Here is a 257,796-nt window from a genome sequence, read left to right on the forward strand (position 1 = left end):
AGTTCTGATTGGTTCTCCAGGCCATGTGACCCTTACTTGGCTGCGTTGCCCATAAAGAGCCAATCACCACAGTGACTGACACTTGACTGCCACCCATCTCACAGGACAAAAAACGTGCACCCAATCAAAAGCTCTTCTCCTCTGATGTAAATGAAGAGTTGATGGCTTTCAAAGGTGGTCCTCCATCTCAGTTTCTGTGATTTTTTATTCATTTTATGGGATGAGAGCATTGCTGGCTGGGCCAGCATTTGTTGCTTGTCCCTAACTGTCCTCATTTCCAGAAAACATTTGAGAGTCAACCACATTGCTGTGGAATCAAATGTAGGCCAGACCAGGTAAAGACACCAAATTTTCTTCCCAGAAGAACATTAATGAGCCAGATGGGTTTTTACGATAATTGAAAATGGTTTCATGGTCATCATTAGATTTTTAATTCCACATTCTTACTGAATTTAAATTTCGCCATGTGCCTTGGCAGGATTTGAACCCAGATTGCCAGACCTTGTTCTGGGTCTCTGGATTACTAGTCCAGTGACAAAACCGTTGCCTCCCCTTCATGAACTCTAGAGGTTTCGCTCAGCAAAAGATGTGTTAGGTTCTAAACAGATGAGGAAGTTGGTATGCTGAAGACAGACATCACATTTCCCAATGAAATCTGTGCAATTGAATCTGTGTATGTTGCAGAATCGCGCCCCTGGCAACACCATGATGTCACGAGCCAGCCTCAGCTCCAACATTCCAGGGAGCACAGGTCAGTGTTGGAGACTTGAGGACAAACTTGCCTAATGACTGTAATTTTACGCAAAGCACTCTTACTCGAGCACATCCCGCCCTCTGCTCGCTATCCAATATCTCGCCCTGTGTGGCAGCAACAGGATCAAATGGAGGCTGTTGCATTCTTCTCTGTTGAGAGAAGGTTTTCTCCTTCTGTAGCTGCTGCAGCCTGTGGTCCTAATCAGTATGGCTCAGGGCCCTGGGGACAGAATGCAAACGGCCCCATGTCAAGTAACAATGAGACAGAATATATTACAGAGGCCTGCTGGCTTCACTGGTCACTCACAGAGTCCAAATGAAATGACCACTGCTGAGGATACAACTCACACACAACAAAACATGCACATTTATATCGCTTCTTTAACATAACAAGCTATCCCAAGGTGTTTCACAAGAGTTTTAACAATTAAAATTTGGCACTGAGCTCCACATGAAGATAGGACGAATGACCAAAGACTCAGTTTTAAGTTTTAAGCAGCTTTATGAGAGAGGGATGTGGAAAGGCAGGGAGGAAATTTCAAAGCTTAGGGCCTGTCTAAAGTTATGGTTGACAATGGTATTATGATTAAAATCAGGGATGCGCGAGAGATCAAATAGAGAAGCATGGCGATCTGGAAGGCTTGTACGACTGGGGAAGATACAGAGATCGGGAAGAGCAATGTCACAAAGGGATTCAAAAACAAAGATGTAAATTTTAAAATCGCAAATGTTGCCAGTCCTGGAGTCAGCATAGGCCAGCAAGCACAGGGGTGAAGGGCAACCGGGGCAGTACAAGTTTATATCTAAATAGGAAAATTTTGGATGATCACAAACTTGTGGATGGTAGGAGGTGGGAAGCCAGCCAGGAGAGCACTGAAATAGTCAAATTTATAGCTAAAATGGCATAAATGAGGGCTTCAGCAGCAGATGAACTGGGGAAGGTAAAGGTCGGGCAATGTCAGGCACAGAGGTGGAAGTAGGCAGCCTTGATAATGGAGCAGATATATAGTTGGAAACTTATCTCAGGGTCAAACACCAAGGACTGGCTCATTTTCAGATATATCTACCAGGGGAAAGGATGGAATCAATGACCAGGAAACACACTGTGACCAAAGATAATGGGCAGGTTTTTCTAAACAGCCTGTCCCGTGTCTCTCAGTGGCAGAGGTGGCCCAGTACTGGTCAGCAATACTGGTCCTGCTGTTATCAATACTGTATCTCATTGAATGCACCCCTCGCTGCTGGGAAGCCCGCGGCAGGGCTAACCGTCGACAGGGACTGGAATATCCTGCTGGGGTGAACATGGCTGGATTCTCCGACCTCGCCCATGGCTGGGATTATCCAGTCCCGCTGCTCATCTGACATCCACTGCTGGATGAGCAGAAATTTCCCCCAATAGAGTTTGCACATTCTCCCTGTGTCTGCGTAGGTTTCCTCTGGGTGCTCTGCTTTCTTCCCACAGTGCAAAAGACGTGCTGATTAGGTCATTGATCCGAACAGGCACCGGAGTGTGGTGATGAGTGGATTTTCACAGTAACTTCATTGCAGTGTTAATGTAAGCCTTGCTTGTAACGAATAAATAAACTTTATTTCATTGGGGGAAATTTCTGCTCATCCAGCGCTGGATGTCAGGGAAACAGAGTGAAAGTTAGAATGACTTTCTGCTTATTCTTTCTTTACGGGAGAGATATGTGTGCCATTCGCCTGATATTGTATTTTCCAGTGGTGTTTATGAGAAACAGAAACTCATTTGTAAGAAACTCATCATGTCCCTTCCCAAGGACCCCACATACCCAGACTGAGAGAGAAGCACCTTACTGCAGAGGGACTTACCAACTGGCAAGAGAATTGGGGGGACAGAGGAGAAAGGATTTGTAATGAAACTGACAAGAACATGCTGAGAAAGGCATGGGTCAAATTCTTCAGCCTCGCACACCCCGCTACCGCTGCTAGCAAGAACGGAGAATATGGCATTCAGCCAAATCTCCATTCATAGCAGCGGGACTGGATAATCCGAGGGGAAAGATCGGAGAATTCCGACCATGAGCAGTCAAAAAGGTTCATGTGACCAGCCAGGGATCAAACCCATGTGACCAGCTGGGAAATCATCAGCAGACACAAACGTTTCTTGGGACTGTGTCTTTATCCAGATCACTGGAGAACTTTATAACCATTTTTTCAGCAGATCGACACGCGTTCTCTCTGCAGTTGGTCTCAGATTATTTCATTTTGTACGTAAAGAAACAATAAGCCAGTAGCTTTCTGGGGTGAGCACAGAGCGTGGTCACAATGAGTGTGCAGCCCCTGCCCCACTTAACAGTGACAATTGTGCCCTGTCTAAGCCACTCGAGTTGTGAAGAGTTTGGCGCAATAACTAGCACTTTCAAAGTGAGAAGCCCGGGAAGGACAAATGTCAGGGGTGCGGAGTCATCTTTGCAGCTTTGGGAATGCTGCAGAAAGTGAGAGTCGGAGTGAATACTTCATCACATGCTGGTTCCCTGACATTCCAGGAACAGCCTGGGATCATCGATTTAACATTTGCTGACAGCTCAGTAAGAATTGCACCTTCTCCATGGGTCTGTGCTCACTTCCTCTTTAGTCTGCTGACTTGCAGGAATGCCATTCCAATCTGTGAAAAATTACACTGGGCAGCTCAAGAGAAGCAGCTGCATTCTTTATGTGTCTGAGCTGAAGAAAGCGCGGCAAAAAAATCCGTCAAACACCAAACCCTTGTTTAACTTTGTACAGAAATTGCAGCGATTTCTAGTTCATTTTGTAATCAACAGGGACATTCCACAGAAACAAAAGGAGAAAGGGGGAAACGTGCAGAGTGATATATAGAGGAAGACAGAGAGGGAAAGGGAAGCAGAAAATAGGGATGAGAAAGGCGAAAATAAGGAAGGGAGAGGCAGACAGAAACAGAGAGAAATGTGACAGAGGGAGAAAATGAGTCAGAGATGAGGGGGACAAGAGTGCGTAGCATGTGCAGTGAAAGCGATAACAAAGTTAGAGAAACGGGAAAAAGGAGTCAGAAAAGAGAAAGGGAGAGACTGAGACAGAAAAGACTGAGGGAGAAAGAGGGGAGATTGAATCATCACACAGAGGAACAGAAAGAAATTTATCAGAAGCAGTTCAGAAAAGGTTTACTGGACTAATACCAGCAACGGGCAGGGAATTTCATGAGGAAAGGTTCGAGAGATTAAGTTTGTATCCACGAGAGAGAAGCAACTTGACCAAATCCTTTAAGATCCTGAGGGGCATTGATAGGGTGGATGTGTAGTGGATGATTCCTCTTGTCAGAGACCAACCCCTGTCTGCCTAGGCGTGTCTGTAAAGAGCTAATTCAAGTGAAATGCCAGTAACCTTCCACACCTCACCTTCTCTCTGCTATCTTCACAGAAGCTGCTTGGGCACAATGCAAAAATTAAAGCCATCAGAAAGTAAACATGTCAAATCAAATTGACAAATGGAATTATTGCCATACTGCACTCAATGTAAATTAATTATCCTTGTGCCTTCCCTGTCTTCATTGTGTCTTTACTTATCCTAGCATTGCAGCATGAACGGAAAAGGACTGTTGATTTTCAGTGGAGGATGATTTGGAATGTGATCTCGAGCATGACTGGGCCTAGAAGAGCAGGCTGCAGACTGCACCAACCCACAATAGTGATTACATTTTGGAAATACTTATTGCCCGTAAAGTATCCTAGGACATACTGTGATGGTGAATAAAGTAGAAATGCCAGAACAGAATTTTACAGCCCTGTAATGGCACTGGTGGGGCTGGTTAAAAGTTCATTGACTTCGGTAGGACTGGAAATTCTTGCTAGTGGGAGAGGTCATAAAGTTCAGCCCCAAGTCTTTCTTCAATATCAGCATTGGCAGCAGTAGTCAGGGCTGGCTGACAACTACAAGTGTGGCGGTAAACTGGTAGGGATGGCAAGATGAGTACCATTACCCTGAGAGAGGGCAGCAGGTTTGTGATCCACGGCCCATTTCCACATAGCCCGGGTGGCACCTCAGCAATCAGTAATCTGCTGGAGCAGCTTTGAGCAGTAACAGCCATGGTAGCAGTGATGTGAGCTTGTGTGGCAGCAAGCTCAGCTTGCATGTGAACAGACTGGGCTTCCGTGACAGCACGCAGACAGTGAGTGGCTGCTGCTGCATTGGAAGCTGCAGCATGGGGGCCATCAGATGCTGCTCTGGATTTGGCCACTGCTTCCAATGCTAAGAAGGATAGGCTCCAAGGTCTGCACGGTACTCAGTGCCATGGTAATATTACATCCCTCCTGATAGTGAAGGCAAGCTTCATAATGCATGAACATTTTGCTGTGAATACCCATCAGCTTTCCTCTGGTTGCCCTATGAATTCCTCGTCTGAGTCCATGTTAGGTGTATTAGCCATGGTAGATGCACTGAGTTATGGGGATAGAGCAGAGATGAAGGCTTGGGTGGGATGCTGTTTCTGAGAGTCAGTGCAAACTCAGTGGTCTGAATGGCCTCTTTCTGCACTGTAGGAATTCTATGGTTTTTTTACAGAGTCTAGATGATGGTTAACTCAGTTGTTTGGACAGCAGGTCCATGACATGGAGCAACACCAACAGCGTGGATTCAACTCCCATACCAACTGAGGTTATTCATGAAAGCCCTGCCTTCTCAACTTTGCCCCTTGCCTGAGGTGTGGTGATCCTTAGGTTAAATCACCATCACCTGTTGAGGGGGAATGCAGCTTATGGTCATCTGGGACTCTGGTGACTCTACTTTTTAGGTGAAAGTGATTGATTAAAACAAGGCAGACGTGTTGGGGCTATAGGCTTTTCCCCATGGTTAAAAGTATGAATAGTTGGAGATAAATAATTATGAGATGGCGTGTGAAACCTCAAGATTCAATGTGCCTTGACCATCAATACTCTTAAGGGCAGCAGCCAATCTGATGGATTCAATCTGCAGATGCTGTCATTATTAACAGGAACAGATTCAATGAACATATTGTCTAATACTAGATGTGACCTAGATGGAATAGACTCACTCAACCTGCATTATCTGGGAATAACCAATGTGTGGGATAGACTCACAGGGGGAAATATTGACTCCGATAATGTGTGGCTCTGAACCAGGTGGAAAATAAAAAAGCAAAACTCTCAAACCCAACACGCTTTGAACTTCCTACTTTCAATTTAGTGGAGATCAGAGATGGGGTGGGAGTTGGGGGAGGGTGGGGAGAAGGTGTGCAGGCAACAAGCCCACTCCCAGGAGACAGATCCCTCATTTCAATATTTTAATATGGCAGCATATCTCAGATATTTTCTCTGTTCCAGGTTTAACACTTAGCTGTCTTAAGGTATTGGGACTTGGGAAACACAGCAGCTAAAAGGTGAAGCCGCTACATGGAGGAGCTAAGTATATTTCCAGCACTGCTCGTGGGTTGGACACAGTAGGCTTTTTTCCCTCAGCCCAGCAAGCAGTTAACTTCCGCAGTGATCCAACTTCCAACATCCCGCACCCCCTCCACCCCATCCTATTACTGATGCCCCATGATGACCTCCTTACCCTGCAATTCCTTGCCAGATCCTGTATCGTTCCTCACATTCTCCTCCCCACCCCCATGACCTCTACAAATTGAAATAAAAGAGTTGAACTCAAGAGGTGAAGTGAGAGTGACTGTCCTTGACAACCAAGGCAACATTTGACTGGATATGGCATCAAGGAGCCTTAGGAAAACTGGAGCCAAAGGGAATCTCTCCACTGTTGGAGTCAAACCCAGCCCAAAGGAAGATGGTTGTGATTGTTGGAGGTCAAACATCTCAATCCCAGTACATCACTACAGGAGTTCCTCAGGGTAATGTTCTACGCCCACCCATTTCTGCTGCTTCATCAATGACCTTCCCTCCATCAGAAGGTCAGAAGTGGGATGTTTGCAGATGATTGCATGGTGTTTTGCACCATTTGTGACTGCTCAAACACTGAAGCAGGCTGTGCCCATATGTAGCCAGACCTGAGCAACATTCAGGCTTGGACTGATAAATGACAAATAACATTCACACAATGCAAGGAACAGATTCAATGAACATATTGTCTAATACTAGATGTGACCTAGATGGAGTAGACTCACTGTCTACAAGGCACAAGTCAGCAGTGTGATGGAATACTCTCCAATTTTCTGGATGAGTCCAGCTCAAATAATACTCAAGAAGGTCAATGCCACCAGGATGAGCAGCTACTTGATTGGTGCTCATTACACAAACAATTATTTGCTCCACCACTAACGCGAAGTGGCTTCAGTGTGTACTATCTACAAGATGTACTACAGCAACTCACCAAGGCTCCTTCAACAGCAGCTTCCAAACCTATGACCTCTAACATCAAGGAGGAACAGAGCAGCAGATGACTGGGAACACCACTACCTGCAAATTCTCCTCTAAGTCACTCACCATTCTGACTTGGAAATATATCTTCCTTTCCCTTAATATCCCTGGGTCAAAATCCTGGAATCCCCTCCCTAACAGCACTGTTGATACACCACAAGGACTGCAGCGGTTCAAGAAAGTAGCTCATCTCCCACTTTTGCAAAGGCAATTAGCGATGGGCAATAAATGCTGGCCTAGCCAATGTTACCCACACCTCATGAATAAATAAAAATGGCAAAGCCCTCTGCCCCATCTCCTCCTTTTATCTCTTAATTCCATCAAGTTTCCTTCATCCCCACCTGAGTTTTCAATCCCACCTACCCATCTTTCCATTCTATCCCTCACTCCAACCTATTCAGCTACTCATCATGTTCTTCAATTCTTACTGGGTTCAAAAATGCAACCTCCCCCCCCCACCCCCACTGTTTCCTGACCCTATTTAAATTGGCCACATCAATGTCCTCATTCTGCAATCCGACTATACTCTAAACTGACAACCTTTCCCCGACTCTAATTATCTGTGAATTTGTGGACTCCTGCCAATGCTATTATGAATCTGTTAATTAAATCAAACCTTGTCATCTTTGTGCAAAGCTTGTTAGGTAAGTGGAAGAACCAGAAACACACATTGGCTGGTTTATCCCATAAAGGTGGCCGTCTCTTCCATCGTGGTGTTGCACTGCGCAATGCGGTGGGTGACTGATAACATCACGAGAGTGTGGACATCATGGTGCCACTGACAATGGATGTTCACAAGAGCTGCCACATGATACACATTTATATGTGATCCATGGGCAGCATGGTGGCACAATGGTTAGCACTGCTGCCTCACAACACCAGGAACCCAGGTTCGATTCCTGCCTTGGGTCACTGTCTGTGCGGAGTTTGCACCTTCTCCCCATGTCTGTGTGGGTTTTCTCCGAGTTCTCCGGTTTCCTCCTACAGTCCAGAGATGTGCGGGTTAGGTGGATTGACCCTGCTAAATTGCCCTCAGTGTCAGGGGAACTAGCTAGGGTAAGTGCATGGGGTTAAGGGGATAGGGCCTGGGTGGGATTGTGGACAGTGCAGACTCAATGGACTGAATGGCCTCCTTCTGCACTGTAGAATTCTATGATTCTATGACCTGTTCAAAGATTCGGTTGGAAGAAATCATTCAGAAGCAAGGCTTTGCAAATGGGCAGGTTTTGAAACCAGGGCTCTCTGGGTGAGGGATAAGCATTGGAATTGGGATGGTTTGGAGAACAAATTCTTCGTTTGCCGAACTTGCTTTGGAGCAGGAACTTTACTGAGTGCATTCCTGAATCATCTGTGGGACCATCTGCCTGGGAATGTGGTCTCCAGCCAAGACACCAATGTAGCCACTTCGACAGTGTGGTTCTGATTGAGAATATATGTCTCTTCCCCCATTCATTTCCACCTCTGCTCTTTTCACTTGGTCAACTCGTGTTCATTTCTGCCTCGGGAGAGTTTGAAATTGACCTGAAATTGATAAGTAAAGTTGGGGGGGGGGGTCTCGCAGCTGAGAGAGAAAAAAAGTGTTTGGCAGTTCCTTGTTAATTTCAGATCCCCATGGAAGTTGTGACTCAGGAATGTGTTGGGTTTCTGTAATAGCCCCTCACCGAAGAGAAGGACCGCCTCCAGTTTGGATCCAGCTTCCCCCCCTCCCTCCCTCCTCGGGCTAGGATTTCATTCCCTCCCCGGCCCAGATCTCCCACCAAACAAAGAGCTCTGAGCTGATCAGGATCTCCCGACCCTGAAGGAATTCTCTATGTCCTGATTAGAAGCAGATGCGGCTCAGCAGAGCGCTGCCATTGATGATAAACTTTTTGCCTCTTTGTTTAAAACCCTAGTGTGTACGGTGCTTTTTACCCCTCCAGTTCTCGGAACCGGCTGCTGTCTGTCTCAGCACTTGATGTGAGAGGAGTGGGCGTTTGGAGACAACTCTTAACTATCTTTTCCCCCTCTCTCTGTGTCTCTCTTCAGCCCAATTTGGAGAGGATCGGGGAGGCTGACTGCAACAATTTGAAGCGTTGACTTGGAGGTTGCAGTATGGGGGCATGGTGGATAGCCAAGTTTGTACTGGGATGTGCGACTTTCATCTGTCTTACCATTGAAGAAGCGTTAACCCAACAAGCAAACCAGTTTGGAGCAGTGAGATTCACAGGAGCCGGAGACAGAGAATTACAATCGCGAGTCAGGAGACGAGGTCAAGACAACTTGAGAGGGTAAAATTCAATCCTTAATTGCAAATAATCCGGGGAGAAAAGAATTACAGTCAAATTTCTAACAGGGGTGTGGGGGAGGGTGGTTAGCTGGAAAAGCCCATTTCATTCTGAATGTGGTCATTATCAGAGTTGATTCAGAAATCTTATCTTTTTTTAAAACACAACACAGATGGAACTCAGTAACACGGCTGAGCATCTGCAGTTCTTTTTTAGACATGATCAGGTTTCAGTGCAGGAAAAAGTTTGCCAGGAGTCCGGAGTCCTTTTGGTCACTCCATCCGCTCTCTGTGCTCCACCCGGCCGCCTCCCCAACTTTCAAACTTTGTGCCTTTGTTTTTTGGGAGTTTTGAGTATGCTTTTAAAAAGTGGAAGGCAGCCAAGCAGTTCGGGTTCAGAGCTAAAGGGGATGTTCGGTGTTTCAATTGGAAAAGCAGGGTGAGGTATCCCGGAATAAAAAGAGGATCTGGATTCTTTCAGGGCAGCTTTTGAGAGGAACCGAGTCCTTTGTCTTGGTTGGAATGTGACATTGGAAGAAGGGGTGGGGGGTGCTGGAGGTGGAGAGTGAGAGAGATCTTAAGGGGGAGGAGGGGGGCTTAAAGAGAACCGTGACTTGGGCTGGCAAAATGTCAAGGCCTAGAGAGAGTTTATAGGACCTACTTGTAAAAAAAAATGCCTTTCAAAGCAAAACCATGCATTTTGCCCTTGTATAAGTGTATGTACATTTCCTTGTGTGTTTAACAACCCTTCAAAACCCAGAGCCACCAAATAGCACATGCAATCAACCAGGAACACCTTTCAGGAAATTCATTCTAATCAGGGGGTAATTGTTCACAAGCAGCCGAATAAGCCAAATTCCATTTGTTTATTACATGGGATTCCAGAAATGTTATCGCTGTTTTGGGATTACATTCTACCGTCCATCTCTTTTCCCATGACAACCTCAGCCCAATAGTCTGGATTTTAATTTACCAAGGCAGAGGTCTGATTAATGGAAGGCCCATATGGCCAATGTTGATGAGTTGGGTTTCATTAAGTTGTAAAACAGAGAGAAATGCAACAAAGTGAGTAAGGTTAAATCATAGAATCCCTACAATGCAGAAGGAGGCCATTTGGTCCATCAAGCCTGCACCAATAACAATCCCACCCAGGTCCTATCCCCATAACCCCTGACTGAGGGGCAGTTTAGCACGGCCAATCAACCTAACCCCTACGTCTTTGGACTGTGGGAGGAAACCTGTGCAGACATGGGGAGAAAGTGCAAACTCCACACAGTCACCTGAGGCCAGAATTGAGCTCAGGACCCTAGCACTGTGAGGCAGGAGCGCTAACAACTGTACCACCATGCCACAGATGAGATAGGCCAAGGTAATGAAAACACTGTGCTGGCAACAATGTTGATTTTAGCAGACAGATTATTGTCAAAGATTTAGTGGGAATAATTGGAGTTTGAAGGTATGCTTCTCTGACTGGCCAGTAGCCAGGATCTTGATTAAATCACAAACCTAGAAACCAATTACCCAGAAAGTTTGAGGGACTTGAATTAAATTGTGTGAAGATTGCACAGAAATCTGCATTTTATTTTCAATTTGGGGGTGGGATGATAAGTAAGTTTGTGGATGACACAAAGATTGGCAGGGTCTATAGTGAGGAAGAATGTCTTAGGTTGCAAGAAGATATCGTTGGGTTTGTCAGATGGGCAGATCAGTGACAGATGGAATTTTAACCCTGAAAATTGTGAGGTGATGCACTTTGGAAGAGCTAACAAGACATGGGAATACTTAATGAATGGCAGGATACTCGGAAGCCCAGTGGAATGGAGACATCTTGGAAAGCTTGTCCACAGACCCCTGAAGGTGGCAGGACAGGCTGAAAGAATAGTTAAGAAGGCATGCAGAACACTTGCCCTTATCAGTCATGGCATACTTGATAAGAGCAGGGAGGTTATATTGGAGTTGTACAAAACTTTAAATAGGCACAGTTGGAGTGCTGTATGCAGTTCTGGATTGCTTCACGATAGGAAGGATATGATTGCACAGGAAAGAGTGCAGAAAAGACTCACCAGAATGTTGCCTGGAATGGATCATTTGTGCTATGAAGAGAGGCTGGATAGGTTTGGAACGGAGGAGTCTGAGGCAGGACCTCAGTTAAAGGTTCAGTAATGAGGAGGCATAATTTTAAGGTGATGGGTAGGAGGTTTAGAGGAGATTTGATCCAGAGGGTGGTGGGAATGTGGAATGCACTGCCTGGGAGAGGAATAAAGTGGGAAACCTCACAATCTTTAAAAGGTACATGGATGGGCACTCAAAATGTCATAATCTTCAAAGTTAAGTGCTGGAAAGTTGGGATCAGTGTAGATTTAATATAGCCTTTGTCAGAGCAGACTCGAAGGGCTGAAGGACCTTTTCTACGCTGTATGACTCTATGACAAAGTGGGCTTCTGAACCACCTCCTATGTGGATATCATTGAAGGATGGAGACATTGTGTCTTTACCCAGAAGCGCCAAAGCTAGACTGTGATGGGACAATGAACATCGTGTTGATTTTCCAGTGAAGGTTTTGTAATTCAGCTGCAATTAACTTTTAAATGTCAGTTGAGTTGAAATGTGCATGTTCCTGAGATCCTTGGTTCAGATGAAAACTTTGTAAATAATTATTTCTCCTGCATAGCAATTGAATCAACTGTGATTGCCTTTGAATGCTATATGTGCAGAGTGCAGTTTACCAACTTCTGCAGACGCAAAGTTGTTTCATTGTAAAAGCAGTGAGAGCTGCCTTAAACTGCATCAGCAAGAGGCAGAAATCATCACTTTTCTAAATAATTGAAATCTTTGAGATTTATTCATCCTAATCTGTAACGAATTTCTAACTAAAATGAATTCACTATTGCAAATGTAATGTCTGTAACATAAAGATTGGGTTATGTATATGTGGGATCCCACCCTCAACACACATGATCAATGTTTGACATTGTGGAATCAATGAATATCCAATAGGACACATGGAGATCCTCAATGATTTCCCCTTGAAGGAAGTTTTGAGGTTATAGTTGCTTTATAACCGTTAGTAAGTTTGGTGAGTTTACTTAACTTTACATATCTACATTACAGTTTATGAGTAATATATATGCTTCAGATATTTCAAGGCAGATGTTTTCTTAGTGCCATGTTTGAAACATTGATAATTGCAACTATTTCTGAATTCTAAAAAAAAACAGTAAGTTTAAATCAACACTTGATAATCTGATGTTTACAATAATAGTGATAGGTTTAATCTAAAGGAAATTTTCTTCATTTCTAACATTGGATTGACAATGTGTGGCTTACCTCTCTCTTTCTCACTGATCATGCCATTAAATCATTCCTCTTGTGTAATGAGTAAAACATAGCAAAAAGTGAGTTGGATTGATTCAGACAAACCCAGTGTGAGCATATTATTGCCATTACATCACAGGAATGAATCTGTTTTCAACAAGGCAAAATACATAAGTCAGGCTGTCCTGGCCTTTTAACTGGTGTTAATCAGTGATTCAAAGATCAGAGTTTTTCTATCACATTGTAATTCTTTCACCCAATTTGGATTGTGCTAAATTGTGTTTGAGTGACACAGTGCTGTTATTTTTATGGGGCATTGGTGTCACTGGCTGGCCAGCATATATTGTCCATTCCCTAGTTAGAATATAGAATACAACACAAGAACAGGGCTTTCAGCCCACAATGTTGCACCGAACATGACGTCAAATTAAACTAATTCCTTCAGCCTCTTTGTGGTCCATATCCCTCTATTCCTTGTATATTCATATACTTATCGAAAAGTTTCTTAAACACCCCTATCGTATCTGCCTGCACCACCAACTCTGGCAGCCTGTTCCAGACACCTACCATTCTCTGTGCAAAAAACTCACCGCTCACATCCCCTTTGAACTTTCCCCTCTCACCTTAAGTGCATGCCCCCTATTGGACATTTCAACTTTGTGAAACGAATTCTGACTGTCAACCCCATGTATGCCATTGAAAAGGTAGTGGTGAGCTGCCTTCTTGAAATGTTACACTCTACATGCTTGGGTTGACCCACAATGCCATTAGGGAGGGAATCCCAGGATTTTGACCCCCAATACAATTCAGGGTGCATATGTACATTAGTAAAGGGTCTGACAACAGGCTAAGTTGGACCTGATTTCTGGCAAGTTCTGACTCAAATTGTCTTTGTCATAAGAAAGCTCTGTGTGTTTAAAGTTTGACCATCCTCAAGGATATCTTCCCAGTGATGCCATTCCTTCCCCGACTCTCTCCCACCAGGCAAGCGGAAACTTATTTTGAGCCAATTAAGCCACACTGGAGTTATGGACCATGCAGTGTCAAACTCAAGGCATGAAAAGTTGCCTTGTCCAGGTGGCCTTCCCAATGGTTCTCTCCAGAGCTGGGTCCAAAATTCTGCTGCGAATTTTGCAATTGAGTTTGGAACAACACTGTTTTTGTAGAGGTGGATGTTACCAGCGAAGTATGATTGTAAGGAAGGTGTAGTTCTGTGTTACAGACAGTCACTGTTCACTGCAGATTAGTATATTGATTCATTGATAATAGGAGTTAATAAAGATTGAGATCATTGCTTTGATAGTCTATAAATCCAGAGAATTTCACTGCATGGAGCAATTTTCTGTTCATGTTGATTGATTGTACCCATGATGATCCAAAATTCTTCTAGATGGCCCACGCAGTCTCGGGATAGGTGAGTTGTTAGCCTTATGTCACAGAACTAGTGTGAAAGTTTCATGTTTTTCTCCAACAACTCTTTATTCAAATCCTAGCAGCTCCAAACGCAGAACTTAACTCAGCTCAGGCCTTTTCTGCTCTCTTGGTCAGGAGCGAATATGTGATAGAAAGTGATCTAAAGAATGCTTATGGAGTAGAAATAAGTAAACAAAGACACACATGTTGCTGTATGGTATTTATTGTCTGTACATATCCCATCACATAGGCTGGAATTTTACTGTTCTGCCCAACATGGAAATCAGAATAGGCAAGGGGTGGATCATGGAGAGGCCCATTGACCTCAGGTGGGATTTTACAGTTTTGGGAAGAGCGAGGCTGTAAAATCCCACCATTTTCTCTGTGTAAATCCCAAAACGTATTCTCTGCATAAATACCACAGCAGAAGAAAGTACAAGGCAACAAAAATGCTGCTTAATTGACCCACTCCTTCTCTAGTTCACGTGTAACCTACCCTCTCCTGCATTTAACCCACAAGGAGGGGACAGTCTATGGTCATCTGGAACTATCACCCTATCCATTTAACCTTCTGAAGAAAAAAAGTATGTACAACACAATAACTGCAGAATACCTGTCCATTTACACTTCTCCACTCAACCGTGCTGGTTAGGGCTATTTACTGCACCTCCAAGTTACTCTGAACAGAATAAAATAGACTTCTTTCACCAATACAAACAGAATATAAGGTGGGGGTGTTAACTATTCGTCTGATTCTCATGTCAAGTATCTCTGCTGATTTGATCAAAGACTGGTTAGGCTGGGGGTTTAGTCTATTTTAGTCAATTAGGACAGTTTAACCCCAAATAAATTCAATTTGTGTTAATTTCCTGCTTTAATAGAAATGCTAAGTGGCTTGGATTAGCAGAATAGTGAACAAAATTTGGGTTGTTGGAGGTTAGTATGTACAGCCCATTCCCTCTATTTCAACAAAGTGCTCATATATCATGTGGGGAAGTACTGATGTGAATGTGCTCTGTAAATAAACTCTCCAATTGGCAATGTGGACTTTTTGCCATTCTGTATGGGGAAAGGGATAATTCTTTATTCAAAGAACCCGTACAATAGAGAGTGTTCACACTTACTGTTTCTACCTGAGACGTTCATCTAATTTTCAGGCAAATTTCATGTTATCATCAGCCAGTGAACAGCTGTGATCTTCAAATGAATCCTGAGAGTGACCTTGGGGAAAGGAGACAGCAATTAGAATGGGCATTTCAAATTGTGGGTTTGCTTTAGCTTGTGGTTGGTGAACAACAAGAAGTGTCTGTGTTCCTGAATGCTTCAAAAGCAGGCAATTTTAACGCTTTGCCTTGAAATTTTGTTTCTGGCTCAGTCAATAACTGATACTGTTCAGCAAAGGCCCAAGTTCCTTAACTGGGTGACAGTAGTGACAGAGGCTAAAGTTAGCCTGACTGAACAAGTGTTAAGTAAGGCAAAATCAGCCAGGGTTCCTGCTCTTGAAAAATGTGGGTATTTTTGGAGAGAGGTGACAAGTTGTTTGGGCTCAATTATGTAGCCAGTCCTGCAACTCTGTGTTGATAATTACTGCCCAGTTTCAGGAAGAGTGGACACTTGGGTGGACGTGGAGTTGAGTTCTGAAAGACTTCTCATGCTTAAAGATCAACATGCCAGAGATGAGGGGTGGAATTTTCTGGCCTGTTTCCCCAAGGCCAGATAGTTCCGCCCAAGATCAACGGACCTTTGTGTGGTGCATGTCCCACTTGCTACCATTCCTGTGGCGGGTAGGATGGAAAAATTCTACCTGAGATCTCTTCCTAATTTCCCATCTGATCTTTCTACAAGTCACTTTAAATCTGTGTCCCCTAGTCACTGATCTCTCTCCTGAAGTAATTAGCCCCTTCCTATCCATTCTGTCCAGGATCGTCACAGTTCTGTACATCACAATAAAATCATCATCCAGCACCTCTGATCTATGGGGAACAATTCCAGCCTATCCATTTTTTCCTCAGAGCTGCAATTTTCCAGTCCTGGCAGCATCCTCGTAGATCTCCTATGTACCCTCTCTGTTACAAATATATCCTTTCTGTAATGAGGTGACCAGAACAGCACACAGTATTCAAGTTATGACCAAACTAATGTTTTACATAGTTCCAGCATAACTTACATTCTATGCCTCGGGTAATAAATGAAAGGATTCCATAGGGCGCCTTAATGAAATAATGTTGGAATTTCTTTATAACTAGCTGTAGAGAAATTGTGTTGTGTGGTTTGAGATGGTGCTTGCTTAGTTTCAGCCTCTTACAGACCTGGGATATATCTGGTGTGATCCTGCCTTCAGCTCTGGTGTAGGTCTTGTTTCAGCCCTCGGTACAATGCTGGACTTTCAACGCTAGGGCTACAATTCCAATGTAATTCTCATCTGGAATTCCCACCCTAATATATGAGCTTCACTGGTCAGTGACCCAGAAATAATTGGGAGAGATTATCCTGTGTTTCTAGAATTAGTAAACAATGTTATCAGTAGAACAGTACCCAAATGTTGGTGTGAATCTCTCAGCACCTACCTCCTGAGCACATTGCATAAGAACGTAAGAGCATAAGAAATAGGAGCAGGAGTAGGCCATCGAGCCCTTCGAGCCTGCCCTGCCATTCAATAAGATCATGGCTGATCTGAAGTGGCTCAGTTCCACTTTCCTGCTTTCTCCCCATAACCCTTAATCCCCTTGCCTACCAAAAACCTATCTACCCGTGTTTTAAATATATTTAGCGAGGTAGCCTCCACCACTTCAACGGGCAGAGAATTACAGAGATTTACCACCCTTTGAGTGAAGAAGTTCCTCCTCAACTCTGTTCTAAACTGCCCCCCCCCTTATCTTGAGGCTGTGCCCTCTAGTCCTGCTGTCCTTTCTGAGCGGGAAGAACCTCTCCACCTCTACCCTATCCATCCCTTTCATCATTTTATACGTCTCAATGAGATCTCCCCTCATCCTTCTAAAGTCTAACGAATACAAGCCCGGTCTATTCAGCCTCTCCTCATAGCTCAACCCCCTCAACTCCGGTATCAGCCTAGTGGACCTCCTCTGCACTCCCTCCAAGGCCAAAATATCCTTGCGCAAGTGCGGCGACCAAAACTGCACACAGTACTCCAGCTGCGGCTTCACCAGTGCCCTGTACAGTTGCAGCAAGACCTCCCTACTTTTATATTCAATCCCCCTCACTATGAAGGCCAGCATCCCATTTGCCTTCCTGATCACCTGCTGCACCTGTAGGCTGGGTTTTTGCGACTCATGCACAAGGACCCCAAGGTCCCTCTGCACCGTAGCATGCTGCAGCTTTTTGCCCTGTAAGTAGTAGTCCTTCCTACCATTATTCCTACCAAAGTGGATAACCTCACACTTGCGATCCGAAAGACCCAGAGGCAGACTCTAAAGTGCAAAGACTTTGGAAAATCACATATGGCCCAGATTCCTGTCCCTCACCAGGGAACTCGGCAGGAAACAAAATGGATTTAATGAGTCATACAAAGTAAAATCTATGGTGGTTATAAGTTCTCTGTGGTCAGATCCCTGTGGTTAAATGAAGGACATTTTTGGAGAAATGGGTGCAAAACTCGGGTAAAAATATATGATCCCTTGGCCACAAAGGTCAAGCTGGTCATGGGGGTGAGGGAGGGGGTTTGAATGTGCTGCCAATACAACTTGAGAGCTTTCTGATTTGTAAGCTTGAAGAATGAGTCTCCATTGTTCTGGATTCCTTATTTTCCCTTCTTTCATCTTAAGAATGCCTAGACTTTACTAAGCTCTTACTAAAGCACTGGTTTATTTGGGAAGGAACTGTAGGGTATTCTCTCCTACACTGAGGGATCATTTAGCTGTGTCTGATCACAAACATGTGTGCATTACCCATCAGTGGTCAGTGGATAGTGACAGGAGCAGGACGCCAGGCTAATTGTCCTCCCTATCTCAAACCTTGAGGCCAAATGATAGTTGGAAATTCATATTTGAAGGTCACCCAATTATTTTTCCAAACTTGTAGAATTCAAGCCCTCCGAAGCCCAAGTTCAAGATTGATAGTCTGTGTGGAGTTTGTACGTCCTCTCTGTCTGCGTGCGTTTCCTCTGGGTGCTCCGGTTTCCTCCAACACTCCAAAGATACATAGGTTAGGTTGATTGGCCATGCTAAATTGCCCCTAAGTGTCAGGACGGCCAGCAGGGTTACGAGGAAAGGGCCTAGATGGGATCGTTGTTGGTGCAGGCTCGATGGACCGAATGGCATCCCTCTGCACTGTAGGGATTCTATGAATCTATGATCCCATCTTCATCGAGTTAATAGAACATCAAAATTCCTTAATGCTTCTCTTGTAGCGCAAAGCCCAAGAATAAGGATGTTCACACAGTAAAACAATTAGTAACCCAACTATGTTCTGATTAAGCTTTTGGAATTTAGATCAGAAACAAAGCCCAGATATGTGAACGTGCTTTAATTATTTGCTAATGGTCTCAGAACTGAATCCTGATCAATGCAGCCCTAGTTTAAAAATGTCCCTGTTTGGTCACCAATGTCTATAAACTCTTATTAAAAAGAAGAGAGGTGATGGGAACATTAATTTGGAGTGTGTTTGGAGCCACCAGTTTCAGCATTGTCTTTACCATTCTCAGCTCATCTTTGTGTACCTAATGATTAGTGATTCAGAGCGTTTCACATCATATTCAGCCACTGCTAAAGCTGTGGTCACTTCTCTGCTGAATTCTCCCTTGATCCTTCCAGAACCACATCCTGGCTGAAGCTTCATCCTCCCTGCACCTTCAATGTCCTGAAACACACTACCTTTGATTCCATTAACATTCCTCCCCTCGGTCTTTGCATTACCATTTTACAGTATTTTAAAACCCATCCTGATGTCACATAATTGCTACTGCATGATTCACTTCATCCTATTTTTCCAACCATGGGAATACGCTATCAAAAGAGAAAACACTGGAAAATTTCAGCAGATCTGGCAGCATTCCTTCACCCTTCAGTATTAATACCTTTCACTTGCTATGCCTTTTAGCTTTTGACAAAGGGTCGTCTGGACTCGAAATGTCAGCTATTCTCTTTCTCCTTACAGATGCTGCCAGACCTGTTGAGATTTTCCAGCATTTTCTCTTTTGGTTTCAGATTCCAGCATCCACAGTAATTTGCTTTTATCCATTGGAATATGCTGCTCGGTCAGCCTTGGTCTGTTCCAGATTGTCTCTCAATTATAAGATCACATATCTGAGTACATGTGCACAGTCCTTTAATTCCTGCTCTGTTCCTGTTGTATGGCTATAGCACACTGGTTGATTTATCTGCTGCAATCAGTCATCAGTCTAGTAATTCAAGCTAAATAAAACCATTCAGCGATAATTAATTCTACAATAATGACTGGACTGTTAAAAAGGATTGCTTGGATTAAAGCGCAGAGCTTCTATTAAAGGAGCTAATTAGAGAAAATGCTATCTTTGGATCTGGAGTTGATGTTGGAGTGTTTTGCTTGGACAGCAGTCACGTACAATGGACATGGGTATAAAGAGTTTGGGTGGAAGTTTAGCATTTCCTTTTGGGATCTGGTATCCGTCTTGAGTTGACCAGTTTTGGTTTTTTGATGCAAGTGCAAATTAGTCCCCTGGAAGCAACAACAACAACTTGCATTGATGTAGAACCTTTGACATAGTGAAACACTTGAAAGCTTCTCACAGGAGCATTCTCTGGGGGTGAAGGTGGTGTTCGGCGCATGTGGTGGGAAAATCTGACACCAAGCCACATGAGGATAGACAAACAAAGATGGAGCAAAGAAGTTGGTTTTAAAGAGCGTTTTAAAGGAGGTAGCCAGGCCAAAGAGTCAGGGAGTGAATCTTGGGCCTTGGCAGGTGAAGGCAGAGCAGCAGTGTGTTGAGTAAGATAGTGTAACCAACACAACACTCTAAGCCAGTAACCAGTTAAGAATGATCAACTCAGAGGGTAGAATTTTAAGGATGGCGAGCAATTGGTGCTTGCCATCCTGACAGTCAACTGCCACTGCCATTGAAGGTTCTCTTGGGCGATGATCGGCTGTGGGTGGAACCTCTATCCTCTCTTGGAAGGAATTCCCACCCCTGAGAACAGTTGGCCAATCAAATTTACCGGCAGCTCTTCAGCCTGAAGCAGTACTGCAGCACTCTGCCTGGGACTAAGACCTGGGCTATTTGAAAAGGTAAGTCATAAGGATATGAAGTTGCAACAAAACAGTTTCACTGCTGCAATTGTTGGGTCCATACCTGGCATTCACATTAACTCAGTTCTACTTGCCCCCAGTCTTTGGGTATTTGAGAGCAGGGAAGTGTTAATCAGTGCCCCTCCTTCTGTCAAATATTGCTCTTAGTCCACAGTCATAAGATCTGTCTGAAACTGGTTACCAAACATCCCGAAACACATTTCCCCATTAGCCTGACAGATTTCTCTCCAGGACACTATGTCAGTAAGTCTAAAAACATGTATCAACTAGGGTGACAAGGTGACACAGTGGTTAAGTACTGCTGCCTCACAGTACCAGGGACCTGGGTTTGATTCCTGGCTTCAACCACCGTCTGTGTGGAGTCTGCACATTCTCCGTGTGTCTATGTGGGTTTCCTCCGGGTGCTGTGGTTTCCTCTCACAGTCCAAAGATGTGCAGGTTAGGTGGATTAGCCATGCTAAATTGCCCCTTAGTGTCGGGGGAATAGCTAGAGTAAATGCATGGGGTTATGAGGATAGGCCTGGGTGGGATTGTGGTCAGTGCAGACTCAATGAACCAAAAGGCCTCCTTTTGTACTGTATCATTCTATAAACTGAGTCAAGAGTTTCTTCCTTGCTGTCATCAGACCTTTGAATGGTCCTATCATATATTAAGCTGATCTTTCTCTTCACCTTATCTGTAACTACAACACTATACTACACCCTATCCTCCTCCTTCTCCCTTATGTACTCTATGAACAGTATGTTCTGTCTGTATGGCGCAAGAAGCAATACTTTTCACGTTATCCCAATACATGTGACAATAATAAATCAAATCTTCTGAACACTAACACTTGCATAATAAGGAGGCAGGCCAAATATGCCTCTTGCATTATTTGTACAAAATCAGTTTAGCAGAAACTTTTTGTTTGAACTATTTACTTGGATCATTTATCATCAACAAATCCCTGCAGAGCTGTCAAATTCATATTGCAATAAATCTCTGTACTCTCAGTTCTGGGCTCAATTTGTCTGTGGGTGATTCAGAGTTTACCTCATTGACCTGATTTGACTGCAGTTTGTTGGGAAAAGTTATTTGAACTCTGCGTGATAATGCTCTAAAAGCCTTGAAATCCGTCCTCATCATCTGCCTGGAATTGCTGATATTTTGGAAAATGTTCATTGTTTCCTTGAGGATGTTTCCAACAGAAAGAGAATGAATCATCCGGGAGAATCAGTGAATATCACAGAAACTGCAGTGACCGTGTGGTCCAGAGATGAGGTGTGGCCTCTAGTTAGGCCACGTCTTAATTTTACCTTGATTAGTGAGTTGAATGAGAGTTACTAAGGCCCATTATAACATTGGCAAATAACTTCATTTGTCAAAATAGTTGTGGATCTAATAATGCTCCTATTAACCTTGAGTGAGAATCTGACCATTAAATTCAAGAAATAAAAATAGAAAGTGCTGGAAAATCTCAGCAGGTCTTGTATGGAGAGAGAAACAAAGTTAAACATTTTGAGTCCAATATGACTCTTTCGGAACAAGTAACTTCTTAAGCTCAGAAAAACAGACATATTAGCTGGAATTTTACTACTCCGTCCGCTACAGGAATCGGAGTGGGCGAGGATGGACAATGGAAAAGTCCATTGACCTCGAGCAGGATTTTATAGTTTCGGGATTAGTGAAGCCATAAAGTTCCATTCATTGGTACTGAAACATTGAGGCCAGAGTTTTCTGGCCGTTCACGCCGGTGGGATTCTCCGGTTCCGCTGCAGTGAGTGGAAGTTTGGCTGAGCGTCAAATTCTCCATCGTCATTTGCAGTAAAATTCTGGCCTAACTTTCACCACAGGGGTTGCCAGACCTGCTGAGATTTTCCAGCACTTTCCATTTTTATTTCAGATCTCCAGCATCCGCAGTATTTCGCTTTTATCTTAGTGTTAGAATCTAGCGCCAGTCTTGTAGCCCCTTGGTCACAAAGCATTGGAGGGACAGAAGGCGAGGTTAGGGACAGTGAATTGTACAGAAAATCTCTCACTGAATTGGCCAAAGAATAGGATTGAGGTGACTGCAGGCCAGACGGCGTGGTGTTTCCAGCAGGGAGGCTACTTAGGGGCTGAGGAAGGGAAACAATAAGCTTTCCAAATTATGGGTATTATGATTTGGGGGTCATTGTATTTATTCTTGAGGTGAACGATGATCTTACTGCACTGTTCCACATTTTTGCAGCATTCTACAGTTATCACAAATAGAATTCTGCATGTTTCCAGAAACATCTAGAATGAAACGTTCAAAAGAGATGAGTATAACAGAGACCTTACATCTGTAGGGAAGAAGTTATTCCACCCTGTTAGTACTGTGGTTTCATTATTCTTACTGTAAACAATCAACATGTTGGTGATAGGAAGAAGGAACTGCAATAATCCTAGTCCAAACGTCTGCTCCACCATTATCAGTGTTTTTGGGTATAGCTAAGGCTACATGAACCATTGAGGTCAGAGGACTCTGTGTAATTGATATCTTTAATTTTCTTTCAGGCCAAATGTGTGCGGATCTCGATTTCATTCCTATTGTTGTCCTGGATGGAAAACATTGCCTGGTGGTAACCAATGTATTGTGCGTAAGTACTGCCAGCTCTATCCATTGGGGATGTTTATTTAATCTGGGCCTCATTAAGTTATGTTCTTTATCTCTTCGAAACTAATGGCGACATGGTGGCACAGTGGTTAGCACTGCTGCCTCACAGCACCAGGAACCCTGGTTCAATTCCGGCCTCGGGTCACTGTCTGTGCGGAGTTTGCACATTCTCCCCATGTCTGCATGGGTTTCCTCCCATAGTCCAAAGATGTGCGGGTTACGTTGACCAGCCATGCCAAATTTACCCTGGTGCGTGGGGATTAGCAGGGTAAAATTGTGGGGTTACGGGAATAGGGCCTGGGTGGGATTGTGGTTGGTGCAGACTTGATGGGCTGAATGATCTCTTCTGCATTGTAGGGACTGTATGATTTATATTGTCAATTCATCATGTTGTCATGCTGGAGACCAATTGGATTGAGACTGAGTACCTGAAGCAGCACTTAACTCCCACTTTCCAAAAATAAGCCACGATCTTTCTAACGGCGTAAGTTTTAGTTGTTTAGCAGATATCAGCCCTTGGAGTAACCTGTTAGAGTTGTCAGCTTCCTGGAGTCTGCAGGAATTGAAGATTAATTTCCTGGATGACCTCCAGTGACGTCTGAGGAAAATCCACAGCAGGTTTAAAAATAATTATGGGCAGGATTTAAATTTTGGGTGGCACGGTAACACAGTGGTTAGCACTACTGCTTCACAGCTCCAGGGAGCTGGGTTCAATTCCTGGCTTGGGTCATTGTCTGTGTGGAGTCTGCACGTTCTCCTCGTGTCTGCGTGGGTTTCCTCCGTGTGCTCCAGTTTCCTCCCACAGTCCAAATATGTGCGGGTTAGGTTGATTGACCATGCTAAAAATTGCCTCTTAGAGTCCTGAGCTGCATAGGTTAGAGGGATTAGCGGGTAAGTATGTAGGGTTTATGGGGGTAGGGCCTGGGTGGGATTGTGGTTGGTGCAGACTTGATGGGCCGAATGGCCTCCTTCTGCACTGTAGGGTTTCTATGATTTCTACCCCAACTTGTTAACTGAAAATATAAATGTTTACTTCTCACTTCCTCCAGTCTTTTTCAATTATATTTAGGCTGTATCTAACTGATTTAATCTCTCTGATCTAAATTATTTAATTTCATAGAAACCCTACATGCAGAAGGTCATTTGGCCAATCCAGTTGCACGGACCACAATCCCCATAACCCTATACATTTACCCTCGCTAATCCCCCTGACACTAAGGGGCAATCTATCATGGCCAATCCACCTAACCCGCACATCTTTAGACTGTGGGAGAAAACTGGAGCACCTGGCGGAAACCCTCGCAGACATGGGGAGAATGTGTAATCTCCACACAGACAGTGGAAATTGAACCAGGGTCCCTGGCGCTGTGAGGCAGCAATGCTAACCATTGTTCCACCGTGCTGCCCTTTATTGTAAATTTGGCGCAATGGTGCAACTTGTAAGGGTTTTGAAGAGCTAAAATTGGTAAAACAAAATGTGCATTTCCAGCCATAGTGGAAGATCCTTGAACCAGCGACACAGCAAGCTAAAATAAAGGTAAAATAGCAAAATACAGCAAGCTAATCTTTGACGTGTAAAACTAGTTCAAACCTAGGAAGGCTTTCACCTACTAACTGCTTAGTGTCACTTCAAATGTGACAGCAGAACATCACTGGAGACATAACAGCATAGTGTCACTGTAAATGTAACAAGGTATTGTCAATATCAATATAACTACAATTTCACTATAACAGCAGTATGTCACTGTAAATGTGACACCGTAACATGACAATAAGTGGATGAATCTTGGCTTCAACTAGGTTAAAGGTGACCTATTAAAAGCCAATTATATCTTTGATTGCTTTGCACTAAGCTGCCAATTTCTGAAGTGCATTCCCTTTCGTCTTTGTCTAGCCATTTGTCGGAACACATGCGGTGATGGATTCTGCTCCAGACCAAACATGTGCACCTGTGCCAACGGGCAGCTCTCACCAGGTTGTGGATCTGGTTCAAGTAAGTGGCATTCCATTCCGTTTACTCAACAAGTAATGGGACAACTTGCTGGCACCACAGCCCTTCATTTCGTCAATTTAATGGCTATCGCTTCTCAGCCTTTTGGCTAAGATCAAGCATCAGATCAAGCCCAAGATGGGGTGCAATCCCTTATCTTGTCAGCTTGGATCTTGCTTGTCCGTCTTGCAGCGACCTTGAATTGGATTCAATCGGAATTTGAATTTGTTTTTTGGAGCAGGCAAGGAATAGATTTGAGTTTGCCTGGTCCACTCTGAGCATTGGCTTTGTAACTTTAAGGATGGAGCAAAAAGTTTTTAACAAATTTAATGGTTAGGTGTTGAGTACCTTTCTCTACACTCTATCTATGACCGTAACATTACATTCTGCACTATCTTGTTTTCTTCTCTATGAACGGTATGTTTTGTCTGTGTAGTGCGCAAGAAACAATACTTCTTACTGTATGTTAATACATGTGACAATAATATATCAAATCAAATCAAAGAGTAATGCTATCTGTACATTGGCCCATCAAACACCTCCTGTTCAGGTTCAGTCAGGGCAGATGCAAACACTGGGCAAACAAGGTGGTTGCCAAGAGTGGCAAAATTTGGCAGGGGATGTGGGAGCAAAAATCTGAATGAACTTTTGATAAAATATTGTGACCAGGTGGAAAAGGGCGAACTGACTTTTCTCTTTGTCTCACTCCTGTGTTGGTTATAACAGAGTTTGAATTTAAAAGGAAGGTATTGACAATTTAATATATGTTTAACTGTATATAGCTCAGTGCAAGAAATAAGCCAGTTTAGTTCCTTTAAATTAACAAGTAAAAAGTTAGCTTTATTGCTAAAACTCACTAAATTAAAGATTCAGAAATTATTAACAAAGGTTTAAAATGTACAAAGCTGTCCAACCACCCACTAATGCAAAAACAACACATATGTAATGGGTAGGATTTTAATGCCTTGCGCATCCCAAACCCTAAAATCCTGCCCCCGGTCAACAGATTTTTCCATTGTCCGCCCCTCACCCGCTCCAATTCTTGCAGTGGGCGGGGTAGTAGCATTTTGGCAAATCTTTCCAAGCATGCAAAAAATTCTACAGTGTCAGATATTAAAAATTTAGCCAAGAAACAAGTAAAGTCAGGGAAAATAAGTATTCATGGAGTGTTCAAATACTTCTTCACAGCTGAAGGGTCCCTGTCCACAGTAACTGCTGGTCCTTGCAATTTCTTACAGGAGACAGTGGTGTTGATTCTGAATTTTCCTTTAAGAGCTGTTAGCTTGCAGAAATAAGGTCTTTGGGTGGTTTTTCCAGATCATAAATAGAAAGGCATTGAGAGAAGTTTCAGAAAAAAATGAGACAGGGTAATGGTATTGTCTCTATGGCAGTGTCTCTGACTATCCAAAATCTAGTATCTGTTTTAGACCCAAGAAATGGATCACATGTGCAACCTCCGAAACCTCCATAGTCTTTGTGTCTTCATAAAGGTAGCTTGTCCTTAACAGATGTGACATTGTTGCTGCTATAAACCAGTATGCTTTGCTTAGGCAAAGTGTCTTTTTCAAAACAATACATATCAGAACAATACATACAATAATTTAATATTTAACTTATTTCCATCATCATGAAGCTACATAAGTAAACATACAGCCTTCAGCAGTGGGAATGAAAGGTATAGAGTTACTGATATACATTCACATATACTGACAGACATACAGATTTCCATGCATTTATATTGCAGTCTTTTGCAAAATTTTATACTATATTCCTCATTCTGTTTATATGACAGTTTTAAAATTAATACATTTACATGACTTCAGAATTGTGAACCATAATATCAAAGAATATAATTTGATCTAGTCCACTCTATCAGAATGCTTATTGATTATAAATTGTGCATAAAATCATCCTGTAACTGTTGCAGGAACACACAATTTTACATCATGTGAACCATATTACACATTGTAATGTGCATTTCTTCTGGTACAGATTTTGTGAGAAGTCTAGAACAAGAAGAATGTACACTCGATATCATAATATTCTACTTTTGCATGTAAAATATATCTATAATTATAAATGCAGCATTCTTATTCACACCAATGCACAATATTCATCTTCAAAAGTTACTTTTGGTGAGTGGGGGAGGTGACACAAGACTGAAGATTCACCTAGGGTGCAGCACAAGTTAGGCACAGCATAAAGCAATATCTTTATTGTCTTATTGAACATTCCCAGGCCATGGGATAATGCAGACTGAAGCTTCCACTACACCTCCTCTGTGACATTACATCCAACAGGAAGAGGAAAGTTTCATCCTTCCATTCTGGGTTCAATCTGGCTGCTGCCTAACCCTGTCCTCCAAGTTAACACAGTAAGAAGTCTCACAACACCAGGTTAAAGTCCAACAGGTTTATTTGGTAGCAAAAGTTTTTTGGTAGCAAATTAATAACAACTGAGTCAAGGCAGAAATAATAGTGAGGACTATAAATTGAGGAAGATTGATCTAGCAGAGTCTAGACTCACAGAGACTCAGAGATAAGTATCTGATGGCGAACTCTACCACTCCATGCAGAACTACCAGCCACAGGAGGTTCTTCACAGCAGCCAGAGGTCAATACGTTGTTAGCATTGTCATTTAATGGACAAGAACTTGTCAGCACTCTTGGTGTAGTACGTATGTGAAATAAATAATTGTGAGATTGCTGTCCTACATCATATATCTTGCGCCAGTAACAAACTGAGCTACCCCAACTTTGCCTTCGCAGGAACCAGGCCAAATTTCAATTTTCTACAGAAGGTATTTGCAACAGAATATTGTCGAGCAATTGGTTTTTGAATCTTGATGTAAATAAAAATTTAGAAGGGGGCAAGTGGGTATAACAGCTTGCCCTGTCCTGTGTTCTCATGTGACGCAATGACTCTGTTTCAGGATCAGCTTGAAGTCACTTAGTTTTTTATCCTATCTTACACTGGGTAACTTCAGAGTTTAGTCCTGCACTAAATTTTTATGTTAAAGATTTACACAGCAAGTGATGATCCCTCACAAGGTAAGTTCCACTCTCCAGATAATGCCAAGGAAAAGACAAGAACCTAATAGTTTAATATTTAAATTCTCCTCCTCATCATCTTATACATTTCCCTCCCTGTATCCACAGAAGTCAAATTCCCTACAAGTTGAGATTGGGGGGATTGGCTTCATCCTGGTTGCAGCGCCTAGTTTAGCTCGCAGCCAGGAGTAAACCTGGTCTCAGGGACAAAGGTTCAGCAATTCAGTCTGTTAGAATGTCTCAGAATGGGAGTGAAGAAGAGAGAGAGACAACCGTGTAGTACATGTTTAGTAGTCAAAACAGTCCTTGTGCCTTCAATGTTAAACATTATACCATTGGACACATAGGTCAGAATTTTACTGCCACGGGAATCGGAGCAGGCCAGGGGCAATAGGACGGTCTGTTGACTTCAGGTGGGATTTTACGGCTTTGGGACAAGCGAGGCTGGAAAATCCGGCTGTAGTTCTGGATGTATTGTAAGGTATACGTAGTAGAAGCTTGATGCAAGGGCTACTGATTTGATTATTATCCAAGACAAAAGCAAGCAAGCAGAGTAAGAGTTCTGACTGGATTCAGCACTCCCTTTGACTAGGAAAGGCAAATGCAATGACTTCTGAGTAGAAAGTGGACATGTGTACATCAGGGGAGGACAAGTTGAGGTTTAGATGTTGTTATATATGTTGGGGTGTGGCCCTTTAAGGGAATAGGTTCATGTGACCTCAGGTGTGGGGTGAGCTGCTGAGATCCGCCCAGAAAGGGCAGTCTCCATTTGGAATGTGGTGTGAGAAGACTTCATGTTCTCTGACATTTGTCTCTGAGTAGTTATTAAAAGAAGCCTCAGGACTACAAGATTTAACAGCTGTGATAACGCTATGGTATCCAACAATGTGCTGGCACTCAGCTGTCTAGCTGAGGCAGGGGTGAAATATTGGGGGATAGCTCGCACTGTGGAACTTGCATCCCTGCAGAAACTAGCACCTCCCAGAGCCGGGTGGAGGGGGGGCAGTTTGTGTGTTGGGGGGAAGGGTGTTGGGAGAGGCGAAGCTAGTTTAAAGTCACATTGAGTGATAGGTTTCTGTTCCGGAGAGACAGCTGCACGAACAGTCAGAAAGTAAACATTTATCTTCACCTCCGAAAGCATTCCAGCTGAAGAAGAATTTGACCCGTTCAGAGATGAACAAAATCAGCCAGATAATCACTCTGCTTAGATTGGGTGGCTTAGAGCTCATGGCCCCTAGGCATGGTGAGTGGAGTTAATGGACAAGAATTGTGAATGATGGCTCTGATTACTGACAGCATAGAGTGGCCTGACCCACACATCTTCAGTGAAATGTCAGTGCAGGGCATGTTCTGCACCATGTGAAATGCAAAGCTAATTACAACAGCCCTGTGGCTTCTTGGTATTTAAAGAATCCCTCGTTGGCGGTAAGGTAGAAGTGCAGTATTCGGTCAAACTCTCCCAAGTACTGGTGCGAGGAGTAGACTTAAGGTGGTTGTTCACATGAATTACAATCTGGAAATCTCTGGGAGAGAGTTTTATTTTCCAGGATGAAAGAAGACTTGCATTTATAGTTTTATAACCTCGGGTCAATCCAAAGTGCTTTTACAGCCTACGTTTGAAGTGTAAGTCACTGTTGTAAGCTAAGAAACGCGGTAGCCCATTTGTGCACCTAGCAATGTGATAATGAGCAGCCCATCTGTTTTAGTGATGTTGAGTGAGGGATAAATAACGGGCAGGACACCAGGGGAAATTCCCCTTCTCCTCTTTGGAATTGGGCCATGGGATCTCTTAAGTCCAAGTGAAAAAGCAGTTTAACATCTCATGCAAGAGGCGGTATTTCATCAATACTACACTGGTATGTCAGCCTAAAGTTTTGCACTCATGTCTCTGGAGTAGGATTTGAACCCAGAACCTTCATGTCTCAGACATACTCACTGAACCACCTCTGACATTTGTCAATTTGAAACTGTAAATCCACAAACCAGGGCCATTTGAGTATTGACTTTCACTGTTAACAATTGCTGTGACCGCGACTACGCCCTAACATCTGTAACCTGCTTCTCGCAGTCCCGTTGGGATAACCACAATAATTGTAGAGATCACAAGACGGCATTAACAACCAAGAGCAAGACACATTAGTTCATCTGGAATATCTGTGATTTGAAAGCCTACTTCTGCAGCAACATTTCCTGTTCTTCAGTCATTTGCTTTGGCCATTTATAAATAACATTTAGTGATTATTCCAGGATACCAACATGCAACAATTACAGGGAGCATTAAAATTGTACAAATATCTGCCAATAAGATACAATGGGGTGGAATTGCTGTTTAATTCTGGCGTAATTTCATGAAAAAATCAGAAGGAACCTTGGACAAACTGTGTGACAAGTCATTTGTATCATTTTATTGGGGTTTTCGTCCAGACAAGAGATCAGGAGAATTCAATCCTGGTTTGGTTTTTAACAGCTGGAAATGAAAAACTAGATCAATATTTGAAATGAATTTCTGAATGTTTCAGTTTTGATTAGTGTGGTGATCCGGTGGATAATTAATCCAAAATCCATACTAAAATCACAAGCGGGATATCCTTGACATTGCTCTAATGTTTCAAAGAATCGTAGGATAGTTCAGCACAGAAATACAGAAACCAGAAGCAGGAGTAGGCCATTCGGCCCTTCAAACCTGCTCCACCATTCATTTTGATCATGGCCGATCATCAAAATTAATATCCTGATCTCGCCTACTTCCCCCCTCTCCGCCCTTCCCCATATCTCTTGATCCATTTAATCTCAAAAGCTATATCTAACTACTTCTTGAAATCACACAATGGGCTTGATTTTGCAGCCTTGCATGAGTGAGACCAGAAATTCCCGCCTGAGGTCAACGGACATTTCTGTTCTCTGCCCCAGTAACATTCCAGTGAATATTTTGGCCTCAACTACTTTCTGTGGTAGTGAATTCCACAGATTCACCACTCCCATGGTGAAGATATTTCTCCTCGCCTCAGTTCTAAAAGGTTTACCCCTTATTCTCATTCTGGTCACTTCCACCACCACGAACATGCTTTCTGAATCTACCCTGTCTCATTCTAATTGAATTTTAGGAGACCATTTGGCCCATTGGTTGTTTTCCCATTGTTAGGTGGCCGGAAGCACATATGGATGGCTAGGCAATGATCTTATTATGATTGTATGTCTTTGAATGATTGAGGGCTGCTTCTCTCCTCTGTTGTAACAGCTGGCAGACATACTGTTTTCCCAAGGAATTAAAAGTATGTTAATGTTTTGCCCATCTGTTCGCTCCAGCCTACTGCCCACCCCCTCCCCCATCCTTGACCACCCTCAGGCCTCTGGCACCCATGGTCCTCCCATAGTCTTTGAAATAATAATTCAAATAAATAAGCACAAATAAAGGATTCATATAAATGAGTTGGCTGAGAAAGCAGTGATCTCATTAGAGCGGGGGGTGGGGGGGGGGGGGTGGTCAACAAGTGGCTGCAAATGGCCAGTTCATGGCAGGCTCCAAAGCCAGATTTCCCCAAATACTCATTTATTTTGATTTCCATTCTCTCCTTTGGCTGGGCTGGAAGGACACACCAGGGTGAACTCCTGCTTTTAATGTCTGCGTGTTAAGCGCCAGTTATGTGGAATGTGGGAAAGAGAATTGGACAGGGAGGGTCATGGGCCAGTCATTGTGCCATGTTCAAAAAATTACGTTCCATTAATTGATTTGAAAGGAAACTGAGTGAGATTCTGGTACCAGTGTCTAGCCCTCTCTGTGAGACTACCCTCTGTGTGCTCCAGTAAAGGTTCTGCTATGCTCTGGTCAGAAGGATGCATGGTGCCAGGATCAGGAAGACGTATTTAACCTTGTGAATCCATAGATTCCCTACAGTGTAGAAGATGCCATTCGGCCCATCGAGCCTGCACCAATAACAATCCCACCCAGACCCTATCCCTGTAACCCCACAGATTTACCCTGCTAAACCCCCTGACAATATAGCATGGCCAATTAACCTAACCACATATATTTGGACTGTGGGATGAAACTGGAGCACCCGGAGAAACCCATGCAGTCACAGGGAGAACATGTGAGCTCCACGCAGTCACCCGAGGCCAGAGTTGAGCTCAGGTCCCTGGTGCTGTGAGGCAGCAGTGCTAAACACTGTGCGCCCTGTGGCCGTGTAATAATTACCTAATGCAAGCTGTTGGAGGTTGATGCCATCCACCTTTCCTCCCTACAGCACCAAAAGTCTCCTTTCTGTCCCTTTTCCAGCCTGAAGCCAATTTAAAATTGAAAGGCCGTGTAAAGAGACAAATCCAGTTCAGCCCAACTCCAAAAAGGAGCAAATCATCCTCTCTGGGCTGTTTAAATATTAACACGCAGTCTCCAGTCTTCCATTCAGCTTCAAAGGGTCTTTAATAATTGTTTCTCCGCAGTTTGTGCAAAGGTTTTTTTAAATCGCTTCAATCTACGATTATAGAAAGTCTAATTGAACAGAATCACTGAGGAATAGTCAGACACAGGTGAGGCAGGATCAGAAGCAAAGTGAGCTTTTAGTTAATCCTGTTTACTGGGTAAGAGCAGCCTGTAATAAAGTGAATGGGATGTTGAGCCTTATGGAGCTGTTTTATGGTGCAGCCTCAAAGCCACATTTGAAAACAGCTGCAGCAAATGCCACGTGTGGAAAAAGCCCAAGCTGATTTCTGTCATTCTGACCTGCTTTGTTCTCCCTGCAGTTCAGCAGTGTAATGTCAGGTGCATGAACGGTGGATCCTGCTCGGATGACACTTGCGTTTGCCAAAAAGGATACACAGGGACACACTGCGGGCAGCGTGAGTATCGACTACCGCACATAAACTTCATCTTGGATCTAGTGCACAGGCAGAACGGAGAAGGCTGAGTAGAATAATGGATCAAGTGTTTCCCACTCTTTCCCAACAGAACCATAAGTAATTTCAATCTATTCATTTAGTGAAACCTATCCAGAAATGGCAATATTATAGAGAATCATGCAGGAATGTAACTGTACAGTAATGAGACAAGATCACCTCTTGCAAATTTAACAAGTTCAGACTTGACTGCACAGTGGTTAGCACTGTTGCTTTACAGCGCCAGGGGCCCAGGTTCAATTCTGGCCTCTGGTGACTGTCTGTGTGGAGTTTGCATGTTCTCCCCATGCCTGTGTGGGTTTCCTCCGGGTGCTCCAGTTTCTTTCCACAGTCCGAAATATGTGCTGGTTAGGCACATTGGCCATGCTAAATTCTCCCTCAGTGTATCCAAACGGGCACTGGAGTATGGCGACTTGGGGATTTTCACAGTGAATTCATTGCGGTGTTAATGTAAGCCTATTTGTGACACTAATAAATCAACTTTTAAAAATTTAAACCTTTGTTCCCACATTGGCCATGCTAAATTGACTCTGAGTGTCAGGGGGCCTAGAGTACATACATGGGGTTACAGGGATAGGGCCTGGGTGAGGTTGTTGCTGATGCAGGCTTGATGGGCTTCTGCACAATAGGGATTCTATATTGTTTGCACCAGCAACCTATTTTGCTTCCGTGTCCAGCATGAGCACTGCTGCCACTTTTTATTCTGTATGATAAGTGCAATAACCATTTGTTCTCCTGGTTAATAATGATTACTGACTTTAATATTTCATAGCCGCACTGCCTGCATTATTTGCCATGAAAAAGAAATTACCACCAGCTGAAACGGAAACAAATTCCTGCCAAAATATATGGCAATAATTTCACAATTAGGCTAATGTAATAAACAAGGTCTGGGAGGAATTTTCTAAAGTCTGGTATATACCTGATGGCAGGCTTTGTGCCATTACTCATTGATGTAACCCATATATGGAAGGCAACTGAAGGCATCATTTGCTATATCACATAGAACATTACAGCACAGAAACAGGCCTTTTGGCCCTTCTTGGCTGTGCTGAACCATTTTTCTGTCTAGTCCCACTGACCTGCACCTGGACTATATCTCTCCACACCCCTCTCATCCATGTATCTGTGCAAGTTTTTCTTAAATGTTAAAAGTGAGCCCACATTTACCACTTCATCTGGCAGCTCATTCCACACTCCCACCACTCTCTGTGTGAAGAACCCCCCCCTTAATATTCCCTTTAAACTTTTCCCCCTTAACCCACGTCCTCTAGTATTTTTCTCCCCTAGCCTCAGTGGATTTTCTCCCCTAGCCTCCCTGCTGCTCTATGCCTGAAATATTTGATGTTATTTGGCACGTCCGTTATCGAATAAAATTGGAAATTGCCAGGAAGCCATGAGCCATCCAAGAATCTGTATAGGTTTCAGAGCAATTTCACACTGCCTTGTGCTGAGACTCCGTAACGGCTACATTCATTTCCGTTAAAAATTGTACTTAATCAAAACCATATTTAATGCATTTTGAAATGGTTAAAAAGAAAATCACTATTGTGTCTTTGTGCAAACCAATGATGTAGGCACTTTGCCAACAGATGTCATCTTTTTTTTCCTTATTAGCTGTGTGTAAAAATGGCTGCCAGAACGGAGGCCGATGCATTGGACCAAGTCGCTGTGCGTGTGTGTACGGGTTTACTGGGCCACAGTGTGAACGAGGTAGGCCACAAGTCTATGTAGTTCTCAGGGATGGTTAGGTTCCAGGTTATGAACTACATGCCTTGCATTTGGATGAATCTTAAAATTCTTCCTCATTGTGTGTGATTCTTTTCCCCACGATTTACTCTGATGGGAGCAGTAAAGGACTTGAGGGATCAGGCCCACTTTAATGTTGCCTGGTTGAAAATTAGTTCAAAGTTTTTTTGGGAGGTAGAGTGGAATTTTTTTCCCTAAAGCTGGTGATACATGTGGATTTGATACGCAGACACCAAGGGGTGAAAGTGTCACATGGGTACAAATGTAGTGAACAGAGGTAAAAATGCCAAATAGTGTAAACTTTCACGACCACGAGCATCCCAGAGTGCTTAACAGCAAGTGAAGTTCTTTTGAGGCATATTCGCTGTTATAATAAAGAGCAAATTTACAACAATAAATGAAATGGGAGTGCAAAATAAATGCACAGAAAGTGAAGCTGCCCAAGTTTTATTGGAAAATACTTTTGCATCACAGACGAAGTGAGTTCTCTAGGATGAGTGTGTGGGATCCCAGATTCAGTTCCCCCAGGGCTACGCTACGGGAATCCCCAACTTAACCTCACAGGATTACTCTATGGTTATTCCAGGCTCAATCTCCACGGTTACTCTGGCAATCCCAGATTCAGTCTCCAGAGTTACTCTATGGGAATCCCAGACTCAGTTCCCCATGGTTACTCTCTGGGAATTCTGTCAGTTTCCCTGGGTTACTCTGTGTGGAGAACCCAATCTCATTTTGTGAATTTTTATACATTCTACCCAACATCTACAATTGTTTTTCCTTATTCACTTCAGTTGCGTGTCCTGGCCAAATATTTATCTTCTGTTGTTCAGCACAGGGCAGTCCAGCCTAGGAGTTTTTACCCTGAACAATTCCCTCTGCACCCAAGGTCCCTGATTATTAACTGCTGGGTTAACATCAGCACAGATATAATCAATGACACAGGATGTCAGCTTGGTGGAGGTGCTGATCCCAATTTTGCGAGGGAACAGGATCATCGACACTGGGATTTGAGTTAGTCACACACACTGCTGGCTGATGGGAATTACTGAATCTGGCCATGTGAGGGTGCTGGCTTAATACCAATCAGGATACAGCTCGTGATTCAGGCATGGAGCTATCATAGTTTCACAGTGTGAGGGAGTTGGGTCAAATAGTTAGGATGGGGTTTGTACTCTGTGACGTTTGAGATTCATCTGCTCATATTGAAGAAACACTCAGTGACTGCTGGGGGAGGAGGGAGGAGACAGATAACAGCCTCATGTAACATTTACTGAACTGATGTTCTGTTCTAGTGACGCAGTAATGTTCTGCAGTATCACAGCTACATCCATTGTGATTTATAATTGCATTAATGTTTCTGTTACTTAGTTCAAGAAGTAATATTATAAAAGGGCACTGAAGGAAGTGAAGGCAAAGGAGGTTAGGAAGAGAATTCCAGCAGGTCAGGCACCAATGATGCATAATGACTGCAGTGCGTGCCTTTTTTATTCATTCGTGGGACATGGGTGTCGCTGGCTGACCGGCATTTATTGCCCATCCCTAGTCACCCTTGAACTTAGTGATTTGCTTGGCCATTTCAGAGGGCAGTTGATAGTCAACCACATTGCTGTGGCTCCGGAGCCACATGTAGGCCAGACCAGGTAAGGATGGCAGATTTCCTTCTCTAAAGGACATTAGTGAACCAGGTGGGTTTTTCCAACAATTGACAATGGTTTCATGGTCATCTGTAGATTCTTAATTCCAGATATTTGTTATTGAATTAAAATTCCACCAACTGCCGTGGCGGGATTCAAACCCGGGTTCCCGGAACATTAACTGAGTTTCTGGATTAATAGTCTACCAATAATACCACTAGGTCATCGCCTTTCCATATACCCATTGCTGTATAAATGATGCACTTACACAGCCCTGAACTAAAAATATCCACTTTGTCCTCCACCTGTTCTTGTTCGTTCTCAACAATCTGATCAAAAATGGTTTCTAATAATTGAACTTCAACTTCGGTACCTTTACTCTTTAGTTTAGTTAACTGATTTGTTCCCGTATCTCTTAAAATGTTGACTTCCTTACCTGCTCCTCCTGCTACACATGAGTAAACTTTATCCACACAAGTAAATTCTTTAAAGAGATCTGGCACTTTATTAACCAACCCCTGAACAGGTTGTACTTTCTTTTGCATCTCTTTAGCTTCAACTGTGGTTTCCTTTACCCTTTAACAAAACCCACGGCTTATCCTGTTTTACCATGTCAGTCTTCCCAATGTCTTTCTTAAACCACCAACACTGTGAATTTGTGTGTCGTACCTTATTAAAGTGAAAGCATCTTGAGGCTTTTTATTTCTCTTCCAGCTTCATGAGTTTCCTTTTTAACCTGAACTGCACTATCTTTACTATCTCCCACGCTTCTCAGCCTTTTGGCTAAGATCAAGTGTAGCTTTGGCATCCTGCACTTAGTTGAAGTCATGAGGTGACACTGAGGTTTCATTTGAGGCAATTTTTTAAAGCGGCATCTCAGCATTTTGGTTAAGATGCAAATGAGATCAGGCCTCGGAGAAGGTGCAATGCCTGCTCCAATCAGCTTGGATCATGAAGATCGAGCCCAAGACAGGAAGTGGTGAGCCTGTTTTCTCAGCTTGGATCTGGAATGTCTCACTCACTGAGACTTTGTGTTGGATTTTGATTGGATTGAATTAGATATAAACAAAAAAAGCTATACTATCTCCCACGCGACCTCCTTTACTTTTACCAGCTGAAGATTTCTCTTTTCCCCAGTTTCTATCCCTCACAGGTTGAAACTCATGTTAGAAGCTAAACCTTTGCAACACTCGGACATATTTTAAACAAATCCCCATCTTTGACTGTGATGGATTCACTCTTCCTCACCATCCTCATCACTACTCCCAATCTCTAACTCTGCCAAATAACATCGACATTCACTTTTCCATTCCAGTTTCCGAAGTTCAAATTTGCTCTCCTTTTCCCTTTCCTCTCTGTCTTTTGCTTTTTGTGCTGCCAGGACTATTCTTTCTTGTTCTTTTTTCCTTGGCTGTAATTCAAGAAATTTCATTTCTTTTTCTTGTTGCAATCCAAGCTGTTTTAATTCTCTTCCTCTTTGTTCTGCTCTCTCTCTCTCTCGTTTGCTACTCTTTCTCTTGCCAAGCTGCTTCATTTGTAATTGAATTCTAGCCATTTCCAAAGATTTTGACTGTGTTTCTGGCAGTTTTACATGCTGAGCTGTCACACTGTAATTATCTCCGCCTTCCTCACCCTTTCAGGTAAGGTCAACTGCAACTTGTTTGCCAATTCCAAAAGCTTTGTTTTAACCACCTTTTGTAAACCACCCTGACTGAGTTCTTCCACACCTAGGAAGCCACTGAAAGAGCCATTATTCCCCAAGGTACTCGCTAGTTAAATAAATCAAATATAACACCTAAAAAGAAGACACCAATACTTACCTCTTGCTGTTCTTGAGTCCAATAATCCTGAACCAAACAAGGAACTTTTAGATTTTACGCCCACAAAGAGTCACTAATTTGTAGGGGACCTGATCAGAAACTCCAAGGTATATTATAAAGTTAGCCGAGGTCTGAACATTTTCTTTTGATTTTGGCATTGGGGTCAGCATTAGATGTTTTGCTCCAGGTATGATTCAATTGACCCCCTAGGAAGCTTTTATCAAGACAAACTTTATTTCAGAACATGGTTAGAATATAACAAAAAAAAATTGCATAATTTTTGTCAATTCAAATACTTAAACATGACAAAGTATAATTCTTAATAGCTATCCATCTGTTTTGTTCCAAACTAGCAGTATCCCCATAGATATAAATCCCTTCTTCAGAACCAGTTCATGCCAAAAGCAGATATGCTTGCATGGATATTAGATTTCCAGCCTTTTAACACCTCTGGACAGAAATACAGTCTGGAACCTGTCTTCTGACTTTCATACAGAGGATTCTCCGAGAAAGATCCAGTCCAAAAGAGCAGAACCTCGGAGAAAGGAACTTATTTCTTGGCAGATTCCATTCTCCAACTTTACAGAAAGGTAAAGAGAAGCATTGCACTCTATCAACTCCAGCAGCATCTGACTTGATTTTTCTGTGTAAGCTTAGCTCCACCTAATCATATGACCTTACCTATCAATCAGCGTCATCAAGCCCTACTCTGCAAAATGCCAGGGGATATCACTAAAATTGGCAGAACAGCATTAGTTTAGATCAGAACAAATATTCTAGCAATTAGGAGCAATTATGCTACTATAGTAAAAATAGAGAATGACGGTTATAGAGAAAATAGCACCAGTAATAAAAAAACTGCCTAACAGATCTTGCAGAAGAAACGTGACAAATATATTTCTTAAAGTCACATTGTCATCACAGCCATATACAAGATGCACTGACACACTGTGACAACAGTGTGTGCCATATGCAAAATGCATTGACACACAGTAACAGCAATGTGTGCCATATACAAGATGCACCGACACACAGTGACAGTAGTGTGTGCCATATACAAGATGCACTGATGCACACTGATTGCAGTGTATGCCATATACAAGATGCACTGATGCACACTGATTGCAGTGTATGCCATATACAAGATGTACTGGCACACAGTGGCTGCAGTCTTGGCCATCTACAGGCTGAAGTGCAGCAACTTGACAGCACCTTCCAAACCTTCACCAGCTAGAAAGAGAAGGATTGCAGATGCATGGGAGCACCACCACCTGAAAGTTCTCCTCCAAACCACACTCCCTCTTAACGTGTAACTATGTCACTGTTCCTTTGCTGTCAGTGGCTGAGATTTCTCCAAATCCCTCCCAAAAACAGCATTGCGGGTATATATAAATGCCAGATGATTTCTCAGGGGGAAATAGGGATGGACAATATACATGCTGGCCTTGCCTGCAATGCCCTTATGCCATGAAGAAATTTTAAAATGGCTCAGAAATGAGGAAATGCACAAGAGTTTGGATTAAGATACGCATGGCAGTGTTATTGCATGGAGGAGGCTACAAAGAGAGCTTTGCCTATGGAAGATTTTAAATGCGAGGACGTGAATCTTAAATTGGAGCTACTGAGGAATCATAATATATACGGGTAATTGAGGATGGGCTGAACAATACTCAGTGCAAGATAGGAGAAAGGAATTGAGTTCTGGATGAGTTGCCAGTTACAGAGGGTGGACTATAGGTGGAGGAGAATGGCTTTAACCAACCTTCCCTGTGGGGCATCGACAAGACCAAACAAGCGGGGTTTAAAACAGGCTGTTGATGACATTTGGTCAGTTTTGTGCTGGGCAGGCTCTGTGAAAAATCACCGAGTGGTCACCTTGTAGGTAACAAATGATTGGCTAAGGGTTTCAGTGATAGAATACACAGTGTTACAGAAACGGATTTGGGCAATTTTTGCAAAGGAGAGAAGAGGATACAGAGATGGAAGGTCAGCAGAGCAGTAAATAAGATATCAAGTTTGCAAACTGTTTATTCAGCCTGAAAGATTGAGGACTGAGGGATATGGAAATCTGGTGTTTGACCATCTTGGAAATTGAAGGATATCTCGCTCTTCACAAAAGGGCAAAAACCCTTTTTCAAGTAACCTTAATTTATATAATCCATTGTGTACTGGATTGCAAAGCACTAAGACAGAACCACTGCTTATTTCTCACATACTTCTCATTTTCTCCTGTGTGACTTATACAATGCTCAGTAACTATTGTTGGAGCAGTATTAGAGTTAATCCTTTACAGTTTGTAACAGGGCAGTGAAGATAATGCCATTAGTCTTCCTATTGTTTAGCTGGAGGAAATCGCAGCACATCCTAATGTAAATAAATGTTGGATGGCAATCTGACAGTACAGAGACAGTGGAGGGAGTGACAGAGGTTGGCTGGTTAGATAAACATTTATAATGGCAATCCTATATGTAAACAATCGCCTGTCAGTCTGCAGTTACAAGCATCAGCCTCTTGGCAGAACTCACTCAGTGAGTCCCCAGCCCCAGTCGCCTTTCAGAGCTGTAGCACCTCTCTTAATATTTACTCCTTTCTCTCTGTGTTCTGCCCATATTCCTCCAATACTCCTGGCTCAGCTCAAGGAGTCTCTCCTTTTCTCCTGCTGTTCGTCACCTCTCGAAGCCCTGCCCCACTATTCACATCTCCCTGCAGCCTTCAAGAAAGCTCTCCCACTTGTCCTGTGAATCTTGCTGGCCACCTGCTTCTCTCCTGGGGCATCTCTCTCTACAGAAAGCGTGTCTTGACTGGGCTACTCTTGTGTTTGCTCTTCTGAATAGTGCTGCCTTTCTGCCACTCGAGCACAAAAGTGAAGACTGATAATCCAGTGCGGTACTGAGGAAGTTCTGCACTGCCAGAGGCCCATCTTTTGGATGAGATATTAGACCATGGCTACAACCTATCTGCTTAGACAGTCAAAAGCACTATTCGGAAGAGCAACAGCGCTATTCCCAGTGTCTGGGTCAATACTTATCCCCTTATCAACATCACAAAACAGATAATCTGGTCAGATTGCTGTTTATCAGAGTTTGCTGTGTGCAAATTGACTGTTATTTCCTGCACTCCAATGGTTGTAACATGGTTTGAGATGGTCGTGTAAAGCACTGAATAAATGCAAAAAAAAAGATTTTTTTTCACTGGTGTATTAAATAAGAAACTATTTGAAAATGCTTCCAATCTTGTTCCATCTTGCAATCTGACACAATTTAAATTAATATTGTCAACTCCCTCAGGCCCCAGTCCTGTCTGAATCTGCAAGTTTAATATTTAAAAATCTTCCTGTCCCCACTGCTGCTACGATTAATTTTAGAATGGTGGCCCATTCCGGTCTGCTGCATAATTAATTTAATAATACCACTTTTCTTATTTCATAAGTATAATTAGTACAATCTGGATTGAAAGTCTGCCGGCTGCAATCAAGGATTAAATCTGCATGAAGTTGGCGATTAAATGGTGAACACAATTAACATCAAATAGCCACAATTCTTATTGAAGGACTACAGTTTTGACCATTCCATTAAATTCTCAGGAATATTCAATAAGCCGTAGGGAAGCCCATTGCAGTAAGTGATGGCTGCTTTTATCTTTATTTAGTAAGTTGTCAGTGTGATCTGATCTATCTGATATCCTGTCAGTAGTGTGATGTGGGATGCCCTACTGTACGCTGAACAAGATTCCGAACCACAAGCATACCATCACTTGGTCAGAGTCGTGACTGCGATACGCAGTGGTAGTAATTTACTGAAGAGAAACATGAGATTTTGTTTCGAAAGTTGCTGTGACTGGTTTCATTTGTCTCCAGTAAATATTGGCTTGTGCCTCTGGCTTTCAGGTGAGACACAGCTTCCATTGTTTTACTGAAGCTGCAGACTCTGTTCAGCTGTCTCCTTTTGAAAGTGCTTATCTGTAACCTGGGGGCACTAGTGCCTCGGTAGGAATGTCTCCGTTACTTTGTTCTGTTCCACATTAACATTGATGCCTTGTGGGGCCCACTCCAGGGACTGTTACTCTGGGGCGAGTTCCAGGAACTGTTACTGAGTTGTGACGCACTCCAGCGATTATTACTCTGGTGAGGCTGATTACAGGGACTCTAACACTCGCTCTCGAGACTGTTCCTCTGGGGCAAGTTCCAGGAACCGTTACTGAGTTGTGACACACTCCAGTGATTATTACTCTAGTGGGGCTGACTGCAAAGACTCTGAATCTCACTCCAAAGACTGTTATGCTAGTGGGACTGATTCCAGGAACTATTACTGAGTTGTGATGCATTCACAAGGATTATTATTCTGGCGAGGCTGACTCCAGGAGCTATTACTCTGGCACCCATTCTACGGATTATTACCTTAATGGTAGCAGATTTGAAGATATTGCAGATAAATATAAATGTGTTGTTGCTGATCCAGTCTCCCAGTCATCTATTTCATTGTATTAGTGCAATAGAATAGGGCAGGCAAGAAAAAGTGCATAACTTTAAAGAGGTAGTAATACTCATTTTAATGTACAGTACTAAGATAATGCGCCCATAGTCTACATAGAAGGATGGTTCCTTGATCCCGTCTGGAATATGGAAGGGGTGGCACTCAAATACTCATTTCATCTGGAACCCAAGTTCGATTCCTGGCTTGGGCTGCTGTCTGTGCAGAATCTGCACATTCCCCTGGTATCTGTGTGGGTTTCCTCGGGTTGCTCCAGTTTCCTCCCACAGTCTGAAAGACCCAAACAGGTGCCAGAGTGTGGCGACTAGGAGATTTTCACAGTAATTTCATTGCAGTGTTAATGTAAGCCTACATTGTGACTAATATATAAACTTTAAATAGTGTCTTTGGTTTGTAAGCATGGCTTTGTGGAGTTGCCTGTTGAAGGAACAATGCAATTTATTTGCCTATGGTCCCCAGAGTTTCCCTGAGCTGGAACCCTGTCTGCATTCAGTTCTCATTACACTATCGTGAGCTTTATAGCAGAGATGGATTAGGACTGGGATAAAGGACACATGTATCAGGATATTCCTACACCAGAATTGCAGAGGATCAGAGACTTTTCATTTATTTCACTTTTACCAGAGCGATTGGCCCAGTTCCAGGAGTGAAGTTGCTGATAGCGAGGAAACAAAATGGGCTTGGCTCGTAATTCCAGAAAAAATGTGCGGAATGTGCAGTCCAGTCAAATTAAAGGCAGTTTCTGCAGCTACAGACTGGGAACTCTCTATACTAACTCTGGCATGCGGCCATTGATTGTAATAGAGCTGGGCCCTATCTAGTCTTGTGTCAGGACAACTGACAAAGTTCACGCGTCCCCTGCTGCCAGCAAAAAACAACCTGTGTTCCCTGGAACCTTGCAGAGATCAGACTCAGAACTTACTGCATGGGATAAGGCACAAGTTACCACACCAAGCATGTTGCTGTTTGTCTCTGCGGCTCACGGTCCATTCATGTTGGCTGCCAGCAAGTTAAATGCGCAGCCTCTTAGTACACTCATGCGGCATTCCCTTGCCCATTATTGAAGTAAAGGCTTCACCTGATTAGGTTATTGATGTTTGTTGGTAAGTGTTATTTTTGAGTTTAAATTAATGGAATTGATGTGCGATAGGTCCAAGATACTGGGTGGCGATGTCAGGGAAATGATTTCTAATTGCACAGGGAGACAAAGATGGTTCTCAATGAAAACGCAGACTGGTAGGGTTATTAAAGTTGTCATTTGAATTTCATGCTGACCATAATTTTTACAGTCAAGGTGCTCTGAGAGTTTGAGAAATGCAATCTATATGTTAAATGAAATCTAAATGGGGTGGCACGGCGGCACAGTGGTTAGCACTGGTGCTTCACAGTGCCAGGGAACCCGGGTTTGATTACCGGCTTGGGCCACTGTCTGTGTGGAGTCTGCACGTTCTCCCCGTGTCTGTGTGGGTTTCCTCCGGGTGCTCCTGTTTCCTCCCTCAGTCTGAAAGACGTATTGGTTAGGTGCATTGACCCAAACAGGCACCGGAGTGTGACGACTAAGGGAGTTTCACAGTAATTTCATTGCAGTGTTAAGCTTTACTTGGGACTAATAAATAAACTTTTAATTTTAAAAGGTTTTTGCGTGAAGTTCTCAGTAATTTCCTTTTATTGTCAAAGTGAAGACACCGTGGGCACCATCTATGACTGCACTGAGCCAATACTGTGTCTGCACACATAGCAGTTGCTCCTATGGCCCCTCAGTTTGAGGCTGTGAAACTTACAGATGCTGTGGAGGAACAGTTTGGGATACTCACTGGCTGTGGAGTGCGGAGCCATTGTCACGGTTAATGTAATAACTACAGGGGGAGATTAATGGCATCTCCTTATGCTCGCAAAACATCAAGGACAGTTTTCACTCTGCTTTGTTTATCATTTCTGAATTGCTTCAAGGATGTTTGGGAGATGAGATGAAGTGCTGTGTCCACCATTTGTCTTAATACCATAATCATATTCATGAAAGTTGTCTCCTTTTGTTATTTCATGTTTGTATTTAGATTATTACTAAAGTTCAAAGTTTATTCATTCGTGTCACAAGTTGCCTTACATTTACACTACAATGAAGTTACTGTGAAAATCCCCTAGTCGCCACTCTCAGGCGCCTGTTTGGGTGCACTGAAGGAGAATTTAGCACGGCAATGCGCCTAACCAACACGTCTTTTGACTGTGGGAAGAAACCGGAGCACCCAGAGGAAACACACACAGACACGGGGAAAAAACGTATAGACTCCTCACAGACAGTGACCCAAGCGAACCTGGGTCCCTGGCGCCGTGAGGCAGCAGTGCTAACCACTGTGCCATCCTTGCGAAATAATAAATATCAGCCTTGGATCAAGGGGCAACATGCTTGCCTTTTGAATCTTAAGGTCATGGGTTCAAAGCCCTGATCCTAGGACGCATATTACACGGCCACACTTCAGTGTAATACTGATGAAATATTGCACTGTCAGAAATGTTCCTTTTTTGGATGATGCATTAAGCTAAGGCCCCACCTATGCTCTCGAGTGAAGATAAAAGATCCAAGACCTCTATTGGAAGAAGAGCAGGGGAGTTCTCTCAGCCAATATCTCTTCCTTAAAAAGAAAGGTTATCTGATTATGAAAAAAGCAGGTTAACTGCGTATATACCTCATTGCGGGACACAAATTGGCTGAAACATTTCCTACAACACTAACCACACTTCAAATAAAACCCTTAATTGATTATAAAGGATTGACTGAATTGTTTTTATGTTTGTAAATTAATCCACATCATTTAATTTAACAAATTCATTTTAATTATAATGAATGCAAAATAGTGAATAAACAGGACATAATAAAATTAATTGAATTAATTCAGTTTAATGGACTCTATTTGAGGTGACATTATTGAAACATTCCAACAAATATCATTGATGAGCACCATTTAATAAACATGATTTAATGGAGATCGCGTAATGACATAATTCAATGAATATGGGTTAATGAGTTCCATCTCATGAATGCCATTTAATCCACAAAATTTAATAAGGGTCATTTATTGAGAGTCAGTTAATCAACACCATTTAATGAAGGCCATTGAATTAATTGTATTTAATGAATGAGATTTAATGAGATCATTCACTGAACGGATTTAATGAGTGCCGTTTAAGGAATAGGATTTGAGGCTGGCTGTCTTAATGAATACAATTTCAAGCATGCCCTTCAGTGAAGACCATTTAATGAGCAGGACATAATGAAAACCATTTCAAGAAAGCTATTTAATATTCAGAATTTAATGAAGGTTAATTAATGGGCACAATTTAACTTTATTGAGCGTAGTTTAATGTTCACTCTTTAACAAATACAATTTGACAAACAAGACCTTAATCGATGCAATTTAATGAAAGTTACCTAATAAACATGAGCCGGAAAATTTCCCATCTCGCCACTGCGAGAATTGCAGCGGGCAGGATGGAAAATCCAGCGGTCAATTTAAAGGTCCCCTGAGCTTGGGTGTGAATTTTTGGTCTTGGGGGCTCTCACAGCTGAAAAATCCCTCCCATGGTTTGATTAATCTATGCCATTTAATAAGGGCCAGTTAATAAATGGGCAGCGGACACAATTTAATGAATGGGATTTAATGAAGGTTATTTCATAAACATTATTTAATGCACACCGTTTATTGCATGTGTTTTAATGAAGGTCATTCAATTAATGACATTGAATGAAGTCCATTCAACAAATAGAATTTATTAAAGTTAATTTAATGAACATAACGAAATGTATGCTGTTTAATAAACAAAATATAATGATCTCCATTTAGTAAATGGGCCATGGTGAACAGGATTGAACCAATGGGATTTAATGAGGCGATTTAATTAAAAGGATTTAATGAAAGTCACTATGATGTTGCTACCCACCCAATAATTCTTGCCCCCAGTAGTCAGAACACATAATCTAGACTGATTGCTTTAAAAATGGCAGTTATATTAAAATCGCAACAGTCCCCATGAGCGCTACAATGTTAACCAGCTGGAAAATAAATCATGAATAGTTTTGTCCCTTTTACACGCACATAAGGGTCCAATAAAACAGTGTTTACCTAAAATCATTGCACGCTCTTTCCAAACATTTCAGGAAAAAGAAGCTTATTTTCTTTTTGTCACTTGGGATTCTATTTTTTGACCAAGCTCAATATGGAGAGACAAAATTCAAGACACAGTTGTGTACACAGTGACACAATAAGCCAAGACACACAAAAGTATCCCTTTGTCAGAAGCCTGTCTGAGGAAGCCTGTCGTCTGCGAGCTTGGCCCCTTAATTAGGTTTATCTGTTATAGTAAGTCAGGAGACAGTTCTTCACGAGGCAAGACAATGGGGTAGGCTTTCTGCTTGGTTGCATTGGCATTTGCAACACCATTCACCCTAAACCAGCAGAAGTTTTAAGTGCAAATTATGTTAAATACAGCTCAAGTTTCTGTGATCTTTAGCTAGACGCCTGTCCATCCGGAAAATTGACCAGGCCTCCAGGATGCATTCATCACATTTGGGAGTTTCTGCTAATTACACTGGTTTGTGGGCCTTTGCAGAGGATCCACGCATTAAGTTAAATATTTTGGAGTGCTTTAACCATTTTTTTAATTAGTAGCTACAGTAGCCCAATACAACTAGCAGCTGAGGTATTCTATATATGTTATGTTCAGTAATTCCAGTGCTAGCCTGATGGGCCAAATGGCCTCCTTCTGTGCTGTAAACATTTTTTTAGAAATTCTTTCATGGGACACGGGCATCACATTTGTTGCCCATCCCTAATTGCCCATTTCAGAAGGTAGTTAAGAGTCAACCGCATTGCTGTGGGTCACATTAGACCAGATGAGGTAAGGGTGGCAGATTTCCTTTCTGAAGGACATTAGTGAACCACATGGGTTTTTAACAACAATTGATGATGGTTTCATGGCATCATTAGACTTTTAATTCCAAATATTTTTATTGAATTCAAATTGCACCATCTGTCGTGGTGGGATTCGAACCCAGGTCTCCAGAGCATTACCCTGGGACTATACCACTGCACCACTGCCTCCCCTCTGTGATTCTCTGATTTAAAATCTTGTTACCAGTAGGTGGTGGATTAGCACTAATTAAAAATGCTTGATTTTTGTGATGACGTTCTACATTATAACAGTGATTATACTTCAAAAAGTTATCTTGAACATAGAACAGTACAGCAGAGGAACAGACCCTTCGGCCCATGATGTTGCGTCACCAAATTAAACTAATATCTTCTGCCTGCCTTTGGTTTATATCCCTCTGTTCCTTGCATATTCATGTGCTTATCTAAAAGCCCTCTCCCCTTAAACTCTGTTGCCTGTAAAGCATTTTATAACATCTGTTGGTTGCGAACGACACTGTGTCCGAAACTTTTCATCCTCACTCGAGGCTGGGATTTTCCGGCACTGCTGAAAGTGAGTGGAGTTTTGGCTGGAGCACCAAATTCTTCGTTCTCCCTCACCACGGATCCCGCCACGGGCTAGACTGGAGAATCCCACCCATTGTGAATCTTTCACCCTAAACTCCTTTTAATCACCTGCACCAATTTACCAATCTTGATTATCTCCATTTTTTTTTGAAGCAGAATATTCTCGAAAAGTTAATTTTAAAATACTCTGGTCGATGACAGATTTTTTTTCATTTGTTGGTGCGCTAATGAGTTTGTGTAGAAACTCTGGGATATGGTGGGGATTGTTTGTAGGGGATCGTAGGATTGCAGGAGAGGCGGTGGTCAAGTGGTATTATCACTAGACTATTTATCCAGATACACAATCTAGATGTTCTGGGGACCTGGGTTCAAATCCCACCACGGCAGATGGAATTAAGGACCTATTGCCGACTATGAAACTGTTATTGATAACAAGCTCATTCTCTAATGTTGCCTAGGGAAAGAAATCTGCTGTCCTTACCTAGTCTGGCCTACGTGTGACTCCAGTGCCACAGCAATGTGGTTGACACTAAACAAAGGCTGCTAGGGATGGGCAGTAAATGCTGGCCAAACAGCGATGCTCATGTCCCAGAAATGAATTTTTAAAAATTGTACTTAAAAAGAAATTCTACTCTAGGTGAATCCTGAAACAGGCATGTACAGAAAGAAAAACTATACAGAATCAGAGTCCTGACTAAGGGGACAACACACCAGGAGTCTAGACTCCCTGGTGCCCCTGGAAGTAATACATAGCTGTTAATATCTCTGCCTCCATCTATCCTAATAGAAACTTGTATGTTATTAACAGCTCTTTACGAATATGGAATAAATGCAGCTCCAAGTAGTAAACATCAATAGAGACTAAATAAAAAGTGTATTGCTGACATAAGAGATATGCTGTTGAAACTTTTCATTGTGAACTCATCAGGACAGATGGAGGAATGCCAAATTTCAAAGGGAGTTATTATTTATACTGCGCAAGAAAAAGGTTGGTTGGTAAATTAACTCTGATTGGTTGTCATGAAGAATGCAACAGGGAACGATTGTCCCCCATGTTTTGGTTTGGTTCAAAAAATGCACAATTCCTGGACCTTTTGCCTGAATATATGAACATGTTCTAGATAAAGTTTGGTATTCTCCAGCCTGTCCTGATGAGTGCAAGACAAAAAGCTTCAGCAACATGTCTCTTTTTTAGCGATACTCTGGTGTTGTACTATTTGTGTAGCAATGTATATAAATTGCCGTATGAATTGCGATATGATAAGTAGTTTAACCTGAAACTTTTGTCATAGACTGTTCCTATCTGTTCCCCACTGGGATTTGTATGTTAGGCAATTAGAGGAGGAAACCTTTTTGTGAGGTAAATTAGAATGGAATTGAACAAGAAGAGAGCAGTGTCATTGGGTGAATGGGAATGTTTGGTATTCCATTGTTTTCCCTCAATTTTGATAGACCCACTGGATAATGATTGGAGCATAATTAAACCCAATGGTGATACGGGAGAATATCAGAGATAGGATGATAACTTAAGTATGTGAAGTATGTTTTGTTATGAACTCAGAGGTTTATCTGACCACCCAGGCAACAAGTGCCCTTTAACTGAGTCTCAACAATTGACAAGAATACCTTTCCCTTAAATTCAAATATCCTTTTTTTCCTCCTGTGCATTTAATTTTTATTCCCTTCGCTTTTGGAAATTCTGATTCACACTCGGTACGGTTACCTGCACAGTAACTCGCACTGCACTCCCATTGGGGTACAGGTACCTTGGCGCTGACTCTCACTGTGGTACCGTTGCCTGGGTGTTGATGCTTAGTGGGGTATGGCTCCCCAGGCATTTGATCCCTCTCTTACCTTGACTAATCGGTCTTTCTTCATGTGCTGTCAGAGGGGGAAATCACAGCTGCATCTGATGCTACCCTCACCCAATACTCCCCACATGCATGCGTTTTCCAAATTCATTTTGTGTGTGTGCCAAAGGGAATGGCAGTGGAACCAACTGCAGTGTCTCCAACTGAGATCAGTTAACTCATAGAGCAGGAACTAAGCTTGGGAACTTTACCCCAATATCAAAGGGGAGAGCGGGGGGCGGTTTCTAACCCAAAACTGTGGAACATTAAAAAGAAATGGAATTTTCTGTAGATGCCAGGGAATGTGAAGCAGAATTAAATCACATCCACTTTTCCTTGTTTGGACTCAGTGCTGCGGAAAAGGGAATGATGCTGTAAGTACACGGAATGCCTTCAAGCTGGTATTGGAGTTCCGCTCAGATTTCAAACTTTGCCGAAATAACTTTGATGTGAAGCTACATTTAACCCGATTACCAAGTGAAGAATGATGCAGATGTGGTTTAAATTGAGGGCTGGTAATCAGAAGTAATTGTTTCAAAATGTGGCCAAACCGTCAAGGCTCCTGGGGCAGCAGTTTTTGCACAATGTGCAGAAATATGTTGGAAGTATTGCTGTGTGCACACATCGAGGCTCTTAACCCTGTGTTGGCCAAAACATTCCCAGTGCAGCTTGCCTGAACTCATAGCTGTCACGTTTTTAAGAAGAAACCTTTGCTGCTCCTTTGTTGTGGAAGAACCAGGCATATCATTCTGCATCGTGACCTCAAATCCTTGACCTCCGGTCAAGTCTTGGGATAGGAAAGGGATGAATGAGTTTTCCATCAACAGATAGAGCCGTAGAATTATTGAATGGTTACGGTACAGAAAGTGGCCATTCAGCCCTTCATGTGCATGCCAGATCATTGCATAAACAATTCATAGAGTCCAACCCAGTCCTTTCCCCATAATCCGTCAATTCATTTCTGTTGAAGTGTTCATCCAAATCCTTTTGAAAACACAATTGAACTGAATCCATCACGGTCTCAGACAAGATCCTCGCCACTTGGTCAAGCAGATTGGTAGCTGGAGAAATATTGTAGTGAGTGGAGAGTGGGGATTTTGGAATTGCAGTTATTAAGTGATTTGGAGGATAGTTTTATTCCCCCCGGGGGGCATATGCAGGATTGAGAAAGGCCATGTGGATGTAGGGTCAAGAGTGTTACAGTATAGTGATCAGAGGTGGCCTTATCCATGATTGACACGGTGGAAATGGGGAGGCCATCTGAGATGGCAAAAGGTGAGTGTGAATATGGGTCGGAGAGTTTACATAGAGGGCAGTGAGCTCAGGAGAGGGAACCTGGTGGCTTGAGATGGTGGCAGAAATCACTGAGTGTGAGAAGTTGGCTCAGTGCCAAAGCTGTGAGAGGAAAGCAGTGATTTCATTTCATTGAGAAAACTTTTATGATACTGAGGGAGACAGGAGAGAAAGAGGATTTAAAATGGGAAGTAAGCGAGATGGAACAAGGTGGGGATGCTCCAAGGAGGAGAAACTGCAGGAGGAATAAGAGATAGGATAAGGCATGATTTGGCGTGATTTTCTTGGGCGCATGATAAGAAACCACAGTTTAGAAAGTCTGATGCTGATGGGAAAGATTGATGGTAAACGAGATCGAAGTAGACAAAGAATGATCTCTCTAAAGAGCCTCGCCAACTGGGTGAATAAACCATTTACGAGGATGATCCAACCCTCTAGAACAAGATTAACATGGAGGTCCAAGGTTGCCAATGTCCTCGTAGGGCAGGGTACCTGAGGAGGGAGAGAGATAATTTGGTCTGAATAACAGCAATTGTCTTAATTTAATACATTAAAACTGTCTTTATTCAGCAGAGGCCTACATCGTTGCCTCTCCAATAGAAGAGCCACATACCACTGCAACAATCCAGACGCATGACAAAAGGTTGGGAGGTTTCATTTAGTGGGGATTTGTCATCATCCCTCAGCCTGTTCATCCAGCATTAAGGATACTCCAGTAGTTAGCAATAAAACAACTAACTTCACAAAGTAAATCAAAGTAAAGGTTTAATGAATCAACTTCATTTTATTACCAATTGGGCACACCCTGAGCCACAAATACACCCCACAATCCCCATCTGCTTCCTGTTAATACTGGGTCAGCTGTGTTGCCATTGGTTACATTGTCGACTGGGTCATCTGGTCAGCTGACCTTCACACTGATTATGTTATACACAGTCAAGTTTCCAACTGGGCCACATTGTCGATGTAATCATCCACAGCAATCCCACTGATGGCAAGGGCTTTGTTTGCAAACGATTGGCAATCTGGAGTGAGATACAGGGAGGGCCACTGATACAGACCTCACCAGCAAAGTTAACAGTGGGAAGTAAAATTGGATGGGAAAGGGGTTGGTAAAATTAGGCCTGAGCGGGTGTGCTGAATGGGAAGGTCAGCAAGTGAGTAGGATGGGGAAGTTGGGTTTGTTGTTCGTGAAAAGCCAGACATTGGTGTCTTGATGGGCCCTTTGGAGGAGACTGTGAGAGACACAGAAGAGCACTATAAATTCGCCTGAGATAGTGGCAGGAAAGTAGAAAGATTAAGGAATACTGTTGGACAAAGGATTTAGGAGGACAGAGTCCTCAAAAAGGAAGGAATGAAAGGAGTCATATTGACAGGTGAAAGGGATGGAGGAGGGGAGGAAGAAAAAGGTTCACAAAAGGAAGAAAAGAAAGTGGAAATAAAAATTATGTGCTCTGATGGGGGTTGGGGGTGGTGTGGAGTGGGGTGGGGTGTGTTGTCCAATATTTTAGAATTTGATTGAGGAATAAAAAATAGATGGGATGTTTGAGAGAACTCTTCAGAGATAGGGATTTGGGATCTTTTATGTGTGCATCAGAGAGAGCAGACAGGACTTCAGTTTTAACATCCCTTCTGGAAGACAGCACCTCTGACAGTGTAGCACCCTCTCAGTACTGCCCTCAGGTGCCAGCCTAGGTAATACGCACATTGGGGTTTACAATTACAGCCTTCTGAGTCTGAGATGAGAGAGCTATCACTGAGCCTTGGCTGACACATACAGTTAATAAGTTACCTTAGCCCTCATCGTCAGACCCACCAAGAAGAATTTGGGTGACTGTATACTGTCTTTCATACTGCTTAATCCCAAATAACAAGCTTCATTGAAAAATAAATTCAACTTGAAATTTTGCATTGAATTATAATTGAATGGAATTTCAGAAATGATGAATAGTTATTGCTGTTTTTTAGTGAACATAGGCCTGAAATCTTACATAGAACATAGAACACTACAGCACAAACAGGCCCTTCGGCCCACAAGTTGCGCCGATCACATCTATACCTACCAAGCCATAGAACTATCTGTAACTTCCAATGCCATTAGATCCCATATACTCATCCAGAAGTCTTTTAAAAGACCCCAGTGAGTTCGCCACTACCACCACCGACGGCAGCCGATTCCACTCACTCATCACCCTCTGAGTGAAAATCTTACCCCTAACATCTCCTCTGTACTTGCTTCCCAGCACCTTAAACCTGTGTCCTCTCGTAGCGACCATTTCAGCCCTGGGAAATAGCCTCTGAAAATCCACCCTATCTATTCCTCTCAACATTTTATAAACCTCTATCAGGTCGCCTCTCAACCTTCGTCTCTCCAGGGAGAAGAGACCGAGCTCCCTCAACCTATCTTCATAAGGCATGCCTCCCAGTCCAGGCAACATCCTTGTAAATCTCCTCTGCACCCTCTCAATAGCTTCCACATCCTTCCTGTAGTGAGGTGACCAGAACTGTGCACAGTACTCCAAGTGGGGTCTGACAAGTGTCCTATAAATCTTGTCACACCCACTCTTCCCCTATTCCTCCACACCCCTCACCAGTGATGTTCACAAGATTGTTTTTATTCGTTTGCGGGAAGTGAGAATTGCACTTAGTGTCCATCCCTAATTGCCCCTGAGAAGGTGGTGGTGAGGTGCCGTCTTGAACTGCAGCAGATCATGTAGTGTATTAGGGTGGGAGTTCCAGGATTTTGACCAGCGACAGTGAAGGAATGGCGAATATATTTCCAAGTCAGGATGGTGAGTGGCTGAGAAGGAACCCTTCAGTTGGTGGCTCTCCCATGTGTCTGCTGCCCTTGTTCTCTTAGTGGTCGTGGCTTTGGAAGGTGCTGCCTAAGGATCCTCCTTCTATACTACACCAATGACAGCACACTATATTTTTGTTGTATCTTTAATTAGAATAACATCCCAGCCAATGCACAGGAGCTTTCTTCAACCAGTTGTGATACTGAGCCATGCAGATTAAGACAGCTGAATAAAAAGTTAAAGATTTAGTTTAATCAGTCTTAAAACAGGAAAGAGAAGCAGATTTGTTAACGAGGGAGTTTAAGTGCTTAGGGCCAAGTCAACTGAAAGCATGGGAGGCAGCAGTCTGACAGAGGAAACTCAAGATGTACAAGAGCGAGAATTGGAGCAATGCAAACATCTCAGACGGTCATAGACATTGTTCCCTCTAAGCTGCAGTGGTGCATGACTGTGCAGCAATCATGGTAGTAGCATGCAGGCCGTTCACAGATGTTGGCCCCTTCAAAATACTGTGTGTGAGCCACTGTGGAAAGCAATTTAAAGGGACTGCATATTGAGATGAACATAGCTGTACACAACAAGGAAATTTTAGAGGCATCATTGGTGTCTGGCCCGGCAGAGACAGAGGACATGGGTAAAGCCATGGAGAGATTTGAACACAACAATTGGAATTTTAAATTTGAGGCATTTCAGGACCAGGAACCAATTTGGATCAGCGAGCTTAGAGGTTGTAATAACTTCAGCAAGATCCATGAGGTTGGCCTCTTGGGGTATGAGCTCCCTAATTGAGGCCATAATTTCCTGTCTAATCAGGGATCCTAACTGTTTATAAATATGGGATTGCCAGGTTGACTGGCAGTCCAGATTCTGACTTTTTACCTGAAGCACTCTCAGAGTGGGATTGCGTTTGTAGATAAAGGGAATCTGGTGAAGGGACACCGGTCTCTGAGGAGTTATTTCAGAGATGATGGTGAACAGGACTGTGGATATGCAGGCAGTGGAGTCTGGGATGAACTAACTCAGTGGGAAGTTAGAAGTGCAGAGTGTAAAATACTCCTCATCTCGTTGTTGTAAGTGAGATGTTGCTATGTGTGAAATGGTTATAGTTGGACACTCAGCACTGTTACCAACCCATTATGGCTAACACGAGGGGACATAGCTTTAAATTGAGGGGTGGTAATTATAGGATCGATGTCAGAGGTAGGTTCTTTACTCAGAGGGTAGTAAGGGCATGGAATGCCTTGCCTGCAGCAGTTGTGGACTTGCCAACTTTAAGGGCGTTCAAATGGTCAGTGGATAGGCGTATGGATAACATTAGAATAGTTTAGGTTAGAGGGTCATTAGATTCGTTCCACTGGTCGGCGCAATATCAAGGACCGAAGGGCCTGTACTGTGCTGTAATGTTCTATGTTCTATTGCTTCGAACAAATGTTTTTGTTTGGCAGTGGCTTTCCGGGTTGTGGGTAATGGACTCATCAGCCGGAATTTTACCGCTACACCCACCCCAGAATTCCCTGTTGGCCTCAGATGGGATTTTATGAGCCTCGCCTGAGCAAGATCGTAAAATACTGGCCATTGCATTGATCAGAATGACTGGGAGTCAGCAACACCTATATTCTGATTCTAAAATTTATTTGTGTAAATGTGGGAATGTTTGGCCCACTGGATTCCAATCTCTGTGCAGACATTTGTGTACTTCTTACTTTACATTAGTGCCCTGCACCCTACTCCACTTTGTGTGAAAAATAACACAAGGGATAAAAAAGTATAAGTGCATTTTTTCCTGTTTTTCATTCTTTCTTTTCCTCTCGTTTCTAAAAGAAAGCTACTCAGCTGCTGGCATTGGCTCACTTGACTGCTAACAATGCTAAGCTGACCCAAACTCCCACAACAGCAACTTTCCCTCCCAGACAAACCACAGCCTAGGAGAAACCCACAGCCCTCCCTGAACAGGAAGTTAGTTTAATTTCCTCTCTGAAAACCGCTGTTTCAGTGCGCAATATGCCAATGTTTTCACAGAGACTCCAATCCAATTGGCCAAAATGTTGACATTCTGGCATTTTCACAAATAAACATCAGAATCTGGAAGTGAGCATCAGTTTGCTGACCATTGGGGTGGCGCGGTGGCACAGCAGGTTAGCACTGCTACCTCACAGCACCAGGGACCCAGTTCGATTCATGACACTGTCTGTGCGGAGTCTGCATGTTCTCCCCATTGCATTGGTTTCCTCTGGGCACTTCAGTTTCCTCCCAGACACCAAAAGACATGCTGGTTAGGTGTATTGGCCATGCTAAGTTCTCCCTCAATGTACCCAAACAGGCACCAGATGTGACGATGAGGGGATTTTCACAGTAACTTCAGTGTTAATGTTAATGTAAGCCTACTTGCAACCCTAATAAATAAATAAACTTCAACAATGTGGACAATCCCACTAACCCCAGCCTGGAAAACAAAGAAGACATCTGCTCAGACAGTGAGTTGGAGATAATCCCAAGTGTCTGGCAATTCCTGAGGCAGGAGTGACAAGTATAATCTTTCCTTTGTGTTCAGCAGCCTCTCTGAGCAAATGTTCATAGATCCATAATCTGCTAGAGTATGGTTCAGAATGAACCAACAATGTGAGGTTCCATTCCCACTCTGGCCGAGGTAGAATTGGGGCCCCGTGCCCTACCCCTTAATAAAATCACAGCGTAAGCTGTGGTTCAGCAACCCTCAATTAATCAGAGATGCTACCTGAAGATGAAGAATAGGTTAATACCGAGTATTAATATTAAAAGCCAGTAGATCTTATGAGAAAGAGAAAACTGAAGATGAGGATTTCCAAGGGCAGACATTGTGAGATTGCATTTTAAGATAACCCACAAAATCCTAAATTATTAGGTGACTCCATAGTCTGTTCACTGTCCCAGACAGATTCTACTTCTTCTGTTTCCTATTTCATTATGCATGGATTATTTATTCTGTTTTGTGCTGGGGAACTCTGTGCCAGCTATCAGGCATCTTTATGTCTGACAAGATCAAAAGTATCAACTTGTGATATTGACAGAATTCTTTGAGAAGGTGCCAGATGTGGGTGGATGGAGTGTACATGTGACTCTAATAAAGCTTTGACAAGCACATCAGAGATTGTTGGAGAATTAGTGGGTTAGTAGCAAATGGGTCACAAAAGATAATGATCGGGATCCTCCGATCTCGGTCGCCCCGCCACCACTGCCAGTGAGAATGGAGAACTTGGTGCTCAGCCAAAACTCCCTCCACTGCAGCGGGACTGAAGAATGGCAGCTGTGGGCGAGGTCAGAGAATTCTGGCCAATGTACAATCTTGACACAAACTAACTGTGGCTCAAAAGATTGCAGAATGTGAAATGTGGAAGAATTAGCACCTAACTACCAAATGCTCAAATCTCTTCATTGTTTTCCAACTGTCCATCAAACAGATGCTTGTTTGAACAGTATTGACCTGATGTGAATTGTGATCTATTTCAGTTTTAATGCTGACTAGATTTTCTGCTGCTTCAAAATTCATTTTTCAGGTCTTATGATTATAACGTCTGAGCATTTTCTAATAAACTTCCCCCCATTTGACATGCTTTGTACAATCTGCTTCCCTGAATGCATCTTTCTGGTAAAGTATAAGATTAAAATTGAAAATGTTTATTTGACTGCGGGTTCTCAACACACTGCGGAGTTTCACCCCACAGGTCAACCAGTGTGGGGGAAGTGTTTAAAATTTCAGAAATCAGAATCCGACCCTCCTTCCAATTTTAACGTGGATAACGGGCATTGAATAACCACTTGTACAAAGGCAGGTTCATTGTTCAGATATTTCAATGGGGCCGTGTGCCTCAAATATCACCACAGTTAGCTTTAACACCTGTGGGTTGGGTTTAGCAGAATTTAGGGGCAGGATTTTAAGACTTTGCTTGGGCAAGGCTTGTAAAATCCTGCCTGAGACCAACGGAGACTTCTGTTCTGCGAGTCTCGCCCACCCCGATTTGGGGTAAAATTCCGGCCTAGTAATACAGCGGCAGGAGAGACCGAGTCAAGTCTTTTCAGCATTTCTTGGGGGCCAAGGAGTAAAGAAATGCATTCTCCCAACTGAACAATCAAACTTGCTATCATTTCCACGATCTTTCAATATTTCCCTACAACACTGTCCCATCCCCGCACCCCAATACTACCCCCATCAACCCCGGGAACATCAAATCTCCCCCATTACCCTTGATCATTTCAATCTTCCTCACCCTTTCTGCACTGTACGGATTCTATGATTTAATCCTTCGAACCTATTCCTCCCTCCACCCCACCACCAGACCAAACAAAAGCATCTATTGAGCGTATATTGAATTGTATCGCTGTTTTGGGATAAGAGTTATGAAAATCTGATATTTAATACTTCACTGAACTATGTAAAACAAACTAATGAGATACAGCTGAAAGATGTCAACAGGATCTTCAGACCTTTGGCAAGTTCAATCCACCTGGCTCCTGAATAAAGCTTTCCCAGCCTCAATCCCAACTGGTTCACATGGCAACTTTAATGTAATTTATACAGATTAATCCAGGTACCATAAATGAGAAATTGGCAGGTGTTTCCCAACCGATGTCACTCGATGGCCCAAGACTTATGATGACTGGAATACCAGATTCCATTCCTGCTGCTGCATTTCTCTCTCTTTCTCTCACTCATCTCAGGCTCTTTGGTTAGATTTATGTTTTATTCCTTGGACTCTCCCACCCACCCCCACACCTGTGGGTACAAGGGATTTGAAGCATTGGTCATATAAAGGGCAACCACCAGCGCAGACTAGTTGGGTGGGATTTTATGGTCTCACTCATTCCGAAACTGTGAAATCCTGCCCAAGGTCAATGGACCTTTCCATGGTGCATCCCTCGCCTGCTCTGATTCCCACGGTGGGCGGGACGGTAAAATTCCGGTCACTGTGTTGCTTTCCCCATTATAGTTATTGTATAAACTTGCTCCTGAATCTTAACCTGTTTGCATTGCTGCTTTGGTACAATCTGTGCAGCTTAATCCTGGTGTTTCTGAACACGTGTCACTCGATGACCCAAGAATTATTATGGTTCAAAGGAGAAAGTGACAGTATCGCATACAGAGCATAATAGATAAAAGAGGCATCATTTTCGAGGCAGTTATTTAATCCAGCATTTCAATTAAATGATAAGCGGACAGGAAATAATTGAATTTTGCAAACCCCAAGATGAAGTTATTGAAATGTTCTTTGATGTCATGTAAAAGGGCAGAGTTTCATACGTGGAGCCCATTTTGCATTGTTGGAATGATAATGCACTGTACAAAACACATTGCCTCTCAGTAGTGAAAGATCCTGGCCGTACAATGTGCTACATAGTACACTCCTACAGAGTTACACACCAAAATCTACATTGCCACCTAAACATTGGGATGCTATTGTCTTTTAATATATACCCCTGTAACTTCTTCAAAGTGATTAATAAGAAGGCTGGCAATGAGACACATCCCACTTTCCATCCAGAATGTGGTTTGGTACCATTAGCTGTTTTCCTTTGTTGGAGCTTCTCCTTAAGGGTTGAATTTCCCCCTCCAGCTGGTCGAGCTGACCAGATGACATCTTTATCTTCATTCATTCATGGGAGGTGGGTGTCACTGGCTGGACCAATATTTGTTGCCCATCCCTGAAGGCATTTAAGAGTCAACCACATTGCTGTGGATCTGGAGTCACATGTCAGCCAGACCAGGTAAGGACAGCAGGTCTCCCTCCCTGAAGGACATTAGTGAACCTGATGGGTCTGTACAACAATGGTTTCATGAACGTCGTTAGACTTTTAATTCCAGATTTTTAAAAAAATATTGCACTCAAATCTCCTCTCCCACACAATGATGCTGGTGTTTCCATGGTGATAACTTCATATTTTTGTCCATATTACACATTTTGGCAGATAATCAATAAGCCGTAATGAAAGAGTACATAGAATGATGAGTAAACACTTGCACATTCTACTTTTTGTCTCACCATTTTAGCGAAACATGCACAAGGTTAAATCGCGCATTTATTCATTATACCGATGAATACTTGAAATCACATACACAACAGTATAAATGACTCCATTTTTTATTTACAAATCAGAAATGCAATTAACCACATCTGGATTCCCAATTAGCCACATGTGGCTAAAATACTGGATAACACTGCTACACAATATATCACATCACTATGTATACATATCCATCTAACCCTGCTTCTCCCTGTCATGTAACGTTGGAGCATTGCATATACTTCTGTTACTGAGTTAGATATTACTTGTTTCCTGTCTTGCAATTGTGGATTGGTAACTGCTAATTTGATGATTCCACTACAACAACATGAAAGGACAATTTGTGGTGGCTGATTTTCTATATTATATACAAACCAGATGCCTGACAGGGAACTAATGAATACCAAACACTCCTGTCCTCTTCAATTGATTTGGATAAAACTAATACGGGGTGAGCAACCACAGAGGAATTTTTAGAAACAGGAAATGGGCATTAGACCCAAGAAACCTGCCTCATTTTGTTAGATCTCAGGCCTCATCTACCCAACTTTTAACCATAAGTCTTAATCACATCTCTCTCCGGAAATGTGCTGACAGTCTGATGTCTCTCTTGATCATGCCCCATCCATTTCACAAACACATATCATAGCTTCTGGATCTTACTGCTGATCAGTCAGCCCAAAATATTTTGTTTCAATCAAAATTAACTCTGTGTCTGGCCTGAAACTCTGGTTTGACTTGCTTATCAATTTCAGTTTCATTTTATCCTTGTACAAAGAACAGTACAGCACAGGAACAGGCCCTCCAAGCCTGCGCCGATCACGTTGTCCTACGTAGACCAACCGTACGTATCCCTCTATTCCCTGTCTGTTCATGTGTCTATCCAGATACGTCTTAAATATTGCTAACGCATCCGCTTCAACCACCTCATTTGGCAGTGCATTCCAGACCCCCACCACCCTCTGTGTAAAATAACTTCCCCACACATTTCCACTGAACTTTTCCCCCCTTACCTTGAACTTGTGCACCCTTGTAATTGTCATTTCTGCCCTGGGAAAAAGATTCCAACTATCCATACTCCTCATAATTTTATAAACTTCTATCAGGTTGCCCCAAGCCTCTGTCTTTCCAGGGAGAACAATCCCAGTTTATTCAATCTCTCCTCAGAGCTAATACCCTCCGTATCAGGCAGCATCCCAGTAAACCTTTTTTTGTATTCTCTCCAAAGTTTCCATGTACTTCTGGTAGTATGGTGACCAGAATTGGATTCCAAATGTGGCCTAACCAATGTTTTATATAACTGTAGCATAATTTGTCAACTTTCGTACTCAATGCCCCATCCAATGAAGGTAGGCATGCCATATACTTTCTTCACCACCTTTTCCACCTGTGCTGCCATTTTTTGGGATCTGTGGACCTGTATTCCCAGATCTCTCTGTGTATCTATGCTCCTGATGGTTCTGCCATTTATTTTTTAGCTCCCACCTGAATTGGATCTACCAAAATGCATCAATTTGTATTTGTCCGGATTAACTTCCATCTGCCATTTGTCCGCCAATTTTCCAGCCTATCTACATCCTGCTGTATTCTCTTCATCACTATCTGCAACCCCACCAATCTTAGTATCATCCACAAACGTGCTAATCAGATCAGCTTCATTTTCTTCCAAGTCATTTGTATATGTTACAAACAGCACTGATCCCTGCAGAACACCACTAGTGTTCCATAGTAAAATTGAACACTAGGTCATATTTTCAGCAATGTTGTGAACAGAAATACATTCCTTGATGCTCAAGTCATTTAAAACTAAATCTTAACAGTTTCATTTTATCATTCTGGAATGTTAACCTCCAGTATATGATGAGCTTCTATTTATTTTCAATATTTGGTGGGTGTTAGATGAGTTGGTTCGATGGCCATAGTGCAGGATGATGCCAGTGGTGTAGGGTCAATCCTTGTTGTGGCTGTTGCAGTTAATGGAGGGCTGCCTCCTTGCCTTGCCCTATACTTGATGTGAAGTGGTCTCCCCCAAGCTGCATAACCACTTGTGTTTCTCTTTAACAGAGAGAGTTCCTTGTGGTCCATGGCTAATTATTGTACCCTATCTTCCCAATATTTCAGTAATTCACGCCCAGGTTAGTAAACAACACTGCTCGTTTTTTGACACAGAGCATTAGAAGGAGCTAAGATCCTCACTTTGACCTCTAGCTCAGCTCATATGATGGAACAAGCTTGTAGCTGATTCTCCATTTGCATGTAACCAGGGAAGATTGGCTTTCTTGGCCATTGATTTTTGGAGCAAGCAAGGAGCTGGATTAAGGGATTGCCTTTCCCACTCTGCGCATTGGCTTCATAACTCTGAGAGTGTAACTCAAGGTGGCTATGAGTCAATGAACCAGCTCATTCAGTCAATGGAACAGAATGATTTGATTTGATTTGATTTGATTTTGATTTGATTTATTATTGCCACATGTATTAACATACGGTGAAAAGTATTGTTTCTGGCTGCTATACAAACAAAACATATGTTATGCTAACAAAGTAGCCATAGATATTTGGATAGATAAAGTATAGGCCATTATAGCAGGATAACAATGAGTCAAATGAAAAGCTTAATCATTGGTCAATAGTACACAGAAGCCAAATGCAATAGAAGTGTTAATCATTTCAGAGTAATCATAAGTCAGTGGAAGAGAGATATCAACAATTCAATACAGCTTATGTAAGCCTACTTGTGACTAATAAATAAATAAGGGCAGTTTGCTTCTGTTTGTTTTCCCCAAAACTACAAAGAAATTGGAATCAGCCTCTTCTTAACAGTTTTTTTATTCATCAGTGTCACAAATAAGGTTATATTAACACTGCAATGAAGTTACTGCAAAAATCCCCTAGTCGCTACACTCCAACGCCTGTTCGGGTACACTGAGGGAGAATTTAGCATGGCCGATGCAGCCAACCAGCAAGTCTTTAGTACTGTGGGAGACAACTGGAGCACCCGGAGGAAACCCTTGCAGACATGGGGAGAGCGTGCAAAATCCACACAGACAGTCACCCAAGCCGCGAATTGAACTAGGGTCCCTGGTGCTGTGAGGTAGCAGTGCTAATGGTGATCCTCAGGTTAAATCACCATCAGTCAGTTCTCCGCTTCATGAGGGGAACAGACTATAGTCCTGTGGGATTATGACGACTTTACCTTTCACACCATACAACAAGTCGCCTTTGACAGTGCGTTGACAAGGTTTGACAAAGTGCTCGCAGGTCCATTAAAGGTGTTAAATGAATGACAGGTTTGTCTAAGAATTAGACTTTAGGGATTGATTTAAAGGAGGAGCGAGGTAAAGAGGATTAGATTGGAAATGCAAAAGATTATGGTCTTGGAAGCTGAAGGAACAATCACCAATGTGGATCAGTGGAAATCAGGAAGGTGATGGAGGGACAAAGCCCTATTCTGTATGTGAGAAATCAAGTGAGAGTTGGGGACACGGGAAGACTTATCACAGAAAGGACACAAAAAATGCCGCCATGGTTCTTTTTGGTACTTTTATCAGCAGCTGGATGGTAGAGTGGAACTAGAACCTGTCAAGATCTTGGGGCCGGTATGAATTATCACTATAAATATATGTTTCTCAGACACTGGAAAAAAATGAGACAACATATGGGGCCTTTAAGGAAACTCAGTACTCCAAGTTCTTCAATCAAAGAGCAATGAAGGAATTTGAGTCAGGATCCCTTTAAGTAAAATAAATAAATAACTTTAGTCAAAGGTGGTTATTCCTGAGAAAGAGTAAGACATCTGTGTATATGTTGTACCCCTGCCTCTGGGGAGCAAACTTCTAGGATTCCAGACTTTTGATAAATTCCAGATGTCCAAATCGCACACAGTGGGTCAGCAAGACTTTGGGGAATTGCATTCCAGGACTAAAGTTTTCCAAAAAAGGAATTTTCAATTGTTGACAGGTGTTAAAATGACTTTTCTCATTTTTGTTTCTGAAGTGTGAAGGTTAGGCATGACTTGGCGGGGTGTAAAGAAACCTCCTTACTGTTGGGAGAGTCATGTGTCTTATTAACATAGATTTCAATGATGTCTTGGTCCTCATTCCAACACTCTTAGATTCTTATCCCCAATCACCTTCAGATCCTCATCTCTTCCCACCCCAGCATCTGCATCGACTAACATCCTCAGTCTTATGGGAAGGCAGTGGCCCAGTGGTATTATCACTACATTATTGTTAGCTAATGTTCTAAAGGAGGTGAGAGTGGAAATTGTGGAGACACTGGTCATAGTTTTCCAATCTTCATTAGACTGAGGGAGTGGTGTCAGAAGACTGGAGAATTGTAAATGTTACCCCCTTGTTCTAATAAAGTGTGAAGATAAGCCCAGCAACTATAGGCCAGTCAAGCTTCTAAAATCAATAACTTGGGACAAAATTAAGAGTCACATGGACAAATGCAGGTTAATTAATGAAAGCCAGCACAAATGTGTTAAAGTCAAATCATATTTAACAACTTGCTGGGTTTTTTTTAAAGGCCAATAGAGAAGGCTGATGAGGGCAAATAACGGTAGATGGTGGAATGTGAATTCAATAAAAATATCTGGAATTAAGAATCTACTGATTACCATGAAAACATTGTTTTTTGCTGGAAAAACAAATCTGGTTCACTAACGTCCTTTAGGGAAGGAAATCTACCATCCTTACCTGGTCTGGCCTACGTGTGACTCCAGAGCCACGGCAATGTGGTGATTCTCAACTATTCTCCAAGGGCGATTAAGGATGGGCAATAAATGCTGGCCAGCCAGCAAAACCCATATCCCACAGATGAATGAAAAAGAATAAATAGATAAAAATGTCCTCATCTTCCTCTATTTTTGCCATCTTTTTCTATCTTCTTGCCCCCCCCCCCCCACCCGATCTCCATCCCCTACATTGTGTCTTCATCCTTCATTACCCACAGGCGGGGTGGGGGTCTACATTCCAGACCACCGTTAAGGCCCCAACTTCCTACCACCCTCAGGAATTTCCTCCACCAGCATCTTCAGATCTTCATCCCCTTTCACTCCAAGACCCTGCTCCATTATTCAACTATTCCATCCTACTTCTTATTCTCTCCCTGTGGTCCAACTTTCTGGCTGCATTCTCGCCTGCTTCGAGTTTTAACTGTGCCAGCATAGTTAGCACATTTAGTGTGGTGACTGCCCCTTGGTGACATTGCCCAGTTAGTTTCTGGTGCCTCTCCGCTGCCTAACAGCAAATCCCGGTTTGAGATGCAAGAACTTGGATCCAGTTCTGTTGGAGTCCAGTTTCTCTGCGTGGCAGCCTGCAGTGTGGATCCATCATCACCTTGACCGCCCAGGGCTGCATATCTGAATGTTAAAATCTAACACCGGGAATCACAGCTATCGAATAGCAGCTGCCTGTTGTTGTTGAGGCTGTGGAGTCACCTGTGATGTAAAAAGAATTCCAGTACTTTACTGCAGGAAGTGATTTTCTTGTCTGAATGTAACACAAGATGCAGCAAATGGAGATTCTGTGTAATTTATGAGGTGATAATGCTTTTTAAAGCAGACTATTAAACATGGAGTTCAGATGCCTTGCTACTGATTTTCTGTTTGACTAAGGGCAGTTGCTGAGCCCACGGGTGTGTGTGCGTGTGTGTGTGGGTTTGTGTGTGTGTGGAGACTGTGTGTGTGTGTGTGTGTGTGTGTGTGTGTGTGTGTGTGTGTGTGTGTGTGTGTGTGTGTGTGTGTGTGTGTGTGTGGTGGGGGGAGTGGTGTGGGGAGTGTGCTTGTATGGAGTGTGCATGTGTGCAGTGTGTGTGTGGAATGTGCATGTGAGTGTGTGTGTTTGGAGACTGTGTGTGGGTGGGTGTGTGAGTGTGCGTGTGTGTGTGTGTGCATGTGTGCGTATGTGTGTGGGGTGTGCTTATGTGTGTGGGGTGTGTGTATGTGTGTGGGATGTGTGTGTGTGTACGGAGAGTGTATGTGTAGTGTGACCATGTCTACCTGTGTGCCTCTGTACAGGCGTGTGCACTCTGTGTGTCGGTACAGTTCCTGTTGATGCCATTCAAGACTTTGTTTAAGAGTTGTTTCAGTTGCTCGGGATATTGGGGAATGTCTGGGAATTTTTTCAAAAAAACACTTTACAATCTCCTCAAATCATGTCCCAGAATAGCAGGGATTAGTTAGTTAATTCACTGTAAACCTGCTTGGGTTATAAAACTTCACCTGAAGTTCTGCATTTGCCACATTGTACTTATATAAAATTTTCACTGAGGCATATTAAACCCAAGCTTTGTGATAAATCTGCTGCAGGTGTGTGGGCTGTGAAAGATTCATGAAGTGAGGCAATGAGGTCATTTTTGTTTCAGCTATTTAATTTCCTGTCAGCCAGCCAATATGTTCTTATAGTTAATTTAACAAAACTGAAATCTAGATTATAACTGGGTGTGATATCACCAGTTACTGGCTGTCTCTTGATCATTTTAATACAGCTGTGAATTCTGCTAAAATAACAGAACAAATAACATCACAGAAACGGATTGAGCGTTTGATTACTGGTGTCACCTGGAGGCTAGAATCTGCAGCAGGATTAAGCTTCCTTTGGGAGTTTTATTTTAAGGAAGCTTAATCCTGCTGAAGATTCTAGCCTCCAGGTGACACCAGTAATTTTATTTTAAGTAGTTTTATTTTAAGCATTCCCAAAGTTGCATTGCCAATGGGGAGCTTAACCCCTATATGTCAGGAAATAGTGGCACACTGTCTCAGTTCCATTCCATAATAGTTACCTGCACTCAGGCTCCAAGTGGCATGGTGGCACAGTGTTATTTTTATCCATTCGTGAGACATGGGCATCGCTGGCTGGCTGGCATGTATTGCCCATCTCTAGTTGCCCTTGAGAAGGTGGTGGTGAGCTACCTTCTTGAATCGCTGCAGTCCACATGCTGTGGGTTGACCCACAATGCTGTTAGGGAGGAAGTTCCAAGATTTTGACCCAGCGACTGCAAAGGAACGGCAACGTATTTCCAAACCAGGATGGTGAGTAGCTTGGAGGGGAACTTGCAGGTGGTGGTGTTCCCATTTATCTGCTGCCCTTTACCTTCTAGATGGAAGTGGTTCAGGGTTTGAAAGGTGCTGTCCAAGGATCTTTGGTGAATTGCTGAGCACTGGTTAGCACTGCTACTTTACAGCGCTAGGGACCCAGGTTCAATTCCAGTCTCAGGTCACTGTCTGTGTGGAGTTTGCACATTCTCCCCATGTCTTCATGGTTTTCTTCTGGGTACCCTGGTTTCCTCCCACAATCAAAAGTTAGGTGGATTGGCCATGCTAAATTGCCCCTTAGTGTCAAGGGAGTAGCAGGGTAAATAATTGGGATTACGGTTGGTACGCTTGTGGTTGGTACAGACTCAGTGGGCTGAATGGCCTCTTTCTGTACTGTAGGGATTCTATGAAACAGTGCCAGTCCAGAAAAACAGCACTCTAAAATATATTTTTAAGGTATTATAGCTTATATCCAGGGAGTATAGCTGCTGTTATTAACATTGTGGAGACTAGTGTGCGGCTATGATGTTCTCCATCACCAACCAGCTATTGAAAACTTGACGTCCTTTTCACTGGCGCTGTTCTCCTCTACAGATTACCGGACTGGCCCATGCTTCACTCAGGTCAATAACCAAATGTGCCAGGGACAACTGAGTGGCATTGTCTGCACCAAAACCCTCTGCTGTGCCACCATTGGCCGAGCCTGGGGCCATCCGTGCGAGATGTGCCCAGCACAGCCTCACCCCTGTCGCCGTGGTTTCATCCCCAACATCCGCAGCGGAGCCTGTCAAGGTAAGCACCTACATTCTTCATTGAAATTACTGACGGTTCGACTGAGCTTTCCCTCTGAGCTGGTCCAATATGCCAGAGGGTTACCACTGGATTCTCAGCCAAGCTCTGTTTCCATCTCCCTGCCCCTATCTGGATGGATATCTCTTCTCCATTCCCACCTTATTTAAGTGCTTCTGGAAGGTGGGACCATTTCCCTGAGTTGTGTTACTGAGCAGTGCAGAATCTATATTTTCAGGTAATCAGGCACAGTAGGTACACAACCTGTCTGGTAAATACACAAGCATTGTGGCACAGGAGGGAGCTTCCCTGTCTTTGAGCTGGCAGCTCCGGTCCCATTCCAGGAGCTGATGCCCAAGGAAGGTGCATCTATAACGTAGCCAGGCAGAGTTGAGTATCAAGTTGTAACTCCTTCCAACACACACCAATGGCAGGCAGTAAGAGCGGGAGAGATTTTCATTGTGTGAGGGAAAGAAAGTTGATGTCTTCATTGCCATTGTTCAAAGCTCTGAGCTACAAAATACATGTAAAAGTACAAGTCGCCACAGCGACTTGGACTCCTTGGGAGACTGGCTGGCTCAATTGGCTGGCGTAGATCGGATTAGCACCAACAGCACAGGGTTCAATCCTTGATGCGGCTGGGGTGAGTTTGGAACCTGCTTCCTTGCCTTAACCCATGGTGGAGACTGTGGCATTGTGTGTTGGCACTGCCTTGGGGCACAGACTGCGTACTCAGGTATTCAGAGACAGAATAAATGCTGTGCCCAATTACCTGAGTAACTGGGGACAGCCTCTGTCTGCAAGTAATTAAAGATCAGCTCGGAGGAGTGACATCTCGAAGCCCATCCGCCCTCAGGGCTGCAGATCCTATGTTCAGAAGGACCAAGCCCGAAAGATTCTTTGCGGTTGAACAGCGAACTAAGCCTGATGTATTTCCTTTGATAGATGTGGATGAGTGTCAGGCCATCCCAGGCCTGTGCCAGGGAGGGAACTGCATCAACACCGTGGGATCATATGAATGCAAATGTCCAGCTGGGCACAAACAGAGCGAGAACACGCAGAAGTGTGAAGGTAGGTGCAGCTTGCTGTTCCAAATCCATTTATCCCACTCTTTCCCGCTGGAATTGTTTCTCTCTCACCATTTACTTGTTCCTCCCCGATCACCCACATGATTCAGGAGTTAATTTGCTGCCAACATCAGGGGGCACTGCCACCAGTTTTGGCTTCTGTTAAAAAGTTACTGGTGCACTGAGCTTCTCATTTCCGTATTAATACAAAAACAAAAACAGAAACTGCTGGATACACTCGGCAGGCCTGGCAGCTGCTGTGGAGAGAGAAACAAGAGTTAAGTTTTGAGTCAAGTATGAGTCAGCAGAATGCTCCAGCAGAAAAGGAGATAATTCTGCCCATCATATCTCTGTGAGCTCATTGAATGAACCAATCACCTAGTGCCATTCTCCCACCTTCCCTTCGTAACCCTGCACATTCTACCTTTTCAAATAATAATCCAATTCCCTCTTGAATGCCTCGATTGGCTCTGTCTCCACCACACTTTCAGGTAGTGCATTCCAAATCCTAACCATTCGCTGCGTAAAGAAGGTTTCTCCTCAATAATCCATTGCTTTTTTTTGCCAATTACTTTAAATTTGTATTCTGCTGTTCTCAATCTTCCATCAAGAGGATCATTTTACTCCCAATCTACTCTGTCCAGATTTCCCATGATTTTGAACATGTTCATCCATCAAATCTCCTTTCAACCTTCACTTCTCCAATGGGAAAAGTCCCAACTGCACAATCTATGTGTGTAACTAAAATTCCTCATCCCTGGCACCATTCTCATGAATCTTTTCTGAATCCCACTAATTCCTTCACATTTTTCCTAAAGTGCGATGCCCAGAGCTGGATGCAAATTCCAGTTGATACCAAACCAGTATTTTATACAAGTTTAATGTAACTTCCTTGTTCTTGTATTAAATTCTCCTATTAATAAAGCCTAGATTACTGTATACTTTAATAACCACTGGCTTCACCTGTCCTGTCACCTTCAATGACTCTCTGCTCCTGCATCTCCTTTAGAATTGTACCCTTTGTTTTATTTCATTTGTCTGCGTTCTTCCTAAAAAAATGAATCACTTTATACTTCTCAACACGAGCTCCATTTGGCACTCGTCCACCCATTCCACCAATCTGCCTGTGTCCATGTGAAGTTCTACACTATCTGCCAGATGGTTCACAACGCTTCTAAGTTCCGTATCATATGCAAGTTTTGAAATTGTGTCGTATGCACCAAGGTCCAGGTCACTAATATGTATCAAGAGAACAAAGACCCCAATTCTGTCCCCAGGGAACTTCATTACAAACCTTTCTCCATTCTGAAACATCCATTAACCACCACTCTCCATTCCCTGTCACTTAGCCAATTCTATATCCATGTTGCTACTGTCCCTTTTATTCCACGATCTATAACTTTGCTCATATGTGTGTTGTACGGCACTGTGTCAAATGCCTTATGGAGGTTTATGAGCATCACGTCAACATTATTGCCCTCATCAACCTTCTCTGTTAGCCTTTAAAAAAAACACTAGCAAGTTGTTAAAAATGATTTGACTGTAACATATTTGTGCTGGCTTTCCTTAATTAACCCACATTTGTCCACGTGACTCTTAATTTTGTCCCAAATTATTGTGTTTAGAAGCTTGATTGGCTTATAGTTGCTGAGCTTATCTTCACACTTTTTTTGAACGAGGGTCTAACATTACAATTCTCCAGTACTCTGACTGAGTACTCTGACTCCCTGAGTCTAAGGAAGATTGGAAAAATATGACCAGTGATTCCACAATTTCCGCTCTCACTTCCTCCTGTATCCTTGGATTATCTCATCTGGTCCCAGCGAATTAGCAACTTTAAAACAGACAATCTCATCCAATACCTTCTCCTTTAAATTTTCTAATGTCTGAATTAACTCCACTTCCATCAAAGCCAGGGCAACATCATCTTCTTTATTGATCTCAGATACTAAATATTTATTTAATATTTCAGCCTTGCTCCTTTCTTCCACCCATAAATCCCCTTTTTTGGTCCCTAAATAGTCCCACTCCTCCTCTAACCACCTTTTTACTATTTATATCTCAATTGAAGACTTTGTGCTCCCCTTTTATGTTAGCTTCCAGTTTCTTTTCACACTCTCTCTTTGCTTCTCTTACTTGATACTTCAATTCCCATCTGAACCTTCTATATTCAGTCTGTTTTTCAGTTGGTCTATCCGCCTGACATCGTCTTAAGCACATTTCTTTCTTCTTCATCTTAATCTCTATCTCTTTCATTATCCAGGGAGGTCCGCAGATGTTTGTCCTATTGTTGTGATTGTCCCTTTAAGGGCAACACAGCAGAGTAAGGGTCACCTGGCTTGGGTGACCAATGGTGTCTCAGAGTAGGGAATTACTCCAGGGTGGAGTCCTCTTTGGTAAAGAGACATTATGGGAGCTAGCTACAGCCCTGAGACTGCTGTGCATTTCTTGTTAATAAATCCTTTTAGTGTTCACTGACAAAATCTGTGAAAGTGAATCTTTACACCTATCTTTCTCTTTGTGGGTATATACCTTGACTGTGCCAAAACTATCCCTTCTTTAAAGGAATCCCATTGTTCATGTACTGTTTTTTATGTCAATCTTTAATTCCAATTTACCTGACCCAGATCCATTCCTCTCCCATTGAAGATGGCTTTGCCCCGGTTAATTACTCTTACTCTGGATAGTTCTTTGACCTTATCCACCTAAACTTTATAATATGATGATCACTGTCCCTTAAATGTTCTCTTACTTACAATTAATCCATTTAGCCCACCTCATTGCTGAGAACCAGGTCTCGCAGTGCCTCCTCCCTTGTTGCTCTAGAAATGTAGTACTGTGGAAAACATTCTTGAAAATATCATAGAGAATCTTGCCTCTTTCTGCTATTCATTGCTACTATTTATGTCAATATTTGGATAATTAAAGTTCCTTCATTATAACTAGTCTATATTTCTTGCGCCTCTCTGTAATTTCCTTGTAGATCCTCTACATCTTTCCCATTAGTCAGTGGCCTACATCAAGCAATGTAATTGCACCGTTTTTTCTTCCTTAGCTCACGTCAAATAAATGTTGTCCATGAGTCTTTCTTTTGGGACATCTTCTGTCTCCAGCACTGCATTGTTCTTAATCTATATTGCCACCCCTCCCCCCTTTCTTCCTTTCCTATATACTCTGAACACCTTGTTTCCAGTGATACTTAATACCCAGTCCTGCCCTTTGAATCAGAACTCTTCCAGCTATAACATCACAGTTACACGTGGCAATCTATGTCTGTGATTCATAATCTTATTTACCATGCTGTGTATTCACATACATGCGCAGTAACCCTGATTTAAACTTTTGCCCCTATTCTGATGGCCTAGTGGTATCACCACTGGACTATTAATCCAGAAACTCAACTAATGTTCTGGGGAGCTGGGTTCGAATCCCGCAGATGGTGGAATTTGAATTCAATAAAAAAAACCTGGAATTAAAAATCTACTGATGATGGTGAAGCCATTGTCGATTGTGGGAAAAATGCACTTGGTTTACTAATGCTCTTTAGGCAAGGAAATCTGCCGTCCTTACCTGGTCTGGCCTACATGTGACTCCAGAGCCCCAGTAATGTGGCTGACTCTTAACAGTCCTCGGGCTACTAGGAATGGGCAATAAATGCTGATGTGGAGATACCGGCGTTGGACTGGGGTAAACACAGTAAAAAGTCTCACAACACCAGGTTAAAGTCCAACCAGTTTATTTGATAGTAAACTCACAAGCTTCAACAGTCATGGGCATTCAGCCTTTGATCTTTGGGTGAGTGTTCTCCAAGGCGGCCTTCACGGCACACGACAACACAGAATCGCTAAGCAGAGACTGACAGCCAAGTTCCACACACATGAGGACGGCCTCAACCGGGATCTTGGGTTCTTGTCACACTATCTGTAACCCCCATAATGACTTGCCTGGGCTTGCAAAATCTCACTATCCTGGCTCGAGACAATATATACTCCTTTAACCTGTGCTTGGCCCTTTCTCCACTCACATTGTCTATACCTTTAGGACTTGTTTACCTGTAAAGATTTGCATTTCATCCATTCTCTTGTAAATTGAGTTTGTGTTTGTATATATCCTGTTTGTGAACGCAACTTCTCTCTCACCTGAAGAAGGAGCCTGAGAGTCCAAAAGCTTGTGGGTTTACTGTCAAATAAACTGGTTGGACTTTAACCTGGTGTTGTGAGACTTTTTACAATAAATTCTGGCCAGCCAGCGACACCCATGTCCCATGAATGAATTTGCAAAAACTTACTATTTCCTATTTTAGTACTATCTATTTCTGCCAGTATTCAGGTCCTTGGTATTCCTTTCTGATATTATCTCCTGGTTTGCACATCCCTGCCAAGTTAAGTTAAACTTTCCCAAACAGCGCTAGCAAATCACTCCACAAGGAACTCAATCTTGGTTTTATTTCGGTGCAGCCCATTAAGGCTGAATTTTAGGCCCCATCTTCCCAATATCCCAGGGATCTAAAGCCTCTCCTTCTGCACCATCTTTCCAGTCACATATCCACCTGCTTTTCCTTCCTGTTTCTATACTCACTTACACATCCAGAGATGACTACTTTTGAGGCTCCACTTGCTAGATTCTAACCTAGCTCCTTAAATCCTGACTGCAGGACCACATCACTCTTTCTGCCTACGTCATTGATACCAATGTGGAGCATGGCAGCTGACTGTTTTACAAGACCTCCCTCATGGTGCTCTTCAGCCATTCCCGTTCACTGATAACCCGAATACCAGGGAAACGACACACCGTCCTACATTCACATCTGCTGAAATGCCTGTCAATTCCCTGAGCTACCCAATCTCCTATCGTTATTGCTCCTCCAATCTTTGTGCCCCCTCTGTACAGTGCACCTGTGGTGCCATGGATTTATCTCTGGCTGTGCTGTCCAAAATAACCATCACTTCCATTGGTATTCAGAACAGAATACAGGTTGGAGAGTGGGATGCACTCAGTGGACTCTTGTTCTGCTTGCCTGTTTCATAGAACATAGAACATTACAGCGCAGAACAGGCCCTTCGGCCCACGATGTTGCACCGACCAGTTACAAAACAATGACCCACTAACCTAAACCAATCCCTTTTCGTCTATAAAGTCAATTGACTATCTGCTGATACGGGCGGCACGGTAGCACAGCGGTTAGCACTGCTGCTTCATGGCTCCAGGGTCCTGGGTTCGATTCCTGGCTCGGGTCACTGTCTGTGTGGAGTTTGCACATTTTCCTCGTGTCTGTGTGGGTTTCCTCAGGTTTCCTCTCACAGTCCAAAGATGTGCAGGTTAGGTTGATTGGTTATTCTAAAAAAAAATTGCCCCTTAATGTCCAGGGATGTGTAGGTTAGAGGGATTAGTGAGTATAATATGTAAGGATATGGAGGTAGGGCCTGGGTGGGATTGTGTTCAGTGCAGACTCGATGGGCCGAAGGGCCTCTTTCTGCTCTGTAAGGTTCTATGATCTATGATCTTCTATGATGATCACCCATCCCCTTTCTCCTTGCATACTCTTAAGCTGTGGGGTGACCACGTGTATTAACACACTACACTACAGATCCGTCAGTCTGACAGAGACACCGCATTCATGTCAGCTGCTGCTCAAACTCCAAATCTAGTTCCAATCCTGGAGCTCAAACTCTGAATCCTGGAGTAAGCTTTATTACTGCTATTAAACCTCTTCACTAGTAACAAGTCTTCTTTAGGCCACAGGTCTGCATTTTAACTGCTGTCAGATTTTCAGAGTATGCTGGAGTAAAGCAAAAGGAATAAGAGCACATGTTACTGACTTCCACTTTAAAAAAATACAACACGTGACTTGACTTGATGCGGGAGAAAATGTCTCGGACACAACTCTATTGCTTCCGCACCTACATAGTGCTTAATGTGTAGAAGATGTCAACAGAGTGTCCAATTCACTTTCATTTCAGATCACATTGAAAGCTTGGTCAAATTGAGTGTAACTAACCAGAATCAAACTCCATGTCACAGCTGAACTTAACACTATCACTATTTAATGAGCATCCCCATTTGCCCTCCACACCCTGAAATCCCATCGTTTAGCAACTTAGGGATGGCACAGTGGTTAGCACTGTTACCTGACAGTGCCAGGGACCCGAGTTTGTTTCCCGGCTCGGGTCACTGTCTGTGTGGAGTTTGCACATTCTCCTTGTGTCTGCGTGGGTTTCCTCCGGGTGTTCTGGTTCCCTTCCACTGTCTGAAAGACGCGCTGGTTGGAATCCTAGAATCCCTACAGTACAGAAGGAGGCCATTTGGCCTATCAAGTCTGCATCAACCACAGTCCTTTTGTTGCACTTCAATGTAACTTCATTGCAGTGTTAATGTAAGCCTACTTGTGACACTAATACATAAACTTTAAATCGTAAACTGGATGCTGATTTGTGGATGAATGTTTCACTTGGTCAGTCACACCCACCTCTCCATTCAAGCTACTGCACCTAGCTCAGCTCTCCTAATTCAAGAGAACCGCAACAACAAAAACAGAATATGCTGGAAAATCTCAGCAGGTTTGACAGCATCTGTGTGTCTGGGGTGAAGGGTCATCTAAGAAACATTGTCTTTATTTTCCCACCACTGGCACTGTCAGACCTGTTGAGATTTTTCAGCATTTTCTGTTTTTGTTTCAGATTCCAGCATCTGCAGTGTTTTGCTTTTTGCAACAACAACAATTTGGTTTTAAGGGATTCCTTTCACGTAATAAAACATTCTGAGGCACTTCACCCACCCACTCAGCCACAAAAATCTAACACGGACCCACACTGGGAAAATATTTGGCACAGAAGGAGGCCAGTCAGCTCATCATGTCTGTGCTAGCTAAAAAACTCATGGCCCGTGGTCTTCTCAGGGTTACAGCAGTTCAAGCGCATTTCCAAATAAGTTCTTAATCCTGTATATAAAGCAATAAGATTTCTGCTTCTATCACCCTTTTATGGCAGTAAGTTCCAGACAACAAAATTCTTCTTAACTCCCTTTTAGTCCTTCTGCTAATTATTTCAAATCTATGCCCCCCGGTTATTGACTCTGCCAAGGGAAATATGTCCTCTATATCCACGCTGTCCAGGCCCCTGATCATATTGTGCACCTCAAATTAAACCAGCCTCGCATATTCCAAAGAAAACAACTTCAACTTGTCTAATCATTGCTCTGAGCTACGATTCTCCATTCCTGGCAACATTCTCAGAAACCTCCTTTGTATCCTCTTTAATGCAATCAAATCCTTTCTCTAATGCAGTGACCAGAACTGTACTCAGTGCTTATATCTGTGGTCTGGCTAGTGTTTTATAAAATTCACACATAACCTCTCTGCACTTACATTCTGTGCCTCAGTTACTAAATCCCACAGTTACAGTATCCCACGTGCCTACCTGTCCTGCTGCATTCAAGCTTTGTGAACTTGCATTCCACGGTCTCTCGATTCCTCTGCACTGCCCAGTATCCAAACATTTATTACCCATTTCCTTGCCTTGTCTGCCGTTCCCAAATGCATTACTGTCACTAGATTGAATTCCATTTGCTATTCTTCTGCCCATTTGACTGGTCCATTGATACCTTCCAGTGGCCGACGGCTTTCCTGTTCACAATCAACCATGTATTGCAGGAAGAGATACTAGCCGGAATTTCATCGTCCCGCCTGCCACGGGAATCAGACAATGGTGAGGTTTGTTGACCACAGGCAGGACTTTATGGTTTTGGGACGAACGAGGCTGTAAAATCCCACCCATTGGTTCAAATGATCAAAAACCTGGTCAAACGGATAGGTTAAAAGAGGAAAGGGGAGTGATGGAATGGAGGAGCATGGATTCCAGAGTCCTGACCTATTCACTGAAGGCACAGCCTCCAATCATGGAGCAATTAAAATAATGGCTGAAATTTTCCAGCCACTCCCACCGGTGGGATCTTCTAGTCCCGCTGACAGTGCCCCCCTGGTAAAGGAGGGCGCAAACAATGGGAAACCCCATTGACAGCAGTAGGACTGGAAGAACCCACTGCTGGCCAGTGGCAGGTTGCCCCCCCCTGCCGCAAGATCTGTTGTGGAGGGACAGAAAGTCCCACCCAGTGGATACTCAAGAGGCCAGAATTAGATGAGCACAGATATCTCAGAAGATTGTGAGGCTGGAAAAGATTACAACGATGGGAGGGGCAAGGCCATGATAAGCTTTGAAAACCAGAATGGGGATTTTAAAATCAAGATGTACGTGGAGCCAATGAAGCACAGCTGGTTGGAGCTGAAGCAGACAGGGAGGTAGGACACTGGCAGCAGAATTTTGGATAATCTCAAGTTTACAGAGGATAAAACCCAGGAGGATGGGCAAGGGAAGCATTGGAAGTCAAGAGGTAAGAAAGGCGTAGATGAGAGTTTCAGCAGTGCATATACATAGAGACAAAAGTGCACACAAATGCAGTATAAACATGCGCAGTCTGATTGATCACAATTGAAATGCCAATTGCAAAAGAGCCTCGTCATTTGATGTAGGATCCTTGACAGTAGGTAGTCATTATTGTCTTAAGACTGGGAGCTGATCACTAAAGGTTCAAAGGTTAAAAATAGTGGCTTCAAGTGACTAGACTTTTTTTACGTATTAATTTAGATTCCATCCACTTCCAGTCTGATAGTAATTACATGACATATTGCTTTATAATTTAGAATGATAATTACACAGACTGGAATGCTGATCACTGGCCAGCATTCTGTCAGCAGCAACTTATCCAAACTGCTCAGCTTACACAGTGCAGTTGGATCATTTCTTTGCTGAGGAGGAGGCAGATGGAAGAGGCCTTCACCCGAGCGGGACTGAGACCATAAGGCATTGGAGCAGAATTAGGCCACTCGGCCCATCGAGTCTGCTCCACCATTCAAACATGGCTGATATTTTTCTCATCCCCATTCTCCTGCCTTTTCCCCATAACCTCTGATCCACTTACTAACCAAGAACCTATGCAAGAGCAACACAAAACATTTCATTTTCACCTCCTTTTTGAATCAAAGACAAAAGAAGAAAATGCCAGTGAGAGACCTTTTCAACGTTAGGCCAGCAACAGGATTAACATGTTCGGATGAGCGCTTTTCCCATTTCTGGAAGAATGAAATGTTCACTGAATGGTTAGTTCACAGTGCCAGGGATCCAGGTTCAATTCCGGCCTCTGTCACTGTCTGTGTGGGGTTTGCACATTCTCCCCGCGTCTGCATGGGTTTCACCGGGTGCTCCGGTTTTCTCCCACAGTCCAAAGTTGTGTGCGTTAGATTGATTGGCCATGCTAAATTGATCCTAGTGTCAGGGGGTCTAGCAGGGTAAATACATGGGGGTTATGGGGTTAGGGCCTGGATGGGATTGTTATTGGTGCAGGCTCGATGGGCTGAATGGCCTCCTTCTGTGCTGTAGGGATTCTATGATACTGTGAGTTTTATGAGTCACTTGGCAGCGCTGTGCCAACCACAGCATCTGCCAGCAGATGGCAGCACCATAGGCTACTACCTGCGGGGCCTGTGCAGCATTCTTCAGTTTTATTAATGAGGAATACAAGGCATCCGACTCTCCATCTTGAGGTATTCCCCGGCAAACATGGGTTAACACAAAAATATGTTGGGAACCCAGCCCTGCTGCCTCGCCATCACATGCAGCAAGGCAAGGAAGCAGCATTCTTGGTGACGTGGGAAGGAGGAGGGGAGCATGGTCTGATTAAGGATGGGACGGAAAGTTAGCGATAGACCTCACCACCACTTACTGCCATTGTCACTCCGGCCCAATTTCTGATGGAACCCTAGAGGAAAAGCCAGCCCATCGTTCATTCAGAACTGAGTATAAATCAGGTTTGACCACAGCTCCTGCCGCTGTGAATATCTCACAGCCACTGTGTTAGTTGTGGCGATGATTGGCTCATCCAGGGATTGAACGCAGCCAAACTCACTCATTGTGTGTGAATATACAAGACTCATCGTTGGTGTGTGAGGTAGAAAAGCCCTGGAAACGGCCGATTAATATTCAGCCTTTCTGTGTTGGGAATGGTTGATTGTCTCTCCCCCTCCCCCAGCACTTTTCAGGATCTATATGGTTTGATGAAAGGTCTGGAACTTTGGACACAATTTTCTTGCATCTAAAGCACTGGGTTTGGGACTCAGGTTCAATTCCGGCCTCGGGTGACTGTCTGTGTGGAGTTTGCACATTCTCCCCGTGTCTGCACGGGTTTCCTCCGGGTGCTCAAATTTCCTCCCACACACCAAAGTTGTACAGATTACGTGGATTGGTCATGCTTAATTGGCCCTTAGTGTCAGTGGGATTAGCATGGTAAACACATGGGGTTATGGAGATATGGCCTGGGTGAGATTGTTATAAGTGCACTTGATGGGCAGAATGGTCTCCTTCTGCACTTTAGGGATTCTATACGTGTTCCTGTTCCCTCCACCCACCTGCACATCCTTATTGACCTGCCCCTTATTGGACCTACACCCCACCCCCCTCCACTCCTGAGAGAATCCTACCTCCTCATCCACCCCCTGCACTTGTGTCTACATCACCCATTTTCCATTCTGTAGGTGAGGCTCCCTGTAAGGTAACAGAATTCCATCCTTTAACTCTGTCTCTCCCTCTCTGTATCTCTGTCTCTCTCGCTCAGTCTTGCTAGTTTTGTCTCTCTCGCTCTCTCTCTCTTTCTCTCTCTCTCTCTCACGCTCTCTGTCCCTCTTTCTGTCTCTGTCTCTCGGTCTCTCTCTCTGTCTTTCTGTCTTTCTCTCTCTGTTTCTCTCTGTCTCTCTCTTTCTTTGTAGTGCTCTGTCTCCGTCTCTTGCCGTCTCTCTCTGTCTCTCTCTCTTTCTCTCGCTCTCTCTCTCTCTCCGTGGGTGCTACCTGATCTGCTGAGAGTTTCCAGCAGTTTGTGTTTTCAAAGGAACAGTTGTTTTAGATTCTGTTATTAACTTCACTGAGAAACATAAGGCACCAGATGGTAACATGGCAACACAGATGGTAACACAGAACAGGAGCCATTTGGTGTAGTGGGAGTAAAGTAATTAAAGAACTTCTGTGCCCATAAACTGCACTGGTACAGTGAATAGACACACACTGTACTTGCAGTTTCCGGGCTTGTTCTCCATCTTTGTCAAGAATCCAGGCCATTGGCAAATCCTGTGACACACAGGGAACGGTCGTCCAACCAGCATCAACATCCAGAGAATTGTAACCCAACACGGAGGCACAGTGGTTAGCACTGCTGCCTCACCAGAAACCTGGGTTCAACTCCAGCCTCGGGTACCTGTCTCTGTGGAGTTTGCACGTTCTCCCCGTGTCTGCATGGGTTTTCGCCAGGTGCTCTGGTTTCCTCCCACAATCCAAAGTTGTGCAGGTTAGGTTGATTGGCCATGCTAAATTGATCCTCGTATCAGCGGGATAAGCATGAGAAATATGTGCAGTTATGGGAATAGTGCCTTATTGGTGTTGTGGCCTCCTCCTGCACTGTAGGGATTCTGTGATCTTCTATGATCCATGAACAAAGATCAACACTCAGGGAAGTATACCTGGCAAGAGTTAATGCTGAGGGAACAGCACTCAGTAAGATAAATGAGCTGACAAACATGTAATGTAAATACTGTATCTCAACAATAGTCAGAGCCTTCTGAGAGAACACAGGAGAGACAATTGCTGAGCAAAGCAAAATACTTGTCCAGGTGAAGATGGAGATGGTCCTGCAGTGAAACTTTCCAAATATTGACATTTAATTACTATCTCCAACATCCACATACACAAATGGAAAGGTTAAATCACATTTAAGATATAGATCTAATCTGTGTACAATGGCGCTCTGTCCGCTAATCCTTTGGAAATTATTTTTAGGCTCAATGGGTAGCATAAACTATCACCGACTCCAGGACTAGACATAGATCAGAGAAGGAGAATGGCAGGACACTGGAGAAGGTTGGGGAATGGGAGTGCGAGGGAGGGGGAAGAATATAAAACTCAAGACAATGGGGATAAAACTTTGGAGATGAAAATTAGACAATGTGGTCAATGGGGATGAGTGAAGACCCAAACTGAACTCGAATAAGTGAGAATTGGAACCAGGAAGTCAGTGCAAAGAATGAGAATTAGACAGGGTTGGAGGCGGGGTTGGTGGAAAAAGTCTGAGATGCGCAGAGGATAAACAGTCTTAAAGATGCAGAATTTTGGGGCAGTTCAGAGAGGAAGGAAAGCAGTGATTCAAAATAAATGGGAGCAATTGTGGCATCAAGATGTGGAAGGGGGAGTGAGGCTGGAGAGAGGATTTGTTAGAAACAGAGAGTTGAAGTGTTTGTGTGTGTGAGGAAGACATAGAGGGTGGAATATTCCATGCACCCTGTTGTGTGGTCCACAGCAGTGGAAGTGGGATCTTCTGATCCCGCCATTGTCAACGGAATGTCCATTGAATGCACTCCTCATTGCTGGGAAATCTGTGGCAGGGGTGTGCCGTCGGCAGAACTGGAAGATCCCACTGGTGTGAATGGCCAGAGAATTCTGCCTGGGAGTGAGAGAGAGAGAGATGTGTAAAAGGGCAACAAACAATGTCGCATTTGGCACTGACTGATTATAGCCAGCCTCCTGTTCCTCCTTTTTTGATGGAAGGGTTTGAGTTCTCAGGGGAATAAACAATATTGAAAGAGGATGCTAATGGAGTTCCAATGTGCCGTTGAGTATGTTGATATGTCTTAAATCTCATGAGTAAACTTGTAGTTATTTTGGATTCAGGTGAATGGAAGAAGCGGGGAGGGCTTGGTTATAAGATCTATCGAACCTACTTTACCATTCAATAAGGTCATAGCTGAACTTCTGTTTCATCTCCATTCACCCACCCTGTGTCCATGTCCCACATATTCATTTAGTCATCCAAAATCCTAACAATCTCAGTTTTGAATGTATTCAGCAACTGAGTGTCCCCAACCCTCTGAATAAAGAGATTTCATATCTCAGTCTTAACTGGTCAACACTTCATTCTGAAATTATGACATCTAGTCTGGACTATTCATTCACGCTAATTGAGAAGGCCCCCTGTTTGGATTCAGAGTGATCTGATCCAGTAACTAAGACAATGGTGTAGTTCCCAGAGTTTATTAGTAGTTTAATTGGGCAGACGTGGTTGCATGGCGGTTAGCACTGCTGCCTCACAGTGCCAGAGACCCGGGTTCAATTGCCAGCTTGGTTCACTGTCTGTGTGGAGTCTGCATCTTCTCCCCATGTTTGCATGGGTTTCCTCCGAGTGCTCCAGTTTCCTCCCACAGTCCAAAAGACAGGCTGGTTAGATGTATTGGCCCTGCTAAATTCTCCTTCAGTGTACCCGAACAGGCGCCAGAGTGTGGTGATTTTCATAGTAAATACTATAAGCCTACCTGTGACACTAATAAATAAACTTAAATTTAAAATCTCCACAACTTAACCATTTTGGAGCAGCCACAGCAGCCATCGATTGTAAAGCATGTTTTTGACAGTATCAGACCATACTCTGTGAATGTTTTCTGTCCCCGTCTCTTTTATCTCAGAAAGGGAAGTGGTTAAGGAGCTTTCTCATGTCTGTGCCAAGATACTAAGGGAAATGATCTCTGATACAACTGAATGCCCAGAGTCTCCTTTTTATAGTCTCAGCTGTTCCCAGAGCAGTTTTACCCACAGGAATGAATGTGGCCCATGCTTACATATCATTCTTACATGCGAGTCTGGTTGAGTTGATAGCATGTTTACACTGAGTCAGGCGATAGTGAGTTCAAAGCCTCCATTAGATCTTCAGCAGTTAATCCACACCAGGTCTGTCTGTTTGGATGGGTGGAGACCATTCCCTGGCACAATTTGAAGATGAGTATGGAGTTTTCCTGATATCCTAGCCAACATTCTTCCCTCATGAAACACCACCAAAAACATTTAAATCTTCATTTAGTGTTTGATACATCTTGCCATGTTTAGATTGGCTATTTTCTTTCCCGACATAACTGTGACTGCACTTAGAAGTAGTTTATTGGACGTGTATATGTATATATATATTTCTGATGTGTAGATATCTGTTTCCCCCTTACCATTTGGTTTCCATGACAGAAAGTAAGAATTACCAGGGTTATTGGTGAGTTGAACAATGGCAGGAGAGGGGAGCTACCCACCTGATTGCTAGTGAAAAATTTAGGTTAAAAGGTTAAAGGAATAGTTGAATCTAGAGTTTGATTATCACACCGAGCATGCTTTAAGAAGCTGTATGTAACAATTCCTGTTTAGCTCATCATGGTACTAGGATTAGTGCATGCCAAGCAATGAAGTGTTGAATGGAACCACTTAGGCGAGCGATTAATAGCAGATTAGCATGTGACAATAAGAGCTTGGGCGAGAAATAGTAACAGCAACAAATTGTTCGAGAGGAGCCAAAATGCTGAGAGTTTCCAGCAAGTTTAAAGACGGAGGGGCGGTTGTGGGCAGCAGGGTGTGAAGTGAAAAGGGGACACACACACAGTCGGTTCCATAAGAGGACAGTACGTGGAATGTGATGTTTGTATTGGCTTTGGCTGGAGATGATATCTGGTGTGGACCAGGCTCTGGCAAAGGAGCAAAGAAATGATTGGAATCAGTTCCAATTTAGCTAAATGATCAGGGGAAAAAAAGTACATTTTTTTTGGCCTCTGACCAAGAATTACGTCAAAAGCAAGAACAAATGTACCAGGCGTCTTTTGAAAGGTCTGATTGAAAACGTTTGTTTGTGAAAGGTTGAGACGGTGATTAAAAACACAATCACTTGAGGGAATACTTGTATAATTCGACAAATTATATCAAATGTCCGTCATTTGGAATAAGAGGTGGGTGATTGACATCTCTTGGGCTTTGAGTGATATTTAAAACATACACACATTGCCAAACACTGCAGACATGAAGAAGACTGCTGGGAGCATTGCATCATCACAAGCCCAGCATATACCTTTAGGAAAAAAGCCTGCTAAGGAGGGCAAAATATTTTCATGGGCGAACTTAGACTCCCTCAGCAGTCAACTTGACTTGATTGTAAAGTTTTTTAATGTTTATTTATTAGTGTCACAAGTAGGCTTACATTCACACTGCAATGCATTTACTGTGAAAATCACCTAGTTGCCACACTCCGGCACCTGTTCGGGTACACTGAGGGAGAATTTAGTATGGCTAATGTACTTGACTAGCATGTCTTCCATACTGTGGGAGGAAACCAGAGCACCTGGAGGAAACCCACGCAGACACAGGGCAAACATGCAGACTCCGCACAGACAATGACCTAAGACGGGAATTGAACCTTGGCCCCTGGTGCTGTGAGGCACCACTAACCACTCTGCTACCGCCCATTCAGAGCTTGTATAGACCTCACCCAGAGCATTGTATTTGGTTTTGAGCTCCGAGCCTTGCACCATTAGATGTACCTAGCAGGTTCACCAGGATCATACCAGGGCTTAAGGGGTTAATTTCTGATTGCACAAACTTGGCTTGCATTCCCTTCAGTTTAGCTGCTTGAGCTGTGATCAAATCAAGGTGTTCAAAGTTAGAAAATAATTCGATATAGTGAATACCACAGGTCAATTTTCTGCAGAAAGGAACGCAGGATAAAGGGCCCTAATCTTCAAATCAGAGTAAGAACGTTATGGGAGTGAATTCAGGAAGAACTTTCTCACACAAAGGATAATGGAAATCGAGAACTAACTTCCCAAAAAGATCATGGACACTGAATCAATTCAAATTTGAAGACTGAAATGGTTAGATTTTTGCTCTGAGGTTTGAAGGAAACAAATGAGGGTAAAGTACTCTTGAGATAGGAACAGTCAGGTTTTAATGGTGGAATGGGCTCAAGGGGCTAAATCGTCCAATCATGCCATCTGCCCATAAATATCTACATTTCTGTTTCTCATTACATTTTACATTGAGATGCTTCCAGCAGAAACTCCAGAGAGCGGAGTTTGAGCAGGGATTCTAGCCCCCATTTTGGTATACCCTTTGCCAGCTTGCTTCTATTAGTCCTGCTCAGGTGCCCCTGGGAAGGTGGCTGGTGTTTGCAATTTCGGCAGTCTTGAAAATTTGGGTCAACAATGTGGAATTTCCTTGTGCCATGTTCCCCGGCAGAAAGAGGCTCTCACGCTATACTACGTACATAACAGGAAGGGCTGGACCTGGCCAGCAAACATTGAAACTAGGATCTTACAAGGAAATATCCAGCAGCACAGTCAATCAAGAATTCCCATGTTTTGATACTCTCCCAGTACCATCATGGAACAAGAGCATTCACAAGCGTGGAAGATAACATCTTCACCTCTGTTTGGAGATACAGGTGTGAGGACACTCGGGTGAGCACAAAGGCCATTATTGTGTTGGAATGTGGCAGTGGCATAGTGGTGTTATCACTGGACTAGTAATCCAGAGACCCAGGATAATGCTCTGGGGATCTATGTTCGAATCCCACCATGGCAGATGAATTTGAATTCAACAAAAATCTGGAAATAAAGTCTAATGATGACATGTGAAATTAATGCCCACTTAATGGCCCCATCCTACCAGTCAGGATACTCACCATGTGGGAAGCCCAGAAAGCAAACTCAATTGGAGTTGCATATGGACAAGGATGGGGGGAGGTTTCACGGGGATTTCACGGTTTGATTGGCAGTCCCCAAGTGGTTATAGACTTTGAAGTGAGTCTTTGTTTGGTTTTATAATGGATTAAGCACTTAAATGAAATATTTGTTCTTCTAAGAGCACAATGGTTAGGACTGCTGTTTCACAGCACCAGGGACCTGGATTCAATTCCAGCCTTGCGTGACTGTCTGTATGGAGTTTGGACGTTCTACCGCTCTCTCCATGTCTGCAAGGATTTTCTCTGAGTGTCCCAGTTTCCTCTCACATTCAAAAGATGTACAGGTTAGGTTGCGAGGCCATGCTAAATTACCCCTTAGTGCCCCAATATGTGTAGGGAGATTAGTGGGGTAAATAAGTGAGATTACGGGGATTGGACCTGGTTACGATCCTCTGTTGAGGCTCAATAGACCAAATGGCTTCCTTCTGCACTGTAGGATTCTATGATTATGTAGTCGAAGGAATGTAAATGTAGTGAATGGTTTTTTATGAATGAGAATTCAAACTTTTTTTTAGTCTCAGCTTGGCTGCTGAGATCTGCTTGTTGCCAAAACAGGGTGAGTTGGCATTATGAGTGTAAGGGCAAAAGGTGGTGGGTGATAGCATGGATTGACAAAGTCGCTATAGATGCCAGGGTGCTGGGGGGTAGGGATGGGGGGAGGTGGTTGGTGACCTGTGGAAGGGCATAAGTCTGCATGGAAGGTATGAAGGACCATGGGGTGGGGAGAGCGCACGAGGTGGCAGGGATCAGCATAACTGGACCACTGGGAGTGTTGAGGGATTGAGAGGGGTCAAGGGTGAGGGGCGGAGGGCTTTCTTTTTGTCTTAATGTCCCTTTTAAAATCTTTGACAGAATGTTGTGTACTGAGGAAGGCCCTCCCCCCGGCCCACCTCTACACCCAACTAACCCCACTAACAAAAACCTAAATCCCACAATCTGGGACACTTTCTCACAGGCCAGGTTTGTAGAACTGGGAAATATCCCGACTCTGCGCTCCCAACCCGAGAGAAAATATCCAGGCCTAAGTACAGGTCGACTGACTCAAACTCCCAGTTCAGAGTTGTAGTTTTCACATACAACCCATATTTCACATACACGGAGATAAGGAGGGAGGCTATTAAAAATAGCATTGAATTCTAAGCCTGACCACAGCTTATGCAGTGCAGGGGGATGCTGGCTATAGTTACAGTGTGGATACATACAATATATATACGTACACATATATCAGTGACTTACAAGATTACATTACTAATCAAGGTAGGATATCAGGGCATTATAGCTATGAGTTGTGGGGGGTGGCACAGTAGTTAGCGCTGCTGCCTCAAAGCGTCAGGGACCCCGGTTCAATTCCAGCCTCATGTCACTGTCAGTGTGGAGTTTGCACATTCTCCTCATGTCTGTGTGGGTTTTCTCCGGGTGCTCCAGTTTCCTCCCCAGTCCAAAGATGTGCAGGTTAGGTTGATTGGCTATGCTAAGTTGACCCTAGTGTCAGGGGATTAACAAAGTAAATATGTGGGGTTATGGGAATAGGGCCTGGGTGGAATTGCGGTCAGTGCAGACTCGATAGGCAAACTCGAAGGCAAATTCCTAACCCATATTTGGTATTCCCTTTTCCCTGGTCCTTTTTTCCCAATTTGCAAGCGGTTCAGGAGGGAAGCTCACCATCACCTTCCCAAGGACAATTAGGGATGGGCAATAAATGCTGGCCCAGCCATTGAAGGCCACATCCCATGACTGAATAACAGTGAAAATGATCGCCCTCCTCACCTGCTCAGGGCTGACTTCCCACCCAGTTTCCAAAACATCCCACACAGCTGCTGCTAGCAGGAAATCATAAGTCTATTTGGGGAATTGTCCTCTACAAAATAGATGCAATAATGTTTGCAGATGTCATGTGGTCAGATGTCATATGATCAAGCCTTCATGAATACCACCAACTGGAGTTGGCAAACGTACAGAAATTAGTGTTGTCAGCCTCGGGCTGTGTGAATGAACCACCAGGCCTAAGTTCTACAATCAGTCCTGAGTCATTTCCGCTAAGCAAAATCAGTCTGTCACCACCTGACAAAGACTGGTGTCTCCCAGAGTTTGCGTTTACACAAACACTTCTATTGTGCACGCTTGATAAACTGCTGTTTTTGGTGCAGATGCCGAGACAAATATAACACTTAACATCACTCATCTGGGCTCCTGAGCATTCCAGATAAAGCTCTATTGTATCAGACTGTCTAAGGACAAGTCAATCTGCAATGACTCAGTCAGTCCAGTATCCATTCATCCACTTGGGTCCTTGAATACATCATAGACTGTGTTGATCAGCACAATTCACATGAAGTTTGAAGATCTTTTTCAGAATTTTCTTCCCCTTAACCTTATGGTACTGCCCTGTTGTCTTAAATATTCCTCATTGGGTGAATGGGTATCTTGTAACATTATATTGTATGGTTTTATTCTGCTTTGAATGAAATGGGTGAGCGAGTGAATGTGAGTATGTAGCTGGGACAGTGGGATTGATAGGGTTTGCTTTGGATGACGATGCTATGAGAGTGAGATTAAGAAGACTGGGTGAGAATGAGACATGCGTGACATGGATATATGTGAGCATGCGATTGTTTACATGTGAATGAATGTGAGAGTGTGTATAGAATAGAATCATAGAATCCCTACTGTGCAAGAGGAGGCCATTTGGCCCGTCAAACCTACACTGACAACAATCCTGCCCAGGCCCTATCCCAATAACACCGAGTATTTATCTTGCTAGTCCCTCTGACACTCAGGGGCAATTTAGCATGGCCAATCAACCTGAACATCTTTGGAACATGGGAAGAAACCAGACCACCCAAAAGAAATGCATGCAGACATAGAGAGAAAGTGCAAACCCTCCACAGATAGTCACCCATGGCAGGAATTGAACTCGGATCCCTGGCGCTGTGAAGCAACAGTGCTAACCGCTGTATCACCATGCCATCTGTGTGACAATTGCAAGCAATTGGAAGCAAAAGCTAAGGAACAAAGAACACACAAAAGTACAACATGGGGACGGGCCCTTCAGCCTTCCAAGCCTGTGCCAATCATGACGCCCCAACGAAACTAAGAAAAAATCTGCCCCTGAGTCCACATCCCTCTGTTCCCTCTCTATTCATGTACCCACTTAGATGCCTCTTAAATGTTGCTAATGTGCCTGCTTCCACCACCTCCTCTGGCAGCACGTTCCAGGCATCCACCACTCTCTGCATGAAAAGCTTTCCCCATACAAAGAACAAAGAACAGTACAGCACAGGAACTGGCCCCTCAGTCACCAGGTCTGTGCCAAAACAGATGCCTCTCTAATGTTTTCTTGCCTCTACGTGGTCCATATCCCGCTACATAGTCCATATCCCTCTACGTGGTCCATATCCCCCTACATGGTCCATATCCCTCTACGTGGTCCATATCCCCCTACATGGTCCATATCCCTCTACGTGGTCCATATCCCCCTACGTGGTCCATATCCCTCTACGTGGTCCATATCCCCCTACGTGGTCCATATCCCCCTACGTGGTCCATATCCCTCTACGTGGTCCATATCCCCCTACGTGGTCCATATCCCCCTACGTGGTCCATATCCCTCTACGTGGTCCATATCTCTCTACGTGGTCCATATCCCTCTACGTGGTCCATATCCCCCTATGTGGTCCATATCCCTCTACGTGGTCCATATCCCTCTACGTGGTCCATATCCCTCTTCGTGGTCCATATCCCTCTACGTGGTCCATATCCCTCTACGTGGTCCATATCCCCCTATCTGGTCCATATCCCTCTACGTGGTCCATATCCCCCTACGTGGTCCATATCTCTCTACGTGGTCCATATCCCTCTACGTGGTCCATATCCCCCTATTCCCTGCCTATCCATGTATCTATTCAGATGGCTCTTGAACGTAGAATCTGCTTCCACCACCACCTCCGGCAGCACGTTCCAGGCATTCACCACCCTCTGTATGAAAAACTTGCCCCTTACATCTCTTTTAAACTTTCCCCTTCTCACTTTCAACCAATGCCCCAAAGTAATTGACCTTTCGACCCTGGAAAAGAGACTCTGGCTATCCACTCTATCCAAACCTGTCATGACCTTGTAAACCTCTGTCAGGTCTTCCCCATCTTCTGACACTCCAATGAAAACAATCCAACACATCTCCCTTAAACTTTCCCCGTCTCACCTTGAACCTGTGCCTCCTTGTATTTGACACTTCCACCCTTGGAAAAAGCCACTGACTATCCACCCTGTCTATGCTTCTCATACTTTTGTAGGCCTCTATCAGGTCTCCCCTCAGTCTCCGTCTTTCCAGTGAAAACAATCCTAGTTTATTCAACCTTTCCTCATAGCCACCCACAAGACCAGGCAACATCCTGGTGAACCTTCTTTGCTTCTCTCCAAAGCTTCCATGTCCTACTGGTAGTGTGGTGATGCAATATTCCAAATGCATCCTAACCAAGATTTTATATAGCTGCGACTTGATTTCCCAACTCTTGTACTCAGTGCCCTGGCTGATGAAGACAAGCATGCCATATGCTTTCTTAATTACCTTGGCCATCTGTGTTGACACTTTTAGGGAACTGTGGACCTGCACGCCCAGATCCCTCTGTATGTTAATGTCCCTAAGAGTTCGGTCATTTATAGTATAATTCACACCTAAATTTGACCCTCCAAAATGCATCACCTCACATTTGTCCGGATTAAACTCCACCTGCCATTTCTGTGTCCAAGTCTCCAATCTATCCATATCCTGTTGCAACCTCTGACAATCCTCGGCACTTATCAGCAACTTCACCAATCTTCACGTCATCCTTAGCAAACTTGCTAATCAGACCACCTACATTTTCATCCAGATCATTTACATATACTACAAACAACAGAGATCCCAGCACTGATCCCTGTGGTACACCACTAGCTACAGTTCTCCATTCTGAAAAATGCCCTTCCACCGTTACTCTGTCTTCTATAACCAAGCTAGTTCTGTATCCATTTAGCCAGTTCACCCTGAATCCCATGTGATTTTAGTCTTTGTACCAGTCTGCCATGTGATCCTTTGTCAAACACCTTATTAAAGTCCATATAAACTACATCCACAGCCCTTCCCTCAACAATTATCTTTGTCACCACTTCAAAAAAATCAAGTTGGTGAAACATGATCTCCTCTGTACAAAATCAGGCTGCCTGTCACTAAGTAGTCCATTTTCTTCCAAATGTGTACTTACCCTGTCCCTCAGTATCTTTTTCAAAAGCTTCCCCACCACTGATGTCAGGCTCACCAGCCTATAATTTCCTGGATTATCCCTGTTTCCTTTCTAAAACTAGGGAACAACATTGGCTATTCTCCAGTCCTCTGGAACCTCGCCTGTGGTCAAAGAGGATGTGAAGATATCTTTCAAGGTCCCAGCTATTTCTCCCCGTGCTTCCCACAGTAACTGGTCCTAGGACTTGTCTACCTTATTGCGATTTAGGATACTCAATTAGGATTCCTTCTTCGATGTAATGACATTCTCAATGATGCTGATACCTGCTGATCTAAATGCAAGAGCTGCTCTGGGGCAAAAGTGTTTCATTGATCATTTGTTGATGCTGTCCTGACAGAAATAGGTCACTAGGAGGGACACCAACTAGTCCATGGAGAATTGGCCATATCACTGTCACCTCCTTCATATCACACTGAAACGCTGCCTCCTCTTGGTACAGAATGGCAGGTTTGAACTTTCAACTCACTGACTTGCTGTGTACCCACATCCAGAATTCCTACATTTTCGGAGTATTTCTTTAACAAAATACAAATCAGTTTGTTCAGCTGCTATGTTTTAAGCTGGCTCAGTGATATCCAAGGTTTTTAAATGGATTTTCAATTCTCCTGGCTTTTAGTCAATGATTTTCCACCCCTCGTTATTTGTATTTTGATCTTTTTGTCTCTCCTTTCCAGATATTGACGAGTGCAGCACCATTTCTGGGGTTTGCGATGGGGGCGAATGCTCTAACACAGTTGGAAGCTACGTCTGCACCTGTCCACGTGACTTTGTCACAAGCCTGGATGGCTCCAGGTGTATTGGTAAGTCTGACAGATTAGTCACTGACAAACAGAGTCTGTCATTGTAGGGAGCCAATCACCGTCAGGAATAAATCACTGTAGGGAGCCAATCACTGTAAGGGGTATCATAGAATCCCTACCTTGTAGAAGGAGGCCATTCGGCCCATCGAGTCTGCATCAACCACAATCCCACCCAGGCCCTATTCCAGTAACCCCACATGTTTCCCCTGCTATTTCCCCTGACACTAGGGTCAATTTAGCATGGCCAATCAAGCTAACCACTGAAGGAGCCAGTCACCGTAAGGAATAGATCACTGTACAGGGCAATCAGTATAAGGAGCCGATTACAGTTGGGAGCCACTCGCTGTAAGGAACCAATCACTGTAAGGAGTAAATCACTGCAGGAATCACTGTCAGAAACCAATGATAGTTGGCAGCCGACCACTCTCAAGAGCCAATCACTCAGGAGGCAATATTGTAAGGAGCCAATTGCTGTAGGGAACTGGTCATTGGCCCAGTATTCAAACTCTTTGTTCATCCTTCATTCCTGCTTAAAGTGTTAACTTACCAAGACATAAACCCCTTGACCCAGTCATTTCTCCTTAAACATTTTTTTTTGATATTTTGTTTGCACTTCAGTCCAACACTCCTGATTTATGGGCACCCAATACGGAGGAGGGCGGGGGAAGGCAGAGGACCTCGTCGTGAACCTGTACCTGAGCCTGGAAAAACTTGTCATAAACAGGACCAGGCAGCAGGTGACTGAGGGATTCGTCCGGCCTGACTGTCTGCCCCTCCACCCCAGCTGTATTCATGGCCTGGTCTTCCTGGAGAGGGAGCATGTGGTGTCCAAGGGCACTGTTGAGGCCTTCCATACTCGTTGGGCACCGCAGGGGCTGGGATGTATTATTGACCCTTTTATTCACATTTTAGTTTGATGTTTTCAGTTTCCTTTCTGCTTTTTTTTTGTTTCGGGCGGTTCGCTTTTTTTGGGGACTGGAGGAGCTGCCTCTCTTAATTTGTCCCTCAGTTAATTTGATTTAGTTTATTTGGTTAGTCAAAAAAAATGACTCAGTCATTTCAGACTTGGGGGCTTCAGTGTTCTGCGTTGTTTAAAGACTTTGAATCAATGTGTGTTCTCTATTTAAACTGCTGCTTCAGCGTGTAGTTTCACACAGAGCTCAGGAAGCATAGTGTGCCAATGAAAGAGCTGAAACGTTCCAACATGATCATTTCAAAGTGAGCCAAGAATCAAATACTTTGCAGGTTTGAGTTTGGATAAGGCTGGAATGCTTTTGTTCCAAATATTTCTGCCAGTGTTGGAATGGGAGTTTGGAGTTGAAACTGCCTTTGTAAAGGTACCACTTATGTGAGTGGTTAGGGACTCGAGTAACTCGCTCTCTTTCCATCACATAGAGCACTCTTTGTTACACTTTGCAAAAGTCAAATTGCAAATCAAAGACCCCATTTACGTGCACAGCAGATTATCCAACTGACCCTGTCCATTTTAACCAATAGTGACAGCCCACTGCCCTACTGCACCACTTTAGGAATGCAGCAGACAATGCTACTCAGGAAATAGAAGCTAGATGACAATAAATTTAAATTCCTGTGGATTCCTGGAGCGAGGTGATCCTGCTGGAGCGATAGTTGATTTTTTTGGTGTTGGATATTATTACACAGGTACTTTCTCTCCCTTCAGCTCAGGGCACTCCCTCTCACTAGTTTACTGTTCCCTGGGCACTAACACTTTCCACGGTATGGTTCCAAAGACATTGACTTCGCTCATTTATGGATCCCTCATTATGGCCTCTTGCTGAGGTACTGGGCCCTGCATATGACTTCATTGTGGGTACAATAAGAAGTCTCACAACACCACATTAATGTCAACAGGCTTATTTGGTAGTACAAGCCACAAGCTTTCAGAGTGCAGCTCCTTCATCAGTTGAGTGGGAGTCAGCTAATGAAGGAACAGCGCTCTGAAAGCTTGTGGCTTGTGCTACCAAATAAATCTGTTGGACTTTAACCTGGTGTTGTAAGACTTCTTACTGTGCTTACCCCAGTCCAACGCCGGCATCTGCACTTCATTGTGTTACAGGGCCCTGTATGTGACCTCTTACTGAGATACTGGGTTCTAAACTTGGTCTCTTGCTGATGTACAGTTTCCTGAGTATGACCTCATACTGGGGACAGGGTGCTTTATTTGGCCTCATACTGGGTACAGGCCCTGGATTTGGTCTCTTGCTGGGGTACAGGACCCTGGATTTGGCATCTTGCTGGGGTACAGGGCCCTGAATTTGGCCTCTTGCTGAGGTACCAGGCCCTGGATTTGGCCTCTTGCTGGGATACAGGGCCCTGGATTTGGCCTCTTGTTGGGGTACAGCTTCCTGAATGTGGACTGTTGTTGGGGGAAGTTCCTAAGAATGTGGGAGCTCTCCCCACACGCTGGATGCTGACGGCCACCATCAACTTTAGTAGCTTGTGTTGACGTAAGAGTTTGGACAGTGACTGATTAGTTTGGGAGTCCTGGCCTTAACTGGTGTCCACGTGCATCTGTGTTGTTGGAGGAGGGAGCCTCTGGGGAATGAGGAGAGGATTTCTCTTAAGGTTGCAGCAGGTGCAGGATTCTGAGTGCTTGAGCCTTCGGGAGACAAAGGGAAAAACTTGCCCAACAACAGAATGAATGTCCCAAGCAGCCTGGACCCATGTCTGCTGGCTGTACAACATCAAAGTTAGTTTTTGAGTCAGAATGCTGTGTGAAGTTTCAAGCTGAACTCCGTTCTTTGTTCAAAGCCAGAACTAGTGGGGGTGTCAGTACTTTCATCTGAGCCAGCCTATCACAAATTATACACATCAATACTTCTGCCGTTCCCATAAACTAACAGTGTGTGTGTCTGTAATCCATCAGTAAACAATATCCTCCGAAACCTCAGAGACTCTTATATCAGCTCAAATGTGCAATACCACAGAGTTCATGGTTCGGAACAAAAGCTTTTTTTTCAAACGCTTCAGGGGCTGTAACTGTTACTCATTACCAGATGTTTCAATCCAAGAAGATAGTTTTGAACAAAGGCAAAATAGTGCAGATACCGGAAAGAGAGCGGAAGGTGGGAGTGGCAGGAGTTGTGAATCACCGATCATCACACATTTCTAGAAGTCCAGGGGAATTGAACGTAGCGGCAAATGTGAAGGAAGCCCTGACACAACAAAGCTGGACTTTGATTTAATCCAGTGTAACCATTCACAACGAGAAACAGACAACAACAGAAGGGATATTATTTAAATGAAGCAACATCCAAATTTCTAGTTGTTTCCACATTGAGAGAATGACAACATGTCACAATGGGCCTTATCTACCAAACTGTGGCTGCAGCTGCAAAATGTCTCTGGGGGAATAGCATCAGCGTGACAGTGATCTCACTCAGTTTGGATATATTGCTGACAGTCCTCAGTCTAGTTGGAGCTGCCACACTGGATAGAGGGTTGATTCTGGGTTATTACTGTCTACACAATAGACACAGCTGTTACTGTCCTCTTTGTAGACAGGGTTGATGCTGAGATATTACTGTCCTCCATAATCATCAATAACATCATCCAGCACTGCTCATAATCATTGATAAAATCATGTAGCACTGCTTGTAATCATTGATAAAATCATGTAGCACTGCTTGTAATCATTGATAAAATCATTCAGCACTGCTTGTAATCATTGATAAAATCACCTAGCACTGCTCGTAACGATCGATGAAATCACCCAGCATTATTCGTAATCATTGATAAAATCATCCAGCACTGCTCATAACCATCAATAAAATCACCCAGCATTGCTCATAATCATTGATAAAATCACCCAGTACTGCTTGTAGTCATCTAGAAAATCACCTAAACTTCATCTATGTTTTCAGGGCTTGAATACAGCGAGTCAAGAAAATATCTAATAATTTTAGTTTTGCTTGACACAGTCGCCGGAACTCTATCGCTCTGCCCGCCACAGATTTGGAGCGGGTGAGGGACGGACAATCTTTGAATACACGGACCGCACCAGGAAATTTGACATGTAATCTGTCTGGTAAATGACTTAAAATCTAAAAAGTTAATTTAATAACCCAGGAAAACTAGCTGGGGTGAATTAAAAAACAATTGATCTAGAAATTAAGAAGAGCCCCACAAAAAGCTCTCGTGAGAAATCTTCACAAGTGATTGCCCCTTTAAGGACAACACAGAAGAAGAAGGTCACCTAACTTAAGGGAACAATTAGGACTGAGAGTGGGTAGTTGCCCCGGAGAGTGGTGATCTCTCTTAGGCAGAAGACATCTAGAAGACATATAGAGACTGAGGGCAGCCAGTGGGCTGCTCTAGATGTGTGTGTGTGTGTGTGTGTGGGGGGGGGGGGGGGGGGGGGGGGGGGGAGGCGTGGAGGTGCGGGGGGGGGTGCAATTGCAGGTCTCTGTGCAACTTTTCCTTGTTAATAAATATTTTTATTGCACCTGAGAAAGTGTGAATCATACATCATTACAACAAATAAGTGGAAAGGAGCAGCAGGAGGAAAACAAAATCAGAAGGAAAGTCACTTTGATACATTAGCTTTATTAACATTGTGTCAGGTCTTTGTGCTGTTTCTCCCCTCACTTCTATATTTCCTTCAAAATTTCACAGTTATTCACCTAGAATGTTGTTTGCAGGCCAATTTCATTCATTCTATTATACTCAAAGCTCATCCTACATTTTTGTTTCATTCATTACTATAGCTATCTTACATGTACATATACTCATACGTTTTGATATAAGCATTGTTCTACATGCACACATTCAACATTTACCTTCTGACCTGTTGTAATAAATAGTAAATTCCCCTACAGTGATGCATCTAAATATATTTAGTCTCACTTGTAGCTCCCAGCTTTCTCTGTTAGTCCATTGTCACTCACTTTGGTATGTATGTGCAGTAGTATATGCATTCTGTTCCACATATAGAAAGTCCCTTAAGTATTGACATGTATCCAGAGCCACATGTGTATACAGGTACGTATATGGACAGGTGTATTTTTGTATGAACATATGCTAATAGTCACATATGTTTATAGCTCTGTTGTCGTCACGTGTATGTCCATATCTATCACATCTGATTATAGGAAAACATAAAGTCACACTTATATGTAGACATATACATACAATAACAAGTATATATGTGTGCAAAGTCACATGCTTACAAACATGTACATCAAGTCATAGTTGTCTGCAGAGACTTAGGATGCGATCTTACCAGCTATTCACATCACGCTCCCATTGCAGTAAAGTTGGAGAATTTGGTGGCCAGCCAAATCTCCCTTCACTGCAGCGGGATGAGAAAACCCCGCCGGAATGAATGGCTGTAACATTCTGGCCGTATATGCAGTTGTAGGTGTGCATGGAGTGCCATGTGTATACACGCATGTACATCTAGACACATTTGCGTGCAATAATGTACATATGGTTTCATTTGTATAACAAGAATATGTGTACATTCACAGCACAAGGTTTAAGAATCGGCACAACTAATTTGGAAGAAAAAAGTGGAGCTTCTTGCTACTGATGCCTTTCTTTGCTCAGGAAGGGGAGGCTGCAGTGGCCCAGCCAATTCTCACTGCGTAAACTGGTTTGTTTGTCAGTTGGAGAGGGTTCAAAGTGGCACAGTTCCAGATGTAATAATTTATGAATTAGAGGATAGTCAAAGCCCAAAAGGCTGCAAGAAAATGAAATGAATTGTCTGAAATATTCCTGGAAGTTCTCAGAGTAGCTAGGCCAGCTTCGACAAAATTATGAGAAAGTTGCAGAGGTTAATCATAGCTGTGAAAGAGCGGAGGAGAAATTTTGATGTGTTTTCCTGTGTTCCCATCTGGAATAAATTAATCCAAGACAGTTTACAAAGGGTCGTTTGTCAGGCACAATGACACTCAGGACCCCTGCACAGTGAATGACGGGGAAATTTCCAGGCATTGTATTGTGTGATGATTTGCAGATAGGCGTTTGGGTGAGACAGACACAGCAAGGAGGTAAATTAGTGAAAGGTACTTGTGAAATAAATTAAAGTTATGAGTTTAGTAATGCAGAATGAGCTGGGAGAAAAGATTAGAGAAGCTCAAACTGTACGTGTGGAAAGGTCATGAAACTGGGGCATCTTGTCAAGGGATATAAAACGAGTAATGGGATACAGAATCCATTTAGTCCATTCAGAAAATGGACCTACCTCGCATTAAGTTGATCTTCCTCTACATCCTAGCTATGACTGTAACACTCCATACTCTCTCCTTTCCTTCTCTATGAATGATGTGCTTTGTCTGTATAGTACACAAGAAACAATACTTTTCACTGTATACAAATATGTGTGACAATAATAAATGGGTGTTTTTCTGGTTGGTGATCAGTGACTAGTGGTGTGCCTCAGGGATCAGTGGTGGGACTGCAATTGTTTACAATTTGCATAGATGACTTGGAGTTGGGGACCAAGTATAGTGTGTCAAAATTCGCAGATGACACTAAAATGGGTGGAAGAGCGAAGTGTGCAGAGGACGCTGAAAGTCTGCAAAAGGATATAGATAATCTGAGTGAGCAAGAGTCTGGCAGATGGAGTACAATATTGGTAAATGTGAGTTCATCCATTTTGGTAGAAATAACAGCAAAATGGACTATTATTTAAAGAGTAAAAAATTGCAGCATGCTGCTGTGCAGAGGGACCTGGGTGTCTTTGTGCAGGAATCTCAAGGAGTTGGTTTGCAGGTGCAGCAGGTAATTAAGAAGGCAAATGGAATTTTGTCCTTCATTGCTAGAGGGATGGAGTTTAAAAACAGCGAGATTATGTTGCAGCTGTATAAGATGTTGGTGAGGCCACACCTGTTTTGTAAAGTATAGAGACCAGTTTTGGTCTCTTTACTTGAGAAAGGATCTACTGACACTGGAGGGGGTGCAGAGGAGATTCACTAGGTTGATTCCAGAGTTGAGAGGGTTGATTATGAGAAGAGACTGAATAGACTGGGACTATACTTGTTCGAATTCAAAAGAATGAGGGGAGATCTTATAGAAACATATAAGATTATGAAGGGAATAGATAGGATAGAAGCAGGGAGGTTGTTTCCACTGGCAGGTGAAACTAGAACTAAGGGGCATGGCCTCAAAATAAAGGAAAGCAGATTTAGGACTGAGTTGAGGAGGAACTTCTTCACACAAAAGGTTGTGAATCTGTGGAATTCTCTGCCCAGTGAAGCAGTTGAGGCTACCTCATTAAATGTTTTTAAGGCAAGGATAGATAAATTTTTGAACAGTAAAAGAATTAAGGATTATAGTGAGCGGCGGGTAAGTGGAGCTGAGTCCATGAAAAGATCAGCCATGACCTTATTGAATGGCGGAGCAGACACGAGGGGCCAGATGGCCTACTCCTGCTCCTAGTTCTTATGTTCTTAAATCAAAGAAGGGAAACCTAGAATATTGCTGCAAATGAAACTAGGAAAAAAGGAGCTGAAATAAAAACAGAAAATGCTGGAAATAGGCAGCATCTGGGAGAGAGAAACATGTTCCAGATTATCAGGAACCAAGCTGACCTGCTCACTGTTTCCATCATGTTAAGTTTTTAGTTCAGATTTCAGCATTTGCAATCCTTGCATTAATAATGAAAATGTTGGAGAACCATGTTCCAGGATTTGGTGTTTTTTCAGTCAATGGCTGAGACTTACAGTCAGGAAGATCCCAGGGTCCGTTTGTGTGCGAGTTGTTGGGATGGGTGACAGTATTGGTGCTACAATTGACCCTGGTGGTCCTTGGTTCAGGGAGCAGAAAGCCAGCAGGGTCCCGCTACTGGTCACCACTCAGTGACCCTCCACTGGAAGCTGTCAGGTGAGGTCAGAATGAAGGGTTGACTGTCATAACTTCCAAGGTTAATCAGCTTGCCAACACTCAGTCAAGGCGCACAGATGAAGAAAAGTCACTTGTAGGAGATAGCTTCGGGATCCCTAATAATAATTAGGAGATGGTGAACCAATGGGATCCTGAGGAAACTTGGAAATGCATTCGTTTGTGCTATAGACAGGTTCAAAGAGATGGAACAGAGACTGAAATTATGCACTTGGTGGGTGCAGTAAGAAGTTTCACAACACTAGGTTAAAGTCCAATAGGTTTATTTGGAATCACGAGCTTTCGAAGCGCTGCTCCTTCATCAGGTGAGTGGAGGTTACACTTGGTTAACAGAGATTTAAAGAGGGAAGAATTATTTATTAGATTGGAAAATAAACTAGAAGGTTCTTTTAATCAAAGACATTCAAGCACAAGAACTCTATTAAAAGTCTCAGGAAATCGTGAGAGAAAAACGTCATTGTCTAGTGATGTTTTTAAGCAGTCTGCTCTTTGACCAGGTATATTGTTTGATGATAATCTATCAGTGAATCAAAACTGCTGAGTGGTTTCACCCTGTCTGAGGATGTCCCCTATCATTCTCCTTTTTCTTTTGCAGACCAGCGATCTGGTACCTGCTTCTCCAGTCTGCTGGGCGGTCGATGTGCGGGAGACCTCCACGGGCACTACACCAAGATGCAGTGCTGCTGTGACTCTGGGCGCTGCTGGTCAGCAGGACATACTCCAGAAATGTGCCCTGTCAGGGGATCTGGTAAGTGAACATTGTACCAACAGCCAGCCAAGAACACAAGAGGCTATACTGAGCACTAAAGCAAAGGTCATGATTTTGACCTTTCTAAGGGGCATGCCTTCATGATTGACCGGGGCAGGATACTAAACATTTTGTCCTCTAATGGTTATTTAATTCAACTTGTTTTTGCATTTGTTGGCACAGCGGTTAGCACTGCTCCCTCACAGCACCAGAGACCAGGTTCAATTCCGGCCTCGGGTGACTGTGTGGAATATGCACATTCTCCCTGCGTCTGCGTGGGTTTCCTCCAGTTGCTCCGGATTCCTCCCACAGTCCAAAGATGTGCAGGTTAGGTTGATTGGCCATGTTAAATTGTGCCTTATTGTCAGGGGGTTAGGAGGGTAAATACGTGGGGTGACGTGGGATTGTTGTTGGTACAAGGTCAATGGGCCGAATGGCCTCCTCCTGTACTGTAGGGATTCTATATATGGAGAGTGTAATAGGCCCATGGGTCTTGGAAATGTCTTTGGGAGTGGGCAGCATCCTTATTGGCTCAAACTTCTGTTTCATTCAGAAATAAACAAATAACTATTGTCAAGCAGAACATGCAGATTGGACCAACCATCATCTTGAATAAAAAGATTAATCAAGATGATTTTTTATCGTGAAGGAAACCAGTAGCTGCGAGCTTGACACTGAGGGTAGGTGAAAGGCTGCTTCTGCAGAAGTCAGAACCCAGCAATCCAATGAGGTTGTGCCTGATTTTCCAGTGCTTAACCGGCCCCCTTGCCTCCAATATGGTGGGCAGGAAACAAATATTCTTTGTTAAGAGAAAGGAATAGATTTGGTAGAGATCACCCCTGACTTAGTGTGCAGCACGTGCTAGTCAAATGTGTATGCACCAGTGAACCTTGCACACTCTAAGGTCTGAACTCTCCAACGAGGCCTTGGTTGTTTACTATTAGAAGGATAAACATTGACTCAGAGCAGAGTCTGTATAACATCTGGTAAGATAGGGAAAGCACAGTAAGAAGTCTCACAACACCAGGTTAAAGTCTGACAGGTTTATTTGATAGTACAAGCCACAAGGTTTCAGCGCACTGCCCCTTCATCAGGTGAGTAGGAGCTGTGTTCACAAACAGGGCATATACAGACATATAGGTATATCGATCATTTACAAGATAATGGTTGGAATGCGAGTCTTTATGGGTAATCAAGTCTTAAAGGTACAGACAATGTGAGTGGAGAGAGGGTTAAGTACAGGTTAAAGAGATGTGTATAGTCTCCAGCCAGGACAGTTAGTGAGATTTTGCAAGTCCAGGCAAGTCGTGGGGGTTACAGATAGTGTGACATGAACCCAGGACCCTGGTTGAGGCTGTCCTGATATGTGTGGAACTTGGCTATCAGTTTCTACTCAGCAATTCTGCATTGTCGTTGTCGTGAAGGCTGCCTTGGAGAACGCACCTAAGTCTCCGGTGATTAGTTCATAAAACTTCACAACACCTTTATAAACTTAAAGTGCATCATTCACCATATTGGTATTGAGAATATGAGAAGGCATCAGGAGCCTGCACCTGAAATGGGTGCTCGTATTTTGTATGTGCAAAAATGGCACTTAAAACTTGTTTGACACCCGTTGTGGAAAATTAAGTTGCCCTAAAAGCAGCCAGTATGGGAGTTTGAAGTACCTTCAGTGCCAAGCTCCCTGAGGATGTTTAGTGAATATCTGCTGCTCACTGGTCTTATTTACATGAGACCTGAGACCCAATATTTACAAATGTGATAGATCATACTCATCAGGAAGTATTGAACAGATTAGGGATGGGATTTTCCAGCCCTTCTCACCAGTGGGATCTTGTGATCCCACCATCGGTAACCCCTCCTCAGCAGGTTTCCCCAGAGACGGGGAGGGCAAGCCGTGCAAGAACACTGGAAGGACAGGGCTGGAAGATCCCACTGGCAGCCAATGGCAAGATGCCTTCACAGCGGGAAAACACACCAAAGGGGGGAGGGGGGAAATCCCGGCCTTAGGCTTTAGGAAAGAGAAGACTGAGGGGTGACCAAGTAGAGGTTTAAAATATGAAGAGATTCAGTAGGAAAGATATATTGTGCTTTAGGGAAGGAAATCTGCTGTCCTCATCTGGTCTGGCCTACGTGTGACCCCAGAGCCACAGCAATGTGGTTGACTCTCAACTGCCCTCTGAACAAGGGCAACTAAGGATGGTCAATAAATCTTGGCCAGCCAGTGACATCCATGTCCCATGAATAAATAGAAAAACTAAAGATGTTGCTTCCACTTGTTCGAATGTCTAAAACTAGGGATCATATAAAATAGCCATGAATAGTTCCAATCGGGAATTCAGCAGAAACCTCTTCACTCAGAATGTGAAACTTGCTAGTAGTCAAAGTGAATACCAAAGATGCACTTATGGGGAAGTAGGATAAGGATATGTGAGAGAAAGGAGTAAAAGGTTATGTAGATAGGGTTAATAGGGAAGAAGCTCATGCAGCGTATAAACACCAGTACTGTGCTGTTGTTGGGCTGACGAGCCAGTTCCTATGCTGCAAATTCCAGGTGATTCCATGTTTTATCAGATACACACAAGGCCTTCCTACTTAGAAGGACCATTCCCAATACCCAGTTCACACCAATAAGCCAACATGAACACATTTCAAAGCAGCAGCTTTATCAGGCAGGCCAGTGAAAGCATAAAACAACTCTTTCCATTTCTGAGATTTTGCACATCCAACACCTCGCTCCACTCAGTGCCCAAGCTCCTTTGGCCCTCCTAGTAATTACTGATTTTGTGCCTCTCCCAGATACCTGCTGGATTCAGGTATTCTCACTATCCAATGTTTCTGCTGAAAGGAGGACAGGAACTGAGAAGTGGGATTATCAATCATGATGTTTAGAAATTGTAGCCCGCTTACAGGCCAGCCCTTCTGTCAGTGGTAAAACCAGAACGTTTGATGACCTGGGAGTGACAGGTCCTGGTTCACATTCCCTATTCATCCTCTCTGGTACTGAACCGGTGGCGGAGAAAGCTGCCTCCATGGGTGAAGGGAAATCCATTCTCCCAACAGAATCAGTTCCCAGTCACCTCAGTCAGCGTTTACAGGGGAAGACATTACAGATACCTGCACTAGTGTTCAGAGCACATATTGGGATTTCAAGTATGGGCGTAGTGATAAGGTGGCGGGAGAGAGGATTGCTCCCAAATTCACAATATGTTCCTCCCCACCTCACATGAAGCTCCGTGCTATAAATGTGATTTCATAAACCCTGCTTCTTCCAACAATTCTCATGATAGTCTCAATCATATTCTTTTCAGATGAGTATCGCAGACTCTGCATTGAGGGTGTTCCCTTTGGACCGGGTTACCCAGGCGTTGGATTCCCAGGATTTTCTGGTGGAATTGGACCCAACGGCCTTGGGCCTGGCGGAATCGGCCCTGGAGTGGGGCCAGGTGGAATCGGCCCTGCTGGAGTGGGACCAGGTGGACTTGGGCCCAATGGGGTTGGACCTAGTGGCATCGGACCAGGTGGGATTGGAACAGGCTTCTCAGGCCTACCTGGAACTGGGCCAGGCATTGGTAAGTACTAAATTAGTCAGAACATGAAAGGAAAGATCACATTAGGCAAACTCAAATGAAAAGTGTTAATTATTCTATAATGTGCAGTTTATTGGCATGGTTTGAGTAGATGGGGCTTCACATTCCTCTGGAATAGCTTCATGTTGCCAGAAACAGAGTTTCCGCTAGAAGATTTGGAAAATAAAATAGAAATATAATTTGCATAGTTACCATGGCAATATAAAGCAACGATGAGTATAAAAGAGGTGGTTCATGCGATGTGGGCTTTGCTGGCGAGGCCAACATTAATCCCTATCTCTAATTTCTCTTGAAAAGATGATGATGATCTCTCATCTTGATCAACTGCAGTCCGTTGGGGAGGAAGTTCCAGGATATTAACCCAGGTGGATTTTAAGGATCTGTAAACTATACAAGCAAAGGCAAATCATCTGAGATACAAACGTAGAAACATAGAAGATAGGAGCAGGAGGAGGCCATTTGCCCTTTGAGCCTGTTCCGCCATTCATTAAGATCATGGTTGATCATCCTACTCAATCGCCTAATCCTACTTTCTCCCCGTAGCCTTAGTTCCATTTGCCCCAAGTGCTATATCCAGCCGCCTCTTGAATGCATTCAATGTTTTGGCATCAACTACTTCCTGTGGTAATGAATTCCACAGGCTCACCACTCTTTGGGTGAAGAAATGTCTTCTCACGTCTGTGCTAAATGGTCTACCCTGAATTCTCAGACTGTGACCTCCAATTCTGAATTCCCCCACCATTGGGAACATCCTCCCTGCGTCTACCCTGTCTAGACCTGTTAGAGTTTTATCAGTCTCAATCAGATCCTCCCTCATTCATTTGAATTCCAGCAGAAACAATTCTAACCTAATCAATCTCTCCTCATACATCAGTCTCGACAACCCTGGAATCAGCCTGGTAAACCTTAGCTGCATTCCCTTGAGAGCAAGAACATCCTTCCTCAGAAAAGGAATGAGGAGGAATTTCCTCAGCCAGAGGGTGGTGAATCTGTAGAACAGGTCATTGAGTATCTTTAAGACAAAGATAGATAGGTTCTGGATCAATAAGAGGATCATGGGTTTCGGGGAGAACATAGAACATAGAACATTACAGCGCAGAACAGGCCCTTCGGCCCACGATGTTGCGCCGACCAGCTTTTAAAAAAAACACTAACCCACTAATCTAAACCAATCCCATTTCGTCCATAAACCTATCCACAGATCTCTTAAACGCCCCCAAACTAGGCGCATTTACAACTGCAGCTGGCAGGGCATTCCAGTCCCTCACCACCCTCTGGGTAAAGAACCTACCCCTGACATCAGTCCTATAACTACCCCCCCTTAAATTAAAGCTGTGCCCCCTCGTGCTAGCTTTCTCCATCCTAGGAAAAAGGCTATCACTATCCACCCTGTCTAAACCTCTAATCATCTTATATGTTTCAATAAGATCCCCTCTTAGCTGCCTTCTTTCCAGCGAAAACAACCCCAAATCTCTCAGTCTCTCCTCATAGGATCTCCCCTCCATACCAGGCAACATCCTGGTAAACCTCCTCTGCACCCTCTCCAAAGCCTCTACATCCTTCCTGTAATGTGGGGACCAGAACTGCACACAATACTCCAAGTGCGGCTGCACCAGAGTTGTGTACAGTTGCATCATGACGCTGCGACTCCTAAATTCAATCCCCCTACCAATAAACGCCAGAGAAGGCAGGAGAATAGGGATGAGAATCATATCATCAATGGTGGAACATACTTTATGGGCCGAATGGCCTAATTCTGCTCCTATATCTTCTGGTCTTATGTGGAGTAAGGAATCCACAGGCTGTCAGTCTGGGTAAGGGATGATAGTTTGGGTTTTAACACCATAAGAGGACAGTAAATATTTCCATCGTCATCAAGTCACCAAAGAGTGTTGAAGCCATTGTATAGAAATGTGCAGCTATATTCATGATTATTTTTATTAACCTTTACCCAGGTACAGCCACACTGAACCAGACCATTGATGTTTGTAAGCACTTCACCAACCTCTGTCTGAATGGACGCTGTATTCCAACACCATCGAGTTACCGCTGTGAATGTAACATGGGTTTCAAGCAGGATGTGCGGAGGGAGTGTATTGGTGAGTACTGATTCCAGCTGCTTCACTCAGATTACAGTGGGCAGGTATTTTTCCTTCATTTATTTTTGTAAGTCTCCTGAAATCACAGGCTCTCACTGCGGAGCAATTTTCCGAACGAGAACTTGCTGGAGTACAGTACCTTGGAGTAAAATTCCCCATACGGTGACTCACACTGGGGTAAAATTCCCCAGACACTGATTCACACTGGGGTAAATTTTCCCCAACACTGATTTACACTGGGGTAAATTTTCCCAGACACTGATTCACACTGGGGTAAATTTTCCCAGACAGTGACTCACACTGGGGTAAAATTCCCCAGACAGTGACTCACACTGGGGTAAAATTCCCCAGACACTGACTCACATTGAGGTACAGTTCCCCAGACACTGACTCACTGGGGTGCAGTTCCCCAGACACTGACTCACTGGGGTACAGTTCCCCAGACACTGACTCACATTGGGATACAGTTCCCCAGACAGTGACTCACATTGGGATACAGTTCCCCAGACAGTGACTCACATTGGGGTACAATTCCCCAGAAACTGACTCACATTGGGATACAATTCCCCAGACACTGACTCACATTGGGATACAGTTCCCCAGACACTGACTCACTGGGGTGCAGTTCCCCAGACACTGACTCACTGGGGTACAGTTCCCCAGACACTGACTCACTGGGGTACAGTTTCCCATACACTGACTCACATTGGGATACAGTTCCCCAGACACTGACTCACTGGGATACAGTTCCCCAGACACTGACTCACATTGAGGTACAGTTCCCCAGACACTGACTCACTGGGGTACAGTTTCCCATACACTGACTCACATTGGGATACAATTCCCCAGACACTGACTCACTGGGGTGCAGTTCCCCAGACACTGACTCACTGGGGTACAGTTCCCCAGACACTGACTCACATTGAGGTACAGTTCCCCAAACACTGACTCACTGGGGTGCAGTTCCCCAAACACTGACTCACTGGGGTACAATTCCCCAGGCACTGACTCACTGGGGTGCAGTTCCCCAGACACTGACTCACTGGGGTGCAGTTCCCCAGACACTGACTCACTGGGGTACAGTTCCCCAGACACTGACTCACATTGAGGTACAGTTCCCCAAACACTGACTCACTGGGGTGCAGTTCCCCAAACACTGACTCACTGGGGTACAGTTTCCCATACACTGACTCACATTGAGGTACAATTCCCCAGGCACTGACTCACATTGAGGTACAGTTCCCCAGACACTGACTCACATTGAGGTACAGTTCCCCAGAAACTGACTACATTGAGGTATAGTTCCTGCCAGTGGGAAATGCTGGAAAATTTAATCTCAATAATCATAAACCTCAATTGTCATTGAAACTCATTTAATTCATAAATGTCCTTCAAGGAAGGCAATTTGTCTTCCTTACCTGGTCTGGCCTACATATGACTCCAAACCCATGAAAATGTGGTTAACTGAACTTCTAAAAAGGCCTAGCAAGCCACTCAGTTCAAGGGCAATTAAGGATAACAAATGCTGGGTTTGCCAGCGACATCCACATCCCATAAAAAAAAGAATAAAACAGTGCTGTGTCCTACAGAGGCCAAGCAGATTGACGTCTCTTAACCAAACTCACTGCAGTATTCAATCTGTCTGTTAAGACTCCTCAAGTGACTCTTAATTTCTCTCTCCCTTTCTTACACCTTGTTTATACTTTCTCCCCTGTGAGAGCAGCCCCAGCCTGGTCAGGATGTGAAAATCCCTGACTGGTTTGATCTAGTTCATAAACTGGATGAGATGAAATTACCAGCCACGGTGCACGTGCTAAACTGTTCATCTTTTCAGAAGAGTGTTAATGGAAACCAGCCTGATTGGAATTTCCTGTTTCATAGTCCAGACCTCAGCTGCAACCAAGAGATTGTTACTTTTCACTGAGCGAAAGGAACTCGGGCTTTTATCAACATAAGCATGTTCTGTCAATTCCAGCAGACTTCCACTGATTTTAATTGGTGTGTAATTATTACAATTGGTCACCCACTTTGCAACTCTGCACGCTGAGAAAATTCCAGCCTTTGCATGCACCACGTCGTAGACATTAACGCTCAGCATCGAAAAGGAGGCAATTAAAGGCCTCTGGCGAAAAATACGACCAATTTAGACAACTATTTTCAAAGAGTTAGCACCGGCACAAGGGGCCAAATGGCCACCCCTGTACAATTCCTTGATGGCCTTCCAGGAAAAATGAGTCTGTTGTTAAGGAGAGGATTGAGGTGATAACCAAATTCTGAGAGTTTTGAGTATCCTGTCACTCACCAATGTTACAGCAAAGACTAATAGGAGCAGAAGAGGCTCTGGATGGATATTCTTGAATAAATTGCTGAATAGCCTACTCGTACTTCTAGTTTCTTCGTTTCTACAAAGGATAGGGCACAAAAGTGACATGAACAATGGTTAGAAAGGAAATGATTATGTCATAGTCAAAGAGAATTTGAAATAGATACATACAAAATTTTCATATAAAAACAGAGTAAAAGCAAACTCAATATTGATTTAACAGTACAGTGAAACCCTGATTTTACGTGCCCCAATTTAGCGCAAATTTCGATATAATGCGTTGAATCATTGGACCCTTTTTTTGGCTCTTTCCGGGGCATTGTAAATGGAATCGGCAGCATCCAATTCTTCCATGCCTCTGAACTAAGTTACCTGAGATGGAAACTTTTCCTTTGAAGTTTTCTGTTAGAAGTTGTACTTTGCACATGCGAAGAATAATACACAATATACTACCTGGAGGAATCGAGAGAGGTCTCTTAATGATGCTTTAAGTTGATAGATTGGCAGGAATAGTTCATGACTGAAATCAGAACATCAAGTTGAATATAAAGTTCAAGGAAACTGTGATCTGAGGACAAGGAAAGAAACTATCAAGGTGTGAACCTAAATAGGGGTGTTTTAGGATGTTAGGTCAACATTGGATCAGTTTGAACGTTGATTTTCTTGAACCCTGATTTAGTGCGACCCCGCTTTTTGCGCAATAACATTTTATGGACCCTAACCATCGCGTTATAACAGGGCCGCACTGTACTCCTTTAAAGACGGATCTGGATAAATATCCGGATAGGAGTATGATTGGGAGTTGCAGTGCGCAGGAATCTGTTACCTGATGGAACAGATGGGTTTCTGGACTCACAGGGCTGGATTTTACCATTTTGATTCTAAGTGCTGAATCTGACTTTTAGGCCTGTTCTCAGGCAGCCCCATATGCACCCTGCCTGAAAAAATAGCAGCGATTCTGAGTCGCGCTGCAGACGCCAGGGCTTATCGCATCCAAAACACTGCAACTCCATTGGAGCCTTCAACTGCGCACGTGCAGTAAAAGAAATAGAAAAACACTCCCCTGCCACATCGCTCCTGGGCTTGATAATGCCTGCCCCCTGGTCCCCACAGACATCGTTCCACCCCACAACATAACCGTCTCCCTTATTCCCCCACCTTCCCGCTACTCAGACCAATTGTGGCCCCCTGCGCCCTCCTCCCCACCGATTGCACGCAGAGTGGCAACGGACCCCCCTGCCGCCTGTCCCACTAGAGAGCCATCTGACCCACTTCCCTCCCTCTCCCCCAGAGAGCCAACTGAGCCATCTCCCCCCCTCCCCCAGAGAGCCAACTGACCCATCTCCTTCCCCTTCCCCCAGAGAGCCAACTGACCCGTCTCCTTCCCCCTCCCCCAGAGAGCCAACTGACCCGTCTCCTTCCCTCTCCCCCAGAGAGCCAACTGACCCGTCTCCCCCCCTCCCCCAGAGAGCCAACTGACCCGTCTCCTTCCCCCTCCCCCAGAGAGCCAACTGACCCGTCTCCCCCCCTCCCCCAGAGAGCCAACTGACCCATCTCCCCCCACTCCCCCAGAGAGCCAACTGACCCGTCTCCTTCCCCCTCCCCCAGAGCCAACTGACCCGTCTCCCCCCCTCCCCCAGAGAGCCAACTGACCAGCCTCCTCCCCCCCCCCCCCCCCCCCCCCCGGCCTCCCCCACCACCACCATCGATCTGAGTTAGAGAGCTGCTGGAAGCTCTGAACTGATCTCTTCAGAAGCTGGAGTGCCCGAGTCAGACCTTTGCAGACCATGTCTGTTTCGCCACAATCTGAACACAGTGATAAAGGGGGAAATGCTGGTAAGTTTGGGCATCCAGCCCATCAAATCAATTTAAATACATGCCTGCTATAAGAGCTATGGAGAAAGCTCGCACGAACTTTCTCGGATGGAGAAAGCTAGCACGAGGGGGCATAGCTTTAAATTAAGGGGAGGTAGTTATAGGACGGATGTCAGGGGTAGGTTCTTTACCCAGAGGGTGGTGAGGGATTGGAATGCCCTGCCTGCTGCAGTTGTAGATGCGCCAAGTTTGGGGGCGTTTAAGAGATCCGTGGATAGGTTTATGGATGGAAAGGGATTGGTTTAGGTTAGAGGGTCTTTGCTTTTTTAATTGGTCGGCGCAACATTGTGGGCCGAAGGGCCTGTTCTACGCTGTAATGTTCTATGCAAATGCATTTAAATTGACGACACGCCCATTTTGGATGCATGCCGACCGTGGCCATTTTAGGGACTTGGTAAAGGGGAAAGGGGCAGGGAGGCAGTCACAGATCGCCTCACGCCTGACTTTACCAAGCTTTCACACCCCAAAACAGGTGCAACTTGATGGTAAAATCAGGCCCATAGAAATGTTAAAGTAAAAGTTTATTTATTAGTCAGAAGCAAGGCTTACATTAACACTACAATGAAGTTACTGTGAAATTCCTGAGAATCATAGGATCTCTACAGTGTAGAAGAGACCATTCGCCCCATTGAATCTGTGGAGTGCGGCGCGTGTCGGGCGGAGTGCAGCGTGTGTCGGGCGGAGTGCAGCGCGTGTCGGGCGGAGTGCAGCGTGTGTCGGGGTGTCGGTCGGAGTGCAGCGTGTGTCGGGGTGTCGGGCGGAGTGCAGCGTGTGTCGGGGTGTCGGGCGGAGTGCAGCGGGTGTCGGGCGGAGTGCAGCGTGTGTCGGTCGGAGTGCAGCGTGTGTCGGGCGGAGTGCAGCGTGTGTCGGGCGGAGTGCAGCGCGTGTCGGGCGGAGTGCAGCGCGTGTCGGGCGGAGTGCAGCGCGTGTCGGGCGGAGTGCAGCGGGTGTCGGGCGGAGTGCAGCGTGTGTCGGGCGGAGTGCAGCGCGTGTCGGGCGGAGTGCAGCGCGTGTCGGGGTGTCGGTTGGAGTGCAGCGTGTGTCGGGCGGAGTGCAGCGTGTGTCGGGCGGAGTGCAGCATGTGTCGGGCGGAGTGCAGCGTGTGTCGGGCGGAGCGCAGCGTGTGTCGGTCGGAGTGCAGCGTGTGTCAGGGTGTCGGGCGGAGTGCAGCGTGTGTCGGGCGGAGTGCAGCGTGTGTCGGGCGGAGTGCAGCGTGTGTCGGGCGGAGTGCAGCGTGTGTCGGGCGGAGTGCAGCGTGTGTCGGGCGGAGTGCAGCGTGTGTCGGGCGGAGTGCAGCGTGTGTCGGGCGGAGTGCAGCGGGTGTCGGGCGGAGTGCAGCGGGTGTCGGGCGGAGTGCAGCGCGTGTCGGGCGGAGTGCAGCGCGTGTCGGGCGGAGTGCAGCGGGTGTCGGGCGGAGTGCAGCGCGTGTCGGTCGGAGTGCAGCGCGTGTCGGTCGGAGTGCAGCGGGTGTCGGGCGGAGTGCAGCGCGTGTCGGGCGGAGTGCAGCGCGTGTCGGGCGGAGTGCAGCGTGTGTCGGGCGGAGTGCAGCGTGTGTCGGGCAGAGTGCAGCGCGTGTCGGGGTGTCGGGCGGAGTGCAGCGCATGTCGGGCGGAGTGCAGCGTGTGTCGGGCGGAGTGCAGCGTGTGTCGGGCGGAGTGCAGCGGGTGTCGGGCGGAGTGCAGCGCGTGTCGGGCGGAGTGCAGCGCGTGTCGGGCGGAGTGCAGCGGGTGTCGGGCGGAGTGCAGCGCGTGTCGGTCGGAGTGCAGCGCGTGTCGGTCGGAGTGCAGCGGGTGTCGGGCGGAGTGCAGCGCGTGTCGGTCGGAGTGCAGCGCGTGTCGGGCGGAGTGCAGCGTGTGTCGGGCGGAGTGCAGCGTGTGTCGGGCAGAGTGCAGCGCGTGTCGGGGTGTCGGGCGGAGTGCAGCGCATGTCGGGCGGAGTGCAGCGTGTGTCGGGCGGAGTGCAGCGTGTGTCGGGCGGAGTGCAGCGCGTGTCGGGCGGAGTGCAGCGCGTGTCGGGCGGAGTGCAGCGCGTGTCGGGGTGTCGGGCGGAGTGCAGCGCGTGTCGGGCGGAGTGCAGCGCGTGTCGGGGTGTCGGGCGGAGTGCAGCGCGTGTCGGGCGGAGTGCAGAGTGTGTCGGTTGGAGTGCAGAGTGTGTCGGGCGGAGTGCAGCGTGTGTCGGGCGGAGTGCAGCGCGTGTCGGGGTGTCGGGCGGAGTGCAGCGCGTGTCGGGGTGTCGGGCGGAGTGCAGCGTGTGTCGGTCGGAGTGCAGCGTGTGTCGGGCGGAGTGCAGCGTGTGTCGGGCGGAGTGCAGCGTGTGTCGGTCGGAGTGCAGCGCGTGTCGGGCGGAGTGCAGCGCGTGTCGGGGTGTCGGGCGGAGTGCAGCGCGTGTCGGGCGGAGTGCAGCGTGTGTCAGTCGGAGTGCAGCGTGTGTCGGGCGGAGTGCAGCGTGTGTCGGGGTGTCGGGCGGAGTGCAGCGTGTGTCGGGCGGAGTGCAGCGCGTGTCGGGGTGTCGGGCGGAGTGCAGCGCGTGTCGGGGTGTCGGGCGGAGTGCAGCGTGTGTCGGTCGGAGTGCAGCGTGTGTCGGGCGGAGTGCAGCGTGTGTCGGGCGGAGTGCAGCGTGTGTCGGTCGGAGTGCAGCGCGTGTCGGGCGGAGTGCAGCGCGTGTCGGGGTGTCGGGCGGAGTGCAGCGTGTGTCGGTCGGAGTGCAGCGCGTGTCGGGCGGAGTGCAGCGCGTGTCGGGGTGTCGGGCGGAGTGCAGCGTGTGTCGGGCGGAGTGCAGCGCGTGTCGGGGTGTCGGGCGGAGTGCAGCGTGTGTCGGGCGGAGTGCAGCGTGTGTCGGGCGGAGTGCAGCGGGTGTCGGGTGGAGTGCAGCGCGTGTCGGGCGGAGTGCAGCGTGTGTCGGGCGGAGTGCAGCGTGTGTCGGGCGGAGTGCAGCGCGTGTCGGGCGGAGTGCAGCGCGTGTCGGGCGGAGTGCAGCGTGTGTCGGGCGGAGTGCAGCGCGTGTCGGGCGGAGTGCAGCGTGTGTCGGGTGGAGTGCAGCGCGTGTCGGGGTGTCGGGCGGAGTGCAGCGCGTGTCGGGCAGAGTGCAGCGTGTGTCGGGCGGAGTGCAGCGTGTGACGGGCGGAGTGCAGCGTGTGTCGGGCGGAGTGCAGCGTGTGACGGGCGGAGTGCAGCGTGTGTCGGGCGGAGTGCAGCGCGTGTCGGGCGGAGTGCAGCGTGTGTCGGGGTGTCGGGCGGAGTGCAGCGCGTGTCGGGCGGAGTGCAGCGTGTGTCGGGGTGTCGGGCGGAGTGCAGCGCGTGTCGGGGTGTCGGGCGGAGTGCAGCGCGTGTCGGTCGGAGTGCAGCGTGTGTCGGGGTGTCGGGTGGAGTGCAGCGCGTGTCGGGCGGAGTGCAGCGCGTGTCGGGCGGAGTGCAGCGCGTGTCGGGCGGAGTGCAGCGTGTGTCGGGCGGAGTGCAGCGCGTGTCGGGCGGAGTGCAGCGCGTGTCGGGGTGTCGGGTGGAGTGCAGCGTGTGACGGGCGGAGTGCAGCACGTGTCGGGCGGAGTGCAGCGCGTGTCGGTGTGTCGGGCGGAGTGCAGCGCGTGTCGGTCGGAGTGCAGCGCGTGTCGGTCGGTGTGCAGCGTGTGTCGGGGTGTCGGGCGGAGTGCAGCGTGTGTCGGGCGGAGTGCAGCGCGTGTCGGTCGGAGTGCAGCGTGTGTCGGGGTGTCGGGCGGAGTGCAGCGTGTGTCGGGCGGAGTGCAGCGCGTGTCGGGCGGAGTGCAGCGCGTGTCGGTGTGTCGGGCGGAGTGCAGCGCGTGTCGGTCGGAGTGCAGCGCGTGTCGGTCGGAGTGCAGCGTGTGTCGGGGTGTCGGGCGGAGTGCAGCATGTGTCGGGCGGAGTGCAGCGCGTGTCGGTCGGAGTGCAGCGTGTGTCGGGGTGTCGGGCGGAGTGCAGCGTGTGTCGGGCGGAGTGCAGCGCGTGTCGGTCGGAGTGCAGCGTGTGTCGGGGTTTCGGGCGGAGTGCAGCGTGTGTCGGGCGGAGTGCAGCGCGTGTCGGGGTGTCGGGCGGAGTGCAGCGTGTGTCGGGCGGAGTGCAGCGCGTGTCGGGGTGTCGGGCGGAGTGCAGCGTGTGTCGGGCGGAGTGCAGCGTGTGTCGGGCGGAGTGCAGCGCGTGTCGGGCGGAGTGCAGCGCGTGTCGGGCGGAGTGCAGCGCGTGTCGGGCGGAGTGCAGCGTGTGTCGGGCGGAGTGCAGCGCGTGTCGGGCGGAGTGCAGCGCGTGTCGGGGTGTCGGGCGGAGTGCAGCGCGTGTCGGGCGGAGTGCAGCGCGTGTCGGTCGGAGTGCAGCGTGTGTCGGGCGGAGTGCAGCGTGTGTCGGGGTGTCGGTCGGAGTGCAGCGTGTGTCGGGCGGAGTGCAGCGTGTGTCGGGCGGAGTGCAGCGCGTGTCGGGGTGTCGGTCGGAGTGCAGCGTGTGTCGGTCGGAGTGCAGCGTGTGTCGGGGTGTCGGGTGGAGTGCAGCGTGTGACGGGCGGAGTGCAGCGTGTGTCGGGCGGAGTGCAGCGTGTGTCGGTCGGAGTGCAGCGTGTGTCGGGGTGTCGGGCGGAGTGCAGCGTGTGTCGGGCGGAGTGCAGCGCGTGTCGGGCGGAGTGCAGCGCGTGTCGGGGTGTCGGGCGGAGTGCAGCGTGTGTCGGTCGGAGTGCAGCGTGTGTCGGGGTGTCGGGCGGAGTGCAGCGTGTGTCGGGCGGAGTGCAGCGTGTGTCGGGGTGTCGGTCGGAGTGCAGCGTGTGTCGGGGTGTCGGGCGGAGTGCAGCGTGTGTCGGTCGGAGTGCAGCGTGTGTCGGGGTGTCGGGCGGAGTGCAGCGTGTGTCGGGCGGAGTGCAGCGTGTGTCGGGCGGAGTGCAGCGCGTGTCGGGCGGAGTGCAGCGCGTGTCGGGGTGTCGGGCGGAGTGCAGCGCGTGTCGGGCGGAGTGCAGCGCGTGTCGGGCGGAGTGCAGCGCGTGTCGGGCGGAGTGCAGCGCGTGTCGGGGTGTCGGGCGGAGTGCAGCGCGTGTCGGGCGGAGTGCAGCGCGTGTCGGTCGGAGTGCAGCGTGTGTCGGGCGGAGTGCAGCGTGTGTCGGGCGGAGTGCAGCGCGTGTCGGTCGGAGTGCAGCGTGTGTCGGGCGGAGTGCAGCGCGTGTCGGGCGGAGTGCAGCGTGTGTCGGTCGGAGTGCTGCGTGTGTCGGGCGGAGTGCAGCGCGTGTCGGGCGGAGTGCAGCGTGTGTCGGGCGGAGTGCAGCGCGTGTCGGGCGGAGTGCAGCGTGTGTCGGGCGGAGTGCAGCGCGTGTCGGGCGGAGTGCAGCGTGTGTCGGGGTGTCGGGTGGAGTGCAGCGTGTGACGGGCGGAGTGCAGCGTGTGTCGGGCGGAGTGCAGCGGTTGTCGGGCGGAGTGCAGCGTGTGTCGGGGTGTCGGGCGGAGTGCAGCGCGTGTCGGGGTGTCGGGCGGAGTGCAGCGTGTGTCGGGGTGTCGGGCGGAGTGCAGCGCGTGTCGGGTGGAGTGCAGCGTGTGTCGGGGTGTCGGGTGGAGTGCAGCGTGTGACGGGCGGAGTGCAGCGTGTGTCGGGCGGAGTGCAGCGTGTGTCGGGCGGAGTGCAGCGTGTGTCGGGGTGTCGGGCGGAGTGCAGCGCGTGTCGGTCGGAGTGCAGCGTGTGTCGGGCGGAGTGCAGCGCGTGTCGGTCGGAGTGCAGCGTGTGTCGGGCGGAGTGCAGCGCGTGTCGGTCGGAGTGCAGCGAGTGTCGGGCGGAGTGCAGCGCGTGTCGGGCGGAGTGCAGCGCGTGTCTGGCGGAGTGCAGCACGTGTCGGGGTGTCGGGCGGAGTGCAGCGTGTGTCGGGCGGAGTGCAGCGCGTGTCGGGGTGTCGGGCGGAGTGCAGCGTGTGTCGGGCGGAGTGCAGCGTGTGTCGGGGTGTCGGGTGGAGTGCAGCGTGTGACGGGCGGAGTGCAGCGTGTGTCGGGCGGAGTGCAGCGCGTGTCGGGCGGAGTGCAGCGCGTGTCGGGGTGTCGGGCGGAGTGCAGCGCGTGTCGGGCGGAGTGCAGCGCGTGTCGGGCGGAGTGCAGCGCGTGTCGGGGTGTCCGGCGGAGTGCAGCGTGTGTCGGGGTGTCGGGCGGAGTGCAGCGCGTGTCGGGCGGAGTGCAGCGCGTGTCGGGGTGTCGGGCGGAGTGCAGCGCGTGTCGGGCGGAGTGCAGCGTGTGTCGGGCGGAGTGCAGCGCGTGTCGGGCGGAGTGCAGCGCGTGTCGGGGTGTCGGGCGGAGGGCAGCGCGTGTCGGTCGGAGTGCAGCGCGTGTCGGGCGGAGTGCAGCGCGTGTCGGTCGGAGTGCAGCGCGTGTCGGTCGGAGTGCAGCGCGTGTCGGGCGGAGTGCAGCGCGTGTCGGGCGGAGTGCAGCGCGTGTCGGGCGGAGTGCAGCGTGTGTCGGGCGGAGTGCAGCGTGTGTCGGTCGGAGTGCAGCGCGTGTCGGGCGGAGTGCAGCGTGTGTCGGTCGGAGTGCAGCGCGTGTCGGGCGGAGTGCAGCGCGTGTCGGGCGGAGTGCAGCGTGTGTCGGGCGGAGTGCAGCGTGTGTCGGTCGGAGTGCAGCGCGTGTCGGGCGGAGTGCAGCGTGTGTCGGGCGGAGTGCAGCGCGTGTCGGGCGGAGTGCAGCGCGTGTCGGGCGGAGTGCAGCGTGTGTCGGGCGGAGTGCAGCGAGTGTCGGTCGGAGTGCAGCGCGTGTCGGGCGGAGTGCAGCGTGTGTCATTCGGAGTGCAGCGCGTGTCGGGCGGAGTGCAGCGTGTGTCGGGCGGAGTGCAGCGTGTGTCGGGCGGAGTGCAGCGTGTGTCGGGCGGAGTGCAGCGTGTGTCGGTTGGAGTGCAGCGAGTGTCGGTCGGAGTGCAGCGCGTGTCGGTCGGAGTGCAGCGTGTGTCGGGCGGAGTGCAGCGCGTGTCGGTCGGAGTGCAGCGTGTGTCGGGCGGAGTGCAGCGCGTGTCGGGCGGAGTGCAGCGCGTGTCGGGCGGAGTGCAGCGTGTGTCGGGTGGAGTGCAGCGCGTGTCGGGCGGAGTGCAGCGTGTGTCGGGCGGAGTGCAGCGCGTGTCGGGCGGAGTGCAGCGTGTGTCGGGCGGAGTGCAGCGTTTGTCGGTCGGAGTGCAGCGCGTGTCGGGCGGAGTGCAGCGCGTGTCGGGCGGAGTGCAGCGTGTGTCGGGCGGAGTGCAGCGTGTGTCGGGCGGAGTGCAGCGTGTGTCGGGGTGTCGGGCGGAGTGCAGCGTGTGACGGGCGGAGTGCAGCGTGTGTCGGGCGGAGTGCAGCGCGTGTCGGGCGGAGTGCAGCGTGTGTCGGGGTGTCGGGCGGAGTGCAGCGTGTGTCGGGCGGAGTGCAGCGCGTGTCGGGGTGTCGGGCGGAGTGCAGAGCGTGTCGGGCGGAGTGCAGCGTGTGTCGGGGTGTCGGGCGGAGTGCAGCGTGTGTCGGGCGGAGTGCAGCGCGTGTCGGGGTGTCGGGCGGAGTGCAGCGTGTGTCGGGGTGTCGGGCGGAGTGCAGCGCGTGTCGGGCGGAGTGCAGCGCGTGTCGGGCGGAGTGCAGCGCGTGTCGGGGTGTCGGGCGGAGTGCAGCGTGTGTCGGGGTGTCGGGCGGAGTGCAGCGTGTGTCGGGGTGTCGGGCGGAGTGCAGCGTGTGTCGGGCGGAGTGCAGCGTGTGTCGGGCGGAGTGCAGCGTGTGTCGGGGTGTCGGGCGGAGTGCAGCGTGTGTCGGGGTGTCGGGAGGAGTGCAGCGTGTGTCGGGCGGAGTGCAGCGTGTGTCGGGTGGAGCGCAGCGTGTGTCGGTCGGAGTGCAGCGCGTGTCGGGGTGTCGGGCGGAGTGCAGCGTGTGTCGGGCGGAGTGCAGCGCGTGTCGGGGTGTCGGGCGGAGTGCAGCGTGTGTCGGGGTGTCGGGCGGAGTGCAGCGTGTGTCGGGCGGAGTGCAGCGTGTGTCGGGGTGTCGGGTGGAGTGCAGCGAGTGTCGGTCGGAGTGCAGCGCGTGTCGGGCGGAGTGCAGCGCGTGTCGGGGTGTCGGGTGGAGTGCAGCGTGTGTCGGGCGGAGTGCAGCGCGTGTCGGGCGGAGTGCAGCGCGTGTCGGGGTGTCGGGTGGAGTGCAGCGTGTGTCGGGCGGAGTGCAGCGTGTGTCGGGCGGAGTGCAGCGTGTGTCGGGCGGAGTGCAGCGTGTGTCGGGGTGTCGGGCGGAGTGCAGCGTGTGTCGGGCAGAGTGCAGCGTGTGTCGGGGTGTCGGGCAGAGTGCAGCGTGCGTCGGGCGGAGTGCAGTGTGTGTCGGGGTGTCGGGCGGAGTGCAGCGTGTGTCGGGCGGAGTGCAGCATGTGTCGGGGTGTCGGGCGGAGTGCAGCGTGTGTCGGGGTGTCGGGCGGAGTGCAGCGTGTGTCGGGCGGAGTGCAGCGTGTGTCGGGCGGAGTGCAGCGTGTGTCGGGGTGTCGGGCGGAGTGCAGCGCGTGTCGGGCGGAGTGCAGCGTGTGTCGGGCGGAGTGCAGCGTGTGTCGGGCGGAGCACAGCGCGTGTCGGGCGGAGCACAGCGCGTGTCGGGCGGGGTGCAGCGCGTGTCGGGCGGAGTGCAGCGCGTGTCGGGCGGAGTGCAGCGCGTGTCGGGCGGAGTGCAGCGCGTGTCGGGCGGGGTGCAGCGCGTGTCGGGCGGAGTGCAGCGCGTGTCGGGCGGAGTGCAGCGTGTCGGGCGGAGTGCAGCGCGTGTCGGGCGGGGTGCAGCGCGTGTTGGGCGGAGTGCAGCGCGTGTCGGGCGGAGTGCAGCGCGTGTCGGGCGGAGTGCAGCGCGTGTCGGGCGGAGTGCAGCGTGTGTCGGGGTAATTTAGGAAGAGATGCTAATAAGCTTCACAAAGCTTCAGCTGATGGGATTAATTTTCTACTCTCTGCTCCTCTGCCTTTCTGTCCTCACTCCACAATTGGTTTGATTTTCCATTATAAATTTCCACAAAAGGAACAGATTATATTTAATAGGATGCAGCAATTCCAGTGCATTCACAATGCAATAGTACACAAGTGTTGGATGCTGCTGGTAACCAGTATGTGAGGATGACTGAGTATTGAGTCCTTTGGGAACAGGGAGGTTTTATAGAACTTTCCCTTCTGGAAGTTCATTCTGCCTGGTTAGATTGTGCAAATGACTGCAATTTTTCTTGCCACTTTGTACTCCTCCTTTATACTTTCTCCCCTTGTAGACCAGCCAATCATGCCAGGATGTTGACAACTATGATAGGCTAGTTTCACTGTGGATCATAAAGAACATAGTTCAGAGGGAATTTATGATACGGTTCGATTGTGCACTGCTTGTGGAAGGAGATTAAATGAATGAGACAATGAGATAGTAAAGCATACATACGATGCAGAGGAATTAATTGAATCAGATGGAGCTGTTTTTCCCTAATTGAGTTCCAGGGGATCCTGGAGGAGGCATCCAGAGATCCCACAGTACAGTTGGACCTTGTAAATTTGAAAAAAGAAGCCATCTTCAATTCAAAAGATCCTACGAGGCCATTCTGTCCATTGAGCCTGCGCTGGCAACAGCTCTCCCCAGGCCCTATCCCCATAATGTCACGTATTTACCCTGATAATCCCCTGACACTAAGGGGCAATTTAGCATGGTCAATCAACCTAACCCGCACATCTTTGCACTGTTCAATCAGAGAAGGTTTTCATACTGCGTTGGCAACTGATAGAATAGCTATCAGCAGCCAATGCACTGAGAAGCCAGCCTCTGATTGGACAAGCTAGAAATAGTGGCAGAGTGAAAATTCAAAGACCTGGGCAAGGGCAAGAGTGAAGGAAAGCCGGAGGCAGAACAAGGTAGATAATAGGAGGAAGTGTGTGTGTGTGTGTGTGTGTGTCACACGTGTGTGTGTGGCGTGTGCACATTGTGTGTGTAAAAGGTGTAGGTGAATGTGTGAGTGGCTGATATAAGAATCTAGCTCTTCTGCAGAATTCTGAATATTAAACAAATATAAGGGCAATAAAGTAGCATTAGTCCTCCCATTAAAAATGACAAAAAGGTAAGTACTTTGTTAAATAAGATAACTTTCAATACTAATAAATGTATACAGATAAGAAGTAGAAAAGACTTCTATATATTTGTTTTTGTATCTTTGTAACTATTGAGCAAAACCAATCAAGTTTTTGTGGTTTAGCTCCTCAATATAATATGAATGTTTTTCAAGTGTTCCGTCAGTACCCTTGGTAGGTCAAAAGGGTTCTGTGTCTGCTAAAGTTTGAGAAACCCTGAGATCGAGTGTCCACTTTCATAGAATAATACAGAACAGGAAGAGGCCCTTCAGCCCACTGTGTCTGTGTTGGCCATCAAGCATCTATCTATTCTAGTGCCACCTTCCAGCACTTGGTCCTTAGCTTTGTATGCTATGGCATTTCAAGTGCTTATCTAAACTCTTCTTCAATGGTGTGAGGGTTCCCATCTCCCAAACTAAGGGAGAGGTTTCTTCCTATCTACCGTATCTATGCCCTTCATATTTTGTATACCTCAATCAGGTCCCCCCTCAGCTTTCTCTGCTCTAAGGTTTACCAAGTTGTTGCCTGGTATGAAGGGTATTAGTGATAAGGAGAGATTGAATGAACTGGGATTGTTCTCCCTGAGGGGTGACCTGATAGAAGTTTATAAAATGATGAGGGGCATAGATCGTGTGAACAGTTGGAAGCTTTTTCCCAGGGCAGAAATGACCATTACAAGGGGGCACAAGTTCAAGGTTCAGTGGAGTTATTGACCCCTTAGTAGAGGGGTCAATGAGAGGGTGTGGATTTAAGATAATGGGCAGGAGATTTAGAGGAGTGCCAGTGAGAATCTGGAACTCACCTCCTGAAGTGGTGGAGGAGACGGAAAACTTCATAAGATTGAAGAAGAGTTTAAGCGAGCACTTGAAATGCCGTAGCATACAAAGCCACGGACCAAGTGCTGGAAGGTGGCACTAGAATAGATAGGTACTTGATGGTCAATGCAACACAATGGGCTGAAGAGCCTCTTTCTGTTCTGTATTACTCTATGAAAGTGGACACTCTACCTCAGGGTCTTTTTATACAGAGGGTAGTGGTGGCCCAGAATGCACTGCCAAGTGAGATGGTTGAGGCAGACATGTTAGCGACATTTAAGGCTTATCTGGATAGACACACGAACAGACGGAGAGTGAAGGAATACAGGCAGTTAATCTAGATAGGCCAAGGTGATCAGCGCAGGCTTGGAGCACCAAAATGCTGTACTGTTCTTTTGTTTTTTGTTCTTGTTCTAAGGGAAACAACCTCAGCCTAACCAGCCTCTCTTTGGAGCTTCATTGTCTACCAGGTGTGGTTAAATAGATGAGGTTGAGTTTACAATGGGCTGTGAGTGGAAATTAAATGGGTAAAATATAGTCCATTGTAAAATGTACACGGTCAGTGCAAGAAGATGGATGAGGTGCGGTTAATCATAGACAAAAGAGTACATCAGTTGTGCAAGGAGATTAGACAGGTGAGGTGGTGTCTATGATAGATTATAGGGTGCATACACTATAGGTGGAATGGGACAACGGGTAGAACACTTGTATCCCTGTTCTCTTTTCTTTCAGGTCATGGGTGCCTATAATAATGACAACAACAAGTTTGAGCTTGCTAATAGTCACACACAGTCAGATTTTAAGTTCCATCGCCTTATCCGCTGCCCTATAACCAAACCTCAAAACCTTTGAATGAAGTTGACGATGGATCAGTGTATGATTTGGAATATGACTGATAAAGCCAAATATCCCAAAATCCCTAAATCCCACTGTGAGCAGCTATGAGTTTATTTGGGAATGAATGTTGGGACGGGCCGGACATGAGAGATTGCCGCAGAATTCAGGCCACTAAAGGATGCCAGGAAATAGGAACCCTGAGCTCCTTTGCAATTATCTGATTAAATACAACTTGGCGAAAGGTTGGTTAGAATTTACTGTGTGACCGCAGCAACAAACATTTCCAGAGCACGAGGCTCCTGCTCTGCAGGGATCATTTACATGCTCTCTCTAATTATTCAGGGCCATCATTTTGTAAAAACGTGTCCCAATTAGTGAACAGCCAGTCTCGGTAATTAGAGAGCACGAGTTTCCTTTGCTAATGCACTCCCTCATCTCAATGAGCCAGTTAATTTTAACATTTGGCTGCTTTATATTTACTTTTCCACAGACGTCGATGAATGTTCCAGCAGCCCTTGTGTGAATGGTGACTGCGTGAACACACCTGGCGCTTACCACTGCAAGTGTCACGATGGTTTCCAGAGTACTGCCACCAAGCAAGCCTGTATTGGTGAGTCCAGCCATGGAGATCAGAGTCTGCAAACTCCTCCTCAACCAGTTAATGAATACATTCTGTTTGTCACCATAGCTCTCTGCTTCCAGATTAATCTTGTTATTATCTATATATTGATATGGTTTATTGACAATGATAAGATAATGCACTGGGAACAATTTGCAGATCTCTACTGAAACAAATACAACACAAATCAAATGTCCTCCCTTCTCTTCTATTTAGAACAACAACAGTCAATTGCATTTACATTTATGCGTTGGCACACTCTCCCGTTGCCTGGGTGAGTACAGCTTCAACAACAACCAGGAAGCTTGAGTTCATCCAGCTCACTTGATTAGCACCCCATCCACAAATGCTCATTCCTTTCACCACCAGAAAACACTGGGAGCCGTGAATACCATCTACAAGATGCAATGCAGGAACTCACCAAGGTTCCTGAGACAGCACCTTTCAAACCCATGACTGCTACCATCTAGAAGGACAAGGGCAGCAGATAGCTGGGGATACCACCACCTGGAGGTTCCCCTCCAAGTTACTCACCATCCTGACTTGGAAATATATTGCCATTCCTTTACTATCTCCAGGTCAAAGTACTAGAATTTCCTCCTTAACAGCACTGTGAGTCTTCCTACTCACATAGACTGTGGTGGTTTAAGAAGGCAAATCACTATCACCTTCTCAAGGGCAATTAGGAATGGGCAACAAATGTTTGTCTATCCAGCAGCGCCCACATCCCACAAATGGATCATTAAAAGAATACAGCAACTTTAGTATAGTAAACTGTCCCACGGCACTATACAGAGAGAAAAACTTGACACCAGTCACATTAAGGGGATGTTATAACAAGTGATCGAAAGCTTGGTGCAAGAGGTAAGATTTAGCAGTAATTTAAAGGGAAATACAGAGCACTGCTGCCTCACAGCATCAGAGACTCTGGTTCAGTTCTGGCTTCAGGTCACTGCCTGTGTGGAGTTTGCATGTTCACCCTGTGTCTGCGTGGGTTTCCTCCGGGTGCTCCGGTTTCCTCCCGTGGTCCAAAGATGTGCGGGTTGGGTGGATTGGCCATGCTAAATTGACCCTTAGTGTCTGGCGGACTAGCTGGGCCTAAATGCATAGGGGAAGGGCCTGGGTGGGATTGTGATTGGTGCAGACTCGATGGACTGAATGGCCTCCTTCTGCATTGTAGGGATTCTATGATTCTATGAAAGAAGTTGGGAATTTGTTTTTAAGCCTATGGGAGATTAGGAATTCACCCGTTGCTGCCCAGAATCAGATCTGGGTTTTATTAACTTCTGGACCGCATTAAAATTCCCGGATTTACTTTCTGCCTAGGGCAGGTGAGAAGTGGCTGCCAGCCTGAGGCTCGGGCATCCAAAGGAAAACAACATGTCGACAACAACAGCAATTGGGAAGCCTGGGCTCAGATAACACAGCTACGGATTGCATGAGTGTGCTGTAGCTGTCCTGGGTTCAAGCCCAGGAATTGTGAAAGCTCTTGTTCCCATTATCTCATTGAGTGCAGTCAATGCATCAAAATACCAGATGCAGCAGACTCACACAAGCGTCCTTTCATTTCAAATTTCTAGCCGCTGTGGTTTGGATTGTTTAGATTGCTGCCCACTGAGATTTCGATTTGCCCGTTTCCAGATCCATTTTACTCAGAAATCTAAACAGATGTTGGCAAGAGATGTTTGCAGCATCTGTCTAGGCTGGACTCAAACCCAGGAACTGGAGGCGAGGGGGACAGCCTGGTGCTTGATCATATTTCACCAGAGAGTTACCGGCAGCAATGCCAAAAGTTACCGGCACTGCCCGTGCCCCGGAGGCGGGGGGGATGGGGAGGGAGACGGGGGTTGGGGGGGGGCACCATTTTGTTCTGGTTGTGCTATGTTTGTGTTGAACTGGGGCGGCACAGTAGCACAGTGGTTAGCACTGCTGCTTCACAGCTCCAGCGACCTGGGTTCGATTCCCGGCTCGGCTCACTGTCTGTGTGGAGTTTGCACATTCTCCTCGTGTCTGCATGTGTTTCCTCCGGGTGCTCTGGTTTCCTCCCACAGTCCAAAGATGTGCGGGTTAGGTGGATTGGCCATGCTAAGAAATTGTCCCTTAGTGTCCTAAAATGCTTAGCTTAGAGGGGTTAGCAGGTAAAATATGTAGGGATATGGGGGTAGGGCCTGGATGGGATTGTGGTCAGTGCAGACTCGATGGGCCGAAGGGCCTCTTTCTGCACTGTGGGGTTCTATGATTCTATGATTATATGGAAGCTGATCCAACATTTAAATGGGGATCAATATCATACTGAATGTCTTCTAAAGTGGATTTTCGGAAAAACATGATGCCAAACATCTTTTTACAGGCATGGTTACCCTAGAAACGCCTTTGGGAGTATATATGCAGTCATGTTACTGTGAACCTCTTAGGAATGTTGTGTTTGTGACAGCCTTATTAATCTTATCAGACTGATTCTCACACACCAGCAGTGTGAAATTTGGCAGCTTGAGTCCAGAGCCAGACTCGGGTGAAGGAACAAAAACAAAAGATGCTGGAAAATCTCAGCAGGTCTGAAAGCATCTGTGGAGAAAGAATAGAGCTAGCATTTCGGGTCTGTACAACCCTCCATCAGAGAGTGCTTAACTCACTGACACTTCTCTATCAGCTGAAGGAATCGTCCCCAAGCCCCATTACTGGAAGCTGGGGACCATTGCCAATGTGCATGCATTCCTTAAATTCCAGTTGCCTGAATCTTATCATCATTCACGCTGGTGGGATTTTCCCATCCCGCCGCGATGAATGGCTGCCAAATTCTCCGACTTCGCTGCAGTGGGAAGGTGGCATGAATGGCAGGTAAGGTCGCACCCAATGTGTGCCAGATCTTTTATACCAAGGTCAGCCTCTGATAATGGGATCCTTTCCAAAGCTTTCTCCAATGGCATAACAGGACCATTAGTGATCTTTCTTCAGAGACATTTTTCTTAATGCCAATTTAGGTTGGCCAGGTGACAGGAGAATGCAGTTGACATCTGGATGGGTGACAGCTAATAATCTTCCTTTTTAAAATTCCTCTTTTGTTCTTTAGATATAGACGAATGTATCCAGAACGGGGTTTTATGCAGGAACGGCCGGTGTGTTAACACTGACGGAAGCTTCCAATGTATCTGCAATGCTGGCTTCGAACTCACCCCTAATGGAAAGAACTGCATTGGTAAGTATGTTTTAGCCATATCGATCTGTCTGCAACTAACACTGAGAGCACACTTCTAACATCCTGAGTTCCAGAGAGCAAAGACATGAAGTTACATCCTCAGGTCAGGACTCAGAGCAGGAAGCAAAGTTATATCAGAAATAAAAACTGAAAGTGTTGGAAAAACTCAGCATGGAATTTAGGCAGCAGCAGAAAAGCTGAGTTGAGTGGAATTTTCCATTCTCTTCACAGAGTGCTGGCTGAGGCAAGAAAACTGTTGTGTAACTCACTGGCTGCAAAGCCGATTTCTCCTGCCTGGTTATCCAGTCCTCTATGCAGAAAAGAATCTACAGGTGTGGCCTACACTATCCCGCTGGCGGGATTGGACTGGACAAAGCCAGCAGCTGGGAATCCAGAGTTCGGGACAGCGTTGTTGGTGGGTGCCCCAATCTCCAATAGTTAGCACAGGAACCCCTCCCCACCCCTCCACACAGATATGGGGACACCCGCCCACCCACAGATATGGTAACATGCACAAAGGGAAGGCCCCCAACCGCTAAGGGCTTCCCGTCCCATGGAGCTCCCCAGAGAGTAGTGCCTCGGTACTGCCCAGAGGGCATTCTCCTTCTCCCAGTACATCCACAGTGCTGATAGGAAGGAAATTACAGGACTTTAACTGAGTGGCAGTGAAGGTATGGCGGTACAGGACAGGCAAGTGGCTTGGAGGGAAACCTATGAGAGATGATGTTCCCACGCATCAGCTGCCCTTGTCCTTCTAGGTGGTAGAGGTTGCAGGCTTAGAAGGAACCCTAGAGAGTTGCTGCATGGCATCTGGATGGTGCACACTGCTGCCACTGTGCAACAGTGATGGAGGCAGTGCATATTGAAGGTGGAGCAATGGGGAGGGCTGCTTTGTCCTGGATGGTATAGAGCTTTTTGAGAGTTGATGGAGCTCACTCATCCAGGCAAACGAAGAATATTCCATCACACTCATGACTTCAACCTTGTCGATGGTGAACAGATATTTGGGACATAGAAGGTGGGTTACACACCACAAAATTCCCAGCCTCTGAACAGCTCTTGTAGCCACAGTATTTTGTTGACTGGTCCAGTTCATTTTCTGGTCAATGGTAACTCCCCCAGAACGTTGATAATGGGGGTTTCAGTGATGGTAATATCTTTGAATATCATGGGGAAATGGTTAGATTCTCTCTTATTGGGGATGGGCATTGTCTGATAATTGTGAGTTCCAAATGTTATCTGCCACCTATCAGCCCAAGACTGAATATTGTCTTGCTGCACATGGATACAGACTGCATCACTATCTGAGGAATCATGATGAGTGCAGAACATTGTGCAATCATCACCAAATTCTCCCTAAACTACAAATCCAATTTCACCGTATAACAATTTTAAACTCATCACATGATATTATAACTTAAGCTTTCTCGGGACCTCACACCATGGAATTCTCACCTTCCTCAGATTGCCCTTCATCCTGTAACGCACAAGCTTTTCAAAACCGTGTGTTCACAAGTTCATAAGATATAGGAGCAGAATTAGGCTATTCAGCCCATCAAGTTTGCTCCGCCATTTGATCATGGCTGATATGCTCCTCATCCCCATTTTCCTGCCTTCTTCCCATAACTCTCCAACCAATTACCAATTAAAATCGTGTCTAACCCCTCCTTAAATTTACTCACTGTCCCAGCATCCACTGCACTTTGGGGCAGTGATTCCACAGATTCACAAACCTTTAGGGAAAGTAGTTTCTCCTCATATGTTGCCTATAACGTCTCGAAAGTGAACAGTTAAAACTCACAAGACTGACAAATAATGAATTTTATCCTCAGATCATGATGAATGTGCCACTACCAACATGTGCCTGAATGGAATGTGCATTAATGAGGATGGCAGCTTCAAGTGTATCTGCAAAAATGGCTTTGTCTTAGCTCCGAATGGCCGATACTGTGTGGGTAAGAATCTACTACTAGGTGCTCCTGTATGGGTAAGAATCTATTAACTGGAAGCTATTGTGTGAGTAAGGTCTCACTCCCAATGAAACTGATAAATGTACAAGGAGCCTAGTGAAATACACTATTTATCCCTTAATATGAAACATAGGAGCAGGAGGAGGCCATTCGGCCCTTCGAGCCTGCTCTGCCATTCACTAAGATCATGCTGATCGTCCAACTCAATAGCCTAATCCTGCTTTCTCTCAGTAACCTTAGATCCCATTTGCACCAAGTGCTATATCCAGTCACTTCTTGAATACATTTGATGATTTGGCATCAACTTCTTCCTGTGATATTGAATTCCGCAGCCTCACCACTCTTTGAGTGAAGGAGTGTCTCCTCACCTCTGTCCTAAATGGTCTACCTGAATCCTCAGACTGTGACCCCTGGTTCTGAACTCCCCCACCATGGGGAACATCCTCCCTGCATCTAGCTAGTCCTGTTAGAATTTTATAATTCTCTATGAGATCCTCCCTTCATTCTTCTAAACTCCAGTGAAAACAATCCAAACCTAGTCAATCTCTCCTCATACATCAGTCCTGCCATCTTATTACATATTCTGAAATGCCCCAAGGCACCTGGCATACAGTGAGTTATTATTGGTGACTGTTATGTAAACAGTTGCTAACAAAACAGTTTGTGCCCAGCAAGATCATACAAACAATGATGATGACTGGCTGCTGATGTATTTTTGTTGATTTTGGTTAGACAGGACAGATGGTACAGAGAGTACAGAGGGGACAGCATCGACTATACAAAGTAATTAATTGTGTTCAATTATTTTCCGTCTCCTGCCAGCTGGGTGAGGGCCTAGGAAGCCGATTCCTTCAGAGCTGTGTCTCTGACTGTCTGGCTATCCTCTAACTTGATTGGCACGGTGGGATGAGTTCCACAACACACATTGCACTATGGAGGCACACAGGACAGACACACAAATAGCAGCACTGAACAAAAATATACTTGTATAAAGACAAAATACTGCCGGGTGTTGGAATCTGAAATCAAAACAGAAAATGCTGGAGAAACTCAGCAGGTCTGACAGTATCTGTGGGGAGAGAATAGAGCCAATGTTTTGGAGCAAGATGAGCGCTCATTAGAGCTTGTTTCTTTTTGTCCTCTTCTGTAATTGTTCATCCCAGTTCCCTTCTCCAGGAGATGCTGACAGATAGTGGGGTACAACTGCTAGTCACCCTTCATTACCTCACTCATGTGGCCATTCCTTACCAATCTAGACAGTGTCAGACCATGAAGATCATCACAGCTGAGTCCCATTCTCTCTCACTAACTTCCACAAAGGGATTCTATAGCAGAATTCCCAAATCGAGATTCCTGACTGAGCTTTCCCCTCTCCCTAGCCCAATCTTTCCTGCTCTAGCTCAGGTCAGCATTATTGAATGTGGCTTCTTACTGTTTTCTGAAACAGTTCAAAGCTGACTAAGCACTCAGGAAAGTGTGTCGAGGGTTTGAGTTGGTTTCAGTGCTCTGTTTCTCACGAGTTGCAACTTAATTTGAACCAAACATCTGACCCCGAATGTTTCTCCTTCCTCCTTGTAGATATTGATGAATGTCACACACCTGGTATCTGTATGAATGGTCGCTGCATTAACTCAGAAGGTTCCTTCAGGTGTGAATGCCCTCCAGGTCTGGCCATTGGAGTGGATGGACGTGTGTGTGTCGGTAAGTCATTTAAACTAGTAAATAACCATTACTGAGATTCCCAACAGTAATGACTGTTAAATGCATATGGAAGGTGCTGTGACTTATTTCTTGTAAGAATGCATTTCCATTCAAAGTGCATTTCTGCTGTTTCGCACTGTTAGGTTGGAGGATTTGATTGTTGTCGGTTTACCACATTCAATAGTCAGCCTAGGCTTGAGTTGTTGACTCAAACTCACTGATTATAGAATCATAGAATCCCTACTGTGCAGAAGGAGGCCATTCGGCCCCTCGAGCCTGCACTGACCACAATCCCACCCAGGCTCTATCCCCATAACTCCACACATCCATCCCACTAATCTTCTAACTTACGCATCCCGGAACGCTCAGGAGCCATTTAGTACAGCCAATGCACCCTAACCCGCACATCCATGGACTCTGGGAGGAAACCAAAGCACCCGGTGGAAACCCGCACAGACATGGGGAGAATGTGCAAACTCCATACAAACAGTGACCCAAGCCGTGATGCAGCAGTGCTAACCATTGTGCCACCGTGCATCCCTCACCTCCTGTAAGATCTCCACTTGTTTGGCCACGTATTTGCTCACACCCCGCCTTTGACTTACCCTCTTATTCCCTCTGCCTGTGTGAAGCACTTTGAGTCACCTTGCTGTACCAAAGGCCAGACAGAAATACAAGCAGTTGTTGTTGTAAAGTGTCAGTTCAGATGATTTTCCTCCGGTCTCACAGCAACCAACGGCATTTCTCATTTCTTTCAGACACTCACATGAGGAGCACTTGTTATGGAGCCATCAAAAAGGGTACCTGTGCCCGACCTTTCTCTGGTGCTGTGACCAAGTCGGAGTGTTGTTGTGCCAGCCCAGACCACGGCTTTGGAGAGCCTTGCCAACCCTGCCCAGCCAGGACTTCAGGTAGGTTCCCCTTCGCTGTGTTTGAAAATGACATAAATATTGAGTTTTGGAAGAGAATCCAAATAGAACTGAAAAGCTGAGTGTCGCACCATCATCTTCAAAACAAACAATACCCTGAGTTAGCCTATGCAGGGCAGGTAGATGAGGCGGTTGAGAAGGCATATGGAATACTTGTCTTCATTAGCCAAGGCTTGGGAAGGATTGCATTCTATTCGAGAGGGTGCAGAGGAGATTCACTAGGATGTTGCCTGGGCTGGAGTGTTCCTGCTATGAAGAGAGGCTGGTTAGGCTGGGTTAGAGCGGAGAAGGCTGAGGTGGGGAACCTGGTAGAGGTGCACAAGATTATGAGGGAAATAGATAGGGTAGTTAGGAAGAAGCTTTTCCCCTTAGTAAAGGGGACAATAACCAGGGAGTGTAGGTTTAAGATAAGGAACAGGAGATTTAGAGGGGATTTGGGGAAAAGAATTTTCACCCAGAAGGTGGTGACAGTCTGGAACTCATCGCCTGAAAGGATGGAAAATGCAGGAACCCCCACAATATATAAGAAGGTCATGATGTGGAGATGCCAACATTGGACTGGGGTGGCACAGTAAGAAGTCTCACAACATCAAGTTAAAGTCCAACAGGTTTATTTGGAATCACGAGCTGTCGGAGCACTGCTCCTTCACCAGTTGAGTGACTCATGATTCCAGATAAACTTTAACCTGGTGTTGTGAGACTTTTTACAATATATAAGAAGCATCTGGATGAGCACTTTAAACACCACAGCATACAAGGCGCCGGACCAAGTGCTGAAAAATGGGATTAGAATAGATAGGTGCTTGGTGGCTGTATCTTGGTGATCCAGATACAATGGGCCGAAGAGTCTCTTTTTGTGCTGTAACACAAAAATGCACATTGAATCTATGATTCTGTGCGTATTTTGCTGATATTTATTGTTGCACTTTTCCTTCTTCAGCAACCTTCTGATCCTTTGCTACATCTGAATGCTGGTTGGTAGGGACATAAAGAGTTATATTTTCTGAAGAAAGTTAGTGGGAAGATTTCCATTTTGCCTGACCTGCAGCTGGAGGGAACCCATTGAGTGAGAAGGACACAAGCTCCTCCTGCTGGCTACTCAGCCACATTGTCCTTCAGCCACAGCACAGAAAAAACTGACTTGGGAGGACAAATCCTGTGGATTGTGCCACTCGTGTGGAAAATGCCATCCAGCCTTTCTGTCAGGTTGCAATAATAAATCAATTAGGATAAGAAAGGGAATCGAGGATTGTGGGGCATAGGAAGGAAAGTGGAGCTAGGGTCACAACTGGATTAGCCATGATCCTACTGGGTGGCAGAGTAGATTCAATGGGCTGAATGGCCTACTCCTGCTTATTCCTTATAATTGTATAATTATGATTTTAAATTACTTGCCAGAAGGAAATAAAATTGTTCAAAAGTTTGCATGATTATTATTTAAGATGATAAAACTGAATGTATTTAAGAATAAAATCAGAAGAATTGCCTGGTAGTGATTAAGTTCAGCAACCGCTTTGGGCAGCTCATTAAACACTTACCCGTTTAAAAATCTCCACTGATTTCAGCCAGGTCCTCAAGCAGTTCCAAAGCTTTGCTAACCCCCTGTATTGTTTAATCCTTGGCATCAGTCATCTCCCAACCAACATCACTAAAACAGATTATCTGGTCATTAACACGTAACTTTTTACGGGATCCTGCTGTGCGCAATTGGCTGCAGGGTTTCCCACATTATAACAGCGTCTACACTTCCAAATCCTCTCCAATGGCTGGAAAAGAGCCCTTCGGGGTAACCTGAGATCAGGATAGGTGCTACGTGAATGCAATTATTTCCATGTTATTTATCGGCTTAAAGGGTTCTGCTGATTTCAGGTAAAGTTGGGACTTCAAGCAGTTTACATCAGTTGTTCGCACCTTGGGAAAGTGAGATTCCAGTTGTATCCACTGCGGAGAAATTAAAAGAAAAGGTGCTGGAAATACTCAGGTCAGGCAGCATCTCTGGAGGGAGAGTTAAGGGCCGGAATTCTCTGCCCTGACCCGAAGCTAGGATTATCCGGTCCCATTGCCGTGAATGGAGATTTGGCTGACCGCCAAGTTCTCCGTTCTCGCTGGCAGCAGTAGCGAGGTGTGTGAGACTGGAGAATTCCAGCCAAGGTTGCCCTTTCGTCCGAACCTTTTTGCTCAGTGAGATTTCCTTGTTGGTTTCTCGCCTTCTTGGTTTAACTGTCCACCTCAAATAGTGGGGGATTATAGCAACTACTGAATCCTCAGGAGCACCAGACCATAAGATGTTGAAGCAGAGCTAGGCCATTCGGCCCATCAAATCTGCTCCATCATTCAATGCGATCATGACTGACCTGATGTGAGAATCCTTAACTCCACTTTCCTGCCTTATTCCTGTAATCTTTGATTCCCTTACTGATTATAAATCTGACTATCTCAGCCTTTAACATTAATGACCCAGCCTCCACAGCCCGCTGCAGTAAAGAATTCTACATATTCACTACCCTCTGAGAGAAGAAATTTCTCCTCAACGCCATCTTAAATGGGTGACCCCTTTCTCTGAGATTATGCCCTCTGTTTCCAGACTCCCACAAGGGGAACAGCCTCTCAGAGAATCCTGTAGGTGCCAGAGCACATAAAAATGATGAATTATTTATCTGAAGTGCAACCAGGGTTGTTAGGTCAGGAGGGAGCGCTGATCGTGTGATCTGGTGAGGAGAATGGATGTCAGCGGCATTGCCACTGGACTAGTTGGCCCAGGCTAATGTTCTGGGGTGTCATGGGTTCAAATCCCAGCACGGCAGCTGGTGGAATTTAAATTCAGTTAATAAAATTTGGAATTGAAATCTAATCTCAGTAATGAAGACCGTGAAAACAATTTTTTGTAAAACCTACCCAGTTCACTAATGCCCCTCAGGGAACAATATCTTCCATCCTTACCCAGCCTGGCCTACATCTGACTCCAGACCCACAACAATGTGATTGACTCTTAACTGCCCTCTGAAATAGCCTGGCAGCCACTCAGTTGAGGGTAATTATGGATGGACAACAAATGCTGGCCTTTCAGTGACACCCACATACCATGGATGAATAAATGTGAAAGATAAGGTGGAGTGATCACGGTCCTTGGATTTTTTTTAAATTAATGCATTTCCCGAGCAGAATTCCCTGTAAGTGATATTCCCTGCTGGAAATGCTCAGGCCCTGGATTATTTTCTGTGGTTGATGGCAGAGACTTAGATTGCCGTCTTTCTGACTTGCTTCATTCTCCCTCTTGTTTTCACAGCTGAATTTCAGGCTTTGTGCAGCAGTGGTATCGGAATCACAGCTGATGGGCGAGGTAAGGACAAGCAGAACCGCTCTGCCTGACTGGCATCGCTGAACCTTCACCACGTGAAAACTAAATCGTATCACGTTTCATTTTCCTTGTGCACAAATCTCAACAGAAGCAGATTTCACCTGTGGGCGTGGCTGGATAAAAGGCAGAATAACTTTGGGTCGCTTGTACCATTTGTGACATTGACCAATGTCATTCTGTCATTGACTTAGTCAACCCTTTCCTACCTATGAGGTGGCACGGTGGCACAGTGGTTAGCACTGCTGCCTCACAACTCTAGGGACCCAGGTTTGATTCCCGGCCTCGGGTGACTGTCTGCGTGGGCTTTGCACATTCTCCCCGTGTCTGCGTGGGTTTCCTCTGGGTGCTCTGGTTTCCTCCCACAGTCCAAAGATGTGCTGGTTACGTTGATTGGCCATGCTAAATTGCCCTTTAGTGTCAGGATGTATAGGTTAGAGGAATTAGTGGGTAAATGTGTGGGGATGTGGGGGTAGGGCCTGGGGTGGGATGATTGTTGGTGCAGACTTGATGGGCTGAATGGCCTCCTTCTGCAGTGTAGGGGGTTGTATGATTCTATGGTAGTGAGGATTTCCGTGACAGCAAGAGTTTTTATAAATATATAAAAAGGAAGAGGCTGGCTAGGGTGAACGTTGGTCCTTTAGAGGATGAGAAAGGGGACCTAGTGGTAGGGGATGGGGATATGGCTAAGGTATTGAATAACTTTTTTGTTTCTGTCTTCATGGAGGAGGACGTGAATAATTTGCCGGGTGTTAGTGATGGAAAGGTGGTAGGACTGGAGGGTCTTAATGACATTACTGTTACTAGAGAGGCGGTGCTCGACAGACTGGAGGGGCTGATTGTGGACAAGTCCCCAGGACCAGATGGAATACATCCGAGGGTTCTGAAAGAAATGGTGGAGGTGATAGTGGATGCCTTGGTGGTTATTTTCCAGACGTTGCTGGATTCCGGGGAAGTGCCGGAAGATTGGAAAACGGCTAATGTTATGCCGTTGTTTAAGAAGGGTGCCAGGCAAAAGGCGGGGAATTATAGGCCGGTTAGTTTAACGTCTGTGGTAGGTAAAATGTTAGAATCCGTCATTAAGGAGGAAATTGCGAGGCATCTTGAAGGCAATTGCTTGATAGAGCAGACGCAGCACGGTTTCATTAAAGGGAAGCTGTGTCTGACAAATTTACTGGAGTTCTATGAGGATGTGTCTAGGGCAGTGGATAGAGGAGAGCCGGTGGATGTGGTCTTTCTGGATTTTCAGAAGGCGTTTGACAAAGTACCTCACAAGAGGTTATTGCAGAAGGTCGAGGGACATGGAGTTGGGGGTAGGGTGTTAGCGTGGATAGAGGATTGGTTGTCAAATAGGAGGCAGAGAGTGGGGGTCAACGGGTGCTATTCGGATTGGCGGATGGTGACTAGTGGAGTGCCCCAGAGGTCGGTGCTGGGGCCTCAGCTTTTTACCATTTATATAGATGATCTGGAGGAGGGAACCGAGTGTAGGGTGTTGAAATTTGCTGATGACACCAAGATTGGGGGAAAGGCAAATTGTGCGGAGGGTGTGGAGAGTCTGCAGAAGGATCTAGATAGGCTGGGCGAATGGGCCAGGAAATGGCAAATGGAATTTAATGTTGGCAAGTGTGAGGTGGTCCACTTTGGTAGGAATAATGGTAGGAAGGATTATTACTTACGTGGCGAAAAACTGCAGCAGGCGACGGTGCAGAGGGACCTCGGGGTCCTTGTGCATGAGTCGCAAAAACCCAGCTTGCAGGTGCAGCAGGTGGTCAGGAAGGCGAATGGGATGCTGGCCTTCATAGCGAGGGGGATTGAATATAAAAGTAGGGAGGCCTTGCTGCAGCTGTATAGGGCATTGGTGAGGCCGCAGCTGGAGTACTGTGTGCAGTTTTGGGCGCCGCACCTGCGCAAAGATATTTTGGCCTTGGAGGGAGTGCAGAGGAGGTTTACTAGGCTGATACCGGAGTTGAGGGGGTTGAGCTATGAGGAGAGGCTGAATAAACTAGGCTTGTACTCGTTAGAGTTTAGAAGAATGAGGGGAGATCTCATTGAGACGTATAAGATGATGAATGGGATGGATAGGATAGAGGTGGAGAGACTCTTCCCGCTCAAAAAAGACAGTAGGACTAGGGGGCACAGCCTCAAGATAAAGGGGGGGGGTGCGGTTTAGAACGGAGTTGAGGAGGAACTTCTTCACTCAAAGGGTGGTGAATCTCTGGAATTCTCTGCCCGTTGAAGTGGTGGAGGCTGCCTCGCTAAATATTTTTAAGACGCGGGTTGATGGGTTTTTGATAAGAGAGGGGATTAAGGGTTATGGGGAGAGGGCGAGAAAGTGGAACTGAGCCACGACAGATCAGCCATGATCTTATTGAATGGCGGGGCAGGCTCGAAGGGCTAGATGGCCTACTCCTGCTCCTATTTCTTATGTTCTTATGTAAGTGATAGAGCTCTTTCCTCATTAACTGCCTGCAAAAAGGCTGAAAGAGGAATTCAAAATATTCAGCATCGTTTTAATAAATAGCATGGGGGAAATTTTCCAATCTTGCCCACTGCGGGAATTGTCATGGACAGACAAAATATTTGACAGACAATTTAAAGGTCTGTTGACCTGGGGCTGGAATTTCCAGGGGTGGGAGTGACTGGAAAATCCTGTATGTCTACATGGGATAGTTTACCTTCAGGGCTTTTTGGCCAAAGCATCTGATTTGTAGTTTCATGGAAAAATAGTCATAATATGGCACTCAGATTCCAAAATGAGGCTCTAATCCCTTGTAACAAGGATGGGATTTGATTTGCTGAGTAACTGCAGAGCTGGACAAGTAGTTCTAATCCCCCTGACACTAAGGGGCAATTTAGCATGGCCAGTCCACCTAACCTGCACATCTTTGGAGTGTGGGAGGAGAATCGGAACACCCGGAGAAAACCCATGCAGAACCAGGGAGAAAGTGCAAGCTCCACACAGTCACCCGATGCTGCAATTGATGTGCAGTTAATGTATAATGTCAGGTGAAAATGAGGAGAGAGGACAATAAAGCACTGTTTAGAATACATTTTGTGTTGCTCCTAGATATTAACGAGTGTGCCCTGGACCCTGATATCTGCGCCAATGGGAACTGTGAGAACCTGCGTGGCAGTTACCGCTGTATCTGTAACATCGGCTATGAGTCTGACGTCAGTGGCAAGAATTGTGTTGGTGAGTGTGGCATTGCGTAACTCCGGTTCAGAGGACAGAATCTGATTGAAGATCACTCCTATGGCACAGTAAGGGGCTTCCTGATCCACTGTGGGCCATCTTATACGCTACCCACTCTGAAAGCATATCCGCTATCGTATGAAACAAATCAGAGGTGTTACACATTTTGCTGTTGATCGATCTTTCAGATGTAAATGAAGCCATTTGTTGATTTAAAGTCCGAGTTTTAGTTGGGGAAAGGTATATATTCAGTCCGCTATCCAGGAGGGCAGAATCGCACTTACTGTTATAATCCAGTAGATTGTATATAGAAAGCTTCACCCTCTATTGGACAGAAAGGAGGAATGTTCCAGGCTGGAGGACATGGTCAGCAACTCCGAATATAAGAAAATATCTTGCGCAAAAAACACAAGTTTGACTCATTTCACTTCCTTCTCCCTCCTTGCGACCGCTGTGTAACCTCCAACCCACAGCCCCTAGAATCAGGCACCTAGAATCCAGATTATAGAATCCCTGCAGTGCAAAAGGGGGCCATTCAGCCCATCAAGCCTGCAACGAGGACAATTGTACCCAGGCCTTAACCCCATAACCCCACATATTTACCCCCTGCTAATCCTCCTGACACCAAGGGGCAATTTTAGCATGGCCCATCCACGTAACCCGCGCGTCTTTGGAGTGTGGAAGAAACCAGAGCACCAGGAGGAAACCCACGCACACACGGGGAAAATGTGCAAACTCCACACAGTCACCTAATACAGGAATTGAAGTGGATCCTTGGGGCTGTGAGACAACAGTGCTAACGACTGTGCCACCCCCTGCCTTCTCCTGCTGCCCTCAGGATCTTTCCTAGCCCTGGACCTAGCTGCTCCTCCCTCACAATATTGCCAGAGTCACCCAGATTGTTGGTCATATATCAGGTCAGAGTGTGTGGGAGGTAAAGCAGAAGGGAAAGGAGGGATAGGCTGAGCAAGGATGGAGGGGAAAGAGAGTGAGTGAGGTGAATGAGGGAAGGGTGAGAGAGCAGAGGGCTTGTTAGCGGGTATTGGAAAGCTGGGGTAAATACCGAACCCTGGTACCTCACTGAGATTCACCTGACTCAAACAGACTGAGGACAATTAGACAATTGCTTCAGTACAGTGTGCTGCATCGATTTCCAGAATAATCTACAGTTTTACAAAACAGTGCTTTTTCCCCAGATATCGACGAGTGCTCTGTCAACATGCTGTTGTGTGATAATGGACTGTGTCGGAACACACCAGGCAGCTACACGTGCACCTGCCCCACGGGCTATGTCTTCAAACCTGATACTGAAACGTGTGAAGGTGAGAATCAAGACATTACCTGACTGGAATGTTCTTTTTTAGCCAGTTTGTCAGCAGTTCCGATTCCAGAACTTGGATTTATCACCATAGTTACACTGAGGAGAGAATCACAGCGAGGGCAGATTGATTGACACATCCATTACCCTCTAACCATTCGCCCAGCTATCCCAGAGACATGGTAGCTACTGCTTCCCGAACACTCCCGCTCTTCCCCCTGCCTGTTTCCATGGAGAGGTGTAACATTACTGCAGATTCATAACGCTGTAGGATCCTTCTGACTCAACTGAGCAAAATATCACATACAGTGGACGAGATCCATTAACTCTGACTAAACTTCCTGCTGCCTCGGAAAGAAGCCACTACAATCAAGGACCCCACACACCCTGGATATATTCTCTTCCATCTTTTTCCATCAGGAAAAAGATACAAGGTCTGTGAACATGTATCAACCAACTCAAGAACAGCTTCTTCCCTGCTGCCATCAGACTTTTGAGCGGACTTACCTTATATTGAGTTGACCTTTCACTACACCCTGGCTGGAGTTTTACTTGTATTCCTGCCCCAATTCCAGGGGCAGACTGGGCTCGGAGAATCACATTCTCCATTGGCCTTGGGCGGGATCGTACAAACCTCAGGTGGATGTGCTGATGAAATTCCTCCCCCTATCTGTAAATGCAACACCATATTCTGAACTCTCCTTTCCTTCTCCCCTTTGAATAGTATTTTTTGTCTGTATAGCATGCAAGAAACAATACTTTTCATTGTATCCCCAATATATGTGACAATAACAAATCAAATCAAACAATATTATCATTATTGGTCAATGAAGGCACATTGATGGCAAATGCGGTAAATGTATGACCCTCCTGCCTGTAATGACCCAGCATCTGTATCTCCAGATGTGAGCAAGTGTAAGTAACCATGCCTTTGCATTTCCAGATGTGAATGAGTGTGAATCCAGCCCGTGTGTGAATGGTTACTGTCGAAATATGGCAGGCTCGTTCATCTGCGAATGTTCGCTTGGCAGCAAATTGGATCCAACCAGGACTATCTGCATTGGTAAGTCATGCGGTGCCAAGGCGTCTCTTTACCCAGTGCCATGTTCCCCAAGGGAAGAGTCTGGAGATTGTTGTGTAACCCAGGCCCTTTCTCTCTTCGCATTCACCAAACTATGAGCTGCAAGGCTGTGTTGTGGGCTGAGCCCTGTTTTATTCATGGTTTAATTTGGGGTTTATCTTTATGTCATTTTATCCTTTAATCTGTCAGACCCAATGCCTCTGAATGGCCCATTCCCAAGCAGCGACGTGTAACAACAACCACTTATATTAATATAGCACCTTTAATGTCATAGAATGTCCCAAGACACTTCACCTGAACACTCTGAAATAAAAAGAAGACGCCAAGTCACATAAGGAGATAATAAGTAGGTCAGATGAGCAAAATTAGGCAGAGGAGGTCATTTTAAAGAGTGTCTTAAAGGAAGAAAGTGAACTAGGGAGATGGAGAGGGGATTTTCCAGAGCTCGGGCCTGAGACATCTGAAGGAGCAGCTACCAATGGTGCTGTGATTAAAATCTGGAATGCACAAGAGGCCTGAATTAGAGGAGCGCAGAGATCTCAGGAGGGGTTTGAACTAGAGAAGGTTACACAGAGAGTGAGGGCCGAGGCTGTGGAGTGATTTAGAAGAACAGGTTTTAAAATCCTTTTTAATTTTTAAAATCAAAGTGTTGCTGAACCGGGAGCCAATGTAGTTCGGTGAACACTAGGGTGATGAGTGAACGGGGCTTGGTGCAAGTTAAGGGGTGAACAGCAGAGTTTGACCTCAAATTAACGGAGGGTGGAATGTAAGAGAGCAGCCAGGATTGCACTGAAATAGGCAAGTCTAAAGGTAACAAAGATATGCAGGAGAGTTTCAGCAGCAGATCATTAAGATTTCAATTTTGGGATGTGGGTGTCACTGGCTATTTATTGCCCATTCCTAATTTGAGAAGGTGGTGGTGAGCTCCCTTCTTAAATTGCTGCAGTCCATGTTTTGTAGGTGCACCCACAGTGCTGTTAGGGAAGGAATTCCAGGATTTTGACCCTGGGACAGTGAGGAAACGGCGATATATTTCCAAGTCAGGATGGTGAGTGACTTGGAGAACTTCCAGGCTCGGGTGTCCCAGTGTGTCCGCTGTCCTTGCCCTTCTAGATGGAAGTGGCCTTAGGTTTGGAAGGGTTCACTGGTGTCTGTGGGGTGAGAGGGTGGGGCCTGGGGAAGGGGGTTTCAGGAGGGGGTGGGGGTGTTGGAAGGGGGTGAGGGTGAAGGGGGCGACCTGGAGGGAAGGGTGACAAATCCGGTTCTCTTGTTTCTTTTCCTACAGACAGCATGAAGGGAACGTGCTGGCTGAACATCCAGGATGGACGCTGCGAGGTCAACATCAACGGAGCTACACTGAAATCCGAGTGCTGTGCCACCCTGGGAGCAGCCTGGGGAAGTCCTTGTGAACACTGCGAGCTGGGTACTCACCTTGTCTGTGGGGTTTAGTGTGCGTGGGGAGTGTAGGGGGTGGTATTGGCAGCGGTGCTATTGCTTTCACAAAGCTGGGACAGTTTGATATTGACATTATACGGCACACACAGTAATCGGATCCTGGTGGAGTCTATTCGACAGTTCAGCCACCGAGTGCTCGTTCCTCCGTGCTACATCTGTTTGAAACTATTTTAAGGAAGTGCGAGGTTACACACTCACTCAATACTTGGGATTTTGGCAGTTGAATCAGCTTGTAATCAGCCAATAGGGAAATGTTTGGAGGCTGGGTCCAGTTTTCTCTTTATTGGAGCGTGAGGGTGTAGGAGAGACACCATGTTTGACATGCCAGTGAGCAGTTGTATTGATTGATGATCATTGTGCCTTGTTTGAGCAGGTGGGCAAGGGAGCCAGCAGAATTGGAGATGGATTCAAGGCAGTGACCATTTACTGTCCAATAAGCGAAAGTTGATGTTGCAGGAAGCAATGCACTTAGCTCCAAGAACCTTAATCCTAATAGCCTGCATAATATAGGCGGAATGGATAGAAAATGCTGAGATGTATACATCTCAGCAGAAGATACTGTTGCCAGATGTGCAATTTTATTAATGATTCTCCATGTGTTTGAGTGGACTAAATCTTCATCCCCGGGCAGAATTAATTAAGAATAACTGGATTAACATAATTAAATGAGGCACAATTATCCTCCTTATGGCCTCTTTTTTAACATAAATAATGCACCATTTAAACTTCTCCAAAGATGTGACTTTTCTGCCTTGTTCCAGACGTTACCTTACTCCAGTTTGCACTGGGATGGGTGTTTCCACAGAATATTTATGCACTACATGTTGTTCCGTCAGCGTTCCATTCGAATAAATGGATTTTACCACTCGAAATGAAACCCCAGGATTATTCAGTCATTGAATTTAATGGATCAATAAGTAGTGTCATAACACCAGATTAAAGTCTAACAGGTTTATTTGGTAGCACAAGCTTTCAGACCTCACCTGATGAAGGAGCGGTGCTCCAAAAGCTCGTGCTACCAAATAAACCTGTTGGACTTTAATCTGGTATTGTGAGACTACTTACTGCACCTACTCCAGTCCAACATCGGTAACTCCACCTGTTGGATCAAGCTTGATGTTTTGCAGGGTCTGTTGCAGGCATGTTGGGGGAGTAGGGGGATGATCTAGTGGTGGGGAGTCGGCGGGTGATGAAGAACAACAGCCGAGAGCTGGATTTGTCAAACATTCTTTGTATTTCTTCTGCAGATCCGACCTGTCCCAGAGGCTACGCCAGGGTGAAGGGTGTTACCTGCGAAGGTCAGCTCAAATATATTCCATTGTTCCAACTGTAACAAGGGTAAAATCACCCAGAACTGACTCAAGCAATGACATACACAGACAGTGGGTAGATTTGTGCCATAGTGTGTGAAGGTGTTGGTAAATCTCCACTCTTATTTCCATTGGCTTCAGGATCTACCTCTGTGTGTGCACAGATTCCAAACAATTATTGACATTAGCTGATACGAGCCAACAGGTGAGGGAAGGTGCTACTTTTACTATGCAGCTAATGTAATTACTGGGTGACGCAGTGGCACCGTGGTTAGCAGTGCCGCCTCAGGGACCTGGGTTTGATTCCCAGCTTGGGTCACTGTGCAGGATCTGCACATTCTGTCCATGTCTGCGTGGGTTTCCTCTGGGTACTCTGGTTTCCGAAAGACGTGCTGGTTAAGTGCATTGGCCGTGCTAAATCCTCCTTCAGTGTATCCAAACAGGTGCCAGAGTGGGGATTTTCACAGTAACTTCATTGCACTGTTAAAGTGACACTAATAAATAAACTTTAAGCTTTTAAACTTAGTTTGGGAGGTGTTTAGTGATCTTGTAGAGATCTATCAGATTATTGAGGGTGCATAGAAAGTTAACTCAGAGCTTTAAGTCAAACAGTGAGAGTAGAACTTGGGATAAAAGTTCAACCACCTTACTGGCAGATTTAGGCAGATGTCAACAAAAGCTTTGCATCAGTGATTCAGTTGGTCTAAATATAGGTGACATCAGATCTGATGCCCATTCTCTTCAAAGGTGACCAAAGATACTTTCGCTATCTTCTTTAAAGATGTAACAAGTTGTAACTAGTAGAATTGACAAAGGGGGAGCCAGTCAATGTGGTATATTTGGACTTTCAGAAAGCATTTGGCAAAGTCCCGCATAAGAGATTATCATGCAAGATTAAAGTACATGGGATTAGGGGAAGTGTATTGAGATGGATAGAAAACTAGTTGGCAGAGATGAAACAAAGAATAAGAATTAACGGGTGCTTTTCAAATCAGCAGGCAGTAATAGTGGGATGCCACAGGGATCGGTGCTGGGACCCCAGCTATTCACAATATATATTAATGATTTGGATGAGGAAACAAAATGTAACATCTCTAGGTTGGAGATGATATCAAGTTGGGTGGGAGGGTGAACTATGATGAAGATGCAGAGATCTTTCAGAATGATCTGGACAGGTTGGATGAGTGGGCAAATCAATGGCAGATGCAGTATAATTTGGATAAACGTGAGGTTATTCATTTTGGAAGCAAAAACAAGAGTATAGATTACTACCTGATTGGCTGTAAATTAGGAGAGGGGACTGTGCAGTGGGACCTGGGTGTCCTTGTGCACCAGTCACTGAAGGTAAGCATGCAGGTGCAGCAGGCGGTAAAGAAGGCAAATGGCATGTTGGCCTTCATTGCGAGAGGTTTCAAATACAGGAACAGAGATATATTGTTGTAATTGTACATGGCCTTGGTGAGGCCACACCTAGAGTATTGTGTGCAGTTTTGGTCTCCTTTTCTGAGGAAGGATGCTCTTGCTCTTGAAGGATTGCAGCAAACGTTTACCAGGCTGATTCCAGGGATGGTGGGACAGATATATGAGGAGAGATTAACTAGGTTAAGATTGTTTTTGCTGGAGTTCAGATGAATGAGGGGGGAATCTCATACAGACCTATAAAATTCTAATAGGACTAGACATTGTAAGTACAGGGAGGATATTCCCTGTGGTGGGGGAGTCCAGAACCAGGGGTCACAATCTGAGGATTCAGGGCAGACCATTAGGACGGAGGTGAGGAGACGTTTGGTGAGCCTGTGGAATTTATTATTAGAGGAAGTAGTTGCTTCCAAAACATTGAATGTATTCAAGAGGCAGCTAGATATAACACTTAGGGCAAATGGGATCAAAGGTTATGGGGAAAAAGTAGGATTAGGCTATTGAATTGGATGATCAGCCATGATCATAATGAATGGAGGACCAGGCTCGAAGGGCCAAGTGGCTTGCTCCTGTTCCTATCTTCTATGTTTCTATGTTTTACCAAAAGAAACAAGATCATGGCTTTTTAACATTTGCATCAGGGCTAATCTGCAATTGTTCCAAACCGTTACTGAGACAAGTTACAACCCAAAGTTGTATCTGAATTGATTCTACGAAGGCTTTTATCCTCCTATCAAACGAATGTTGGAACATGTCCAATTTTCCTAATTCAATTGTTGGCCGCTGATATTGTTTCCTAGTTCAAAATTCTGTCAAACTTAAGATCTGATATTCAGATTCTGTCAGTCCTTTTATCATTACTTGTTGGCACTCTAACTTTCTCGAAACATTTCGATAACATTACCTGACTTTGCCTGTTTTCTGAATAGGGAACTGAATAATTTGTGATGTCTCTTTTCTCACCAGATGTGAACGAGTGTGATGTATTCCCTGGTGTTTGCACAAATGGACGTTGTGTGAACACTCAGGGTTCGTTCAAGTGTGACTGCCCTGAAGGACTGACACTGGATGGGACTGGGAGAACCTGTGTGGGTGAGTACTGATCACTGGGGGTCCAGGGAGGAGGAGAAGATGTGTAATGCAACCACCCCACTGAAGACAAAAGGCAAAAAAAAAGACACAATAGTAAATATTTTAAGTTTTATTTATCAAAGCTTTGTGTTTGCCCTGAAGGGCAGAAATCCCACTGACTGAGTTCTTTGCTGGAGTAACAGAGAAGGTCGATGAAGGGAGTGTAGTAGATGTTGTACAAATGGGACTGGATTCCCCAATCTTGTCCGTCCTGCCCCTACTGCCAGCAAGAGTGGAGAATTTGGTGCTCAGTCAGAACTCCATTCATTACGGCGGGACTGGAAAATCCCAGCTGCAGATGAGGTGATGGTCTTTCAAAAAAATTTGATAAATTACCTCATAACTGATTTATCCTGTAATTAGAAGTATAGTGACAGCAAATGGACAATGGTAACATGTCACATAAGGGACAGGACATGGAGGGTGGGATTTGCAGCCGTGCTTGCCCAAAAGCTAGACAATCCCGCCCGAGATCAACGCAGCTTTGCATGTTCTGTGTCCCACGCACCACAATTCCCATGGTGGGTGAGATGGGAAAATTCCACCCAGAGTGTATTGGTAAATGGACGATTTTCTAATTGTATTGAAGTGTGCAGTCAGTCCCCCCAGGGATTGGCACTGTTTTATGATTTGTAGATTACAGAAAATTTGGCAATAAATTGTGAGAATGATGGTAGTAGATTTCACGAGGTCTATAACAAGTTGTGGAAGTGGGCAAACACATGACATTTGAAATGTAAAATGGATAAATATGAAAAGACACACTTTGGAAGAAACAACATGGAATGGCATTATGATTTGAGCAGTGCTATTTCCAATAGGGACCTTAGTGTGTCTATTCACAAATCATTAATTACGGCAGGGCAAATTGATAAGGCAGTTAATAATGCAGGCGGATATCTACTCTGTAAATAGGAGCTTAAACAAAGAAGTCATTCTAAACCTTTACAAATCACAGGTTTGGACCCAGTGGAATATTGTATACAATTCTGGATATCAGAGAATGAATTTTCACAGTTCAGTGTTAATCACATTTTTGGGGAGATGCAAAGTCTTTGGAAAAAGTATAACCAAGGTTTGCCAGGTTGATACCAGAGGGTCTTCAGTTAGTGAAGAGATGAGTGAAGTTAACAGCAGAGAAGCAACTGGGAGACTTAATAGAAGCATTCAAAATTGGACATAGATAAAGCAAGTAGGGGTAGATTGTTGCCCCTGGGAAGTAGATTGATGTTGTTACAATATATCTTCACCCCCATACTATTTCTTTTACCGTTTGGGGAATAGTGGTGAAAGGATTTCTGAGCTGATTATCAGCCTATTGAACCACATTGAACGTTTGTTCTGTGGCCAACAAGGTCTGGCATTGGACTCCAATGCTGAGCTTCTGATCCAGAGGTTGGGACACTACTACAAGACCTCCTAGTGGGTCGATAACTCAGGGGTCATAGATTTAAAGTAATTGTCAGAAAACTAGAGAGGAAATGTGGAGAAATTTCTTCACACTGTGAGTTGTTATGCAGCAAATAGCTGAAAGGATGGGAGAAGTAGATCCCATTGGAATTTTCAAAAGGCAGGTGTTTAGATACTTGAAGAGGACTAATTTCCAGGGTTGAGTGGGCAGAAGTTGGGTCTGGGACTAAACTGGACAGCTCTCTTAAAGAACTGACACAGCTACAATGGCTCAAATGCCTCTGCGTTGTCCTATTGTTGGAAGACAGTCAGCTGGTGGCAGCCATTCATTTTGCTGCAGGAAACATAGGAAGGAGTTTTCCTGTCCCGTCCGCCATTGGAATCAGGGCAGGTGAAGGACGGACCATAGAAAGGTCTGTTGACATTGGATGGGAGAGCGCGGCAGGAAAAGCCCACCCATAATGTTCGGTAATTACCAATGTCTGCATTGAGTAAACTTAACATTGCAGTCAGACACAGCAAACCCATTGAAAGTGGAAAATGAGTATTTCACATGGACTAATTTGATAATCTTGATGAAGCCAATTAAGGATCATTATTCCAACTTGCAATTGGTACCTGATAGAACAGCAAACAGAATAGGAAATGCCTTTTTTATGATCTCAGTGGAGCCCAGTAACTTTTTTTAAAGTAGATGAAATTCAAAATCCCAGTTATTTACTAACCAAATAAAGTCTCAAGATTCCGTGGTTTAAAACAGAAGAATTTTTATGCTACAAGTATCAACAGAGCAAACACTAAATATTATCTACCCTATCTGTCTGGGGAAAATCAATTTAACAAGTAAAGTTCCTTCCAGGAACTCGTCTGATCCCCAGCTGACAGCAGCACAACAAGCAACCCAAATTTTACTCGCTTGGTCTTTACCACAAATGGTACATTTTTGCAGAATCAGCTTAAACTGGCCTGGATGGTGCAGATCTCCACTTCTGTCTTCAAATAACTTATTCTCTTTGTTTATTCTTAGCTTCAGGATCCGGCCTGTTTTTGAATATTCTTCAGCTTGTCTTTTCTGCTCAAATGAATTTAACAACTGCTACTGCATAGCATGGACTGACTACCATCGTTTTAGATCTTTCAACAGGGTTTAGCTTTGATTCCCCAACCTCAGCTTGTTTTTGGTTTCCTTAGAAACTGGAAAGTTGTTTTCTTTCTAGGTTTTTGCTTCCTTTTCAGTTTAATTTTCAGTTCAGTTTGCCTCAAAAATATACAAGTTAAATTTTATAATATAGATTGCCTCACACTATTCATGGATATGAGGCTCTGATGAGCCGTTGTCCCCCCAGGGGAGAAGTTTAGCTGTAACACGGCTAACTGAAGTGACTGGATGCTGAATATTAAAACCCAGTGAGGAGTTCAGCTCCTTGTTATTGCTGATGTGTCTACTGCTTATTTACAGCCCCTCATGTACTTTGGATAGAAGCAAATTACTGTGTCTGCTGGAATCTGAAACCAAAAGAGAAAATGCGGAAAATTTCAGCAAGTCTGGCGGCATCTGTACGGAAAGAAAAGAGCTGACAGTTCAAGTCCAGATGACCCTACATATTTACCTGCTAATTCCTCTAACCTACGCATCTCAGGACACTAAGGGCAATTTTTTTTTATCATGGCCAATCAACCTAACCTGCATATCTTTGGACTGTGGGAGGAAACCAGAGTACCCAGAAGAAACCCACACAGGCACGAGGAGAATGTGCAAACTCCACACAGGCAGTGACCCAAGCCGGGAATCGAACCCAGGTCCCTGGAGCTGTGAAGCAGCAGTGCTACACAGTGGTTAACATTGCTGCTTCACAGCTCCAGGGACCTGCGTTCAATTCCCAGCTTGGGTCACTGTCTGTGGGGAGTTTGCACATTCTCCTCGTGTCTGCGTGGGTTTCCTCCGGGTGCTCCGGTTTCCTCTCACAGTCCAAAGATGTGCAGGTTAAGTCGATTGGCCATGCTAAAAATTGCCCCTTAGATTCCTGAGATGCGTAGGTTAGAGGGATTAGTGGGTAAATATGTAGGGATATGGGGCTAGGGCCTGGGCGGGATTGTGGTCGCTGCAGATTCGATGGACTGAATGGCCTCCTTCTGCAATGTAGGGTTTCTATGATTTCTATGACCCAAAAGGGTCAGTCCTTTTCTCTCTGTACAGATGCTGCCAGACCTGCTGAGGTTTTCCAGCATTTTCTCTTTTGCCCTCATATACTTCACTGTTTGAGGTAAATATAAAGTGCTGTTAATATGGAAGGATTATTTGGTTGCTGTTAGTGTAATAACCCTGTGATGAGCCATTCTTGAGGTGTTCCTTGGGACTAATCTCATGCTGTCCATCTCCTCTAGATGTTCGCTTGGAACACTGCTACCTGAAGTGGGAGGAGGACGAGTGCACAGAGCCAATGGCGGGCCGGTACCGCATTGACACTTGCTGCTGTTCGATCGGCCATGCCTGGGGTGGGGACTGTGAGGAATGCCCACAGCCTGGCTCACGGGAATATGAGACCATCTGCCCCAGGGGACCAGGATTTGCTAACAGGGGTGATGTTTTGACAGGCAGACCATTCTACAAAGGTAATGGCTCAGTTAATCTATATATTTCATGCGTTGGCATTTTCCTCAACACGCAATTCCTGCTGTCTTGATTTTGATTAAGTTTTTATGTCAATATCCAACAGTGAAACTGCTGATGTAAACAGTTATCTGTAACAGTGTAGTTTCTGGATCTGGCTTAGAGATGGAGCTGTGAAGCAAGTTTTAGAGTTCTCTTTCCTAAGTTTATACCCATCATGTATAATAAATTATATTCAAATATTGACGATGGGAGGAGGTTTTGTGACAATTCTCTCTCTATGCTAGAAGCTCAAGTTCCAGTCCCACTCAGGACTTGATGAGCACTTGTAAAGTGCCCAAATAAGATGGTTAACATCCTGCAAATCCTTCCAACATATGCCAGCTATGTGATGTAAAGAAAGCTGGAGATTAACAGGGTAAATATGTGGGTTTACGGGGATAGGGCCTGGGTGGGATTGTTTTTGGCAAAGGGTCAATGGGCCAAATGGCCTCCTTCTGCAGGGGATCCTATGATTCATGTAAAAGTGAACTTTAACACTCCACAACCACCACTGACTGTGGGAAATGCTGTGCGCAATTTACTTTTAATGTTTCAATAAATACAGAAAAATGACAAACTCTAGAGATGCTCAATCCCATAAATCAAGCATTTATCATTGTTTATGAGTTGAATTTTTATTGCCTGGATCACATGGACTGTTTATAGTGTTCTCAGCTTCATAGCTGTTCTCTGCCTCCAATGTTCAATATCTTTCTCAATTTGACACGCTCCTGACACACACTATTCCAGAAGCAATGCTCCGTCAGGTACAATTAATCCACATTAAAGCCAACACATTTCACAGATGTTGTGGTGTTGGATGAATCTTTGTGATTAAAAGTTTGGTTAAGCATAGGGCCTTTTCACTAGTGCTTAGAATGCTGGGATATTCTCACTGTCATCGCGTTCTCCTCCTGCTTTCTCTGGCTCTCTGCCAAGTGAAAACTGGACAGTGACATTTGCACCCAGAGTCAGGCGATTGTAAAGGGGGACAAAAGAGAGACATAGACCAAAGAATTTGAGCAGGTAAAAGGAAGAATAAAACCCCTGAATGCCTCATTTGCATAGCCCTGCAGATGCAGCAGGAGCCTGTTTTCATTGAATGCATGTCACTGTGAAGTTACAGATGACCATGCTCCACATATGGGATTTACCTTGTACCCACAGACCGATGATTCAAAAACTCAGGATGATTGTAAAAGATTGCTTGGCAGAGTTTGTCTCACTTGTGATCATTCCACCCTCTTCTCCCTTCCACTCCAAGAAGGGAGTGGAACTATCCGACCCAAGTGGCTTCGGATGAAAGGCCCAATTTGCCATTCCAATAGTGACCAGGACAGTGAATGTAGGTTAATCACAATCAGCCCCAATGCTCCATTATGGGTGCAGGTTAAGGGTGGCCAGTTTTTCCCTTCCTTTCTTCCTGGATATTGACACAGTTTTAAGTACATTCAGTCTCCCGCTGCCTCTGTATAGTTGCAGGTCAGAATCTGGATAGGCAACTCTCCATCTCTTGTTTTCGAGACTTTTACTGGGTATTGTGGCTTTAGACTGAAAATATCTGACCTGTTATTTTAACAATGTTGTTAGTGACTGCACTAAATGTCTTTCAGATATCAATGAATGTAAAGTCTTCTCCAGTCTGTGCACATATGGAACTTGCCGGAACACGATTGGCAGCTTTAAATGTCGCTGTGAGAGTGGCTTTGCCTTAAACATGGAGGAGAGGAATTGTACAGGTAGGACATCACTCGGAGAGACAGGATAATTATAATTCCTTATCTGAGTCTCTCAACTCTCTCTCTGTCTTCTGTTTATCTGTCTTTTTCATTTGTATTTCTCTGCCTCATTCCTTTTCTCTTTATATTTCTCTCAGTCTGTCTAAACCTTCTCTCCATCTTGCTTTTTCTTTCCATCTGTCGCACTCTGTTCATCTTTTGACTCTTGTTCTTTTTCTGTTTATCTCAGTCTTTTTTTTGTCCTTTTTCTCTCCTCCCCGCACCCCCCCCCCCCCCCCCCCCCCCACCACACGTTCGCTGATTGATTGTCCTGTCCTTTGTTCTTAGATATCAACGAGTGCCGTATTTCACCAGATCTCTGCGGGCACGGTACCTGCGTGAACACCCCGGGTAGTTTTGAATGTGAATGCTTCGATGGGTATGAAAGTGGTTTTATGATGATGAAGAACTGCATGGGTAAGTGGCAATTACTGGCTAATTACTGCTGAATGTCCCTGACCCATTTTTCAATAGAAAATGAGAGTGAATCACAACTGGGGCTGAATGAACTGAGTGAGATATTGTGCTTTAGGCACATCAGAACTCAAGAATTGAAGAATGTGGAAAACCCACCTGCCTAACACACTTGACCATTGAGTCAGCTTCATCTATCCAACTTCTCACCATTTCCTTCACCCCTGTCTTCTCACCATTTACTCAATCCCTTCTCTCTCCAGAAACAGGGAAGCAGGGCGATCTTAGCAAAAACATTCTAACCGTGGGAACGGGAGAGAATCACTCCCGTCTTTTTGGCAAGCTCTCAGACAGTATCTTACGCCACTTAGTGCAAAAAAAGAGTGCCCTCCCTGAGGATGAAAAAGCCCTTCCTAACATTGCTTCTTACTCTCAAACAGAGCCGAGGAGAAATTACTTCTCTCAAAGGGTGGCGAGTCTGTGGAATGTGCTACCCCAGAGTGTGGCGGATGCCAGGACTGTGAGTGAAGTTAAGGAGGAGGTAGACAGATTTTAAATTAGTAATGGGTTTGAAGGGCTATGGTGGACGGGCAGAAAAGGGGAATTGAGGCTGAGATGAGATCAGTCACAAATGGCAGAACAGACTCGAGGGGCTAGATTGCCGACTCCTGTTCCGAGTTTTTCTGATAAACTCCTCATTTTAAATCTGTACTCTCTGGGATTTGAGTCCCAGCTTTGTGGATAATTTGTCTGGACTAATTAAAAATCCCTTCAGACCCGGAAAATCATCCGTCATTCTATCTTAAATTCTCTTCTTTAAATTGCTGACACTCCACCTTACCTTGGGTGCCCCTATGAGCCTTCACAAAGGCAGTAATATATTACCAATAATGAGGTGCCCAGAACTGCACACAGTAAACTAACCGAGGTCTGACTAACATGTGACATGCAGCAACAGCCTCTGCAGGTTTGTAAGCTGCCCCTCTGGTATTGTAGTTGAGGATTGTCACTCATTGTCCATCTCACTCTTACAGAGCAGTGCCGTGTCTTCGTCTTCTCCTGAGCCAAGAGCCCTCTCCTGACTTTGGCCATGATTGCCTCCCACTGTCTCCAATAGCCCACAAGAGCCTGTCCTTGACCCCAATATCAGCCATTGTCTCGTATTGCCTGCAATTACTCTCAGTGGCTACCATGAGCCTTAGTGCTCCCAACAATGCCTCCCAACCCTCCTATCTGCACTGTCCACAAAGTGTCCAGGCAATATGTATAAAATGCCATTCCCGTGGTTCACTGGTTTGAATAAGTTGAAGGCCGTGGGATATGGGCTGTGCAGTAATGAGTTTGGCACTGCACCGTGACATGGTCTAAACTGGGAATGCCAGCCCCCCATTACCCCACCCCCCCAGGTCCTTTTACAATCTGGCCTTGGATCCACATGGATGCTGCCAGAGCTGGAAGTATCGAGTAAAGCCCAGCTCTCCTCCTTGGAATGGCCTCAGCCACCCTTCGTGGTGGCCTGTTTTAATGGCTTCCACATGTCGCTGTGAGGAAAACTGCTAGCAGCGACTGAGCACTGCCAAACAATCCTGTATTCACTGGAGCTGGGAACAGCTGTAGAACACTTAATAAATCCCACACAGCAGAGATTGAAAGAACATTCCAGAACTTATATTGCCCGAGCCATAATTAGAGGTGTGAAGGAGATGTACCATTAACATCAGAGAGAGTCCCTCATTGTACTGCAGACCTCACACCATGTTACAGGTCTGTATCATTCCCTGGATCCCACAACCCATGATGGAATCCACAGTCCCAGCTAAGTTACAATTTCTGTCAAATGAAGGAGCACGGAATTAAAAGGTCACTTAAAGGTTTTCTGTCAGGACTCTACTGCTCATATACTTACTTGTACAGGCCATCCTACTTATACACCCTCCTCATTTCAGGCTCTTCCACTAATACTCACCCCTGTACAGACTTTTCTACTCTTACCCTGTACAGACCTTCCCAGTAATGTTCACCCCTGTACAGACCTTCGGGGCATAGATGAGATAGATAGTCAACATCTTTTCCCAGAGGTAGGGGAGTCTAAAACTAGAGGGCATAGATTTAAGGTGAGAGGGGAAAGCTACAGAGGGGTCCAGAGGGGCACTTTTTTCACACACAGAGTGGTGAGTGTCTGGAACAGGCTGCCAGAGGTTTGAAGGAGAGGTGGGTACAATTTTGTCATTTAAAAAGCATTCAGACTGTTACATGGGTAAGATGGGTATAGAGGGATATGGGCTAAACACGGGCAATTGGGACTAGCTTAATGGTTAAAAACTGGGTGGCATGGACAAATTGGGCTAAAGAGCCTGTTTCCATGCTGTAATTTCTATGACTCACCCCTGTACAGACCTTTCCGCTAATACTCACCTCAGTACAGACCTTCCCATGAATACTCAACCCCGTACACTGTTTCTTAGTCAAAAACAGCCCTAAACAACATTCAGTGTTGAGGGACTTTTTTCAATGTCCAATACTTCTGTCACAATATTGTGTTATTTGAGTTAATGAAATAATATATGTGTGAATGAGTTTATACAGATTAAACATCAGCTTCAGCCTCAGGCTGAGTGCTGCATGCTCACTGCTGCTGGTTTTAGCCCAAGAAATAAATCTATATAAAATTGGTGCTTAGGCCAAATGCTGGCGTAAGGAGGAATTGGTGTAAGCATTCTTTTGACTATGCTGAACTGTTTCTTTGTACAGATATCGATGAGTGTGAGAGGGACCCCTTGCTGTGTCGGGGAGGTACCTGTGTTAACACGGATGGCAGCTATGAGTGCATCTGCCCACCAGGTCATGAGCTGACCTCTGAGGGAGACGGCTGTGTGGGTAAGCAGTTTCACAAATTCATTGTAAAACACTCTTAACAGATGCTACATTTTTACCGCAGTAATGCTGCGGTGCCACTGCGATAGATTCAGCTTTTTTTAAACAACTATTGGATGGAATTCTCTTGCTGCGTTGGCCTAAAAGCTGGAAATTCTCACCCAACCATCAATGGAGTTTCACAACCCACCCGCTAAAATTCCAGCGACAGGTGGGATGGGAGAATTTATTACCTCCAAGATCTGAAGAATTCAGAGTTGCCAACTTTGGTTGAATGCTTTCATTAACATTTCATGACATCATCTCTGGCTGCCAAACACACCCCCCTCCCCCCACAACTCCCACCATTGGGTGTCCAACATCTCCATGTTGGCAGTGTCTGACCTTCCTACATGGGAGGCACGGTTGCACTGTAGCACACTGCTGCCTCACAGCTCCAGGGACACGGGGTTTGAATCCAGCCTTGGATCACTGTCTTTGTGGAGTTTGCACGTTCTCCCTATTTCTGTGTGGGTTTCCTCCGGGTGCTCTGGTTTCCTCCCACAGTTTAAAGATGTGCTGGCTGTGTAGATTGGCCATGTTAAATTGCTCTTTAGTCTTCCAAGATGTGTAGGTTTGGGGGGATTAGCAGGGTAAATATGTGGGGTTATAAGCATAGGGCATCGGTAAAATGCTCTGTATGAGAGCCAATGTAGACTTGATGGGCCAAATGGCCTCCTTCTGCACTGTAGGGATTCTATGATTCTACACCAAGTGGAACGTGAACAAATTCTTTATTATTTGACTGGCACATTCTTGTCTGTCAGCCAAACAGCCACTTTTCCTTCTCCAACCATTTTACAATTAATAGATTAAAGTGCTCAAAAAAAATCTGAGGAATGTACAATCCTTTTTAAGGCCCGTGTGGTTGCTCTCCCCGGCTTTGCTTGCGTCTCAAGAGTTTAATTTTTCATTCCTGGAAAGGCCAAAGCCAAACCTGGAGGACTGGCAAATACCCAGTGAAAGCCGTGCCTCCAAGTGTGCCCCAAGCTTGGGACATTGGTGTATTTCTTCCCCTCCTCCTTCCGGTCATTGATCCTGAAGGCTTCAGGAATAATCTGGAATGTTTTGAGTTGAATGTGCTGTCTGATGTTTGTTTTCTGTGCTCAATTTGCCATGACCCCTGAACACTTGCTTCACACATTTCTTCCTTGATGCAGATATCAACGAGTGCTCGCTGAGTGACAATCTGTGCAAGAACGGGCGCTGTGTCAATATGATTGGGACCTACCAGTGTGCCTGTGACTCGGGATACCAGGGCACGGCTGACAGACAGGGCTGTATGGGTAAGGGCTGCAGAATTGACATTAAACAATGTGGCAAAGTGTAACATACTGACTAATCATAGAAAGGTTAATCTCCACAATGTTTAACCTGCTCAGTTGCTTATTCATCCTTCCAGACAAATGATCTGTAACCTGCATGAGGTTAAACCTGGTGAATGAAGGGAAACCTGTTGGATAACATTCATTCCAGTCAGTTCCATCCCCTCAGTCTATCTTCAATTGTCAGCGACATGTTGGAAGGTGTTATGGACAGTGCTGTCCTGCAGCACTTACCCAGCAATGACCTCAGCACTGATGCTCAGTTTGGGTTTCTCCAGGGTTACTAAATTCCAGTCCTTGTTACACTATACATCCAAACTTGGACAAAATAACTGAATTGCTGCACCTGCCTTCAATATGGTGTCCCTCAAGCCCCATATCCCTCAGTGCCAGACACTCATCTCCCCATATCCCTCAGCACCACGCACTCACCTTCTCCCCATATCCCTCAGTGCCTCGCACTCACCTTCTCCCCATATCCCTCAGTGCCTCGCACTCGCCTAATCCCCGTATCCCTCAGCACCACGCACTCACCTTCTCCCCATATCCCTCAGTGCCTCGCACTCACCTTCTCCCCATATCCCTCAGCACCACGCACTCACCTTCTCCCCGTATCCCTCAGCACCACGCACTCACCTTTTCCCCATATCCCTCAGTGCCTCGCACTCGCCTAATCCCCATATCCCTCAGCACCACGCACTCACCTTTTCCCCATATCCCTCAGTGCCTCACACTCGCCTAATCCCCGTATCCCTCAGCACCACGCACTCACCTTCTCCCCATATCCCTCAGTGCCACGCACTCACCTTCTCCCCATATCCCTCAGTGCCACGCACTCACCTTCTCCCCATATCCCTCAGTGCCTCGCACTCACCTTCTCCCCATATCCCTCAGTGCCTCGCACTCACCTTCTCCCCATATCCCTCAGTGCCAGACACTCACCTCCCCATATCCCTCAGCGCCACGCACTCACCTTCTCCCCATATCCCTCAGTGCCTCGCACTCACCTTCTCCCCATATCCCTCAGTGCCACGCACTCACCTACTCCCCATATCCCTCAGTGCCTCGCACTCACCTTCTCCCCATATCCCTCAGTGCCACGCACTCACCTTCTCCCCATATCCCTCAGCGCCACGCACTCACCTTCTCCCCATATCCCTCAGCGCCTCGCACTCACCTTCTCCCCATATCCCTCAGTGCCTCGCACTCACCTTCTCCCCATATCCCTCAGTGCCTCGCACTCGCCTAATCCCCGTATCCCTCAGCGCCACGCACTCACCTTCTCCCCATATCCCTCAGTGCCTCGCACTCACCTTCTCCCCATATCCCTCAGCCCCACGCACTCACCTTCTCCCCATATCCCTCAGTGCCTCGCACTCACCTTCTCCCCATATCCCTCAGTGCCTCGCACTCACCTTCTCCCCATATCCCTCAGCACCACGCACTCACCTTCTCCCCATATCCCTCAGCCCCACGCACTCACCTTCTCCCCATATCCCTCAGTGCCACGCACTCACCTTCTCCCCATATCCCTCAGCCCAACGCACTCACCTTCTCCCCATATCCCTCAGTGCCTCGCACTCACCTTCTCCCCATATCCCTCAGTGCCACGCACTCACCTTCTCCCCATATCCCTCAGTGCCTCGCACTCACCTTCTCCCCATATCCCTCAGTGCCACGCACTCACCTTCTCCCCATATCCCTCAGCCCCACGCACTCACCTTCTCCCCATATCCCTCAGTGCCACGCACTCACCTTCTCCCCATATCCCTCAGTGCCTCGCACTCACCTTCTCCCCATATCCCTCAGTGCCACGCACTCACCTTCTCCCCATATCCCTCAGTGCCACGCACTCACCTTCTCCCCATATCCCTCAGTGCCTCGCACTCACCTTCTCCCCATATCCCTCAGTGCCTCGCACTCACCTTCTCCCCATATCCCTCAGTGCCTCGCACTCGCCTAATCCCCGTATCCCTCAGCGCCACGCACTCACCTTCTCCCCATATCCCTCAGTGCCGCGCACTCACCTTCTCCCCATATCCCTCAGCACCACGCACTCACCTTCTCCCCATATCCCTCAGCCCCACGCACTCACCTTCTCCCCATATCCCTCAGTGCCACGCACTCACCTTCTCCCCATATCCCTCAGCACCACGCACTCACCTTCTCCCCATATCCCTCAGCACCACGCACTCACCTTCTCCCCATATCCCTCAGCCCCACGCACTCACCTTCTCCCCATATCCCTCAGCACCACGCACTCACCTTCTCCCCATATCCCTCAGCGCCTCGCACTCACCTTCTCCCCATATCCCTCAGCACCACGCACTCACCTTCTCCCCATATCCCTCAGTGCCACGCACTCACCTTCTCCCCATATCCCTCAGCACCACGCACTCACCTTCTCCCCATATCCCTCAGTGCCTCGCACTCACCTTCTCCCCATATCCCTCAGCACCACGCACTCACCTTCTCCCCATATCCCTCAGCACCACGCACTCACCTTCTCCCCATATCCCTCAGCGCCTCGCACTCACCTTCTCCCCATATCCCTCAGCGCCTCGCACTCACCTTCTCCCCATATCCCTCAGCGCCTCGCACTCACCTTCTCCCCATATCCCTCAGCACCACGCACTCACCTTCTCCCCATATCCCTCAGCGCCTCGCACTCACCTTCTCCCCATATCCCTCAGCACCACGCACTCACCTTCTCCCCATATCCCTCAGCGCCACGCACTCACCTTCTCCCCATATCCCTCAGCACCACGCACTCACCTTCTCCCCATATCCCTCAGCGCCTCGCACTCACCTTCTCCCCATATCCCTCAGCACCACGCACTCACCTTCTCCCCATATCCCTCAGTGCCACGCACTCACCTTCTCCCCATATCCCTCAGCACCACGCACTCACCTTCTCCCCATATCCCTCAGCACCACGCACTCACCTTCTCCCCATATCCCTCAGTGCCACGCACTCACCTTCTCCCCATATCTTTCAGCACCACGCACTCACCTTCTCCCCATATCCGTCAGTGCCTCGCACTCACCTTCTCCCCATATCCCTCAGTGCCTCGCACTCACCTTCTCCCCATATCCCTCAGTGCCACGCACTCACCTTCTCCCCATATCCCTCAGTGCCACGCACTCACCTTCTCCCCATATCCCTCAGTGCCACGCACTCACCTTCTCCCCATATCCCTCAGTGCCTCGCACTCACCTTCTCCCCATATCCCTCAGTGCCACGCACTCACCTTCTCCCCATATCCCTCAGTGCCTCGCACTCACCTTCTCCCCATATCCCTCAGTGCCTCGCACTCACCTAATCCCCGTATCCCTCAGCGCCACGCACTCACCTTCTCCCCATATCCCTCAGTGCCGCGCACTCACCTTCTCCCCATATCCCTCAGCACCACGCACTCACCTTCTCCCCATATCCCTCAGCCCCACGCACTCACCTTCTCCCCATATCCCTCAGTGCCACGCACTCACCTTCTCCCCATATCCCTCAGCACCACGCACTCACCTTCTCCCCATATCCCTCAGTGCCTCGCACTCACCTTCTCCCCATATCCTTCAGCACCACGCACTCACCTTCTCCCCATATCCCTCAGTGCCTCGCACTCACCTTCTCCCCATATCCCTCAGCACCATGCACTCACCTTCTCCCCATATCCCTCAGCACCACGCACTCACCTTCTCCCCATATCCCTCAGTGCCTCGCGCTCACCTTCTCCCCATATCCCTCAGCGCCACGCACTCACCTTCTCCCCATATCCCTCAGTGCCTCGCGCTCACCTTCTCCCCATTCCCTCAGCACCACGCACTCACCTTCTCCCCATATCCCTCAGTGCCACGCACTCACCTTCTCCCCATATCCCTCAGCGCCTCGCACTCACCTTCTCCCCATTCCCTCAGCACCACGCACTCACCTTCTCCCCATATCCCTCAGTGCCTCGCACTCACCTTCTCCCCATATCCCTCAGTGCCTCGCACTCACCTTCTCCCCATATCCCTCAGTGCCACGCACTCACCTTCTCCCCATATCCCTCAGTGCCACACACTCACCTTCTCCCCATATCCCTCAGTGCCTCGCACTCACCTTCTCTCCATATCCCTCAGTGCCTCGCACTCACCTTCTCCCCATATCCGTCAGTGCCTCGCACTCACCTTCTCCCCATATCCCTCAATGCCATGCACTCACCTTCTCCCCATATCCCTCAATGCCGTGTACCCATGTAATCCTCCATCTTCTCTCTCTAGAAACAGATGTAATTATTTCTTTCCCTTCCACACTAGCTTCTGACTGAACGCTCAGTGATATTTTATTCTAAAATCTGATTATCATCGGAGTGATGAAGCTCACCACATTACCCTTCCTACTTTTAAATTTATTATTTATCAGAACTTTTGCCTCTATTGCACTTGCCAACTCCCTTTGTTAATCTGAGAAACCTTATTTCGCAATCTTCTGTTTTCTAAAAACTGAATTTCAATTTACGCTGTTCCTCAACCATGGTTATCCTTCAATGTGCCCTCCCAGATTCAGTTACAGTGTAGTAATATAGTCAGTATGCTATAGTCAGTATATATAGTTCATATAGTCAGTATACTAATCTCATTCTCATTACTGTAGGAAATCCTCATTTTGGTCTTCACTTTAAGGTTAATAAATTGGTTATGTATTACACAAAGTCCCAGCTATCTGTTGACTTTTTCCTACTTCAGATATTGACGAATGTACAATCATGAACGGGGGATGTGACACACATTGCACAAACTCAGAGGGAAGCTACGAGTGCAGCTGCAGTGAGGGCTACGCGCTGATGCCTGACAAGAGAACATGTGCAGGTAGGCAGCATGAGACTGTTAAAACTGATGGTGTTCTGCGGTATGGTAAACTCTCCTTGTGATACTAACAGGGCATCATTTACAAGGTAAAAAGTCTGACAACACCAGGTTTTAGTCCAACCTATTTATTTATTATCAAATAAATAGGTTGGACTAAAACCTGGTGTTGTCAGACTTTTTACTGTGTTTACGCCAGTCCAACGCCGGCATACCCACATCATCATTTACAAGCCCAGTACAATTTTACCATTATTGGTTCACACCTCCAATTATAACTGAAATCCATGTGACATTGAGGATTGTTAGAATTAAAATCAACCATTACCATTCAAGAAAAGTAACAAAACCTGGTTAAATGAGGAGTCAAGGATAATACACTAGGAATATCTCCAGACATACCTGAAAATGAGGTGTCAACCTGGTGAAGCTACAGTATACATGCTAAACAGCAGAAACAATGTGTAATAGACAGACCCAAGTGGTCCCATAACCGAAGACCAGATCAATGTTCTGCGGTTCTGCTCTGATCATGAATGGTGGCAGCCAGTTAACTGGGGGAGAAGGCTCCACAACCAACCTCAGTGATGAAGGAGCCCAGTACATCAGTGCAAAAGATAAGGCTGAAGCATTCACAACAATCTTAATCCAGAAATACCAAGTGGATGATCCTATCTCAGTTGCTCCTGGGGTCCTCAGCATCACAGATCCTCAGCCAATTCAATTCACTCCCTGTGATAGCAAGAAACATTGATAATGGATACTGCAAAGGCAATGGGCCCTGACAACATCCCAAGAGTAGTTTTGGAGACTTGTGGTCCAGAATTAGTTGCACCCCTAGCCAAGTTGTTCCAGTGTGGAAATGTGGAAAATTCCTGGGTATGTCCTGTCCACAAAAACCAGGACAAATCCGACCCAGCCAATCAGTCTCCTCTCAATCATCTGAAGAATGATGGAAGGTGTCATTGATGGTGCTATCCAGCAGCACTCACTCAGCATTATTTATGCTGCTCACCAATGTTCAGTATGGGTTTCACCAGGGCCATGCAGCTCCAGACCTCTTTACCGCCTTCGTCCAAACATGAGAAAAGAGTTGAATACCAGAGATAAGGTAGGAGTGACTTCCCATCAAATAGCATTTAACAAAATTTGGCATCAAGGAGTCCTTGTAAAATTGATGTCAAGGGGAATGGTGGGGGGATCTCTCCATTGGTTGGAGTCATACCTGGCACATGGGAAAATGATTGTGGAGGGTCAATCATCTCGGCCCCAGGACATCACTGCAGGAGTTCCTCAGGGTAGTGTCCAAACCCAACCAACTTCAGCTGCTTCATCAATAATCTTCCCTCCGTCATAATATCAATGTTTGCTGATGATTGCACAATGTGAAGTATCTTTTTCCTCAGAGATTGAAGCAGTTCATGTCCATAAGCAACAAGACCCGGACAATATCCAGGCTTGAGTTGACAAGTGGCAAGTTACATTCATGCCACACAAGTGCCAGGCAATAACCATCTCCAACAAAAGAGAATCTAACTATCTTCCTTTCACATTCAATGGCATATTATAAATCACCCTTAAATGATAGGAGATTGGGAAGTTTTGATGTCCAAAGGGCCTTGGATGTCCTTGTTCTTGAGTCACTAAAATGAGCAGGCAGGTGCAGCAAGCAATCCAGAAGGCAAATGGTGTGTCAACCTTCACCGTGAGGAGATTTGAGCACTGAAGATTCTTTGCTATAATTGTACAGAGCCTTACTGAGACCGCACCTTGAGTATTATGTACAGTTTTGAACTCCTTATCTAAGGAAAGATATACTTGCCATAGAGGGAGTGCTACAGAGATTCACCAGACTATCCCTGGAATGTCGGGATTGTGCTATGAGAAGTGTTTGTGGAAACTAGGCCTCTATTCTATAGTTTTGCAGAATGAGAGGTGGTCTCATTGAGAGTTACAAAATTCTTACAGGACGTGACCATAGGTAGGACGTTTCCCCTGGGTGGTGAGATTAGAACCATGGGACACAATCTCAGAATAAGGACAGGCCATTTTAGACTAAGATGAGGAGGAATTTCTTCACTCAGAGGGTGGTAAGTCATTGGAATTCTCTATTCCTGAGGGCTGTAGAAGCTCAATCCCTGAGCATGTTCAAGACAGAGATCGATAAATTTCTGGATACTAATGACATCAAGGGATATGGGGGTAGAGTGGGGCATGGAAATAGATAATCAGCTATGATCCAATTGAACGGCAGAACAGGTTCTTCAGGTTGAATGGCCCGCTCCTATTTCCATGTTCCTCTTTCCTGGATGCGTGCATCTCCGAAGCTATTCAAGAAGCTTGAAAACATCCAGGACAAAGCAGCTAGTTGATCAACACCTCATCCACCACCTTAAACATTCAAATCACCCACCATCGACACACAGTGGCAACCGCTTGTAGAAGATGCAAGGCTCCTTTGACAGCACTTTCCAAACCTGTGATGTCTACCACCTAGAAAGAGAAGGACAGCAGAAGCATAGGAATGCCACCAGCTGCAAGTTCCCCTCCAAGCCACACACCATCCTGACTTGAAACAACGTCACTATTCCAGCAACGCTCACATTCCATGAATTAATTTTTTTTTAAATTTGGACTCGAAACCTCATTTGTTAACTGATGACTCATCAGTTCATGTTTCTAAAGAGTTAGACTACTGTTTTTAAATCCTGTTACTTAAACCAAACGCATTGAGAGACATGGGGCAAAGCCACGTGTGTGGAGTTAGGTCAACCATGATCTCATTGAATGGCACAACAGCCTCGAGCAGCTTTGTGATGTTCTCTTGTTCCTATGCTGTAATGCTTGACAAAGGTTAGAACTGCTAGACTTCCATCAGACAAAGTAATAAATGAAGCACCTCATGGCGGGTTGGCTATCGTATTGGATAAGATATCATCCATTCCTTCAGGCAACAATCCCCCCCACTCACTGGAGCAACTGCAACAGGCTGCCGTGTGTAGACTCACTTTGTGACCAGCACAGGTCACTCAGAGGCTAAAGGATTACAAAAAAAATTGAGGTCTAAGTGTGAGAAATCGGTGTAAAGTCGAACATTTTTGGTAACTGATTGTTTTTGATTTGTTCAGATATTGATGAATGTGAGGAAAATCCTGATATTTGTGAGGGTGGACAGTGTACCAACATCCCTGGGGAATATCGCTGCCTCTGCTACGATGGGTTCATGGCTTCCATGGATATGAGGACCTGTCTGGGTGAGATCTGAAGTCCATTCATTTTGTTTAAACTTCACAATGTTAGAAGGAGCCAAATATACATTAAGAGTCGTGCCATCTGCATTTAGAGATAACAAGAGAATATTTCAGGAGTGTTGTTGAGTTTTTACGTACTGATTGTGGTGATGTTTTCAATCCTCCTTCCATTTAAGGCCAGGTCACAGCGAGCCAGGGCAAATCACATGATGTGGGCTTCAGCACTGAGGGCACGTTGCTCGCTAGAGATGGGCAATTCCGCTGAGCATGGTTTATTCTTACACAAAGCCTCAAGCCCTTTCATCAGACTGATGGAGTTCGAGAGCGGGATTTTACAGCTTTGCTCATCCCGAAACCATATGTTCCCCCCACTGCCCCGCCCGCCCCCCCCCACCCCCCGGAGGTCAATGGAACATTCCATGTCCCGCCTCTCACCTGCTCCAATCCCTGCGGTAAGCAGGATGGTAAAATTTCAGCCTTAGTGTTTCCTAGAACCGAGGAACAGACAAAGTTATTTATAGGGAGGAGGAACAGACACAAGTCATGTGGAGAGAGGATGTTTGACATTGGTGGAGAGAGAGTCAGTGATGAGTGTGGAGGGAGGGATGGGGCCAGTGGTGAAGGGGGGGGCGAGGGTTGGAGCCAGAGGAGAGGCTGGGGGGGAAGAGGGGGCTGGGGAGATGGCAGCCATGGAGCCATTGGTGAGTGGTGGGGGAGAAAGTTCTTGTGGTGAGCTGGGGGAGGGGCAGGGCCAGTGGCGAAGGGGCGAAGGATGCGCCCAGAGGAAAGAGTGGGGGTGAGGAGGGGAGGGAGGTGGCAGAGATAGAGCCACTGGTGAGTAGTGGGGGAGAAAGTGAGTTGGGCGAGAGACAGGGGTGAGTTGGGCGAGAGACAGGGCCAGTGGTGAAGGGGGAGGAGGGATGGAGCCAGAGGAGGGGGAGGGAGCGGTGGGGATGGGAGCGATGATACCAGTAGTGAGTTGGGTGGGGAGAGTGGAGAGGGTGGCAGGAGGGTTGGACGGAGCTCATGGTGAGTTGGGGAATGGACAGAGATAGAGGTAAGTGGGTAGGGTCAGAGTCAGAGATGAGTGGTGAGAGGGATGGAGCCAGTGGGGAGTGGAGGGAGGGATGGAGCCAGTGGGGAGCGGAGTGAGGGGATGGAGCAATGGGGAGTGTGAGGGAAGGAAGAGGCCAGTCAGGAGTGCTGGGGGAGGGAGAGATGGAGGTGAGTGAGGGTATGGACAGAGCTGGTGCTGAAAGGAGGTAGGTAGGGTCAGAGCCGGTGGGAATGTGAGGGAAGGAAGGGGCCAGTCAGGAGTGGTGTTGAAGGGAGAGAGATGTGTGAGGAGAGGGATGCAGCTGGTAGTGAGTTGAGTGAAGTGTGAGTGGAGATGGTGGTGAGGGGGGAGAGACAGAGCTAATAGTGAACTGGGGGAGTGATGAACCCAGTGGTTGTCGTGTAGTTGTTGCAAACCAAATTGGAAACAGCGCACAGCTCATCTGCAACCAATTGAAACCGCAAAGCACAATATTTAAATTTAAGCTTCTACCCCCTCAGCAACCAACGCAGATTCAACCTGTGAAACTGGGACTTGTAATAACTCCTGACCGGCTCCAATTTCACTATTTATTGTGGAAAAAAAATCTTTCATTTTGAACTTTCCTTCCAGATGTTAATGAGTGTGACCTGAACCCTAACATCTGTCTCCACGGTGACTGTGAGAACACCAAAGGCTCTTTTATCTGCCATTGCCAGCTGGGATATTTTGTAAAAAAAGGAACAACGGGATGCACAGGTGGGAACTTTAACTCTTCACTTTGTTCTCGTGCAGACTTTCCATTGATGTTCAAACTCAATCTCCATACAAACCAAATCAAAGGCCCTTTGTTCAGAGTTCAGTACAAATGTTATAAATCTTTCTAAGTTCATGTGGCCGTGTGTAAACCACCAACATGCTTTCCTGAGTACTCTCACGCCTTTCCACATCCTCACTGTGCCAAAATTAAGGCTCATTTCAGAGTCTCTGCCTCAACTTCACTCTTTCCCAGGATCTGAAACTGTGAAACTCCTTTAATTTCCTCAAAACCCATTCGCTTATACAGATTTGCTACTAAATTAATAGATACTTGAAGCGAAGAAAGATCCAGGGTGAAAGGGAGACAGTGGAAGAGTGGGATCAGTTTTGGATTTTTCTAGCTAAGAGTCGGACAGACAGAGTGTCATAAAATCGTTTGGTTTTAAAATAAGCCTTGTGCCAACATTGTGCCAGGTTTTACAGTGCTCATCCCATTGGCTGACCACATTGTGCTAATATGCAGAACATTTAATGACTGCCATAACACCCTCACATTAAAACACAGAAATACAGAAGATAGGAGCAGGAGAAGGCCATTTGGCCCGTCAAACCTGCTCTGCCAATCATCATGATCATGGCCTATCATCTAATTCAATAGGCTAATCCTGCTTTCTCCCCATAATCTTTGATCCTGTTCGCCCCAAGTGCTCTATCTAGCCACCTCTTCAATACGTTCAGTGTTTTGATATCAATTAATGAAATCCACAGGCTCACCACTCTTTAGGTGAAGAAATGTATCTTCATGTCCATCTAAATGGTCAACCCCAAATCCTCAGAGTGTGACCTCTGGTTCTGGTCACCCCTACCATCAGGAACATCCTTTCTGCATCTACCCTGTCTAGTCCTGGTAGAATTTTATAAGTCTGTATGAAATCCCCCCATCATTCATCTGAACTCCAGCGAAAACAATCCTAATCTAGTCAATCTCTCCTCATACATTAGTACCGCCATGCCTGGAATCAGCCTGATAAACCTTCACCACATTCTCTCGAGAGCAAGAATATCCTTCCCCATAAAAGGAGACCAAAGCTGCGCACAATATTCTAGGTATGGCCTCACCAAGGAAGATAAGATCAGAGCTTAATATTGAAAAAGTAATGAGACGGAATTTTACTCAGAATTTTTTAAACATTGTCTAATCTGTCCCAGAACATCTAAGAACAATAACACATTCTAGAACATTTTGTAATTGAAGCAAATTAATCTGCACATAAAATGACTCCTTAATCTTCATTGTCTGAATAAATTTGTTTTTTGTTGGTGACTCTATAAGCTGTGTGTTCTGTCGCTGTGCTCCCCATTGAAACTTTGTATTCAACTTTATACTTCTCCAGATATTGATGAGTGTGAAATTGGAGCTCACAACTGTGACATGCATGCCTCTTGTGTGAACGTGCCAGGGAGCTTCAAGTGCAAATGTCGTGATGGATGGATTGGAGATGGCCTTGAGTGTATCGGTAAGCATGCCAAAGCTTTTGGGTTTTGTTCAGTCGAATTGGGGTTAGCAAATTAAATTTCAATGATAAGGAATAAATGAAATCAGAGAGGCTGTGGGTGGGATTCCTCTCTCCGATCCACCCTCCCCCAGCACAGCATCTCTTCCGGCAGCAGAGGCAGCTTGCCATTGGCCAGCAGTAGGATCTCCCAGTCCTGCCAATATCAATGATAAGGTGCTGTTGTTCAGCTGTGCAACCGGGGTACCCACCACAGGGAGGTCACCGTCAGCAGGACTGGAAAATTCAGCCCTCTGACTACACACTCTCTTCAAGCAATGTTGTTCAAGTCAGGGGCACTCGCAGGTACCTGCTGCCCTTGCCCTGCTAGCTGGTACAGGTAATGGGTTTGGGAGATGCTGTTGAAGAATTATTGGCGGGTTGCTCCTGTGCCTCATACAGATAGCACACACTGCCACCGTGTGGCGCTGGTGGCAGAGGGAATGAATGATTGGGGGGGTGAAAGGGATGTTGCTTTCACCTTCACAAAGAGGTGAATTTAGGGAGTTTAACATTTAAAGCCACACCAGCTTAATCATCATCACAGTCTGCTCCCTGAGTTAATTGTGCATTAGATGTGATTTTATGATCGAAGGGCTGGTGTTTAATGGAGAGTTTGATGAGCCCGTTTTAAGATTTGTTAACATAGAGTATGACCACGTAAGTCATTTCACAAAACATCTGTGTGGACCCCCTGTGTTTGTAACAAGGGCTGGCTCTCCTTTCCCCCTCGCTCCCCACAGTCTCCGTGGAGATTTGGTGCTGCCCATTCATGAAGTTGCCCCCTCTCCCCATTTCTCCGGTGTGGCACTGGGCCACAAAGCTCCCAGCTGCCATCCTCAGACTGTGCCATTGCCCAGTCACAGCCTGTCACAGCAGTCAGGATGCAGCCATTGGTCTCAGCACCCAGAGCTGAAAAGAGGGAGGATCAGCCAGGGTGACAATATTCACATTTATAAATAGTTACAGTTGTATGGGCAGCACGATGGTAAAGTGATTAGCGTTGCTGCCTCTCAGTGCCAGGGACCCGAATTCAATTCCTGTCTTGGGTAACTGTCTGTGCGGAGTCTGCATGTTCTTCCCACGTCTGTGTGGGTTTTCACCGAGCGCTCCTGTTTTCTTCCACAGTCCGAAAGACATGCTGGTTAGGTGCATTGACCGTGCTAAACTCTCCCTCAGTATACTTGAACAGGCGCCGGAGTGTGGTGACTAGGGGATTTTCATAGTAATTTCATTGCAGGGTTAATGTAAGCCTACTTGTGATGCTAATAAATAAACTTATATTTTAACATTTTATTTATTCATATAAACATATAAAATTAAAATCTGAGAAGATTGGAAAATAGAATTGTGGGATCATGAGCATATTCAGCTCTTGGTTACATTGTAACCGAGGCACTCATTTAAGATTAAAGCACCAGCCCTGAAGTGCTGAGGAACAAGAACACTGTCTGTGTGGAGTTTGCACATTCTCCCCATGTCTGCGTGAGTTTCCCCCCACGGTCCAAAGAATACGGGTTATGTTGATTGGCCATGCTAAATTGCCCTTAGTGTCAGGGGAAATATCAGGTTAAATACGTGAGGCTACTGGAACAGGGGCTGGGTTGGATTGTGGTCGGTGCAAACTCAATGGGCTGAATGGCCTCCTTCTGCAGTGTAGGGATTGTATGTATGATTCTATGAAGAAGGTTTCATCTCGACGTGAGTTTGTTGCTGGATGAACTTTATGGAATGAGGGATTTGTGTGTTGTTGGGATTTGACTTCCTTTGATTTTTCCATTGCAGATCTGGATGAGTGTGCCACCGAGGAGCACCAGTGCAATCCCAGTGCCAACTGCATGAATACGCCAGGCTCCTATCGCTGCACCTGTAAAGATGGTTTCAGTGGCGATGGCTTCAGCTGCTCAGGTAATGGCTCCCAGCTGGGGAAATAAGAACGAGACAGAATGAACAGCTGCAGCTGCTCCGAGACATTGTGCTATTCCAGGCTCGGGAAGCGTGGGACTGTTTGATGATTAGTTGTTAACGTTAGGAATAGTTTATGCGACTTTGGGCCTACCTTTTCTCTTGTCTCTGATGTTGTCTTCAGGGCTGTGGGACCCTTTAATGTCCAACAATTCACACTAAGTACTGCTGTCACCAACAGCTGCAGGATCCATATCAAAAGGAATTCTCCCCCCCTCCCTCCCCGCCTCTCTCCAAGCACAGATGCTGCCATCTCTGGGCAGGCTCAGACCTGGTATCAAAGATGTGAGTCTGTGATTCAGGCTTATCCAAATGTTTACGCCCAGCCGACAATGGGGCGATTCTCAACTCAGCAACCAGGGTGATTCAAGTAGAGTCATTTGCAGAAACAAGCAATTGTTTATCAATCGAAATAACAAAACCTGCAAGCAGATCAATTGAGTTTGTTTGACTGACTTTTTGCAAACAGCATTGGAAAGGAGAACAGAAAATGCTGGAAAATATCCTCAAGTCTGACAGATCTGTGGAGAGAGATTGAAGCGAATGTTTTGAGTCTGGATGACACTTCATCGGAGCAGACCCACTGTGATTTTCCAGCATTTTCTGTTCTTGTTTGAGATTCCAGCACCTGCAGGAGTGGCTTGCCATTCTCCAATTCAGTTTGCAAATATGTAGATTGCTAACCCATGGAGCAGAGAATTGAAATGAATGTCGGAACATTATCGCCCCGCCCACTGACCCAAAGGTCGTAAGATCTCGCCCACGGCCAATGGAGAATGTTGTTTTGCGAGCCTCGCCCGCTCCAATTCTGGGACTGGCAGGGCGGTAAAATCCTGGCCAAAGTGTCTGATCCTGCAAAGTCTTGCCTTCCGAAAGTCAGTCTAGGGGATAAACGCCGGAACTGTACCATCTCGTCCGCCACGGAATCAGAGCAAGCAAGGGGCAGACAATGGAATTGTCCATTGACCTCATGTGGGAATTTCCGGTCTCGCTTAAGCGAGGCTGTAAAATCCCACCCATAGACACCAGAAGTCAATGGACCTTTGCATGGCCTGGCCCCGCCTGCTGCAATTTCCGTGGTGAATGGGACAGAAACATTCTGCCTGTTGTATTCAACTCAAACCAAAAGCAGTAAATACCATAACAGGTATTGCCAAGAAATGCACTGCTTCACATACGGTGTTTAGCAAATCTTGTCGATGTTAGGGCTGTCCTGCTTAGATTACGTCGCTGCTTCTAACAAGGAGATGCGCTCATTTCCCATAACCATACATCTGGTAACCATCAGTGTGGTCCTAATAGCAGACAATAGCATCCTGAAAGAATCTGTTTTTCAGCAGATTGCCAAGAGGAAACCCATAACCTATAGGCAGGAATGTCCTAATAGTTCTCTACTGCCTCTCCGCATGGCAATTTCCCAGCTCTCTCGTCCAGTTAGAAAAGAGACATCCCAGGTGGGATTCTCCTGTCTTGTCCATGAAGGGACCCATTGCAAGTCAAAACAGAAGATTTGGGGTTCCGGCCAAAATGCCATTCACTTTCAGCAGCAGCAGAGAATCCCAGACCTGAATGAGGATGGAAAGTTTTGGCCCACATCTTTCATAGAATTTCACGGGTTTGTATTTCATTGAAGCTGTGGATCCAGGTCCACAAAGATGAGTCAATGTAAATGGAGAGAATCCTGCCCCCAATAGTGGGATCTCCTGTAATATAAATCAATAAATTGATCAGCATTACTTCCATGTCATAAGTTGGCCAAGTATTACTCCTCAAGCAAGGGTTAGAATGGAAAATTACAGCCAAGTTACAGCTGGGAGGATGAGGGAAGATTTTCTGTAGTCCACTGGGTAGTATAACCCATGTCTATCTGAAGGTTTCCCTGTACACAATGACACCCTCTAATTAGCTAAGTATTCTGGAGCAGGAACCTGCTTGAATAGGGATTGTCACACTGTGCTACTGACCAACTGACCTGTTTCTCTGTGCAGATGTTGACGAATGTGCAGAAAATGTGAACCTGTGTGAGAATGGGCAGTGTCTGAATGCTCCTGGGGGATACCGCTGTGAATGCGAAATGGGATTCACACCAACTGAGGATAGCAAAGCGTGCCAAGGTAAGGTCATAAGAAAGGCTTCTGTAGGAAGCTGCAAAGCTTCCACATTCCAGTGAATGTTCAGTCATTTTTCTCACAACATTAATAACGTTCAGTAATGCAGATGGTCAGAGGCAGACTCACCACATCCTGGCAATAACTTCAGTGGGCTGGCTTTGGCCTTCTCTTTGTTGGTTCATTGATTGTACAGACCTGATGATTGAACTTGACAGATACTTGACAGACTGAAAGGTACCCACTTGAAATAGAAACGGAGGACGCTGATGACTGCCAAGGTGTTTGCAAGAGTTTCTGTTTCTCTTGTTAATAATTTTAGCCTTTCATCTGGGGATACCGAATGATGCCGCGTCACAGCAATCAGTCCAAGAATTTGTTGGCGATGGTTTTCTGAGCACATCTGTTGCTAAATGAAGCCAGGTGTGTTCAGGGTCCTGTGTGTCTAAAACGGGAGTCCAAAACTAGAGGGCCTAGGTGTAAGGTGAGAGGGGAAAGATTTAAAAGGGATCTGAGGGGCAACTTTTTCACACAGAAGGTAGTGCGTGTATGGTGCCAGAGGAGGTGGTGGAGGGGTACAAGTACAACATTTAAATGACATTTGGACAGCTACACGGACAGGAAAGATTTAGAGGGATTTGGGCCAAACGCAGGCAAATGGGACTCGTTCAGTTTAGAAAATCTGGTTGGCATGGACAGATTGGGCCGAAGAGCCTGTTTCTGTGCTGTATATCTCGATGACTCTCTAACTGCTGTGACTTTATCTCTGATGTGACACAGTGTGTAGTGGATGTGTCTGATCTGACTTTCAATATCCCTTTGCGATTTTGCGTTCAGATATCGATGAGTGCTCCTTCCAGAACATTTGCGTTTTTGGCACGTGCCAGAACCTACCCGGAATGTTCCGCTGTGTTTGTGATGACGGCTACGAGCTGGATAGAAGTGGAGGCAATTGCACAGGTGGGTTCAAAACTGGAAGATTCCTGCACTCAGTCTCATTTATAGATTGCTCTTTAATGGAATCGTGCCACATTTAGTCTAATTAATCAACCCGACTTTAACTAATCATGCCACATAAAACTGATGATTAGGCATTATGATAGGATTCATTTTGTGATTTATAAACAATTAGAATTAAACAATAAAATCTTTATCTTTGTAAGATAGCTAAGTCTTATATTAGAGTAGAGAGAATACCTCACAAGCCCTGACCTTCAATAATTCACGGCTTTGATCTATTTTATGAGTTTTCTTACAAAAGATCCAACCTCGCAGCCCCTCCGTGGGTCGGATAACTCACCATGAATGTGCTGCCTCAAAGCTTTTCAGTGAAATAAAACGTCAGGAAACAGTGAGTTACAGAAAACAAATAGTTCAGTCAGACACTGATTCAGACACACAGTTAATGCAGCTATTTTGTAACACTGGATCCCCCCATAAGCAGGAAAAGACTAGGCACCAGGGATCAAAGCTCAGACTCTGGGACTGTAATTACGAGAACAGATTTCACCCTGATGGCTTGCGTGTGGCAATATTACAGCCTCATAACTCAACCCCAGCTGCTTGGTGTTCTCTATGAATGTGTCAGTCGTAACTCAGTATGGCACTCCTGCCTCTAAGTCAAACACTGGTTGGTTCACATTCCACTCCAGAGAATAACCAAAAATACTAGGCTGGCATTCCTGTGCAGTACTGAGGCAGTGCTGCATTATTAAAGGTGCCGTCTTTCAGATATGATGTCAAACCATTTATCCCTCTCAGTGATCGTACTAAATCCATGCAATGCTTTGGCGAAGGGCAGAGGAGTTCTCCCTCGTGTTCTGTCCAAAATGTATCTCTCAGTCAACACAACAGCAAACAGACGTTCTAGTCATTGATCATGTTCATTGTTTGTTACTCCTTGCTGTGGGCCAATTGTTTCCTACAAAATAACGATGACAATATTTCAAGAGAATTTCATTGGCAGTGAAGCAAAATGGAATGTTTCAAGATCATGGAAAGTGCTACTTAAATGCAAGTTTTTATCAATCTGTGCAAGTTTAAAAATCCTGATGATTTAGTCGATGCACTGGCACTGTGTGTTTAAATGCCAACATTGTGGAAACGGCAGAGTGGGTAGACGGTTAAAGGAGGCCTGAGGGACAATCAGCCCTGGAGTACTTTCACATGTACCTGATGGTCAGGTTGAAGTGACATAGTACAGCCTAGAGCAGCTGATACATCCGCCCACTCACTCAGTCAGCTGCAGTTGGCAACCAGGGACAGAGGAGAGAAGATTAATAAAAACATCATTGGGTCAATTGGATCTAAATGTTTTCCAATATCCATCAGCTATATTGGACATGTGAAAGAGAAATAAAGACAAATTTGCAAACTGCATGACGCCTCCACAATGGCTGAATGGCTGTACCTTACTCTGATACGATGATGTACTGATTGGGTAATAAATAATCACTACAATGAAGTGTATATTACTAAGAATGAAAAGAATGAGTTTCAGAACCTGATTGGTGATGGATTAATGATTGATAGTTAATCAGTTATTTGATGGATTAGTTTAACGATGGACTGGGTTTATGTTGACAGATATCAATGAATGCGCTGACCCTGTGAACTGCATCAATGGCCTGTGTGTGAACACTCCTGGGAGCTACCTGTGTAACTGCCCGACAGATTTCGAGCTGAATCCCACTGGTGTTGGCTGTGTGGGTAAGTCTGATCTCCAAACCAGAAATTGGAGGAGATACAATCGAATGTTCCATCTCTATGATAAGGTGGCACCAAGGACGATTAACTGTTCCCCACCTCCACCCTCGTAGCTCCCTCCTCTATCATTTTCAGTCTTTCCTAGCATGGTCTACCCACCCATCTCCTCTCAGAGCCCATTTGTGCCTTCAACAATCAGGGAATATAGCCATTCTGCTATTTAGTCTTCCCAGCGAAAGTTCATAAGTAAATGTTCAGTATATTCACTATGCTCACATCTCTGGTATTCACTTCTGGCTGCCTCTCATCCACTGAAATAATTATCCACACTCTCACACCAGAGCTGTGCTCTGATACATGGTGCCTTGAACATGGGATGGATCAGTTTCTTGATGTGTGGATATATGTGCGTGAATTCTATCTCACTGCTGCAACTTTCCTCATCAATTAAAGGATAAACTTATCCCTGCACCATTGACAGGGCATTATTCCCAGTATGAACATGCGAACAAGGAGCCATTTGGCCCCTCCAGCCTGCTCTGCTATTTAGTAAAGTCATGGCTGGTCTGATAGTAATCTGTATCTTGCCTACTCTAATAACCCATCATTACTCTTTATTGTAGGAGTATATTTAATGTAAAGAAAATATCTACTAGTAAGTTAAAGTATTGTTGTCCGTTCAGGGACCTCACCTGTCCTTGGCTCTTTGTGCTATACATAAGGGTGATAATTGTTTCAACTTCAAAAACATCAGCACCACGCAAATCTTCAATTGATTTTCACACATGCATACACATGCATGCTCATACATGCACATGCACACATATGCACACGTGCAAGTATATCCACATGCAATCCAAGGTCTAATATCGGAAATGAAACAGCTATCTACCGATGCTTCTTTCTGTTTCATTTATTTGCTGCTCACAATCTGTGCTCCTCTAAACTGCAGAGACCAAATGTAGGCCGGATGACCACTTTGCAAAAAGGCTCCATTCGGTCCATTAACGTAACCCTGTGTTTCCAGTCTCCAGTCATTTTATTTCTCCCACCCTTTACTCCCACCCTGACCTTTCTGTCCTTGACTTCTGCACTGTTCCAGTGAAACTCGAGGAACAGCACTTTACCTTTAAACTGGGCTCTTTACAGACTTATGGACTCAACACTGAGCTAAACAATTTTAAATCATAATCTCTCCTCTATTTTGTTTCCTTTTTCTCACTGTGTGTTCTATTTGTTCTTCCTTCTCTCTTATTTCCCTCTGTTTGCTGTCCAAAGGCAACTATTCAGGACTTTACCATTCACACCTCCTCAAGACACATCGTGGGCAGGGTTTTCCAGCTGTGCTTGCCCCAAGACTGGAAATACGGCCTCACAGCGCCAGGGATCCGAGTTCAACTCTGGTCTTGGATCACTGTCTGTGTGAAGTTAGCACGTTCTCCCCATATCTGCGTGGATTTCCTTCGGATACTCCAGTTTCCTCCCACAGTCCAAAGATGTACGAGCTAGGTTGATTGGCCATTCTAAATTGACCCTTAATGTCTGTGGGATTAGCAGGGTAAATACATGTGGGCCTGGTTGGGATTGTTGCTGGTGCAGCCTCGATGGACCGAATGGCCTCCTGCACTGTATGTATGCTGTGCTATGGTATGGGAAATTCTGCCTGAGGTCAATCGACATTTGCATGGTTCACGACCGCCCGCTATGATTCCCGTGGTAGGCTGGATGGCACTTTATGTTTCTATACTCTTTCTATTCCAAATCTCTTTGGTGTTGCACCAGGAAACCTCTCGTCATCGAATCTCTCTGCCCTCCAGCTGATCACAGACCTTCTCCTTTTGTTCTTTTTCCACCCTACGTGTCACTTGCTTGAAACCAATTATATTTCGAACCTTTCCTGGTCCTGATGATAAGTCAGTGACCCGAAACGTAAATCCTTGTTTCCTTCTCCACGGACGCTGCCGGACTTATTGAATATTTCCAGCAATTTCTGTTGTTTCAATGAGCACCCATTCCTCAAACAAGTCACACACAAAATGACAGCATTGTGAAACATCATACACATAGCATGGCTCACAATCTGTTATAAAAACCACATTGGAAAATCCCGACCTTTAAGACTGCATTCTGATATGTTCTCCTTGATGAATCTCTGCTACCCATCTCCCCACCCCCCACCCCCACTCTCCCCCTTACGCAGGCATGGTCACTGTATAAGTTTACCGTTCATGTTTGGCTCTATTACAGACACGCGTGTTGGTAACTGCTTCCTGGAGACCTTGCCGAGGGGAGATGGTGGCATCTCCTGCAGTGCAGAGATTGGCGTTGGTGTCACTCGAGCCTCGTGCTGTTGCTCCCTGGGAAGGGCTTGGGGAAATCCTTGTGAATTCTGCCCTCTGGTCAACTCAAGTAAGTGTAACCAATGTATCCCAGGTACTTTGACCATACCATTATTGGGCAATTAGATCAGGGGTGATTGTGAAGATGGGAGGGAGATTCAAATGGAAATGATGAAAGGGGAGATCTAAAAGTTCATGAAGTCTCCCTCTGCAGACTGGTTCCGAAAACACTTTGGATTTTTTTGGGATTACATCTCTGTCATGTGCCATAGAAGGTAAATATTTCTGCCTATCACAGGATATTGAAATTTTGCAGTGTCAAGTGTAGCAATATCAAGTAGGCACCCACCCAGATCCTTCAGTCTCTGCTCCATCTTGTGTATTGTTCACATAGGACCCGCTATAGCTGATCCTACTCGGCTTCCCTAGTGTTTGGTTCCATGTTCTGCACCGTCACCAGCGCAAAGCAGGAGTCATCACCTTCTTAACAGCTAGCGATCCTTTTGAATCACAGTCTCCTTTAATGATTGCATTTGGGCTGGCCCTAGAACAGCAGAAAATAGTTTGAGATAAAGGACAGATTATGATATGGGTGTCCTGCATGAGTTGAATTTGCATTTACTGAAATACAAGCTTAAGTTTCCAGAAATGAAAGTTGTTCTAGCTGAGCAAAGACTATAGAAACCAATACAATAGCGAGAAATAAGAAAGGTTGACAACAGTGAGAAACCTTGGTGCAAAGAGGTGGGAGAGAGTTGGAAGGCTGGAAATAAGGTAATGATGAGAAATACAAATCAAGTGTGATAGAATTTGGAATGAGGAAAAATCATCTATTGGTTGATAAATTTTGAGTTAACTGATGTTGAGACGTTAAGTACTAATTTTTACACCATAAATTCTGTTGCAGCTGAATACAAGACTCTGTGTCCAGGAGGAGAAGGTTTCAGACCAAACCCTATCACAGTCATCCTGGAGGGTAAGTCAGCCATCTCACTGAAGTCCCATTATAAAGACAGCTTGCTATAGACTGCAATGTGACTGCTAATTGTCTTCTGCAGATATTGATGAATGTCAGGAGTTACCAGGCCTTTGTCAGGGTGGAAACTGTGTTAACACGTTTGGCAGCTTCCAGTGTGAGTGCCCGGCTGGGTACTACCTGAATGAGGATACCCGTATCTGTGAAGGTGAGAATGGATTCTGAACCATGGCAGCAACTTCAGGCTTTTGGTACAGGAACAGGGTTGTAGTTATTGTGGAAATCTAGGCACCTTTCCCTTCCATCTATCCATTGTTTTAACTTTCGACTACCATGAGATCCAATTAACCATCTATCTTCCTGGACTGACTGGTCCGATTTGTTGTTAGTTTATGGAGCTAAATATATAATTTAACTAAAAGTAAAAAATGTGAACTCTTCAATTCTATTGATCTTATATCCTACTGTAACTCCAATCTCACTCTTCCTGTTTCCCCAATCTCCCCCTTTAATCTCACTCATTCTGCTTTCCCTACTTTGCAATATAACTCCAAACTCTTTTGATGTCTCCAACTGCAAGTCTTAGCCTCTGCGTTTCACTCTCCCTCTCCCCATTCCCTATCTACCTAACTGACCACCAGCATCATTTCAGAAACGTATAACATTTCATTTTTCTTCATTGAACTGTAAATGCCATCCCATCATATCAACCTGCGTATGTCCTGTTGCAATCTTTCACAATCACCCTCATATTTTCCCACAAGTTGTTGTTTTCAATACATTTGAACAGTGGTCCTTCAATTCCTAAGTGCAAATCAATTCTATATCACGTAGACAAAAGCAGTTGATGGAACGCCAAGTTCCTGGCTGTTCACACCTCACTGCCACTGCAAGCAAGGACAGAATTTGGCACTCAGCCAAATCTCCATTCACTGCAATGTGCCCAGAGAATTCTGTTGGTGTGAAAGCTCAGTAAATTCCGGCTCACATCCATTTCAAGCAGCATGCTTTTACTCCAAACCTATTACTGTCTACATTCAAATGTTTCTCTATCCATTTGGCCAATTGGCACATTTTACCATATTAACTGATGAAACTCCATACACACCACATCCACTGCATCTCCTTCATCTCTCCTTTCTGCTTGTCCTTCGTTCATGGTATTTAATTAATTTGAACGGGATGTCTTTATTCAGATATTGATGAATGCACCACTCACATCGGAATCTGTGGGCCCGGAACATGCTACAACACCCTGGGCAACTATACCTGTGTCTGCCCTCCGGAGTACATGCAGGTCAATGGAGGAAACAATTGTATGGGTAAGAGACTTGCTTTATATCGAGGGCTCAGATATACACAAGAGGGAATGTTGATCTACATGAACGACTCACAATAGCTCAGCAGGATTGAAGCTATAGGAGAGTGTGGGTCAGCTTCATGCACAGGGATATGGTGTATTCAAGATTTAATACCAATATAGTACCAAACAACAGCAACATAAGGAGTTAGGAGCAGGAGTAGGCAGTTCAGCCCTTTGAGCCCGCTCTGCTATTTAACATGATCATGGCTGATCTTATCTTTGTCTCAACTCTACTTTCCTGCCCGCTGCCCATAGCCCTTTATCCTGCTTTTCATCAGTAATGGAGCGAAGAACATGACCCAGAATTTACACCATGCAAGATATTTCTTCAAATACTACTACTATGCGGTATAATCAATATCTCCATAGTCTGTCAGAGCTCTTTAGCAGAGGCTATTCACAGCTGCTTCTACAGTGTAATAAACTCAGACCCATGGGAGCAGCTCCAGATCGTAAACACAAGCTGACCACTTCTCTACAACTGGATAAATCCATCCCACAATTACACTCAGGCCTGGATTTTCACCGAGTCTGGATGACTCAGGAGCCCTTTAAAAATGGCAGTGTGGGGAGAGGGTCCTGATTACAGGATTCCTGACCCCATTCCTGAAGAGAAGGAATTTGCAGCGTAAAGTCCAGTGGAGTAAACATAGAAAATAGGAGCAGGAGTAGGCCATTTAGCCCTTCAAGCCTGCTCTGCCATTCATTATGACCAAGGTTGACCATCCACCGGGTAGCCTGTTCCTGCTTTTTGACTAGCTGAGTTGTTCCTGTAAAGGGATAGTATGAACATAATGGGTCAACTGGCCCCTCCTGGGCTATATGGCTGACCATTCTACGATTCTAGTCTGTGATTTTAAAACATGAACCTGACCCCGGGAGGTGGCAGGAGTATAAGGGAGAGACGTAATTCAGGGAGACAACAGCAACAATTTGCATTATTAATGTCATAAGCTATCCCATGGAATTTCACAGGAATATTGACACTCAAATTAAAGATTTTAAAGTTTATTCATTAGTGTCACAAGTAGGCTTACTTTAACACTGCAATGAAGTTACTCTGAAAAACCTCTGGTCACCACGTTCCGGCACCTGTTCAGGTACACTGAAGGAGAATTTAGCATAGCCAGCACACCTGATCGGCATACCTTTTGGACTGTGGGAGGAAACTGGAGCACCTGGAGGAAACCCACGCAGAAACAGGGAGAACATGCAAACTCCACACAGCCAGTGACCCAAGCCGGGAATCAAACCTGGGTTTCTGGTGCGGTGATGCAGCAGTGCTAACTACTGTGCCAACATGCCACCCAATTTGACACCATACCACAATAAGTGATATTAGAACACAGAGGTAAGTTTTAAGGAGCATCTTAAAGGAGAAGAAAGAGGTGGAGAGATTTAATAGTGGAATGAGCACTACCTCTTTTGTATTTTATGTGAACACCACTTCTACCTCTTCCTTTGTCCGAATTTGCTCAGATACCTGGGAACCAGATAGGGTTTTTTTAGTCTGAAGAGCGTCGGTGTAGATAAGCTGCACCCAGTGATTTAGCTGTAACAGAGAAAGTTTCATATTCACCAGGTGGATTTAAAAGCATTTATGTTCTGAATTGTGATAGATATGAGGAAGAGTGTCTGCTATCGAAACTTCAATGATACGTGTGAGAATGAACTTTCCTTCAACATGACCAAGAAGATGTGCTGCTGCTCGTACAATGTGGGCAAGGGATGGAACAAGCCATGTGAACCCTGCCCGACCCCGGCCACACGTGAGTCAGGAACAAGGGGATGGGCCGTGGAGGTGAGGTGGGAGGCTGGGGAGGAAGATGTGGAGCGGTTGTAATCTATCATTTATCAAAAAAAATTCTAATTAATTAGACTAATTAATGTCCCTGCTAATCTAACGTTAAGCTATCAATAGTGATTGGTCAGTGAGGTGGATGGTGATTGGCCAGTGAAATGGATTTGATTTGATTTGTTATTGTCACATGTATTGGGATACAGTGAAAAGTGTTGTTTTTTGCACACTCTGCAGACAAAGCGTAGAGTACATGGTGGGGTAGGAAAGAGAGAGTGCAAATGTAGTGTTTTAGTTATAGCTAGGGTGTAGAGAAAGATCAACTTAATGCAGGGTAGGTCCATTCAAAAGTCTGACGGCAGCAGGGAAGAAAATGTTCCTGGGAGAGTTGGTACTTGATCTCAGACTTTTGTCTCTTTTTCCCTAATGGATGAAGGTGGAAGAGAGAATGTCCAAGGCACGTGGGGTGCTTGATTATGCTGGCTGCTTTTCCCAGGCACCACGGGTGAAATGTTTGTTGTGCACTGACTATTAAGAAATGCCTTAAGATGATTGCACTGTGAGGTTAAACGATAACTGTATGCTGACTGCAAGTGATGATATGTAAGAGATATAATTGTGAACATTCTTTTTTAGCTGACTATCAGCTCCTGTGTGGGAATCAGGCTCCTGGGTTTATCATTGACATCCATACTGGCAAACCAGTTGGTGAGTGTCCACTGCTTTCTGCATATTTCCTGCAAATGGCAACTGTTATAGAGAGTCATTTAGCCCTACAGCCATATGATGATGCTTTGATTTTTGGCACCCTGATGTGCAACAGTTTTCAGGCCATACTATCAAATGTGATAGCTTTTAATTAATTACATTGATAAACAAATCAGCAGCAATAATTGAGCTTTGTCACATGGAAAAATTCTTCCAAATATGTTCTCAGGCGGGATTCTCCAGCCTTAGCAGATGGCCCATGGGAATCAAGACTCCTCGCCTCAAATGGGGCATTGGCCAAAAATTGGGGTTGCAGGATTCAGGATTCATAGGCCCCACCGGCTCCAATTGGGTTCCTGGCCTGAGTAGCCAGAAAATCCAAACTAAAATTAATTCTAACTAGCACCGTATTCCTAATATTTAAATTTATTTATTAACATCACAAGTACAGTTACATTATGGTTATACTAACGCTGCAATGAAGTTACTGTGAAAATCCCCTAGTCGCCATACTCCAACACCTGTTCGGGCACACTGAGGGAAAATTTAACATGGCCAATGCACCTAACCAGCACATCTTTCAGACTGTGGGAGGAAACCATAGCACCCAGAGGGAACCTGTGCAGCTACGGGGAAAACGTGAAGACACTGACCCAAATTGGGAATCAAACCCGGGTCCACTGTGCCACCTTGCTGCCAAGTAATTACATCAGCTTCCCTCCCCATTGGCTCTTATCAGCTAACGTCAATAATTTGTTTGGAATCTGTGGACACAATGAGGTAGACCTTGAAGCCAATGGAAGTAGGAATGGAGATTTACCATCACTTGCACACACTATAGCACAAATCTATCCATTGTCTGTTTATGTCATTGCTTGACTCAGCGCTAGGTGATTTTAACCCTTGTTACAGTGCAGACTCCGCACAGACAGTGATCCAAGCCAGGAATTGAACCTGAGTCCCTGGTGCTGTGAGGTAGCAGTGCCAGTCATTGTGCTGCCCATATAAATGTCACGGTACAGTTTGAACAAGTTAAAGCATGAATCAGTCTATATTCTCTGGCTTGTGTTCTGCATCATAGGGAGTGTTAGAACCTGGGTCATACTCTTTCACTGAGTCCCTTTCTTGATGTCCTATCACTTTGGTCGTTTTTTGCAGAGTGAGCAGGGTGCAATGTAAAAGAATGCAGTCAATGGGTTTTTTAGACATGCAATGATAGCTGTGGAAATGAAACAGTGTCAGATATTGATCAGGCACATCCCCTCACTTTGCCGAATTGAGTTTAATTCATAGAGTTTTAAATGATGTGCTCCATTCAACCAATCCAAGTATAGTTAACAAAGCGTTTCAGAATATTGGACATGAAAGATTAAGACAAAAAGACAGATCAGTGCAAAAATAAACTCTTGTTCAATGTCTTCAAGGTTCACTTGGAATGGAGCTGTTAATGGAAAATTGTTCTTTCCCAAAAAGAAAATGTCAGTCATTCTTTCTGAATCTAAAGGGAATGGTTTCGGATTAAACTAGAATGAGCCAAGCAACATGTCCTTTACTGAGCGACACTGGGAATGATTTCCAGCTCCTAATTTTCGTGTCTGTTTCATGTGCAGATATTGATGAGTGCCGGGAAATCCCAGGAATTTGTGCTAATGGTGTCTGTATAAACCAAATCGGGAATTTCCGTTGTGAGTGTCCAATGGGATTCAGCTACAATAATGTGTTCCTGATCTGTGAAGGTAAGGAGTCACCTTCTGGCTGCATCTTTCTAATGATACATTTCAGTTTGTCATATTTATTCCTTCTGTCCTAACAAAACCCTCTCTCTGCCTGCCGTTTTGGGGTAGATATTGACGAGTGCACCAATGGAGATAACCTGTGTCAGCGGAATGCAGACTGTATCAACATCCCAGGCAGTTACCGCTGCCAGTGTTCCCCAGGATTCAAACTTTCACTGAGTGGAGCCTGTGTGGGTGAGTAGTGGCAGGATGTACTCTCCACAGATTGCCAAATTCAACTCATTTGCAGAATATCACAGCTCCCAGACTACAGCTGTCTTTTTTAAAATTCTGAGTGGGAAATGTCACTGGGTGTGGGAAGGAAGGATATCAACTCAATTCATTTATCCAGAAAGTGTTAGAGTTCACCTCCGCGCCCCCCCACTCCCCTCCACCCCCCAACGTTACCTGAGGGCCACACCTAATTATTTTCCAAATTATTACAGAGCCTTTGTCTCCACCACTCTATAAGGGAAGTTCAGACTATCTAGTGTTCAGTTCAGGCTGTTCTAATGGATGCCATATATAAACCTTCTCTTCCTTTGGGTGGTGTATACAGGCCTCTCTGTCCCATTAGCCCTTGTCCCTATGGATGATGTGTACAGAGACCCCCCGTCCCTATCGCTGGTGAATACGGACCCATCTGTACCTGTTGGTAGTATTTACATATCTCCCTGTCCCTATGGATGGTGTGTACAGACCCCCCTGTCCCTATAAGTGATGAATACAGACACCCCTGTCCCTGTGAATGGTGAATACAGACCTGCTTGTATCTGTTGGTGATGTGTACAGACCCCATCCCTATGGATCATGTGTACAGACCCGCCTACCCCTATGAGTGGTATATACAGACCTCTTATCCTTATGGATGGGTGTATACAGACCTCATGTTCCTATGGATGGTGTGTGTAGACCCCCACTCTCCCTATGGGTGGTGTACACAGATCTCCTATCCCTATGGATGGTGTATACAGACCCCACCTGTCCCTATGGATGGAATGTGTAGGCCCCTCACTTTCCTTTGAGGTGGTGTGTGCAGACCTCATGTCTTCTGGGTGATGTGCACAGAGTTCACCATTCTACAGATACGGTGTATGGTTCATCCAGTGTCTTTTTCTGATAGATCGTAATGAGTGTCAGGAGATCCCAAATGTCTGTAGCCACGGAGAATGTATCGATACAGAAGGAAGTTATCGGTGTCTTTGCCACAATGGATTCAAAGCAACAGCTGACCAAACAATGTGCATGGGTAAGACATCTTGCAGTGTCCTATCATTCACCCACAGAAACCAATCTGCTCTTTGAATGTGAGATGGTGAGTGACCTGTGTGCACGTTTGTGTTGTAGATATTGATGAGTGTGACCGACAGCCCTGTGGAAATGGGACCTGCAAGAACACAGTTGGATCTTACAACTGTCTCTGCTTCCCTGGATTTGACCTCACTCACAACAACGACTGCATGGGTAAGGGAAACCATTTCTGGAAAATGCCCCCTAACACTAAACATCGCCCAGCCTCACAATCATTCTTCATTTTGCTGCAGTATAAATGTAAGCAACCACATTCTGGAATTAGCAGCAGGCATTCCCTCTCTAAAACATGGACCCTAAAGCATAATGTATCCATCTCTCAGTACATGCAGATCAGCACACACCACAAATTAAACTTCAAATATCAAAGAAATGTCAAAATCAACACACAAAAAAAATTACATTAGGCAAATGAGAATAGTGGTGAACCCCTCAAAAACTATTGACAATGATGTTGGCATTAAGGTATTGTCCAAAGATGTGCAAGTTAGGTGGATTGGCCATGTTAAATTGTCCCCTTAGTGTCCAATGATATGCAGGTTAGATGGATTGGCCATGTTAAATTGCCCCTTACTGTTCCAAGATGTGTAGGTTAGGGGCATTAGTGGGGTAAAGATGTGAGGTTATGGGGATAGGGCCTGGGTAAAATATTCTGTCAAAGAACAGGTGCAGACTCGATGGGCCAAATGGCCTCATTCTGTATTGTATGGTTACTAAGATTCTATGATTCTATGGTTCTATGAGATCAGGGTAATGGGCCAGTACTCTACTTGGCAGAACGTAACTTGTGGTGTCATAGAATCATTGAATCTTTTAGTGTAGAAGGCGGCCATTCGGCCCATCGAGTCTGCACTGACCACAATCTCACCCAGGCCCTATCCGCATAATTCCATGTATTTACCTTACCTTAGCTAGTCCCCCTGACACTAAGGGACAATTTAACATGGCCAATCCACTTAACCTGCACATCTTTGGACTGTGGGAGGAAACTGGAGCGCCCAGAGGAAACCAGTACAGACACTGGGAGAATGTGCAAACTCCACACACAGTGACTCAAGCCAGGAATTGAACCCGGGTCCCTGGCGCTGTTAGGCAGCAATGCTAACCACTGTGCCACCCACAGGAGGTTTGTGTTATGGCCTCAACTATTCATGATATTAATGCCTTAAATGATTGAATAGAAAAGACATATATATCCAGATTTGCTGGTGACACAAAGATAAGCAGCATTGCAACTAATGTAGATGGAAGTATAACATTTCAAATAGATATTAATGTATTATATGAATAAACAATACAGCATTAAATGGATTTCAATGGAGGGAAACGTAAGGGAAGTTACCTTGGATCTAAAAAGGGTAAAACAAGGTATTTCCTAAATGGCGTAAGCTAGAAATAGTAGGGGTCCGGAGAGACTCAGAGTCCAGGTACAGTAAAATGTAATGAACACGGAAATAATCCAAAAGGCTAATAGAATGCTGGCCTTTATATGCAGGAAAACAAAGTACAAGGGAGCAGAAGTTATACTTCAGCTATACAAAGCTCTGGTCAGACCACACCTAGAGTATTGTGAGCAGTTCTGGACACCACGCTTTGGAAAAGAGGACAATGTAGGTTTACCAGAATGATAGCTAGAATCCAGGATAAAATTGTAGGAAGAGATTACACAAAGCAGGGTTGTACTCCCCAGATTTTAGAAGTTGAAGAGATGTATTGATCAAAGTTTTCAATTATTAATGGGAATGGACCAGGTAAAAACTATTTCCACTGCCTGAGGAGTCCGGGGAGTTTTGGGGACATAGTCTGAAAATTAGGACAGGCCTTTTCAGAGTGAAATTCAGAAACATATCCACGTATAAATGGTTAAAAAAGTTTAAAACTCTCTTCTACAAATGGTAATTGATGCCAATTCTGTTAATTCTGCATCTGAGCTTGATCAAATTTTGTTAAACAAAGGTACAAAGTGATACAGAGCAAAGATGGGTACATGAGATCGTCCATGATCTCACTGAATGGCTTGAGGGGATAAACAACCTCCGCTTGTTCCTATGTTCCTAGTGCATTCCTGCACTAAACATCTTGGTCCCACAGTGGGTGTGAGATTACTAAATAAACCATTCAGAATTCTACAGCTGTAACACTTTAAATGATCTTTGTATTATTAATTCCATCTATTCCTGTACAACTCACTCCTGCAGTACAGTATAGGGCAACAAGTGAGAAATCTAGGGTGGAATTTTCCCTTCCTGCCCACCGTGGGAATCATAGCAGGAGGCAGAGGTTTGGTGGGTGGGATTTTCTGGTCTTGGGGCAATGAGGCCGGTAAATTCGCCCCTAGTCTCTCAATATAGAGCACCAGCAAGAGGTAAAGTGTGGGAGAGGAGATGGGAAAAACCAGGTCATCAGGAATAGGGGACACCACACTTCGATTTTAAAAGCCTGCAAATTGTAGTCATTTAAAATTTAATATGAATAACCATTGCTTGTTTAATATAACCAACACAATATTTCACCTAATTTGGTTATATCATTTTATATTCTAGTCCATCCAGCAAATTTTTTCATTCCTCTGTTTGTACATTGCTCAGTTTTAGAATCAGTTAAAATCCTCAAGTCCACATTTTGAAAGCAGGATGACATTATGTTTCCTCTTTTTAGATATCGATGAATGCTCGACTCTGATTGGGCAGGTCTGTAGAAATGGACAGTGTATAAACAGTATCGGATCGTTCCAGTGTTTGTGTCAGGATGGCTATGAGCTGCCACCTGATGGGAAGAATTGTGTTGGTGAGTGGTCAATGATTTGTCCGTCTGTAACCTTGTTGATTGAGTTTTACGTCAGCCACATTCACGTGCACCACTGACTAAAGATCCTCCACTGATCACAACTGCTGGTTTTTATTCTCCACATTAACGATACGGCAAACCCATGTCACGCCTGAGAGGGACATGCACATTTACATGTTTCCAGCATAGCCCAACGTTCATTGATAACAAATATTTCCAGTAAGGCAGACACAACTTCATTGCATATATTATTACCCCTCTTCAATCACTGGACCACACTGAGCTACAGCACGGTAGCCGAGTGTGAGTTGTCCTGTTTATGACCTGAGATACCAATTTCAGGGACAGCTGTTCCCATTTTGAGCTGCCAATCTGTGTCTGGAAAGTACAGAAGATTTGGACTTTGGCTTCTCGACGAACTATGAACTTTTTCCCAAGAAATCTTCTCAATGGGCATACAATGTTTAATAGCATTTTCTTAAAAAGTTCAGCACATCTGAGGTGCTGATTAAATGCAGAGATAGGAGCATACTACCTGAATGGGAACTTGGGTACCATCGGGATGAAATTTATTGAAGAATGTAGGTATGCGATTGTTGAGATTTGATAAAGAATGTGGGTACAAGATGAATGATATTTGGTAGAGTATGGGTACGCGATTGTTGAGATTTGCAAAGAGTGTGGGTACGCGATTGTTGAGATTTGCAAAGAGTGTGGGTACGTGATTGTTGAGATTTGCAAAGAGTGTGGGTACGCGATTGTTGAGATTTGCAAAGAGTGTGGGTACGCGATTGTTGAGATTTGCAAAGAGTGTGGGTACGCGATTGTTGAGATTTGTAAAGGATGTAGGTAAGAGATTGTTGAGATTTGCAAAGAGTGTGGGTACGTGATTGTTGAGATTTGCAAAGAGTGTGGGTACGTGATTGTTGAGATTTGCAAAGAGTGTGGGTACGTGATTGTTGAGATTTGCAAAGAGTGTGGGTACGTGATTGTTGAGATTTGCAAAGAGTGTGGGTACGCGATTGTTGAGATTTGCAAAGAGTGTGGGTACGCGATTGTTGAGATTTGTAAAGGATGTAGGTAAGAGATTGTTGAGATTTGATAAGGAGTGTGGGTATGAGATGGATTGTCTTAGATGGTCAATTGTTTTTCTTTCGTTGTCCTTCAGTATTTCTTACATTCCAGTGTCTTTTCCTATTATCCAACATGAGCATTTTGCTACTGGGGCAAAGTAAGGCAAAATTAAAAGCCTGTAGGATTTTATAAATAAACTTTTGCCTGAGGATTTATCCATAAAGGCAATGAGGTTGCTTTCTCTGCTGAAACAGTGTAGGAGGGAAGTTAATGTAACGCCAGCAAGTGTCCACTATTACCATAAAAGCAAAATACTGCGGACGCTGGAATATGAAACAAAAACAGAAAATGCTGGAAAAGCCATGGGCTCTGACAAAGAGTCAACTAGATTTGAAAAGTTGGCTCTCTTCTCTCCCCACAGATGCTGTCAGACCTGCTGAGATTTTCCAGCATTTTCTGTTTCCGTTTCAATATTATCATGTTGTTAATCTAAAATATCGCAGGTAACAAATCCATGAAAGCATTTGAATGATTTTGCATTTGTTTATATGGAGTGTGATTATTTGTTGTATTTCTCAAAGAGAGTTGAAATAAATTGTATGCTGTATGATTGCCAAACCGTGTGTAATTTAGCTCTGCTCCCATCTCTACTCTTTGCCTCCTCTTCTAGATATCAATGAATGCATCAGCTACCCCGGCACCTGCGCACCTGGGACCTGCCAGAATTTAGATGGTTCTTTCCGATGTATCTGTCCACCTGGGTACGAAGTACAGAATGACCATTGCATCGGTAAATAGAATGAAATGGAAGAATGCTGGGTTACTGTTGTGTAGCTGGAGTATGAAGATACAATCCAATTCCCCCCTAACAGGGGTAGACACAGAGAACAAAGGTGGCATTTCCTGAAGCCATGGTTCCTGATACTGACTCTAAGAGAGCTGGGTGACATGGTTCACTGTGCAGCATTGGACAATGCAAGGCTAAAGAATCCCAGAACTAACACTGGTATCATACAGCTCAGTGGAAGCTGGAGATTCTTGGGACTGTTTAGTTACATGAATTAACCAGCCACTTCTGTAATTAAAGATTAAATTCTTTTTTCTCCAAGAAGATTTTTCTCTTTCAGTTCTCTCCTCCCTGCCTGTCTGCATTGACACTTGCTGTTCACCGGCTGCTGGTTTTCAGTACTTCTTTTGACTGCTGAACCTTCTGTTACTTGGGTCCTCATGCACTGTCTGACTGTGCTCGGGGTGTCACACACAGTGACTTTCTAATTTAAAATCCAAAGGCATTGCTTCTCTCTGTAATATGGTGTTTACAAGTGCTGGCTCTCTCTCATATGGGGTCTACTCATTTTCAGTGTTTTTCTGTTCATTGTCCAAGTAGACATTCGTCAAGTGGGAGCTAAAACATGTGACTGTGTAGCCCGTTACTCCAGAGTGGAAGTAACTCAGCCCAAATTAATGCTGTTCTCACCCAACATCCACACAAACCTGATTCATGGCGTGGGTCATTTAGAAACAAGTGTCTACCAAAAATGATCTCAGTTGTACAAATACAACTATTAGATTCATAGTGTGGGATTTTACAGCCGTGCTCGGGCGAGCCTGGAAATTCCTGCCCGAGGTCAAGGAGATTTCTATTGTTGGACCTTTGCCCGCTCCAATTCTGCGGAGGGCAAGGTGGTAGAGTTCCAACCACAGTGTCCAGATATCAATTTCATTGTCTCTGCCCAACATTGTTTAATCTGCACGAGAAAACAGTGGCCAGGATTCTCGACTCAGGTGCACAGAGTCAGAACACTTGCCAGCTCCCTAAACCTGATCCAGGAGAAAGAGACCCTGAAATTGGGAGTTTTGTTCCGGAACGGGAGGCTGGGCTTACCATCTTGGAATGAGTGTGCAGGTTGTCAAGTGCAGAGGTGGACTGGTCGGAATGCCTACCACTGTGCATAGCACTGTGTGAAAACTTGAGAAACAACAATAAAACACAACATATCCCTTCAGCCCTCACCCCCTTCACCTATCCATGCCAATGTATGCACTTGGAGCCCTCCCAACGGACCTCCATATCTTTTGTGCCAAACTGTGCCTCTCTACCCACCTCATGGCCTCTCATACCTCCTATTCCACTATCTACCCCATTGTTCTTCCTACTCATGTACTCTTCCACCCACCAACATGGACCATTATAATCCCACAGCACCCTTTGACCCCCCTGTTGACCCTCATACTTCTATGTCCCTTGGACACCAAATAAAGTTGTGTCTATTGATGAGGTCACTGTATTAAAAACACACTCTCCTTAACTTAAAAAAAATACACTGAAATTCCTTCAATTAATCTCTTATTAAAACAAGCATTTCACTTAAGTACTTAATTGGCCATGTTAAAATTGCCCCTTAGTGTCCTGAGATGCGTAGGTTAGAGGGATTAGTGGGTAAATATGTGGAGGTAAGGCCTGGGTGGAAATGTGGTCAGTGCAGACTCGATGGGCCAAATGGCCTCTTTCTGCACTGCAGGGTTTCTGTGGTTTACTTAATATCTAATGAACGACTTGGAGCTTTCAATCAAGCTGCTCACTTAACAGTCACCCCAATGTTAGGTTGTAAAACCAGTCATGCAGCACAAATCCTATAATGATAATCCTCAGACTTATGTCACATGGAGAGAGTGAAATAGCCAGCAGTGACTTCTTTATTTTAACTTCATACTTTTCAATATGTAAAGCCCAGCTGAGTTAAATACCTTGGCAGTTTTGACAGTTCCAATAAATTTTGAGAGTTCTTTGATCCTGTGACAGTCCTTTGACAAAATGATAGTGTCAAGACGACAAGATGAGTGTAGGATGTCGAAATTTGCTGATGACACCAAGATTGGGGGAACGGCAAATTGTGCGGAGGGTGTGGAGAGTCTACAGAAGGATCTAGATAGGCTGGGCGAATGGGCCAGGAAATGGCAAATGGAATTTAATGTTGGCAAGTGTGAGGTGGTCCACTTTGGTAGGAATAATGGTAGGAAGGATTATTACTTACGGGGCGAAAAACTGCAGCAGGTGACGGTGCAGAGGGACCTCGGGGTCCTTGTGCATGAGTCGCAAAAACCCAGCTTGCAGGTGCAGCAGGTGGTCAGGAAGGCGAATGGGATGCTGGCCTTCATAGCGAGGGGGATTGAATATAAAAGTAGGGAGGTCTTGCTGCGGCTATATAGGGCATTGGTGAGGCCGCAGCTGGAGTACTGTGTGCAGTTTTGGGTGCCGTACTTACGCAGGGATATTTTGGCCTTGGAGGGAGTGCAGAGGAGGTTTACTAGGCTGATGCCGGAGTTGAGGGGGTTGAGCTATGAGGAGAGGCTGAATAAGCTAGGCTTGTACTCGTTAGAGTTTAGAAGAATGAGGGGAGATCTCATTGAGACGTATAAGATGATGAATGGGATGGATAGGATAGAGGTGGAGAGACTCTTCCCGCTCAGAAAGGATAGTAGGACTAGGGGGCACAGTCTCAAGATAAAGGGGGGGCGGTTTAGAACGGAGTTGAGGAGGAACTTCTTCACTCAAAGGGTGGTGAATCTCTGGAATTCTCTGCCCATTGAAGTGGTGGAGGCTGCCTCGCTAAATATTTTTAAGACGCAGGTTGATGGGTTTTTGATAAGAGAGGGGATTAAGGGTTATGGGGAGAGGGCGGGAATGTGGAACTGAGCCACGACAGATCAGCCATGATCTTATTGAATGGCAGGGCAGGCTCGAAGGGCTAGATGGCCTACTCCTGCTCCTATTTCTTATGTTCTTATGTTCTTTTTGACAAGTTTTTGATAGCTTGACAGTTTTTTGACACCTTTGACAGTTCTTTGACATCTTCACATTCTTTGCCAGCTCCAATGTATTAAAACATTTTTTACACACATTGATGTCTACTTTTAACAATCCCAAATGGCATCTGATCTTTCCCAAAGAGTACATTATGTGTTGCAAAAGGTACAGATATACTTCCATTAAAGTATATCTGATCTCTCCCAAAGATTTCCTGGGACATGTCCGAAGGGATACCATACCTCTGCAAAAGGATACCCTGGCTATAAAAGTGAATCCACAATGTTCAGACCTGCTCCTATTGGGTCTAATCTGCACACTTCAGGTTTCAGACACCTACCTCAACAAAAGCAGTAGTGGAGCCAGCTGTCACTATGTACCACGGATATGCAATCTAAAATCTGCTATATTAACCTTTCCTACCACCACCCATCTACCATAAAAATGTGGATATCGGATTTGGGGGCATCCAGAGTTGACCCTCTGTTACCATTTTTGCATAAAGACTATAATTCAGTCTTTTGTTACAATTAATAAATTGGATGAGAGTGGTTAAAAATGCTGTATTAATTTGATTTTCTGTTTATCTGTTTACAGATATTAATGAGTGTGAGGAGGACCCTAACATCTGCCTGTTTGGCTTCTGCACCAATACACCTGGAAGCTTCCAGTGTAACTGTGCACTCGGATTCGTCCTCTCTGAGAATGGAAGGAGATGCTTTGGTAAGTGAGCCAGGTTGGAGAGTGTGCATCCTTGGGCAGGGTGCCCCTCCAATAGGTAGGACATGGGTTTCAGCTGCATGTATATACTCTGGTAAATTGTATGTATTCAGCAAGTGTGTTCAGATGGATTGTACGCTTAATGTATGCGTTGTTACAATGTATATAGCAAAATACAACTCCATTCCATCTGATGAATCTTGCTCCATTTTCATTGACCAAATTCCAAATATGCTCAACATCCACATTATTTGTCAGAGTATCTTAAAGAAGGTGGAAATGTTGACCATAGGACAGCATGAAAAGGATGTGGTTTGGGACTATAGGGTTACCTGAGGAGATTGAGAGCGAGACTGTGTCCGGGGCGGGTGAGAAAGAGTCATTAATGAGAATATATATTCAACAGGAAACTACTAAAAATAATACTATGGGGATAAAAATAGAAAAGACACGAGGATAAGATGAACTGCATCTCAGAAAATTGATGGGGAAGAGACTAATGGAATTAAGAATTGTACCAAAGGATTGATTATTTTTACTATGAAACGTTTCTAGGGCCTACGGGAAATTCAGGACAAAACCTACATTTGCCGCCAGTGTATATGGCTTCTGTTAGGTCTGTGCAATATATATTGAACTCATGGTTTACTCTGGGACTGCAGACTTCTGACACAAGGAAGGTGGGATGGAAGGTTGGCTCAAGTTGCTGCCACTGAAATGTGGATACATGGAGTGTAACCTAGTCAGATCTGGTTTCTGTGGAAAATCAGGCCTCCAGGGCAAATTACGTATGCTTTGCAGCCTTACCCCTCACTGCAATTTTGGGCCCTTCGATTCTATAATTTGGTTAAATGATAGTTAAGAGACTATTTGTCCTCCTCCACCCAAGTTAGACCTTTAGCTCTGAGTGTTAACAGGGCTGAGTTGCGTGTGTAGGGTCAAGGGCGTTTGGGCAGAAATGCCCATGGCTGGGATTTTCCGATGTCATTTGCCCCACCACCGCTACCAGCAAGAACGGAGAGTTTGGTGCTCAGCCAAATCGCCATTCACATCATTGGGACTGGAGAATCGCGGATGAGGCTAGAGAATCCCGACCAATAAGAACATGCTTTTCTAGCCCTATAAGGTTTCTCACTCAGAGGTTAGCCTGATTGGCAGGCACCTCTTCCAATCAGGTAGGGAGTAATCCAGAGTAAGCTGTGGGATCTGTTAGGTGCATTCCGCGATCCCAGGCATGGGTGATTCTCTGAAACCACTATTGGGGGGCAGGGGGAGGTGGTATGTGTCACGTAGCTTCTCTCTAAACTGTTCGTGCCTCTCTTCAGTTTCCAGAGGCCTGAGCATCCCTGACTGACTGGAAAACCCGTGAAACAGGGTTAAAGAGAGGCTGCCAGTCTCATTCAGATATTGAAATTTGCCAACTCCAGTCCTGGCCACTTACCCTTGTCTATAAATCCCAGAGTCAAGACTCAGACTCTTTAAGGACTAACATGATCTGACACTAATCTGTGATTTTTGTACACGCAAATTTCCCCATGTTTCTAATAACCAATACCAACATATTGATTGTTGTTTCAATCATGTTTGGATGATTGGAAGTGTTACGGATAAGATATATTTCAGTAATAGCTGATCAATGTGAACTGAAATGTTCTGATTGTAGTGCCTTCTTAAACAAAGATCAGTCTATCGTAAACTGTGTGCCACTGTGAAACTGTTAATATTTCTTTGGATATTTATTATTTATTGGATTCTAAACCTTTCAGATACCAGGCAGAGTTTCTGCTTCACCAGGTTTGATAATGGCAAGTGTTCTGTACCCAAGGCCTTCAATACAACCAAAGCCCGCTGCTGCTGTAGCAAGATGCCAGGAGAGGGCTGGGGTGACCCATGCGAACTTTGCCCTCAGGAAGAAGAAGGTACATTTCTGTTTTCCTATCAATTGGACTACGTTAGCAGTGCTTGCTAAGAGCTTGATAAGTTAGTGCAGTGAGCTCCTACATCGACTCTGAACTGTATTGGATCTCAGTTTGTATAATAAAAGCCTGGAATTTCCTTGGAATGATCTCCCTTTGCTGTTATGGCTTTACAGAAATGCGGAGAAAACATTGGGTGGGATTTTCCAATCCCTAGCACCTTTCTTCTGGCACTGAGGGGGGTTTGCTATTGGCCATTTGTGGGATCTTCCATCCCCACAGATGTTCGTGGCATTTCACATGGCTTGCCTGTCCTGCCACTGGGTAACCTACTGCAGGGAGTGGGGGAGGGGTCACATTCAGTGGGATCTTCCAGTCCCGCCGATGTCTATGTTATTTCATGAGGCTTGCCCGACCTGCCGCCGAGGAACCCACTTCCACGGTAGGTTTTGTCTCCACGGAATCTAATCCTGCCAGTGGGTAGACCCAGAAAATCCCAGCCCTGGTTTTCATGCGAGTGGGTAATTCCTGGGGAATTGTGGGCATATTGATTGAAACTTCAGGGAGGCTCAGTCTGGGTGAGAGAAAATATGAGGCTGCTATAGATTTTAAAACAAGTAGGTCAGAACATTACAGTCGCCTGAACAATAATCTTCCAAAGTTTGCTGGATTTGGGAATGTTTCCTTTAAAAGAGGCAATTACTCTGCTATGGGTGATAGAGAGATAACCCTGCCAGGAAATTCTAGGATGTTTTAGTCTCACATCTGTTATCAGGAAATTACCATCATTAAGAATAGAATGACTGGCAGCTTGAACATTTTCAGCTGATGAGAGAAAGCCAACATAGATTTGTAAAGGGTAGATCTTGCCTGACAGATCTACCTGAATACTTTGAAGAGGTGACTAAAGCAGAAGAATGGCTTTGAATGTTAATAACATGGACTGCCAGTAGGCATGCTGATGAAGTCCGCCATAAGAAACTACCAGATAACATTGCAACTCAAGGAAGCGAAGACAAATGACTAACCTGGTTAGAAAACAGGCTGAGTGGCAGGAGGCAGAGAACAGGAATAATGGTGTACGGTGGCACAGTGGTTAGCACTTCTGCCTCAAGCGCCAGGGATCCCAGTTCAATTCCCAGCTTGGGTCACTGTGCGAAGTCTGCACATTCTCCACGTGTCTGCATGGGTTTCCACCAGTCCAAAAGACGTGCTGGCTAGGTGCATTGGCCATGCTCAATTTTCCCTCAGTGTACCCAAACAGGCACCAGAGTGTGGCGATTCGGAGATTTTCACAGTAGCTTCATTGCAGTGTTAAGCCTACTTGTGACACTAATAAATAAACTTTAAACTTTAAAACAGATACTATCCCTGGCAGGAAATAACCTGCGGTGTCCTGCAAGGATCTGTTTTTGGGACCTCAATTATTCTCTGTATTTATTAACAAATAGATGGTGGGCTGGAAAGCCACATATCCAAATTTACCAAAGACTCAAAGATAGGCAGCACTGAAAGCAGTGCAGATGGAAACATACAATTCTTAAGAGATATTAATTAATCAACTGAATGTGCAAAACTGCGACAAATAGATTTCAATACGGGAAAATGTGAGGCTATTTATCTTGGACATCATAAGGATACGATGGGGTATTTTCTAAATGGTGAAAAACTAGAAACAGTGAAAGTCTAAAGAGACTTAGGGTGCAAGTCCATAGATCATTAAATTGTCATGTACAGAAAATAATCATGAAGGCTATTGGGATTCTGACCTATATATCTAGAGATCTAGAACACAATAGGGCAGAATTGATACTCAGCTATACAAAGGCCTGGTTACACTATATCTAAATATTATCATCAGTTCCGGGCAGCCCACCTTAAGAAAAATATATTGGAGAGAGTGCAGCGTAGATTTACCAGAATTATACCAGGACACCAAGGTTTTAATTACCTGGCAAGATTGTACAAGTGTAAAGTCACCATAGTCCCAGATGACTGTAGGCTGCTATCCCCTTCGAGGGCGGGGCAGCTGACTGGTGGTGATTTAACCTGAGGATTACCACATCACAGGCAAGGGGCAAGGTTGAAAAGGGTATGAATAACCTCAGCCACTGCAGAAATTGAACCCGTGCTGTTAGCATCGCTAACCAGGTGTCCAGTTAACTGAACTAAACCGACCACACTAGAGTTGTATTCCCTGTAATTCAGACAGTAAAGGCAGAATTAGTTCAACATTTACAGTGTATTGAGAACAGATAGAGTAGATAAAGGAAATTATTTTCACCGATTGAGGAATCTAGGACTGGGAAGCAAGTCCTAAAGATGAGAGTCGAAGCATTCAGATGTTTGGAACTCTCTTCTGCAAATTAGGATTGATGCTTGATCAATTGTTAATTTTAAATCTGAGGCTGATAGATTTTTATTAACCGCAGGAATTAAGAGATGTCGGTTAAAGGTGGGTAAATGGAGTTAGATGAAATATCAGCCTGGATCATACTGAAGGGCAGAACGGGTTTGAAGGGCTAGGTGGCGAACACTTATTCCTATGTGTTATAAATCTTCGGAGGTAGATGTCCCTTCATCAAAATTCCTTTATTCACAATTCCAACAGCACAGCACAGAGTGCTATCAGTCAGCAGTCTACCTCCGGGAGTGCCAGAAGAAATACAAGGAAAGTTTCCCTGATTGGCCCATCAATTGACTCCTTAATCAGGGACTTCATATTCCAATAGACCAACCTCAATGGCCTGATTGAAATAATTACACTATGTCTGTACGCTATCAGTGCCTGAGAGACACAGGACTTCTGGATAATATGAGGGCCCTCAGTGGGGGGGAAAGAACATATGTGCATTGATATGTTTTAATATCAGTTTTAGGTGAGGAGATACAGTAAGAAGGTAATATTATTATTTTAGAGGCTACAAGATCCTGCAGAATCAACTGCAGATTCTTCCATTGGGTTGTACTTAGTGGATCTAGTGGGCTCAGTCCCAGTGATTTACATTTAATTATATTCTGCTTCCCATTCTGTAGAATCCCACATTGTTTCTGCTAACATAAGGACAGGCACTGCTTGGAGCTGCTTTTAATAAGTTTACTTTTTTTTCCAGTTGCTTTCCAGGAGCTGTGTCCTTACGGTCATGGTGCTATCCCTGGCATCGGTGATACTCGTGAAGGTAAAACTGTGTAAAATTCACTAAACTTAGTTCTATATTCTGCCCTCTAAAGAGGATAAATATTGCTGCATAGCAGTTACAAGAATTGGAATTGAAACAAAATAATTGATACTTTCACTGTCTCATCGCAGAGATTGCCTCCTTCAGATCACATTCAATCAGTAATCATTCTTGACCTTTCAATTTGACTTGCTTCTCTTGTGATTTTCATTTGCTAATTACTTTCTAAAGTATATCTGTTCAGCTTTTAATTCTTTGTAAGCTTCACTCCGGACACATGTCATTTTTCCCGGCTTTTATAAAGGGTAGCCTACCGGAAAATACTATCCTGCAAAAGGTTGCAGTGTATTGAACATCTGTGAATGGGTAATAAATTAAGCCAGATTGTGGCAGTCGTTGTAAGGTCACTGTTATGTATGTGGGGTGTAGCCTCTTTAAGGGGACGAATCAGATGACCCAGGGCGAGGGGTGACCTCCCCAGAATGATGAACCCACTTTGTTCCTGTAGCTTACCTTAGCATGAGTTCTTTTGAGCTACCCCTCCAGTAGTCTCCGATTTAACAGTAACCAACACAGGACAACATCTGAGGCAGGGGTGAGGGAGCACAGTGGGCTTCGCTGTATGTGTGCATGTGGGAGGAAGAATGTCATTATAAGCATTGCAAGAAAATGTCCCCTCACCTCTGAGTAGGTGATTTATAGGCACTGTTTTAAAGTGGATAAATTGCTCTTTAGAAAATTGGTACAGGACCTTTAATCCCTGAACCACAGTTAGCAACCTGATGGGAGATTTGAAAGATTAGTCTAGATGGACAAGTGGTCTTCCACTCAACACATTACTCTCTTACAAGATTATGATAAACTTGAGATTCCAAATAAGACACTTTTTAAATATTCATTTTTGGAACATGGTCACCGTTGGCTGGCCAGCATTTATTGCCCATCCTAGTTGTCCGAGGGCAGTTGAGAGTCAACCACATTGCTATGGCTCTGGAGTCACATGCAGGCCAGATCAGGTAAGGATGGTATGCTTCCTTTCCTAAAGGACATTAGGAATGGGTTTTTCTGACAATTGACAATGGTTTCATGGTCATCAGTAGATTCTTAATTCCAGATTTTTGTTTGAATTCAAATTCCACCATCTGCCATGGTGGGATTCAAACCCAAGTCCCCAGAACCTTAGCCTAGTTTCTGAATTAATAGTCTAGTGATAATGCCACTAAGGCATCACCTCCCCCAACGTGGTTAAACGCTGATGAAATAATTCAAGTCCTCCAATCCCTATGTACAACAGTGAGAGTAGTTACAAATGTTCTAGGTTCTGCTGATCTTTGTTTTATTCCCCCACCCTCTCCACGATAACCGTTGCCTTGAACTGACAGATTAACATGGAACTCCTGATTTTTGTTTCCCTCTTTTTAAGATGTGAACGAGTGTGTGGAGAATCCTGGAATCTGTGTTAACGGGCATTGTATAAACACGGATGGTTCCTTCCGATGTGAATGCCCGTTTGGATACAGCCTGGATTTCACTGGAGTTAACTGCGTTGGTGAGTTGCTCGATGTGATGGGTTACATTTGGACAAAAGTCATGTAAAGGAGAACAGGTCGTGGATTAGAGCTTAAAATACAAAAGGGTGCAGGGAGGGGTTAATGGCTTTTCTTTTACACAAACGGCTATTAGAATATGAATCCATCCCCACAGCTGAGACAGTCACAACATTTAAGTGAAAGTTAGATAAACAGAGGTAAAATATTGAGGCGTAGCAGGAAAGAGAAGAGAAACAGAATCTCCGATGTGGAGCTAACAGGGATTATGTGATTTCTGCTGAAACCAGCCTGATGCTGTGATAAATAATAAGATCAATAATTCTCAGCTTCAGGACTGGTCGTAGCTTCCTGAACAGCACTGAGATTGTCCCCATTGGCTGGCTACAAGAACTGTCAACAAAATATCCCTCGCCTGAGAGATACACATGACCAACTGATGTTGAACATAACTTCCATGAGACCTTGGATGGGTTGCTGAGTAGCAGTGTGGACTGGGGACTAACGCAGTCTCTCCCAGACACAATGCCACCTATCACAGTGTGCCAAATTCAATGTCTGCTCCCGTGGTGAGTTAGGTGATGGTGGAGGATGGGGGGCATTTAATCAGATGGGAGGATGCAAACAGGAGACCTTGCTGCTTTCCTATCTCGACCCTGATTAAGTCCATAGCAGGACAGCCTTCCCACCCCAGTCCCAATTGCCATCCTTAAATGGCCTTTAAATGCCTTCCTGCCATGGACTTAATCAGGATAGAGGAAGGAAGATGACAAGGACCCCAGGCGGCATCCTCCCATCTGATTAAACCTCCGGGTTGTGGAGAGGGGGAGTGGTCCCATATTCAAAATCACTTGGTGCCTGATTGAAGGACCCAGCATCAGGAGGAAGTGGGGATTAATGGGGCTGGGGAGGGATGTCCATTGACAGCCACATGCCTGGCTTTACTGTTGAAATCTCCATGACTCCCACCCTGGGACACCCACTCCTGCCATCACTCCCCTGCGGCCTGGGATCCAGCCTCAGGCCTCAGCTGGATTTTAAACAAGTGGCGCTGCTGTTCAATAAAGATGCTGGCCTCTGATTGGCCAGAGCTCTCAGCAGGCAGGGCCTCCGCTCCTGGAGTCCTTAAACCAGGGAAGGCCCACCGCTGCCCAGTTAATTTCCGGAATGACACCCACAATGGCAGGTCTTCCCTGAAAGAGCCAACTTGGGGCTCTTGCTGGCCCTCCAGCGGTGGGCAAGATTCTAGTCCCTCTGTTAAATACTCCCCGCAGGATCTACACCCAGAGTACCTGCTTCAGCTGTCTGTAGAAATCTGGATAACAGTAGAAGCATCCACTGGGAAACTGAGGGGCAAAAAATAAAATATTTTTGCACAGATTGTCAAGATTAAACAGATCATTCCAGTTTCCTGAAGGATAGCGGTCAGTGTGGGACTGAGCAATAAAGAGCAGGGGTCACCCCTGCTTTGTGTCAGCTTCTTTAACACAAGCCAGCTGGCTCGCTTCCATTAACCTCAGTGCTCTGAGTTCCAAAAGAGAAGGAAAAGGAAGGGAAAATCAGTGGGTCTTTGCTGATGGTCTCCATCTAGCGGGAGTGCGGTCACATGTGCACATGGAGATGATGAGCATTAGTGTCTTGGAATTCGTACCCTCAAAGCGACACCTCACCCTTGGGAAAGGAAAGATGATAGATTTGGAAGGAAGGTTTCCTGCAGAAAACTGTGAAAAGTCAGTATGACTGGATACCTTTAACATAGTATATTATAGGGCAAAAAACACATCGTGGACTTGCAACCAATTTTGGCAGCAATATTGACCATCCGACTTGTTAGTTACTTTCAATTTCTTTACCCTATTAATAGCTCCCTACCTTCTTACGCTGTTGGTATCTGCCAATTTTCTTACTTTTGAGATCCTACTTTCTCCCTGTTGGCAATTCCTTATTTTTTCATATTATTGTTATGATTCCTGTAGAAACCAATAACTTTTTTAAAGATACTTGAGTTCCCGGTCAATGATTGGCAGGATCACATGACAAGATTTCAAGTTTGGAGACTTTCATTGTACCAAACAAACTCAAAGCAACATTTATGAAGCACTTTTTGTCGGCAACTTAAATTCTAGACAAAACATTTTCCCATTTATCTTTCAAAATGACTGAAAATATGCCTCCTCGGTTATACTTTACTTATTCCTTAAGTGGACACTTCATTCTCCAGGAATAAGTCCATAGCTATTCTGAACTCTTGATGAAAAACTTCCTCTTTCCTTTTCTAGAACTTTTCCAGTTCTGCTCACCAAACTGACTTTCATGGTTAGAACTGTCCTGGAGATTCCTCCCTCCAGCCACAGTTAGGTGAATCTTCCAGCCTTTGGATCGTCACAAATATGAACTCCCACCAGCATTCTGTGTGGTAAACAATAGAGAGTGGTTACCTCTATCTCTCTGTTCATTCTTTCTCTCACAGATTCTTGCACATTGACCCTGTCTGTAAGATTTAGGAATCTATTTTGAAAACCTGCAACCTGATCATACAATGGCTTCCTATGGACTATTCTCTCCTAAAACCCTTCCCTTGGCAGCATGAGTCACATGGGCTTTGTATCTTGGTAGAAAAGCCAATTAACTAGTTTTAAATCGCTAACTCCATCCTATCATAACATTTATTAGATAGTTTGATATATAACTGTCCATAAAACTTGGTTTTTCTAATATTTCCCTGTGAGACTTGGAGATTAACAGCGTACCCATAATCATCACTGATGCCCTTGCCATTGACTACAGGTGTGGGCATGTGAACATCTTGCGTCTTCTTTCTGGTAAAACAATCTGGACCCCCTTTAACCTTTAACAGCAGTATTTAAAACATGTCACGTGAGCACTTAATTGTTCCATTTTGCACTGAATTAAAGAAAAAATCACCAAACACAGATATATAAACCTGGAGTTTGTAACTCTATTCATACCATCCTCTTTCCCCTGTTGACCTCTCCCTAACACCTCTGTTTTTCTCCACACATTTCCTCCACTCTGCTGATCCCTCACTAATCCGCCACACCATTGCTCTCTCTCGAAGTACTTTCCCTGCTGGACCTTCCCAAATTCCTCACTCCTCTGGCCTCTTGCTCATCCTGACTTTCCTGGCCTCTCCTATATTCCCTACTCTGCTGTTCTCTCTATTTCCCTGGCCTCCTGTCTCCTCACCTATCCCAGAAGGATAGCAAACCACATTGCAGCATCTCATTCATTTTGAATGGTCCCTCCTGCGATGCTGGCTGTACGTTGTTGATAGAAGCTTTGGGGCAGGAACAGCACATACACCAGAATACAGAGAGCCTTTTCCAAGAGGTTTGTCAATACCCAGTGCTGAGTGTGGCCTTTGTGTCTAGATACTGATGAGTGCACCATTGGTAACCCGTGCGGTAATGGAACTTGCAGCAATGTTATTGGAGGGTTTGAGTGCGCATGTGACGATGGATTCGAACCTGGCCCAATGATGACGTGTGAAGGTAGGCCAAACATTTTAATGACTCAAGTTACGGAAACTGTTCAGAGGTGAGGTTGATACTTTTGCTTTGGAAAGGATAGCAGTGAGTGTTAATTTTGAAATGAATACTCACAATGTTTAATTTTGAATTGGATCCTGGCGATGACTGATTTAGGAACAAAAACTCTCAGGATGTCCTCCTCTGCACAAAGCATGAATGGTCACTTGGATAGTGTAAGCTAGCGTGAGAGCTGGTATAAGAATCCTCAGAGAGACTGCGCAAGGTACAATATTCTGTTTGTGTTTTCAGATATCAATGAGTGTTCCCTCAATCCCCTGCTCTGTGCATTTCGCTGCATCAACACCTATGGCTCCTATGAGTGCACTTGCCCTGGAGGTTACACTCTGAGAGAGGACCACAAGATGTGTAAAGGTAAGGGAAGGAGACACTGAGCTCTGACACAGCATTAACCAGCTACCAAATATCAGCTTTCTCCAAACTGCCTTCATAAACTGATTGGAAATACTTATTTAAATAAAATATCAGTGATTCGACAAGAAATCAGTTATTAAACCTGGCATTTGTTCTTGGGAGATTTTTTATAATAAACTGGAAGGAACTGATTTTCTTTCATTATGTGGATTATTTTAACATGAGCCAAAGTGTCTGTTCAGGCAGTTATATTAACCAGGAAAACACACCAACATCTCTTCTGTCTATCAAGTTGTTTGATAACAAAACCAGCTGTGGAGTGACCAATTCCAGATGTGTGGTTATCACTATCAGCTGTGAAATGACAAAAACTAGCTGTGGAGTGATCCACTCGAGTTGAGGAGTGAAGAAGTCTGACTGTGGAATGATCTGATCCTGCACCAGTTCAATCTGATATCTGCCATGGAGTGACCCGCTCCCTCCGTGTAGTGACTCATCCGTTTCGTGGAGTGACCCGTACCTTTTGTGGAGTGACCTGCTCCCTCTGTGGAGTAAACCATCCCCTCGGTGGAGTAAACCATCCCCTCGGTGGAGTGATCCACTCCCTCGGTGGAGTAAACCATCCCCTTGGTGGGGTGACCCGCTCCCTCAGTGGAGCGACCCACTCTAACTGCAGCATGTCCAGGTCCAGTGTGAATGGCCCAGCAAAGATGTAACAGGTTCATAACCTGACCCGACTCCTGCTAACAGCTCCTACACCCGATTGAACAAGGTTACAGCTGGTAAATGGGGCTTTCTCAATATGGATTAGGTCAGGTATGTAGGCATAATCAGTTTGTAACAGCATGTTTTGGATATAAATTAAGTATCGCGTGACTGAACTTGTGTTTGTAATTTCACAGGTGAGAATTTCAGTTCTTTTAATGATCATTTCCATTCTTGTGTCGCTCACTGGTTCAGTCAGTAACACTCAAAGCGAGATATCCCCAGTATTGTCCAGACTGCTTGGTAATTCTGATATCACTGATGCACTGCCCAGTGATTCACTGAGAAGTGATGTAAGTAATAATGGGCAGGAAGCCCATTACAGGAGGTGTTGGGTGGCTGTGAGGAAGGTTTATGCCTTGCTGACAGTGCTTATCCCTGATTACAGATTTGGATGAGTGTTCAGAAGGATTCCACGATTGTGAGTCCCGAGGAATGATATGCAAGAACCTGATTGGCACCTTCATGTGTATCTGCCCACCTGGAATGATGCGAAGACCAGACGGAGAGGGATGCATGGGTATGTCGTCCTGTCTTTCTGACAGCTTGTCTGCTTTCTGGTGTGCGCGACTGTCCATGTGTCCATCCGTCTGTCTTAACTGTATGTTTGCCTTCCTGACTTTGTCTGTCTGCATGCGCTTGTCTATCTAACTGTGTGTGTGTGTGTGTGTGTGTGTGTGTGTGTGTGTGTGTGTGTGTGTGTGTGTGTGTGTGTGTGTGTGTGTGTGTGTGTGTTTCACGTATTCGTGTGCTTATTTGTTTGTATAACTGTTTGTCTATTTGTGTGCGCTTGCCTATCTAACTGTGTGTGTGTATGTGTGTCACGTGTCGGGGTGTGTGTGTTTCATGTGTCGGGGTGTGTGTGTTTCACGTGTCGGGGTGTGTGTGTTTCACGTGTCAGTGTGTGTGTGTTGGTGTGCTTATTTGTTTGTATAACTGTTTGTCTATTTGTCTGCGCTTGCCTATCTCACTGTGTGTGTGTGTGTGTGTGTGTGTGTGTGTCTGTGTGTGTGTGTGTCTGTGTGTGTGTGTGTGTGTGTGTGTGTGTGTGAGATTTGTCAATGTGGGTGTTGGTGTGCTTATCTAGCCATCTGTCTGTATAACTGTCTGTCGGTCTGCCTTGTCTATCTGTCTGCCTGCCTATCAAATTGTATGTGTGTCTGTTTGAGTGTGTCCTGTCCATCTGTAAACCTGCCTGTCTGTAAATCTATCTATCTAATTGTGTGTCTGTTCTTGAGCCTCTCTGTAACTGGCACCAAAATTCTCCGGCCATTCCCACCGGCAAGATCTTCCGGTCCTGCTGTCGGCGAACCCCCACCCCGGGATTCACGGTGATGAATAAGATGAAAAACCCCGTTGACAGCAGTGGGACCGGAAAATCCTGCTGCTGGCCAAGGGCGGGCCACCTCTGCCACCAGGAAACTTGTGGTGGACGGCATGGAAAATCCCAGCCTGGATGTTTCTCTGCTGGTTGTTTTTTTTTTGTGGTCAGTTTAGCTGAATTTAGAAGGTTTATAGTTATTTCCGGGGAGATTATGACCTTGATACCCTTCCTCCAGTTTATGGCTGAGTTGGATTGGATCTCGACCAAGGGCAAGCCTGCTGCTGCAGCAGGATTGGCATCACAGAATCAGAAGAGGGAGCAGCAATGAAAGGGGCACAGCAAATGCCTTACCCTATTCCGTACTGATTAGACTCGGGCCTCGAGCTGATTAGTCTGTGGGGCTGCTACAGAGAGATGAGAGAACAATGTTTGGCATCCAACAAAATAGGAGGTTCACCACCAGTGCTCCAGTAATTACTGCCAAACTGTCCTTGCAGTTCTCAGGGTTATCAGTAGCAGAGTACAGAAATTGAGCGGTTTGCCTGACTTTAACTGTCCTCCCCTCCTTGGGGTAACTGGGGTCGTCAGTTGAGTAGGAGTGTGGCCAGAGACCTTGCTGTATAATTTAGGACAAATTAGCACAGACAAATTTAGACCAATGATTCTATATGTAAGGATTAAAAACATGAAGGTCGGAGCTCTATCACCTTGCCCGCCACCCGGAATCGGAGTGGGTGACGGTCCGACAACAGAAATCCCCATTGACCTTGGCAGGAATTTCCAATCTCGCCTGAGCAAGGCTGTAAAATCCCACCTGTATTCTGGGAAATATGAGTCTGTTTCAATTATGAAAAGTTGCATGTCTGGTCTGCTTTGCATATCTCTGATTTGATTGATGCTAAACCTTGTTGAAAATGTTGATTTTATTTCGAGTTGGTACCTAATTCTGGAATATTCTGACATTCTGATTAACTGAGCGCTAATAGAGAATTATCTTGTACCGAACAAGATCCCAATTTGTTACCTGTCAAAAAATTTGACCTGAAATAGGCTTGGATAACCAAACAGAAATTTCCAGTCTACTTTCTCCATGTATTTGATCCAAGTTCGCTGTTGAGTGAGGTCACATATGGTTAAATTTTAAGGAATGTTACAGTTGAATATCTGAATTTGAGCTTTGCTCATTTGTAGCACTGATGCTCTGACTCATGTCCCACACCCCAGTCTGGGGTCATCTATGATTTGGAGATGCCAGCGTTGGACTGGGGTAAACACAGTAAGAAGTCTCGTAACACCAGGTTAAAGTCCAACAGGTTATCTGGTAGCACAAGCCACTAGCTTTTCAGAGCGCTGCTCCTTTGTCAGGTAAGTGGGAGCTCTGTTCACAAATGGGGCATATAAAGACACAAACTCAATTTACAAAATAATAGTTGGAATGCGAGTCTTTACAGGTAATCAAGTCATAAAGGTACATCTCTTTAACCTGTGCTTAACCCTCTCTCTATCACATTGTCTGTACCTTTAAGACTTGATTACCTGTAAAGACTCGCATTCCAATCATTATTTTGTAAATTGAGTTTGTGTCTTTATATGCCCTGTTTGTGAACAGAGCTCCCACTTACCTGACAAAGGAGCAGCGCTCCGTAAGCTAGTGGCTTGTGCTACCAAATAACCTGTTGGACTTTAACCTGGTGTTCTGAGACTTATTACATCATCTAGACTGACAGTTCAGTGCAATACTTTGGCAGTGTTGTCCTGTCAGAAGTTGCTTTTAAACTGGACATTAAACCGAGGCCCTGCTTGTCAGTTAGGTATATTCAAGATTTCTTGGATCTATTCAAAGAAGAGCAGTGAAGTCTCTTAGTGTCCTGGCCAATGCTTCCTTTTCAATCAGTATCTCTAACATAGCTTAATTGGTTGTGGGATCTTACGGTGTGCAAAATGGGGTAGCACGGTGGCACAATGGTTAGCACTGCTGCCTCACAGCGCCAGGTACCTGGGGTAGATTCCCGGCTTGCGTCACTGTCTGTGTGTAGTTTGCACATTTTCCCCATATCTGCGTGGGTTTCCTCCAAGTTCTCTGGTATCCTCCCACAGTCCAAAGATGTGCGGGTTAGGTTGATTGGCCATACTAAATTGCCCCATAGTGTCGGAGGGACTACTGGGATAAATGCACAGGGTTATGGGAATGTGGCCTGGGTGGGAATGTTGTCAGTGCAGACTTGATGGGCCGAGTGGCCTCCTTCTGCACTGTGGGGATTCTATGAAAATGGCCAACAGAACAATGTATTAAATTATTTCATTGTTCCTGAAACATTGCTGAGAGATGGAATAAGGTGTCATCTATAAATACAGCACTTTAATTCTCACACACACGAGTTAACTTTCTTTTGGAATGTATCCAGATGAAAATGAGTGTCGCACTAAACCGGGGATATGTCAGAATGGACGGTGTATCAACACAGTTGGCAGTTACCGGTGTGACTGCAATGAAGGATTTTTGGAAAGTCCATCAGCTACAGAATGCCTGGGTAAGTAAGAACCTCGAAACATAAGATCCACCGAAAATCTCTTGTTAATTAATATAAATAAGAACATAAGAACTAGGGGCAGGAGTAGTCGCCATCTGGCCCCTCGAGCCTGCTCTGCCAATCAATAAGATCAATAAGCCAACCCTCTCAACTCTGGAATCAATCTGGTGAATCTCCTCTGCACCCCACTCCAGTGCCAGTACATCCTTGCTCAAGTAAGGAGACCAAAACTATACACAGTATTCTAGATGTGGCCTCACCAGCACCTTATGTAGCTGCAACATAATTTCCTGGAGTTTTTAAACTCCATCCCTCTAGCAGTGAAGGACAAAATTTCATTTGTGTTCTTAATTACTTGCTACACTGCAAACCATTTTTGCGATTCATGTACAAGGATACCCAGGTCCCTCTGCACAGCAGCCTGCTGCAATTTTTTATCATTTAAGTAATAGTCCGTTTTGCTGTTATTGCTACCAAAATGGATGACCTCACATTTACCAATATTGTACTCCATCTGCCAGACCCTTGCCCACTCACTTAGACTGTCGATATCCCTTTGCAGACTTTCAGCGTCCTCTGCACACTTTGCTCTGTCACTCACCTTAGTGTCATCTGCAAATTTTGACACATTGCTGGTGGTCCCCAACTCCGAATCATGGATGTAAATTGTAAACAATTGCGGTCCCAACACTGATCCCTGAGGCACACCACTAATCACTGATTTCCAACCAGAAAAACACCCATTTACCTCCAGTCTTTGCTTTCTGATAGTTAATCAATCCTCTAACCATGCTAATACATTACCCATATCTTATGCAGCAGCCTTTGGTGCAACACCTTTTCAAATGCCTTCTGGAAATCCAGATACGTCACATCCACAGGTTCCCTAATGTCCACTACACATGTAATATTCTCAAAGAATTCCACCAAATTAGTTATCTGCCCTTCATGAACTCATGCTGTGTCTTTCCAATGGGACAATTTATGTCCGGATGTCTCGCTATTTCTTCCTTGATGATAGATTTAAGCATTTTCCCTACTGTAGAAGTTAAGCTAACCGGTCTGTAGTTACCCAACTTTTGTCTACCTCCTTTTTTAAACAATAGCGTAACATTTGTGATTTTCCAATCTGCGGGAATCACCCGAATTTTGGTAAATTACCATGATTGAATTTGCTATTTCTCCCCCCATCTCTTTTAGTACCCTGGGATTCATTCCATCAAGGCCTGGAGAGTTGTCTACCATTAGCCCCATTAGATTACCGACACTGCTTCTTTTGTGATAATGATAGTTTCTAGGTCCTCAGATGCCTTCTTGTTATCAATTTTTGCCATGTTATTTGTGTCTTCCACTGTGAAGACGAACACAAAATACCTGTTCAATGCCTCAGCTATTTCCTCATTTCCAGTTATTACAACCCCCTTCTCATCCTCTAAAGGACTAATGTTTACTTTAGCCACTCTTTTTCATTTTACATATTTGAGAAACTTTTGCTATTTGTTTTTATATTCTGAGCTAGTTTACTCTCATAATCCATCTTACTTTTCTTTGTAGCTTTTTCGTGGCTTTCTGTTCACTTTTAAAGATTTCTCAATCCTCTACTTTCCCACTAATCTTTGCCATTTTGTATGCATTTTCTTTCAATTTGATGTCCTCCTTTATTTCCTTAGAAAGCCATGACTCATTATTCCTTTTTCTGCAGTCCTTCCTTTTCACTTCCTTTTTGCTGAGCACTGTAAAAAATTGCTTTGAAAGTCCTCCACTGTTCCTCAATTGTCTCACTATTAAGTTTTTACTCTCAGTCTACCTTAGCCAACTGCTCCCTCATCCCATTGTAATCTCCTTTGTTTAAGCACAAGAAAGCAGATAATCCTGAAATTGTAAGGAAGAAATTGTCAGAAGTAACACAGGGTGAGGGATGATAAGATCAGTTAGTAAATATTGAATAGACTGTCTGAGACACTGAGCAGTAGTTCCTTCCTTTGTTTTCTGGAGATGCCAGGTAATGCGGATATTGCTGGCTCATTTGTTCGTTGGCATTGCCAAAGTCAAATGTTTGCGCAGCAAAACTGACCCTGTCCAATTACCATTTCAGAGAGTAACGTGTGTTTGGGGAGGGAGTTTCTGTGTGTTTGGGGAGGGGGTTTCTGTGTGTTTGGGGAGGGAGTTTCTGTGTGTTTGGGGAGGGGGTTTCTGTGTGTTTGGGGAGGGAGTTTCTGTGTGTTTACGGAGGGGGTTTCTGTGTGTTTGGGGAGGGGGTTTCTGTGTGTTTGGGGAGGGAGTTTCTGTGTGTTTGGGGAGGGGGTTTCTGTGTGTTTGGGGAGGGAGTTTCTGTGTGTTTGGGGAGGGGGTTTCTGTGTGTTTGGGGAGGGGGTTTCTGTGTGTTTGGGGAGGGAGTTTCTGTGTGTTTGGGGAGGGAGTTTCTGTGTGTTTGGGGAGGGGGATTTCTATATGTTGGGGCGGGGTGTTTCTGTCTTTTTGGGGAGGGGGTTTTTGTGTGTTTAAGGGGGTGGTTTCTGTGTGTTTGGGGAGGGGGGGTGACTGTGTGTTTGGGGAGGGAGAGTTTCTGTGTGTATGAGGAGGGGGGTGCCTGTGTGTTTGAGGAGGGGGGGTGCCTGTGTGTTTGGGGAGTGGGGTGCCTGTGTGTTTGGGGAGAGGGGGTTTCTTTGTGTTTGGGGAGGGGGGGTGTCTTTGTGTTTGGGGAGGAGAGGGTGTCTGTGTGTTTGGGGAGGGGGGTGTCTGTATGTTTGGGGAGGGGGGTTCCTGTGTGTTTGGGGAGGGGGTTCCTGTGTGTTTGGGGAGGGGGGTATCTGTATGTTTGGGGAGGGGGGTTCCTGTGTGTTTGGGGAGGGGGTTCCTGTGTGTTTGGGGAGGGGGGGTATCTGTATGTTTGGGGAGGGGGGTTCCTGTGTGTTTGGGGAGGGGGTTCCTGTGTGTTTGGGGAGGGGGTTTCTGTGTGTTTGGGGAGGGGGTTTCTGTGTGTTTGGGGAGGAGGCGTTTCTGTGTGTTTGGGGAGGGGGAGTTTCTGTGTGTTTGAGGAGGGGGGGTGCCTGCGTGTTTGGGGAGAGGGGGTTTCTGTGTGTTTGGGGAGGGGAGTTCCTGTGTGTTTGGGGAGGGGGTTTCTGTGTGTTTGGGGAGGGGAGTTCCTGTGTGTTTGGGGAGGGGGTTTCTGTGTGTTTGGGGAGGAGGCGTTTCTGTGTGTTTGGGGAGGGGGTTCCTGTGTGTTTGGGGAGGGGGGTATCTGTATGTTTGGGGAGGGGGGTTCCTGTGTGTTTGGGGAGGGGGTTCCTGTGTGTTTGGGGAGGGGGGGTATCTGTATGTTTGGGGAGGGGGGTTCCTGTGTGTTTGGGGAGGGGGTTCCTGTGTGTTTGGGGAGGGGGTTTCTGTGTGTTTGGGGAGGAGGCGTTTCTGTGTGTTTGGGGAGGGGGAGTTTCTGTGTGTTTGAGGAGGGGGGTGCCTGCGTGTTTGGGGAGAGGGGGTTTCTGTGTGTTTGGGGAGGGGAGTTCCTGTGTGTTTGGGGAGGGGGTTTCTGTGTGTTTGGGGAGGAGGCGTTTCTGTGTGTTTGGGGAGGGGGGTTCCTGTGTGTTTGGGGAGGGGGTTTCTGTGTGTTTGGGGAGGAGGCGTTTCTGTGTGTTTGGGGAGGGGGTTCCTGTGTGTTTGGGGAGGGGGGTTCCTGCGTGTTTGGGGAGGGGGTTCCTGTGTGTTTGGGGAGGGGGTTCCTGCGTGTTTGGGGAGGGGGTTCCTGTGTGTTTGGGGAGGAGGCGTTTCTGTGTGTTTGGGGAGGGGGTTCCTGTGTGTTTGGGGAGGGGGTTTCTGTGTGTTTGGGGAGGAGGCGTTTCTGTGTGTTTGGGGAGGGGGTTCCTGTGTGTTTAGGGGGGTGGTTTCTGTGTATTTGGGGAGGGGGAGTTTCTGTGTGTTTGGGGAGGGGGTTCCTGTGTGTTTTGGGAGGGGGGTTTCTGTGTGTTTAGGGGGGTGGTTTCTGTGTATTTGGGGAGGGGGAGTTTCTGTGTGTTTGAGGAGGGGGGATGCCTGCGTGTTTGGGGAGAGGGGGTTTCTGTGTGTTTGGGGAGGGGGGGTGTCTGTGTGTTTGGGAAGGGGGATCCTGTGTGTTTGGGGAGGGGGTTCCTGTGTGTTTGGGGAGGGGGTTTCTGTTTATTTGGGGAGGGGTGTTCTGTGTGTTTGGGGAGGGGGGGTGTCTGTGTGTTTGGGGAGGGGTGTGACTGTTTGGGAGGGGGGTTCTGTGTGCTTGGGGAGGGGGGTTTCTGTGTGTTTGGGGAGGGGTGTGACTGTTTGGGAGGGGGGTTCCGTGTGTTTGGGGAGGGGGGGTTTCTGTGTGTTTGGGGAGGGGTGTGTCTGTGTGTTTGGGGAGGGGTGTGTCTGTGTGTTTGGGGAGGGGTGTGACTGTTTGGGAGGGGGGTTCCGTGTGTTTGGGGAGGGGGGGTTTCTGTGTGTTTGGGGAGGGGTGTGTCTGTGTGTTTGGGGACGGGGGTTCCGTGTGTTTGGGGAAGGGGGTTTCTGTGTGTTTTGAAGTTTCTGTGGTTATGTATGTTCTTGTATCCATATCCATGTTAGATGTTTCATGCTGTGTAATAAATATTAGGTGATCAGCTTCATTTGATCTTTAATTTGCAATATTCATTGATTATGCATCAGACTCCAGAACATGGATCCCAGTTACAACCATCGATGTTGATCTTCACTTGTCATGAAGTCCATCTTCACCTGAAGCTGTTGACTGGATGCTGAATCTTTTCTTTCCAGTTCTTTGGATGTTGACCCTTGCTGTAGCATTGATAATGTAATTCCACGCCTTGCAGTTCCTCTCTGTATAACTCAGTCCCAAGCCAGACGGTGCACTCTTATACTCTCACAGAAAGTCCATCGAGCTCTAGAAGTTAGAAATCAGGGAGCTGAAGAAATGAAATAAAATGACAGTTACAAGATCATTTTTCATACGTAGCAATTTTGCACATATTAAATGGTTACCAATTTTAACCTGTCTTTCCTGTCTTGCTGCCTGTGGATGGAATCTCTAATCTTAGCCTTTGTCCTCTTGCATCCCAGATAACCGCCAGGGGTTCTGCTTCATCGAGGTTTTGCAGACCATGTGCCAGATGTCATCCACCAACCGTAACCTCGTCACCAAGTCTGAGTGCTGCTGCAATGGAGGCAGGGGTTGGGGCAACCAGTGTGAACTCTGCCCACTGCCTGGCACTGCCCGCTACAAGAAAATGTGCCCCCATGGACCTGGATACGCCACAGATGGCAGAGGTAAGGCAGATGTATGCAGGTCCTCTCTGTTATTTATATCTGGGCGACACGGTGGCACAGTGGTTAGCACTGTTGCTTCACAGTGTCAGGGACCCGTATTCAATTCCAGCCTTGGGTGACTGTCTGTGTGGAGTTTGCAATTTCCCCCGTGTCTGCATGAGTTTCCTCCAGATGCTCCGGTTTCCTCCCACAGTGCAAAGATGTTGGGGTTAAGTGTATCGGCTATGCTAAATTGACCCTTAGTGTCAGGGGGACTAGCTAAGGTAAATGCATGGGGTTATGGGGATAGGACCTGGGTGGGATTGTGGTCAGTGCAGACCTGATGGGCCGAATGGTCTCCTTCTGCACAGTAGGATTCTATGTGGATTCTCCATGAGTAATTTTCCAACCATACACCAGCTGAGAGTCTGGCCCATTTTGGCTTCTGATACTTGGGATGGGATTTTCCAGCACTTCCCTCCCAACAGGATTTTGAAGGCCCACTGAAGTTCCCCAACAGTACGACAGGCACAACGTACAAATTGCCATTGACTTCAGTGGGACCAGTAGGTGTTGCTGGCAGCCAATGGTGAGCTGTATCCATCACGGGAAAACCCACTGCAGGAGGGCTGGAAAATTCCGGCCTTGGTATCCATGGATTCTGGGTCATGGATGGAAAATCCTGTGCCAGAATTTCCAAAATATGTTATTTATGGACCTGGTCAGAGGATGGGAAAATGACCTCCTCTGTGTATCAGTTGTGTCAGTAAACTCCAATCTGTTTAACGGTTACAAAGTAAGCCACTCCATCACTCCCTCACAGAATTGTCATTACACTCATTTAGGCGGCATGGTGACACAGTGGTTAGTACTGCTGCCTCCCTGTTCCAGGGACCTGGGTTTAATTTCCGGCTTGGGTCACTGTGTGGAGTTTGCATGTTCCCCCCGTGTCTGCGTGGGTTTCCTCCCATACTCCAAGGATGTGCGGGTTAAGTGCATTGGCCTTGCTAAATTGCTCCTTAGTGTCCCGGAATGCGTAGGTTAGAGGTTGGAAGGATTAGCGGGGTAAATATGTGGGATTACGGAAATAGGGATTGGGTGGGATTGTTGTCGTTGCAGACTCGATGGGCCAAATGGCCTCCTTCTGCATTGTAAGGTTTCTATGATTCTGTGAATGCTTCATTTGATAAAATCTTTTGTCTGAGCCCATCTCTGCTGCCTGACATTGTTCCAGGAAATGGCAATATTGGTAAGATACATGGCAGAACCTTCAGTGAACATTCTCGAGCTAGATTAGTTCCAGTCCCTGTGAAGGATAGAATTTGCCAGTGTGCATTTTCGGTATCCACAGTTTGTTCGGTCTCAAATTCTGAGGGCTGACTGCACTCCACTAACTCTTCAGTAGAACATTTCTGGCTGGCACATTTTTGGCATAGCCCTGGTGGAGACCAGCTCTGATATTGATGAACAGAGTCTGACGTACACTTATTTGGGGGAGGGAAACATTTGCCAATATCAATGTTAAAGCCACAGAGCAGCAATATAATGATGCATTTCTGGGGATTTGCCTTTGTGATACGTTTGCTCATGAAGGTGATGCTCTGTTAGAATCTAGTCCAAGTTAAAGATTTTTATCAAACTGGAGCCTGAATGGAACTTTGTTCTTCTCTGAGAATCTATTGTAATTCAAGAACATCGTGCCTCTGGATTTGTTTGGATTAGAAGGACAAAATGAAATGAATGTCAGTCTTGCTGGTCTATTACACTTATTGGGTTTACATATTGTAATATGTTATACATTACAGATATTGATGAGTGTCGAGTGATACCTAACTTGTGTAAGAATGGGCAGTGCATCAACACCATGGGCTCCTTCCGCTGTTTCTGTAGTATTGGATACACCACTGATTTAACAGCAACCTCCTGTGTTGGTAAGAATCCTGTGTCACCTTTCCCATTAAGTGATTTCAAGGCCAGTTTCTTGTACACACACCAGCATATTTCTTGTATAACATACCCAGGGGGCGATTCACCCAGCAGCGCAGCCAGCAGTTTAGCAGAGTGCCATAGCCATGGCGTCTCTGGCCACCAGATTTCCAGCATTGTTAGCTTGGCACCGGAAGTCAGCGTGGAGCAGTTTAAAATATTTAAATTTAAGTATCATTAGCAGATCCGGGACTGAAGTCTCCAGACCTGCTAGCCTCCCTCTCCCCCCCAACAGGAGTGTTTCATTCCAGCGGGGTTTACAACAGTTCCCCACTAATGGGGAGCTGGTGGCCTGACCCTGCTGGAGTGAAAGAAGGCCATGAAGGCACCCCAGGGTGTTGGAGGTAAGGGGCCGGTGCCTCCTGGGCATTGCCAGCTAGGCTCCTTGGCACAGCCCACTGGGCATCAGGCAGTGCCAAGGGAGCAGGGTCAGAGGGAGGATGCTACCTATTATGGGGGGAGCCTGTTGGGGGTGGTGATAGGTGGGATCCCACTGCCACTCTGCAGTGACAGAGGGATCAGTGACTGAGGGAGGGTGGACAGGTGGACAATGATTAGAGCTGGCAGTAGGGGGTTGGGGGGACTGTGGGGGGTCAGGACTGCTGGGGGGATTGGGGACAGAGATCGGGGGTGGCGGGAGGGGTGGTCTAAGGGGCAGCATTGCAGGGTTACTGTGCTGGCCACCAATTGAGCTGGCCAGTGATCAGGAGGCCAGTAGTGCGAGGCCGCTGTGACAGTTTGGCGCGTGCGCAGTGGCTCGCTCAGCGCTATGCTGCCGACCTCTCCAGCTGGAATAGACCCCGCTCCCTGATTTTTATTGAGATTCATGCTGGGACAGTCTGCGATGCACAGAGTGTGGGAGATTCATTTTGAAAGTTCTGCCGAAAAAAACAGTGGGATTTACTCCAGTTTTTATGTGAATCCCACACTTACAATTTTTTAGGGAGAATCCTGGCACTCTGGTTTTGTATTCAGAAACCCAAGTAGCAGCTCAAGACCCAAAGTGCTGGACCTCCTTAATGTTGGAAAGAGTGGGAGAGAAGTCAAGATAAATCAGGAAACAGCGATCAGGTGACCTGAGCTCCGATTTTAAAACCCTATGGATTTTGGCAGGGTGGAAAGGCTTTGAGAAGTGACTCATTCCACAGTGTTCGGATCTTAGGAAAGAATGGGTTAGGCTTTGAGAGAGTGCGATGATTTGAACACAGTGAGGATGAAGAGAAGAGGAAGCATGCAGTTGAGTGTTTAATAGCCGCTCAAGAGATGTAGGCACCATAGGCTAGGGAGCGCTTATTGCCCATGTCTAATTGCCCTTGAGAAGGTGATGGTGAACTTCCTTCTTGAACTGCTGCAGTCCACATGTTGTAGGAACTTCCACAGAGCTGGTACAATGGGGTCATTTGAAGTTTAGGAAGAACAAGAGAAGGATTGAGAAATACTGACCATTATAATGTTAATAAAGAGAGATAAGGCAAGCTGTGTTAGAGTGCTGGGGGTGAGAGAAGGATCATGTATCACACAAAAAAACCTTTACTTGTGCCCACCTGAGGCATTTGGAAAGGCCTCAGAGTTTTTCCACACGTGCAACATTATTCAAAAAGAGGAGGAAATGGATTTTACCTCAAAAGAGAATTAACAATTGTTGGGCAATTGTAGTGACTTTACTTGAGGAAGGGATCTCAAGATTAAATCTTAAAGGAAACCAGCATGTTGAGTTCCGAAGAAGAGCCAAATTGGACTCAAAATGTTAACTTTGTTTCTGTCTCCACAAATGATACCAGACCTGCTGAATTTTTCCAGCACTTTCTGCTTTTATGTCAAATTAATTTGGATGATTGAACAAGAGCCAAAATGATGATTATTGAATAGGAACCCTCATTATATCAATGCAGTACCATCAGAATTTATACTATTTAGTAATCCCAGTGAAAAAGGTGTGAATGAAGAATTGATTCAGTTGTTACTCAGTGCTCTATCTGCTAAGCAGATAGATTGTCAGAGTTTACAGTGACTGTTAGGAATGATGCACTCATTGGGACTGTACATACTAAGAATGATCCGCACATTCATGATGATTCGTGGTGACAGGACTGGGTACATGAGACCACCAGGGGTAATTCAGCATTAACATCTTCCTCCCCATCGCTTCCTTACAGATCTTGATGAGTGTGCACAGTCACCCAAACCCTGCAACTTTATCTGCAAGAACTCCGAAGGCAGCTACCAGTGTTCATGTCCACGAGGCTACATCCTGCAGGAAGATGGCAAGACGTGTAGAGGTAAGGAGCTGAGGTGCCACGAATTATATGCATTCAGCTTACTGGAACAGCTCAAAGATCACGTGGCTCAGCTGTTGCTCAATGGATAATACTCTTTGCCAGAAAGTCATGGGTTCAAATCCCACACTGGAGACTTGAGAATTTAGGCTGGCAATCACAGAGCAGTAATGAGGGAATATTGTCAGAGGTGCCACCTTTTGGATGAGATATTGAACCAAGGCACTGCTTACCCTCTCAAGTAACCTAAAAGATCTCAAGGCATTACTTTGAAGAAGACCATCGAGGGTTTTTTTTTGCTTTACTCTTTCATGGGATGTGGGCAAAGCCAGCGTTTGTTGCCATCCCAATTGTCCTTGTACTCCATGACTTGTGAGGTCATTTCAAAGGGCAGCTAAGAGCCAACCAAATTGCTTTTGGTCTGGAATCACATTTAGGCCAGAGCACATTTTGATTTTGATTTATTTGATTTATTATTGTCATAGATATTAGCATGCACTGAAAAGTATTGTTTCTTGCGTGCTGTACAGACAAAGCATACCGTACATAGAGAAGGAAAGGAGAGAGTGCAGAATGTAGTGTTATAGCTAGGGTGTGGAGAAAGATCAACTTAATGTGGGGTAGGTCCATTCAAAAGTCTGACAGCAGCAGGGAAGAAACTGTTCTTGAGTCAGTTGGTACAGGACCTCAGATCTTTGTATCTTTTTCCCGACGGAAAAAGGTTGGAAGAGAGAATGTCCGGGGTGCGTGGGGTCCTTAATTATGCTGGCTGCTTTTCTGAGGCAGCAGGAAGTGTAGACAGAGTCAATGGATGTTCTGCCCTTAAGGAATAGGTTTCAGTCACAGTTGGTAATATTCACTTCTACTGAAGCTAGCTTTCAATTCCAGATTTAATAATTGAATTCAAATTGCCATGCTGGGATTTGAACCCATATCCCCAGAGTCTGAGGTGTGGGCAATTGGCACAGTGATATTACCACTATGCCACAAACTACCTATAAGCTATCATTTGCATCCTGGTCGATACCTATCCTCAATAAACATAAAAAAATGGGATCTTGCTGTGGATAAATTGGCTGCCATGTGTCCTAAATTAGAACAATGACTTTGCTAAAAAGAAGTATTAAGTCTGTCAGTACCTGCTTCTGGAGAATTCAGCAAAGAAAATGAGGAAATTGGGCATTGAGACCAGAGACAACGGCCTTTCATCCATGTTGTCCCCATCAGAGACAGGAAACTTACTTCTGAAAATGACAAATACATCTGACTTGTATCTATGCGATATAAATGTGATATAAAAACGCTTTTGATCGTTTCTGAGAATTCCGCCTTGTGCCCTCAGACAAGGTCGACCAGCACCTGATGCTACATTGGGACGGCAAGGAGCATTGGTATTGTTGGAGGCTCCCAAGGTGACAGGAATTGTGTTGCTGCAAGTGTATCAGGCAATGGACAGGTTCTCACTGGGTGGATTTCACCCCAGGATGAAGGCCACACCATGTAAATACATCTGTGTTTATCGCAGTGCAGCGGCACACTGCCTGACTTGTACAGGAGGAGAAAATTCAGCCCCTTGATCTTATTACATCTGGGACCCATCATTCCCATTCTGTCCAGAGACAGCCCTTTGACCTAATTCCATTCCGAGTTTAGCTTCTGAAAGGTTTTTGATGGAACTTTCTTTGATGATACCATCCTGAATCAGCCCCATTCCCCAGTATTCTATTCCACTTTTCATTATCCTGTAGGAGAGAAATTGATTTTATAATTTGTAACCTTGTCGAAGGCTTATAAATTTTATGCTTGTGCCCTCCAGCCCTTGGCTCACTTGCTTATATTAAATAGTTTGTTCAACCCCGTCTATATCTTTTATTGCTTTAAAAGATTTTAAAGGAGTGCCCCAGGGGTCGGTGCTGGGGTCTCAGCTATTTACCATTTATATAGATGATCTGGAGGAGGGAACCGAGTGTAGGCTGTCGAAATTTGCTGATGACACCAAGATTGGTGGAAAGGCAAATTGTGCGGAGGACGTGGAGAGTCTGCAGAAGGATCTAGATAGGCTGGGCGAATGGGCCAGGAACTGGCAAATGGAATTTAATGTTGGCAAATGTGAGGTTGTCCACTTTGGTAGGAATAATGGTAGGAAGGACTATTATTTACGTGGCGAAAAACTGCAGCATGCGACGGTGCAGAGGGACCTCGGGGTCCTTGTGCATGAGTCGCAAAAACCCAGCCTGCAGGTGCAGCAGGTGGTCAGGAAGGCGAATGGGATGCTGGCCTTCATAGCGAGGGGGATTGAATATAAAAGTAGGGAGGTCTTGCTGCAGCTGTATAGGGCACTGGTGAGGCCGCAGCTGGAGTACTGTGTGCAGTTTTGGTCGCCGCACTTACGCAAGGATATTTTGGCCCTGGAGGGAGTGCAGAGGAGGTTTACTAGGCTGATTCCGGAGTTGAGGGCGTTGAACTATGAGGAGAGGCTGAATAAACTAGGCTTGTACTCGTTAGAGTTTAGAAGAATGAGGGGAGATCTCATTGAGACGTATAAGATGTTGAATGGGATGGATAGGATAGAGGTGGAGAGGCTCTTCCCGCTCAGGAAGGACAGTAGGACTAGAAGGCACAGCCTCAGGATAAAGGGGGGGCAGTTTAGAATGGAGTTGAGGAGGAACTTCTTCACTCAAAGGGTGGTGAATCTCTGGAATTCTCTGCCTGTTGAAGTGGTGGAGGCTGCCTCACTAAATATTTTTAAGACGCGGGTTGATAGGTTTTTGATAGGCAAGGGGATTAAGGGTTATGGGGAGAGGGCGGGAATGTGGAACTGAGCCACAACAGATCATCCATGATCTTATTGAATGGCGGGGCAGGCTCGAAGGGCTGGATGGCCTACTCCTGCTCCTATTTCTTATTTACTCAAAAAAGCCCAACAATTGCCTGAATCCAGTGCAGGACTCCAAAAGAGAAAATGCTGGAAAATCTCAGCAGGTCTGGCAGCACCTGTAAGGAGAGAAAAGAGCTGATGTTTCGAGTTCAGATGACCCTTTGTAATGCCAGTGCGGGACTGTTTAGTGAAAATGCTTCTCACATTGAAGAAGTGTAGAAACTCATCATGATGTTTATTCAGCAAATGTGACTCCCCTTAGTGACACCTCTTGCCAGAAATATTCCTGCTTCACATCTACCTGAGTTATTCCCATTTCTTTAACCTCTGGAATCATTTCTATTTCACACCAACTCGAGTTATTCCCACTTCTATAATCTCTGGAATCATTTCTATTTCACACCAACTCGAGTTATTCCCACTTCTATAATCTCTGGAATCATTTCTATTTCACACCAACTCGAGTTATTCCCACTTCTATAATCTCTGGAATCATTTCTATTTCACATCAACTTGAGTTATTCCTATTTTTTCCTTTGTCGCCTCCATAGATCTTGATGAATGTTCAACGAAACAGCACAACTGTCAGTTCCTGTGTGTTAACACGATTGGATCCTTCGCATGCAAGTGTCCTCCTGGTTTCACACAACACCACACGTCATGCATTGGTGAGTAAAAGTGAATAATTGTAAAAGACAGAATGAATCTCCGATCATTTTCAAATCTGAGTCAGTTCCTGTTTCAGGAAATTAGAATTGTTCAGAGGTATCCCTTAGTTGCCCAGTTGGGTCAGCGCAGAGCAGCTCTGAGCCATTTCACACAAAACCATCAATGGCTGTTAAACCATTGACACCACCAAGAATTCTGGATCGGAATGTAGGCTTCCTCAATAAAGAGTGAACTTACACATTGGTTAAATGGGTAAATACCTGTCCAGTGTGTGTTTAATGGGTAAACACCCACCCAGTGAGTGTTTAATGGGTAAACACCCTGCCCAGTGTATGTTTAATGATAAATACCCTGCACAGTGTGTGTTTAATGGGTAAATATCCACCCAATGTATGTTTAATGGGTAGATACCCTGCCCAATGTATGTTTAATGGGTAAATACCCTGCACAGTGTATGTTTAATGGGTAAATATCCACCCAATGTATGTTTAATGGGTAAATACCCTGCCCAGTGTATGTTTAATGATAAATACCTTGCACAGTGTGTGTTTAATGGGTAAATATCCACCCAATGTATGTTTAATGGGTAGATACCCTGCCCAGTGAGTGTTTAATGATAAATACCCTGCCCAGTATATGTTTAATGGGTAAATACCCTGCCCAGTGAGTGTTTAATGAGAAAATACCCTGCCCAGTATATGTTTAATGGGTAAATATGCTGCCCAGTGTATGTTTAATGGGTAAATACCGTGCCCAGTGAGTGTTTAATGGGTAAATACGCTGCACAATGTGTATTGGGTGAGTTTTTTCACTGCCCAGTGAGTGTTGGGTTATTTCACTACCCAGTGAGTGTTGGGTGAGTTATTTCACTGCCCAGTGAGTGTTGGGTTATTTCACTGCCCAGTGAGTGTTGGGTGAGTTATTTCACTGCCCAGTGAGTGTTGGGTTATTTCACTGCCCAGTGAGTGTTGGGTGAGTTATTTCACTGCCCAGTGAGTGTTGGGTTATTTCACTGCCCAGTGAGTGTTGGGTGAGTTATTTCACTGCCCAGTGAGTGTTGGGTGAGTTATTTCACTGCCCAGTGAGTGTTGGGTTATTTCACTGCCCAGTGAGTGTTGGGTGAGTTATTTCACTGCCCAGTGAGTGTTGGGTTATTTCACTACCCAGTGAGTGTTGGGTGAGTTATTTCACTGCCCAGTGAGTGTTGGGTTATTTCACTGCCCAGTGAGTGTTGGGTTATTTCACTACCCAGTGAGTGTTGGGTGAGTTATTTCACTGCCCGGTGAGTGTTGGGTGAGTTATTTCACTGCCTGGTGAGTGTTGGGTGAGTTATTTCACTGCCCGGTGAGTGTTGGGTGAGTTATTTCACTGCCCGGTGAGTGTTGGGTGAGTTATTTCACTGCCCAATGTTAGACAAACTCACAGAGTGAGAAAATTCTGGGTAAATTTACCAATTTGTTCCAAGTTAACTGATCCAAACTGGGACTATAATAGACATGTTACATATGGCCATGCCACTATATTATTCACAGTGTCTTCTCCTAATCACTATCTATTGATGCCCCCTACTCAAAACATACATGTTTGTGGACAGCGAATGGGGACAGGATTGAGCTTGCCTTAGGTTCCAATCCTCCCCCCCCCACACAATAATCATGTAAAATATCCCTGATGTATATTGAGGTTACTCAGGGGGGCATTTAGTAAAATAACTTAATCTTTCTCTTGTTAACAGACAATAATGAATGCATGGGTCAGGCCACAATCTGTGGTTCAAAGGGAACATGTCAGAATACACCAGGAAGCTTCAGCTGTGATTGTCAGAAAGGATTCTCATTGGATGGCACTGGTTTCAACTGTGAAGGTACAAAGGGTGGAAGTATTTATAGCATTGGAAACCGGACAGGAAGTACGTTAGCTCAGAGGGGATGAAGAAAATGTCTAAAAGTGGAATAGTAGAATCATAGAATCCCTCTAGAGGCCCATCGAGCCTGTACCAACAACAATCCCACCCAGGCCCTATCCCCATGACGTTACATATTTACCCTGCTAATTCCCCCTAACGCTAAGGGGCAATTTAGCATGGCTAATCAGCCTAACCTGCACATCCTTGGCCTGTGGCAGGAAACTGAAGCACCCGGAGGAAACCCACACAGACATGAGGAGAACGTGCAAACTCCACACAGTCACGTGAGGCTGGAATTGAACCTGGGTCCCTGGCGCTGTGAGGCAGCAGTGCCAACCACTGTGCCATCGTGCTACCCATGCTCCATCCTTCATCCACTGTTAATATTTAAATGGGTGGCACATCTCTGCCTCATCCTTTAAGAGGCTTGTAAGATGAGGAGAATCTTCATGAATTAGTGCTTAGTAGTTGGGAAAGAGTGAGGGGCTGAGGTCTCCATGATCATTGATAAGGGTAGTCTGGGATTGGTCTCCTTGAATTAAATGGCAGTGCTAATGTAACCACTGGATTCCTGAGGTAAATGGCAGTGAGCACGAGTGAGGGGTGGGATTGGAGGGTTTTGGTGACTGGGGTAGCTGCCAGGCTGAACAGAGTGACTGTTTTCTAGTTTCCACCTTCCTTTTGAAGAAGCCTTAGGGAATGCTTTATTTTTCACCACAGTCTCGAGGACCCTCCCAAACAATGGGTTTGTCTTTCCATCTGGCCACGGATGCAGTGACACGAAGCAACAGCATCAGTCCAATCATAAAATGATGCAGCAAAGGAAAAGACCATTCAGCCCATCATGCCTGTTCCACATCTTTGAAAGAATGATCCAATTTGTAATGTCTCCCTCCCCACCTTCCCTATTGCCCTGTAGGAGAAACAAATGTGAAAACCTTAGCTTCAAGAATCAAATGTTGTAGCCCACTGCTGGTAGGATCAAAGGCGCAAAGTCCGCATTTTGGTTCAACCTAAACTAGGGTCAATTTGAAGTCCACATAAACATATTCAGTTAATAGTCTCCTTGGGACGTTAATGTATCAATACTTTAATTGTCCCTTACATTTCATTTCTTGAGTGAAGTGTTTCTACCGTTATTGCTGTTTTAATTTGAATAATTTATTTACAAAGTATATCCTGAGATTTATGTTTTCTTCACGTGTCCCTGTGCCTTGGATATAATTTCATTCCTGCAGGTTGTGGGATCCTCATTTTGCCACCGTAGGGGTGATGTTGTTGGCCCCCCACCCATCTATCCTCACCCTGATCCCGTCGCAAATCCCAGTTCAGTCCCACCAGTTCATCCGCCTCTCCCCACTTCGGTCAGAATTTACCACAGGTCAGAATGTGGAAAGCTGGTAACGAGGGGTTCGAACTCAAGTTCTTCCCACTCATTGGTTCAGGCTAAAACTCGCGGCCAAATCTGCTTGGCATTTATTAGCTACAAGCTATTCCAAACTTAGAAAAGCCAGGATCAAAACACCAATGCTTGTATTCGTATGGCATTGGTGGAATCTTCTGCTTCCACCAAAATTTAATGGTCTTTTGGTTGGGTCACTGCACCCCCCCTCCCACAGAGGGTGATAACATCATTAAAAAAGGCCATTTAGCCCATTGAGCCTGCACCAACAACAATCCAACCCAGGCCTTATTCCCGTAACCTCATGTATTTACCCTGCTAGTCCTCTGATCGATCTAACCTGCTTATCTTTGGACATTAAGGGACAATTTTTGCGTGGCTAATGCACCTAACCTGCACATCTTTGGGCACTAAGGGGCAACTTTAGCATGGCCAATGCAACTAACCTGGACATCTTTGGACACTAAGGAGGCAATTTGAGATGGCCAATCCATCTAACCTACACACCATTGGACAATTGATTATGGCCAATCAGCCTAACCTGCACATCTTAGGAGGAAACCAGAGCACCCAGAGGAAACACACACAGACACGTGGAGAATGCGCAAACTCCACACAGTAACCTGAGGCCAGAATTGAACCCGAGACCCATGTGCTGTGAGACAGCAGCACTAACCAATATGCCACCATGGCGCCCTGATCCAGCCCTGGCCATTGTTTAAAGGACAATTAAAGGAGCATTAAATACACATTAATACCAATAAATCATCTTCATGAATCTTTCTCTAAGCTGGTGTGCAAATCAAAGTGAAATAATGTTCGTTATGTGAGACTGAAGCCAGTTGCTCCTATTTTGGATTGTCACTTCGGTGAAACACATCTAATCATTTTATGTTGAATGGGTTTCTGGTTTACATTCATGTCCCCCGTCTTTAAGACTCTAATGGTCTTGAGATTGCATGTTTGGTTGTAAGTGATTGTAGGTCCAGCTGTAGCTCTGTCCCAGCCTAACTCACTGTCAGATCTCACATGACATCTCACCCACTCAATTTGGCTTCTTTCCTCTCCAACCTGCAGATATTGATGAGTGCGACGGGAACCATCGCTGCCAGCACGGCTGCCAGAACATGCTGGGTGGATACAGATGCAGCTGCCCTCAAGGCTACATGCAGCATTACCAGTGGAACCAGTGTGTGGGCAAGTATTAGAGCTCTTGGGACTAAGGAGATAAGTAGTCGTGATGCGGTGATGCCGGCGTTGGACTGGGGTAAACACAGTAAGAAGTCTCACAACACCAGGTTAAAGTCCAACAGGTTTATTTGGTAGCAAACACCACTAGATTTCGGGGCGCTGGTTGCTGGAAAGCTACTGGCTTTTGCTACCAAATAAACCTGTTGGACTTTAACCTGGTGCTGTGAGGCTTCTTACTAAGAAGATAAGGACAGTTCAGTGTTATTGAAACTGAGGGAGTGAGGGCAATATCATTTTATCCTGTCAATAGTGTAGATTGGCACAGCAATCTAATTAGCTGAATCCAGTTGTCAACTGTTGGGCAGCACCATAATATGTTGAATTTATTTCTGTACAGTGACTTGGTGAAATGGGTGAGGTAATGTCTGAGCATGATTAGGTTAATTCCTTGCCCCTTCAGCTTCAGAGCGCCATGTGGAGAGTAGGCAGTGTTGGATATTTTATATATCTGATTTACTTCAGAGCCATGCAGGAATGACACTTGTTGTTTGATTTGATTTGATTTATTATTGTCACATGTAATGGGATACAGTGAAGAGCGTTGTTTCTTGTGCACTACACAGACAAAACATACCGTTCATAGGATACATAGGTTTTAAACTTATTTATTAGTGTCACAAGTAGGCTTACATTAACACTGAAATGAAGTTACTGTGAAAATTCTACAGTCGCCATACTTTGGCAGCTGTTTGGGTACACTGAGGCAGAATATCTTAGTCTGGCCAATGCACCTAACCAGCACATCATTTGGATCATGTGTGGAAACCAGAGCACCCAGAGGAAACACCACAGACATGGGGAGAATGTGCAAACTCCGCACAGACCCAAGCCAGGAAACGAACATAGGTCCCTGGTACTGAATATCCCTGAGGCAGCAGTGCTAACCACTGTACCACAGTGCTGCCCCAGGGAGAAGGAAAGGAGAGAGTGCAGAACGTAGTGTTACAATCATAGCTAGGATGTAGAGAAAGATCAATTTAATATTAGGTAGGTCCATTCAAAAGTCTGTTGGCAGCAGGGAAGAAGCTGTTCTGGAGTCTGTTGGTCTCAGACTTTGACTGTTTTTCCCGACTGAAGATGGTGGAAGAGAGTATGTCTGGGTTGTGTAGAGTCCTTGATTACCCTGGCTGCTTTTCTGAGACAGCGGGAAGTGCAGACAGAGTCAATGGATGGGAGGCTAATTTGCATAATGGGCTGAGCTATGTTCACAACCAATCATTCACATTTGAAGTGATAGCTAAGATTTAATCCCTTAAACCATTACACAGAGAAATACTGTCTGAAGATTAGCCAAGGGATAAGCAGGAAACGCTGCACCCTGTGTGAACTATTCAGGAAGCTCACAAGTCAGTTTCAGTCTGCATTGAGGTACTGGCCTCGATTGGCCTCAATGTCCCTGGGCTAGGGAGGAGGGCAGTTTAGTTAAGGTTGCAATTCCTGATCACCCCCTTGTTTGAAACACCACATAGGTGAACATTGCGCAAGTGCAGATTGAACCATGAAACGCCTTTTGCCACCATTGAATAGGGAACTATTGGACAGGTTGGCTGACTGTCCAGGCCAAGAATGGTCACAAGTGGAGTAGCAGCTTGAGAGTGCGCGTGCCTATGGAACCGTACTCCAGCGAGGATCAGTTCTTTCAGGGAAGCAAGGTGAGAATAGTGTCTCACTAAACACTCCTTGTCTTACAGATGAGAATGAGTGCAGCAATCCCAGTGCCTGTGGAGCAGCCTCCTGTTATAACACTCTGGGCAGCTACAAATGTCTCTGTCCTTCCGGATTTGATTTTGACCAGTACTCCGGGGGATGTCAGGACGTGAATGAGTGTTCAGCCTCTGGAAACCCCTGCTCTTACGGCTGCTCCAACACAGACGGTGGCTACCTCTGCGGCTGCCCTGGGGGGTACTTCAGGGTGGGCCAAGGGTAAGTAACAGGTCAACAGCTGACTTGGGGTGAGAGGAGGTGCTGTGGCGGCAAGTGAAAACAGGAAGGGAAAGAAAGCGAAATGAGTTGGTGTGATAAAAACAGAAAATGCTGGAAGACTCAGCTGGTCTGGGAACATCTGTGGAGTAAGAAACCAAGTTAAGTTTCCAGTCCAATATGACTTTTCAGAACTGGAGAGAGGTAGGAAAATGATGGATTTTCTGTTATTGAAAAGGATGGAAGGGACAAGTAGAGCAAAATACAACGTCAGGAAGAGATTGGAATGCAAAAGAGATTAAACGACAAATGTCATGGAACTCAAGCAATGGGAGAATTAATTACCATATAAAGATCAAAGCTTTGGTCCAGAGTGTGTGTTAGGAGCTGAATAAAGGTCAGTACAAGGTCAGCTAAATGGCAGAACATTTGAATAGCAAAGAGGTCAACGCTTTCTGAAAGGAAGAACACGAGAACAAGATACAGGTTGGGAGAAACAAAATCAAAATGGAGGATAGCGTTCATGGTCTGAGGTTGTTGAGTTCAGAGGCTGTAAAGTGCATAATCGGAAGATAAGGTCATATTCCTCCAGCTTATGTTGGGTTTCACTGGAACATTGCAGCAGGCTGAGGACAGAAATGGGAGCATGAGGGCAAGACATTGAATTGAAAGGGTAAGCAACAGTAAGGTCAGGGTTAAGCTTGTGGACTGAGCAATGGTGTTCTGTAAGGCAGTCACTCAGTCTGCGTTTAGTCTCCACAATGTCGAGAAGGCCACATTGTGAACAGCAAATACAGAAGACTAAATTCATAGAACTGCGAGTGAATCACTGCTTCACCTGAAAAGGGTGTTTAGGGTCTTGGAGAGAGAGGTGGGAGGAGATAAAGGGACAGGTCCTACACCTGCTGTGATTGCTTGGGAAGGTGCTATCGGAAGGGGATGAGGTGGGGGATAGAGGAATGAACCAGGATGTTGCAGGTTAGCACTGTGCAGGGGACAGGACCAGGGCACTGCATTGCCATGTCCCTCTCCCCCTGGGAGGTATACTCATCTTTACACCACAGGGGAATCCCCACAATATATAAACCTGTACGTGGGAGCGATCCATTCCAAATGCTGACAGGAGAGGGAAGGGGAAGATGTGTTTGGTGATGGCAACGTGCTGGAGTTGGCGGAACTGGTGGAGAATGATTGTCTGAATACAGAGGTTGGTTGGCTGGAAAATGAGGGGAACCGTGTTAGAGTTCTGGGAGGGAGAGGAAGGAGTGAGGAGAGAGGTTCAGGGAATGGTGAAAGGCCATGTGAAAACTGACACTGAGCCAAAACCAAACAGCTACATCTGGAGCAACAGTTACACCAAACATGTTGGACGGAATCTTACTACAAAATGGCAAAGTGTCAGGGTCTGACTGAAGGCCAGTGTGCAGGCCAGATCTTATGGAACTTTGTCATGCTGAGGGATGCAGCCTAACCACAGCAGGAAAGCCGGCTACACGCTCTGATCAAAGCAAAGAGTAACCTCACCCACACCCCACCACGGACGGAGATCTCAGGGACACCTCCTGCCCCCTTCCTGTCCCACCCCCCCATAATCAGAGCCAGCATCTCTCCACCCACCCAAACAACCATTAGACCCTTCCTTCCCCCCCCCTAGTTCCCCCCACAAACAGTCAATGCCAGCTGCCCTCCCCACACCCCCCCGAACATTGCCAGCATCCCCATCACCTCCACATCTGCTCCGCCCCACCATCGCAATTAAATGAGTCTCCCCATGAGGTGCCCACTAGGGTCCACCTCAGGTACTGCCCTGGCGCAGGATGGCACTGTGCCAGGAGACAGTACCAGAGCACTGCATGGCCATGTCCCTCTTTCCTGGGGGCTCGCCGGTGAGATTCCCAACTTCCGGATTTCCCAGGATCTTGGGCCCCCTTCATCATTCCCACGGATTGCTATGGATTGCTCGATATATAAAGACAAGGGCACAAGTCTGCCTGCACTTTCAGCGTCCAACTGCCACGTGGAATAGGCAGCATTGTATGTTTTATTTATTTGATTTACTGAGAGCAAAGCAGGGATGAAACTAGTTCCGAAGCGTGCTGGAGCTTAATTTACAGTTTTGTTCTGTAGTAAAGTGTCTGCAACATCCTTCCAGCTCAGCTTCCAATATCTTCTGTATTGTCTGAATAATAAGGTCCAAACTTGAACAGTTAAACAAATTTATAGTCACACACAGAATACAAGAGGAAGAAAGGTTAGAGTGGCCAAACACGACTCTTAAAAACTGAAAATAAATTGCGCTTTTATTTTCTTTGTACTGTTTGTCCTTAAAGCTGCCCACACTGCCCTGTCCATGACTTTATTCACATTGATCCCTCCTTCCCTCCAGCACCAACACCCTTTTTTATTATTAGTTGCAGGGACCAGGGAGATCTCCAGCTGATTCTGTCTCTGACCAGAGTAGGGTTTGAGAATTCCTTTATGGGAGTGTAAAGCCAATTTAAACATGTTTCCACAAGTCTCATTCTTTGCAGACAACTCTATCTCCATGTCATCTGGAGCCCCATCTTCCTCCCCACTTTGTCCTTACAGAATTCAGACAGTGGACATCAGAGTACATGGATGTATGCGATTGAGTGAGTTGTATGAGTTCTGGCCGAATGGCACACATCCTACATTGAGGGAGCTGTGAGATATACACAAGACACAGAGCAACAGATAACATTAGAGAGAAATTATTAAGCACAGAAGAATAGAGTACCCATGTTTAAATCTGCATGACATAACTGCAGACAGATAGCCATCTAGACCACAATGTCTATAATTCCTTCCCTGAACCTCTTTCCACTGAGAAGATGCTCTTTAAAGCCAAGCACTTGGCCACCTTATTAACGTCCCATGCTTTGAACCATTGTGGAAAATGTATTGACACTCTTGTGAAGTGCAGGCTGACAGTTTACAATGTTAAAGATGCTATATAAATGCAAAATTTTATTGTTGGCTGAAAATCAAAATGGATAAAAATAATGAAAACCAATGCCAAGTTGGGTGGAGGGAGGTAGACTAATTATCTAATATTTATAATCTGTTAAAATACCTGGATTAGTAATGAGAAGATTCTGACAGACAGACCCTCTGACTTCTTTCAGGATGTTACGTGTATGGTGGAAATCCCTCCAATATCATTCAGTTTCACCTTCAACAACAGTACAGACAGCACGGTGGCACAGTGGTCAAGCATTGATGCCTCACAGCTCCAGGGACCCAGTTTCAATTCCCAGCTTGGGTCACTGTCTGTGTGGAGTTTGCACATTTTCCTCGTGTACGCGTGGATTTCTTCCCACAATTCAAAAAATGTGCAGGTTAGGTGAATTAGTCATACTAAATTGCCCCTCAGTGTCAATGGGACTAGCAGGGTAAATGCATGGGGTTATGGGGATAGGGCCTGAGTGGGATTGTGGTTGGTATGGCCTCTTTCTGCGCTGTAGGATTCTGTGAATAGTGAATTAATGTAAAGCACCAGTTCCCTGCAATTTCTCACTCCCCTCTTCCTTCTCAAAGTTCACTTCATCCCTCCCTTCAGTCTGCTCCCTCTCCTGCCCCATACCAGCTGACATAGGCAGCGATTCCCTTTATCTTAGACACACACCATGCTTTCAAAACCACATTGGTCCTCTGAATCAGCATCCATGCTCTGTAATGTCCTTTTCCTCTCTCAGGGTCTTGAGACAATAATTGCCCCCAGCTCCATGTCCTTCTCTCCTGAAATTCCTTGTTCACATTCCCAAATAAGGTCCTCCGTGATTATGGTGGCAGAAAGAAAAAAAACAGAATATTATAGACACAAGCAGAGAGTATGACTTTAAATTACAAATGTTATAACGCAAAAGAGGTGAGAGCACCAGAGTGCTGAGAAAGTGACCAGTCCCACCGAACTGTACCCCAGAATGCATCTTATTGAAGATCGGTCAATATAGAATTTCAAAGTACAAGTATTGTAATTGGTATGATTGGAATTTGTGCTAAGTGTTTTTTTTGTGTGTGTGTCTGTGCTGCTGTTGATCCCCTGTCCAGACACTGTATATCAGGAATGGGGTTCGGGAATGGTCAATACCTACCTGCGGAGGAGGAAGAGACGGATGGGGAAAATGTGCTGTCCCCTGAGACGTGCTATGAATGCAAGATAAATGGTTACTCCAAGAGAGGCCGGCATCGGAGAAGCACAAATGGCACAGAGTCTCCTGAGGTAATGTTAGGGAATGCTCAGTGTTTATACATTGTGAGTTTTAATAACATCTCACAGCGCTTGACATAAAATGGTGTTCCATGAATTGTAGTTAATGTTTTTGTAGGTAAATCCAGCAGTCATTCTTGTGCATAGCAAGATCCCACACCCACCAAAACAGCAAATGAGATTATTGGCTCATTAAGATGGTGCTGTTTGAAGAGGCATATTGGTTTGAACTGAGATTTCCTCACCATTCCTCAAACTGCACCATGGAATATTTTTGATATGATTTATTGTCACGTGTATTCGGATACAGTGAAAAGTATTGTTTCTTGCTCACTATACAGGCAAAGCATACCATTCATGGAGTGCATAGAGGAGAAGGAAAGGATAGGGTGCAGAATATAGTGTTGCATTTAAAGTAGGATGAAGAGAAAAATCGTCTTAATATTTGATAGGACCATTCCAAAGTCTGGTGACAACTGATTGTCTACTTGAGCAGGCAAGATGAAGCCTCCAGTTTATTGTTCCATCTCAGGTAACTCCAGTGTGGAATGAACTTCCAACTATCAGATTCTCGAGTCAATCAACTTCCGTTAGTTGAGGCAGAATTATACTGGGGATCAGCAACTAAAATTAGGAAGGTATGTTAAGAAAGCTGCTCTTACTTTCTTTGGAAAGGAGATTTCAGAATGCTTTCATCGAAAATTTCAAGACTTCAAAGGGAATTTAGAATATTGATCACAATGATGAAGCCTTCAAGTCCCAGGGAACACAACTTAAAAACAAGAGAATTATTACAATTATTAATAAAGAATACTTAAACACTGGGAGCTCTTTATTAAGATGGACACAATTCCAGCCAGGTCTAAGGCTGCCCAACATGGTTCCACACTGGGAGGAGCTAATTGTCCAGGGGTCATCTGACCCACACTCTTAATGGGGCAGAGCGCACCCCTTACCCCAACATACTATATATATTAAGAGTAGGAAGGAAAATATAATTTATTCAAAGGACATTTGTGCACAGTGGACAGAGTCTTGTAGGATATTGAACTAATTATTATCAATGAATACATGACAAGATGTCCTTTTGAAGCGAATGTGATGGGAGACATAACAGGGACATTAGTCGATAGGATTGTTCAATATGGTTAGCAAGTGGACTTGTGATGCCAAGGGATATGAAGAGAAAGTGAATCTGATCCACCAAAAATGCAATATGGTTTTAAACTCTACAGGTTGTCACTACAACACGTTCATGAAAATGTCAAAAGTTGTCCCTGAAAGCAGATTTGTTGAGCTAATGTTCTTTTCATAACAGGATCACAAGATCAGTCTGGCTAGCTTGGACATTGATTCACCAATCCCATTGAATGTGAATATCTCAGACATGGGAATCCACGATCACATCATGGAATTCCTTCCAGCCATCGAGCCTCTGGAAAATCACGTGCGTTACGTCATCTCCAGTGGGAATGAAGCCAGCTTTTTCCGAATTCACCAGAAAAATGGACTCAGTTACCTCCATCTAAGTCGCAAAAAGGCCATGCGAGGGAAGTACACACTGGAGGTTTCCAGTGTGCCTCTGTACAGGAAGAAGGATCTCCTGAAGCTGGAAGATGAGAATGACGTTGACTACCTCGTGGGTGATCTCGGCGAGGCCCTCCGAATGAAGCTTCAGATTCATCTTCTTTAATGATCTTGCCCTGTCACCCTTGGTGGGGAAAAGGCCCCCCGCCATTTGAAATAGCACCACAGCACCAACCTCTCGACACTAAACTTGATGATGGGATAGTGGACTGTGTCAGCTCAACAAAGTCTTTACACAACAGTCCTTTTCATGCAGGCTATGTACTGGGGATTGAACAGCATCTTCTAGAGTGTGTCGCAGCTTTCGCACATGTGGCAGATGATTGGACAGCAATTAAGAAGGACTAATTAATTGGTAACGGTTGGAAATTTCCTGAGCCCGACCGGTTTTCTTTTGTAGTACAGCGATCTAAATTTAGAACGTGTATAATGAAGACATTGACCATATTGGAGCAAAATAAATTGGGATTGGAAGGTCAGAGAGGACAAAGGATTTGAAGGAATGAATGCTATTGAGTCAGGGCTGGAGAGGCGTTTGCTTTGCATTTAGAGAGAGGAGTAAGTTACCTTTTAGGATCATGTTAATTGTAAAATAGAATCATGGAAAGGAGAGAATCGGAATTGTTCTTAGTCATTCAGATGACCTCTTTCTGGGCTTGTACCGTTCTACTCTGAGGGCCACCTTGCCATTCAGTGTTCTCACCTGTTGTGCTGTGGAGATATCCAGTTTGTGTGCATGGCCTTTTTCTGGAATCAATCACGTCTAAACCACTTGTTTAACCAAAACCTCTACCAGAAACGAATCAGTTGCAAAAGTGTTTAGCTTAAGGAAACAGAACATTGGCTGCCATTTTGTTGTCAAGATAGTTGATCAATTAATTTAATCTGGCCCGTGAGGTCAGTACAAAAACAGGCAAGAAGTGATTATTTCCAGCACAATTCCAGTTTAGAACAGCAGGTTACAAGACAATGAAAGACAATATTTTTCTTTAAAGCAAGTTCTTCCTCTTTAATAAGGTAAATAAGCAATGGCAAAACCATTGTGCAGGGAGCATCAGTGAATAATTCTGGATCACTGCACTGTCAGGGGTTAAGAGCAACTGTGTGCATGTTACTGCAGGAGTTTATCCAACCATCTCTGGAAGTACTTGTTTAGCATACGTGGTAGAGTGTCCCAGTATCCTTTTCTCAGTATTTAACACAATCCATTTTTTGGTTAAAACAAGTGAGAAACTCCCATCCGATCAACACCATTAGCGATAAATGGAAATCTTCAGAAATTGCCACAACTATCTGATTCAGGAATCCTGTCCACGTGCTGGTTTGCGAGTTGCTCTCGGTAACGCAAGGTGAATATTCTCTGTGGATCTCTGACAGCTGAGGCTCTCTCTCTGCTCTGCACCAATTGGTTGAAACCCCAGGTGTGTTGTGGGAGTTTGGCTCAGGTGTGCCTCGCTGGAACCAGGTGTGCTTCCTGGCCCAGTAGAATCTGCCCTTTCCCATAAACCCCGGGATAAAGGCATGATCCGAATTGTAGGCTTTATATTCCAGTTTAGGATGCAGCCACCTCACTCGAGACCTCAGAGAGGCCAACAGCTCTGTGGAATGTGTGTGAGAGCAAATGGTTTTCACACAAGTCTAAATATTTGTTTAAAAATGTAAGTAGATGGAAGTATCGGAAGCTTGGGAAGACTCACAGTGAGAATTGCTCCCCAAGCTCATACCCAAAAGTGACAAGACTGGCTCCTCATCCCAATGCACAGCACTGATTGGATCGGCTCCTTATCGTACTGCTTAACAGTCATATAGTCATAGACACATAGAGCAATAATACACGTAAACAGGCCCTTCGGCCCAACCAATCCATGCCAGCTACAGTGCGCTCCCAGCTAGTCCCAATTGCCTGTGTTGGTCCCATATCCCTTTAATCCTTTCCCATCCATGTACTTATCCAAATGCTTTTTAAATGTCGCTATTGAACCTGCCTCAACCATTTTCTCTGGCAGCTCATTCCACACACACACACCACCCTCTGTGTGAAGAAGTTGCCCCTTTGGTCCCTTTTAAATCTTTCCCCTTTCACCTTAAACCTAGGCCCTCTTGTTTTTGATCCCCCTACCCTGGAAAATGACTATGGCCAGAATTTTACTGCCCTGCCCGCCACAGGAGCAGGCAAGGGGCAGACAGTGGGAAGGTCTGTTGACCTTGGGCGGGATTTTACAGTTTCGGGACGAGCAAGGCTGGAAAATCCTGCCCTATGTATTCAAATGGAATTAGGTCCTTATCCTGGCACCCTACAGTGACAGGATGGACCTCTGTACTGGGATACCCTGGCAGTGACAGAATTGGCTCCCTCAATGCCCAAAAGGATTGTCCCCTACCCTATTGGACATTGAGAAGAACATGGAACTATGAAATTAGGTACATTCTGACCCTCGTGGCAGATACTCGCTCTTCCAGTTCTTACAAAAATCAATGTAAGATATGAAGACTGGATTATGTGCTGCAGATATAGAATCATCCAGTTGGTGTTGTGAGTCATGGACAACTTTTCTGCAGTTTATGCATAAAAATAATCCTTCATCAATCCCACATGGTCAGTTGTAACACTGCACTAAACAGACAGGTCCTTCTGCAGGGGGACTACAGGAAGGTCCTTTAATCTCTCTCCATATTTGACAGAATCTCATTAACTATGAAAGATGGAGACACAAGCAAGAATCTGCAGCCAGCTCACACTGGGCAAGACTCTAAGGGTATGGAATCCATCCAACCACTTACACACACAGATTCAGGGCTAAGAAACCACCTGCCTCGATTGCTTTCTCCTTGCTCCAAAAAACAGCAAATAAACCAAAGATATTTAGGCTTTCTAGAAGAATTATTAAAAGGGCCTGTGCATGCCTCAGTGGATTGTACACTTGCAGATTTGTAAGATGTTTACTGTTTCTGAAGATTTTTGTTTTTAACAAGTACACCTCTTAGTTGATTTTATTTTTAATTACCTGAATCGAGGCTGTGTTCCGACTGGGCGTAAATCCCTCAACGGTTCACCTTTCAGGTAGCTCAATATGCAGCTGCTCGAAGTTAAAACGTGCCTGTTTTTCATGAGATTTTTACAGAAGGAGGCAATCCGGCCCACTCAGCGAGTGCCGACTCTTTTCTTTAGTGGTCACCACAGGGCTTACAATGCTGGTTAGCTTTTCTTTTTCCCAACTTGTATTTGAAAGATTGTGGAGAAAGATTTCCTCTGGTTACATGCCTGAGGCAGAATCGAACCAAAAAAATGATAAATGTACTTAAGTTTAACGTTGCAAGTGTTGAGGACATCCTGGCCGTTATTGCATGATGGCACACGACGACCAGAATAACCATCTCTCCTATAACCCGCCATCCCCTCATTATGCTTTCTCCAACTGTCCATTCAATGATTGAGTTTGTCTTATCCTCTTTAAATGATTCCACATGGAGATTACACAGTGCAGGCAAGTTACTGTTTCATAAAGGTGCTAATGTTAAAAGAATTACATGTTCAACCTCAGACTACCTGAAGTCCTTTTGTTCATACGTGCAATTGACCAATACAATGGTGCTAGTGTTGAAATTCAGGGTTCCTGCACTGTACATCCCATTTTATATTTATGTATAACCGACATTTTGTACTGTTTGTTTTTTTTTTGGTGAGCTTTTTATCTTGTAGCTTTTTTTTTGTAAACTGCCATTTCATGTAAAATAGAGGACGTGTTTATACTGTAATCATCTAGTGACAAACTTGAAAAAAACAATTTTTTTTATTGTAAACTTGTAATACTGTATACAGATTTTTTTCTACTGCAAAGAAAAGAGGGTTATGAATATAATAATTCTGCCTGAACACTGGACCCTCGCCATCTGTTGATTGACCATCCTGAATTTTAAAGATGAATTTTTTTGTATTAACGATGTGAAGCCCAGACTGCCAAACAATGAAGTACTGTTATGCTACAAAGCCCAAGTCGGCCTTTCCTCTGTGTGTTCTGGTGTCGTCATTTGGTGCATGGGGTCGGGAGGGCGGAATTCATTGCAACATCTACCTGGGGAATTGGGTTTGCATTCTCGGCAATAAAGTGGATTATTTTTGGGTTACGTTCTCTGTCTCCACTGTGATTTGCCCTGGAACTGAGACAGGCAAAGTTCTTAGAGGAGGTAGCAAGATGGTGGCGTCACCCAAAGTGCCTGGAGCTGGTTCTCGCTAATAGGCTCCCATGGGATTGCGTTCTCTTCCTTCATGCCCAATTTTGTCCTAACTCTCACACCAGCAGCCCACTGGGCGAGTCCCACTCACTGCAACTAAACTCCCTATGCCTAATCTAACAAATGTAATCAGGGAAGATACATACAATTCATCCAGTGCAAACAAGGAAACACTTGTTTTTCCTTATCCGCCTTCTTTTTTGTCCTCCTTATAGAAAGTTTGTTGCCTTTTATGGGGAGGTGATGACACAGTGCTATTATCACTAGACTATTAATCCAGAAACCAAATAAGAAACATGCTGGTTAGGTGCATTGACCTGAACAGGTGCTAGAATGTGGCGACTAGGGGAATTTCACAGTAACTTCATTGCAGTGTTAATATAAGCCTTACTTGTGACTAATAAATTAACTTTAACTTTAGAAAATGCTGGAAAATCTCAGCAGGTCTGTCAACCTCTATAAGGAGAAAAAAGAGCTGATGTTTCGACTCCAGATGACCCTTCGTCAAAACAAAAAGTGGAAAAAGGCATAGAAATCTCATTAATCCAGAAACACAGCTAATGTTCCGGGGTCCCAGTTTCAAATTCTGTCATGGCAGATGGTGGAATTTGAATTCAATAAAATATATTTGGAATTAAGAATCTACTAATGAAACCATTGTTGATTGTCGGAAAAAGCCATCTGGTTCACAAATGTCCTTTAGGGAAGGAAATCTGCCGTCCTTACCTGGTCTGGCCTACATGTGACTCCAGTGCCACAGCAATGTGGTTGACTCTCAATTGCCCTCGAGTACCTAGGGATGGGCAATAAATGCTGGCCACCCAGTGACACCCATGGCCTACAAATGAATTTTAAAAATCCACAAGGACCTGGTGTTCTCTGGTCATTTGTCTGAATGGCCATTATCTGATTGTGAACTTTGACAGAGAGTGTGATAACACACTCAGTTGTGATTATGTCTCCATTCAATGGATGTCCACCTTCCAGCATTGGGTCAGTGGATGGTGATCAACACAGTGACTCTGGCTAGTCCAGGGGCATTGAGGTTATTGTGAATGCCTTCAGCTACCTCGCTATCCTGAGAAGTGTGAGGCACCTGTGGATCTAATGATTCTGTGCAATGTGCTTCATTACTTGTCACCTTCCTATGGGTCTGCACGGCTCTGTAGAGCGTTTCAGTAGGCAGCGATTGTTTAAGATCCTTTTACACTGTACTGTACCAACTCAGTTTGTTATTTGTTTTGGAAGCGGTTCACCAACGCACAGCATTTTGGATTCAGAAGGGACAGGGGTTAACCCCCATTGCTTCAGAGTTCCCAATGCTAAAATGAAGAGATGATAGTGTTACGAGGGCAGGTGAAGGGAGGAAATAAAACTTGACCTGTAACTCCCAGCAAAGAACCCAGTTATTCTCAATCCCCTCTGCTACCTATGCCAAAACTGAAAGGAGCAGAAATCATAGAAAATCACAGAGGAGAAGGAGGCCATTCGGCCCATCAAGTATGTGCCGACAACAATCCCACCCAGGCCCTATCCCCATAAACCTACATATTTACCCTGCTTATCCCCCGATACTAGGGTCAATTTAACATGGCCAATCAACCTTACCCGCACATCTTTGGACTCTGGGCGGATGCCAGAGCACCCGACGGAAACTCACACAGACACAGGGAGAACGTGCAAACTCCACACAGACAGCGACCCAAGTCAGGAATTGAAGCCAGGTCCCTGGCGCTGTGAGGCAGCAGTGCTAATCATTGTGCCACCAATGTGCTCTGTGTTAATGCCCCCACTCCCAACCCTCGTCCTGACTGCCCCCCTACCTCGCAGACCCGCAACCCTCCTCCGAGCTGTGACAGCACAGCCCTGCCTCTTCTTGGTTTCTGGTCTCAGGAGCTAAGTAAGAAAATCAGGCAGTTCAATATCAGACTTGATAATTTCAGGTCAAGTTGCGGTACCTGTGGTTATTTGAGGCAATGTGTAAACTATAAAACGGTAAAAAAAACTGCAATAAAGTGGCCAACAGGGATTTCCACAGAAGAACATCAAAAACATTCCAAAGTGAGCACTAAATGTGTCAAACAACAATTTATTGATGTCCAAGGAGCAAAAGCTGTCTTATCAAGTTCCTGAATAAAAAAGAGGAATCATATGTTAGTAATCCCAGGTACTGCAAATAGCTCCAAAGACGAAGCACCATTATTTAAATCGGAACAGTCTGTAAGTGAGAACAGTGATCAGAACCTGAGACTAGAAGAGAACATTTCAGACGCAGTAATGATGCAGACACAGGCACATCACATAAAGGTCTGCAGACGGTTAATGTTGATGAAAACTAAATTGTAGATGTTATATTTAAAAATAAACAGATCCAGTTAATTGTCCACACTTCACATGTTGTATCTTCACCAGCGATGGATTCACCTCCCGTCTCCTACTGACCTGTTCTGTCAGGAACAGAATGTGCAGGAATATTATCTGATGAAAGTAAGAGCGCGCACTGTTAGAGAAGGGATAGACAGGATTCCATTTACCCAGCTGTATCTCCTCTTGGAGGTTGGACAGGACTTTATTAGGGATGACGTTACACAATCAGTCATAATTCAATTTACTGGGCCATGGGGAGGGTACATTTAGGTGCAGTGGGGAATATTTGAAAGTACACAAAGAAGAATGGATGTGGGACTAAATCAAAATGTCCAAGATGTACTCCAGTCCCATACCCATGGCCTCAATCACACACACACACCTCTTGAGGGACATATGCTCATTTAAGTAGGAAGAAAGGTAAGCAGCTGGAGTAACATTCCCATCAATTGGGCCCTGCCTGGGCCTGTTGATGGCCACCGTAACCAGGCCTAGGCCAACAAAGGATTTCTCCAACTTGCCCATCTCTCAGAGAGGCTAAGGAGCAGACACTGTGCCATCAGCAGGAGCAGAACTGTACTCAGCCACAACCTCATGACCCGGCATACCCCCCACTTTACCATTACCACCAAACCTGAATTCAAAGCAAACTGTAGGAGGAAGTGTCAGGTGCAGCACCAGATAAACCTGCTGAAGCTACAACACAGGGCTACCCGCGTGCCAAACAGCAGTAGCAGCAAGTGATAGAGCTAAGCATTCCCACATCAATGGATCTGATCCAAGCTCTGCGGTCCTGAAACATCCAGTTATCCAGGGTTGGACAATTAAACAACTTACTGGAGGAGGCGCCATATAAATCCCCATCCTCAATGCTGGGGGGAGCCCAGCTTCCCCAGAGCACAAACCAAAACATTTCCAGCCATCTTTAGCCAGGTGTTCCGAGTGAATAATCCACCTCGGCCTCCTCCAGGAATCCCCAGCATTACAGGCAGCAGATTTCAAACAGTTTGATTCACTCCACATGATATTAAGCTGTGGGTGAAGGCACTGGATACTGCAAAGGCAAAGGACACTGGCAACATTCGATAATTCTCTTTTAATTAACAGGTTTTAAGTCGGTCCACCTTGTTGTCCAACGAGGGGCATACACGCGATGGGTCGTACTAGGGCTGCTCTTCGATGTTCGAGAGTAGCCTAGTGCTTCATGTTGTTAGTGTGCGCTTAAACTGGACCAGATACTGGGCAACACGACAGCTCAGTGACTATCACTGATTGCTGTGCAGACACATGGATTTGGGCCGGTGTCTGTGGAAGTTTGCGCATTCTCCCCGTGCTTGCGTGGGTTTTCTCCGGGTGCTCCGGTTTCCTCCCATACCCCAAAGAGGTGCTATTAGGCTGATTGGCAGTAATAAATTGTCCCTAAATTAGTTTCCCTCAATGTGGATGGCCATAAAACAATAGATAAGGGTCATGGGTGGAGAGGGGGTACTGGTAGTGTTAAAATGGCGGCGCGGGCTCGTTGGGCCGAAGGGCCTGTTTCCCGGGCTGTTTTTGTTCTTTGTTCTTTGTAAGTGATGGAAAGGATTGTCAAGAGCGTTACCGAGCGACACTGACTCAGCAATAACCCGCTCAATTTGGGTTCTGCAAGGGTCACTCAGCTCCTGACCTCATTACAGCATTGGTTCAGACATGGACACGAGAGTTGAACTCAACACATGAGATGAGAGCAACTTGGGTGGCACGGTAGCATGGTGGTTAGCACTGCTGCTTCACAGCTCCAGGGACCTGAGTTCAATTCCCAGCTTGCGTCACTGTCTATGTGGAGTTTGCACATTCTCCTCATGTCTGTGTGGGTTTCCTCCGGGAGCTCTGGTTTCCTCCCTCAGTCCGACGACATGCAGGTTGATTGGCTGTGCTAAATTGTCCCTTAGTGCCCTGAGACGTGTAGATTAGAGAGATTAGTGGGTAAAATATATAGGGATATACGGGGAGGGACTGGGTGGAATTGTGTTCAGTGCAGACTCGATGGGCTGAATGGCCTCTTTCTGTAGTGTAGGGATTCTATGATTATGATCCGAGGATTACCCTTGACCAAGTGTGGCACCAAGGATCCCCAGTAAAACTGGAGTCAATGGGAATCGGGGAAAACTCTCCGCTGGGTGGAGTCAGACTTGGCACAAAGGATGATGGTTGCGGTTACAGGTCAATCATCTCAGTCCCAGGACGTCACTGCAGGAGTCCCTCAGGATAGTGCCCAAGGCCTAACCATCTTCAGCTGCTTCATCATTGACCTTACAGGCGTACAGCTCCACAATTGCTCAGTCAGTCAGTATATGAACCACAGAACGCGAGGCCCCCGTTCAATTTACCTTCATCTCAGTCGGCATCTGTGACTGACTTGTGTCCCAGGTTAAAATCAGCCAGCTTTCCACTCCTGATTGCTGTCTGGTGCTCCTACTGGGAATTATATACTCTTTTTGAAAGTAATATAACAAAATAGGCAAACTAATTAAACTGACAGCCCCTTAAAGGGGCAAAATAAAAAAATAAAGCTTTCAAAGGAAACTAGTCCAATCAAATAAAAATAATGTTCCTGGGGTAGATGATGTACTCCAGCCCCTGCAGTGGCCACCAGGCAGGGAGGGTCTCAGGTGTACTGGTGAACACTGCATTCGTCTCCATGGATACCACAGAAGGGGACGGACAATTGAGTCTAATGACAGCCCGCTGCCTGGATCTGTTAATGGCCACAATGGGCAGGCCCAGGCGTAGTTGATTTGTCTCCCAGATTCTCTGGAGTTATCTGTGTACAGCATCCAGGGAGTACGGCATTGACCTTCCGAATTGAGAGATAGGCCATGGTGGACACTCCACTGTCTCTGACCTTCAGGCATGAAGACGGCCAATGTGTGCAAAGCACCTGAGCGCCTCAAGCGGATGTCTGCCCCTCATATCCCCCAGGGTGTGTGCACTCTCCTCTCTCTCCCCCAGGGTGTGTGCATTCTCCTCTCTCTCCCCCAGGGTGTGTGCACTCTCCTCTCTCTCCCCCAGGGTGTGTGCATTCTCCTCTCTCTCCCCCAGGGTGTGTGCATTCTCCTCTCTCTCCCCCAGGCTGTGTGCACTCTCCTCTCTCTCCCCCAGGGTGTGTGCATTCTCCTCTCTCTCCCCCAGGTTGTGTGCACTCTCCTCTCTCTCCCCCAGGGTGTGTGCACTCTCCTCTCTCTCCCCCAGGGTGTGTGCATTCTCCTCTCTCTCCCCCAGGGTGTGTGCACTCTCCTCTCTCTCCCCCAGGCTGTTTGCACTCTCCTCTCTCTCCCCCAGGTTGTGTGCGCTCTCCTCTCTCGTCCCCCAGGGTGCGTGCACTCTCCTCTCTCTCCCCCAGGCTGTGTGCACTCTCCTCTCTCTCCCCCAGGCTGTGTGCACTCTCCTTTCTCTCTCTCGCAGGATGTGTGCGCTCTCTCTCCCCCCAGGCTGTGTGCACTCTCCTCTCTCTCCCCCAGGCTGTGTGCACTCTCCTCTCTCTCCCCCAGGCTGTGTGCACTCTCCTCTCTCTCCCCCAGGCTGTGTGCACTCTCCTCTCTCTCCCCCAGGCTGTGTGCACTCTCCTCTCTCTCCCCCAGGCTGTGTGCACTCTCCTCTCTCTCCCCCAGGCTGTGTGCACTCTCCTCTCTCTCCCCCAGGCTGTGTGCACTCTCCTCTCTCTCCCCCAGGCTGTGTGCACTCTCCTCTCTCTCCCCCAGGCTGTGTGCGCTCTCCTTGCACTCCCCCAGAGTGTGTGCGCTCTCCTCGCGCTCCGCCAGGCAGTGTGTGCTCTCCTCTCTCTCTCCCCCAGAGTGTGTGCGCTCTCCTCCTTCTCCCCCCAGAGTGTGTGTGCTCTCCTCCCTCTCCCCCAGGGTGTGTGTGCTCTCCTCTCTCTCCCCCAGGCTGTGTGCACTCTCCTCCTTCTCCCCCCAGAGTGTGTGCGCTCTCCTCCCTCTCCCCCAGAGTGTGTGTGCTCTCCTCTCTCTCTCCCCCAGGCTGTGTGCACTCTCCTCCTTCTCCCCCCAGAGTGTGTGTGCTCTCCTCCCTCTCCCCCAGGGTGTGTGTGCTCTCCTCTCTCTCTCCCCCAGGCTGTGTGCACTCTCCTCCTTCTCCCCCCAGAGTGTGTGTGCTCTCCTCTCTCTCCCCCAGGGTGTGTGTGCTCTCCTCTCTCTCCCCCAGGGTGTGTGTGCGCTCTCCTCCTTCTCCCCCCAGAGTGTGTGTGCTCTCCTCCCTCTCCCCCAGAGTGTGTGTGCTCTCCTCCCTCTCCCCCCAGAGTGTGTGTGCTCTCCTCTCTCTCCCCCAGGGTGTGTGTGTGCTCTCCTCCTTCTCCCCCCAGAGTGTGTGTGCTCTCCTCTCTCTCCCCCAGGGTGTGTGTGTGCTCTCCTCCTTCTCCCCCCAGAGTGTGTGTGCTCTCCTCCCTCTCCCCCAGAGTGTGTGTGCTCTCCTCCCTCTCCCCCAGAGTGTGTGTGCTCTCCTCCCTCTCCCCCAGGGTGTGTGCGCTCTCCTCCCTCTCCCCCAGGGTGTGTGTGCGCTCTCCTCCCTCTCCCCCAGGGTGTGTGTGCTCTCCTCCCTCTCCCCCAGGGTGTGTGCGCTCTCCTCGCTCTCCCCCAGGGTATATACACTCTCTCTCCTCCAGGGGGTGTGAGCTCTCCTCTCTCCCTTACTCTAGGATTGTGGGTTCTTTCTCCATTACCCCGGGGTGTGTAGGCTCCCTCTCTCCCCAGGGGTGTGTAGGCTCCCTCTCTCCCCAGGGGTGTGTAGGCTCCCTCTCTCCCCAGGGGTGTGTAGGCTCCCTCTCTCCCCAGGGGTGTGTAGGCTCCCTCTCTCCCCAGGGGTGTGTAGGCTCCCTCTCTCCCCAGGGTGTGTGGGTTCTCCTCTCATTCATCATTTGACTCTTAATTCTCAATATTCTTTATTAAATTCAAATTCCACCATCTGCCGTGGCGGGATTCAAACCCGGGTTCCCAGAACATTAGCTGAGTTCCTGGATTAATGGTCTAGCGATAATATCATTAGACCATTGCCAGTAACCAAGTTAATTCACATAAAGAGCATTCCATTCCAGGTATTAAGAAAGCATCAAATCTGCGAGGAACAGAGAAAATTATATTGAGATTCCCAGCTGAACACTATTCCAATCACATATTGCAGAATGATTATTCTACAACAAAACTAGATGAATTGAGAAACTTATATTTCAGCCCCAGTAAAAAGAGGCTTGTGCGTTACATTTCCCACTTTACCAATTAGCCAGTGATGATCAAAGACTCAAGTGGAAAGGTCTTTCCTGTCTCGCACTCTCTGTGATGGGAGGGGGGTGTCTGCAGTCTCCAGCAGGCTGTGATTGCAGACTGGAGATCTAAGAGTGAATGAATTAATACCCAGACATTCTATTTGATTTCCTTTGAGGACGAGAGAGTATTTATACAGCAGGCTCCCTCAGGATGTCAAGTGTTTGGTTAGAGTCCACAATGAGTACACTGTGTACTGGCTGTTGGAAGAAGTTGCATTGACTTGTGTTGAAGTTACAACATGGAAAGAGGCTGTTCAGTCTTGTCTTGCATTACCCTCCTGATGGACTGTGCCGCTAATCTCACCTTCCCCCTGTATTTCCATATTCCTTTATATCTGAACTAAACGATTCTTAAAAGTTGACATATGCTTTGATTCAGTCCAACTATACATTCACCCACCACACAAACATTTGTAAAAATGTCTTTCCCGCACTCCAAGCTAATATTTTACATTAACTATTCATCTGTTAAATGGTGGGGTAGAGTCTATGACACTACTGTAGACATGAACCTCCTGATCCCCCCACAAAGCCAGTCCACCATCTGTAAGGCAACAAGTCAGGAGTGTGATGGAATACTCTCCACTTGCCTGGATGAGTGCAGCTCCAACAACTCAAGAAGCTTAACACTAACCAGGGCAAAACAGCCCCACTTAAATGCTACCCCTTCCACAAACATTCAATCCTTCCGCCACCGGTGCACAGTGGCAGCAGTGTATGCCATCTACAAGATGTATTGCAGGAACTCACCAAGGTTTTCTTAGGCAGCACGGGAATTATAGCGGGTTGGGGGGGGGGGGGGGGGCGGGGAGTGTAGGGCGGACCATGCAAAGAACCATTGACTTTGGGCAGGATTTCCTGTTTTTGGGGAAATCCCACCCACATTGTGTTTCTGTGCTGGTTTTCACTGTGATTCTCTGAAACAAGGCATCAGGTTTTTGTCTTCAAGAATTCCTATTCCTGCCCCAGTCAGTTATTGATTTCTGACTGACAGGCTCCACATATCATGGCCAATCAACCTAACCCACACATCTTTGGACTGTGGAGAAAACCAAAGCACCCGGAGGAAACCCACACGGACACGAGAAGAATGTGCAAACTCCGCACAGACAGTGACCCAAGCCGGGAATCGACCCAGGTCCCTGGAGCTGTGAAGAGCAGTGCTAACCACTGTGCTACTGTGCCACCCATACCGTGCTCTGTGTTTGTTAATAGATTTTTCAGTTGATTCAGTCAGGCTGCAGTGGTAAAGCCCAACTCCATTCATATGCATTGTGACAAGCTGACCCATTAGTACACAACCAGGAGACAGGTGCCATCCAGAAATGTTTCCTTGCAGAATTGCTCTCCTTGTCCAAAGCAGCCGAACCCTGCCAGAAACTCAGCCAAACTACCCGCGCAATCAAACTCCCTCCAGCAGCCAAATCCCATCCATCAAGTAAACCAACTCATATCCATTATCGCTCACAACCAACCTCGTCACTCGTGCAGTTAGCTTGAAGTCTGAGATGGTTTTGATGTCCACCGTTACCATGACAATTGTCATTTGTGATTTTTGAACTTTCCCAGATGGTTAATTTTTTTAAAATATGCTTTTAGCTCAAAGTATAACAGAGGATTCTAGATAAAATGTCTCAGGTCAGAAACAGGCCCATGTGATCTGGTTGTCACGGGGAACAAAACTCAAAACAAACCCATTGAGATGGTTAGGGCGGGGCAGGGATGGGAGGGAGTGGTAGTTTTAACATCGGCACACAATATCTCAGAGGAAGGGAACAGCTGAGCTTTAGGATGCAGAGACAGAAACTAGCGCCATGGAGAAGGAAAGGGAACTGCTTTACTGGAGAGTGAGTTGGGTTTCTGTTCAAAGGGGAACAGAACAGATGGGACTGTTGAAGATTTCTGACATGAGCTTTGTCTGAGACTCTTGCGTTGATGACTGAGGGAAGGCCTGCAGATGCTGACTGTCACGGGGATGGTGACAGTCCTTAGTGTTCCTGTGATTCAGTGTTTTCCCTTTAAAAATAAATTCAGACCAAAGCAGCTGGCCATGTCAGTGCATCTAATTACCTGCAGCGACACAGTTTATGCACCAATGATCATCGCTGCCTTGTGCTAATTAGTGAGAAGTGACAAAAACATCTCTGAGAGATAGGCCACATGGACTGCACAAACAATCTGGGAGGTTTGGATCAAATTAAAATTCACACAGTAGGATTAATTTCAGGGGAGAATGCAGTCACCTCATCAATTTCTACCCAAATCATCATCCAGCGCTCTTTAGTGTCAGAGCTGGAGCAGGAGGCGGAGGAACAGGTTGATATATGAACGTAATCCAGTTTCTGATTAATGGGACTGAGTTACATCGCTGGTGAAATAATGCAGAAGGAGCATCTTCCTGCTGCTTTCTTATAGACAGAGCTTCATCGTAAAGTGAATTCTCACTTTGTCTCTTTATTCAGCAAGGCCATTCTGCACAACCACACTGTGGTCTGGTCTGTTCTTAGAGCAGCAACAATGCTTCAAATGTCTGGTGACAAACTAGTGATCTATTTGTGCTTTCTCCCAGTGCCTGGAGAAACATGAGGTGACCCAATTTTCCACTGCTTTAATGTTCCACTCCAAAGACAGCACCCCTAAGAAATGCAGCACTCCCACAGTAATGCACTGATTTCACGCTCAAGTTTTGGAGTGGGGCTTGAGTTTATGACATTGCTACAAAGAGCAAAGGACAATATAGCACAGAAACTGGCCCTTTGGCTCCCCAAGCCTGCGCCAATCACGTTGTCCTGTCTAAACCCTCTGCTTCTATCTCTCTATTCCCCGTTTTGTTCATATGCCTATGAAGCTAATGTAACTGCCTCAACCACCTCACGGCAGTGCATCCTCTATGTAAAAAACTTACCCTGCACATCTCCACTGAACCTTTCCCCCCTTATCTTGAACTTATGCCCCCTTGTAATTGTCATGAGAGGTAGCTTCCACTGTACACCCTATCTATACCACTATAATTTTATAAATTTCTACTGGGTTGCCCCTCAGCCTCCGTCTTTCCAAGGAGAACAATCCCAGTTTATTCAATCTCTCCTCAAAGCTAATACTCTCCATACCTGGCAACATCCTGATAAACCTTTTCTGTACTCTTTCCAAAACTTCCATGTCCTTCTGGATGTGCGGTGACCAGAATTGGACACAGTATTCCCATCGTAACCAAACCAATGTTTGATTTAACTAACATAATTTGCCAACTTTTTTACTCGATAACATTGACTAGCAGAATTAGTGAGACAATATTTAACTAAAGACAACAAAGCATTTATGGGGCCCTTTTCTGTACCTTTCCTGCATTCACCCATTATGTTTATTAGTCCTATGGCATTCTGCACAGAGACTGCTGATGATACATCCTTTGGGATGTTAGGCTAATTGACTAATGGCTTTCCCTTGCTGCTTTCTGCTGTGTCACAACCTTACAGTGATTCAAAGGGCCCTTTGTAAACTGACAGCAATGTAGTTGCAACCCCACAGGAGGCCATTTTTGGTAGAATTACTTACCACTCTCCAGCCAAGCATCAAGATTCCCCCCTTCCATCCCCCGCCACCCCAGTTCCATGGAAAAGGTAAGTTCTGTTGTCCTCAGGATTTACATTTGAAAAAGACATTTTGGGGGCTCAAAAACGACAGAAATGGAACACAAAATCTCTCTGGTTGTATCACAGCTATCTGGTATGGCTCCTGTTCCGCCCAAGACTGCAAGAAACCGCAAAAGATAGTGAATGTAGCCCAATCCATCAGGCAAACCAGCCTCCCATCCATTGACTCTGTCTACACTTCCTGCTGCCTTGGCAAAGCAGCCAACATAATTAAGGGCCCCATGCACCCCGGACATTCTCTCTTCCGTCAGGAAAAGGATACAAAATTCTGAGATCACGTACCAACCAACTCAAGAACAGCTCCTTCCGTGCTGCCATCAGACTTTTGAATGGACCTATTTCACATTAAGTTGATCTTTTGCTACACCTTAGCTATGACTGTAACACTACATTCTGCACTCTCTCATTTCTTTCTCTATGAACAGTACGCTTGGTATAGCGGGCAAGAAGCAATACTTTTCACTGCATACTAATATATGTAACAATAATAAATCAAATCAAATGAACTGAAGCGTATTTAATTTGTGGATGGGTAAGTTGCTGCTTACACCTTCCTCCCGCCCCCACTCATTTTCCCCTCTGCTGAAGGCGTTGACTCCCACCTGCCATCATCATCGATCTTCCAGCTCCTCAGCCCAAGATCCCATTCTCCTCACGCAAAAGAATCAGCAAACTGTTGTGATGTGTTTGGGGAAATGACCCTCAAAGCCGAAACTGAACCCACCCTCACCCGGTGTATGGACACTTTCCCCAAGAATTCCCGGGATTAGGGATGGACCCCCTGCGCCCGCCCCAGTGGCACTGAGGCAAATTGAAGTCGCTGAATTGCTGAGAGCAGCTAATTCCACCCAGACCAGGGACGAAAGCTGGGATCTAACCGCTCTTTGTGGCACAGTATCACTCCCCTTTCTGTCTACTCTTCTATTTTCTCCTTTTCTGCTCGCCTCCCCCCAGTTTCTGGTGCTCTCTTTATCTGTCGGTCTGTTTTGTTTGGCTTTGCCTCACTTTAAATGCGACAGCACATCCAGTTCAGACACAGTGAGAAGATTGTTTGCGCTTGGATAACAGGGAATCTGGTGTTGGGTCAAAGATTAGATGAGATCATTGGGAGATGTCGCAGGAGTGAATTTGGCAGCTTTTATAGACAGCTGAAATTTTTTTTAAAAAGCTGCTGGCTGCTCTTCAGGTAAACAGTCAAAATGATTTAAAGAGCAGATAGCCTGAGAATCTGGGCACAGGAATGGCAAGACTAACCTGCCTGTTCAAAGTGTTGACAAATAAAAAGTCACTACATTCCCAGAGGATTGTCTCTGCTCTCCCGTTTGAGAGGGAGTGCTGACTGGTGGTGATTTAACCTGAAGGTCACCACACCTCAGGTGAGGGGCAAGGTTGAGAATAATCTCTGCCGGTACAGGGATTGGTGCCTCTCTCCAACTGGTGTCGCAGGAACCGTCCAACCGACTGAGCTACACCAACTCCTAACACCCCCCCCACCCCTCACACCCTGCCACCAACCACCCTCCCCCCACCAACACCACCCCCACCCCACCCCCACCAATCAACCCTGCCCCCCCACCAACCCACCCCCCCACCCCACCCCCACCCCCACCAATCAACCCTGCCCCCCCCACCAACACCACCCCCCACCCCACCCCCACCCCCACCCCCCCACCCCACCCCCACCAATCAACCCTGCCCCCCCCACCAACACCACCCCCCACCCCACCCCCACCCCCACCAATCAACCCTGCCCCCCCACCAACCCACCCCGCCCCCACCCCACCCCCACCCCCACCAATCAACCCTGCCCCCCCACCAACCCACCCCCACCAATCAACCCTGCCCCCCCCACCAACCCACCCCCCACCCCACCCCCACCAATCAACCCTGCCCCCCCCACCAACCCACCCCCCCACCCCCAACCCCTTGCACCCTCCCACCAACCACCCCCCCAAAACAAACACCACCCCCCCCACCCCCTGACACCTTCTCACCAACCCACCCCCCCACCCCACCCCCACCAGTCAACCCTGCCCCCCCCCCACCCCCAAGCCCTTGCACCCTCCCACCAACCACCCCCCGCCAAAACAAACACCACCCCCCCCCCACCCCCTGACACCTTCTCACCAACCAACACCCCCCCCCCCCCAGCCTGGCACTCCCCCACCAAATCCCCCAACCCTCCCGCCCACACTCTCCCACCAACCCCGCTCCCCCCCCCCACCCTGGCACCCTCTCACCACCCCCCCTAAGCCCCTTCCAACCAACCCCCCCCACCCCCACACCCTCCCCACCAAATTCACCCCACCCCCCCCCACCATCCCCACTAAAACACCCCGCCCCCCCCCCCCCACACCGTCCCACCAACAACCCCCTCCCACCCTGGTACCCTCCCACCACCCCCCCCCAAGCCCCCTCCAACCAACACCCCCCAACCCCCACACCCTCCCCACCAAATTCCCCCCACTAAAACACCCTGCCCCCCCCCCTTGCACCGTCCCACCAACAACCCCCTCCCACCCCAAACACCCTCCCACCAAAACCCCCACCCCCCCCAGCACCCTCCTGCCCCCCACCTGCCCCCACCCCGGTAATCGATTGGTTTTCCTTCTTTCTCTTCCTATGAAGTGACCGATTTCTGCCACTTATTTTGGTCTCACCTGAGAGACAAAAGTAACCTCGAAGAATGTGGCCCTCAGTAATGTGCCCAGCCTGGATTTCAGGCTCATGATCTCCTGATTCGGGTGAGAGGGTGTTTTTTTTAGATATATCTATATAAATACTCATTGGATGTGTGTGTTGATGGCTGGCCAGAATTCATTGGTCATTTCAGAGGGCAATTGAGAGTCAGCCTGATTGCTGTGGTTCTGGAGTCACGTGTAGGCCAGACCAAGTAAGAACAGCAGATTTCCTTCCCTTTAAACCTTCAATCTATGGTCATCATCAGACATATACGGCAGAAGCCTCCGACCTCACTGACAGCTGGAATTCTCTGGTGCCATTTCGGCTGAGCACCACATTCTCCGTTCTCATCAACAGCGAAGCAGGAACACACGAGATCAGAGAATCCTGCCCTTAACGTCACCTATTTATTGAATTCAAATTTCACTACCTGCTGCGGTGAGATTCGAACCCGGGTCCCCGGGGCATTATCCTGGGTCTCTGCATTACTTGTCTAACGACGATACCGCTACACCACCACCTCTGTCAGCAGTGCTATCACTGAAAAGGCAGCTAACAAATTAGTGCGACAAAGCTTAACTAAAATCAACAAGGCAATCATTTAATATATTCTGTACGTTTCCTGCATTCACCATTAGGTCCATTAGCCTGACTGTACTCTGCACACAGAATACTGATGATATATCCTTTGGGATGTTAGGCTAATTGGCTAATGGTTTTCTCTCACTGCCTTCTCTTGTGTTGCAACCTGAGGTTGATACATAAATAGCAGCACTTCAACCTGTAACCAGGCTCGTGAAGCTGAGGTGCATTGTGGATGCAGCAGGTGGTGGGGGTGTTTATGAGCAGAAGGTGAGGTTGGGATGATACTCTGGCCAGAAATCATGCTCCACGGTTCCCAGATGTAGCACTGGGGGTTTCTCTAAACAGGAGGAGAGAGGCCCTTCGGGAGTCAGCAGACCCTCTGAGCAGACATTGCAAAGACAAAGAACAAAGAACAAAGAACAACACAGCACGGGAAACACAGCAGTGACAACGAAGACATTGGAGGCGCGGTGGCAAAGTGGTTAGCATTGCTGCCTCACAGTGCCAGGGACCCAGGTTCAATTCCGGCCTTGGGTGTCTGTCTGCGTGGAGTTTGCACTTCCTCTGGAAGCTCTGGTTTCCTCCCACAGCCCAAAGGTGCTAAATTGCTCCTTGGTTAGGTGGATAAGCCATGGTAGATGTGTGGGGTTACAGGGATAGAGTGGGGAAGAGGGCCTGGATAAGATGCTCTGCCAGAAACCTGGTGCAGACTCAATGGGCTGAATGGCCTCTTCTGCGCTGTAGGATTCTATGAAAACAAGCAGCCATCATTGTCTTTGGCAGCAGCGGAGCTCCGAGGACCTGGATGCTGTGCCAAAAAGGATCAAAGTGGTAATGATGAGGTCAGCTGCTTCTAGATGTTCTTTGTCAAGTTTGTATAAAATGGTTCGATTCCACTTCCTCTGGGGGCGATTCTCCCAAAAAAATTCTAAGTGCTGAATTTGCAGGAAAACTGATGTAAATCACGATTGTTTTTCAGTGGGAGTTCAGACTCGAATCTCCCACACTCTGTGCAATGCAGAGGTCACAAAGGTGAATATCGTTAAAAGCTCAGGGAGCAGGGCCTATTCGCGCCGGAGTCTGGCAGTTCCTGAGCTCTGCACATGCGCAGTGGCCCCAAACTGTCAGGCTGCACCTTGCTGGCCAGCTTGGTCGTTGGGCAGCTCCGACACCCCCTGTCCTGGAGCGCCCCGGGAAACGGCCAACACACACATCTCCCAATCCAATGCATTTGCTCCCTCCATCACCTTTCACAACCAGCTCCACACTATCATGATCATCACTAACCCATTCACCCCCTTTCCACGCCTCCTAAACGTCCCTCCTGCTTTAGTCTCTACTCCATCCATCTAACCTCTGGCAACTGCACAATAAATTGGTTTCTGCTGCCATCTAGTGACCATCAGCTGGAATTGTATAACATGCTTCTTCTTAATTTAATATTCTCAGCCGATCTCCACACTTTGAATTGAAGAATAAGTATTTTTTTCACACGAGATTGTGTAATGTATAGTGAGTTATCGAGTCAACTGGTCTATGGTGACTGGATCTAACCAATTCTCATTTCATTAGATTATCCCAGGACTTTTACCCAGAATCTAAAGATCAAATTCTGAGACTCAGTGAACCATAAATGAATGTCTGATTGCTTATTCTGCTGCACCGAGATATTTGATTTTTAGATCTTTTTTGAAAAATGCAGCGGGTTGGATGGAAGAGCTGTGGGATGTATTTGGCTTTTGCCAAATTCCTTGCACCATGGTTGGTCCTACTGCAGAGGAGAGAAGTAAAAAGTGTGGCTACGCAATAATTATTGGACACTCAATTGTAAGGGAAATAGATAGGCATTTCTGTGGCTGCAAACAAGACTTCAGGATGGTATGTTGCCTCCCTGGTCTAGGGTCAAGGATGTCTCCAAGCGGTTATAGGACATTCTGGAGGGGGAGGGTAATTAGCCCTCATGGTGCACATTGGTACCACTGATATAGAGGCAAAAAGGGATGAGGTCCTAAAAGCAGAATATAAGAAGTTAGAAAGAAAGTAGAGAAGTTGGACCTCAAAGGGAGTGATCTGAGAATGAAAGTTTATTTATTAATGTCACAAGTAGGCTTACATTAAACCTGCAATGAAGATACTGTGAAAATCCCCTAATCGCCACACTCTGGCACGTCTTTGGGTACACTGAGGGAGAATTTAGCATGGCCAGTGCATCTAACCCACACATCTTTGGACTGTGGGAAGAAACTGGAGCACCCGGAGGAAACCCATGCAGACATGGGGAGAATATGCAAACTCCACACAGACCGGGAATCAAACCCAGGTCCCTGGTGCTATGAGACAGCAGTGCTAACTACTGTGCTGCCCTGAATTACTAGTAGTTCCATGTGCTAGTCAGAGTAGAAATAATAGGATATCTTGGATGAAATTGTGGCTGACAAGGTGGTGTGAGGGGAAAGGTTTCAGGTTCATGGGGCATTGGGACTGGTTCTGCGAGAGGTGGGACCATGCAAACTGTTCGGGTTACACCTAGGCAAAACCAGGACTAATGTCCTAGGGGAAATATTTACTGAGGGTTTGGGAGGGTTTAAACTAAAATGGCAGGGGGTTGGGAATCTATACAAGGAGTCAGAGGAGTGGGGGGTTGGGGGGGCTGGTGGCACGGTGGTCAAGGGCAAAAACCAAAAACAGAAAGGGGAAAAAGAAAAGTGATAGGCAAAGAAACCAAGGCCCAGATTTTTGCAGTGGCTGCAGTGAAAAATAGTAGGAACAGGACTGGTAATGTTAAAAAGATGAACCTAAAGGCATTGTGCCTTAACACACGGAGCATTCGCAATAAAGTGGATGAATTAATCTCGCAAATAGATGTAAACGGGTGTGATATAGTTGGGATTAAGGAGTCATGGCTGTAGGGTAACCAGGGATGGGAACTAAACATCCAGGGGTATTCGGTATTTAGGAAGGAAAGACAAAAGGAAAATGCGGTGGCGTTGCATGGATGATTAAAGTGGGAATTAACACCATACTGAGGAAGGATATTAGCTCCAACAATGCAAATCTAAATGGGGTAGAGTTAGGAAATATCAAGGAGCAAAAAATGTCGGTAGAGGTTGCGTAAAGACACCTAAACTGTAGTGGTGATGTAGGGAATGACATTAACTGGGAAATGAAAGCTGCATGCGATAAAGAAACTTCTGTAATTACAGGTTATTTTAATCTGCATGTAGATTGTGCAAATCAAATTAGTCACATATTGTAGAGGAGGAGTTCCTGGAATGAATACAAAATGTTGTCCTGGACCAACACATTGAGGAACGAACTCGAGAACAGACTATTCCAGACTGGGTATTGTGTAATAAGAAAGAAGTAATTGGCAATCTAGCTGTGCGAGAGAGACCCCTTGGGGATGAGCGACCATAATATGATAAAATTCTTCGTTGAGATGGAGAGTGACGTTGTTAATTCTGAGACTAAGGTCCTGAATCTTAATGAAGGAAACTATGATGGTATGAGGCATGAGTTGCCTGTGACAGACTGAGAAATGTTACTTAAAGAGATAACAGTGGATAGGCAATGGCAAACATTCAAGGAGCATACAATTGCTTACTCCTGTCTGGCACAAAAGTAAAATCGGGAACATGGCCAAACCATGGCTTATAAGGGAAATTAGATCCAAGGGAGAGGCATAGAGATTGGCCAGAAAAAAGAAACAACAGACCTGAGGATTGGGAATAGCTTAGAATTCAGTGCAGGGTGACATACGGCGCAGGGTGACTGTACGGTGCAGGGTGCAGGGTGACTGGTGCTGGGTGACTGTATGGTGCAGGGTGACATACAGTGCAGGGTGACTGTACGGTGCAGGGTGCAGGGTGACTGGTGCAGGGTGACATACAGTGCAGGGTGACTGTACGCTGCAGGGTGACATACGGTGCAGGGTGACATACGGTGCAGGGTGACTGTACGGTGCAGGGTGCAGGGTGACCGGTGCAGGGTGACTGTACGGTGCAGGGTGACTGTACAGTGCAGGGTGCAGGGTGACTGTACGGTGCAGGGTGACTGTACAAGGGAGCCAGCCACGTTGCTGTGAGGGTGGCAGGTTTTCTTCCCTATTGCATTTTTACAAAATTAACAATGGTTTCACGGACTTTTAAATCCAGAATTCTGTTGAATTCAAATGTCACCATGTGCCGTGACCAGATTTGAACCTGAGTCCTCAGATCTTTCTCAGGATCACTGGATTACTAGTCTAGTAACAATGTCACTGCACTGGGCCATCCCTTTTCCCAGTCTTGCCTGTGCTGCTGTTGGACTTACTGTCTTTCAGTTTGGCACGATTCTTGAAGTAAATAAGGAACGAAATCTTATTTAAAAGCTTAACTGTGATTTTACTGAAATTCAGCGTCCAATGTGAATTAATCACACAACCAGACTATCTGGTCATTATCACATTGCTGTTTGTGCCAACTTGCTGCATGCAAATTGGCTGCATCAGTGACTACACGTCACAGGTTGTAAAGCTTGTTGTGTTTTACACAATAAGAAGTCTCACAACACCAGGTTAAAGTCCAACAGCCTACCCCCAGTCCAAAGCAGGCATCTACACATCATGGTTTTACTCAAAATATTTCTCCAGGTAACAGGAACAGAAACATAACGGATGAGATTTTACAGCCTCGCTTGAGCGAGACTGGAAAATCCCACCTGAGGACAATGGACATTTCCAGTGCTCGCCCTGCGCCTATCCTGATTCCATGGTGGACGGGGCGGTAGAATTTCAGCAGAAGAGGCTGCATTAACCTCACACAAATCTGCCAACAAGACTCAAACAAGTTGCTTGTCACACAGCTCTGATGAAGGGTCATCCAGACTCAAAATGTTTGCTCTTTTCTCTCTCTCTACAGATGCTGTCGGACCTGCTGGGTTTCTCCAACATTTTCTGTTTTTGCTTGCCGCATCGTCCAGTCAAAAATAGAACAAGACGCATCTTGTGTCATATTTGGTCAGCTCAACGCATGTTTGTTATGTTCCAATAACACCAAATTTAATTATATTATTGCCCCCATGTTAATTATGTTTATGAAGAGTGGGTGGGTAAGTGGAGCTGAGTCCATGAAAAGATCAGCCATGATCTTATTGAATGGCAGAGCAGGCTCAAGGGGCCAGATGGCCTATTCCTGCTCCGAGAACTTACATTCTTCAGATTTTCCCAAGAAATGCCCACAGTATCATCAATGCTCTACCATAGTATTGAACCAGTATTAGAGGAAAGACTTGCAGTGATATATCTTATAAACAGAGGATGTCCCAAATCATTCTGCAACCAATGAAGTACTTTTGGAATGTAGTTACTATTGTGATATAAGAAACCAGCAGTTAATTTATACACAGCAAGCTCCCACATGCAATAATATGTTTTTGTTGATGCTAGTTGAGGGTTGAATATTGGCTAGGAGAGTGGGGAGAATTCAGTGGCTTCTTTGAATAGAGTTGCAGGATCTTTTACATTCGCCCAAGAGACAGGGCTTTAATTTCACATTTCACCTGAAAGAGGATATCTCTACTTGTGGCATAGTGGTTAGCACTGCTTCCTCACTGCGACCAAGACCCAGGTTAGATTGTCAGTTTGGAGTGCAAAGTCTGCACATTCTCCCTATATTTGCGTGGGTTTCCTCCGGGTGCTCTGGTTTCCTCCAACAGTCTGAAAGACGTGCTGGTTAGATGCATTGGCCATGCTAAATTCTCCCTCAGTGTACCTGAACAGGCACCAGAGTGTGGCAACTAGAGGATTTTCACAGTAACTTCATTGCAGTGTTAATATAAGCCTACTTGCAACACTAACAAAAAACTTCAAATTTCAACTCTATCAGTGCAGCATTCCCTCTGTAGTAACAGCACAGCTTTTGTGCTTTAGTCCCTGGAATAGGATTCAAATCTACATCCTCCCGTCTGAGAGGTGAATACAGTACCTTTGGGCCACAACTGACGTTGTTTTATCCCACTTTTTAACTGCTACTTTCTGCTAATTATTATTGCCCCAGTGTTACTGGTTCCTTGTGTTTCTCCAGCATTGCCCTATTAAAGTCCAGTATTTCCACTGTAGTACCCCCTCCCGTATTGTATATGTTACCATAGAATTATAGGAGCATTGCTCCAACATGAGTGCATTATTATGGCAGCATTCCCCTTGTCAGCCTAGCATTAATAGCACCTATAGAACGCTTCAGTGATCTTGTGGCGCAGTAGGTTGTGCCCCTGCCTCTCAGCCAGAAGCTCTGGGTTTGAGTTTCACTCCAAGGCTTCATGGCCCTTTGGTGCTGATTGAATATCAAACTGCAAAATTGTTCCAACATGCCAAAGGCAGGCATTGAGTGTGGGAGACACCTGCTCAGCCACATGGAGTGGTGCCCCTCAAGCTATAAGCCTCTGACAACTGATTTAGCAACCTGTTCCAGGAAAAACCTCACTATGGAAACAGTTGAATGTCTGTCTTTATACATCTTCTGGTCACCTCACTATAAGAAGGATGTGGAAGCATTGGAGAG

General features: G+C 45.6%; 1 protein-coding gene across 1 annotated transcript; it reads left to right on the top strand.

The window, feature by feature from the left end:
• The first annotated feature begins 9,209 nt into the window (after nt 1-9,209).
• On the top strand, nt 9,210-236,503 carry fbn3 (fibrillin 3). The gene is made up of 65 exons (XM_080212943.1): nt 9,210-9,385; nt 22,867-22,949; nt 24,861-24,959; nt 32,747-32,842; nt 34,517-34,612; nt 67,692-67,889; nt 68,832-68,957; nt 91,533-91,658; nt 100,117-100,269; nt 103,581-103,841; nt 105,815-105,958; nt 122,321-122,440; nt 125,520-125,645; nt 127,478-127,600; nt 129,194-129,316; nt 130,075-130,227; nt 133,532-133,585; nt 136,668-136,793; nt 137,990-138,115; nt 139,055-139,174; nt 140,478-140,615; nt 141,895-141,945; nt 144,343-144,468; nt 148,303-148,530; nt 150,184-150,309; nt 150,637-150,765; nt 153,514-153,639; nt 154,836-154,961; nt 159,726-159,848; nt 162,974-163,099; nt 164,766-164,891; nt 166,286-166,408; nt 168,230-168,352; nt 170,398-170,523; nt 171,355-171,477; nt 173,104-173,226; nt 175,471-175,632; nt 176,470-176,538; nt 176,621-176,746; nt 177,735-177,860; nt 179,521-179,670; nt 180,336-180,407; nt 182,018-182,143; nt 182,252-182,377; nt 183,306-183,431; nt 183,530-183,646; nt 186,152-186,280; nt 188,025-188,144; nt 191,760-191,885; nt 193,649-193,801; nt 196,912-196,977; nt 198,401-198,526; nt 201,917-202,036; nt 202,325-202,447; nt 203,601-203,732; nt 206,942-207,067; nt 212,132-212,338; nt 214,123-214,248; nt 216,460-216,582; nt 220,009-220,125; nt 221,862-221,990; nt 224,512-224,631; nt 226,377-226,608; nt 230,677-230,848; nt 232,155-236,503. The coding sequence occupies exons 1-65, from the start codon at nt 9,210-9,212 to the stop codon at nt 232,527-232,529; spliced, it is 8,694 nt and encodes a 2,897-aa protein (XP_080069069.1). The 3' UTR covers nt 232,530-236,503.
• Nucleotides 236,504-257,796: the final 21,293 nt, after the last annotated feature.

This window comes from Carcharhinus amblyrhynchos, chromosome 26, assembly GCF_965287045.1.
Source record: "Carcharhinus amblyrhynchos chromosome 26, sCarAmb.v2.hapA, whole genome shotgun sequence".
NCBI classification, from domain to species: domain Eukaryota; kingdom Metazoa; phylum Chordata; class Chondrichthyes; order Carcharhiniformes; family Carcharhinidae; genus Carcharhinus; species Carcharhinus amblyrhynchos.

Coding starts and splice junctions, on each gene's coding strand:
- fbn3 (XM_080212943.1), top strand. CDS start 9,210: ATGGGGGCATGGTGGATAGCCAAGTTTGTACTGGGATGTGCGACTTTC. Junction 170,524..171,354: donor GGATAGCAAAGCGTGCCAAG/GTAAGGTCATAA, acceptor TTTTGCGTTCAG/ATATCGATGAGTGCTCCTTC. Junction 198,527..201,916: donor CACTGGAGTTAACTGCGTTG/GTGAGTTGCTCG, acceptor CTTTGTGTCTAG/ATACTGATGAGTGCACCATT.